Source organism: Dama dama, chromosome 26, assembly GCF_033118175.1.
Source record: "Dama dama isolate Ldn47 chromosome 26, ASM3311817v1, whole genome shotgun sequence".
Taxonomy (NCBI): Eukaryota; Metazoa; Chordata; class Mammalia; order Artiodactyla; family Cervidae; genus Dama; species Dama dama.
In genome coordinates, this window is record NC_083706.1 from 56,871,344 (window position 1) to 57,159,701 (window position 288,358).

The 288,358-nt window shown below is 46.5% G+C and overlaps 5 protein-coding genes across 13 annotated transcripts; 2 read left to right on the plus strand and 3 right to left on the minus strand.

Annotated features, from left to right (window-relative positions):
* Window positions 1-62,573: 62,573 nt before the first annotated feature.
* WDR27 (WD repeat domain 27) lies at window positions 62,574-203,495 on the minus strand. Its single transcript, XM_061130020.1, has 25 exons — window positions 203,384-203,495; window positions 196,241-196,436; window positions 190,630-190,771; window positions 188,939-189,063; window positions 188,556-188,669; window positions 187,498-187,549; window positions 186,895-186,965; window positions 183,393-183,501; window positions 182,215-182,311; window positions 180,801-180,901; window positions 179,916-179,983; window positions 179,594-179,715; window positions 179,413-179,492; window positions 172,171-172,249; window positions 170,675-170,752; window positions 167,802-167,899; window positions 166,463-166,555; window positions 161,808-161,929; window positions 160,734-160,867; window positions 157,816-157,913; window positions 156,311-156,432; window positions 143,034-143,131; window positions 140,990-141,092; window positions 131,253-131,351; window positions 62,574-62,861 (listed from the first exon to the last, which is right to left on the minus strand). The coding sequence occupies exons 1-25, from the start codon at window positions 203,392-203,394 to the stop codon at window positions 62,811-62,813; spliced, it is 2,463 nt and encodes an 820-aa protein (XP_060986003.1). The 5' UTR covers window positions 203,395-203,495; the 3' UTR covers window positions 62,574-62,810.
* Window positions 203,496-203,637: 142 nt separating this feature from the next.
* C26H6orf120 (chromosome 26 C6orf120 homolog) lies at window positions 203,638-206,245 on the plus strand. The gene is made up of 2 exons (XM_061130023.1): window positions 203,638-203,761; window positions 203,902-206,245. The coding sequence occupies exon 2, from the start codon at window positions 203,944-203,946 to the stop codon at window positions 204,496-204,498; it is 555 nt and encodes a 184-aa protein (XP_060986006.1). The 5' UTR covers window positions 203,638-203,761; window positions 203,902-203,943; the 3' UTR covers window positions 204,499-206,245.
* On the minus strand, window positions 205,313-225,444 carry PHF10 (PHD finger protein 10). 2 transcript variants are annotated; one of them, XM_061130022.1, is made up of 12 exons: window positions 225,318-225,444; window positions 222,332-222,438; window positions 219,924-220,054; window positions 219,196-219,273; window positions 218,192-218,325; window positions 217,953-218,102; window positions 217,228-217,337; window positions 215,176-215,329; window positions 211,531-211,686; window positions 206,973-207,081; window positions 206,533-206,721; window positions 205,313-205,500 (listed from the first exon to the last, which is right to left on the minus strand). In XM_061130022.1, exons 1-12 carry the CDS (start codon window positions 225,402-225,404, stop codon window positions 205,415-205,417), a joined length of 1,491 nt encoding a protein of 496 aa, XP_060986005.1. In that variant the 5' UTR covers window positions 225,405-225,444; the 3' UTR covers window positions 205,313-205,414. The 2 variants fall into 2 exon arrangements, with proteins under 2 accessions (XP_060986005.1, XP_060986004.1); XM_061130021.1 differs by having other exon boundaries at window positions 219,196-219,279.
* A 10,580-nt stretch (window positions 225,445-236,024) lies between these two features.
* DYNLT2 (dynein light chain Tctex-type 2) lies at window positions 236,025-244,672 on the minus strand. Its single transcript, XM_061130027.1, has 4 exons — window positions 244,541-244,672; window positions 240,135-240,341; window positions 237,527-237,685; window positions 236,025-236,338 (listed from the first exon to the last, which is right to left on the minus strand). Exons 1-4 carry the CDS (start codon window positions 244,646-244,648, stop codon window positions 236,228-236,230), a joined length of 585 nt encoding a protein of 194 aa, XP_060986010.1. The 5' UTR covers window positions 244,649-244,672; the 3' UTR covers window positions 236,025-236,227.
* Window positions 244,673-244,770: 98 nt separating this feature from the next.
* Window positions 244,771-281,153, plus strand: ERMARD (ER membrane associated RNA degradation). Of its 8 annotated transcripts, none has more exons than XR_009690633.1 (19): window positions 244,775-245,233; window positions 248,008-248,176; window positions 249,457-249,596; window positions 250,490-250,591; window positions 250,884-250,973; window positions 253,033-253,130; window positions 253,564-253,700; window positions 255,135-255,249; window positions 256,145-256,247; window positions 262,928-262,957; window positions 263,871-263,939; window positions 265,479-265,652; window positions 271,669-271,752; window positions 272,452-272,528; window positions 272,950-273,075; window positions 273,293-273,511; window positions 273,941-274,054; window positions 275,867-279,018; window positions 279,645-281,153. XR_009690633.1 is itself a non-coding variant. In XM_061130024.1 (18 exons), exons 1-18 carry the CDS (start codon window positions 245,225-245,227, stop codon window positions 276,045-276,047), a joined length of 2,037 nt encoding a protein of 678 aa, XP_060986007.1. In that variant the 5' UTR covers window positions 244,775-245,224; the 3' UTR covers window positions 276,048-281,153. The 8 variants fall into 8 exon arrangements, 3 of the variants coding, with proteins under 3 accessions (XP_060986008.1, XP_060986007.1, XP_060986009.1); XR_009690632.1 differs by having other exon boundaries at window positions 275,867-278,652; window positions 278,746-281,153; XR_009690631.1 differs by having other exon boundaries at window positions 275,867-278,278; window positions 278,516-281,153.
* The last annotated feature ends 7,205 nt before the right edge of the window (window positions 281,154-288,358 follow it).

Below are 288,358 nucleotides of genomic sequence, written 5' to 3' on the forward strand. Positions count from 1 at the left end.
CACGTGTGGGCTGGCAGGAGGCCTTCGCAGAGGTCACCACCCCACCGGGTCCTGCTCCAGGGTCAGGTGCCATCCAGGCCCATGTGCTGTGGGCTGGATGCCTGCCCACAGCACAACAGTCTGCTGCAAACTGAGTTACCAGTGCTGAGGGAGCTGAGACCTGACCCTTCCAGTGTCCACCTAGAGCCCTGCTAATTAATGCAGCGCAGGAGGGAAAACTGAATTCTTTGGTTACTAAGAAAAGGTCAGTATAGAAAAAAGTGGGAATTCAGCCCAATCGTGTAGCATCTATGATAACATCCCTTTCTCATCTCCTGTCACTGCTTGCAAAGACCTGCCATGCCATCTCAGGCTGCAGCCCGAGGGACCCCAGGGACTGTCCACACTGGGGGCTAAGCCAGCCTGTCCTTCACAGGCTCTCTCTGTAGCCAATCCTGTGTCCTTTCACACACGAAGTCTTTGAACAACTAACCATGGTTTTCATGTGGATTTTATGAAGTTACTCCTGGGAAGCACTTAGAGTTGACCAGCTGACACGTACACTCACTGAAACCCGTGTTTATTTCCTCACTCAGCTAGTATGTACCGGGTCCTGGGACACCTGTGTGCCTTCGTCACACCCGGTCAGGGGCACTGCACGCGGTCTCCCCTTTGAGGCCCAGCACCGCCTGACTGCTGGCCTCCGACACCGGACGCATGGAGGAGGAATCACGTGCTCTGTCTGGGGGTGAGCCGCTTGCATCTGCTTCTTGTCCAGGATGCAGGATGGGTGGGAGTCAGGTTTATCCACTAGCTTTCCTCTGTGTGACTACACACCGGGTATCCATCTGTCCCCTTGGTTATAGGTGTTGGGTGGTTGTCAGTGTGAGTCAGTCATGAAGAAAGCTGTTGTGAACATTGTTGAGCATGTCTTATGGACCCAGTGACTCATTTCTCGTTGTCACACTCAGGACTGTGGGTCAGGGGGTGGGCCTACCGTCAAAGTGGCGACTATGGCTGCGACGGTCGGACCACTGCCTATTCCCACAACCGTGGTGGGAGGTGCTGCCACGGCCCCACCAGGAAAGCATCCTCAGCCTCTGGGGTCTCTCATACTCGGTGACTGTGAGCCCTCCCTCGTTGTGGGCTTGATTCACATCTTCCCAACAACTGGGGATCTTGACCACATCCCCGTGCTCAGGACTCTGGGGTCCTCTTCTCTGAAGCTCCCCTGAGATCGCCTCTCAGCTGTTAAGTTGGCTTCTCTCTTGCTGGTTGGTTGTAGGGATTCTTCATTGTGTGTGCAAATGGAAGTCTCCCATCTTTTCACATTCTTAATGCTGTCATGTGACAAATAGACATTCTTAATTTTGATGATACCAGTTTTTTGATTATTTTTATCTCTTTTTCAGTATTTTTGGGTCCTCCTAAGAAATCTTTAGAAATAGATGGGGAAAGAGTGGAAACAGTGACAGACTTTTATTTCTGGGGGCTCCAAAATCACTGCAGATGGTGATTGCAGCCATGAAATTAAAAGATGCTTGCTCCTTGGAAGAAAAGTTATGACCAACCTAGACAGCATATTAAAAAGCAGAGATATTACTTTGCCAACAAAGGTCCGTCTAGTCAAAGCTATGGTTTCTCCAGTGGTCATGTATGGATGTGAGAATTGGACTATAAAGAAAGCTGAGTGCTGAAGAATTGATGCTTTTGAACTGTGGTGTTGGAGAAGACTCTTGAGAATCCCTTGGACTGCAAGGAGATCCAACCAGTCCATCCTAAAGGAAATCAGTCCTCAATGTTCACTGGAAGGACTGATGTTGAAGCTGAAACTCCAATACTTTGGCCACCTGATGCAAAGAACTGACTCATTTGAAAAGACCCTGATGCTGGGAAATATTGAAGGCAGGAGAAGAAGGGGACGACAGAAGGTGAGATGGTTGGCTGGCATCAATGACTCAATGGACATGAGTTTGAGTAAACTCCGGGAGTTGGTGATGGACAGGGAGGCCTGGTATGCTGCAAGTCAGTGGGGTCGCAAAGAGTTGGACAAGACTGAGTGACTGAACTGAACTGAAGGAATCTTTGCCACTTGAAGACCATGAAGATATTTGCAAGAAGAATTCCTAGAAGGTGGTTAAATTTGAGTCGATAAATATGTGAAGGAGCAGTGGCAGACAAATCAAGTAAGGTGTCTTCTTTCCACTTCACTTATTTACTTCCTCTCTCTTCCAAGTAATTAATCACAGGAGAAATGCTGGTCTAAAGGATGACTGCACCCTGGGTTAAGAACCAGAGGGTTGAGGTGGATGTGGGGCTCGCGTGGGTGAGGGGACAGAGAAGTAAGAGCAGTCTCTCATCTGAGGAAGAGAAGCAACTGCACACAGATGTTCACCAGGAAAAGCAGGCTGTCTGTATGCCCAAGGTACCAATTTTAAGGAGATGACTTATGCAGGTCTCATTAAAAAAATGCTCAACAAAAGGACATGGGTTCAAGTGACTTCTCCAGCCTGGCATAAACAACCACGCCTCCCGCCAAGATCGCACAGCCAGGCCAGGCCGTGACATTCCAATGCGGACGCGTCATGGTGATCGGCCCAGCCTCAGGATTTATACCAAATTCTGCCTCTGAACTTTATTTTGCTTTTCTCTCCAAATCCCAGAGAATGCATTCTACTGTGATTGTTTTGTTGTAAGAGGAATGACTTGGATTTCTGGTGAGGAAAATTTGAACAGTTAATTTTATTAAAAAGTTTCTGCACTAATCATGGTGCACACTCCAGTACAGAGTGAACAAGTGATTGTCCTTTTCATTAAATCAAAATCAAATTGTCCCTGTTGTCAGATCCTTCCTCACAGAAAAACCAGAGATGATACATGAATAAAGGGATCTCAGGGCATTTTAATATCGTCTTTGGGAAAATACAAGACAGTTTGAATCAAAATTGTTTTTTTTCTCTTTTCTTATTTTTCACTAATAGCATTTATCAGAAAAGCACTTCAGAAAAGAAAGACTCACAGTGATATTAAATATCTTTTAAAATATTAAAAATATACACTATCAATTCATCCCCACATTTTTAAATTTAAAGAAGAGATTTTTTTTCATATCATGTTAGACTGCAGCAAAGATATAAGATGTCCATCTCTTCCCTGCCTTCACTCCTCACCCATGTCCCCGCCTCTCAGGACTAGGATTCTCTCTCACTCTTTTTTCCACTGAAAGACCTGGTTTTAATTCTGATGCCACTGTTGTTCACTCTTGCAGTTTTACCTTAAGCGGATCCCGTGACGCGGCACAGGCGTGGGTCTGAGTCTGTGGGTGATCCATGTGCTCCCTGTTCCCCACAGACGCTCCCGCGTCACCGGCCCGTGCTCGAGTCCCTGTGCTCCTCTTCTCCCCAAACCATCTTCCTATCAAACGTCCCATTTCACCCCTTCTCTCCATCAGGGACTCCCCCATGTGCCAAGAAAGAGAGAGCCCCCTGGAGTCCCCAGGTCTGTACCCTGACTGCCGCTGCGCTTAGCCTCCCAATTCTTCTCACCTGCTTGTCGGAGTCACTGCATTTGCTCACTGCCTGCCTCTCGGCCACGGCCTCGGCCACCTTCCTGGATGAACGAGTCCACAGGGACAGGCACCCCAAGCCTGGTCCTCTTGGCTCGGCTGGCCTGCTGGTCCCCAGCAAGCCTCAGCCTCTCTTCCTCCAAACATGCCCACATGTTGGGGTCACCCAGAACTTCACGTGTGTGCACGAGCTGAAGACCTGGCTACCTGGCGACAACTTCCTCCTTCCTCCCAACCCATCTGATGGCGTCATCCCATTGGCTCTTGAGAATGCTGCCATGGACCAGTGGAAGAGCCAGGGCTCCCCAGAGGAGCAGAGCAATGGGAGATTAATCCATCCATCTATCCATCCATCTATTATGTATCTATCCATCCATTTTTGAATCTATTTGTCCATCTGTCTATCCATCCACCCATCCATCTATCCATCCATCTCCCTATCTATCCATCCATCCATCTGTCTATCCATCCATGTATCTAACCATCCATTCTTGAATCTATTCTTCCATCTGCCTATCTATCCACCCATCCATCTATCCATTCATCTGTCCATCCGTCTATCCATTCATCCATCCACTCACCCATCCATCCATTCATCTACCCATCTATCTATCCATCTATCTATCTATCTAACCAGTTTGTGTATACATGCTTAGTCATTCAGTCGTGTCTGGCTGTTTGCAACCCTTTGGACTGTAGCCTTCCAGGCTCTTCTATCCATGGGATTTTCCAAGCAAGAATATTGGAGTGTGTTACCATTTCCTTTTCCAGGAGATCTTCCCTATTCAGGGATCAAACCTGCATCTCCTGAGTCTCCTCATTGCAGGTGGATTCTTTACCCACTGAGCCATCAGGGAAGCCCTATCTATTCAGAGAGGTTCATCTTAAGGAATCGGCTTACAAAATTGTGAGGGCTGACAAGTCTCTGACATCTGGGGCAGGCCTGCAGACTGGAGACCCAGTGAAACACTGGTGCTCTGGTCTTGAGCCCTTGAAACTCAGGTGGGGTATCCATGTCTCCATCTGGAGGCAGAATTCCTTCCTCCTGGTGAATATCAGATTTTTCTCTTGGCATCTTCACCTTCCTGGATGAGGCCCATCCACACTGTGCAGGGTCATCTGCTTGACTCAAAGTGAACTCATTTAAACGCCAATCTCATATAACAAGACCTACCCCTAGATGGAGGCTTGCCCTATGCTGGGCACTGCAGCCCAGCCAAATGGGCTCTGAAATTCACCTAACACTAACCTGTGCTGTGTTCTCACCAGTTATTATCCACCTGAAAATTGAGGTCTTATCCTTCTTTCTAAATAAGGCTCTCCCTGACTCTTCATCTCATCCACTTGGAGAAAATCCAGCCCGAGATGAACCCGCTTTTTTTGCCGACATCTGAGCAAACATGCTTCTGGAGGAAACTCACAGCACAGGGGAGCATCACACCCACCAGGCCCCACGTGCTCCCGGACCTCCCTGACCATCTTCCCACCTCCCAGGCTCCTCCCCACACCCCCCAGGTCTGCTCTCCGCACTAAGCCCCCCTCACCACCTCAGGAAACACGGGCTCACAGAGCCCCCTTCTCAGAACCCAGCTCCCGTGTCGGCCCCGATTCCCAGCCGAGTTCCCTTCAGCCACGTGGGCGCCTGCTCGCCCGCCGCTGCCCCCTGCCCCTACGCACTCCTCAGACCCCCATCTCTGCGGTCCCCAGGGAGGAGCTCCGGTTGACCCCAGTTGCTCTCCACACGTCCACACCCTGGGGCCCGTGTCAGTGCTCGCTGAAGAGCCTCCCACGACGTCTTGTAGGTCTCTCCTCGGCACCGGGACCCCACACTGCGGCTTCCCTTCTCCTTGTCTGGTGGCGGTTTTGTTCCTCCGTTTCCCCAGCTTCTCTGGGGCTGCTTCTCCTTCTTCAAGGCCTCAAAGCATCTGCACTCCTTGCAGTTCCATTGGGCACCGGGGCCCTCATCACTCTGAACCCCCTCATCCAGGCTGCAATGCAAACACCGTCCTGTCGATGAGCAAAAACACATTCTCCCAAATCTTTCTTGAACATCAAAACAGACTGGATCTTCTTCTAAAATAGAAAACGTCTAGCAAAACAAAACAGAAATGAAAGCCCCACAGTTGTCCTGCATAGATTCGCTTTCAGACCACAATGGACGAGACATCACAGCAAACGGGAGACAAGAGGCAGTCTCGCTCAGCACAGGCCAGGGCTCCCAGAGCTGCCGAGCCGTGCTGCGGCCCCTCCCCACTGTCCGCTGTAGTCCGTGCTCTGGGGGAACACTCAGCAAGGCCTGGGCTTCACCCCTCTGTTGGTGAGACGGGGAGAGTGCCTCCCTCATCCGAGGGAAGGGAGGACGCAGAGAGTGCTCACAGGATCGCGGCCTGTGTTGCAGCAAGTGGAGACGAGCACCTTCCTGAGGACTGCCGGGTCAGCCTGACAGGGAGAAGGCAGGAGTGTCCAAAACGACCCCATCCTGCTGCTGTGACCCGCCAGGCTTGCAGCCGAGGCCCACAAGTGTGGGCACAGCCTCGGTGCCCCAGGGGTGGGGCCTCAGGGGATGAACCCCCAGCACCGCACACCTCAGAGCAGTTCTGCAACCAGGAGGCAAAATGGGAGTCACATGCTGGCATGCAGCTGCTCACGTCTGGGATTCTCCATTTTGTAATTACACGTATCAGGTGTTTCAGGAACATCTCAACGGGAGTAAAACTGTAGTCGGGTGTCACAGCTGTGCTAGATAAGAGAACGCACAAGTCTTCAAGGCAAGACTTCCTGGGTCTTCCTGACCCAGGGATCCGGTGGGGCAGACGGAGATGCCCTGCGGACAGCACCCTTGGGCTCTGCAGCCCCCTGCGAGCCCAGGGTGGAGCGGGCAGCTAAGCCCCCTCCCTGCAGCCTGGGGGCGGGAGGTGCTGTGCTCAGTCGTGTCCAACTCTTTGTGACCCCACGGACTGCAGCCCACCGGGCTCCTCTGTCCATGGGGATTCTCCAGACCAGAATACTGGAGTGGGCAGCCTTTCCCTTCTCCAGGGGTTGTTCCTGACCCAGGGATCGAGCCCAGGTCCCCCGCGTTGCAGGCGGATTCTTTACCATCTGAGCCACCAAGGAAGCCCAACTACACTGGAGTGGGTAGCCTATCCCTTCTCCAGGGGATCTTCCCGAACTAGGAATGGAACTGGGGTCTCCTGCATCGCAGGCGGATTCTTTACCAGCTGAGCCAGGGGGCAGGAGAGTCTGCACCCAGCATCAGGGAGGCGGACGCTGCAGGGTTGGGTCAGGACGCTGGACGTGTGCTCGGTCCTGCGGGGACAGGGCGGCAGACTGAACTCGTGCCTCTCCTGGGAAAAGTCAGGTAACCCTGTCTACAGCCAAGATCACAGCCCAGCACACTCTGCAAGCAGCACCGGAGATGACCGCCGGGGAGTAAGCGGCCAAATCAGAGAGGGACCCATGCGGCAGAGGCCGGCAGGCCGCGGGGCTGTGTTCCGCAAGAGGCCCGGATGCTGGCCGGGGAAGGTCCCAGGCCTGCCCGGCACCGGAAGTGACGCAGGCTCATCCAGGCCCAGGCCCGCGCGTGGCCCGGCCTCCACACGGGGTCCGGGGTGGCACGGGGAGCGGGGCGGAAGGGAGGCGGCCCCCCACCCCGCTGACTCTGGGCCAGCAGTGGGAGCTCGCTGTGCCGACACAATGGAAGGAGCCAGCAAGACTGGAGGTGGTTCTCTCTCCGAACCATGTTAAAGACCTCCTAACGCCAGTGGAAACTGGATCTGGCCTCTGATCCTTCACGGATGGAGCAGTGTGGCCTCTCCCCTTAGGGAGTAAAGCCTCTTACAAGTTAAATGATGCTTGAAGTAGTCACCCAATGCCACAGATTTAAGTTGTCCAAACACATGGATCAAATTTTCCTCAGAATTACCATGCTTCAAAAACTGAGCAGAAAAATGCCTGGCAAGACTACGTTTGAAATCACTTTTCAAATGGTTTGTGTTTAATTAGAAATGTTTGCTGAATCCAAAAAAGTCTGTGGGCTCACCCCTGTCAACCAGATTGATAAGCGTTGTTCTCACACAAATCTGAGCGGTGTTGCTACCATCCTGCCTGCAGTGACCAAAATTCCATGGACTGTAAGAATTTCAAACGATACCTTTGTCACCCTTTTCCCTTTTCTTTCACAATTAAATAACTTCATAGACAACACATTCAATAGTCAATCTGGATTTTCTATTTTTGTATTTAGTTGATTATATACTTATGATTATCAGAGAGGTGATAAGGCTACATTCTAGCTGTAAGTATTAAAACAATAACACCATTGTTCATTTTTAACCATAAAACAGAATTTTAACTATAGTACAGAATATTCTGGTGAGAAGTGGCTGTCATTGCACTGTTTGGGAGGCTATCTCTATCTGAGAAATAAATTATGTTGAATTTGGGGTGAAATTTGTTGTAATAAAATCAGTGTCTTACTTCATAGTCACATTTTATTTTGGATCAAAAATCCTAAGACTCAAGTATGTATACATATAGATATATTTATAGAGAGATCATATATAGATACAGAAATACATGGTTATCTATCTATGCTTTGAAATGAAAGGACTAATGCTGAAGCTGAAACTTCAATACTTTGACCACTTGATGCAAAGAGCCAACTCATTGGAAAAACACCCTGATTTTGGGAAAGGTTGAAGGCAACAGGAGAAGCAGGTAGCAGAGGATGAGATGGCTAGATAGCATCACTCAATGGACATGAATTTGCGCAAACTCTGGAAGATATTGGAGGACGGAGGATGGGCTGTGCTGTCATCCATGGGGTTGCAGAGTCAGACACAACTTAGCAACTGAACAAGTGAAGGAAAAATCTGCTATTGGAACTTATCTGTAAGGTTCTAATTTTTTAATGAGAATTTTCAAGTATTATTTTGTAATCAGTTATAAATTTAAACTTACCCAAATTGATGTGCAAAAACCCCATGTGCATCAGATCTTCCACCTTGACCCCAAGTGTGGTCACTGTCTGAGTCCATGTCTAAATGGTGACTCTTCCGTGCAAACCTACCAGGAACACGTGGGTGAGGATGCATGGAAGGAGCCATCTATCTGTACACACGTAGACAAATAGGTGCACAGTGTGTGTATATGCATGTCTATGTAGACATCCTAAAGTGCATGTGTGAGTGTATACATATCCTCAATACACATGCACATACACATAAGTGTGTTGAGCTTAACTGAGGGAAACTCAGTAGCCAGCACCCACTGGTGTGTGCAGAGGGGTGACAGCACCTCCCCCACCCCACTGGATGCTTCCAGGATGACCCAGTCTCTGGGCTGTGGTGACCTCAGCTCCCTGAGATGCACAAGTGTCATGAGGAGAGTTGTGAGCAAGGCCTTTGGGCCCTGCAGCATTTGCTGGACTGTTTAACTGTTTCCTGTTCCTTAAGTGAAATATAGCCAATTTACAATATTGTATTAGTTTCAGGTGTACAACATAGGGATTCAACATTTTTATAGACTATACAACATGTTTATAGACTTCCCTGGTGGCTCAGATGGTAAAAAGCGTCTGCCTACAATATGGGAGACCCGCGTTCGATCCCTGGGTTGGGAAGATCCCCTGGAGAAGGAAATGGCAACCCACTCCAGTACTCTTGCCTGGAAAACCCCATGGACGGAGAGGCCTGGTAGGCTACAGTCCATGGGGTCGCAAAGAGTCGGACAACTTCACTTTCTTTCACTTTCATGCTGCATTTAAAGTTATACTAAACAATAGCTGTTTCCTGTGCTGTGCAATGTAATCTTATTGCTTATCTGTTTGATGCACCATAGCTAGCAACTCTTATGCACCACCCCATCTAGTCCCCTCTCCCGTCTCTCCCCTCTGGTAGCCACTAGTTTGTTCTCTATATCTCAGAGTCTATTTTTTTAATTAATTATTTTGATTGGAGGACAATTACTTTGCAACATTGTGATGGTTTTTGCCATGCATCAGTATGAATCAGCCGTAGTTATACATGTGCCCCCTCCATCCTGAACCCCCTCCCACCTACCTCACCGGCCTATCCCTCCAGGTTGTCACAGAGGACCAGCTTTGGGTGCCACGTTTCATACATCAAACTCTCACTAGTTATCTATTTTACATATGGTGATGCATATATTTCAATGCTCTTCTCTCAAATTATCCCACCCTGTCCTTCTCCCACTGAGTCCAAAATTCTGTTCTTTACATCCGCATCTCCTTTGCTGCCCTATACATAGGATCGTTGGTACCATCTTTTTAGATTCTGTATATATGCATTGATATACAGTATTTGTCTTTCTCTTTCTGACTTACTTCAGTCTGTGTAATAAGCTCTGGGTTCATCCACCTCATTAGAACTGACTCAGTTATATACTTTTTTATTTTCAGATTTCACACAGAAGTGGTATTATACAGCATTTGTCTTTCTCTGATTTCACTAAGCAAAATACCCTCTAGGTCCATCCACGATGTTGTAAGTAGCAGAATTTGTTCTTTTTTAAGGCTGAGTAATATCTCATTGTGGGGTTCTCAGGTGGTGCTGGTGGTAAGGAACCCACATGCCAGTGCAGGAGACCTAAGAGACACAGGTTCAATCCCTGGGTCAGGATGATCCCCTGGAGAAGGAAATGGCAACCCACTCCAGTATTCTTGCCTGGAGAATTCCATGGACAGAGGAGCCTGGTGGGCTACAGTCCATGGGGTTGCAAAGACTCAGACACGACTGAAATGACTTAGCACACATACATGCAATATTCCATTGTATATATGCACCACATCTTTTTCCATTTATCTGTTGATGGACACTTAGGTTGCTCCCATATCTTAGCTTCTGCAAATGATGTTGCTGTGAACATTGGGGTGCATGTATATTTTCGAACTAATTTTTGTTTGTTTCAGATACATACCCTGGATTGGAATTGCTAGATCATACAGTAGCTCTAGTCTTAGTTTCTTGAGGAAATTTCTTACTGTTTTCCACTGTGGTTGCACTAATTTGCATTCCCATTAACAGTTTGTGAGGGTTCTCTTTTCTCCACATCCTCTCCAACATTTGTTATTTGTGGTCTTTCTGATGATGGCCATAAGTATGAGGTGATACCTCATTGTGGTTTTGATCTGCATTTCTCTAATAATTAGCAAAACTGAGCATCTTTTCATTTGCCTGTTGGCCATCAGTATGTCTTCTTTGGAACAGTATCTACTCAGGTCTTCTGCTCAATTTAAATCAGATTATTTTCTTGATTTTGAGTTATATGAGCTGTTTATATATTGTGGATATTAACCCCTTATTGGTCATATCATTTGCAAATATTTTCTCCCATTCAGTGGGTTGTCTTTTCTTTTTCTCAATTATTCCCTCTGCTGTGAATAATTTAAGTTTGATTAGGTCCCATTTGTTTATTTTGGCTTTTGTTTCCTTTGCTTTAGGACACAGATCCAAAGAAATAATGTTACGATTTATTCAATGAGTGTTCTGCTTATGTTCCTTCCAGGATTTTTATGGTTTCAGGTCTTACGTTTAGGTCTTTAATCCATTTTGAGTTTATTTTTGTATATGGTGCTAGAGAATATTCTCATTCTTTTACATGGAGCTGTCCAGTTTTCCCAGCATCACTTATTAAAGAGACCATCTTTCCTCCATTGTATATTGTTGCTTGCTTTGCTGTAGATTAATTGATCATAAATGCACAGATTTATTTCTGGGCTCTCACACCTATTATGTTGATCTATGTATCTGTTTGTTTGTTTGTTTTTTGGGTGGTGGGGGGGGGTGGAGGGCAGTGCCTTACTGTTTTGAATATTGTAGCTTTGTAGTATAGTCTGAAGTCAGAGAGGGTGATGTCTCTAGCTTTGTGTTTTGTTTTTTTTTTCCTTCAAGATTGTTTTCACAATTCAGGGCCTTTTGTGATTACATATAACTTTTAAGATTATTTGTTCTAGTTCTGTTAAAAAAATGTCATGGGTATTTTGATAAGGGATTAAATAAATCTGTAGAGTATTTTGGGTAGTATGGACAGTTTAACAATATTATTTCTTTCAATCCAGGAACATGGGACATCTTTCCATTTCTTTACATTATTTCAAATTCCTTCATCCATGTTTTATCATTTTCAGAGTATAAGTATTTTACTCCCTTGGTTAAGGTTATGCCTTATTTTATTCCATATTTTATTCTGTATGGTGTAATTTTAAATGAGTTTGTTTCCTTGCCTTCTCTTCCTGTTTGCTTATTATTAATATATAGGAAAGCAACAGATTACTGTGCATTAATCTTGTATCCTGAAACTTTACTGAAGTCTTTTATTAGTTCTAACAGTTTTCCAGCAAGACTTTAGGGTTTTCTGTATATAGTATCATGTCATCTGCAAGCAGTGACACTTTCATTTCTTCCCCTCCAATCTGGATACGTTCTGCCTCTTTTTCTTGTCTGATTACTGTGGTTAGGACTTCTAACAAATAAATCCCAAAGTCAGCAGAAGGAAGAAAATAATAATGATCAGATAGGACACAGATAAAATAGAGACAAAAAACAGAAAGGATTGATGAAACACAGCACTGTTTTTTTTAAAGATAAGCAAAATTGATGAACCTTAGCCAAGCTCATGAAAGAAAAGTGAGAGTACCCAAATAAAACAAAAATAAGAAATAAGAGGTGAAATAAAAGCCAATACCACAGATATAGAAAAAATCCTAAGAGCATTCTACAGTTTTCTGCCAACAAATTTGACAGCCTGGAAAATGAACAGATTTCTAGAATCATACAACCTTCCAAAACTGAATCAGAAAGAAACTATCTGAACAGAGAAATCACTAGTAATGAAATACATTTGTAATAAAAGAAAAAGAACTCCCTGAAAAAAATAAAAGAAAAAGAACTCCCAGGCAGTTTCACAGGGTAATTCTACCAAATGCGTAAAAAGAGCTAACACTTTCCCTTCTCAAACTAGTCCCGAAAAGCTGAAGAGGATGGAACACTCTCATGTTTATCCTGTGAGTCCACCGTTAACCTGATGCCAAAACAAAACAAAGACAATACAAAAAAGGAAAATTACAGGTCAATATGTCTGATGACCATGGATACAAAAATTGTCAACAAAATATTAGCAACCTGAATTCAACAATATATAAAAAGCATAATACACATGACCAGGTGGGATTTATTCCAGGGATTCAAGGATGATTCATTATTCACAAATCAATCGAAATGATACACCGCATTAACAAAAGGAAGGACAAAAACCACATGATCGTCTCAATAGTCTCAGAAAAGGTATTTGACAAAAATTCAACATCCATTCATGATTAAAAACTCTCATCAAAGTGGATATACAAGGAACACATTTCAGCATTGACAACCCACAGCCAACATTGTACTCAATGGTGAAAAGTTGGAAGTATTCCTTCTAAATTAGGAAACAAGACAAGGATGCCCACTTGTGCTTGCTAAGCTGTTTTGTGACCAGGTAGAAGGTGGGCTGAGCTATGTCCCCTGCTCAGGCTGGCCTTCCTCAAGCTGCAGGTCACAGCAGATCACCTCTTATGATGAACAACTGTCCTCAGCCAATTCAGGGTATGGTACATGGGAAAGAGCAGAGACCTCATCTCCCCAGTCAAGAAAACCAGACAAAGTTCCAGTCAGATGCTGGTCAGAGGGGTGGGAAGAGAAGAACCAGGAATACAGAGGCCTGGAGTGGGTGCCTAGCTTCATCCACAGTCCCCTGCACACCTCCCCCATGAAGTGTATCTCATTTTGTTTCCCTTGCATTTTTTGTTTATCTATTCATTTTATTGGAGAATAATATCCTCTAGCTTCTTGATAAATGGTGCCTGAGCAGCAAAGTCTTTAAGAGTTGCATATCTTAAAATGTTTTTTCTTCTATCCCAACACATGTTGGATCATTTTATTGGGTGTGGAATTTAATGTTAGAAATTAATTTCCTTCAGAATCATCAAGTTGTTTCTTCATTTTCTTCTTACTTTCAGGTGTTTCTTTTAAGAAGCTCAAAGCCTTTGTGCCTGCTCATTTTTCTTTGCCATTCCAGCATCTTCCTCTTGCTCCCAGGTGTTCTGAAGTCCAATTACATTTCATCAGCATAGGCCTGCCTCCATCCTCTGTGCTGAGGACGTGGTTAGGCAACTTGCTTTCCATATGGCAACTCATATCTCACTTGCCTGGGAAATTTCTTCCAATTACTTTGTTGCTATTTGTTTGTTTGTTTCCTTATTTTCTCTTTCTTTAACTCTTTTGGTTTGGATGTTGAATCTTCTGGGATAGTCTAATAACATTCTAATATTTTGCTCTAATATATTCCATCTTTAGTGATTTTTTTTAAATGTTTCTTCTAGTAAGTTTTTAATTTCTGCTGGCAATAGAAAGCATTTTTTTTCCCTGAGTTTTTTTTTCTGAATGTTCCTTTTTTGTAACACTCTGTTCTTGGTTCAATAATGACAAGTTTCTTTTCCTTGTCTCAGCACAATTTCTGCTCCTTCCAGGTTGTGTTTTTGAACCTGTGCTTTTGGGTTTTCTCTCTCATGCTGAGGCTTCCCTTCAGTGCATTCCATCCTTGAGGTCTGTTCATAATGAGGACCAGGCAATGGAAAAGCTGGTTGGAGGTTCAGGGGGATGAGGGGCATGTGCTATGTCTGAACTTACTGTAGGTTGAGCTAGTTGTTGGAAAGCACCTGATGTCACTCCAGTTCTCTATTGCTGGTGAGCAGAAAGCCTCCAAATTCCCTGCTTGTACCTATCAGCTGCCAACCTGGGGAGCTAAGTGGTGAAGGGCTGAGAGAGGAGGAATCCTCACACACAAACCTCAACATGCAAGTGACAACTGTTTTCAAAATGGTGATCGTGCCCTCAGTAGAACCTGGTGTCCCTTAAACGTCAAAGTTTCTGACGAGAGAAGGGCAGGGCGGGTGTCCAAAGACAGACGAGACACAGGGATGTGGAGCAGCCTTTGGTTTTGTCTCAAGCCGTCTTTCCATCTTGCTGTGTTAAGATGGGAAGCCCCCAGATCCAGAGGAGTCCGATGCTGCCCGGCCTGAGACTTTTGAGGATTCTGCTCCGTGACTCACTGCTGCGTCAGGATTTTGTACCTGCTGAACCAGTTACCAACAGCCCAACTTCTCTCCATCTTCCAAAGTCTTATTGCTATTTTATCCACTCCTGTATATTTCATCCTTGTGGATTTTCTTTTTAAACAAAATTCCCATATCTTAGTTTGGTGTATTTTCACAAGGGATGAGACCTGAGATGATGTGTGTTTACAACCAGTCATCTCTAAGCTACAAATTGCTAATTCAAATGTTTACATACAACTCTTAATACGTCTGGGGATTATTCTGGTATATATAAGGAAGATAGTATTCCAACTTGATACAAACTAAACCTGACTTTCTCAAATCCCAGTTTTTGAAACATTTACCCTTTGCCACAGTAAGAACACGATGCTGCCATTATTATAAATTAAGGTATTAAGTCTGTTTAGGGCAATTTTAAGACTAGGTATCCCTTCATATTGATCTACAAGTCAATTATCACACCAGAGCATCCAGAACACACGCACACAAGCTCACAGACGTTCACGCACATGTGCACACACACTAGTTGGCGCGTGTGTCTTGGCAGGGTTGTCTGCAGGGAGGAAGGGGAGGTGGCAGGAGGAGCCCCTGTCACCAGAAGGCTATGCTGACCCGCAGCTCATGTGGCTGCTCTCAGGAGTCGGCCTGGGTTTCTGAAGAGAGCAGACATAGTCTCCCGAGTACGGAAAAAACACAGTGTGAACAGACTACCAACTACTGATTCTCACGTCAGCCTCCAGCTACAGCTAAACAACTCGTGGGAAGTCTCCCAGGACTTTGAGCATTGAAAGTGTTTGCAACAGCATGGTGTCGTTAGGCAAATACTCCAAGCCCAAATCCAGCACTTTATCAATGTTCAAGCACAGGCTCTGCCAAGCAAACAAAAAAATAAACACAAACATAAAAAATAAAAGTTAAGATAATTTCTTCTGATTAGACAAATCTGAAGATTCATGTTGTTAATACAGAAATGCTTCTAGTCATAAGTAGTTGTAATATATTTTATGGTTTTCTTTGGATCAGAGAGGAGAAAAGAAAACACAAAAGGAACAGGAAATTTAAAATTATTTCCTACGGTCTAGGAGGAAGAAATTGCCTATGGCTGAGTTGGAGAGAAACTTCTCAAAACTGGATTTATTCTGCCAGACAGGGCTTTTGATTCTAAGCTTTCCTAAAGATATGGACAATCCAGAGAAGCACGCAACTCAAAGCAATGATTCAGGATAAGCTGCAAAGAGGCCTTCTAGTGAAGCCTAAAATATATGATTAAAAAGTAATTTAAGATAGTTAAGACCATGAGTAGTTTGGACAAGAGTAGGGAAATTTGAATTTTAGTCCCAGAATCTGCTTTTAATTAGCTCTGTAACTTAGGGAATTAATTTCTCTTTCAAAGCCTTGGCTTCCTTATCTGAAACACAGAGGCCAATGCATACAATCCCCGAGGCTTCTTACAGCCCTGAATTCTGCAGTGGAAAGTTTAGGTCAGGACGCAAAGGACACACTGTTACAGGGAGGTCCCTGGGGTAAGGAATGGTCCGGAACATGGTACACAACGTGAGTGCACTGTTCTCATCCCTGCCTCATGGAGCCTTCCCTTCATCCATCAAAGAGCTTCTGAAATGTAGACAGCTGATCCCTGTTTACATTTCTTAATTTTCGAGAAAGACGGAGAGGCAGCAGGATGGCCAAACCCCTCCCCCAAGTGTGAGGGAACCCAGGCCCTCCCGGAGTCTCCCCTGAGGTTCAGAGACCCTCCCGCTGCGTGTCATCTCCTCCCACTCCCCAGAATGAGGAGTGTGGCCAGAGAGCTGGAGAAGACTCCAGGTTTTATCAGCTGTGAACCCAGTTCGGGGAACTTGCTTATGAATTTCTAACATCCAGTATTTACCAAACAGGGTGAAGGGCATAGCAGGTGCGGCACTGGATACAGAAGTAGTAACCCACTTGTCCTACTATAAAGAATGGGGGCATTTGCTGTAAGGATATCAGGCGGCGCCTGAAGTCAGAGGAGGGATGGAGCTGGGCGCTCTGTTTCCCACACGGACCCAGAGCAGACTCCACCCTTTGTCCCGTCTGGACCACTCTGTTCCTCACACGGGCAGACTCCATCATTTGCCTCTCTTGTCCATGTGGGAGACGTCAGATGCCACAGCTCCAAGTTTCCTCATCAGTCCTGATTCTCAGTTTCCGGAACCTGCAACCTGATGGGCCCACTTGGGTCAGAGGGTCAGAGGGTCAGAGCTGGTCCAACCAGCTGTAGCCACTGAGGGGTGGGGAGACCTCTATTCCCTCAGACACAGCACTAAGATGGGAAGTTCTGAGAACCACAGAGCTCACAGGCCCAGGAAATCTTCCTGCAGAGGCTGCCATGCAGAGAAGACTATATTTTACTCTCGAGGGGAAAATTCAACTGCTTTTTAAAAAATATTTTCCCTGTTTAAAAGTATTTTTCTTTCCCCCAGGAAAACATTATGATAACTAGGAGAAACAATTCATCTAAAAATTCTCTGTATGCAAATCTTTATCCCAAATGTTTTGGCCACTCCAAAAATGTGTTATCTATTCATAAAACTATTTTGCATTTTCACTTTGGGAACTAGCTTGTGCTGAATGATTCGATGTCAGATTACTGGGAGGAGGGCGTGTGGCGGCTGGACGACAGAGGCAGGTAACCCAGTCTCCAGTCGGGCAGGTGCCCAGAACTGGGCAGTGGCTGCACGTTCCCCAGGAGCCTGGGTTCTGGCCCCACAGGCAGGCCCACAGGGTCACGACCTGAAGGTGGACAGTCTTGGAAAGGAACAGTCGCTTCTCTCCCAGGTGGCCAGGCAGCGGCCAGCAGCCACCGGTCTAGAGCTGGAGCCCAGGGCCCACTGACGGGAGCTGTGTCAGCCAGCAGGTCACTGCCCAGCAGGAAGGAAGAGCCTGTCACATCAGCATAGAGCCTGCTCCCTCGCAGGTGGGGAGGAGTCGCGTGCAGGAGGCCCGGGGCCCCAGGCAGGTCCTGCTCCTTCTCTGCTCAGCCAGGCCTGGAGGACAGCTGTCGCCTGGTGGGCCTTCCTCTTTGGGGCTCTGATGCCCTCCCCGAGGAGGCTTCTGGGCCTCCGGGCGGCACAGACCACCGGATGGACACAGGGTGCCTGCAGACCCCCTCTCTGCTTCTTAAGAGGTCTTGTTCTTGCGTCTATAAGAGGTTTTGTTATTGTTGTTATTTAGTTGCTCAGTCATGTCCAACTCTTTGTGACCCCATGGACTGTAGCCCTCCAGGCTCCTCTGTCCATGGGATTCTCCAGGCAAGAGTACTGGAGTGGGTTGCCACTCCCTTCTCGAGGGGATATTCCCAGCCCAGGGATCGAACTCCTGTCTTCAGCATCTCCTTCACTGGCACTTTACCACTTCACTTCACTTTACCACTCAGACACCTGGGACACCACACAAGATTTTAAAGCACCCTGGACCCAGTGTCAGCCCAGCAACTCTGAGCCCCTTGAAATAAGGCACCTCCTTTGTTCACGCTGTCCCCCAGGCACACAGTGGCGGCTGGGACAATCAAATTCAGGGCCTGACACACCAGTGGCCAGCTGGACAAGTGCCCCAGGGTCACGAGAGGAGCATAACCTCTTGTCCATGCTGCCCTGGTGGAGACCTGTGTTTCCCAACTCCACGAATAGCGTGAGACCGTTTTGTCTCCCGACGTTTCACTGACAACGGATGGCAGACACCTTTCTTTGATTGACGCACGTGAGCCCATCCGGGAGGTGGGCCCACCCAGCCCTGTTCTCAGTCTGCAGAGGAGCAGTGTGGTTACGAGATGCATTTTCATCCTGTGTCCCCCCACTCCTGGAAGTGGGGCTGCTTGGTGAGGGCATTCAGATCAAAACCATGGGGTGCGGGCTGAGCATGCTCTGTTCCTGGGGCAGCATCTGTGACTGTCCAGCGGCCACGGGGCCCTCTGTCCAGGAAACGAGGCTGGTGCCCGCTGAAGGGTCATATGAAGCTTGAGGGACAGTTCCTCAGAAAGCATGTCCACCAGTCTCACCCCACTGCAGGTCCAGTCCCCACATCTGAACTCGGTCGATGGGACTGGGGGAGGAAGAGGCACCCACCACTGCTACGCGCTGTTTATCCATGAGTTAAATGTGTTTCCATGTGGCCCTTCATGTTCTTTCTCTCACGTCTTCTCAAGCGATGACTTTGTCCAGGGTCAAGTTGGATTTTCTATCAAGGGGTCTGCTGTTTTCTGCCTTCTTTTTTCAAGTTCTCCCTGTAAATTTCTTAACAGGCCATGCTTGGTGCTCTGCTCTTCTTCACATAAGAACTTGGGATTTGTACAGATTCACGCCTAAATCTTCCCCCTGATCACATGACTAATCGTGTCAGACACAAGACAACCTTTCCCACCCAAGGTCAGCTTGTGTTTTCTTCTCCACTTCAGGTTTTATGTGCTAATGTTTACCTTTCTGGCCCCATGGAATTTAGTCTGGATGTAAGCTGTAAGGACGTCCCTTGTGGCTCAGATGGTAAAGAATCTGCCTGCCAATGCAGGAGACCCAGGCTGGATCCTCTGAAGACCGGGGTGGCTTTAAAACACAAGTCAGTTTTATTACCAACTCTTCAGCCACTTCCATTTTATTAGTGAAAATAAACCGCTTTTCACTCACTGATCTGCAGTATCACTTTGATTCTATACCAAATCCCTGTATGTTCTGGGTATCTGTCGAGACATATTTTCTGTTCCTTCAGTCATTGCTCTGGCAGAATCTTGCAGCTCTACTTCAGCACTTCTTAAAACGTGTGGCTGGCTGGCTGAGCCTACATGCCCTGCCATTTCAGGTTCAAGAGTTTAGCATATTTATTCTTCCCGATGAGCTATAGATTAATTTTGTCACCATCTCCTAAAAATTCATTAGGGATTTTATTTGAACTCTATAAAGTATGTTACAGCCTTTTAAAAATGCAAATATTTACATATTTTATGTCTTTTCCATTTATTCAGAGCTTCCTGATGAAAAGTTTTATATTTTCTTCCTAAAGAGACTTTACCTTAGCATAGTCACTCCTAAGAATCTTTCTTTTTGTGAATAGAATCATTTTTATTATTTCTTATGGTTATACAACTCTCTTCAGTTTTCCAATCACCTAATACCATTTTCTTTCTCTTGGGGATAGTCTTCCTCCATGTCTCCTGTACAGTGTCACAAATCTCTGTTCATAGTTCATCAAGCACTCTATCAGATCTAGTCCCGTAAATCTATTTCTCACTTCCACTGTATAATTTTAAGGGATTTGATTTAGGTCATAACTGAATTGTCTAGTGGTTTTCCCTACTTCCTTCAATTTAAGTCTGAATTTGGCAATAAGAAAGTTCATGATCTGAGCCACAGTCAGCACCTGGTCTTGTTTTTGCTGACTGTATAGAGCTTCTCCATCTTTGGCTGGAAAGAATATAATCAACTTGATTCCGGTGTTGACCATCTGGTGATGTCCATATGGAGTCTTCTCTTGTGTTGTTGGAAGAGGGTGTCTGCTATGACCAGTGCATTCTCTTGGTAGAACTCCATTAGCCTTTGCCCTGCTTCATTCTGTACACCAAAGCCAAATTTGCCTGTTACTCCAGGTGTTTCTTGACTTCCTACTTTTGCATTCCAGTCCCCTATAATGAAAAGGACATCTTTTTTGGGTGTTAATTCTAGAAGGTCTTGTAGGTCTTCATAGAACCATTTGACTTCAGCTTCTTCAGCCTTACTGGTCAGGGCATAGACTTGGATTATTGTGATATTGAATGGTTTGCCTTAGAGACAAACAGAGATCCTTCTGTCATTTTTGAGACTGCATCCAAGTACTGCATTTCGGACTCTTGTTGACTATGATGGCTACTCCATTTCTTCTAAGGGATTCCTGCTCACAGTAGTAGATATAATGGTCATCTGAGTTAAATTCACCCATTCCAGTCCATTTTAGTTCGCTGATTCCTAAAATGTCAATGTTCACTCTTGCCATCTCCTGTTTGATCACTTCTAATTTGCCTTGATTCATGGACGTAATATTCCAGGTTCCCATGAAATATTGCTCTTTACAGCATTGGACCTTGTTTCCATCAGCAGTCACATCCACAACTGGACAGAGGTTCATGACATTGTACAGGAGACAGGGAGCAAGACCATCCCCAAGAAAAAGAAATGCAAAAAGGCAAAATGGCTGTCTGAGAAGGTCTTACAAATAGCTGTGAAAAGAAGAGAAGCCAAAAGCAAAGGAGAAAAGGAAAGATATACCCGTTTGAATGCAGAGTTCCAAAGAATAGCAATGAGAGATAAGAAAGCCTTCCTCAGTGACCAATGCAAAGAAATAGAGGAAAACAATAGAATGGGAAAGAACAGAGAGGTCTTCAAGAAAATCAGAGTTACAAAGGGAACATTTCATGCAAAGATGGGCTCAATAAAGGAGAGAAATGGTATGGACCTAACAGAAGCAGAGGATATTAAGAAGAGGTAGCAAGAATACTCAGAAGAACTATACAAAAAAGATCTTCACAACCCAGATAATCACCATGGTGTGATCATTCACCTAGCCAGACATCCTGGAAAGGGAAGTCAAGTAGGCCTTAAAAAGCATCACTGTGAACAAAGCTAGTGGAAGTGTTGGAATTCCAGCTGAGCTCTTTCAAATCCTGAAAGATGATGCTGTCAAAGTGCTGCATGAAATATGCCAGCAAATTTGGAAAACTCAGCAGTGGCCACAGGACTAGAAAAGGTCAGTTTTCATTCCAACTCCAAAGAAAGGCAATGCCAAAGAATGCTCAGACTACCACACAATTGCACTCATCTCACATGCTAGCAAAGTAATGCTCAAAATTCTCCAAGCCAGGCCTCAACAATATGTGAACCATGAACTTCCAGATGTTCAAGCTGGTTTTAGAAAAGGCAGAGGAACCAGAGATCAAATTGCCAACATCATCTGTATCATTGAAAAAGCAAGAGAGTACCAGAAAAACATCTATTTCTGCTTTATTGACTATGCCAAAGCCTTTGACTGTGTGGACCGCAACAAACTGTGGAAAATTCTTCAAGAGATGGGAGTAACAGACCACCTGACCTGCCTCTTGAGAAATCTGTATGTAGGTCAGGAAGCAACAGTTAGAACTGGACATGGAACAACAGACTAGTCCCAGATAGGAAAAGGAGTACGTCAAGGCTGTATATTGTCACCCTGCTTATTTAACTTATATGCAGAGTACATCATGAGAAACACTGGGCTGGATGAAGCACAAGCTGGAGTCAAGATTGCCGGGAGAAATATCAATAACCTCAGATATGCAGATGACACCACATTTATGGCAGAAAGTAACAACTAAAGAGCCTCTTGATGAAAGTGAAAAAGAAGAGTGAAAAAGTTGGCTTAAAGCTCAACATTCAGAAAACAAAGATCATGGCATCTGGTCCCATGACTTCATGGCAAATAGATGGAGAAACAGAGGAAACAGTGTCAGACTTTTTTTGGGGGGGGCTCCAAAATCACTGCAGATGGTGATTGCAGCCATGAATTTAAAAGATGCTTACCCCTTGGAAGAAAAGTTATTACCAACCTAGACAGCATATTAAAAAGCAGAGATATTACTTTGCCAACAAAGGTCCGTCTAGTCAAGGCTATGGTTTCTCCAGTGGTCATGTATGGATGTGAGAGCTGGACTATAAAGAAAGCTGAGTGCCGAAGAATTGATGCTTTTGAACTGTGGTGTTGGAGAAGACTCTTGAGAATCCCTTGGACTGCAAGGAGATCCAACCAGTCCATCCTAAAGGAAATCAGTCCTCAATGTTCACTGGAAGGACTGATGTTGAAGCTGAAACTCCAATACTTTGGCTACCTGATGCAAAGAACTGACTCATTTGAAAAGACCCTGATGCTGGGAAATATTGAAGGCAGGAGAAGGGGACGACAGAAGGTGAGATGGTTGGATGGCATCAATGACTCAATGGACATGAGTTTGAGTAAACTCCGGGAGTTGGTGATGGACAGGGAGGCCTGGCGTGCTGCAGTCCACGGGGTTGCAAAGAGTCGGACACGACTGAGCAACTGAACTGAACACCATTTTCAGTGTTGACAGCTTTGTTTTTCTTCTTTCCTGCACATACACACCACCTGCTTCCTTTGTTGGCCTCTTGCTCTAAATAAGTACTACCTTTATTTCACTGCCTATAAGTGAAACTGCCTGTAAGTTCCCTGCCTCCAGGGTTGCAATGGTAACAATGTCATCTGTGGGGTTCAGACTAATGCTCCCTATCAAGATGGCACCTGTTATTAAAAAGTCATCTAAATAAGAATATAAATATTTTTACAGCTAAATATTTGAGGCATAGAAAGATACTATGACTTTGATGTTCTCCAGAATGCAGAAAATTATTTCAAAAAAATATTTCAAACTATTAATAAAATATAAAAGATTCATCAGCTAAAACAAAAAAACACCGCAATGTAAATGTAGCTAAATAATAAATGGCAGGTTTGGAGCAAAACTAATATTGTCCTGATTTATTATCATATGAGAGGCAGTACAAGCATAATTAGCGATGTTGGAGCCAGTGGGGGACACACTGGGGTCACTCCTCCATGCTGAGCAGGACAGCAGACACCCGAGGGGATGTGCGGCCCAGAGGCAGGGGACGCCCAGCCCGACGCGTGACATGGTGATGGAGCAAGAGCTCGGGCGCCTGTCCCTGGGTGGAGAAGGAGCTTCTCCAAAACTGATAAAAGAACACTTACAGCAAACATATTTTAACAAAAAGGGGAAAAAATGTTTTCAACATCCTGACAAGAGAACAGCTAATTAATTGATTACATCAATCTAGCTGGCCTCCCTGCAGCCATGAATTCCAGGAGATAGAGGAATGAAGTAACAGTTAATGACAGAAGCACGTCTAACTGTGGGCTGCCCACCAACTTGCTTCTAGGTGGGAAGACAAAGAAAGAATTCACCAGCCATGTGGATGCAGGAAAACAGTCACCAAAACATCCTCCCTGAATAAAAATCCTCGAGGAGGCGACTCTACATTGATGATATAACTGAAGGTGATGGAGCTTGAATTGGTGAATAACTCTGGAAAGCTGCTGGACAGAATCTTAATGATATAGCACAAACACTTCCTTGGGTTAGCACTTCCACTCCTAACAGGGTCCCACAGGGAACACCTAAATGTATGTAAGAGTCTTTCACTCTTGACCATGGTGGGGGAACCACTGGTTTTTCCCTCCTATTTTAAATGATTGTAAAACTAGATGAATACTTAAATTATAAACATTATCAAAATCTTGCAAAAATAAACCAATAACCTTGAAGAATTTGAAAGAGTTGACAAAAAATAAAATAAAAACAGAAAACACAATTAGAGTAACAAAATTTCCCGCAAAAACAACATTGGAAAGAGACAGCTTTGTGGATATATTCTATCTCATATTTAGAAAATAGTAAATGCTTAGACTGGACTTCCTGAGGTGACTCTGGTAAAAGAGTCCACCTGCCAATGTAGGAGATGCAGGTTCAATTCCTGGGTTAAGAAGATCCCCTGGAGAAGGAAATGACAACTCACTCCAGTATTTTTGCCTGGGAAATCCCATGGACAAAGGTGGTTTTAGTTCATGGGATCCAAAGAGTTGGACACGACTGAGCACGCATGCACACTAATGTTCATACTATTATGAGCATTCCTAGCATTTAGAAAATGTCCACAAAATCACAAAAATCCATTTTTTGAAGTGAGTGTTACCCAGTTACCAAAACCTAAACAACTGTGAACACAGTTAAGACTATTAAGATAAAAATTTGAATTGGGGTATCAGTACATGACCAAAATTTATCTATATTAATATAGCAGACATTACTTTGCTGACAAAGATCTGTTTTGTCAAAGCTATGGTTTTTCCAGTAGTCATCATGTATGGATGTGAGAGTTGGGACCATGAAGAAAGCGGAACGTAAAAAAGTTGATGCTTCTGAGCTGTGGTGTTAGAGAAGACTCTTGAGAGTCCCTTGGACTGCAAGCAGATCAAACCAGTCAATTCTAAAGAAAATCAATCCTGAACATTCATTAGAAGGACTGATGCTGAAGCTCCAATATTTTGACCACCTGATATGAAGGGCTGACTCCTTAGAAAAGACCCTGATGCCAGGAAGGACTGAAGGCAGGAGGAGAAGGGTATGACAGAGGATGGCTGGATAGCATCACCTACACCATGGGCATGAGTGTGAGCAAGCTCCAGGAGACGGCGAAGGACAGGGCCTGGCGTGCTGCAGGCCAAGGGGTCACAGAGAGTCGGACACGACTGAGCAACTGAACAGCAACAACAATCTATATTTATACAGGAATATCAACACATTAAGACAAAGCTGGCCTTATTCCGGGAAAAAAGGTGTTTGCTATTTTTAAAGTGTATTTATAGAATTTACAACCTATGATTATCTTGACAGCAACCAAAGAAGCATTTAACAAAATTCAAAATTGTAATTCATTAAAATTATAAAGAAGGTATACTCCTAAATTGCTATGATTGACTGCCTCCAACAGGAACTTGCAACAGGCACGTGATCAGTTCCTGTTAACATAATTAATAAATTCATGGATATTTCAACGAATGGACAGACCTAGGTTTTTGTTAATAAACTCTGATTCAAATTGTGGGATACTATCTTTTTTCTTCGAAAGTTTCTTATTCTAATAATTGGTGCCTATGGACCAAAGCTGCATCGTGTTATTTTTCTTAGTCAACACAAAACCATGTTGGCGTCATTTTACGTGGGGGGTGAGGGGGAAGGAAAAAGCAGAATCACTACTGTAAGTAAGTTTTATGTGTAGAGAGGTAGCCCTCTCTACCTCATCCTTCATCCAATTTCAAAACTTGGCCGTGTGTGAAGTTACCAGTCACCTCCTAGGACTCCTGGTGTTGGAAGCGAGATCCTAGCTCTCACTGAATTATGGGCTGGAAAAATCTGGTCTCCTTATGTGTTTTCCATGTGGTTAGCTGAAGCTTTCTCTGCTCCAGCACTGAGAAGGCCAGCACGTCTCCCTGGCGGTTTTAAAGATTTTATAAAGTGGAAAATATTTTGCATCCTTGGACTATCAAACTAGAAAGAGTGAAAGATGCTGCTATCATGCTTAGTGCTCATTTATTTTTCTGCATGTGGTAACCTCTTAAATTGATATGAATTTAGGGGTGTTGAAGTTTGCAACCTGACCACTTAAAAATAGAAAGGTGTATATACTTCTTTGTTAATACTTTGAGGAAAATACCTTCCCTTCTTTGTTATAGTGATACCTCTTTCTCTGCATTCCATTATCTTCCCCACATGTTATGTGTCTTTTAGTAGAAAAAAGAAGTAGAAAAATTTAAATTAATCTTTCTCCCTACTGAGAAATAGGAGGAGGATGGAGTCATTCACAAACTGAAACCAAGCATGATAATTGCTGCTCTGGGGCTCTCAGACACAGGGCTTGCTGCTGTACGCTTCTTCACCAGCACCAAGAAAGTAATCAAAAGCTCTTACAGCCAGAGATCCATGAGTTTTTTTTTTTTTTTTTTTTCATTTTTATCTCCAGTAGTTCAGTAACACAGCTAAGAGTTGTTAATAAAATGGTGGAGTAGATGGTCCTAATAATCCACTAAAACTCAGGGCTGAAATTAAATTTTCATCATTTCTAATGGCCTTCCAGCTGAACTAAAACTTGGCAGGATTACCAAAACTACCCTTAAATTCTTCACTTCATCATGCTAAAGTTTTGTTTAATTTACCTTTTGGCCATTAGAAGTATAATTTTATTTTTCCTGAGGTCACTCACATGTTTGCTTAGCCCATTTGACTTGAGAGTTTGCAACAATGAAAACAAATTAAAGATAATAGTATGTTAATTCAGATTTGAATATAGCTTTATTAATATTATTTTACTCGGAGATGTGCACAATGTTTCAAAGGTCTGATTTGAGGAAGGGTTCTTTACAATTGCTTTGCCAGATGGCAGCAGACTGAGGCAGAATGTGACGGATCAAGGCAGGTGGGGAGGAAAATTCTACCAAATATGGTTTTGCAAGAGACAGGTTTCAAAAGTGGAATTTATTTTCTAGGAAACTTTTGAGCAAGGTTAAATGAGTAGTAAAGAACTTGAAAATTTATATTTCCAGCCACCCAATCTTACAACATTTTGTTCAAGTAATACTTATTTTTATATCCCCAAATACTTTCTGGTAAGGGGAAATTAGGTCCGAGTCCATATAGCCAATGTAATGAATGCATGAGCAATTTGCCAGGAAAGGTGAGCACACAACACTGAAGATAGCTAGGCCCATAAAGTTAGTGTGTTGAAATCAACCTATGACAAAGGAGGCAAGAATATACAATGAGAAAAAGATAGTCTCTTCAAGAAGTGGTGCTGGGGAAACTGGTCAGCTACATACAAAAGAATGAGATTAGAATGTGCTCCAATAGCATACGTAAACACACACATACACAAAAACCCTCAGAAGGAATTAAAGATCTAAATATAAGACTAGAAACCATAAAAAACCTAGAAGAAAACAAGGTAGAATGCTCTTCGACATAAATTATAATATTATTTTGGATCTGTCTCCTAAGGCAAAGGAAACAAAATCAAAAGTAAACAAATGAGACCAGGTTAAACTTGAAAGCTTTTGCACAGCAAAGGGAAACACCGACAAAATGAAAAGACAACATACTAAGTGGGAGAAAACACTTGCATATAAGTGACAGACAAAGGGTTAATAACCACAATATATAAATGGCTCATACAACTAAACATCAAAAAAAAAAAAAAACTGATTAAAAACTGGGCATAAGCTTCAATAGATAGTTTTCCAAAGAAGGCACAAAGATGGCCAACAGGCGCATGAAAAGATGCTCAACATCAGTAATTATTAGGAAAATGCAAATCAAAACCACAATGAGATATTACCTCAAACCAGTCTGAATGGCCATCATCAAAAGATCACAAATAGTAAGTGCTAGTGAGGATACAGAGAAAATGGAGCCCTTGTGTGTGTTAAAATGAATGTAAACTGGTGTAGCCACTGTGGAAACCAGTAATGAGGTTGTTGCTCAAAAGCTAAAAATAGAACTACCATTTGATCTAACAATTAGAAACTTGGGTACATATCCAAAGAAACAAAAACACCAATTCAAAAGATACATGCACCCCAATATTTACAGCAGCACCATTTACAATACCCAAGCTATGCAAGCAACTTAAGTGTCCATCAGCAGATGAAAGGATAAAGGAGATGCAGTAAATAATGCTGTTTTTCATTCACTCAGTCATGTCCGACTCTTTGCAAACTCATGGACTACAGCATGCCAGGCTTTTCTGTCCTTCACTATCTCCTAAAATTTGCTCAAACTCATGCCCATTGATTTAGTGATGACATCCAACCATCTCATCCTCTGTCGCCCCCTTCTCTTCCTGCCCTCAATATTAAAAGCATCAGGGTCTTTTCCAATGAATCGGCTTTTCTTTTCTTTTTTTTGTTTTCCATTTATTTTTATTAGTTGTATATTATCTAGAGTGAAACAGATCACCAGCCCAGGTTGGATGCATGAGACTAGTGCTCGGGCCTGGTGCACTTGGAAGACCCAGAGGGATCGGGTAGAGAGGGAGGTGGGAGGGGGGATTGGAATGGGGAATACATGTAAATCCATGGCTGATTCATGCAAATGAATCGGCTTTTCAAATTATGTGGCCAAAGCACTGGAGCTACAGCTTTAGCATCAGTCCTCCCAATGAATATTAAGGATTGATTTCCTTTAGTATTGACTGGTTTGATCTCCTTGCAGTCCACAGGACTCTCAAGAGTCTTCTTCAGCACAATTCAAAAGCATCAATTCTTTGGCACTCTGCCATCTTTATGGTCCAACTCTCACATCCGCACATGACCACTGGAAAAACCAATAGCTCTGACTATACAGACCTTGGTCAGCAAAGTAATGCTTTTTAATACATTATCTAGGTTTGTCACAGCATTTCTTCCAAGGAGCAACTGTTTTTTAATTTCATAGCTCCAGCCACCATCTGCAGTGATTTTGGAACCCAAGAAAATAAAGTCTCTCACTGTTTCCATTGTTTCCCCATCTATTTGCCATGAAGTGATGGGACCAGATGCCATGATCTTAGTTTTTTGAATGTTGAGCTTTAAGCCAACCTCTTCACTCTCCTCTTTCACCTTCATCAGGAGGCTCTTCAGTTCTTTTCTTTCTGCTGCATTTTTAGTTCCTCTTTGCTTTTTTAGGCTGGTGTCATCTGCGTATGTGAGGTTACTGATATTTCTCCCAGCAATCTTGATTCCAGCCTGTGCTTCATCCAGTGCATTATCTCACATGATGAACTCTATATGTAAGTTAAATAAGCAGGGTGACAATCTACAGCCTAGATGTACTCCTTTCCCAATTTGGAACCAATCAGTTGTTCCACGTCCAGTTCTAACTGTTGCTTCTTGACCTGCATAGAAGTATCTCAGGAAGCATGTAAGGTAGTCTGGTATTCCCATCTCTTGAAGAATTTTCCACAGTTTGTTGTGATCCACACAAAGATTTTAGCGTAGTCAATGAAACAAACAGATGTTTTACTGGAATTCCCTTGATTTTTCTATAATCCAACTGATGTTGGCAATTTGATCTCTGGTCCCTCTGCCTTTTCTAAACCCAGCTTGAACATCTAGAAGTTCTCAGTTCACATACTGCTGAAGCCTAATTTGAAGGATTTTGAGCATTACCTTGCTAGCATGTGAAATGAGTGCAGTTGTGTGGTAGTTTGAGCATTTGGCATTGCCTTAATTTTGGATTGGAATGAAAACTAACTTTTTCCAGTCCTGTGGCCACTGCTGAATTTTCCAAATTTGCTGGCATATTGAGTGCAGCACTTTCACAGCATCATCTTTTAAAATTTGAAATAGCTCAGCTAGAATTTCATCACCTCCACTAGCTTTGTTCATAGTGATGCTTCCTAAGGCCCAGTTGACTTTACACTCCAGGATGTCTGGCTCTAGGTTAGTGACCACACCATCATGGTTATATGGGTCATTAAGACCTTTTTTTTTTTTTTTTTCATTTATTTTTATTAGTTGGAGGCTAATTACTTTACAATATTGTAGTGGTTTTTGTCATACACTGACTTGATATAGCCATGGATTTACATGTATTCCCCATCTGGATCCCCCCTCCCACCTCCCTCTCTACCCGCTCCCTCTGGGTCTTCCCAGTGCACCAGGCCCGAGCACTAGTCTCATGCATCCAACCTGGGCTGGTGATCTGTTTCACCATAGATAATATACATGTTTCGATGCTGTTCTCTTGAAACATCCCACCCTCGCCTTCTCCCACAGAGTCCAAAAGTCTGTTCTGTACATCTGTGTCTCTTTTTCTGTTTTGTGTATAGGGTTATAGTTACCATCTTTCTAAATTCCATATATATATGTTAGTATACTGTAATGGTCTTTATCTTTCTGGCTTAGTTCACTCTGTATAATGGGCTCCAGTTTCATCCATCTCATTAGAACTGATTCAAATGAATTCTTCTTAATGGCTGAGTAATATTCCATGGTGTATATATACCACAGCTTCCTTATCCATTCGTCTGCTGATGAGCATCTAGGTTGCTTCCATGTCCTGGCTATTATAAACAGTGCTGCGATGAACATTGGGGTGCACGCATCTCTTTCAGATCTGGTTTCCTCAGTGTGTATGCCCAGAAGTGGGATTGCTGGGTCATATGGCAGTTCTATTTCCAGTTTTTTAAGAAATCTCCACAGTTTTCCATAGTGGCTGTACTAGTTTGCATTCCCACCAACAGTGTAAGAGGGTTCCCTTTTCTCCACACCCTCTCCAGCATTTATTGCTTGTAGACTTTTGGATAGCAGCCATCCTGACTGGCGTGTAATGGTACCTCATTGTGGTTTTGATTTGCATTTCTCTGATCATGAGTGATGTTGAGCATCTTTTCATGTGTTTGTTAGCCATCTGTATGTCTTCTTTGGAGAAATGTCTGTTTAGTTCTTTGGCCCATTTTTTGATTGGGTCATTTATTTTTCTGGAGTTGAGCTGCAGGAGTTGCTTGTATATTTTTGAGATTAATCCTTTGTGTTGCTTCGTTTGCTATTATTTTCTCCCAATCTGAGGGCTGTCTTTTCACCTTGCTTATAGTTCCCTTTGTTGTGCAGAAGCTTTTAATTTTAATTAGGTCACATTTGTTTATTTTTGCTTTTATTTCCAATATTCTGGGATGTGGGTCATAGAGGATCCTGCTGTGATTTATGTCAGAGAGTGTTTTGCCTATGTTCTCCTCTAGGAGTTTTATAGTTTCTGGTCTTACATTTAGATCTTTAATCCATTTTGAGTTTATTTTTGTGTATGGTGTTAGAAAGTGTTCTAGTTTCATTCTTTTACAAGTGGTTGACCAGTTTTCCCAGCACCACTTGTTAAAGAGGTTGTCTTTTTTCCATTGTATATCCTTGCCTCCTTTGTCGAAGATGAGGTGTCCATAGGTTCGTGGATTCATCTCTGGGCTTTCTATTCTGTTCCACTGATCTATATTTCTGTCTTTGTGCCAGTACCATACTGCATTAAGACCTTTTTTATACAGTTCTTCCATGTATTCTTGCCACCTCTTCTTAATATCTTCTGCTTCTATTAGGTCCATAGTGTTTTCATCCTTTATTGGGCCCGTCTTTGCATGAAATGTTCCCTCAGTATCTCTAATTTTCTTGAGGCGATCTCTGGTCTTTCCCATTCTATTGTTTCCCCCTATTTCTTTGCATTGTTCACTTAAGGTTTTCTCTCTTCTTGCTTTTCTTTGGGGAAATAAAATAAAATAATGTAATGTACAACCACATGCAGGGACCTGGAGGGTATTGTGCTAAATGAAATGTCAGGCAGCGAAAGACAAATACTGTATGATAACACTTATACGTGAAATTAAAAAAAATAAACAAATGAATATAACAAAACAGAAAGAGACACACAACTATAGAGAACTAGCGATTTTTAAACAAACTATAGAAGAGGGGAAGAGCAAGGTGGAGGGATGTGATTAAGAGATACAAAAACTACTATGTGTAAGATAAGATAAGCAACATGGATGTGTTGCACAGCACCAGGAATATAGCTATTATTTTATAACATCTTTAAATAAAGCTTAATCTACAAAAACACCGAATCATTATGTTGTACATCTGAAACTAATATTGTAAATCAACTATACTCCAATTAAATAAATAAATCAGTTAATTAATCAAATGTCTGTTAGAATTTTGACCCGAATTAACTGGGTCCAAGCGACTCTGGCTTTTGCAAAGTTAACATTTTGTTCAGGGTCAGTGGACAAGGCTTGTCATTACCTCAGTGGAAGAAATGAGCTTTGAATAACTCACCTCTAAGTACAAGATTTGGTGTAGATTTTTTAAAGGTATTCTTTAGAAATTTCCTTCCTTTGCAAAGTATATTTATTGTATTTGGTGCAATTTGTTGTTTATCAATTTTACCTAAATAAAGTTGTTGGAAACACAAACATTTGCTGAAACTAGTGAGTGGTAAGAGAAATTTTTCTATCTGTAGAACATACACTAGGGGGAAAAGTTGAGAAATAATTGTCTAAGCCTTCATGTCAAGAACTAGAAAAGGAATACCAAATGAAACTGAAGAAAAGATAAAGGAAATCATAAAGTAAAGAGAAGAAGTCAACATAATATTAAAACATATTTTTGTCTGTGTTTGCACCTGCCTGTGGTCTATAAATCGCCTGAGAGTCTACAGGACACACAGATTCCCAGAAATGACTGTTCCTTCGTGTTCTCATGGAAAGCTTGCTTTGCTTTCTCTTCTCAGACAGTTGATGCACACTGACCCAACTTGCAGAGTTGTAGCCAATTCCAGGATGTTTGAGCTCAAGACTGGTAAGAAAAAAATGTAGGATTCTAGATATTGGGGAAACTTGTAACTAAATGGTTTGGTGACACTATAAATCATGGTACATAAAAGTTAGTAAATAAAAACTGGAAACTCTAGAATAAAAGAGAGGGGAAATTGAATTAATAAACTCTGTCATTAGAACAAGGTAAAAGTGGAGTAGGAAAGGGATGGAGGGGGAGTTTGAGGTTAGCAGATGCAAACTATTATATACAGAATGGATAAACAAGGTCCTGCTGGATAGCACAGGGAAGTATACTCAATATTCTGTGATAAAACATAATGGAAAAGAAAATTAAAAAAAAAAAATGTATATTTAACTGAATCACTTTGCTGTATAGCAGAAGTTAATATAACATTGTAAATCAACTATATTTCAATTAAAAAAAAAAAAAAAACCAAGGTAAAAGTATCTTGATAAAGACAGAGCAAAATCAGAAATGTTGACTGAAAGCATGACCTTTCTTAAGAGGGAAGCTTTTCTACTTTGTTAAGCAAGTGGCTACTAACCTCTCTCTTGCTCTTTCCACTCCACTTACACACCATGTGCTCCTAGGACGCAGATCTGATGTCTCTAATATTCTTAAATGATCTAGTAAGGCCTCTCATGGAGTGGCTGGTTCCAAATGTTGAGCAGGAGAATGCAAGATGACTCCGAACAGTCTTCTGTTAATTTTGTTTTGGTTGTTGCCACTGATGCTGAGGGGTAACTTTCAATAAGTCTAGAGATACTAAAGACATCATCTCTTTGAGGCCTTCAGTGACTTGAGGAAAACAAATGTTTACACTCAATTAAGCATTTGTGAAAAGCCATAAGTTTGTGGTTATAATAGAAAATTGGTAGGTAATAGAAAATGTGCTAGAGAATGTCCCTTTGTCAAAAAAATAAAGGATTAATCATGAAAACATATAATAATTAACTAAAGTATTTGGATATGATAGTCAATAAGTCTCAGGAGGTGGGTTATAGGGGAACAGACATGTGATTTTGATCCTGGACAAAACAGAACCACCCAGGTGGAGAAGAAACACACCCGTCAGGGGAGATGAGGAAAACTGGTTCATTTCGGCCGCAGAAGCCTGGACATTGACATGCTAATAACATCCCAGAGCACAAGCTCCAAGCACTTCCTCCAGATGAAGATCCAGCTTTGCCAACACTGGTAGGGTTCAAACACCAGAAGAAACACATTCTGGCAAATACCCTCCAACCTGTACCTCATCCAAGGTCATGGGGAGGTCATTCAGAATGGTGGGAGGTCATCCGTAAGTATTAATGACAAACTTGTTCTTTTCTGACCTTTTAATCTTAAGTCAATTCCCGTGGTGATGGTACAGCTGGAGACAGTGGGGTCCATACAGACATGCTCCTCTCAATTCAGTCACCTTCTGGAGACAGTGGGGGCAATGCAGACATGCTTCACTCAGTTAGTCAGTTTCGCAGGTAGTGGGGACTATACAGACATATTCCTCTCAGTTCAGTCAGCTTCTTCAGACAGTGAGGGCCATGCAGACATGCTCCTCTCAGTTCAGTCAGCTTCTTCAGACAGTGAGGGCCATGCAGACATGCTCCTCTCAATTCAGTCAGCTTCTGAGACAGTGAGTCCATGCAGACATGATCCTCTCACTTCAGTCAGTTTCTGAGAGAGTAGGGGCCATGTAGACTTGCTCTTCTCAGTTCAGGCTGCTTTAGAGACAATTTGGGCCATGCAGACATGCTCTTCTCAGTTCAGTCAGCTTCTGGAGACAGTGGGTCCATGCAGACATGCCGCTCTCAGTTAAGTCACCTTCAGGAGAGAGTGGGGCCATGCAGACTTGCTCTTCCCAGTTCACTCTGCCTCCGGATACGGTGGGGTCCATGCAGACATCCTATTCTCAGTTCAGTCAGCTTCTGGAGACAGGCAGGGCCTTGCAGACATGCCTCTATCAGTTCAGTCACATTCTGAGACAGTGGGGGCCATGCAAACATGCTCTGCTCAGTTCAGTCAGCTTGTGGAGATAGTGGCGGGCATGCAGACAGGCTTTGCTCAGTCAGTCAGCTTCTGAGACAGTGGGGGCCATGAACACATGCTCCTCTCAGCTCAGTCAGGTTCTGGAGACTCTGGGAACAATGCAGACAAGCTCCCCTCAGTTCAGTCACCTTCTGAGACAGTGGGGCCACGCAGAAATGCTCCCTCCAGTTCAGTCAGCTTATGGAGACAGTGGGGGCCATGCAGACATTCTCCTCTCAGTTCAATCAGCTTCAGGACACAGTGGGGTAGTAAATGCAGACATGTTCCTCTCAGTTCAGTCAGCTTCTGAGACAGTGGGGCCCATGCAGAGATGCTCCTCTCTGTTCAGTCAGCTTCTGAGACAGTGCAGCCATGCAGACATGCTCCTCTTAGTTCTGTCAGCTTCTATGATGTGGGTCCATGCAGACATACTCCTCTCAGTTCAGTCACCATCTGGAGACAGTGACGGCCATGTAAATATGCTCGTCTCAGTTCAGTCAGCTTCTGAGAGGATGGGGCCATGCAGATGTGCTCCTCTCAGTTCAGTCACCATCTGGAGACAGTGAAGGCCATGCAAATGTGCTCGTCTCAGTTCAGTCAGCTTCTGAGAGGATGGGGCCATGCAGACGTGCTCCTCTCAGTTCTGTCAAGCTTCTACGATGTGGGTCCATGCAGACATACTCCTCTCAGTTCAGTCACCATCTGGAGACAGTGAAGGCCATGCAAATATGCTCGTCTCAGTTCAGTCAGCTTCTGAGAGGATGGGGCCATGCAGACATGCTCCTCTATGTTCAGTCACCATCTGGAGACAGTGAAAGCCATGCAGACATGCTCAGCTCACTTCAGTCAGCTTCTGAGAGGATGGGGCCATGCAGACGTGCTCGTCTCAGTTCAGTCAGCTTCTGAGAGGATGGGGCCATGCAGACGTGCTCCTCTACATCCAGTAAGCTTCTGGTTACAATCTGTGCCATGTAGAAATGCTCCTCTCAGTTCAGTCAGCTTCCGGAGACAGTGGGGCCACGCAGACATCATTTCTCAGTTCAGTCAGCTTCTGGATACAGTATGGGCCATGCAAACATGCTCCTCTCAGTTCACTCAGGTTCTGAGACAGTGGGGTTGATGAAGACATGCTTCTCTCAGATCAGTCAGCTTCTGAGAGAGTGGAGGCCAAGCAGACATGTTCCTCTCACTTCAGTCAGCTTCTGAGAATGTGGAGAAATGCAGACATGCTCCCTTCAGTTTAGTCAGCTTCTGGATACAGTGGAGTGATGCAGACATGTTCCTGTCAGTTGAGTCAGCTTCTGGAGACTGTGAGGGCAACACAAACATGATCCCCTCAGTTCAGTAACCTTCGGAGACAGTGGGGCCATGCAGACATGCTCCTCCCAGTTCAGTCAGCTTATGGAGACAATGAGGCCAGTCTGCTCCTCTCAGTTCGATCAGCTTCTGGATATCGTGGGGGCCAGGCAGACATGCTGCTCTCAGTTCAGTCACCTTCTGAGACAGTGGGTCCATGCAGACATGGTCCTCTCAGTTCGATCAGCTTCTGGATATAGTGGGGGCCAGGCAAACATGCTCCTCTTAGTTCAGTCAGCTTCTGAGACAGTGTGGGCCAGGCAGACATGCTCCTCTCCTTTACTCAGCTTTGAAGGCAGTGTGGGCCATGCAGACATGCTCCTCTTAGTTCAGTCAGCTTCTGAGATAGTGAGGGCCATTCAGAAATTCTCAATTCAGTGAAGTCAGGTTCTGGAAACAGTGAGGGCCATATAAATATGCTCCTATCAGTTCAGTCAGGTTCTGATACAGTGGGGTCCATGCAGACACGTTCCTCTTAGTTCAATCAGCTTCTGAGACAGTGGGGCCCATGCAGATATGCTCCTCTCAGTTCAGTCAGCTTCTGGATTCTGTGGGGGTGATGCAGAAAAGCCCCACAGGTCAGTCACCTTCCAAGTCAGTGGGCCCATGCAGACATGCTCCTCCCAGTTCAGCTTCTGGACACAGTGGGGGAAATTCAGACACACTCCTCTCAGTTCTGTCAGCTTCTGAGACAGTTGAGCTATGCAGACATGCTCCGCTCAGTTCTGTCAGCTTCTGAGACTGTGGGGCCATGCAGATGTGCTCCTCTTAGTTCAGTCAGCTTCTGAGACAAACTCGAACAGATTACATTGTCAAAGGCTTCGCGTCTGGTTCACAAGTAACTTACTAGGTTAGCACGGTGGTGGTGTGGTGTTAGTCGCTCAGTTCAACTCTTTGCGACCCCATGAGCCATAGCCCGCCAGGCTCCTCTGTCCTTGAAACTCTCCAGGCAAGAATACTGGAGTGATTTGCCATCCCCTTCTCCATGGGATCTTCCCTACCCAGGGATTGATCCCAGGTCTCTCACATTTCAGGCAGATTGTTTACCATCTTAGTCACTAGGGAAGTCCACTAGGTTAGGGTGTGATTGTCAAAATGTGCTCCATGAAGACTGATTCTTGGTGATACTGACACATTACCCAAAATATTAACGATGGGCCCTACGGCCAAACATGAACGGGAAATTCTGGTTCAATACAAAATCAAAAATGTATTAATTGATTTCCAGGAAGATTTTTCAGCACTCAACCACAACAATTTCACTTGAGGACCCAGAACAGGTGTGAGTGTGCAGCATGGAACGCTTTGTCTCTTGACGCATCTTCAGGGACTGCACAGAGTCCTAGTTATCTGCACACCTGGTGACTGTCCTAGACCCCCAACTGGCTCACAAAGCCTTCTTTGGGACTGATCCAAAGTCACTTTCATCTGTGATCAGTAACTCTTCATCACATGCAGAGGAAAGGAATCACCCATGAGTAGTGCTCATAAGAGATAATCACTTATGATGGGATTACCTGATCTGTAACCCAAGGTTTCACTTACTTCACTCACTGTCAGCTCTGGAATTGCCAAAAACTGGATGATAATCAGGTACTAGTTTTATGATAAGTCCAGCAAAGAAGTTTATATTAGTACACTGATCTAAATTTAAATTGCCAAGTGTAAAATCCTACCTGCACCACCTCTTCTGTTAAACAGCTGACAAGTGGCAGCCACAGTGGGGCAGGGTCCTAGAGGTGAACACAGGACAAGTCACAGGGCCCACTGATGCTTGTCCAGAAGACCCAGGCATGGAGCCTTTTGGCAAAGGCCAGAGGTCAATGTTCTGAAGGAGAACAAAGTCAGAATGGGGCAGATACACTGTGATGTTGATCCAGGAGCCTGATGGACAGCAGAAGATAGGGCGATGAAGACAAATGAGCAATGACCAGATGAGCTGAGAGGTGGGATGTGGGTGCTGAAAGGACTTGGGATGTGGAATGCACACACCTGCAATGGCTCTTTGTGTGGCCCTTTGCCAGCTCACACGGGAGTGCCATGTGCCTGAGAGTTCCTGACACTCAGCAAATACACTGTGGGCCAAGGCTCCATAAAGCCACACTGAAATGACATTTTTAGAGAAAAGAGGAAGAAACGCTGCTCACTTTGTTCCCAGTCATAATAAATCTACCTTTTCTTTTTTTTAAATCTACCTTTTCTTCTAGGGATTTTGAATTCTTCAAAGGTGTACACAGCTGATGTAATTTTTTGGTTCAGTCGCTCAGTCATGTCTGACTCTGCAACCGCATGGACTGCATCACACCAGGCTTCCCTGTCTATCACCAACTCCCGGAGCTTACTCAAATTCATGTCCATCGAGTCCATGATGCCATCCAACCATCTCATCCTCTGTTGTCCCCGTCTCCTCCTGCCTTCAATCTTTCCCAGCATCAGGGTCTTTTCAAATGAGTCAGTTCTTCGCATCAGGTGGCTGAAGTATTAGAGTTTCAGCTTCAGCATCAGTCCTTCCAATGAATATTCAGGACTAATTTCCTTTAGGATGGACTGGTTGGACTTCCTTGCAGTCCAAGGGACTCTCAAGAGTCTTCTCCAACACCACGGTTCAAAAGCATCAATTCTTTAGTGTTCAGCTTTCTTTATGGTCCAATTCTCACATCCATACACAACTACTGGAAAAACCATACATTTGATTAGGTGGACCTTTGTTGGCAAAATAATGTCTCTGCTTTTTAATATGATGTCTAGGGTGGTCATAGGTTTTCTTCCAAGGAGGAAGCATCTTTTAATTTCATGGCTGCAGTCACCATCCACAGTGATTTTGGAGCCCAATAAAATAAAGTCTCTCACTGTTTGCATTGTTTCACCATCTATTTGCCATGAAGTGATGGGACCAGATGCCACAATCTTAAATTTTTGAATGTTGAGTTTTAAGTCAAATTTTCACTCTCCTCTGGACTTGCATCAAGAGGCTCCTTAGTTCTTTTTCACTTTCTGACATAAGGGTGGCGTCATCTGTGTAACTGAGGTTATTGATATTTCTCCCAGCAATCTTGATTCCAGTCTGTGCTTCATCCAACCCAGCATTGTGCATGATGTACTCTGCATATAAGTTAAATAAGCAGGGTGACTATATACATTAAGGGAAATAACTACCTTTCGTCAAGGAGGCTTGGGGACAAGACATGCTTGGCCCAGGTGCACACACAAACATTTAGACCCAGGATAGGAGCAATGAGCATGGTTTTCTCTTTTCGTGAGAGTGTTTGAGGAAAGGCAGCAAGACAAACCCTGACCAAGAATGAAAGTAAGAGTCAAAAAGCAAAAAAATTAATATTTCAGAATACACACAATGGCTATTAAACAGCTATAAAAGCCCATGGAAAATAAATAAATGGAATTAATAAGCCTGTGCCTTTCATTTCAGATTTCATGGATTCCAATGTTCTAAGTTCCCAAGAGGACATGGTTACGTACAGGCTCCAGGTTCAAGCAGAACCATGTGTGCCCTGAGTCACTGGGAAGAAGGGTAGACAGAGGTTTTGATTCCAGAGGCCTGCAGCCACCTACCCTCTGCTCCGTTGGAGCCAGCACAGCACAGGTGGGAAGCGCTGCTGGCAGCCCACCAAGACCCCACCCGGTTCTCCTGGTCCACAGAGATTTTCCCTGATGCCCACACGGCAGAGGTGGTGGCCTCACACTCCAGCCTTGGGGCACGTGGTAAGGCTCTGCCCTTGCAGTTGCTGATGTAGGCAGGAGCATGTGGCCCAACTTCAGCCAATGAGTCATGAGGGAGCAGTCCAGCGGAGGGGCTTCAGGAGAGAAACACAAACAGAAAGAAACAGTTTTTTCTTCTCTTCTCAGTATTCTCAGGCCTGTGTCTTCTCATGGCTGAACACCACATGCTGCATGTTCTCACACCTGCTTGTTCTTGTGCTTGCATGTGATGTCAAAAACTGCAATCTGTGCAAACTGCAAGCCGTGGAAGAGGAAAGATGAAAAGGTAGGCTGGTAGCAGCACAGCAGGAAGCTGGAAAGACGCTGGGCACTGAGTAGGTGGCCGCCAGCTCTGTTCATTCAATTTAAAGCCACTGTACCACTAGGTTTATCGTCATGTGAAATAATGACTTTGATATTTTAAGTCATTTTTAGTTGTATTATATATTCTGTATTCAAAAACATGCTAATTGCTCAGAGTAAAACCAAGATTATATTTATAGCTGAAGATGAAAAAATTAGAGAGTATAGAAAATTTCTGCCACCACAAACATATATAAGCCAGAAGCCATCCTTGAAGTAATCTAATAAGCATAAATATAGTAAGAATAAATACAATAAAAATATATGTACCCATCATTCCACCCACCTCTATTGAATGTCATTTTATAATATTGTTTAGGGGTTTTACTATTGAAAAATAAAATATTGTAAATAGAACTCACATCCCAAGTTCTCTCTTCCCTGGAAAAGATAATAAAAATTGTATGAACAAGTATAAATAAGCTTTTCAATGCAGATATAACTTTGATAAAAGAACCTAAAAGAGAACTCCTAAAATCCCTCCAGAAGAGTATAATTATTATCATTCAACTAAGGCTAAAAGAACATAAACCACAAAGAGCAATTTTTTTTTTTTTTTTGCATGAGAAATGATTGACATTGTGTTTGGGAATGATTTTCTTGTTTCCTCTGTTGCTAACTCTGACAAGATCACCTTGACTCTTAACCTTTGCTTCCAAAGAGCTAATATGCTCCTTTACCACCATCTGTAAAATATCTAGAACGCTTGAGGAAAGTAAAAGTACATATATGGCATTTTTCTTGTCATAATGCCACTGATCAACAAGATTAAATTTTGCATTATTTTGGCAAAGAACAATGTTTCAGGCCTGGGGTCTAGGCTGTTGGAAGAAAATATGGCATGTTATTATCACATTAAAAGTAAGTATAAATAGTTTACAAGAGGGGAAAAAAAGCTGTTTAGCTGTTTAGAAATTCAAAAAATTTAGAACTGAACTAATTGAACTTCTAACATCAGATATAATTAACAGGTACTGAGAAACAGTTATTGAAAACCATTTTATGCTCAGATGATGTACGTAGGAATGTGATAACAAGAAATCAGGGAAGAAAATCATGGATGTGTTCAACCTTCAAGTATTATGGGAATAACACCAAGAAATGTTCACCAAACTGACCTTAGGTTTCTAAAGTTAATGCAAATATTTGAATTTTACTATCTCCTAACAATCAGTAGTTAGAAACAAATGTGCAGGCAGATTCTACCACTTCACAAGTGTACTTTAAATCTGTAAACCTTGGAAGTCCGAGAAACAACCAGCTGTAGAAGCACAGACGAACTAAAACCACGTCTGTGCCGCTGAGGACAGCTTCATCCAGCAGGCCTCATAATCCATGACCTGCAGAAGAACCTCTTCTAGCAACATGGATTTTCTCTAAAGACCCTAACAGGGATTCGAGTGTGATCCCACAGGCTGCAGCTTGCCGAGGCATTACTGAGAACTACGTCACACGCAAGTCAGGGCCGAGCTCCACTCCTGAGTATCTGTCCCCACACAGAGGAGGCGGGAGGGCCCGGCTGGAGTCCCTGAGCCAACAGCCATTTGTGCTCAGGTTGTGGGATTTAGAGACTGCAGGTTGCTTTCCCAGCAAAATGAGGAATTGTTCCCAATTCCTCCATCTGGTGTGGAATCTCCTCCATAAATATTTAATCCTCTCCAGCACTGCACATGCATAACACTCTGCTGTCATCAACAGCAGCTTGTCCAGAGGACACCTGGGAGAGGCTGAGTCAGTTGTCCCAGCTCAGCCCACTTTGTTGGTCATTTTATTGTTCAACAGTTTTTAAAGATTCAGGATGAAATACAGTAAACTAGGAAATTGGGCAAGAATGAGAAACCATGGGAGGGAAAAGGAAGAGAAGAGGGAAGGTCTTATATTTAGATTCTAATGGAAACAAAGATTGGCTTTAACACACTGTTCCAAATGGCCCACGTGTCTCTCTCAGGCAAACCAATTCTGTGAACAACCTCAGCAGAAATTACCACAACTTTTACATAAGACTTTTGTTTTAGCTCCCATTTCAGGAGGAACACAGAAAACACTTTTCCCCTGGACTCTACCAGGCAGGAATCCCCTTTTCACCATCTGAGGTCTCTACTCAGTGAACGCCATGGCCTCTGCCAATTCTGAGCTCAGTGTGTACACGCGTTACCTATTCTTGATGCGGGTCCGTCTCCCTAGCACACAGGGCCCCCCGTGCTCTGCTCCCTCATAATTACACTCTGGGTCCTGGGATAAGGCACTTATCTGGAAACACCCATCACTCACAGATGATGCTCAACAGCAACAAAAAACGCTTCTTCTGGCTTTGTCTTTCAAAGTGTTGGTAGTTTTCTCTGGTCTACGCACGCCTGGACGTCAGCAACGTTTGAAGGACTTTTGGAGGCTTCGGTGCCCCCCAACAGTTCCAGTAGTCTCCAAATACCTGCTATTTGTAACCCAAATGTTTGGAAGACACACAGTGTGGTGAATGCAGACAGGTGTTCAGGTGACCACTCACTAAATGATCAATCACGAGAACAGTCCTCTGCATCTTCCCCTGGACCAAAGAAGTGATGGGGCATCAATAGAATTAATATTTTCCTGTAATAATAACACTGCCAAAGTCTGAGTTAAAATTAATTCTTTAGGAACTGCCTAAACCTTCAATTCTTTGCTTAGTGTTTCTCCAATCAGAGTCAACAAGGGAAGAAGGGCAGTTGATGGAAGTCAAAGGACAGACGAGGACACAACTTTGGGAACTTGGCTTCTACAGACAGGCTTTACCCAAATTCAACATATTACCAATTAACAGATACATTATCAATGTATAAGAATTCATTTTCCTTCAAGAGAAGTTGAAATTCTTACAGTTCTTGATCTGGCTGAGAAGACATATTTGAGTCAAAGCTTCCGGCATTGCCTGAGATTCAGTAGCCACTAACAGATGAGCAGTGAAGAATTGAACTCTGCCACTGAAGAAATCTGGTCTTGGTCTTCAACTCCTGAGAGTGATCTGCAACTGTCTGGAGACCTGAGCTACACATGCAGTAACAAGATGGTGAAAGGTATGAGCCCCAGGGCCTGCAGCAGGGGATTTATGGACAGATACACTGTGAAGACAGTTAGTCATGCCTATGAAACAGGGTCCCAGGAACAATTCCGCACACCGAGGCTGGGGTACTTCTGGTTGACTGGACATCACACACAGATGCCAGCAGAGTCCTGGTTCCACAGGGAGAAGGCAACAGAGATTCTCCTCAATGGTGCATCTCCTGGAACCCGTCCTACACACAGCTTCCTGTGGTGGACCTTGGTCTGTTTTCTCTGCATTAAACCATAACTGTAAATATACAATTCTCAGCGAGTCCTTCTAGGGACTTGTTAAACCTGATGGAGGTGTGTAGGCCCTGAACTTGTAGCCAGTGTCAGAAGTGAGGGGACTGTGCCCTCTTGACTTCCTGGTTGTCTAAGCCCTTTGCATCAGGGTAAGGTTTTGGCTAAGTCAAATTGAATCATTTCTCTGCTCGAAACCCTCAACGGTCTCCCATGTCACCCGAGGTCCTCCCAGAGGCTTCACCACAAGTCCATGCTACTCCCTCACTGACAGGTCTTCTCTGAAACCACCCCCAACCCCCACATCTCTCTGCTGCAGCCCCGGGCCTTCCTGCTGCTCACTGACCACACAGAGCATTCCCAACCTGCCTTCTGCTGCAAGAGACAGAGGACACTGCGACTCCTCCTACAGGAGAGTAACGTGCACAGCTGAACTTGGGGGAAAGGGAGAGTCCTCGTGGAAAGCCGTGAGGCTTGTGACTGGCAGAGAGCAGATTGTGAGAAATACACACTCTTGCCCCATTCCCACGACCCCTTATGACTGCATCATGCCACGTCCAAGGGTCCCCCTGTTCACTTCTGACAGAAGAAAACTATTTCTGTGTGTGTGGATCTGTTCTGACAGGTAGAGGACAACACCACTTCCAGGCTTCCTACGCGCTTGGCACAGCGATGACCTTCTGGGATGAAAGGGGTATTGTGAATGCTGAGCAGCTGAAGGGGCTGAGAGCAGGGAGACACTGAAAGGGCCAGTGTTTCCCAACCCACTGATGACCCAAGAGTGGACGCAGCAGGAAAACCAGTGACGACACACCAGTATTTGTGGGGTGACACCCAGGAAGGAGATTTGGGTCAGAAAGGTTGGGAGTGACATCATCACACAGCAGGGCTTCAGTTTAGTTCACTCAGTCGTGTACTTTGCGACCCCATGGACTGTAGCACACCAGGCCTCCCTGTCCGTCACCAACTCCCAAAGTTTACCCAAACCCATGTCCATTGAGTCAGTGATGCCAACCAACCATCTCATCCTCTGCTGTCCCCCCTTCTCCTCCTGCCCTCAATCTTTCCCAGCATCAGGGTCTTTTCAAATGAGTCAGCTCTTTGCATCAGGTGGTCAAAGTATTGGAGTTTCAGCTCAGCATCAGTCCTTCCAATGAATACTCAGGACTGATTTCCTTCAGGATGGACTGGCTGGATCTCCTTGCAGTCCAACGGACTCTCAAGAGTCTTCTCCAACACCACAATTCAAAAGCATCAATTCTTCAGCACTCAGCTTTCTTTATAGTTCAACTCTCACATCCATACATGACTACTGGAAAAACCATAGCTTTGACTAGATGGACCTATGTTGGCAAAGTAATGTCTATGCTTTTTAATATGCGTCTAGGGTGGTCATAACTTTTTTCCCAAGGAGCAAGTGTCTTTGAATTTCATGACTGCGGTCACCATCTGCAGTTATTCTGGAGCCCAAAAAAATAAAGTCTGTCACTGTTTCCCCATTTATTTGCCATGAAGTGATGGGACCAGATGCCATGATCTTAGTTTTCTGAATGTTGAGTTTTAAGCCAACTTTTTCACTCTTCTCTTTCACCTTCATCAAGAGGCTCTTTAGTTCTTCTTCACTTTCTGCCATAATTGTGGTGTCATCTGCCTATCTGAGGTTATTGATATTTCTCCCAGCAATCTTGATTCCAGCTTGTGCTTCATCCAGCCCAGTGTTTCTCATGATGTACTCTGCATATAAGTTAAATAAGCAGGGTGACAACATACAGCCTTGACATACTCCTTCCCCTAATTTGGAACCAGTCTGTTGTTTCATGTCCAGTTCTAACTGTTGCTTCCTGACCTGCATACAGATTTCTCAAGAGGCAGGTCACATGATCTGGTATTCCCATCTCTTGAAGAATCTTCCACAGTTTGCTGTGGTCCACACAGTCAAAGGCTTTGGCATAGTCAATAAAGCGCAAGTAGATGTTTTTCTGGAACTCTCTTGCTTTTTCGATGATCCAACAGATGTTGGCAATTTGATCTTTGGTTCCTCTGCCTTTTCTAAATCCAACTTGAACATCTGGAAGTTCATGGTTCACGTACTGCTGAAGCCTGGCTTGGAGAATTTTGAGCATTACTTTACTAGCATGTGAGATGAGTGCAATTGTGCAGTAGTTTGAGCATTCTTTGGCATTGCTTCTCTTTGGGACTGGAATGAAAACTGACCTTTTCCAGTCCTAGGGCTTAAGCAGGGCTTAAGTCAGAGCATTTATTACTGTGGAATCCAACTGAATACCCATCATTTAAAGAACACCTGCTGAAGGTGTAAATTGTGGAATCTATAGGGTCTGGGGACAATCTTCTAAGGGGCTGGGTGCAAACTCCAGTCACACTGAGACAAAAGAAAGAGGAAGAAAGTGCTCTGACCCGTGCACCTCAAGTACAACTGAGTTACGCATCCTCCTTCTCGAGACACTTTGCGTCTATATATGTGACGCATGTGCTGTGAGAACATGCTGAGACGCTCTCCTTCCCATGCTGTCCTTGCACTGACATTTCCCCCAAAACAAGAAGGTTGTGCTCGGCATCCTGCTCTGGGAATGGAGGAGGACAGGAGTTTCTCCGGGCCTTTTTCAGTGTTACTCGACATTGTCGTGTATGTTACACTGTCATGAGTCACATCTTCACCAGGATTCACGAGACTCACTTCTACAGGCACCCTAGTGGTACACTTTCCCCCAAGTGGCCTCCGAGGTGAACCCCCCACAACCATTCATGCACTGTGAGGTGACAGGCCAAGCTCTGACGGATTCTTTCTGTGTCACCTTCATCTGTAGGAAGATGAGCTCATCAATCCAGGGAGGGCACATATTCCTCTTCTTTGAGTTTCACACGGAGAAGTCACTTACAAGAGTGGTGACCGATTCTAGTGGGTCACAGTGGGCATGGGAACCGACTTCTGAGAGTCTGGGCCATGGAACACATCAGCCTCCCTGCTTCCTCTGGGGACCCATCAGTCATGCTGGAAGCTCTAGCTCATAAGGAAAAGCTTACAGGCCCCTCACATAAACCAGAGGCACAAGGTTGTACATCCCAGGTCCAACTCCAGATACTACCTGATGGAACTATTAGAAGAATAAGGATGCCAGGCTTCCCTTCACCACTGATTCCTCCAAGGAGGTAGAAAATTCTCCTTTAAAAAACTGAAAGTAGCTATAGTCAGTTTGAGTTAAGATCACTTAGTTTTATTGCATAACCAAGCTTTAGAATAATTAAATTTTTGAGCAAATTTCAGCTTTGGAATTCTGACAAGCCCTCTGTTAACTGATTAAATATTAAGATTTGTCTTATTAATTATGTCTGTTTGAGCTGGATTATCAATTTGAAAATCAAGGAAACTGGCTTTGCCCTGAGTACACCAACTAAATTACACCTGAGATGGCCCTGGGAGCTACTGCCACAGAGCTGGAACTCAAAGCAGTTTTGAAAACAAGCGTTCTCTGGAAATGCATTATCCTGAGGCGTCTGTGGAAATAACTGCTGTAGCAAGGTGGACACACCCATCCACCCCCGCTTCCCATCTGAAAGCTGCATGACACTCTGCCTACTGAGCCTCAGTTTGGCTCCCATCGGTTTATTTTGGATCACAGACCCCCTGGGTGAGAAGCCAACCCCGTGGTTATTTGTTACCAGATAAAGGTCCAGGTGTCACCAAACAATCCTGAGGAAATGAGAAGGCACATAGAGCTGGCCGCCAGGTGCAGGCCAGGCCAGCCTTATAGACCCGGGCACACGGACGTTCCCGCGACACTCGGCCCAAGCCCTGCAGCCGCGCCTATGGGTCCCTCTGGCTCGGGGGTGGTCCAGCGGCTGGACCACGGAGGGGCCTGTGCCTGCAAAACGACTCTCACCCCCATCCCTCTTCAACCCAAGGGAGCTTCCTGACAGGAGAAGCCTGGGTCGGGTGGGGGGAGAAGCAGGCATTCAGCCTGAAGCAGCAGCATGTGGGGAAGCAGCAGGGCGGCCGCTGGGGGAGCTCTGCCCCCGGGGGCCCTTCCCCCGCAGAGGCCGGTGGGGCATTCGCCCGGCGCCCCCCACGCCCACGGCTCGCTGGGTCCTGGTTCTGGCGTGCCCCGCGGACACCCCAGTGCCGGTGACAGCGTCCGCTCGGCCCCACCTCACCGATGCGCCTCCTCAGAAGCGCCCTTCGCAGACCTCCGGCCTCGCCACGCTCTCCCTGAAGCACTGCCCCGGGTGTCCCTGGAGGAGAGCCACCCTCCCGACACAGCACCACCTCCGCCGCCACAGGAAGCGCCTGCCGGCTCGCGGCTGCGGTCGGCCTACCTCACGAGGTGTCCCTGGCTGGACAAGGCCGAGGCTGCGACTGCAGCAGCGGCCCCGGCCAGAGCGCTGCACCAGACCTGGGACCGGCCCAGCAGCACGTGCCCGCGCACGCCGCCGCCGCGTCGCCACTGAGGCCGCAGTTCCGGCTGCCTTCCCCCCAACCCCTACCGCTTCCGCCCCACCGGGCTCCGCCTCTATCGCGTCTCGCGGGACCAGCCCTCCCGCCCTTTCCTGACCCATTTCCGGTCTCTCAGCCGCTTCCTGCCCAAAAGGATGTGGCTCTTTCCTGGCGAACACCGCGGACGCCTGTGCTGCTCCAGCTCCCCTGGCTCGTTCGTGAGGCCTGGTTGGCGTCTGCCGAGGCCACAGCCCACCGGGCCCACCCGCGCTAGAGGGGCCGGTGGCAGGATTTGCCCAGTGCCTGGCGGTGTCTGTCACCTGCCCTCTGCCCAGTGCCATGTGGGGCCCAGGTGGACCATCCTTCGACACTGGAGTGTGGTGACGCCCGCCTGCCAAGGGAACTGCCAGGCGCTGTGTGCCTGATGGGGCGGGCATCCAGGGTGGGTGGGGCACACAGAGACCTGGACCCCGGCCTGGAAGGGCGCAGGCCATTTGCCCGGTGCCAGGGACATTATCTGGCTCTCCTCCTTCAAGAGTGGACCCTCATTAGAAGCCATTTAGCTCTGGTCTTCAAACAAGTAGCTGTGCAGAACTGCTGTCTTCCAGTTTTGAAGGAAGTTGCAGTGATGCTGGTGGAAGCAAAGAGGGGTCCCAGAGGACGGGGTTGAGGAGGGCAGTGATAATGGCTCCTCCTCGCGAGCATCTGCACGGAGTGAATGTACAAGGGGCCTGGCTGGGGGTGGGGGTGGGGGGCAACCTCCCTGTGACTAGGAGAAGCAAGGTTCTCCTTCCACTGCAGGAACCTGTGGCTTTAAGTGCAGTCACCGCACTGGGGGTGGGAGGGCAATAGAGGGCAGTGCAGAGGACAAAGGTCTGTGCCCCCAGGGCCTCCACACAGCCAGGAGTGGAGACCAAGGAGGCCCAAAGGGCAGTGCCAACTAAAATTACTAGACGTTTTCTGGAATATCTGAGTCTAATCCCTGCCTTCAGTCTCTGCAGATACAAAACAGAAGACTGAATCATCTGGGTGAAGTCTTAGGGGAAAAATATAAAGTCATTCAGAAAGCATAACACTCTATTTTTTATTTATTTTTTGCTAAATATTTATATAGTGGAAGCTCCACCCCTTCCAGCATGTATTTTCTCCGTCACATGGTGAGGAAGCCTCTCTCTTGCTCTATGTTCTGTCTCCTGTGATGTCCTTTGCACCTTCCCCTGCATGGGCTCACAGTCTCTGAATGAACCAAACACAACAAGCCAAGGAAAGAAAGTTAAGTTGTGTCAGAAGATGTAGAGAAACGTTTAGACTGTGGGACCATAACACAGTTCTGGACACTCGTCCTCACCACCACTAGTGTCGAAGCTCTCAAGAAAGAGATGGGCAGCATGTCCCACACACATATGATCACAGGGTCTCTTTCCCAAAGCACCTCCTGTGGCCTTTGTGCTATGGACACAGGTCAAGAAATCTGAGCTGTGTGGCTGATGCTCAGGCCTTCTCAGTTCACAGCGTGAGCAGCTGGGGTCAGATGAAGCCCTCGGAGGGTGAACACGTTCATAACATCACCGTTCTGCTCAGTGCTCCCTTAATTTAGCAAAGTGGCTCATGCCCGGCTGTGGGGTGCAGGGAGACAGGGAGGCTGGAAGAAGTCTGGTGTGCTGGCCAAGAGATGAGACAAGTTTCCGTAAGTGCTCCCAAGACTATTCTAGCTGGTATCAGAGCCGAGCAATGGTACAGGGCCAACTGTGTGTTTATGGGTCAAAACCAGTTTTCCAGACAAGTGGCTTTCCTGCAAGTCATGTTTTAGGACCAGGTCCCTTCTGTTGCCTGGGTCCCCTGGTCTGAGTTACAGAAGGGCAGAAACAGGAGTTGTGTCCCTGGGGCTGTAGAAATCGGTCTCGGAGTGTGGTCACCCTACCATATCCTGGCCCAGATGCAGCTATGGGCTGCTCCCACCTTCAGGAGAGCTGGGGCTCAGAAAGGAGCGTGTGCCCAGGAGAACGGGAGGGACGGTGAGTATCAGCCTGTCTGCTGCAGGGCAGGAGCCGCTGAGAGGCCTGGGAAGAGGCTCAGTGACAAGCGTCAGCGTTTGGTTGGCTCACGGCAGTGAGAGGGGCCTGTGAGGCCGGACCGAGGACTCCTGTGGAGGCCACGCCAGCAGGATCTCTGGAGAACCGGATATGTTGTTGTCTGAGAGGAAGAGGGAGTCGAGCATGGACCAGCCCTGCATCTGCATTCTCTGGGGCCTGGTAGGAGCTTATTAAAGACCCACATAAAGAATGGATGCCTGGGAGACAGTTCCTACAGAAACTCACAGCCACCACAGGAACAGGGACAGGAAATAGCTCAACACAGCATGGGAGACACTTGACTGACCCTCCCAAACTAGCCTCCCAGCTCACTTCTGCCACAGAGCTGTCCCCATCTACAGTAATTATTATAAACTCAAAAGAGTAGAAATGAGTCTTGTTAGTAGAACTATGAGCTCCATGATCAGCTGGGACAGTGTTTCCGGGTCCGGGGGAGGCTATTGCTGTCACATCATCGGTGGCTCCCTTGGAATGGGCATTCAGACACAAACACAGAAGCAGAAGGTTTTGAAGGAGTCGGCTGCGTACAAAGCACCAGGTCAGCCTTCCGTTTGTTTCTCCACATGTGATGAGGACATTTGTGCTAACACTAAACAAAGACACGGTATTGCCTCTGAGCCTTTGCTGTCCCCATAATGGTGTCAGTCACATCTGTCAGCATGGGTTTCGTGGGATGCCATTCTGTGTCCTCACAGTATGTTCTCCCGAGGCTAATAATGTAGACTCAGGTAACTGCCAAGATCACTGGAATAAAAAACCATATCCACACAAGTCTGTAAGTATTCTCCACCCACCACCACCACTTCCAAGCCTGGGTTCTACCCTCTTCCCAGGTCACTCAAGATTTCATAACCCGCTGTCCTCCTGGAGCCTTGTTTGTGGCTCTGGGTGTTGGCAGCAGAGATGACCCCGATGGAGGCATCAGGGGCCCCCGGTTATGAATGGGCTTCCTGTGAACCTGGAGAAGCATTTCTGGGTATCCTGTTGGCTGCCCAGCGCAGTGATCCTGCCTGAGCCCCAGAGACTGCCTGCGTCCCAGCTGCATTTGGGAAACCCGGGTCTGAGGTCAGCACCCTCGGGGGAGGGCAGCCCTTGGTCTGCGGTGGTTTGGACTTTGCAGCTTTGAGGCAACGAGACTATGCCAGAGGTGACATCGAGGTTAAGGACCTGCACAGCAGCAGCCAGCCCTGGAGGGCAGGCGCCTTCCTGGGGTGAGACCCCAGCACCACTGCCCCACCTCGTCTTCTGCCCCCTCTCCTCCGGGATAGTCGGGACTAAAGGGAGCCGGAGGCCTCCGGCATCCAGCAGAGCCTGTTGCTTCCCGGCTCCCCCCTGGTTCAGTCCTCCCTGTAGCCTCAGGTGAGGATTAGGTGCGTTGCTGCTTAGAAGGGGATTGGGCACCCAGGGAGGCCGGGCTTGTCCCCATGAGCATCTTCAGATACAGAGAACCCAAGCCTACCACGACTGGCTGGAGCTGGGAGGATGAAACAATGCCAAGTCACCATCAGAAGGGGAGCCATACGCTGACTCTAGCTTTGAGGCCTAGTTCTCAAGTTTCTAACGTTGCTGGCTTTGCCTCAATGCAGAGTGAATGGAAAACCTCAATGTGACTAAAGTGAGCCCACGGCTCCCTCTGCTATCGGGAAATCCCTAATACATGATTGTTGGAGACGTTTCTGGGGTCTCCGCTCTGCCTCATGACTGCAAGCCTCAACCCTGGATCTGGGCTGTCCTGGTTCCATGTCCAGGTCTCAGGCCACAAGCACCATCCTCAGGCTGTCTCCCTGGCTGTAAAATGGGGTCAGTAATAGGCAGGAGGCCTGGACGAGGTCACTAGTGCACAGAGGCACGTTTTAACTGGTGCCCAGCACCCGGCAGTACTGTCTATCTGATGTTAGGCACTGTTATTATTACAAATGGAAATTTAAAAACAAGATTAGTCATCGGTGTGGAACCCTCCCTCCGCCACGAGTGAAACTCCAGGGCTGAGGCGGACTGTGCAGAGTGCAGCTCCCACGCCAGCCCCTGCACCTGCCTTTGGGCGCCGCCCTCCAGCCCAGCGGGGGTCTGGCCCAGGGCCTCCTGGCTGCAGCCGGAGGTGGGGCGGTGGACGCTCGCGGCCCCCGGGGCCCCGCGCAGTCCAGCGGTAGCAGGTGATGGCTGAACCCCTGACCTGGGTTGGGCAAGTGGAAAGTTTCACTTCCCTGAACTCATGAGCCCCCGAGTCCTCGCACGGCAGGGTGGGTGCGAGGGAGAATGTGGCAGTGTTGGGGGCCCTCTCCCTCTGCTACCCACACTGCCCTCAAGTCCATTTTCATATGTGCGGCTTCACCGTGGGTGTGGTTTACTTATGAGTAGGCCCGGTCCAAACCACCGTTTCCATTTAGGGAAAAACCATGGAGTCTGAAGACCAGAGAGCTGGCCTCGCCCATGTGCGTGGTGGGACCGCGTGGAGTGCCGGGCTCAGGCCCCCGCTACTCAGCAAAGCAGAACTGAACCACAGGCAGCTGCCCCGTGGAGCAGCCGGAGATGTAGGGTCGTGACGTCCAGCTCAGGCTACGGGGGACGGAGCTGATGGCGGCTGTCAGGGTCCCAGGACAGGGAGGGCCTGGGGGCACCGGCTTGGGTGAGCTCTAAGGTGTGGGGCTCTCAGGTGCCGAGGGGCTGTGGGGACAAGGGTGACTGTTCAGGGACGGCGGTTCAGATCCCGACCAGGAGGGTCAGGTGAGCCGCAAAGGCGGTGGGGAGGCCACAAGGAGGGTCTGGCTTCTGCCAGTGCCTCAGGCCTCCCGAGTTCCCATGCGGCCACAACACAGAAACACCTGTCCGGCTGGCGTTCGGAGGCAACCCGGGGGACTCAGGAGCATCTACGTGGGCAAGGCGATCAAAAGCTCGTTCCTCTGTTCTTTATATTCTATGACCTTCAAAGAAAAGTTAAAACATTCACGATGTTCTTGAATGCTAAGAATGAACGACGCTTCCAAAACTATCTTCTCAAACTTTAATGAAAACTTTAGTATGTTCTTGTAGATATCACTCCTTTACATCAGGCTTTGTAAATAAATTGGCTATAGCGATTTGTTGACTCAGAATTTGTACTGAATCATTCTGATAATCACCATTGGTTAACAAACAACAGTCCTTGTTCTCCTGAGCAGACAATTTATCATTTCCTCTAATTGACTGAATGTCCCGTCTTGCCATTAAACAAAATTGGAAAAATTGATCTCATTATAATAGACTTCAAATGTGCAATCATTTATGAACCTATCTTACTCTTTTTCTCTCATTGACAGAGGTAGTTGAAATTTGAAGGTGCAAATGGATTTCTATAATTCAGTGGATCTGTAAAGTTCAAGGATTTCAAAATAATGAAACTCTTCCCCATGAATACGCAGATGTTTCTCTATGGATTTTGTTCTTTTGGCTTCAAATTGAAACACCAACTACACGAGTGCAAAGTCATCTTTAACATTACTTTTCCAAAGCTGGACTTTTGCTTTACATTTGTGAACTTTTTCACTACATGTTAATACATTTCATTATACACACTTTGAACCTCACATATGTCAGTTAAGTGAACAATTTTTGTAAGACAATACTATCATAAACAAATCTGCAAATGATCTCTCACAAAATGTTGTGGTATTTTTTTTCTTAATTTGTTCTTTTGCTTTAAAACATTTGGTTAAACTTCATTAAGCAGTCAGGCATCTTAGAAATTCCAGAGTGGTCTTCAGATTTGGTTTCTTCTCATAAAGATAAAACTAGATGGACCAGTATGGCTTGGATTTTACTAACTTACCATTTAGATAGCACTTGTAGTGTGGGAATTAGAGCTACAGGAATATTTTTTAATATACAGGGCTTCTTTCTGTGATTAAAACTGTGCACTCCTTGAACCTCAGGTTTGCAGAATGAACTCTTGGTTCTCAGCCTCCCACCTCCTCTGACTGCACCCACAGGACTCGTGGTCGGACAGATGCAGGTGGGGTTTCCATCGACCTCATCTGTTTCACACACTGCTTTTGATCCCCATCCAGATAGTTGTTACGGTACTGCCTTCAGGACAAATTATGTTCTTCCAAGAATTTCTCTTCAGGGATTCTACTGGGGCTATCAACAATTACTAATGTCTACACACAGAATCATCCATCTGCAATTGGAGCATTTTGACTTGACAGTCATCTGGATCCGTCTTGTCTCCACGTTGTCAGATGTGAGCATCTCGAGAGCACGAAGGAGGCGTCTCTTCGATTCCCTTCGCCTCACTGCACCCAATCATGGTGACTTCTGCTGTGGCTGCTCAGTGGATGAGCCCGTTTCTAGCTCCTTAAATTCAGTTTGATAATCTTTTAACTAATCTCTTAAAATAGGTTTGTTTACTGAGACGTGGATGGAGAGGAGGTGAGGCCAAGCACAGAGGTGTTGGAAGGACTTCTCAGTCTCTAGCTAGTGTGAGTGGATGGGTGATGAGGCCACCAACAGAACAGAATCCTGAGAGAAACCAGCTGGAGACGACAGAGAATGAGTCCAGCTTATGATGTCAGTCTGAGTTGCTTCTGGGGTTGACAGATGGGAATATCCAACAGGCATTAAAGAAATGAAAATAAAAAGATCACAGGATATAGGTGATCTTTGAACACATCAGTTGGATATTGCACAAATATGTTATATGTACTTATTATATATATATATATATATGTAATGTGCTACACATTTGTTAAAACAGCAAGACAGATTTTATCTGAACTACTGCAATGGGGAGAGAAACCTCAGTATGGAACTGGGCAGCATGGAAACAAAAGGCCTTTGGGCCACACTGACTCCTGTGCCCGGCAGCGCCTGCAGGACTGCGATTCTGAAGGGCTAGTGTAAGCAACACACTCCTAGGGCCCAGCCCTGCCCCCTCTCACCCGAATGTCGTCCAGTCAGCACTTCAGCATCAAAGGCTGAAGACATTAGGAAGAACAGGATGCAGATGGAGGAAGGGAGTTTTCATGTGCAGACAGGAGAGTGGGGGCTTGGAGGATGTGGACAGAAAGGTGGACCCTGCAACCTAGAAAGGCATTCCTCGGACGGAGGAGAGGGACGCACACTCATGTCCGCCCAGGACAGTTCTGTAAACGAATTGAGGGGCAGGTGATGTCGCATGTGCGCCCATGTGCGCCCAACAGCCACAGAGGCACTGGGGCAGCAGAGAGTGACGCAGATGATGCCGGCGCCAGAGTCAGGAAGCTCAAACTGGTGTCTGAATATTCAGGTAGAAAATCACTCAACATTTTGAATTTTCCCTTTGCAAAATTTTTTATTACATGTACTCTCTTCTCTTCCAGAATGCTCACTCATCAATATCTCCTTTTCGCAGTTACACCTATTGGAATTAGAGCTCTGGCTTTTGAATGGTGGGCTGTAAGAAGACCTCTAGGACAGTCATGGCTGTTACTCTGCAGGAATGAGCCCAGCTGTCCCCAGTGAGCAGCTCTGATGCCACCAAAGTCCCCGAGATGGAGGCAGGGGTCCTCACGCTGCTGTCCCTCCAGGACTGAGTGCCTCCCTGCAGTGCGTGTCCCAGGCCCCAGAGCAGCGTCTGGAGCACGTGGGTGCAGGAGGAGAGCTGCTGAATGAGGCAGCAGGCGACACAGCAGGGAGTCAGACCCAGTTTACTGCTAATATTGTTGTTCTATCACGTCCACTACCCAACCCTTACTGGAAATAGGCACACACGTCTGCATCTGTCTTTTAAGAAACATTTTATTGAAACGACACTACGTACAGTGGCGTGTTCGGTTCTGACAAATGCATTCACTCAAGGAACCCACGTGGGTGACAGAAGGCATGTCTGCCACCCCAGAAGGTGCCTCTGTCCCTCCCCAGACAGGCCCGGATGCCATCAGACTTCTCTTGTCACAGGCTTCTTTGAATTCTTCTGGAACTTCCTGTAATTTGTCATACATTGTGTACTCTTTTCTCTCTGGCTTCTTCCACTCGGGATAATAATAGTTGAGATCCATCAATGTCACTGTGTGTGTCAGAAGTGAGAACCTCTATCAGTGAGAAGTGTGCCCTGTGGACACAGCCAGAGGGCCTCCACAAAGCTTCTGAGACATCCCCATGCAAGGCATCCTGTGGACATGTATGTTCTCTCTCTGAGATGAATATCTGGAAGTGGAATTTTTGAGACACAGGGAAAATGTGTGTTTGACTTCTTTAAACAGTGCCAAATATTTCCCTAAACCATTCCATTTTACATTCTATTGGCCGTATTTGAGAGTTATGGTCAAATCCTTGACAACACTTGTATTGTCAGTCTTTTTAAGTTATTGGCATTCTAGTCAGTGTGTAGAAGCATCTCATTGTGGTTTTAATTGCTTTTCCCTGATGATTAATGGTATTGAGCAATTTTCCCTTTCATACTGCCATCTGTGTATCTTCTTGAGGTGACTGTTCAACTACTCTGCCCATTTTTGGCTGTTTATCTCTTACAATAAATTATAGTAGTTCTTTATGGACATGAATTTGAGCAAACTCCAGGAGATGGTGGATACAGAGGAGCCTGGCATGCTGCAGTCCATGGGGTTCCAGAGTCAGACATGACTTAGCGACTAAACAACACAGAGGTTCATTATGTTATGGAAACACAAGCTTCAGAAGCGACTTAGCAACAACAACGTAGTAATTCTGTATGTTATGGAGACACAAGCTTTTAGTATGATATATGTACTGTAAACATTCTTTCCCATTCTGTGACTTGCTTATTGATTTTCCTAATGCTGTCTTTTGAAGATAAAATAGTTTTTCTCCATTCAGAAAGAAAAATGGTTAACTTAGTTATCTCACCCCCAAATTTTCAAAGTATAGTTTCCTTTAAAACAACTAGAGCATATTGAATGGATGCATTCCACATCTCTGAAAGAAACATGCTACTTTGCTTGTTTTGCAGTAGAAGGTAAATCAGTGTGGTTTCACTTAGGAAGGTTTCATTTTCATATTTTCTCACCTATCTGAGATGTATTTCAGCCACCCAGGGCTTATTTACTATAGATGGAATGTTACTTGACACACCTGGGGACTTGTCACAGCATTATGTCTGGCTCTCCAGGTCCAAAAGCAAAGTTTCGGTTCTTTAGTGGAAAGTTGAGCATTTTCGTGGTGGCTAGCAAATATCTGTAAACTACAAAAGCAGGGTCCTTCCTGGATAAGACGAGGCTGCTGGATGTCTGAGGACCATTCTGTAAAGAAAGGCTACAGCAGGAGGGCAGGATACCAGACAGGAGGCGGCAGCAGCTTGAGAGTCAGGGTCAAATCTGAGACATTTCCAGGAAGATGCTTGGATGCAGCCCATGGGCGCAGACCAGGGGCTGAGCGCTACCGGCAAAACCGCATCAGAGGACGGTGACGCTGAGCCCACTGTAGGTCAAGCTCCAAACGTGGAAACGTCTTTACTGAGTCTTGCATTTCAGAGAGAAGCGTAGGAGCTGCACAGTCATTCTGTTACATTTCTGTAATTTTCCTTTTCTTCCTGCCAATAGTTTGTTTTGTTATCCAGATGGGTGACTACAAATTTAGTACATAGTGATTCAACTTGGAGCTTCTCTCTATAAACAGTTGCTACTGAAATTCAAGTGACATGCGACAGCCGTTAATGACCTCAGGGTCGTAGCCTGCGATATGCCCACAGCAGCTTGCAGCCTGCAGGCACCCAGGTCACTGGGTGGACACCCCTGACCACCACGCTCCCTGAGAAAGGGGACAGACGTAGAGAAGAGGTGGTCACTCGGACAAAAAGAGCAACAACCTAGCACCAATCTAGTAAATGCTGGTAATTTAATAAGGTTCCGTCTAATAGTACCAGCACCAAGATTGCTGCCAGACATCTGAAAAGCGATCCTTTCAAATGTTGAGTTGTCCGCACCCCACTTGAACCCCTCCTTCCAACTGAGGCATTTGTAGGTGTCAGCACGTCCCACAAATTTCATCCTTTCCACTGTTCATCCGTCAACCGTTTGCAAAACACTAATAATAGAACCTTTATTATGAAAACACCCAGGCACCTTCCTCCCAAAGTCCAAACTCCAAAGTCACTTCTACTAATGAAAAGGAATGCACTCCCACATCTGAAAAGAATGCCTTTAAACAGAATGTCAAAAATGAGCAGAAACTGTTTATTCCAGAATTTGTTTAGACCACCCCCTCTGCGGCAAGGCTTGGGTGGACCACAATCACATTCTTGCTTTGTTGTTTAGAAAGATATGGTATGCCAAAAGTTGTGCAAACTCATGACATATGCCACATAACATGAGTCATTTTATCTTTCAAATACCGAAAAGGAACCTTAATAGCTATTGTGCACCAGTTCCAGCCTGTCAATAACCAGCACTGTGACTGGACCAGCCCTGTGGTTCTTATTATGATTGCAAGACACCCCTCAGCACTAGCTATTGGGAAACTCGAAAACTAGAGGTTCATTACTTATAGGACCTGGAAATTACATGGCATACCTGGTACCACACTGCGAGGTCAGGGCAAGGAGAGACAGACAGAGGAGGGAGGGAGAGAAGGGTCCTGGGGGGCTCCGGGTGGGACCTGGGGTTTTCCTGGGCTCCCTCTTTACCAGTGGATTTAAAACAGAAGAGCAGGAATTTAAAATGCAGGAAGAGAGCATAAATCAAGTGGTCCAATGACCAGTCACTGAAATCAAACAAGATCTTCCAAACAGTGGCACCTCCGTGGGGGAGGTGGGCTGGCCCTTTTCCCAGGAAGCCTTTCTTGAAGCTTGATGCCCGCTTTGAGGTGGGAGTCTTGGCTATCCAAGCTTAAGTCAGACACTTGCATTACGAAAAAGAAAAATCCAACCTGTTAAGTTCAACCTGCCCTGTGATGCCAAGTCATCAGAATCAACTGTGAGGATGCGGAGGATCAGGTAGCTGATGCGTGAAGTCAGGGGTAAGGGGTTTTGCAACTCAGAAAGCATGGATCTGAACAGGACTCTAGTCACAAATCCTGTAATAATTACACACACAGTAGTCTGAAATTCGATCTATAACAACTGTGCCAAACTTGAAGGGTCCTGCAATAAAACTAAGTCAGTGACCTTGGGGGCCCAAGGAATCTGGTCCAAGATTTGGGTGACTTTGTAGAACACTTCACTGTCTTGGCCACCTCGAGTAAGTAGGTTTGCACCTGTTCTGAGTTGGGGGTTGTCTTACTCTCATTGAACCCTCTCGTGGTCCTGAGAGTAGGTCAGTTCAATCAGACGTTGTGTCTCTTTTCAGGAAGTGGCGATGCAGGTGGATTCTTCACATTGGGCCTATGTGGTGCACATATTTGCCCAAGGTTTTTATTAGTAAGTAATAAATTTTGAGTCAACTCTGGGAGTTAGTGATGGACAGGGAGGCCTGGAGTGCTGCAGTCTATGGGGTCTCAAAGAGTCAGACACAACTGAGCGACTGAACTGAACTGAACTTAATAAGTGCTTCCATGGAAACAAAGGAAAAACAAGGCTTAGTGACTGGAGCAGACAACAGTCCCAGTTGTGGAGTTCTAAGGCCGCCAGTCAAGATTTCTAAACGTTGGGTTTGAAGCATCTTCAGATGGAGTGAGGCATGCAGGGGCAATCCGAGAGCTTCTCTCTGTTTGTAGCTTGAATGTCTCCGGGATCCTTCTGAGTGGCCACACAGCAACAGGCATGGAAGTGCTATGGCAACACGAGCTGCTGTGATTCCTCTAAGTTTATATCAAATTACCCAGCTTTAGCTTGCATGGCTTCAGGAAAAGGGCAGTTTTGGTTCTTAATGATTCCAAGTCAGAGGGTGGGAGACAAATTGGGAACACTGAGATTAGAGGAAACAGAGAATTTTGGATCTAGTCTAGTTTACAGATCCAAAATCAAAACCTCAAATACAATTAACAGAACTAGAATCTGATATCCACAACTGTATAGTAAACTTTCTACAGAAACATTTTTCCTTTCTATGATTGTCCCCATTTCTATTGAAGAAAAATAGTAAGACTAATTTGTTTACAAATTAAATGTAGTTTCAATAAATTGGCCTGATTATTTATGTAAGTGCAGCAAGTATTCCAACTGACCAGTTTGGTTCTTTAAAGTCTGCTTTGCAGACTCTTCTCACAAGGAATCTCAGATAAGCCTCTGGAGGCTAGGAAGCCAAGAATTTACAGTTAGATTGTGTCTGTGATACTTACAGATCTGGGTTAATTTCTCTCTTCTCAAGTTCCCCCAAATATCCTGAGCTTCCTGTACCCACCCAGAAGTGACCTCCCTTACTCTCCTGATAAGGCTGCCAGGAACCCAGTAAACAAACTATCAGGCTGGTTTTGCAAACTGTCTGGTCATATCTGAGTCTGCACACATTCTCAATACTTTCTAGTCAGGTTTTGGTAATTAAACAATGTTTCCAAGTATGTCCTGTTATAAGGAGAACGGGTTTCCCAGGTGGCACTAATGGTAAAGAACTCACCTGCTGATGCAGGACATAAGAAATTGAGGCTTCGATCCCTGGGTCGGGAAGATCACTGGGAAGAGGAAGCAGCAGCCCACTCCAGCATCTCTGCCTGGAGAATCCCAAGGACAGAGGAGCCTAGCAGGCCGGTCCACAGTGTTACAGAGGGTCGGACACGACCGCAGTGACTTAGCACACAAAGAGAACAGATTCTTACTCAACTTAACTATATTGCCATAAAAATAAGAATACTCACTGAGGGTTTTCTAACTCTGGAGGGATCAGGTAGGGAGAAAAAAAGATAAATGTTTTATCTTTGTTCACAAAGTTATACTTTACCAAATCATTTGTTATAAGTCATAGTTTAAGAGATTTCTTTAAATCTGGAAAAATCAAAAGATTAAAGAATCAAAAATATTCAAACAAAAAGTCACAAAATTATAATTATCCTCATTAGTTCATTCACTCCTATGTAACTAATTCTTGACATTGTCACCCCTCCATTTGACATGGCCATTATTATCTCAGCAGCAGCTTTTCCAAATTTACTTTGTCCTACATTTTCCCTTGATAAATCTCCATGTTAGTGTTTTTCTTTAACATATTATTTAGCTATTACTATTGACATTAAATAATTTAAAATGTATTTTTCTTAAAGTCACATTTGATATACCTGCAATCAGGACTTTTGGAAAAACTTATATAAAAATGAAAGCAATATATAACAGAAACTAACATTTAGTATAAAAAGTCATACACAAAACTGGCATGTCAAAAACAATAGAATCTGGTGCACTGTTGGTGGGAATGCAAAATGGTACAGATGCTTTGAGGTTCCTCAAAAAATTAAACAAGAATTACCACACGATCCAGCAATTCCACTTCCAGGTGTTTATCCAAAAGAACTGGAAGCAAGATCTTAAACAGATACTTGGAAGCCAGTGTTCATAGCAGTGTGGCTCACGGTAGCTAAAGTGTGGAAGCAACCCACGTGTCCATCGATGGATGAACAAACAAAAAAAATGTGGTCCATCCATGCAACGTAACAGTAGCTTTCAGCCTTAACATGGAAGAAACTCCTGACACCTGCTACACACAGATGGACCTTGAGCTCACTATGCTCAGCAGAATAAGCCAGTTACAAAGGGGCAAATACTGCCTGATTCTACTCACACAAGGTCCCTGGAGGAGTCACGTCATGGTCGAATGATAGGAATTGGAATGGTGGGTGCCAGGGCTGGGGGATGGCAGGAGTCAGAGTTTAGTGGAGACAGGACATCAGTTTTGCAAGAGGAAAAGCTCTGGAGATGGATGCTGGGGACGGTTGCACAGCAACGAGTTTGCAGTTAATACAGTGAACTGTGAACTTAAAAATAAAGATGGTGATTCTTGTTTTATGTATATTTTATCAGAATTAAGGATAATATAAAGAACTTAAAATTTTAAATGAGGTAGCTGAAATTAAGAATATTAAATAAGATTACATGAGCTCACTTTCCCATTGACTGCTTCATTTGCTTATTTTAAACTAGTTTTAAGGTAATTTTAACAAAGAAGAACAGTATAGTTACCATAAATGGATTAAAATGTCTGGATAACTCTGAATGTTTGAAAAATTCAGATTACTTATTCTAAAATTTTGCTCCTTGGAAACTACAAGAAGCAGCATGTGGTCAATGAAACTGCAGTAGGGAGCCCAGGAAGTCAGCCCTGGGTGTTTCTGAGCTGAGTCTCTGGGAAGCAGGGGGCATGGGGGTGGGCGGGGGGCTCAGCGGGTTCCCAGCGGGATGGGAACACTAGAGCTTCCCGGGCATTTCCACGCAGACTGCCTCCTGTGTTGCTGGGCGCTTGTATCTGGAAGAGTTCTAGAAGCATCCTGATTCTTCTGGGGCTCAAGAAAGGCTTGGTTCTGGGGTCTCCAGAGGCAGGTACATCTCTGAGGAATTGTGAGGGTGACTGGATGCTGTCCCCACTGGACGGTCATCCGGTGGTGGGGGGAGCCCAGAAGCCAAGCTGGGTGTGAGGGTGGAGGCCCCAGCAGAGGCTGGCTCACCCAGCAAAGCTGGGGTGTGTCCACCAGAGGCCAGGGCTGAGGACCAGCACGGCTGCGTTCCCACCGACCCAGTGAAGCCTCCCTCTCCCCCTCCGCATCTGTCTCTCAGCCCCTCTGCCTCTCTCTCACCCTCCCCTCTCTGCAGAGACTAAACTATGAAGGAAATACTAGGTTATTTTTTATTGAAGAACATTCTGTTTTAACTTGACCAAATGCTGTCAGAAGTGCTGGACACCATTTCCATTTTTCCAAGATGGGAAACCCCGTCAGGGAGTGGGCAGGCCGCGGCTGTGAGGGTGGCTCAGAGGGCGGGTGGCACAGACACTGCCGGCCTCTCTCAGGACGAGGACCCAGACTCAGGCCACACTCTGGCCCAGGCGGTGCCCAGCCGGTGGGTCAGCATCACTCGGCCTGAAACAGCTGAAGCTTGCCGTCCAAGGTGGCTGTGATGAGCTGCGGTGGAAATAAAACACATGTGGCTTCCACCCCTTTTTATTACAAGAGAAACCTGTAGGAGAATCAGCTTATAGGGGACATTTTCCTTATTGATATTTTATAGACCACAGAGCAAAAGCGTCTATGTGTTCAGCACGTTCTGTGCTTAGGCTTGATTAATCCAAACTGCATTGCAGGGCCATTCTAACATTTGTGAGTGCTGCGGTCAGAATCAGTCCATCTACACTACCCAGAGGGGACAGGGCATCCTGCTCAACGTCCCATGGTCCCATCCAACCATGAGAGCTCAGGGACCAGAGGCATCTGGTGGGCGGCCCGAGGTCACTGGGACGAGGTGGCCCGTGAGGGGCCGGAACACTATGGGCCGGTGCCCCAGCCCTCACGCACGCCTGCCTGGCACAGGCGGGAGGCTGAGTCAGGACCCAGATCTGGGTGCCTGGCTGCCCCCTCCCCAAACCCCGCTCCTCCCTAGGGCTGTGTTTCCAGGGGCAAATTCAGCAGAGGCCAGCCAGCCTTCTGCCCCGCGCCTGTGGGCTCCAGCTGCCCATAGACTAGGGTGGGGGTAGGTGTGGGGTGGGTAACAACACAGCCGGAGGCTCAAGTCCAAGGTCAGAGCGCCACTGGGGCTGGACTCTGCTGAGGCCACGTCCTGTCTGGCCGCGGTGCGCTCACCATGTGCTCATGTGCTCTTCCTCCTACGGGGCCACCCCCACTGGGGCGGACCCCACCCTGGGGCTCCTTCAGCTATTCCCACAAATTCAGCCACAGCGGGGCAGGGCTTCGCCACATGAACTTGGGGGGTGGCGGGGGGAGCAGGGCACAGGGCCGGCTTTCCGCTTTCCTTCTCCCTCTACCAACTCCGCGTCCATCCAGCCTGAGCTTGTGCGGAAACGACTGCTGTATGCTCTGACGAATCCGGCCAAGGCCCACACGGTCAGAACTGAGAGCAAGTTGGACCAGACCGTGCGGGGCCCCGAGCTTCACCAAGGACACCCCCGGGGGCTGGAGCCCTGGTCTCACCGGGACAGCAATGAGATTCCAGCAACAGGTAACGTGGGGGCCAAACACACGAGCCGGGGTCCCTGCGGAGCCTGAGCGGGGTCCCTGCCAGGAAAACTGCTGGCCGAGAACCCAGCGCTCTGTCCCGCTCCACGTGGCGCCGTGAGTCCAGGCCATGAGGCTGCCTGGAGGCCCCGGCCCCTCCTGAGCTCACAGCCCCCCCTCCCAAGGTCACGCCCCCCCCCAGACCACGGCCCCCTCCAAGGTTACGGCCCCCTCTTCCAAGCTCCCGGCCCCCCTCCCGCGGTCAATGACCACTCTGAGGCCCCAGCCGGCTTCGGTGTTCTCATCACACCAGCACAGGCTCATCCCAGACCCCCAACTGTCTCTTTTCCCCAAAGGAAGTGGATTTTGTTATTTTAAACAATACAGTGGGGGGCTTCCCTGGTGGCCCAGGGGCTAAGCCTGCACTCTCAATAGGAGCCTGGTTCGATCCCTGTTCAGAGAGCTAGAGCCCACATGCTGCAACTAAAGATCTCCAGTGTCACAGCTGAGGCCAACGCAGCCTGAATAAATACATATTTTAAAAATGACACGGGGGATGGGACTGCTTTCATCAACCTGATTAGAGAACAAATGAGTGAAGTGGTTTCCATGGAAAGGCTGGGGAAGCACTATTGGTCCATGCCTTGAATACTCTGTCAGTAGAAGCGGATTTCCATGGCAGGGGCCGGAGGGGCCTGACTGGGTGACCCTGAATGCGTGGGTGCTTCTGACCCTGCTGGGTGGGTGTTCCTTTTGCCAAGTGCCTTGACAGAGAACTGTTCTAACACTAGTGACCTCCACCCCGTCCAGCCAACAGTCACTCCCATATGCATCGTGTATAGGCCTGCTTCGCTGGCATTTCTGCTGTCGCTTCAGTCGTGTCTGACTCTGTGCGACCCCATAGACGGCAGCCCACCAGGCTCCCCCGTCCCTGGGATTCTCCAGGCAAGAACACTGGAGTGGGTTACCATTTCCTTCTCCAATGCATGAAAGTGAAAAGTGAAAGTGAAGTCGCTCAGTTGTGTCTGATACTTAGCGACCCCATGGACTGCAGCCCACCAGGCTCCTCCTTCCGTGGGATTTTCCAGGCAAGAGTGCTGGAGTGGGGTGCCATTGCCTTCTCCGAGGTGCCCTGCAGCGGCCTTGAATCTGCACTGAAATCCTGTATTTAATGCGCTGCTGTGTCTAACACCACCTGGATTTCACAGAGTAACTTCAAATCCAACAAAGGCATACTTGTCCTGCTGCAACACCCGTCTGTCTGTCAAGCGACATAAAATCTGGACCAGCCTTGGAGCCTTCTCTTCATTCATACACAAGCTGAGCATCTCACTGCGGCCACCCTTCCCCCTTGCAGACGCCGCTGTGCTGGGCTGGCCCTGACCACTCCCCCAGCAACCAGGCCACCTGGGCCTCAGCTCGGGCCTCACGTGTCCACCCTGCTTCCGGCCCCTCTTCCTGGGTCAGCACATCACGCCCTTCAGTGTTAGGTCAAGAGTTTGAACAACTCCACCAGCCGTCTCAAGCTCAAGTTGACTTTGATCTTGGCAAGTGTTCCTTGTGTTTACAGCCATGTAACAAATACAATGTCCAGTGTGGTGAGGCAGACGGGCCTTCAGAGTTCCCACAGGCACATGGGGTGCGGAAACTACACAAAAACCCTGATACCCCGGCCCTGGGACCAGAGGTGCTTTGGAGATGATGCTGTGACCCAGCCCTGGGAGTCCTAGAATCAAAGGCAGGCCCAGCTAGAATCAAAGGCAGGGCCTGGAACCCCTCCTTACAGAGACCCCATCTCAGCCAGCTCAGGACTTAAAGCACTGAACACTGAACGGTGTGTGAACTACCGAAATTGAATTCTCATGGTCTGGAGACTGGAAGACCAAGGACTGGTGATCGTAATAACCTGAACTGATGCTGACAGTCAGATTTGGGCCTGAGGATGTGAACTCTTCGAGAGGGACAACTTAGTTCTTACTTCAAATAAAAAGCTAAAAGAAAAATTTCACATTGGGGCAGAATTTCTCTCATTCACAAGTCCCAAAATAAATTTATACTCATGAGCATGTGTCAAATTTATTTTAAAATTTCTCTTGAATTGGATTATATCAGAGACAATGAGAAACCACACATATCTGGGATAAAAAAAAATAACTCAATCTGCAAAACATGGCTACAAATCTCATACCAACAACATCGTAGAACATTAATAATCCTTTCTTAGAACTCATCTTGAAACCATATAAACAATTTTCAGATAGCAGTAGCACTGTTATTTCCAGACCCCTGAACCATTAACAAAAGGGAAAAGCAACAAAATTCAGTGGATAATTGTATGAGATCTTAATCACATGAATGTTGTTCAAGTTTGGCAGGAATAAACCTCTGGGTGTCTTTTTCCAGTAGTCATGGTGAGAGATAGACCATAAAGAAGGCTGAGCACTGAAAAATTGATGCTTTCAAACTGTCGTGCTGGAGAAGATTCTTGAGAGTCCCTTGGACTGCAAGGAGATCCAACCAGTCCATCCTAAAGGAAATCAACCCTGAATATACATTGGAAGGACTGATGCTGAAGTTGAAGCTCCAATACTTTGGCCAACTGGTGTGAAGAGCTGACTCACTGGAAAAGACTGATGCTGGGAAAGATTGAGGGCAGGAGGAGAAGGGGACGACAGAGCATGAGCTAGTTGGACGGCATCACCGACTCGATGGACATGAGTTTGAGCAAACTCTGGGAGATAGTGAAGGACAGGAAAGCCTGGCATGCTGCAGCCCATGGGGTTGCAAAGAGTAGGACAGGACTGAGTGACTGACAACCTCTGAATGTCAGGTCTTCCTTGCACGTGGAACATACGCTTCATGAACCCCGGCGCCTGCACCGGTCCCTGTGGAGCAGGTGCCATCAGGGGCCAAAGAGAAAAGAGGTGGCAGGGTGGGTACGAGGCATCATGGAAAGCGGAGCGACAGGAGGACAGCGCCTGACTGAGCTCCAGAGGACGCATTTTAAAGGACGTGCGAACATGAGATGAGTCCCTTTGGAACCAGGTGGCAAAGTGCAACCCAGAATCAGGGAAAGGAAAACACTCCTGATTCATCTTCAAGGAAGACTGGAAAGTGGCAGTGAGAACTCAGAGGGGGACACGAATGACTCTTTTGGTTGCCAGGGACAGAAAACCAACTTGGACTAGCTCAACAGAAGGGCATTCTATTGTGTGTCGTGGGATGTTTGATTTCACCTGAAGCAGGGGCATTGATGCTACCAGTGTGTGTTGCAAACCCGAGGGCAGTTAATGTGAAGGCTGTAACAAGTCTGAGGTTTTCCCAGGATGCATGAATGTATACAGTCGAGCAGGCAAGAAAATAAGGGCAAAAATGAAAAAAAGACAGATAGTCAGGGTGGTTAAGTTCATGAGGCACACTCTGTCAGCCTCAGGAAATCACTGGTTTCTGCTTTTAAAAGGTGAGGGATTTGGGCTTTAACGGTCATATGGACACAGAAGGCAAGGGCTTGGGATCTCGGGAAGGGAGCTGGGACCGAGGAAGCTGAGTGTTTAAAGCTGAGTGAAGTGTGGACCAGAAAGACCATCCATATGCCCATGGAGACAAGGCTATCTTAGCTTGAGGTAAGGAAATCGCCTCCCAATCCATAACCACAGGACTGCTCTTGCAGTTTTAGCTTATGCTACCTGACACGGGATGTCCAAGCGAAGACACTTACAAATGAAAAAAGAAAATGTGGTCTTGGCTGGGAAGACCCAGTTGGACCCATAGTCCAACTCTCACATCCATACAGTTAGGGTGGGGTGAGGCAAAATCAAGAACACCAAAACACAGTGCTATGAGATACAGCTAGAATCAAGCTTCACTTTTTCATATATTACTCATTTTTAAGTTTCAAGTATTACTGTCAGCTATTGGTCACTAATTTTTGTTATGGTGTTCATCACTGAAAATAACTCTTTAACTTTGATGAAAATAAATTCATCAAAATTTTTTGTCTACTGTTTTATATTTTCCAGGTTTTGTTTTAAAAGTCTTTCCCAAGCATAGGTCACAATGCCCTTTTCCTATAATTTATTGTACTTACTTATAGTTTTACCTTTCAAATTTAAATAGTTAAGTCATTAGATGTATGCATGTTTAAACAGAAAGAGCTTAATTTTTCTCAAAATAGGCAGTTTTTCCTTAAACATTGTACCAAATAAACTATTTTTTCCCTATAGTTCTGTGGTGTCATATTTAATAAAATTAAGTTCCCAAATATCTCTGAAATTTCTTTTATATTCCTCTGGTTTTATTTCAGTTATTGAGCCAATAACACATTGTTTTCATTTTTATGGTTTCGAAGTATTTCTCATTATCTAACAGGGAAAATATGAAGTTGACTTAGCCTTTTATGTGTCTTTTTTTCCCAGTGTATGTGTTTTGGAATAAGCTCATTGAGTGGTACTGGAATTTTGAGGCTGCAATAAATTGATAAATTAGTGAAGAATTGTCAACCTTATAATCTTAGGCTATAACTTAAAATATGGAAGGATGTAAAATGCTATTTAGATCTTCTATGCAGTTTGTTAGCATTTCTAAATTTTTTCCATGATCATTTTTTTTGTGATTAAGCTCACAGATATTTTCAAGTGTTATCTGGTATAAAAAGGAAATCTTATTTATAAGTTTTGTTAGTTATTATTGGTGTATTGACCGATGTTACTAGTTATTACATTCAATAACCATGAAAAATCATGTTAGTTCTAACAGCTTAATGATTCTACTGTATTATTTTTTCCAGTTAAGTGAATGAAACCATCTGCAAATATAAGATTTTTGTCTTTCTTCTTTCAAGGCCGTTCACTCTCATTTATTTGCCTTTCCTTATTTTATAAGCCAAGATCTCCAATATTATGTTAAAAGTTGTTGGAGTAGTTGCTCTTGTCATGTGCTTCATCATCAAGAGAATGCTTGTAAAATCCATCCATTATATTTAGTATTTGCTCTGAGTTTTGCCACATAACCGATACCATTCTTACATTGCTAGAGTTCCTTTTACACAGTAGTGGGTATAAATGTTCTTTCTGCATCTACTAAGACAATACAAAATATTTTCTCTTATTCAAGTAGTGAATTAAGACCTTAGACCTTCTAATGCGGAGCCAATCTTATCTTTGGGAATAAATCTTAACTTAATCAAGATTTTTAAGTTCACAGTGGAATTCAGTGGGTCATGTTTTATTAAGGATTCACAGAGATTTATTCATAACTGAAATGGGTCCATAATCACTTTTTGTTTTATATTCAGCTGGGGCTAAAATAATAAATATCCTACTCTCATTGTGAAACAAGTGGCATTCTTATACATTCATAGCTGCTGGGAATACCAAATTGCAGAGTCATGTGGAAAATGGTTTGGTTAGTTTCTTATAAAGTAAAACATACATTTAATATATGACCCAGAAATCTTAGATATAAGTATGGATCCATCCTAGAGGAAATCAGTCCTGGGTGTTCATTGGAAGGACTGATGTTGAAGCTATAACTCCAATATTTTGGCCACCTGATGTGAAGAGCTGACTCATTTGAAAAGACCCTGATGCTGGGAAAGATTGAAGGCGGGAGGAGAAGGGGATGACAGAGGATGAGATGGCTGGATGGCATCACCGACTCGATGGACATGAGTTTGGGTGGGCTCCGGGAATTGGTGAAGGACAGGGAGACCTGGCGTGCTGTGGTTCATGGGGTTGCAGAGTCGGACACGACTACTGAAGAAAAATAAAAACATATGCTGGCCCAAAGAGCTGTTCATGAATGTTTCTGCAGCTATATTCATAATAGACTAAAATTCAGACAACCAACATATCCACAACTGGTGAGTGTGTATACAAAGTGTGATAACCACACAGTGGAGCTAACTACTGGTAGATAACGCTTCCCTGGCGGCTCAGACGGTAAAGCGTCTGTCTGCAGTGCTGGAGACCCAGGTTCGATCCCTGGGTTGGGAAGATCCCCTGGAGAAGGAAATGGCAACCACTCCAGTATCCTTGCCTGGAAAATCCCATGGGCGGAGGCTCTTGGTAGCCTACAGTCCATGGGTTCACAAAGAGTCGGACATGACTGAGCAACTTCACTTCACTTTACTGGTAGGTGTGACAATATGAAGAAGTCTCAAAAAGCATTAGGCTAAATAGAAGAATCCATACACTGAACACACATTGTACTATTCAATTTATTTGACTTCCTGAAGAGACACGCAGGGACAGAAACTAGTGGGCAGGATGGGAAGAGGGTGCTGGCTGCAAACAGCTCAGGAGACTGTGAGCGAGAGGAACGTCATTCAACACCGTGTGGTGGGGTTTGAGGGGCGAGATAGTCTCTAGGTATTTTAATGCCTGACATTAAAAAAGACTTATCTCACACCCTTATGTGCACACAGGGGAGCAATCCTGCAAAAGGATAACTAACCACCAGCTGTGAAAAGAGTCGGGGTGTCATTCTAGCACATTCTAGCCGTAACTGGAGAAGACAGGAACAAGAGACCAGTGTTCCAGCCTCCAAGCGCAGACTCGTGCTCACACGCCGGGCACACACAGCTGTGACTGGTTCTCACGGTGCAGGCTGCTGAAATGCTGAAGTTTCTATGCATTACTTTCCCCGTCATCATGACCATCACATAGCCTCCATGTGCCTCAATATCCCCTGAGGAGACAAGCTTTTCAATGGTTCCTTTTTATCACTGTTCCCACAAAGTCTCAGACTCGTTTCTTCATCCACTGAGAACCATCTTCCACGTTTGCGGCAAGCGGGGCAAATCACACCACCCTGCCTACAACATTTTATTGTGTAAACGGATCTGAAAATAGCTGCTTTTCCCTAGACTCACGCTTCTCTAGAAGCTTCACTCTCTCCCTGTCCCCACACGAAGCGTGCAGCCCATGGAGGCAAAAGGCAGCAGAGCTCGGGTCTGGGCGCAGGCTGGGTCCGGCGGTGGGGCGTGACCCTCACGCTGTGCCCTCCTAGTGAGGCCACACAAGCTCGCCTGCCTCGGCATTCCCGTCCAGGCAACAGGGTCATGCTTGCTAAGTCGCTCAGCTGAGTCCAACTCTGTGCAACCCTATGGACTGGAGCCTACTAGGCTCCTCTGTCCATGGGATGCTCCAGGCAGGAATACTGGAGCGGACTGCTACGCCCTGCTCCAGGGGATCTTCCCAACCCAGGGATCGAGCCCGCGTCTCTTAGGTCTCCTGCATTGGCAGGCGGGTTCTTTACCACAAGTGCCACCTGGGAAGCCAGATAGGGACAAGGTTACATCATCTTGTCCACCCTGACTGTCCTGTCCATCACTGGGGATGAGAACAGCTTCTGCGTCAGAGACTCTGAGAACTAGGTATAGCAAAGTCTCTTGCTTTAGAATGTAAGTATCGCCTCCTCTGGGACACCCAGGACTGTCTCCTACACTTTGGTTCGCATGTGAGAGGTGCCGTGGTGTGTACTGAGCTCCACGTTATACCTGAAGGGAAGCATTTCAGAGAGAGGGGGCGCCAGCCTGCAAGCAGCAGGCGAGGCCTGCTCGGACACACACTCAGCCCTCTGCTGACCCGTCAGAAGTCAGACGGGTCCTTCCAGCCTTCAGCTGCTGTGAGGGCTGCGATAACAGGGCCAACTTGCTTTTGGGGGGTGAACCCTGTGAGTGAGGTCCTAGGCTGACACTGGAACTAGGAGAAAGTGATTAACGAGAATAACCAAATGCAAGGCATAACCATCATGCCAATAAAATCTACGTTTCCAACGCTCTCTTTTCCTCCATGGATCCAGCCTAAGACACCACCTCTTTATGGTCTGCCTGTGTGGTTATCTACAAACCATCCTTTCACTGGATGTCTTTCCTAAACATAAATAAATCCCCAACTCAGAGCATCCTTGCAAAAAGAGAAAAAAATAAAAATTATTAAATTTATTCTGAGCAAAAAGAGAAAAAAAATTTATTCTGAGCAACGAGCATGAGTAAATCGCCATTTCGATTATGCCTCATAGGTTGGAGTTTTAAGGACAATTAGTGGAAAATGCCATAAAAGAAGCACGTTTAGTCTAATTTGCTTAAAACTCTTAGATTTGAAAATGGTCTGACAGCTGAACCCTTTCATTTCCACAGACCCAAGGTCTGAGCTCCTCAGAAAACCCATCTCCACCTCCCAGCTGGAAGTGAGGGGCCCACAGGAGCGCCGAAGCGGAGGTCCACCTTCCATGCCCCGTGACGCGGGCTGGGGCGGGGGTGTGCGGCTCATCACCACCACAGCTGACAGTGCAGACGCCAAGAGGGAGAGGCCCCAGCTCGTCGCTGGCGTGAGGAGAGGAAGGCATATCACAGTTCCATCGTGGGCCCTGGGTCCCTGCCTAATTGAAGCCCGGGTGTATCCGTGCCAGGATGAATCAGCTGCCAGGCCCTCCGGCACCGCCACTGTTTGTCTTTGGCTGAAGGAAGCCAGAAGGCACTTGTTTACATCCTTTGGGAGACCTTGTGGTAGACGAGGGGGCAGGTCTGAAATCTCCACAAAAAATTTAGTGTTCAGCCTCATCCATCTAAAGAAGAAATTTAAAAATGACAACAGACTTTCAAATGTTCTCTGAAGCAGAATTTTAACATTATAGCCAATGATGTGCTATCCACTTGCTCCAAATAGGACAGCTTATAAGGAGAGAGGAGCAGTGTGTGGAGGGTCTGTTCACAGTCAGCTAACCGGCCTCTCCTTAGGGGGCAGCATCATGTGTCCGCTTTGATCGTTTCTAATCCATTATGAGAACCCCCTTGTCCTATGATGTTTCTGCACTTTCTCGGGGAGCCAGCACAGAACCAAAAGGAGACCTCTGCAACTCTCTTCCCCTTTTTTAACCTTGTACAAAACCTTAGTGGCTAATGTAGAATAAAATGGTAAGAAGACCAAGAATGAAGCAGCCTAAATGTCCACAGGCAGAGGAATGTGGCACATATATACGATGGAATGGTGCTCAGCCATAATAAAGAATGAAATGACGCCATCTGCAGCAACATGAATGGACCTAGAATGTTCACTTCACACTAAGGGAAGTAAGCCAGACGGAGAAAGACGAACATCACACAGTATCACTTAGACAAGCACTCTAATGGGTGCAAACTACCGTCCATGAGACTTTCCTCATGGCTCAGGCAGTAAAGAATCTGCCTGCAATGCAGGAGACCCGGGTTCAATTCCTGGGTGGGGAAGATGCCCTGGAGGAGAGATAGGCTACCCACTCCACTATTCGTGCCTGGAGAATCCCATGGACAGGGAAGCCTGGCGGGCTGCAGTCCATGGGGTTGCAAGAGTCAGACACGACTGAAGTGACTTAGCACGCATAAAGGAGACACAAGGAGACACGGGTTCGATCCCTAGGTCAGGAAGATCCCCTGGAGAAGGAAATGTCAACACACTCCAGTTTTCTTGCCTGAGAAATCCCATGGACAGAGAAGCCTGGCGGGCTACAGTCCAGGGGGTTGCAAGAGTCGGACACGACTAAGCAACTAAACCACCACCACCGTTTGTGACACAGGAGACACACACAGATGCAGAGGCACCGACAGCAGCTGCTTTTGCATCAGTCCTTAACTTCCCTTCCTCGCCTTCTGAAGGAAGCACTCCAGCAAACTGACCTGGTTCTGGAGCTTAAGGGACGTCGATATCCTGACACTGTAAACTCCTGTTCAGAAGACACTTTTATGCCCATATTATTTTTTGCATCCCCTTAATCAAACCCTCCACAAATCCCTGCCTCTGCTTCTGTTTATACACCATTCTTCAGTTGGGCCACAGGATTTGGGAGGTGAAGGAACCCTTCAAAACACAAACTAGACTTTCCTCCAAATCCCGAGGAAACTAATACGTCCAGTTTCTAACACAAGGCATCTCCACCCGCTGTGAAGTCGCAGAGCTGGCTGGGAAAGGGGTCCCGCCGGGGCAGCTCCCCAGGCCTCCGCTGTGCTGCTGTGAACCCCGCGACCCTAACCGGCTGGGAGGCTGCAGCCCCTGCCGAAACCTTCAGCAGCATCTCCACACAGGAGCTGTGCCTTCACAGAAGCAGTAAGTGCAAGGATTTCGTTCGGATTAAAGGCCTCAGACTGGCTCACATTTGAAAGTGCTGGCTTCAGGCCCTCTCGGCAGAGAAGAGCTCGAGCGGGCACCGGCGGCCCTCGCTGCCGCCTGGATGGCCACCCCTGTGTCATGGGTTTCAGGAGAGCAATCCCCTGGTGGAGCATCACCCTCTGCGGTGAGTGACCAGCCTCTCCTACGGGCGCTGCAGCCGTCGTCCTGACCGTCCAGGCCTCATGCAGGGCCCTTGGCTCAGGTCACACTCCTGGTCGAGGAGCTCGGGGCTCCCGGGGTGGGTCTGGGCGGTGGTTTCTGAAATCTCTGCCGACAGCCCGCAGTGAGCCAGGGCCCAGCTCTGCGAAGGCTTGCATGCTGTCATCTCGTTACTTCTCCAGTGCCTCTAATCCAGGATAAACATTCCCACGTCCTTCCAGTTTGCCGAGGCCCACATGTGGAAATGTTTTGTGTGCGTCCTCTGGCTTCTCCCGGTGAACGTTCCCGTAACTTGGCCCCAACCTCGTGCACTGGGGAGAGCTCTGACCTGGGGGGCTCCGTGGACAGGTCTGCCCGGGGTGGCCTCGCCCAGACGGCACGGTGCTGAACGGGTGGCCCAGGGACAAGCGCATCCTGGGTCGGCCCCTCGGCGCCTTCCGAGACCAGCCTGGGGCAGGGTCCATGAGCCATGGGGCACTCCACGGGACAGTCGGCAGCGGGACGTCCCCAGGCCTCCAGCGGTCCTGTCCTCCCACCCGAAACGCCCCGGCATGGTTATTAGACCGAGTCTGACCTGGGAGCCGGGGGCTCCGGTGGGCCAGTGACAGCCTCCCTGTGATGGGCCAGGAACCCGCCACTTTCCACCCGGGGAGGCCCCCAGGGAGGGGGGCTATTAACAGGTGGGTTTGTCTCCAAGAGACTTTAGGGTCTACAGAGCGAGGCCGAGGGGGACAGATCCTGCCGCTCGGGTTTGGCGTGGAGGTGAGGGTGTGGGGTGATCTGATCGATTGGGGGGTCCTGCATATAAAGGGGATTAGGGTGCCAATGGGGGTCTGGGTGCAGAGGACCTAGATGTTGGAGGGTCTGGGTGCTGGAGGGGTCTGGGTGTGGGGGGATGGGAGGGGCCTGGGTGTGGGGGTGGGAGGAGTCTGAGTCTGGGGGTGTGGGAGGGGTCTGGGAGGCGGTCAGGTGTTGGGGTGGAGGGAGGGGTTTGGGGAGGGGGGAGTGGGGGTCTGGAGTGGGGGGTGGGGTGGGGGCGGTGGAGGCTGCTCTGACTCTCAGGACGCGGGCTTAGGGTACGCGTGCTTCCTGCTTGGAAGGAAAGGGTCCAGAAGTCTCCGGAGCCCACCCGCGGGGGCGGTGACCGGCAGCTCAGTAGCCTGTGCAGATCCCGGCCCGTGTGCCCACCCCACATCCCACACTTGCAGACGTGGCCGCGCTGCGCCCCAGCCTCCCACTCAGACGAACAGGCTTGCTTCAGTGACTAGAAGACCCTGGGGTGCCACCTTATCTGATGTCTCCAGAGAAGCAGAACTTCTCTCATGGGCCGGAATCTCCAGAGAGGGGAGCGTGGTGACCTTGACCCACCTAAACTTCACCTATGTCAATGACAGGGTCCAAGTTCAGAAGTGGAACTTCCAAGTGGATGATCAACTTTATGGGCTGTTTCAAACTATCCCTACATCACTGGCCACACACACACACACACACACACACACACAACGAACCGCTGCATAAAAACATTGGACTGAGATAATTACCCACATATTTTAACAAGAAGAGAATCTTCTGTCACACAACCCAAGAATTCTGTTTTTGTTTTGAAAAAACTTACTGAACCAAAGTCACTGGTAGGAGGTCCTGCTCCACAGTCCTGCACTCAGGTCCCAGCAAAACATGGAAAGAGGAGACTGCAAAAACCAAATTCAGGGACAGAGCAATGGAGAGAGAGAAAAGGAGAGACTGACCATGCTTCTCAACCAAAAACAAATCTGTAAATTAAAATTATAAACACATTTAAATTGAACCCTAAGACAGAGAGCTGAATAACAGCTGGAAGATAAATGCATTCCAGATCAATTTGAAATAAATAAATAAAAATGACAATTTAAAATATGTATGGCTTATAATCCACAAAAAGATGAATGGACAATAGCCAAATGAAAACCAAGAAATCATTTTACAAATTGCAATGAAATATAAGAAGATAGATATACTAAAGAACACACTTCAAATTTAAAAACACTAGAAAAAAATGCAGAATACTGCCTGCTGAGACAAAACACATTTGAAAGAAGTTCATTAGAATATAATATTCAAGAACCATCCAAAATTCAGCTTAGAGAGACCAATTGATTTAAAAATATAAAATATCAGTTAAGAATCATGGATGATACTTTAAGAGTTTCAAAAACATATGTTGAAGTATGGCAGAAATCAACACTATGTGTAAAGCAATTCTCCTTCAACTAAAAATAAATAAATTAAAAAAACACATCTGAGAGAATCCAGAACAAACAATAAAGGCAATTTCAGAGAAACAATATTTAAGAGGTAAAAGATGGCAAATTCCTTATCAGCAGCATTAGCTATCCAGAAGCAATAATATTTCAAAGTGCTAATAATAAAATTAATGTTAATACTATATCAATCTAAAAATGCATACCGAGCTAACCTATCATTTAAGAGTGATGGCAAAAACGAAGACATTTTCAGATATACAAAGAAAGAGATACTATCACTTTCAATACCTCACTGAAAAAAATGGTATTATGAAAAGCAGTCTTTCAGCAAGAGAAGGTAACCTAGAGGAAGAAACAAGACACAAGAAACAGACACAGAAAGCGGTCAAACTCGAGACAGCAACACAGCTCTCCACACGGCATCAGCCTCCTGAAATCTTCCTTCCTGTCCGTGTAGAAATAGAGACGTGGAGTGGCCTCAGACCTTCTCATTAAAGTGTATGCACCGTGTAACCAAGCGTGTAAATCACAGTGCATGTACCATGTAACCAAGCATGTAAATTACAGTGTATGTACCGTGTAACCAAGCATGTAAATTGCCGGGAGCCGTTGTGGGAGATCCCACCCATGACGAGGTCATGAAGAAAATACCTAACACGCAAGGCCGTTCAGGATACAAGGGACCCTCCAGGTTGGCCCCGGACTCTACCCCACCCTGTATCCTCCCCCCTTTTCTGCTGTTGTTCTTCTTTGCCCTGATGCAGATTCTTGTGTTGCCTGCTGAGAGCTCTCCTGCTCCTCTTTCACTGAATAAAGATCAACTTAAAACCCTAATTAATAAATCTCCTGGACGCTGGTACCCTATGAAGGGGCCAGGGATGAAGGAAATGCTTCAATTCAAACCCTTTTGCTGGCATTCTGGCTTGTTTGATAAATGTGTGTTCTCATTGCAAAAAATGCTCATGATTGTTCTAAACATCCTAAGCACAGTACGCTAACAAAAGAAACTATTAAGCATAGGTCGCTCTGCAGGGTGAGAAAAGCTCCACAAATATAATAGCCACAAATGTGCCTAATAGAAAATAGTTTAGATAGAGATTAGCTGGTGACTTCCTGCAGGTAGTTAACTTTTAGACTAAGAGCCTGTTTTGTGCCATATCTGCTGTTTTTGCAATCCTTTGCATTTCTGTTCGCAATAATGTAATCCTATCTAGTTCCCATAGAGATGACACCTAATAGAAAGAAAATAGATTAACCACAAAAAAGACAGGGTCAGCTACTGAAGTTGCTTAAAGTTACACCAGGTGTAAGCCATAAATTGTCAACAGGCCTGAAAGCCAAAAGATATTATACATAGAGATTAACCATAAAAAAGGCCCTAATAGGCACAGAGCCCTTTGGGGGGTGAGGAAGCCCTATTAGAGAAAACAAAAAATATTGTTTTAAAAGTGGTTATTGGATCAACGTTTGATTGATGTTAATGTGCTGAGGTTGTGCAGTGGAAACTGTTGTTAATATAGTTAAAGATACAGTAAAATAAGAGTCCAGCCCTAGTGTAAAAACAATAAGATAATTGTTAATTTTAACCAGGAGTGCTAAACAGGGGATCCCTCACCAGAGCTGCAGTCTTTGTGTGCTAAACTTTTTAGATAAATTTAGCTGAGAACTTCTGCAAAAAGACTGACCTTTGTGTTAACAGGATTGTATTTCTATTATGTTACAATCTGCTGTACCGTGAGACTGCCACTTTTCTGTTTTCTGCTAAGCTCAAGGCCAAAAGATAATGTACAAAAAAGCTACGGAAAATACTCTCATAAACAAAAAAGTATGCAGAGAACACCTGGCTTCATGAAGGACAAGCTGATGTAATGTTAAACTAAGTCTGTGTGCTTATCTGCCCCTTAGAAATGTACCAACTTAGGGTATAAAGGCTACAGTAAAAAATAAAGCGGGGCCAGACTGCTGCACATCCCGGTCTGGTCTCTTTCTCTCTCTCTCACTCGCCGACGCCGTCCATCCTGAGGGTTCCCCTGGATCCTGCTGGGGCTGGACCCCAACAGTAAATTACAGTGTATGTACCGTATAACCATCAGATCTTCTCATTAAAGTGTATGTACTGTGTAACCAAGCATGTCAATTACAGTGTATGTACTGTATGACCATCAGATCTTCTCATTTAAGTGTATGTACCATGTAACCAAGCGTGTAAATCACAGTGTATGTACTGTGTAACCAAGCATGTAAATTACAGTGTATGTACCATATAACCATGGAGAAGGAAATGGCAACCCACTCCAGTACTCTTGCCTGGAGAATCCCATGGACAGAGGAGCCAGGTAGGCTACAGTCCACGGGGTCGCAAAGAGTCGGATAGGACTGAGCGATTTCACTCACTGTATAACTAAGCATATAAATTACAATGTTAAGGGTAATAGTTAAAACAGGAACTACATCCTTCAGATTCCAACCAACACTGAGAAAAATATTTAAAAATCAAACTTGCAGAGGCAGAAAGGGAAACATAAGAATCAAAGTGTGATATGAAAAACAGCAAAATTCACCTGTAGACGTTTTATATCAGTAGCCCAAAATATCATGAATGTAAATTCTCCAGTTAAAAGGCAGTAACTATGAACTTAAGAAATTCAGCTAGAGAGACTGAAAGAAAACAGATGAGAAAATTATGCCACATAGTTATTAACAAGTATAAAGTTTGTCCTATAGTGCTGTTGATGTAAAAGAAAGCTAATTTAACTCCAAAAACATAAGTAGGGAATAAAATTTAATGAAAAATAATAATACAAAGCAAAATCCTTGGGAAGATCACAAGCTTTACATGCAAACTGCATCAGATGCCTAACGCAGAAAACTGGAAGGGCTACAAGGAGACACTGAAGCAGCAGATTTTAACTCACCCCCATCATAAACCCACAGATGAAAGGCAAATATATGTAAGTTTTAGAAGATCTGAAAAGAAGCATCAAATTTGATCCAAAGGATAGGACATAACAGATATTAAACAGAATCCTGTAGATATAATTCATGCATATTTCTTCCAGAAACACATGGACATCTTATGAAAACTGACTGGGGAGCACACTATGCCAGGGGCTAGGTCAATATCAAACAGATCATAACCTTTGGAAATGATTCATTAGAAATCACATTTGGAAACATTAAAAAAATGCATTCCTAAGTAATTCATTGACTACAAAGGAAATTGTTATAGAAATTTTTTATATAATTAAAAATTAAATAAAAGAAGTACTTCATGCCAAAACTGAAACAAAACTGGTGTTTGAGAAACTTGTAGCTTTAAATGTAAATGTTAAGAGAGAAAAAAAGTCTGAAATAAATAAGGGAAAGATTCAACACAATAAGCAATAAGCTTAGAAAAGTACAAATGAATGATACTGAACGTAGAAGGAAAGGAAAAAAGACATGAGCAGAAACTAAAGAATAAGTTAAGAAATCCAAGTACGGCCAAAGGCTGCTCCGCCGAAATGACTAATGTTGCAATGCCCTTCCCTGCAGCAGCCCCACCTCGGACGGAGCAAGGACAGCGGCAAACTTCCCTGAGACAGCAGCAGACACCCGAGGTCAGCTCAGAAGGATTCGTCCCTCTGCCTCACGGTAGCTCCATGAACTCCCTCTCTGCGAAGTCCCAAACTCCACCAGGACTCAACACACTTCCTCTCCCACCAAATCTGAGAGAGTAACCACCACCTGTCTATTCTCGATTATGTCTGTGGTATACAGCATGCAGGCTCCTATGCCTTTAAAAGGAAAGCTTGCTAACAAGTGAGGCAAAATTCCAGGTTAAAATGGTCATAACAGGTTAAAAGTTCAGGTATGGAGGTACTGGCAGGAAGTGTACTGATGTGTAGATTTATTTTGAAATGCATCAAAAATCAGATGAGTGCACAAAAAGGAAGATAGATGGATAGTTATGAGATAAAATAAATGTGGTAAAATATCAATCATAGAATCTAAATAGTGGGAATTCAACTGCTTCTGGCAAACTCTCTCAACTTTGATTATGTTAGAATAGATTCATAATAACATTGGACAGCGTAGCAGCCTCTGTCTTTGATGAAGGTATCTGGTTACCCACTCTTAACATACTCTCAAAGCTTTGATGAAAATCAATTATTTTAGGCTTAGGGTTTCCATAAAAGAAATGAAAACTTTATCTTCTACTTTCTGTGTAATTTGCCACAGATCCTCAGATGGGGTCTGTCAACACAGACAGTATTACTTGGCTGTCACTCATCACAACAGTGCCACAGGGGTTCCATGTGACAATGACCACGCTGCAGTGGGGCAGACTGTCCTGCGGCAACAAACAGTGATTATATAAAAGTGTGTCAACATTAGCTTTGTGAGTCAAGTCACTGCACGACCTTCTTCAGGTCCGGGTAAGCTCTGGTTAGTTAAAAACCACGTGCTAATAGTCAGGATCCATTCGTGGGGTCTCTCTGGAGGGAGGAGGAAGTTAATGTTGAGTGACTTCCCGGTGAACCCACAGCCACCTGGATAAAACCACCACCCTGCAGGCTGGAGCAGCAGCAGTGAGAGCCTCTCCTACAGATGGGCACACACGCCGGCACCCCCCGCCCCCACCCAGGACAGGGGCAGCGGACCCCCTTCTCAGCTCAGTTCACTTCAGTCGCTCAGTCGTGTCCAACTCTTTGTGACCCCGTGGACTGCAGCACACCAGGCTTCCCTGTCCATCACCAGCTCCTTGGAGCATGCTCAAACTCATGTCCATCCATTCAGAGATGTCATCCAACCATCTCATCCTGTTGTTTCCTTCCCCTCCCACATTCGATCTTTCCCAGCATCAGGGTCTTTCGATGGGTTGGCTTTCACATCATGTGGCCAAAGTATTGAAGCTTCAGCATCAACCAATATTCAGGACTGATTTCCTTTAGGACTGACTGCTTTGATTTGCCTGCAGTCTAAGGTACTCTCAAGAGTCTTCTTCAACACCACAGTTCAAAAGCATGAATTCTTCGGCTCTCAACCTTCTTTATGGTCCAATTTTCACATCCATACATGACTACTGGAAGAACCATAGCCTTGACTAGACAGACCTTTGTTGGCAAAGAAATGGCTCTGTTTTTTAGTATGCTGTCTAGGTTGGTCATAGCTTTTCTTCCAAGGAACAAGCGTCTTTTAATTTCACGGCTGCACTCACCATCTGCAGTGATTTTGGAACCCCCCAAAATAGTCTCTCACTGTTTCCATTGTTTCCCCATCTATTTGTCATGAAGTGATGGGACTGGATGCTATGATCTTAGTTTTTTGAATGTTGAGTTTCAAGCAAGCTTTTTCACTTTCCTCTTTCACTTTCAAGAGGCTCTTTAGTTCCTCTTCACTTTGTGCCATAAGGATGGCATCATCTGCCTGTCTGAGGTTGTTGATATTTTTCCCAGCAATCTTGTTTCCAGCTTGTGCTTCATCCAACCCAGCATTTCGCATGATGTACTCTGCATAAAAGCTACATAAGCAGGGTGACAATATACAGCCTTAAATTACTCCTTTCCCAATGTGGAACCAGTTCATTGTTCCATGTCTGGTTCTAACTATTGCTTCTTGACCTGCACACAGATTTCTCAGGAGGCAGGTAAGATGGTCTGGTAGTCCCATCTCTTGAAGAATTTTCCAGTTTGTTATGACACACATAGTCAAAGGCTTTAAGATAGTCAATTAATCAGAGACAGATTTTTTTTTGAACTCTCTTGATTTTTCTATGATCCAACGGATGTTTGCAATTTGAGCTCTGTTTCCTCTGCCTTTTTTAAATCCAGCTTGAACATCTGGAAGTTCTTGGTTCATGTACTGTTGAAGCCTAACTTGGAGAATTTGGGGCATTACTTTGCTAGTGTGAGACATGAGTGCAATTGTGTGGTAGTTTGAACATTCTTTGGCATTGCCTTTCTTTGGGATTGAAATGAAAACTGACCTTTTCCAGTCCTGTGGCCACTGCTGAGTTTTCCAAATTGGCTAGCATACTGAGTGCAGCACTTTCACAGCATCATCTTTCAGGATTTGAAATAGCCCAACTGGAATTCCATCACCTCCACTAGCTTTGTTCAGTGATGTTTCATAAGGTCCACTTGACTTTGCATTCCAGGATGTTTGGCTCTAGGTGAGTGATCACACCATTGTGATTATCTGGGTTGTGAAGATCTTTTTTGTACAGTTCTTCTGTGTATTCTTGTCACCTCTTCTTAATATCTTCTGCTTCTGTTAAGTCCATACCATTTCTGTTCTTTATTGTGCCCATCTTTGCGTGAAATGTTCCCTTGGTATCTCTAATTTTCTTGAAGAGATCTCTAGTCTTTCCCATTTTATTGTTTTCCTCTATTTCTTTGCATTGATCACTGAGAAAGGCTTTCTTATCTCCCCTTGCTATTCTTTGGAATTCTGCATTCAGATGGATAAATCTTTCCTCCCCTCCTTTGCTTTTTGTTTCTCTTCTATTCTCAGCTATTTGTAAGGCCTTCTCAGACAACCATTTTGCCTTTTCGCATTTATTCTTCTTGGAGATGGTCTTGATCACTGCCTCCTGTATGCACCTCCATCCACAGTTCTTCAGGCACTCTATCAAATCTAATCCTTTGAATCTGTTTCTCACTTCCACTGTATAATTGTACGGGATTTGATTTAGGTCATACCTAAATGGTCTAGTGGTTTTCCCTACTTTCTTCAGTTTAAGTCTGAATTTGGCAATACGGAGTCCATGATCTGAGCCACGGTCAGCTCCTGGTCTTGTTTTTGCTGACTGTATAGAAATTCTCCATTTTGGGCTGCAAAGAATATAATCAATCTGATTTTGGTGTTGACCATCTGGTGATGTCCACGTGTAGAGTCTTCTCTTGTGTTGTTGGAAGAGGGTGTTTGCTATGACCAGTGTGTTCTCTGGGCAGAACTCTGTTAGCCTTTGCCCTGCTTCATTCTGTACTCCAAGGCCAAATTTGCCTGCTACTCCAGGTATCGCCTGACTTCCTTTTTGCATTCCAATCCCCTATAATGAAGAGGACATCCTTTTTGGGTGTCAGATCTAGAAGGTCTTGTAGTCTTCATAAAACCGTTCAACTTCAGCTTCTTCAGCATTACTGGTCGGGGCACTTGGATTACTGTAATATTGAAGGGTTTGCCTTGGAAATGAATAGAGATCATTCTGTTATTTTTGAGATTACACCCAAGTACTGCATTTCAGACTCTTCTGTTGACTATTAAGGCTACTCCATTTCTTCTAAGGGATTCTTACCCAGAGTAGTACATATAATGGTCATCTGAATTAAATTCACCCATTCCAGTCCATTTTAGTTCACTGATTTCTAAAATGTTTATGTTCACTCTTGCCATCTCCTGTTTGACCACTTCCAATTTACCTTGATTCATGGACCTAACTTTCCAGGTTCGTATGCAATATTGTTCTTTACAGCATTGGACTTCACGTCCACCACCATCACATCTACAATGGGTGTTGTTTTTGCTTTGGCTCCACCTCTTCATTCTTTCTGGAGCTATTTCTCCACTCTTCCCCAGTGGCATATTGGGCACTTACCAACCTGGGGAGTTCATCTTTCCAGATCATTTTTTTTCCCTTTTCATACTGTTCATGGGGTTCTGAAGGCAAGAATACTGAAGTGGTTTGCCATTCCCTTCTCCAGTGGACCTCATTTTGTGAGACCTCTCCACCATGATCTGTCCTTCTTGGGTGGCCCTACATGGCATGGGTCATAGTTTCATTGAGTTAGACAAGGCTGTGGTCCATGTGATCAGTTTGGTTAGTTTTCTCTAATTGTGGTTTTCATTCTGTCTGCCCTCTGATGGATAAGGATAAGAGGTTTGTGAAAGCTTCCTGATGGAAGGGACTGCCTGTGGAGGAAACTGGGTCTTGCTCTGATGGGCAGTAAAGTAAATGGTAATCCAATTTCCGTTGATGGGTGGGGCTGTGCTCCCTCCCTGTAGTTTGGCCTGAGGCCAGACTATGATGGGGCTAATAAGACCTCCTTCAAAACTATGATAGGGGTCATAAGCCCTCCTTATTTTAACATGCAGCAGCTCCTAAGACGGTTGTATTTAGTGCCCCGACCCTGCAGCAGGCCACTGGCAACCCACCACTCCACCAGAGACTCCTTGACACCCACAGGCAAGTCTGGTTCAGTCTCTTGTGGGGTCACTGCTCCTTTCTCCTGGGTCCTGGTGTGTACAAGATTTTGTTTGTGCCCTCCAAGAGTCTGCTTCCCCAGTCCTGTGGAAGTTCTGTAATCAAATCCCACTGGCCTGCAAAGTCAAATTCCCTGGGGGTTGTCAGTCCCTTTGCAGGATCCCCAGGTTGGGAAATCTGTTGTGGGTCCTAGAATTTTCACAACAGTGCAAGAATTTCTTTGGTATGATTGTTCTCCAGTTCGTGGGTCATCTGCTCGGTGGCTCTATGGTGGGGTAATGGCGACCTCCTCCAAGAGGACTGATGCCACAAGCCATGCCTCCCAGGTCTGCTGCAGCCAGAGCCCCTGTCCCCACCGAAGGCCACTGCTGACCCATGCCTCCACGGGAGACACTCAAAGGCAGGTCTGGCTCAGTCTTCTTTGAGCCCTCCGAGCATCTCTGATGGGTATGAGGTCTGATTCTAAATGTGATTTCGCCCATCCTACCATCTTGCTGGGGTCTCTCCTTTGGCCTTGGATGTGCGGTATCTTTTTTTGGAGGGATCCCACATTCTCATGTTGATGGTTGTTCAAACCCCCTTCTGGATGCAGGCAAACAGGACTTGGACCATCTGAGTGACTGACGGGTTGTCGGCAGAACTGAGACTCAACCCCAAGTGGACAGCCAGTGTGCCCCGGACCAGAAGCCATGACCACTGCTCATGAGCTTGTAGGAAAGGCAGGTCTCTGGCCCACCCAGAGCCACTGAATTAGAACTGCCTCTTCCAGATCCCAGGTGCTTGCAAGGTGCTGACATCTGAGAAGTGCTGGCAGACCCAGCCCCTTAACCACGCCACCAGAAATGGAGTGTGGGCAGAACCAGCTGGCAAAGCTGACTCAACAGGACCGCAGGCCCGCCCCCGGGGTCTGGATTCAGTAGGACCGGGTGGGAGGGGTGGGTAGGAGGAGCCTGCGTCGAGTAAGTCCCCTCCCACGGGAACGGCATGCTATCCAGGGGCCACCCCCGGAGAACTGCTGCCCCACTGCCTCCCAACACGGCCTCAGGTGCTGTGCCCATGCGTCGGACAAAAGTGCTGTTAACAGCACCCCAACTGTTAAACCGATGGACGATGCTTCCAGAAATTAACTCCATGGTGCACATTTGCACTTGTTTATAACACTATCCTGTTTTCAGTGGAATTGCAATTTCTCTGCAAATATGCAGTATTTCATCTGACCTAAAAATTGAAATGCTGCACATTTACAAGCTGAACCTGCGGGACGTCCATGCACTAATTTTTCCATTTTAATCAGGATTCCTTTGCTTGGAGAAGACTGGCACACGTCAGGACACAGGTAATCTCCAGGAAGACGACCATCAGAATGCACGTAATGATCCTGTGTGCTGTCACAACCCTCTGCCTACACAGCACCGAGCAACTGCAAGCTCTCACGGTTCACGCACTGACGGGACCTGAAGGAAGCGATCAGAAGAGAGAGTCCAGGGGCCCTGCTGGTGCCTTGCAGCTGTTCTGTCGCTCAGTCGTGTCCGACCCTTTGTGACCCCATGGACGGCAGCATGCCAGGCCTCCCTGTCCTTCACCATCTCCTGGAGCTTGCTCAAATCCATGTCCATTGAGTCTGTGATGCCATCCAACCATCTCATCCTCTGTCGTCCCTTTCTCCTCCTGCCTTCAATCTTTCCCAGAATCAGGGTCTTTTCCAATGAGTCAGTTCTTTGCATTAGGTGGCCAAAGTGTTGGAGTTTCAGCTTCAGCATCAGTCCTTCCAATGAACACCCAGGACTGATTTCCTTTAGGATGGACTGGTTGGATCTCCTTGCAGTCCAAGGGACTCTCAAGAGTCTCCTCCAACACCACAGTTCAAAAGCATTAGTTCTTCAGTGCTCACCCCTCTTTATGGTCCAACTCTCACATCCATACATGACTACTGGAAAAACCATAGCTTTGACTAGATGGACCTTTATTGGCAAAGTAATATCTCTGCTTTTTAATACGGTGCCTAGGTTTGTCATAGCCTTTCTTCCAAGGAGCGAGCGTCTTTTAACTTGGTACCTATCTTAATGGAATTTTAATGTGGTGCCTATTTTAACAGTAAAGAATAAGTAACTTTTCCAAGTGTCTGAATTTACCATCTTTAACTCCTGCCTCCCCTTGTAACTGCTGAAGCTCAAAGATGTCAAAACGTTGTGCCATATGAAGAGCAAGCCTGCCTTAATGAAGGAGAGATGCAGAGATTCCAAGAATTAAAAGAAGCAATAGGACCAGTGAATTTGCAGAATCATGTTCACAGGACAAGAATGCAGCTGGTACAGGTAAAGACAGGCAAAGTAGGTAAAAATACAGCTATTATGGGCTAGCTGTATACCTACAGTTACCATCTTCAAAAAGTACACCTCTTTCATACTAAAGAATCCATCTGCAGTGCAGGAGACCTGGGTTCAGTCCCTGAGTAGGAAGATCCCCTGGAGAAGGGAAAGGCTACCCACTCCAGTATTCTGGCCTGGAGGATTCCACAGACTATACAGTCCATGGGGTCACAAAGAGTTGGACACGACTGAGCGCCTCTCACTTCACTTCACACTAAATCTTGTGGTACCTGCATCAGTTCAGAAGTGGAGTGAATACCATGGGCCAGGGGTGTTCCTTCTACCTGGGACACACCAGGAGAGAACGAGACGCTAGCACACGTGGGATGGCGGGATGAGGAGAGCCGTTAACAAACTGAGTTCTTTAGGCCATGGTTGACTGCAGCAGCCGCAGAAACGGGCACTCAGCAAACAAGCTTGCGGAAGACTGTTAGGTTTGACTCGAGGGTGTTTATAGGTGAGGACGCTGTGGCCATGTCAGCAGGTCCCTAACAAGGAGGGTGGCCTCGAGACCTTTTCCTCAGCTCCTGACGCGTCCACAAGCGCCACTGATAATATCTGCTCAAATGTTGTTGATTTAAGAGGCCAGTAATTCAAAGTGACCCAAGGATTAGTAATTCAAAGTGACTGAAGGGTTAGTCAGTAGTTGGCCTGGAACAGCTACAGGTGAGACTATTTCAAAAGTCGAGAGAACACGGATTCAGGACGAGCTGAAGTGGAATCCACAAAGTCGTGTCACAGCTGACGGTGGTGAAACGTGTGGAGGGAAAGACAACACCTCTGAGAACGTGTGCTGTGTGATGCTGGGGGCACTTTGCCAGCAGGGACTCTGCAGAAGGTGCGGTGAGGTACGCCATCTCCGCGAAGTGCGGGGCTGATGGGGAACTTACCAGCCTGGTTTCCTGACTGTCCGCGGGGCGATGGAGTCTGGGGGAGACACAAGCTGAGCACTGACTTCCTCCCAGTAACAGCTCAGCAGCTGAGCTTTGCCCGGGAAGCTTTACTGCAGCTGTTGAGCTGACAGTGCAGACAGTTTTCTGAATGAGAACTGCTTCCCACCATGTTCATCAAACCCTGAAGGACTGTGCAATTAGCTTGATACTGGGTCTTAATAAATCTAGCCTGAAATTACAGGGCAAAACAACACTTACGGGCCAAAGTTATGCTGCGCTAAAGTCATTCTGATGACAACAGACGCCCGCATCAAGTGACAGAGAGCCCGTCTGCTCCCTGCTGTCAGAGCCCAAACACCGAGACAGCGCTCCGCTCCCATAGGCTTGAAGCAGAGAGACTTCCTAAGCTCAGCCCACAGTAGCAGCCCCAGCAGTGTTTTTCAGGCCTCAATGCAAGGGCAGGAGAAATTTCCACATTTCAAAGTCCATTCAGCTGCATGTGAAGAGCTCCTGCCTAACCTTCAACTGAAGGTGATTAATCTGCTCACTTAATGAAACATTAACAGACAAATATCAAGAGTAAAATCTAATGGAATTCTATGACTACTTGCCAAGCGATGAATATGCTCAATTAAAAGCAAATGCTTGTGGGTTGATATCAGTGTTTGGTAATACCTATCTGGGTGAAAAGACATTTTTAAAGATGAAATACGTAGAATTTCATAATAGATAAGCATTAACAGATGAACATTTGCAATTAATTTTGATACAAGGAATGTTAACTTTGAACTCCACATTAAAAAAAAATTATGCCTCCCCAAAATCTTATTTGATTCTTCTCATCTGCAGATCCTGTATTACAACAAAAACTGCACTCAATTTTACAATTATATTTTGAAAGTCACTGGTGAAAACACTGCTGAGATCTATTTCCTTTCTTCTTATATAAGTACATACATAACATCCTCAGTTCTCCTCCTGGCTCACACCTAAAATATTTTCTTTCTGGCCCTTTACCAAAAAAAAGTTTTCTAACCTTTGCTCTAGATATCATCTTAGTCCCCAAATTATACTTAGTGTGTTTAGGTAATGCCTCTATCTGTCATCATCTGTGTGGATGAATGGATAGATGGATAACTTCCTGTTTTGCAGTCTTAACACAATGATCCATGGCTGTTAGTTTACTGCTGTCACTGAAAGGGACGTGGAGCCGTTCTGAAACGCCAATGCTGGGAAAAGCAGGCCCTGGTCAGGGTTCCCCACACCCACATGACTACAGGTGGCAGTTTACATTATTTATTACAAGGGCTTTCCAATCCAAATTACAGCAAAAACAGCTTTGCTGAGCACATACAAAATATTACGCTAGTTCATTCTACATAGAGAAGCAGCAGGAGTAACACAATACACATTTTAAGACTGCCCTTCCAACGGCGGCTCAGATGGTAAAGAATCTGCCTGCAATGCAGGAGACCCAGGTTGGATCTCTGGGTCAGGGAGATCCCCTGGAGAAGGAAATGGCAACCCACTCCAATGTTCTTGCCTAGAGAATCCCATGGACAGAGGAGCCTGTCTCCTCTGGGGGTCATGGGGTCACGAGGAGTTGGACACGACTGAGCGACTAACACTTGCACTTCACTTTCCAATGGCAACAGCTCATGGTTTTGTCAAACTACGATGTCTTCTCATCAAATGTGAAAAATCTACACCCAGAACATTGAAAATGTAGTTAAGTATCGTTAATCCACCCAAATAACTACGTCTACTTTTTTCTAACCCAATACTTTGCCTTTAGACAACAGAATGGTATTTCAGCTTAAAATGTAACTGAAGTAAATTCCTAAATAAAATTTAACTGTTGTAATGTTTAAAGAGCTCCTCACCCTGAAGTCAGCAGCCCAGCACAATGTCATTACCCCCAGGTCTACAAAGGGAACTTTTCTTTAAGAAATTGATAATAGAAATGCAAACACAAGTGGATTCTCTACTCTCAGCTGCTCAAACTTCCAATGGGAGTTTGAGACAACTTTATAAATAGCCATTTCTGCTGTAATATATCATTGTTAAGTTAACAAAGCAAGACATTCTGTTGCTTCAGTCTTTAAAAATTATGACATTATCCAACACTAATTCTTCTACTCCTGGCTGCTTATTTCCCTGACAGAAGACAAGAGCAAACATCAAGTTTTAGTCATTAGCAGTTCGCACCCAATTTTCAACTGTGGCTTAAACAAAAAACAACAACAACAAAACTAACAGGAAGCTTTCACAATAAAGGAGTTACACTATCTTTCTGAAACCAGCAATTCCACGGAATCACTACCCAAGGGTCAAGCCACTGGGGGTCTTTTAGTTGCTCTGCCCAAGGCGTCTATAAGAAGTATTGTTGTTGTTATTTAGTCCCTCAGTCATGTCCAACTCTTTGTGACCCCATGGACTGTAGCCCACCAGGCTCCTCTGTCCATGGGATTCTCCAGGCAAGAGTACTGGAGTGTGTTGCCATTTACTTCTCCAGGGGATCTTCAACCCAGGGATTGAACCTGCATTTCCTGCATTGGTAGGTGGATTCCTTACCCGCTGAGCCACCAGGAGACCCATGAAAGGTTTTATGTAAGGCACTAGCTTTGTGTTCTGCTTCACAAAGTCAATCAATTGTTTAGATTGTTTTAATATAGGAAAGACAGAGTCAAAAAAGAGAAAGTCCACAAAATAGAAGCATAATCGCAGATCCCAAAGGAACTTCAAATTGTGTTATTCCTTTTAGCTGCTCTATTTCAGAGGAAGCTAAAATTAGTAAGGCAAAGAAGTGTGTAATATAGCTAACAAGAGACCACCAAGAAATCATACTGGCTTTCCAGACTACACAAAAGCAGGTTTTAATTATGTTATTTAAAACTCGTTTAAAGGCAGCAAACATGAGCATTGCAACATTGCAATGCAACAGAACCATCTGTCTATTTTTGCCTTTTTATATATTGGATATAAAGACTTGAATTGCCTTTGATTTTATATTAACAGAAGGTCATATTCACTGTTTCAAGAGAAAATATGGAAAAATCAGTGTCTGCCTAGTAAGCCTGATATAGTCTCTTCCTCTTAAAACAAAGTATGTTATGAGATAGGAAAGAGACCATGTAAAGAACTAAGAAATGAGAATGCTAAAATATGGACAAAATCACCACCAACTCTGAAGAAAGTGGAAAAAGACTGAGAAAATACATCTTCACAAAATAAAGAATGTTAAAAAATACAAAAAGATGTTCTGATTGTTTACTGTTGTCTTACAAGCTACCCCCAAACTTAGCTGTTTAAAATAATGCCTGTTTTCCCATATTTCATGGTTCCCAGGGCCGATGAGCAGACGCTCCCACAGATGGAGCAGGACTGGACGGGGCTCTGCAGGCCTCAGAGAGCACACGCATCTGGGGCCACCATCATGAGAGCGCGCAGATTCATAAGGAAGGGACGGACACGCGCCTCTTCTTCAAAGAAGCATCAAACAACCTGTAGCCATGTTTTACAATTCTAGATTCAGAACCCACTGTTCATTCCCTGATTAGAATTTGTCCACTTTGACATATTCATATATATTCAGAGACAGCAACTTTCAGAAAATAACCAGGCCTAAGTAGGAATAGCTAAGAATAGAATATTATACTTTGATCAGTACATTACTTATAAATGAGGTTCTAAAGGACTATCTCTAACAGTGAAAGGCAAATGAGAAAAGGAAAGATATACCCATCTGAATGCAGACTTCCAAAGCATAGCAAGGAGAAATAAGAAAGCCTTCCTCAGTGATCAACACAAAGAAATAGAGGAAAACAATAGAATGGGAAGCACTAGGGATCTCATCAAGATAATTAGAGATACCAAGGGAACATTTCATGCAAAGATAGGCTCAATAAAAGACAGAAATGGTAGGGACCTAACAGAAGCAGAAGATATTAAGAAAAGGTGGCAAGACTACACAGAAAAACTACACAAAAAAGATCTTAATAATACAAATAACCATGATGGTGTGATCACTCACCTAGAGCCAGACATCCTGGAGTCTGAAGTCAAGTGGACCTTAGGAAGCATCACTACAAAGCTAGTGGAGATGATGGAATTCCAGCTGAGCTAGTCCAGCTGATCCTAAGATCAGCTGTGAAAGTGCTATACTCAGTAGGCCAGCAAATGTGGAAAACTCAGCAATGGCCACAGGACTGGAAAAACTCAGTTTTCATTCTAATCCCAAAGAAAGGCAATGACAAAGAATGCTCAAACTACTGCACAATTGCACTCATCTCTCATGCTAGCAAAGTAATGCTCAAAATTCTCCAAGTGAGACTTCAAGAGTGTGTGAACCGAGGACTTCCAGATGTTCAAGCTGGATTTAGAAAAGGCCGAGGAACCAGAGATCAAATTGCAAACATACACTGGATCATAGGAAAAGCAAGAGAATTCCAGAAAAACATCTATTTCTGTTTCATTCACTACGCCAAAGCCTTTGACTGTGAGCATCACAACAAATTGTGAAAAATTCTTCAAGAGATGGGAATATCAGACCACCGTACCTGCCTCCTGAGAAATCTGTATGCAGGTCATGAAGCTACAGTTAGAAAAAAAAAAAAAAAAAAAGAAGCTATAGCTAGAACTGGACATGGAACAACGAACTGGTTCCACACTGGGCTCCAAAATCACTTTACTTTCTTGGGCACTTTACTTTCCTTATGCCTTACATAAAACCAAAATCACTGCAGATGGTGACTGCAGCTGTGAAATTAAAAGATGCTTGCTCCTTGGAAGAAAAGCTATAACAAACCTAGACAGTATATTAAAAAGCAGAGACATTACTTTACCAACAAAGGTCCGTCTAGTCAAAGCTATGGTTTTTCCAGTAGTCATGTATGGATGTGAGAGTTGGAATATAAAGAAAGCTGAGCACTGAACAATTGATGCTTTTGAACTGTGGTGTTGGAGAAGACTCTTGAGAGTCCCTTGAACTGCAGTGAGAGAAAACCAGTCCATCCTAAAGGAAATCAGTCCTGAATATTCATTGGAAGGACTGATGCTGAAGCTGAAACTCTAACACTTTGGCCACCTGATGCAAAGAACTGACTCATTGGAAAAGACCCTGATGCTGGGAAAGACTGAAGGCAGGAGAAGGGGAAGACAGAGGATGAGATGGTTGGATGGCATCACCGACTCAATGGACATGAGTTTGAGAAATCTCCAGGAGTTGGCGATGGACAGGGAGACCTGGCGTGCTGCCGTCCATGGAGTCACAAAGAGTCAGACACGACTGAGTGACTGAACTGAACTTATCTTTAACAGTCAATGTGGTAGAAATGGAGTCAGTCATTCATTTGTGGAACTTCTTACCATACATCAAGGGTCAGTCCTATTTGCTGGTCCTGTCTAGAAGATACAGATGCAGCAATAAAGAAGCTGGGCGTTGTCTCTGACTCAACTCTGTGAGAAATCAGGAGCCCAAAGCACCGGGGTGCAGCAGCGCTCCACCAGAGAGTCCTGCCCAGTAGCTTCTGACTGTTACGTCGGATCTACCTGACAGATACCTAATGAAGACCTGAAGGCCAGCTGGCAATCCACACACTCTGATAGCTGACAAATTCCAGGTCTAGATAAGACTCATTTATTTCAGGCTGAATAAAGAGAAAGAACAGTAAAATCAACACCTTCACAAAGAAAAAAATTCTATACACACCCACTCAGTTGTGGACATAAAATTTTTAAATGCAAAATAAAAATATAATCCAAATATATTCCTCAGTGTATTAAAAATCAATACATTAAGACCAAGTAGGGTTTATTCTAAGAATAAAGATTGGCTTTAAAAAAGAAAAAAAATTATCATTTCAATAATGCAGAAAGAGCGTGTGTTAATAAAATTTAGCATCCAGGTCTTCCCTGGTAGAGCAGTGGATAAGAATCCAACTGCCAATGCAGTGAACGGTTTCAGTCCCTGGTCCAGGGAGATCCCACATGCCACGGAGCAACTACGCCCACGCTTCACCACTACTGAGCCCACTCCCTAGAGCCTTCAGGCCACAACTACTGAGCCCACACACCTAGAGCCTGCGCCCCACGACCAGAGGAGCCGCCGCAGTGAGAAGCCCGTGTGCTGCAATGAAGAGCAGTCCCCACTTGCCACAACTAGAGGAAGCCTAAGCATGGCAATGTACAGAACCCAGTGGAGCCAAAAGAAAATAAACAAAAGAATTTTTTTAATTTAGCATCAGTTCAATTCAGTTCAATTCAATCGCTCAGTCGTGTCCGACTCTGCAACCCCATGGACTGCAGCACGTCAGGCCTCCCTGTCCATCACCAACTCCTGGAGTTTACCCAAACTCATGTCCATCGAGTCGGTGATGCCATCCAACCATCTCATCCTCTGTCATGCCCTTCTCCTCCTGCCTTCAATCTTTCTCAGCATCAGGGTCTTTTCCAATGAGTCAGCTCTTCACACCAGGTGGCCAAAGTATTGGAGTTTCAGCTTCAGCATCAGTCCTTCCAATGAACACCCAGGACTGATTTCCTTTAGGATGGACTGGTTGGATCTCCTTGCAGTCCAAGGGACTCTCAAGACTCTTCTCCAACATCACAGTTCAAAAGCATCAATTCTTCAGCACTCAGCTTTCTTTATAGTCCACTCTCAAATCCATACATAACTACTGGAAAAACCATAGCCTTGACTAGACGGACCTTTGCTGGCAAAGTAATGTCTCTGCTTTTTAATATGCTATCTAAGTTGGTCATAACTTTCCTTCCAAGGAGCAAGCATCTTTTAATTTCATGGCTGCAGTCACCATCTGCAGTGATTTTGGAGCCCAGAAAAATAAAGTCAGCCACTGTTTCCCCATCTATTTCCCATGAAGTGATGGGACCGGATGCCATGAACTTAGTTTTCTGAATGTTTAGTTTTAAGCCAACTTTTTCACTCTCCTCTTTCACTTTCATCAAGAGGCTTTTTAGTTCTTCTTCACTTTCTTCTGTCATAAGGGTGGTGTCATCTGCAGATCTGAGGTTATTGATATTTCTTCCGGAAATCTTGACTCCAGCTTGTGCTTCTTCCAGCCCAGCATTTCTCATGATGTACTCTGCATATAAGTTAAATAAGCAGGGTGACAATATACAGCCTTGACGTACTCCTTTTCCTATTTGGAACCAGTCTGTTGTTCCATGTCCAGTTCTAACTGTTGCTTCCTGACCTGCATACAGGTTTCTTAAGAGGCAGATCAGGTGGTCTGGTAGTCCCATCTCTTTCAGAATTTTCCACAGTTTATTATGATCCACATAGTCAAAGGCTTTGGCATAGTCAATAAGGCAGAAATAGATGTTTTTCTGGAGCTCTCCTGCTTTTTCGATGATCCAGCGAATGTTGGCAATTTGATCTCTGGTTCCTCTGCCTTTTCTAAAACCAGCTTGAACATCTGGAAGTTCACGGTTCACGTACAGCTGAAGCCTGGCTTGGAGAATTTTGAGCATTACTTTACTAGCGTGTGAGATGAGTGCAGATGTGCGGTTTGAGCATTCTTTGGCATGGAGCAGTGGCTGCAACTGCGCAGGAGCGGCCGAGAGGCGCTGCCCCACGTCCAAGGTCAGGAGCAGCGGCTGCGCTTTGCTGGAGCAGCCATGAAGAGAGACCCCACGTCCAAGGTCAGGGGCGGCGGCTGCGCTTTGCTGGAGCAGCCGTGAAGAGAGACCCCACGTCCAAGGTCAGGAGCAGCGGCTGCGCTTTGCTGGAGCAGCCATGAAGAGAGACCCCACGTCCAAGGTCAGGGGCGGCGGCTACGCTTTGCTGGAGCAGCCGTGAAGAGAGACCCCACGTCCAAGGTCAGGAGCAGCGGCTGCGCTTTGCTGGAGCAGCCGTGAAGAGAGACCCCACGTCCAAGGTCAGGGGCGGCGGCTACGCTTTGCTGGAGCAGCCGTGAAGAGAGACCCCACGTCCAAGGTCAGGAGCAGCGGCTGCGCTTTGCTGGAGCAGCCGTGAAGAGATGCCCCACGTCCAAGGTAAGAGAAACCCAGGTAAGACGGCAGGTGCTAAGAGAGGGCGTCAGAGGGCAGACAGACTGAAACCACAATCACAGACAACCAGCCAATCTGATCACATGGCCCACAGCTTGTCTAACTCGATGAAACTAAGCCACGCCGTGTGGGCCCCCAAGACGGTCGGGTCATGGTGGCGAGGTCTGACAGAATGTGGTCCCCTGGAGAAGGGAATGGCAAACCACTTCAGTATTCTTGCCTTGAGAACCCCATGAACAGTATAATTTAGCATCCATTCTTAGCAAACAAGTAAAAGGGAACTTCATTTGACAAAGAGTAATTTTTAAAAGCAAAGATAATTTCAAAAAGCTACAACAAACATCAAACTTGATGAAATGCTGAAAGCTTTCTCTGTAAGATTGGGAAAAAGATCTCACCACTTACATTCAACATTTTGCTAGAGGATTTAGCCAGTGTAGTAAAAAACAACAATAGATAAAAGTAGTGATGAGATTTTAAAGAAAGAAATAAAACTGTCATCATTCAAAGATTATGTGTAATAAGAAATAAAACCCTTATTAGTCATAGATTATATGATGCTGAAGAACAGAATCTACTAATATATTTTATAATAAAATGGTTGGCATGATTTCTGAATATGAAATCAATATAGAAAAATCAATTGTATTTCCACATATGAACAAAAATATTAAAAATAAACTTTTAAAGACATATTTTGAATAGCATCTGAAATGTCAGGTATCTAAAAGAAAGTTAACATATGTGAGACATTTTACACAGAAATTTATAAAACACTGAGATAAAATCTAAATAAATAGAAAAGAATGTCAGGTTCTTGGATCAGAAGAATTAATATTGTCAAGATGTGTCCCCAACTAACCTATTAATTCAATTTCAGGTCAGTTCAATTCAGTCTCTCAGTTGTGTTCAACTCTTTGCAACCCCAAGGACTGCAACACGTCAGGCTTCCCTGTCCATCACCAATTCCCTGAGCTTGCTCAAACTCATGTGTGTTGAGTCGGTGATGCCATCCAACCATCTCATCCTCTGTCATCCCCTTCTCCTCCCGACTCCAATCTTTGCCAGCATCAGGGTCTTTTCCAATGAGTCAGTTCTTCACATCAGGTGGCCGAAGTATTGGAGTTTCGGCTTCAGCATCAGTCCTTAAAATGAATATTCAGGACTGATTTCCTTTAGGATTGACTGGTTGGATCTCCTTGCAGTTCAAGGGCCTCTCAAGAGTCTTCTCCAACACCACATTTCAAAAGCATCAACTCTTCAGTGCTCAGCCTCCTTTATGGTCCAACTCTCACATCCAGGCAAATATCCCACAGGTATCTTTTGTGTAGTTTAATAATATTATTTAAAATTCATGTTAAAATGAAAGTGACAAATCATACCCAAGACAGTTTTGGGACTTCCCTGGCAGTCCAGTGGTTAAGACTCTGCACTTTCACTGCAGGGAGTGAGGGTTTGATCCCTGGTCAGGGAACTAAGATCCTCAAGCCCCTTGTCATGGCCAAAACAGTAAAGAAAAAATACAAGCACATGCCCTTCACTTCCTGCCCTCGTTGCCTCAATGCAGAAATCTGTTCACGTGTGTAATGAGACGTGTGGCAAGGCAGCCTCGTTTGTAACAATCAAAACAGAGGAAACACACTGCATGCCATGTGTTTCAGAAACAAGGAATATACATGTTTTGGGGGTGCATGTTTTTAAAACTAAAAATAAACCCAAGGGGGTGACGATCACAAAAGTTAGAATACCAAATATATTTTTGGAGAAATGGACACAGAACCTACTGGTACAATGTTCAATGGTAAGTCACTGTAGTGTACGCACTTGTTTTATATACATGTCTTCAATATATTACATTTCACAGTTACAAGAAGAGTGGACAGAGTAATAAAAATGCAACTAAACCTCTCAGTGAAACAAGACACTACTTACAAACAGTGGGGAAACTCAAGCCAACAATAAAAAGCTTAGTTTTTATACCCTGCAGCTGTTCCCGCTAAGTTCACAAATGCACCACGTCCACAGTCATCGAAACTCCTCTATTGTTAGAACCTATTGTTTTATAGTTCTGCCACATCCCAAATGTCATGCTTTAATGAAACAAGAAGGCTTGCTACCACCACACTGATATGACAGTACTTGGGAATGTTATCTAATAAAATACTGGAACAAAATAAAATAAGGAGCATACATTTGGAAATTAAGTGTCAAAATTATTAGTATTTCCATAAAAGTATTTACTTAAAAAATCAAGGATGCCATGTGAATAAAAATATTCAGTGAAAGAATCATCTGCAAATTGACAGCTTTTTTCTTGCTAACAGTTTATTCTTAGGAAATATAACAGAAAAATAGACTTCATGGACTATTTCAGTATCATAAAATAAACATAAATATGCCTATATGTTTATTATATACTTATCGATATCTTTGGCCACCTGATGTGAAGAGTCGACTCATTGGAAAAGACCCTGATGCTGGGGAAGATTGAAGGCAGGAGGAGAAGGGGACAACAGAGGATGAGATGGTTGGATGGCATCACCGACTCGATGGTCTTGAGTCTGAGTAAACTCCAGGAGATGGTGAAGGATAGGGAAACCTGATGTACTGCAGTTCATGGGGTTGCAAAGAGTTGGACATGACTGAGCGACTGAACAACAAAATTATAAGCATCTTAAATAAATAAAAGTAAATAAAGAATAAACTTAAAATTTGTGAAACTGTATATATTTTAAATAACTTACAAAGAGACACAAAAGCAGGAAAGCATATCAAGTTTTCGAATGAAATCTTCAAAATTATATGGTTCTCAGTTCACTGAAAATTGATCTATGAACTGAATATAATCCAAGTCAAGACCTAAATATGAATAAATAACTCTGACATTCAGCTGAAGAAATAAATCACAAGAGTAACTCAGAGGAAGATAGCAAAGAGATAAGAAACTTGAACTTCTGTCCCTCCATAAAGGCAGTGAAAAGTTGGCATGAGAGAACAGAATTAGCTTTTTTTTTTTCCCAGAAGTCTGAGAATTAATCAGAGGTTGCAGGCACCATAAAAGCATTTACTCAAGAGAACAGCCAAATCTCAGTAAGAACCACAGGATTTCTGGGGTCTGACTCACCTCAGACCCACTCCACACCCCTTGCTCAGTGGCAGCCACGACAGTGATCCGCTGCTCGTCCTGGACTGGATGGGGCAGAGCAGACCTCGTATATAAGAATCTGAATCACTTATTTGACCTATGTGACGTCTCCCTGGAAGCCTGGCTCCAAAGCCTTGCCTCTGCTTTACCGGAGGCAGTCTGATCCAGGGTGGAAGCAGTTGTCCACAGCTGACACAGGCCAGCACTTTCGTTGCTGCTGCCTGGGTCACAGGTGACATTTGGAGCAAACGTTCACAGACGAAAAGCCTTGGGGGGAAAGGCTGAAAAATGAGACATTGTAGGAGCCGCAGCAGCTCTGCTGTGGTCCTGGGGATTGAGCACTCCATGAGCTCACCCGGCGCCGGGTACAGGCTCAGGAAAGGTTCAGAAAGCGCCCAGTTCTCACCCGTGGCTGACCGCGAGGTTCAGTGAAGGGGTGGTGGGTAAGACAGAGCCGTGTGTTGCTTGGCTGCACGTGGAAGATGTGTACACGTACACATACACACACACACACACACACACACACACACACACACACACACCTCCTCTTCAAAGACAGGAAAATCATTTGGTTCCAGACATTTAAGGAAATCCGTTTAATCATTAGTTGACAACTAGGTCAACTGGCTGGAGACTTCAGTGGCCATAAATGACAAAAAATACATACATAATTTTCACTCAGAAGGTCAGCAAAAGACAGATAAAGATGCCTGCTGTGAGGAGCAATGTAAAATCATCCCGGGAAATGGAGAGAATCTGGTTTCTAGAGGGATCACGTTATAATGTTCATGTAACCCATTTTCAACAACAACAAAAGTATGAGTCTTGCAAGGACACAACAAAGAATGACCCATTCACGGAAAAAGGAGGCAAAGAGAAACTGTCCCCAAGGAAGCACACGGGACTTTGTAGACAAAGACTTTCAATAGGTCCAAGAAGCAAAAGAAAAAGAAACTATGCCTAAAAGGCTAAAGGAAAGTTTGAGGATAAGGTCTCACCAAATAGAGAATATCAATAAAGAGTGAGAAATTATAAAGAGAAATTCTGATGTTGAAAAGGACAATAACCAATATGAAAAACCCAGAGGGACTCAATAGCAACCAACGTAGGCAGAAGAAGCCACCAACTTTAAGCCAGGGCACAGCAGACAGAACGTGGACACAACAGAGCGTCCACCCGAGGACTGGAACGACCAAAGCGAAGAAAAAGGGACAGAGCCTCAGAAACCTGTGGGCACCATCAGGTACACCAACACACACACACACTGGGAGCCCCAGAGGAGAGGAAAGAAAGAGGCAGAAAGAATATTTCAAGAAATAAGGGCTGGAAAATCCCCACATCTGATGAAAACCATTATTCCACATATTCAAGTAGTTCAACAAACTTCACATGGAATAAACTCACATATCCACACCTAGACAGATGAAACTATCCAAAGATAAAAATAAATCTTGAAAGCAGCATGCGAAGACTGACTACACCAAACTGGGCACCCATGTACGGGAACTTGATGTCAACATCAAAGCTGAACACCAGAAAAATGAGAGTAAAAGCCAATATTTGCAACAGGATCTCACTTTCCTGTGTATATGCTCATGTGTATGTGTTACATACACATATATGCACACATACATGCATGGAAAAGTCTCCAAACATGCCAACAGTGGTTAGCTCTGGGTGTGAGCACCGAATGACTGAGTTTTTGTTTTTTCCTTTTCTTTGTTCACTTTAATTCGTGTATATTTTCTATTTTTCAAAATAATATATATTGTTCCTTTAAAAGTGGAAATGCATTAAGAGGTGATATCAATTCTTAGGTAAAACAAATAATTCCACCAACATAATATTTCTGGGTATCTGTATGTTAAATGTTTCATAAAATGATTTCATGTTCTACAAATTCTGAGAATAGATCCTTCTATTCATTATGGGCAAAACACACTTGTTAAACCAGAGCAGCGAGCCATCTTTTAATTTCACTCTGGCATGTCCTTCAGTAGGTAAACCAAAGTGGTGAGTTTTGGACAAAGCCTGTTGATATGGGCCCCATCTTAGAAATTCAGGGAGGTTACCACCAGCACATTTTCAATGAAGTATGCCAGCTTTGTATGTGGAAAATTTTGTTATTATACCTTTTCCTTTGGCATTCTCTGTTCTTAAATAACACTTATCCCTGAATGCAAAAAGAAAGTTGCCATATTTTTATTGTTCACAGACCATGAGCACTGTGCCATGACTAGTAATAATAGAATTATGTGTAATAGGAATCCTATGTGTTGAGGACAACTGCAGCACTGCAACTTATTTAGAGATAGAGTTTTCAAGTCGGGCTTATAAATCATTTACAGAGGAGCGGAGCGGGGCTGAAGCTGCCGTCCAACCGGCACATTCCTCAGACGTGAGCGCAGAGTGGGGGCGGCGCGGAGCGAGCGCGGAGCCGGGCCGCCAGACCGTCAGGAGCTGAGCTCGCCCTCGCCAGATATTAGATCAACAACCATTAAACATAATACGAACCATCTTCCGTGGCCAGGGCTCAACAGCTGCGCGTACAAACAGCTACAAATACGTCCCGGGAGGCTCGGGGCCCAGCCCGCCTCCGGCCGCGCTGAGGGGCGCCTCGCCCCGCCTCCGGCCGCCTCGGGGCCCCAGTTCCCGCACCCAGATGGACAGGCATGTTCGTCCCCACGCCGGCCTCATGGCACACCTCCCCGTGTGGCTTCTGGGGGAAGGAAGTGGCCTAGCGCGGCAGAAACCCAGGCCGCGCTCTGGGGTGGGGTCTGTGGCTCCTTCACCCCTCGCGTGGGGACCCGGCCCTGGGCTGTGTGACCCTGGGGTTCCCTGCTGGTGAAGAGGAGCTCTGTCCTGAAGGAGGCCAGAGGTCAGAGGTCACACCTCCCCGGTCCCCTTACCACCCCTTCCACCTATTCTGTGAATCCGATAGAAATAATACATCAGTTACTGAAAGGGTGAATTGTAACACTCTGAGACACAGGTCTAAATTCTATGATTACAGAATTACTTTTCTGAGATGTGTCACAAACCTCCCTAAAACACAGCACAATCTCACACACACACACACACACACACACACACACACACATGGCTTTTGCAATGCACACCAAATGCCCCTGCTTTCATCAGCGGCCCTGACACTGCCCAGTGTTACCTTGATTTTTTGACATTTACTGTCTGTGTTTTTCCCTAGATTAAGTTTCAGTGATGACAAGGATCCATCACCCTGTCCATTACTGTTCAGGACACTCGATAATTCTATTGAACAAATGCATGAGCGGGTTACACCTGATACATAAAATTATGTTCTCTTTACTGTTTCAATAAAAGGGGGTTGCTGCTGGTTCCCTTGGGTCAGTTTTCACACCCTCATCGTTACACATTTATGTGAGGGAGTTAGGAAGCAATGATTTTTTTCTGCAGTTAATAGTGACCTTCAGCCTTCGTACATTTTCCTGCTCGAGCCCATTTTGCCGCTTCCCTCCTTGGACCAACAGAGACCATCTCAACGTTACAGTTTAGCAGGAAGACAAGCATGTAACACACCACGTCGTGAAGCCCTTGGCTCTCCGGTGAGTCTCAGTTCTAACAGAGGCAGACAGAGTAAGATCCCGGGCCACCTCCGAGCCGCGGGAGACGCACCAGGGACGCTCTCCGGCCCCCCGTGCAGCCCCACGCCCGTGGCATCATGCGCACATGCACTCGCTCAGCAGCGACTCTGGTCTGTCTTCCCTGAAGGATTTGTCATGTTTCCTCACTGTTAAGCGCCTTGTGAAGACCTTCCCCACCTTGGGGAACCCGCCACCTGTCACGTCTCGCATCGGCCGTGAAGCCCAGGAGGCAGGCAGGCCCCCAGGGCCCTGCTCAGGGGGTGCAGCCCTGCCCGACATTCACAGCCTCGGTGCAGGGGTCACAGGAGACGTCAGTCTGGATGTCAGCAGCAGCTGGGAGCAGTACTCATCACCAAGTCTGGTCTATTTTCCTATTTTTATTCCTATTTTCACGAACTGAGGATTTAACTTCACGGCCAACCCTTCAGCAGAACACCTAAGCTTGCACAGTAATTATACTCAATTACCTTTAAATTTTGTCAACTTTAGTCATATGAAATTCACAGCTTTACATGTTTTCAGTTTTTGATGTGATAAATGTGTTTTTGTTGAGGTAGATGAATAGAGTATGTGCTTTTTACAGTTTAACTAAAGTAAGAATTTTAGGCTCTTACTTCTGACAATGCCTTCAACCTAGGCTCCCAGGACCAGGAAACGTCAGGAAAAACAGATGTCAAGGATGAAGGTTCACCTTGAAGGACAGTCATCACTGGATCTGTATCACCACTGGGCCATCTAACTGTTGATACCAATTCAGCAAATATTTCTGAGCATCTGTGGTTTCTGCCAAATAACATGCTAGAGTCTAGGGCTATAGAGTTCACAGGGGATGACAGCATGGAACACAAACAGGAAAGGAAGTTCACAGGTCTTTAAAGGATCTGGGAGACAGGGCATAATCCCCACTCAGGAGGAGATGGGACCCCAGGGAGGACACCGTGGGGAGGTCAGGTCTTGAAGGACAAGTAAGAATTAGAGGAGGGAGACAAGTGGAGAGAACTTTTCCAGAAAGAAGAGCTGGCCCAGGGCGGGGGCACAGCCACGTGAGCGCACAGCCTGTGAAAGGGTGCAGGATTCAGCACGTTGGGCAAAGACTTTTGGAGGAAAAGCACATGAGGCTAGAGGAGTAAGTGATAGACACATGTGAGCTTTAGATCCACGCCCAGGAGCGACAGTTGTGGCTAAACAGGAACTCATGGAGAATGCGCCTACATCCAGAGAAGGTCCCCGAGAGAGTGACGCCAAGGGGAGTCCAAGGGTTTCCTACAGACGGCAGGCTCCCATGCTCAGAGACAGAAAAGCCAGAAGCAAACGGTGTGTGCTGAGATTCCACACCTGGGCATCCCAGAGGAAAGAATGTTCATCGAGCCACATGGGCAGGAGAGACCTTGGGGTCCGTCTGTTACAATGACACTCGCAGGAGATGACAATCCCAAAGTACTGGTAATGGGTCACCAGCTGGCAGTGATTCTCCAGATTGACTGTTCACGTGTGCAAGTTTGTGTTTCCTGTCTAACTGCCCCAATGGGAACCTCAGGGACAGGATATATCCACGTCCTTCAGGACAAACATGAACACAAGTGGTAGGAGTGGGCATCCTTACATCTTCCTAATCTTAGGGGGAAAGTATCCAGTCTTTCAAAACTAGCAATGATGTTGGCTGTGAGTCTTTCATAGATGGATTTCTATCATTTTGAAGTTCTTCTGTTGTTTGACTCATTCATTAATGGCTGTTCCATTTTGTCAAATGATTTTTCTGTGCCTACTGAGATGATCATACATTTTCTTTATTGACATAATGTATTATGATACATTAATTTACTTTTTTTATTAAGCCAACCTTGCATTCCTGGGATAAATCTCAATTGATAATGGTGTGTAATTTTTATGTATATTTCTGGATTTGATTCGCTAGTAATTTGTTGAGAGTTTTTGTGTCTATATCCATAACAGATATTGGTCTTGGTTTTCTGTCCTTTTCATCTCTCTTAGATCGGAGGCCAGTACTGATCCCACGGGGTGAGCTATGCTGCGATTCCTGTAATCTCCTGGACAGCTCTGTGAAGAAGTGGCATTCCTTCTTCTTTAAATGTCTAGTAAGAGTTACCAGTGAAGCCGTCTTGTCCTGGATTTGCTTTGTGGAAAGTTTTAAAACTATTATTATAATTTAATCTTGTTATAAATCTACTAAAATTTTCTATTTTTTCTTGAGTCGCTAATTTGTCTTTTATAGGAATGTTTCCATTTAACATTAATGATACAACAGCTCATTGTGAGGCAGGCAGAGATGTCTCCAGTCCCACTTCTGATTTCAGTCATTTGAGTCTTCTCTCCTTTTTCTTCATCAGTTTTAGCTCTTATCATAAGTTCAACCCTTGATAATTTCATGTATTCTAACATCTGGATACATAAATTTCTCATCCAAGTAAAATTTGGAATTATTTGTATTTTCTACTCATCTATAAGAATGTTTTAATGTAAAAGATATCTATTAATATATTTTTAATTTTTGTGAACTATTTAAAGTATAATTTTATAACTCACCTAAAAATTAAGATAGCTAATCATACACAGGTAAAATTCTAAATTATGCTGAAAGGCTACCATACTGTGGGAAAAACATCCATGTAGGATTGTAGAGACCTCTATAATATGTGTTCTGCCATGAACTAGCTCTATAATTTTCAATAAATCACCTCTTTTCTTTAGGTTACAAATGGAATACCATACCTGGCAGGACTGTAGCTAATGCATTCCTATCAGTGGTGGAGAGCTTGAGGTGAGGCAAATAAACTCTGTTCAGAACTGAAGTCTGAGCCCGGGTCCCCTGCATGCCAAGCATGATGGATGCTACAGTGCCCGTGTGCCCTTCTCATGGGCTTCACAGGTGGCTCAGCTGTAGATAACTCACCTGCAATGCAGGAGACCCCGGTGTGATTCCTGGGCTGGAAAGATCCCCTGGAGAAGGGACAGGCTACCACTCCAGTATTCTGGCCTGGAGAATCCCATGAACAGAGGAGTCTGACAGGCTACAGTCCATGGGGTCGCAAAGAGTCAGACACAACTGAGCAACTAAACCACCACCACCATGCTCTTTTCATTATTTTCTTTAAAGCTCAAAGATTTCTTTTACTTAAAATTAGGTTTCCTTGGGTCTGACAATTAAAAGACATGAGAGTCATACAGGAGACCAAGAACTATTTCAAATTCTTAAATTCAGCAACAGGAGGAAAAAACAGACTCATCCATCAGAAGTTCTTTTTTCTTCCTTTCTTTTATAATCTGACATAAATCACAGAAACCAAAGGCAAAATTTAAAAGCAATACAATATTCTCCAGTAGTTCACCTTATCCTTGGAAATGAGACTTATTAACTGTTATCCAGATGTGTTTAACATAGCTTAAAACAACTGTGCTCTGGTTTTAAACTGTAGGGTAATAATTTAACAATGTTCTATCTGCCTGAAACAAGACCACCCACACTTGAGAAATTTCCATCTTTCTTGAAGTCTGTATAACACAGAACTTGGCAAGCGAGGATACGGCAGTAAGGAAGGCCAAGGCGAGGTCTGAAGAAGGCAGTTTTCTATAGAGTATGAACTGCTGATGATAAATAGAAGTGACTATTGTTCAGTTTTCATGCCCAGCACATCCACGTCGGGACAGCTGCTTCCAGCAGGAAACAGCGGCACAATTCCAGACCTGTCTCCAGTTAACCCGATACCTTCCCCACATACTTTCAGCTGAGGAGTTGGGACCAGCGACCACACACAAGAGACCACACGACAGAAGTGCGTCCTGAGGTTGCCAGCGTGCCTGCGAGCCTTCATCTCCGGAAAAGATTAGAGCACCTTTGTGTGCCAGTAACAAAAACAGACTCAACAGAGTGAAAGTGAAGCCTGCACAAACAGTTCAAATGAGGGTGGACGAGGATTCTTCTCTTAGAAGATTCTCTTGGGTCCTCCATCAGGACCACACCTGCTGTGTGCTCGGGGGACACCCTCTCAAGCCTGCATGTTCGCCGTGACCCTGCTCTCACCTGCATGGAAGCACCTTGGCTCCAGCCGCGGTTGCTATTGATCTGGGTACGTTTCTTTATATCTGAGCATCCTGTTTAAGTGGGCTCCCTGCGTGGCTCAGACGGTACAGAATCTGCCTGCGATGCAGAAGACCTGTGTTTGATCCCTGGGTCGGGAAGATCCCCTGGAGAAGGGAATGGCAATCCACTCCAGTATCCTGGCCTGGAGAATCCCATGGACAGAGGAGCCTAGCGGGCCATACTCCATGGGGTCGCAAAGAGTCAGACACAAATGAGCAACTAACACTATATCCCATTTTAAGTATGGAACTAATAACACAGGTGACAGAGACCGCTTAAAAATGAAGGAAAATGCTACAGAAAAGACTGCTCTTTCAATTCCAGCTGACCGCCCCAAGATGCTTGATGGCACGCATCAGACAGCAAGGGTTCATCATGCTCCCGAGACAAGCCACGCGGGGGGCTCTGGACACCGAGGAGTGGCGTGAAGACATTGATCAGATGTTTAAGCTGCACCCGTGGATCGGGGCTCTCCCCTGGGACCAGACTTCACTACAGATGTCAAGGATGCAGCAGCCCTCGGGAGGCGGGAGAGGAGCGGACTTGGGGGCCAAGTCACCCTGACCAGCCCTCCAGTCCCCACCTCCTCTCCCCGGCTCTTGGCAAAGTCAAGGTCAGGTCACACAGAGGGGCCCTCAGGGAGAGGAGGGCCTCCCTCTCACACCTCAGCCCGCAGGCATTTTCTAGGGAGCCGCAGCTCGCTGATCCACAGGGCGGAGATTTACCAAACACGCAGCCCTAACCCAGAGTCATCCTGCTAAATGCACCACAGAGGTCAGGGCTGTCCTCCCAGCAAACAGCGGGAACTTTCCCTCTGTACCAGGAGGCGGCTGTCACCTTAGTAACAGAGGCTGTCACTTTGGTAATAGAGGCGGTCCAGGCCACCTGCTTCTTTCTCCCCAGTGGCCCTGCGTGATCCTAGTGACTGAGAGAGAAACACAAACCAGGCCAGCCGCCCTGAAGTTTTCCCCGCCACTCCCTCCGTGTGGCTTGGATTCTGTGCGGAGGGGCGGTCAGAAAGAGCGTGGACATGAGCGCAGACTGGGAAACGGCAACAGGACTGAGGACAAGGGCCAAGGTCAGTGGTCGGAGGAAGGCTCTCTGCAGGTATGACCGGAGAACTGGGGTCCTCGAGACAAGAAGCTGTTGATGGAAAATTCAGGGAAATCACTGTCATCGAGGAGAAAAGCAGGGCCCAAATCCTGAAGCAGAACAGCTCTGAGTGGAACAGAGACATCTGGGGAGCGAGACGTGCCTGCAGGGGCGGACCCTGGGCGAGGAGGGTGGGTGCAGCGCCTCGGGCAGAGGTAGGTGCCGTCCTGCGGGGCGGGCAGGAAAGTGACACCCACTGGTCTGTTTCAGGGACATGTCTGGCTGCCGGTGAGAAGGGGCAGAAGAGGGGCATGGTCCAGGAGAGAGAACAGGGTCTGCATGAAGAGTGGACGGATGTGACTTGTGGGTGAAGACTGTGGCCAGGGTGTGTAATCACACCTCAACAAAGCATGGGGCTAAACACATGGCCAAGAGTCCTTATCTCCTGAGGATATTACTGTGTAGTGAGGTAGTCACCGCTGAGGCACACCCTGCCAGAGGCATCCTTCCTGATAAATGGAGAGAATGCTGGGGTCAGGGGCTAAACAAGATGCGTTATAGCTGTTGAAAACAGGAGGACGTGGAGATCCACTATGCACTGAACAGACGCCTCACCTTCTCCACAGGCCTGCGGGCTTGGAACCACTCGCCCACACCGGCCCCAGAGCCGCTCCAAGTGAGCCCTCTGCCTAGAACAGCATGAGACTTCTGAACAAAATGTACTCTTTCTAAGACACTTTAATCGGTAGAAAGGATCCATTTATCCGGCAGTCTGGAAGTTCTTTGTTACACTGAGCTAAAAATAAATCTTTCTGAAACTTCCAACCCTGGGACCTGGTTCAGTAACGTGGAAACCGAGAAGCAAGTAGACTCTTCCTACACGAAAACTCTATAAAGACTGAAGGGCAGCTGTCAGCTCTAACTGACCCTTCAAATCATACCTTAAAACCAAAAGGAGATGTTTTCCTCCTAACAGTTCTTTTCCTATTCCTCCTCCTCTTTTTTTCCCCAAGTCCAGGTGCCCTTAGACTCCTTCTTGATCACTCAGTCGTGTCCAACTCTTTGAGACCCCGTGGTCAGTAGCCCACCAGGCTCCTCTGTCTGTGGGATTCTCCAAGGGAAGAATCCTGTAGTAGGTAGCCTTTTCCTCCTCCAGGGGATCTTCCCAACTCAGGGATTGAACCCGTGTCTCCCACATTGCAGGCGGATTCTTTACTGACTGATACCAAGGAAGCTCTTCTAGGACTTTGCAATTTCAATTGAAGCCTCTCTTCTCACTGGTTTGTTCACATTGTCCACATACTGAATAAATCCTAAATATATTCAGTAATAGTTCTCAACCTGTTTTCCTCTTCAATACATAGTGAATGACATTATTTCTATCATATGATCCCATTAAATTAAAAGTACAAAGCTAATGCTTAGGCTTTGTATGTGAGCTTATCCCCACCCACTGCGTAAAGGCCAGGCCTGCACATCATTTGTCCACAGTTAACAGGACAGCAACTGACCCAACAAGAATACTCCATACAGACAGGAAGCAATAATTGAAAATAAAAGTGCTGTGGTCAGTTCTGTCAGTGTTTCATGTTAAGTGAAGTGCCCCAAATACTGAACTTCTTTCTTGCTCTAAGAATCATGCTCAACATTTGCCAGAATCCCTTTAACACACACATAAAAATCACATTAATGTGACGTTCATGGTGACAATGTACAGGATTCAGCGTCTTTGCTCAAAATCCACAGCTGTTCACCTCAGCTCTCCCCACCCATGGGTACCTGTGGGGGGGGGTGTGTGTGACGGGGGTGTGGGTGTGTGAGTGATAGGGGTGTGTGTGTGACAGGGGTAAGGGTGTGTGAGTGATAGGGGTGTGTGTGTGATGGGGGTGTGTGTGTGTGAGTGACAGGGGTGTGTGTGTGATGGGGGTATGGGTGTGTGAGTGACAGGGGTGTGTGTGTGACAATAGGTGTGTGTGTGATGATAGGGGTGTGTGTGACGATAGGTGTGTGTGTGACGGGTGTGGGTGTGTGACGGGTGTGTGTGTGTGACAATAGGTGTGTGTGACAGGGGTGTGCGTGTGTGAGTGATAGGGGTGTGTGTGTGACGGGGGTGTGTGTGTGTGTGACGATAGGTGTGTGTGTGACGATAGGTGTGTGTGTGTGACGGGGGTGTGGGTGTGTGAGGATGTGTGTGTGTCTGCTCTCACCTCCCGAGTCCTCTCTGCCCCCAACTTTCTTGATCCCACTCACAACATCAGAGTTAAGGTTTTGGTTAGAAAATAAAAGCGTTAACTACCAAAAAAGTTGAACAGACAAATTCTTAAGGTTTAAAATGCTTCTGTTCACTTGATGGGCCAGTGCAGCTGTCTGAGCAGTGTTTCCTGAATGCAATTCCATGTGAAGAAATGAAGTTGACATACAACTTCCTCACGGCGCCACACCTCCAGGCAGCAGCTCAATCCTGACCTGGTCCTCAGCCCTGCGGGCCTCAGTAACGTCACCTTCAAGAGCTGTTTCTCGGCAGGAATCCATTGAAACCGTGAGTCTGGTTTTTAAGTATCTTAAGACTAGACACGTCCTCAAGCCACTTGGTAGTGACCTCCTGTGTCTGTGCCCGCGGCTGTGTGCTGAAGGTGAGGGCGTGGGCACCAGGCCCTCACGTGTCCATCCTGCTCAGCGGGGGCACTGGGAATGAGGCAGGGGAAAAGTTACAACCAATCTAGGCAGCATATTAAAAAGCAGAGACATTACTTTGCCAACAAAGGTCTGTCTAATCAAAGCTATGGTTTTTCCAGTGGTCATGTGTGAATGTCAGAGTTGGATGGTGAAGAAAGCTGAGTGCCGAAGAACTGATGCTTTTGAACTGTGGTGTTCGACAAGACTCTTGAGAATCCCTTGGATTGCAAGGAGAGCCAACCAGTCCATCCTAAAGGAGATCAGTCCTGGGTGTTCATTGGAAGGACTGATGCTGAAGCTGAAACTCCAATACTTGGGCCACCTCATGCGAAGAACTGACTCATTGGAAAAGACCCTGATGCTGGGGAAGATTGAAGGCAGGAGGAGAAGGGGACGAAAGAGGATGGATGGTTGGATGGCATCACTGACTCAATGGGCAGGTGATGGACAGTTTGAGTAAACTCCGGGAGTTGGTGGACAGAGAGGCCTGGCCTGCCGTGATTCATGGGGTCACAAAGAGTCAGACACGACTGAGTGACTGAACTGAAGAAAGTGAGATCTCACTAAACTCCATGAAGACCTCTTCCCTTCTAGTTCAAACACGTCCTACGAAACAAGAAGCAGCTTTCGGCCTCAGGGCCCCAACACCTCCTCTCCGGCCAGAGCTTCACTGCGGTGGCGCTGTCCCCGTGGGCGCAGAGCAGAGTGCTGAATGCATCCGCGTCTCCTCCGCCCCTGAGAAGCTGGAGAAACGTCCAAACTCACACGGAACCCCTTCTCTTTGGGGATTTCACTGAGTTCCACTACATCTTAAAAAGCAAGACAGCAGGAGTGTTTTCTCAAATCAGAGAATAAAAGAGTTTTTTCCTTCATTCGAAAGTTTTTTTTTTAATTTATTGGCAGGTTGCTTATTCACAGTGTTGTGTTAGTTTCAGGCATACAGCAAGGGAGTCAGTATTACACATACCCGTCTATCCCCTTTCCTAGATATTCTTGGTAACTTTCTAAACTGATTGGAGGAGACTCTGTTTCACGTAAGTGACTAGTTTAGGTGCTCACTGAAACATTTACAGAAGATAAATTTCAGGTGAGCGCAAAGCCGAGTGGCCGCCGCCCCTGAGCCTCTGCCCCAGTGGCCACTGGAGAAAGACAGGACGCCAACAAGTCTCTTCATGTTTGCACACAGTCTCCACTGTTCTTATGTGAGGACAAGTTAAACAGGGCGCATGCTAGACAATTCTAGGCAAAATAAAACAGTGGGGGAAATGGGAAATCCCAGCCGTGCCCGGGCCGGCGTGGCCCTTCACACTGTTGTGGAAGGTGCATGAGGACCCACTTTACTGCATGAGGTTATTTCATCAGGAACAAACCAGGACAGCAAACATCTAAACCACAGGGGCCCACAAGGTTCTAATCCTCCCCTTCATTACTCAGTCAGAGGGCAGGCACCCCGCCTCCACTGCCTACATGCGTCTGTGAGCCCCCCACCCCACCTCCCCCTCCTGGCGGGTCTGTGCCCCCACCCCACCTCCACCTCCTGTGACGTTCTGCCTCCAGCAGACCAAGTAAGCCCTTCTTCTCTTTCTTGTACAAATGTCAGAAGGAAGTGCTGGTGCCAAACTTTCATTGAATCTTTATAATGCACCTTAGAATAGAAAGTAGGAATTAATCTTATGGCACGAGCTCGGGCTATAGCAGTGTGCATCCAGAAGATATACCACAGGCACCAGCTCACGTGGTGTTACAGTCACACACTGCAGGCTGGGGACGAGCCACAGAAGACCCCTCACCTTACCGGTGCTAATGAAGCTTACAGTCAATAGAAAACGCTTGCTGTTTTAATAAAACACGAGTATTCAAAAACATTAGGAACGAACAGTCACAAAAGGATGAGTAAATATAATAAGTCAGAAAGGCAGGAGAAAAGGGACCAGCTAGGCTATCGTGGAGAGCTTCTGGTTGTGGAAGCAGGATTTCTCTTCAGAACCCTCTCTCAGCAGCCTGTGTGACCCTGGGTCCATCTCAACCTCCCTTGTTTGTTTTTCTGTAAGAAATGATGACACCTTTTAGGATGACTTTGAAGGCTGAATAAATATTTACTTTATGTGAACATGATAACTTGCTATGGAACCATAAGGATGATTCTCAAGGTCAGTCCTCCCAGAAGAAATCGCTATTCCCATGAATGTGGAGCGCAAACCAGGGCTGTCCCTGCTAGTGTGCCAGGGCCGGGTTAGGACCGGGGAGGGGAACACAGCTGAGCTGCAGCCCAGGTTCCACACCAAGGCTGTGCCCGGGAGCCCCATGGCCCGACTCCTCTCTGGGGGTGGGGTGTATTTTATCAAAAATGTAAAATAAGGAGAGTGTTCTCTATGATCTCTCAAGTTACTTCTAGCTCTAAAGTACAACTATTCTAGCTCTGCTAAAATGGACCATGAGCAAACAGACTAACAAACAAGTCGTAATCATCTGAACCAGCAAAGTAAGAACCAAACCGCACGGGAGGTGCCTTCCAATTTAAGGCAACTATGGAAACTTGATTCTGAACTGCGTTTCCAAGCTGAGAACTGTAGGCCCGCAGTCCCCTCAGCCTCGAGATCTGGAAGAACTTAGTGGCTTGGCAGGACGGCATGGCAGCTGGGCACAGAGGCACACAGCCTCCCGATGGAAAAGCTGACGGCTGTGCAGGCCGGGGGTCCAGTAACCAAGGTCCCCCTCCGCTCCAGAGCCGCGGGGAAGAGCTGCACCCGTGGGGGAGGACAGAACGCCCCCGACCTGCTGAGACTGGAGGCCCTGTTTACCCCTCTCGTGTTCCTGCGTGTCATTCCTGGAAAGCGCAGGCTTAGACCTGAACCAGCACAGGTGTGAACAAACAAAAATACCAACGCAGTGGATCCTGAGACAAAAATAAACAACTTAGGCTCCCAGATCTCCAACTTCTGAAGCCACAAAACAGACGTTCCGTGTGTAGCCCCTTTGCCATTTCACTCCAGGGCGGCAGGACCAGCGGCCTTCGATGGATTCATAGGCAACACTGGAAGGGGCCCCTCTTTCTAAGCCGGTTTGGGGTTGTACAAAAGTCTACATTTTACACATAAACTCACTCTGTGTTTCTGCCGATCCATCACTTTAAATGCTTGCCAAGCAGACCAGAGCACAGCTGTGTCTTGGACCCTGGGTCTCGTGTGTGTGCCTCTGCCCCCACAGGAGGGAATCGCCCTCAGGGAAGACTGTGACTCCTGGCCCACGAGGGGGCAAGTGAGCACAGCAGTCAGCAGTGATGATGGGATCATGACATGCACGTGCGTGCACACACACATGAACACACACATGTACACACACGCCCGTACACACCCATGATTCACTCCCCAAGAGACACTGAGCTTCTGCTCTGCTGGTGACAGGTCTGTCTCTCAGGCATAATAATGAAAGTGAAGAAGAAAAACCATCCTCCCGAGGAACGCAGATTCCAGTGGAGAAGCCGACGCTAAACTGATGATTTCAGAATGTAACACTCCGTGAGCCGTTCACTGTTGTGCTGTGTTCAGCTGCTCATCATGTCCGACTCTGAGAATTTAAGAATGTAACACTCCGTGAGCCGTTCACTGTTGTGCTGTGTTCAGCCGCTCATCATGTCCGACTCTTTGACCCCGTGGACAGTAGCCCACCAGGCTCCTCTGTTCATGGGGTTCCCCAGCAAGGATACTGGAGTGGGTTGCCATTTCCTTCTCCAGTGTGCTCTTTACATCAGGATCCAAAGCTGTTATCAAAAGGGCGAGATCTGAAGCTGACTTTATTTTAGGGGAAGGTCAGAGAAGACAGCGTCGAGGCCCCAAGCTGAGCAGGGGTCTGACAGGATCACACCAAGGGCAGCAGTGATGCGGGGCCGGCATGGGACCCCTGTGAACGGTGCGGGTGACAGAGCCGGTAAGTCGGCCGGGACAACATCCTGGAGGTTGTGCCTAGGACTTACATTTACAGTTTCATTTATGCTTTTTCACCAAAATCCTACAGGGAAAATTATGCAGCAGTTAAGCAAAATGGTGACTGTGAGGTCACCTAAGGTCAATTACAGTATTATAGTGAGCATTTTCCAGAATAATATTGAGCCTTCAGTTTTATAATGGAGCCACAAGCAGTCAGACATTTCAGACATGTTATCAGACATGCCCAGAACTTTTGCCACAAGCACCTTTGCCACAGCATTTTCAGTGCGTGACTAACTGGCCACAAACCCAACATGCAGGAGAGATTAAAGCGCTGGTGGCCGTCTGTCTGACTCTGTTTCGCTTCTCCATCGACACACTGCCTTGTTTCCACACGACACAAGCCAAAGCCCTCATAACGGTCTGCATCATGACAAACAGGCGGGGCAGCCCTGAGACAGTGGACGATCACCATGCACGTCAGCCGGACAGGAAACGGGGGAGCAAGATTACCGGGAGTGAGAGTGCAGAGCCGCTGCATCCTCTACCAGAAAATGACAACACCTCTCTCTGCGAGCCCACCAGGGACCCGAAGGAGCAGGGCTGTCACAGGGATGCACGCCGCTCTGCAAGCCCGCCGGGGACCCAAGGGAGCAGGGCTGTCACGGGGATACACGCCACTCTGCGAGCCCGCTGGGGAACCGAGGGAGCAGGGCTGTCACGGGGATGCACGCCACTCTGCGAGCCCGCTGGGGACCCGAGGGAGCAGGGCTGTCACGGGGATGCACGCCGCTCTGTGAGCCCGCCGGGGACCCGAAGGGGCAGAGCTGTCACGGGGATGTGTGACAAGCGAGAGTGAGCCAAGAGCGCACAGCAGCGCTCGGGTACAGACCACGTCCTGGGCCTGGGAAACCGATATCCCTCCTAGTAGAGAGAGAATATTAGCAAAAGAAGAAAAAGTGCAGCACTGAATGAGAAGATGAATCAACAAGTAAAAAAAGTATAAAATACTACAAAGGAAAGATGTGGAAGGCAACCCACAAAATAAAATCCGTCATTTATACATGATTGCCATAACTCTACATGCATTTTAAATTATTCAAATATTTTGTATTTCACAATAAAAACTTTTATTTTTTGTTATTCATTTCACATTATGTGCTTTTAAATGTAACTTTTAATTTTTGGTTATTTAATCTTTTATGGCAAAATTGCCTTATAGTCAATTAGGTATGCAAAATGCTTGCAGCAAAAACACTAACAGCAAAAGTTCATAGAACCACCAACAGGAGACTATGGTGTAAAATGTACAGATGTCTTTTCAGTGCTCCCAGAAACCTTAATATAAAAACCCTTCTAACTTTATAGTATTTCATGATTTCTTAAAACTGTGAGTACTGAGTAAATTATGTCATCATATTTCCCCACATGATTTAGTGCTTTCTGGGTTCAAACTAGCAAGTGTGACCTGCGTTTCATCAGAAATTGGTGTAAATCCAACATTGTTCTGGACTTGCCATTTCCTACAAATTAGCAATGGCTTCTGGACATCAAACGCCTCCCTCACTGAAGAACTCTGTTTTAGGTCTGCTAACCAGTGATCTGGGAGCATACCTGTGGTTAGAACTTTCTCTCTGCTTTTTTAATCAGGTCTGTCCACCGTGGCCTGGGGCGGTACTGATTTCACACAGGTAATGACGCCTGTGCTGTCTCTGGCCAGGTTGTAGATGGAGCATCTAGACCACTGAGGCGCAGCATCAGCCCCGGGCTCAGGTTCCAGTGGGCCCTTGCTACTGAGTGATGGATGTGGGCCTTCCTAGAAAAGTGGGTAGAAGGCAGGGGTTGAAACCTCGAGTTTGGCCAGCCAAGTGCTGGCAGGCCCCCAGGAGGACAGTGCATGTGGAGTCGGCCTGTGTACCGCCATCTAGGTCACTTAACATAGACGCTCCCAGAGCGGGCTCTGACACCCATCCTGATGCTCCAGTGGGAGATTCAAATGTCCAGTCTCTTGATGGACCTATGCAAACAGCACGCGTGGGACAGGGCACAGACGTCCCCACTTTCTTAGCAACACGCCAGGAGACTTTGATGAAACTACACCTCGTGTACTGTGCATGACTCTCCAACTCGAGTTCCTGGTACTGAGCTAAAATAGATTCCACACCTCTCCAGAGCACAAGAGCCATAAATCTATAGCAAAACAGACTTCAGTTGACTGACGTTGGCAACTTGAGCCCTGGAATAAACTCTGCTATGAACGGTTCAAACTGGAAACCCTGTCTCGTGCTGGGGAACACGGCGCCCTCTCCATGTGGCCGTTATAGCCTCACCCACTCGGGTGGTTTCCAGCACAAACAATGGCTCCTACCAGTTTCAGAAGTTCAGTTTCCTTCCTCTTCTGTTGAAGAAATTCTGTCAGAAACCTTGAGGTCAACACCTTATTTGTTTCATCTTCATAAATAATCATCTGGACAGGTTATGCTTATGCTACAGTGAAAGATCAATTTGTGGTCCTTTTTCTGGCCACCATAGGAAATTGCTTGAATATTAAAATAAATTACGTGACAGTAGCAGGCTTCCTACTCCTCAAGTCTGCACTACATTTAAATTTATGGTTTGGCTGTTGACTTTGCTAAGATCTGCAGAACATTTTCCAAAAGGGAGATACTGTAGATTTTTTAGAAGTGAAATTAACTTTTATGATGTGGGCATGATGAGAAAGTCAGGAAGTATCTGGGAATAAAACACTCTTCAGAACCAGAGCACTGCATGTGAAAACACACGTTTGAAAGCACTGGACGTCTGAGAGCAAATGCCACGTTCACGGGATGTGTAGTGCCTCTCACAACATGGAAACAGGCCAAGCAGCTCTTTCGCAATCTTGATGCAGAATTCATCTCTGGTCAGCGAATCTACAATGGAGAACATGCTGCTGGCCCACAGGTCTCTGTGAGCAAGAGGTGGTCTCCCGTCTCGTCCTGTGCGTTTCAGACTGCGTTTCTCCTGGAGCCTTCCCACACGCACAGGGCACTTAGGACCCCTCTCCTGTTCTTACACGGCTCCTTGGGTGTGCAGTGTGGGCACAGTGCTCCAGAAGGTGGGACCTGAAGTTAGCTGGATGGAAAACAAACCTTAGCATAACTACTACTCGCCAACCACATGGGTTTGTTCAAGTACGCTAACTTTTTCATGCCTCAGTTTCCCCATCTGTAGTATGAGGATAATTAAGTATCCACTTATCCAGGATGTGATAATCAAAAAAATAAATGTTATTAATAAATATCACTTAGAATAGTGATATTACATAGTACATATTAATATCTAATGAACATAAGAAAATTTTTAAATTGAACTCAAACCATTTTGTCTTTGGCTACAAATAAGAAATTAGGCTTGGGTATGTGGCCAGGAAGAGAACTCATTTAACACAGCACACACGGAGGCTGGCAGCTACTTGACAGAAAACTCAAGAGGCATCAGAGGCAAAACCAAAAGTGAGAGTTGGTGCCTCTTGGGTTTGAATCCAGACAAAGACAGGCTCAGTACCAACTCTGCCACACGTTGGGTGTCAGACCTTGATCAACGGACCCCTACACTCCTCAGGGACCTATCCGGTACAGACAGTAATCGTTAAGATCAGTTCACTATGTAATGTATATAATTATATGGGGGTATAAAGTAAAGAAGGTAAAGAATATTTATCTACATAGATACAAAAGGAAAAACACACAGGGAATTCCCTGGTGGTCCAGTGGCTAAGACTCCACAATTCCACTGCAGGAGGCATGGGTTCAATTCCTGGTCAGGGAACAAGATCCCACATGCCACATGGCAAAAAATAATTGAAAAAATAAAGATAATATTTAAAAACACCATACACACATGTGCACCTGCACACAGAATTCAACACTGTAACAACCCTCTTAGCTGTTCTAGAATCACAGAGATTATATAATTCAACAACCCAATTTTGGAGATAAGAAAATCAAGTCTCAAGAGGTTTAGTGAAGAACTGCATGGCAAATATATAAGATTTCACTGCTATGGTTTAAATCTGCTTAAAGATAATGTTTGAACAAAACTTATAATAATATAATGTGAATTTATAGCATATTGAAAAGTAAAACACATCATTATCAGAGATTAAAGACCTGGAGAGGAGAAACGGAGATGCACTTACATATATCTACAAGGTTTTTACTACAGATAAAAGGCCTCCCTGGTGTCTCAGACGGTAAAGAATTCACCTGCAATGCATGAGACTCAGGTTCGATTCCTGGGTCAGGAAGATCCCCTGGAAAAGGGAGTGTTAACCCACTCCAATATTCTTGCCTGGAGAACCCCATGGACAGAGGAGCCTGGTGAGCTACAGTTCATGCAGTCACAAAGAGTTGGACATGATTGAGTGACTAACACTTTCAGTTTTCATAGATTAAGTGGGGTAATATAACCTGAAGGCACGCTGCCATAAATTAAAGTATACACTTCAAAACTTTAAGCAACTTCAGATTGCTAAAATAGCATGCGATAGCTAGAATCCAGAAAAAGTCACAAAATAGCAGTACAAAAAAAATCCGACTGAGCCAAAAGAAGACAGAAAAAGAAATATAGCATATGGACAAGTGGGAAACAAATAAACAAAGTGAGAGTCTTAAACATGATCATATCAATAATCACATTAAATGTAAATGGCCTAAATATACCAATTAAACAACAGAGAACATCAGATTGGATACAAGTAGGACAAAGCTGAGTACCACTTATAAGAAACATACTTTCAATATAAAGACCAAGCAGGTTGAAGAAAAAAATGAAGATATACTATTGTAATGCCAATCAAAAAGCTGGAGTGGCCATATTAATATCAAGTATTTTTCAAAGGAAATAAAGAAAAAGACACCATTTCATAAAAGTAAAGGGATCTAACCACCAAAACAACATAACAATCCTAAACGTAATACAGGCACTTCAAAACACATAAAGCAAAAGCTGACAGAATTATAAGGAAAGAGAGTCTCTTAGTGGAAGGTCCTCAGAGAAGAGTCCCTTACTCAGGATCATAGTCAGACTTTTCAATGCCACTTTCAGTATTGATAGAACATGTAGATAATTATTATGGATAAAGACGATCTGAAGAATGCTTTTGCCCATTTGTCTTAGTTCATACTTATAGAAGGCTCCAGACTACACATTCTTTTCAAGTGAACACAGAACATGAAACAAAGTTCATTAAACTCAAATCATGCAAAAAAATGTGTTGTAACCAAGTGGAATTAAATCAGAAATCAATAAAGATCTTGGGAAAAAGTTCCCAAGGGTTTGCAAGCAGAACACACTTTTAGATAACCCAGTGAAGAACCAGCAAAGAAACCAAAAGGGAAATTTGGAGGTCTTCTGGACTAAATGAACATGAAAAGGTGACATCAAAATCAGGGGGAGTTCGTTTTCTCCATACCCTCTCCAGCATTTATTGTTTGTAGACTTTTTGATGATTGCCATTCTGACCAATGTGGGATGGTAACTCATTGTGATGTTGAGCATCTTTACATGTGTTTATTAGCCATCTGTATGTCTTCTTTGGAGAAATATCTGTTTATCCTCCAATTAAAATAAGTAACTGAAAAAATCAGGTGGATGCTACTAAGAAGCAGTGCAAGGAGGGGACTTATGGCCCTGAGCTCCGACACTGGGGCCCTTCTGAACATGAAGAGCTCTGACTCTCGGGGCAGCAGGCATATGGCAGGACCACCGGGGAAACCCGGAGTTGCGCTCCTGTTATGTCTTGGCACAGGGCTCTCACAGTCCAGGGGGAGGAAGGCTGTGACTAAAGGGGGTTGAGGGTCGGGGGTGGGGGAGTGAGGGTCAGGGGTGGGGTGGGATGTGCTGCAGAATGGAAGACCAGGTGAGGGGAAGGTGGGTAAGAAGTGTCTGTAAAACCTGCTACATGTGAGAGGGGGGCAGAGGGGACGGGTGGAGGGAAAATCACAAGTGATGCGATAACTGGTTGGGTTATGTTCAACAGCAAGTAGATGAGGTGGGGGTGGAGACCAGGGCACAGGCTGCCAGTGGGTGGCGGTCAGACAGTCAAACAAGGGAGGACCCACCAGGCAGGCCCTGTAACGAGGAGCACCCAGCCTGGAGGTGTAATGTAGAGCTGGAAGTGGAACGTGGGTCTAAAGGAGAAGAGCCGGGCATTTGCAGAAGCCCAGACACGGAGGCTCAAGATGAGGAAAAGAACGCTGCACTCAGAGGCTGCCCACAGACTGAGAAAGATGGACCTACGGCGGCCCCTGAGAAACCTGCCTGAGAAGGCAGGCTCCGCCCCGAGAGTCTCACACCTCCTGGCCCCCAGCACCCCCAGGACTCCCACAACACAGACTAGACTTTGACTAAATCGGCTCATTGCTCCTGCAATGAGCGAACATCCAGTGTGGAGAATCACTCACTCAAGGAGGAAAAGGAGCCCATTTTCAAAAAAGGAAAAAGTTGAAAAGTGACAGTGAAACCCTGAGCGAGCAGCTGCGGTGGTCCAGGTCTGACAGGAGCCAGCATTTCTGATGAAAAGCGACCCCGGCCTCTCGGGCTCAGTGGCCCTGGTCAGACTAAACTGGCCTCGACAACCCCTGCTGACCTCAATCCGTCTCTAACCACAGGGTGCTTCCTGCTCAGTACTGACCTTCATTTTTGTCTAAATGTTGTAATCAAGAGCAAGAAGAGTCTGTGAGGCTCCGTTTTCTCACAAGAGACAAAGACACAGGAGTAATGGTTCAAACTGACATGGCAGCAAAAGTCTTTTCTCTGCCAACATAATTTTTAAAGACTAGGGTTAATCAAAATAGAATTCTCTTGCTTATTTTAAAAGTTAAAATGCAAACTGTGAAATAATAAAACTTATTTCCCAAGTTCACAGGCTGCCTTGACTTTCTGATCCTGATGGCAGGAGGGCTGCAGGGAGCTTTCAAAGGAAGGGTCAGCATGTCTGGGGCTTCTCAGAAGAGCCAGGCGGGCACCCAAAGTGCATCTACACGACATGAGTTAACCTTCCCGACCCGAGGGCAGCGTCCCTTGTGAGGACTGTTCTTTCGACCCTAGGAGGCCCTTCCGGCCTCACTGCATCACCCTTTGGGGGTGACGCCCCCCCCAGGTGCCCGACACCCACACGGCAGGTGGCAGCCCCCTGCCGGCTCGGGCCACGCCGCCCACGGCAAGGGAAACACTGTCAGACGCAGTCCAGGCAACTGCACGCCTGCTTCTGTCTGACTGCAGCAGGAGGGCTCGGCTGGAACCCACCCGGCTGGTGCAAGGCCCTGACCAGACCCTCCCAGCTTCCGGAAAGTTCTCTGGCCCCTGCCTCCCAGCCTGTTGACACCTGGCTTCGACCTGTGTGCTAGCCAAGCTTGGGCACTGCTGACATCCTGTGAGCTCTTGAAATAGTTCCAGTAAATGAACAGATACACCTGGTGTCACTTAAGTCAGCAGCACAAGGCCACTGCTCAGAGCCGAGGCTGTGGACAGCCAGGCGCCCGACAGGCTGGAGGACACACACCGTCCGCCGCTGTCCACGCCCATGGACGAGCTCAGAGCCTCTCGAGTCACAGCAGAGTCCCCACTCCCACCTCGAACGTGGCAGGTCTGGGTACTTCCTGACTAAAGTCACACATAGGAAGCACAGCAGTCTGTCGAAATCCACACTCAAAAAAAAAAAAAAAAACAGAGACCCATTCTCCGGGATGCTGCTTTGCCGGAAGGCACGATCCTGGAGAGTCACTACAGTTAGAAAAATTACAGCCAACGTGTCAGCCAGGTTCACTGTACCCTCTGAGGTTTCAGAAGACTGAGGTCTGGGAGAGAGACCCTCACGTTACTTGAAGGGTTACATTTGGACTGATGTACCTTGCCCACTGGCAGAAACTGATGGTGAAACGCAGGACGCGACGTTAGTTCCATTTTATGTGTCTTTGCTTGGACTTTCAGGCCAATTGCTAAATGCAGAGCCTAACCTTCTTTGGTAAAATTTTAAAACAAGATGAAGTTTTATCCTAAATCAAGTCAGAAGACTGAATATTAATATTGATTCTCCAAAATATTCAAAACTAGAAACACCCCGGGAAATTGACTCTCTATTCCAGGTAAGACAGAATGTTGCCTGCCCTGATCTATGACTTGGCTGATATTTTAAGAGGATCATGAAGTCCCACCCACCAAGAACACCCCTCCCCAGACGTCAAGCGCCCGGGATGCACGTGGGGGCTGCCTTCCTCCCTTACCCCTGCTGCTTCGGATGTGGACCTGCCCACCACGGGGATGCCAGCGGGGCTGGGAGCACCCAGAGACCCTCTTTCCGCCTGGGATCTGCCCGCTACTAAAAAGCTGAGTCCTAAGAAAGGGGTTTTGTACACCAGGCACGAGTTTCTCATTAACTGACTTTATAAGTCCAATTCTTACTTTTCATTATTAAGTGTCTCCAATGGCTCAGGTTTTGTCTGTGAACGAGTATGGATCAGAAAGAAGCCTTTGGTCAGTTATGTAACAAAGAAAGAAGCATTTGTGGTGAACACACAATAGCACCACTTACCAAAGCCCTGTTCTTGATTTCTGGAAATCCTCGGGTTAATTCCAAGAGTCAGTGGTGAGGCCCTTAACGATTTTCTCCAGCGTGAGGGCCCCAGAGGAGGACAGGGGTCAAGTCACCCGCAGGCCGGCAGCCCCCGCATCCCACAAAGCCAAGGAGAGCTGGTGTCTGTCCGCGTGGACCCAGACAAGACCTTCACGGTGTTCTTGCCCCCAAAACATGCCGCTGCATTCGAAGAAAAACAGGACTATTTTGACCGGGAAGGCTGATAACTTTTCACCGAGGCCGCTGTGACTTTTGAACCTCCAGGAGGGGAACCTCACGCACGCGTCACGCACGCGTCACGCACGCGTCACGCACGCGTCACGCACGCGTCACGTCCTGGGGGCGGAGCTCCGCCTGGGGGCCCCCTCCCCACTCAGGCGACGACACGTACACACGGCCCAGAGAGTGAGCACGCCCTGAGGAGGCCTCGACGGCAAGCCCCAGCCTCGCCGAGTTTACGTCAAATGGCTGTACTGTAGCGCGATTATCACACAAGGCACGCGACGTCTGCACCCAAGGTCCTCACAGAGAAAAAACAGAAACACAACCCTCTCACCGCTCACTCTCCTGGGACTTCAGATCCCCTCCCGGAGCCGACCAAGTGCCCAGCTCAGAGCCTGGCGCTTAACAAGCAGTTGCGGGGGAGGCGGGTAAATCAGGAGCTTGGGATGAACAGACGCACACACGACCTGATGTAAAACGGATAACCAACGAGGACCTGCGTACGGCACAGGAACTCTGCTCAATGCTCTGCGCTCACCCACATGAGAGAAGAGTCTGAAAAAGAATGAAAACACATATCTGTATAACTGAAGCGAGCAGGAACTAAACAGCTTATTGATGAGGGTGAAAGAGGAGAGTTAAAAAGCTGGCTTGAAACTCAACATTCTAAAAACTAAGATCAACTAAGATCATGGCATCCCGTCCTATCATTTCATGACATACAGATGGGGGAAGAGTGGAAACAGTGACAGATTTTATTTTCTAGGGCTCCAAAATCATTGCAGACAGTGACTGGAGCCATGAAATTAAAAGACGCTTGCACCTTGGAAGAAAAGTGATGACCAACCGTGACAGCATATTAAAAAGCACAGACATTACTTTGCAGGCACAGGTCCATATGGTCAAAGCTATGGTTTTCCCAGTAGGCATGTACAGATGTGAGAGTTGAACCATAAAGAAGACTGAGCACCAAAGAATTGATGCTTTTGAACTGTGGTGTTGGAGAAGACTCTTGAGAGCCCCTTGGACTGCAAGGAAATGAAACCAGTCAATCCTAAAGGAAATCAACCCTGAATATTCATTGGAAGGACTGATTCTGAAGCTGAAGTGCCAATATTTTGGCCACCTGATGAGAAGAACTGACTTATTGGGAAAGACCCTGATGCTGGGAAAGATTGAAGGTGGGAAGAGAAGAGGACGACAGAGGATGAGATGGTTGGATGGCATCACCGACTCAATGGACATGAATTTGAGCAGACTCCAGCAGATAGTGAAGGACAGGGAGGCCTGGCGTGCTGCAGTCTCAGTTCAATTCGGTCGCTCAGTTGTGTCTGACTGTTTGTGACCCCATGGACTGTAGCCCGCCAGGTATCTCTGTCCATGGGGATTCTCCAGGCAAGAATACTGGAGTGGGTTGCCATGCCCTCCTCCATGGGATCTTCCTAACCCAGGGACTGAACCCAGGTCCTCCACATTGCAGGAGGATTCTTTACCATCTGAGCCACAAGGGAAACCCAAGAATACTGGAGCAGGTAGCCTATCCCTTTCTCCAGGGGATCTTCTTGACCCAGGAATCAAACCAGGGTCTCCTGCATTGCAGGCAGATTCTTTACCAGCTGAAGCCCCAGGGAAGCCCCAAATCAACTATACTTCAATAATTTTTTAAAAAGCAGTTGATAAATATCACTGTTACAAGATTTGCCAGCTGGTCCTTGTCCTAACACCTTCCTCCTGCCTCTTTCCTCTTTAGAGAGTGGCATATAAGAAGCAAAATGAAACTGGAAGAAATGCTTTCTTTAAAAAAAGGTCATCAGATTTCCGTTTGGAGAGTTTAGGAGAAACATCTCAGCCACAGTCTGTGTGCTAACAGTGTGGACACTCAATACTGGGAGCTCCAATGACAAAATAATATTGAATATACTTGATCTTACTGTGAATCTTTAAAAAAGGCCCACCATGGCCCAGGCAGAGGGGAGGCAGTCAGCATGGACATGAGGCAATTGCTGGGCTCCTTCCCAGCCCCCGGACAGAGCAGGAACTGGGGGAACTGGGAGAGGCTGGGACAGGGCTTCACACGGGTGGGCTTGGATTGGGCAGCTCTGCAGCCCAGGGGCATCTGGAAACATCAGCACTGCTAGGGGCTCCCAGCATCAGTGTGAAGGGACCGGGGATGTGAGTCTGGCTGCAAGTGGACAGTTGTGCGTGTTTTGGGACAGGGACCTGAGGAACCATTCAAATACATTTCCCTACAAGACAAGAAGTCGTGGTGCAGGAACTACGGCCCAGTGCACCCTGACAAGACTGTCTCTGTGGGAGGACAGGGCAGGTTTCTATCCCAGTACCAATAGCATGTGAGCTTCAGAGTAACAATTAGGAATAAGGAGATGTGCTAGGTTCTACAGAGAAACAGAACCAGCAGGACAGATGAGGACACGTTATAATGAGATTTATTCCAGGAGGTGGCCCACGTGGAGATGGAGGCTGAGAGATCCAGGATGGCTGGAGGGGTCACTCAGTCCAGCCTGAGGGCCAGGGGGCTGATGTCTGAGGCAGGAGGAGACGGACACCCTGCTTAAGCGAAGGGAGGAATTCACCCTTCCTTCCACCGTGCGCGGTTCCAAGCCCTCGGCAGTGGGGTGAGGCCCCCACTGTGGGAGGGCAGTCCTTCCACAGTTCACCAGCACCAGAGATGCCCTGCTCCTTGAAGACCCTCCCAGACAGGCACAGAAACAGTGCTTCGCCAGGCGTCCAGCCTCCCTCACCAGCCATGAGGACATAAAATTAATTATCACAGGAGCTGTCCTAAGCTCTTCCTAAATATATAGTTTTACTTCTACGGCGACTTCTGGAAGTCGGCACAGAAATAAAAATGGAATAAAATGGAATCAGCTCAGAACCCCAAATGGGGCCCCCCCCAACACTCTCCAACCAAAAATGAAAATTATAACATCACAAAAAAGCATCAGCCACAGACATTCGACTGCAAAAATCTGGAAGATATTTTCCTGTAACCACAAGACTAAAGGACATAGATTGAGAAACAAATGTTGGCATAAACACACAGCACCCTCTGAAACAATGCAACTGTACGGGGCAGGACGAAATCCCGGGCAGCCCCCCGAGCCGCACAGGCCCCCCAGCTTGGAAACACAGGACACGGGGCGGCCACCGGATCTTCAGGGCCGTCTCCCGACCAGGACCTCGCTTCCCACATCAGTGTGAGGCTGCAACTCCATCAGTAAACGGGTAGCTTGACAAAGACAAGACAAGCAATGGGCGCGGCTGATCCAGGAGACGTCAACATACAAATTGCAGGGAGGGGAAGCGGTACGCAGAGAACAAGGCGGCCGTGCACAGACAGAAAGCACAAATGCACCTAGCCCGCTGAAATTGGTGGGCCTGAGGCCACGGAAAACCCATCCTCAGGGCGCTGAAGAGAGAACAGAGGACAGGAAAAGACTGCTTTCTTTTTTCCAGGAAAACAAGATCAAGATGGCTAAGAGACAGAGAGGACCGGACTTCTCAATAGTGCACGTTCCTGAGGAGAAACAGGACGGGGTGATTTTAGGATTCCTTGTGATTCCTGATGATCTGCAGTAGCTGACGGGGAATGAACTGTGCTGTTCAATATTTATGCTTTGCTGTTTCATTTAGGATTTCGAGCCTTATCAAAAAGCGAAGCTGAGAGTAAACACAGTGGTTTCATGTCAGGTCCCAAATATGCAAACATGTCTGTGTGGGACATGGCCCCACGCTGTGCTCAGGCACTCAGTCGTGTCCCACTCTTTGTGACCCCATGGACTGCAGCCCACCAGGCTCCTCTGTCCATGAAATTCTCCAGGCAAGAACACTGGAGTGGATTGCCATGCCCTCCTCCAGGGGATCTTTCCGACCCAGGAATCGAATGGGGGTCTCCTGAATTGCAGGCGGATTCTTTACCAGCTGAGCTACCAGGGAAGCCCGTGGCCCCTTGACTTGGGTGTAAATCCAGGCTGGAGGCAGGCAGGATGCCCCTGCCCAGGGCCATGGATGCTCACGCAGGAAAGCCTCTTCCCAGCACTTGATGGGGAGGAGAGGCTCTGTCACGCTGCGGCCTCTTCCACCAGCGCAGTCCCTCAGAGGAGACACTGATGTGCAAGGACCAGCCATACAAACAGGGTGCTTGGTGCTGGACACCACGGCAACGGGGGTCTCGATGCACCATGGCGATCTCATGCAGAAGAAAATGACCTGCAGCTCATTTTCATTTGTAAATTTTCATCCAACCTATTAATGTTTAAATTGTAAGACCTAGTTTCCTTAAGTCTTTCAATATCTTGTTTATCACATGTAGAACTCGAGTAGATTTTGACCATCACATGCAGAGTGGCCTTCGATTTGTGTTGATTCCACTGATGATGAACAGATTGAAATCCCTTAGTCAATGATTTAATATAATTTAAATTCTCTTAAAATTATTGATTCTTTTCAAATATAATATATTACATTTCTTTAAATGATGAAAATAAAAAAACCAAAATGCTCCCAAGTTCTTAATTCTCAAAAATCTAATAAACTAAACTGTATCAATATGATGACTGTCAGTTCAGTTCAGTTGCTCAGTCGTGTCCGACTCTTTACGACCTCATGGACAAAATGCCGGGCTGGATAAAGCACAAGCTGGAATCAAGATTGCCGGGAGAAATATCAATAATCTCAGATATGCAGATGACACCACCCTTATGGCAGAAAGTGAAGAAGAACTAAAGAGCCTCTTGATGAAAGTGAAAGAGGAGAGTGGAAAAGTTGACTTAAAACTCAACATTCAGAAAACTAAGATCATGGCATCCGGTCCCATCACTTCATGGCAAATAGATGGGGAAACAGTGGAAACAGTGACAAATTTTATTTTGGGGGGCTCCAAAATCACTGCAGAGTTGGCAAAGTAATGTCTCTGCTTTTTAATATGCTGTCTAGGTTGGTCATAGCTTTTCTTCCAAGGAGCAATCGTCTTTTAATTTTCTGGCTGCAGTCACCATCTGCAGTGATTTTGGAGCCCAAAAAAATAAACTCTGACACTGTTTCCACTGTTTCCCCATCTATTTCCCATGAAGTGATGGGACCAGATTGCATGATCTTCGTTTTCTGAATGTTGAGCTTTAAGCCAACTTTTTCACTCTCCTCTTTCACTGTCATCAAGAGGCTCTTTAGTTCCTCTTCACTTTCTGCCGTAAGGGTGTTGTCATCTGCATATCTGAGATTATTGATATTTCTCCCGGCAATCTTGATCCCAGTTTGTGCTTCATCTAGCCCAGCGTTTCTCATGATGTACTCTACATACAAACACCTTAAATACCACTTATTTTCTGATTATTCCTAAACTTATGAAAGTCTATAAGAGTGCAGACATATGTACTTATCTCTATATTGAACTATAATCACTGAAGAAACACTTTCTGATCTACAGTGAGTTGGAGCTGCATTCCGGGAGAGCCAGCACACACATCATCACAGTCAATTTTAAATTAAAAGCTGCAACAATCAGTAAGCAAAAAGATAAAAATATGAAGGAGAAAAACAAGTAATTTACAAATGAGAAGAAAAAACCTGAATACGTGATAGCATATGAAATAATGGGTAGTCTCCCTAACATTCAAAGAAATTCAAATCAAAATAACGGGACACTGTTTCTTGATAATGAATTTAACAAGATAATCAAAGTGTTAACAACTGATGCTGGTGGGGAAGCAAGCAGCACTTTGAAAAATGTTTGTCTGTATTTATCAGAATCCTTTCAAAGTTTCACTATTTTACTCAGCACTACTGCTCCTGATAAACCTAGTTACAGAAAGCGCTGTGTACACAGAGATGTACATCAACACGATAACATCAAGAACAATTCAAATGTCCATTATCAAAGTATCACTATCTCAGAAAAATAAGAATTTTCCAGATTTCCATCCCTTTACTCCCCCTTTCCCCAGACGCCAGCTGGCCCAAGGCAGGGAGGACAGAGGTCACGGCCCCACACACACATCCCGTCACTGCTCCTGGTTTTTCCTCCGCCGGGTCTAAGCCACACCTGGAGCTGGCCTCCACCTGTGTCCCGTCTGTTTGCATAAACAGTCTGAGGTCTCTCGTATTCCTACTCTATTTCTTGGGTAATGTTAGCGACGTAGTTAAATGAAACCCTGTTAAAGGGGGAAAGACCAAAGCAGAATTTTCCATAAAAAACCCCACATGGCACAGAAATGGAAAACGGAAAATAAATGCCTACTTAATACCCTAAATATCCACTGTCAGTAAGAAAGGGCTTTTACGTCACCTTTCATCTATGCTGTATTTCATTAATTATTTTATAACTGACATCAGGTAAAATGGACGCTGTGATATCAACGTAAGATTCCTTTGAAGACATGAAGTCATTTGTATTTGTGACCACTGAGCATTCCAACAAACGTCCCCCACCTCTGTCTTCACATGCTGCGGCTCTCCTCTGCGGCTCACTCGCACGTTTCCTTGCCTTCCTACCTGCAGGGCCGCGGACCAGCTCCCCGCAGCCTGCATGCTCACTCTCCTGTCTTCTTTTGACCTCCGGTTTGAATACCCTGCATCATTTTGCTAGAAATTACAGTCTTGCTTGGCTACCATCGCAGCCGGGATAGATAAACTGTGAAGTTAATCTCCACCTCAACAGTGAAGTATCTTAAGACAAACACACCACCTTCTCTAGACCCAAAGCTGACCACCCGCCCTCCAGGCCACACTGGACCTGGCCACCCAGCTCAGCTGCGCCTCCTGGCAGGACCGTAGGGAGCAGCGTCCTCACAGACCCTCAGGTCTCGGCCGCCCTGTGGAGGTCCCGCTCCCCGGCAGCCACTAGGACCCCTCATCACTGTCAGAGCCCTTTTCTCTGAGCCACATGCACTGTTGGAATCATTTTATCAGTACAAGTATAAGCTTCTTCCAAAAGACTCACAAGTGTTACTTTGACACCTGAGCAACATCAATAATAAAAAGCCTACTCTGGGACCATATCTAGCAACTTATTCCAAGGGACTCAAAACTTTAATTTTTGAAAGGGGATAATATCTCTCTCAATTAAAATTAATTTACAAAGAAAAAAAAAACTACCATGGGATCTGCCTCCTGGCTTCCCCCAAAGCTATGCAGCGTCCCTGGAACAAAGCTGGCACCACCCCAGGAGTCCTTGTCTCCTTCCCGACCAGGAAATGTGGAGGCTAGTGCCCACTTTGCCAATCCTCATGAATGCGCCCTTAGATGAGGTCTGGACTGCGGGAACACGGCCAGAAGGTCTGCGGAGCCTGCCAGCTGCCCCCTCAAGTCCAGCATGGTCTTGGGCCTGACCAGCACCAGAGCCACCAAGGGGCAGCCAGTGTTGACTAGACAACCAGAGACACAAACAGAGGGGGATCTGGAGTAAAAGATTAAATACTAATGAAAATTGAGTATTTGGGGATTCTGATCTCCCTCTGTATTTGAATAACAAGATCACTTTTCTGGGTTGATTTGCAACAGATGTTACTTTATCTTAATCCTTTCTCCTAATTAAGATTCTTTAAATTTTGTGGCTCTCCTTCTCCCTCCAAATTCTTTTCTGGGGAATTTCGAAATCCATTCCTTACTTCACTGTACTTGCTTTCCTCCTTCCATCTTCCTGTCCACGAAGATCTCCTTATTTTTCTACATTTCTGTTGAAGCAAATGTCCATTGGCACAGAATGACAAATACTTTCATTGTAAAATGAAAAACCCTCCATTCCTCTTCCTCCCCAGTAAAGGTAGCTTTTCAAAGTTCATCTCCCTGCGCTCAATGAAAACTAGCATGTAAACTTAAATATGATAAAATTCTACCCAAACACAGTCTGACAGATACAACAGCTGTGACAAGAGCCTTGTCTGAAACAGAGGAAACCGTACCTGAGCGGCAACTGGGCTGAAGGCCACAGCGGTGACCGTGTTGGTGTGCCCTGCGAGTCTGCGGGAGAAAGTGCTGGAGCTGGTCTCGTACACGTACGCCTGGAAGACAGAATGCACAGAAGCTGTGTTGCAGACTCGAATAATCTGCAAGGAATCGTGCAAAGCGGAAGCAAGTTCCCCAGCTGACCAAGCATCAGAGCCACATCGGGGCAGCTGACGACACACCGCCTGAGCCACAGAAGCAACGCTGTGAAACATGCCTTTCCTTTTCCCTCTGAGACAGTTTGTCTTCTTCATGAATTTACATCATACTTTCTATTTTCTGCCTTGAGCCTCCACAAAACCCTGTGAACAGATTTAAATATATGCTCATGTGTGAGGATTAATTTTCAGTAAAGGGTTTTCTATTTCAACCTTCTCTAGAAGTCCTAAATTGAGTGGGAAAATCTGTTTTATTGCCCTTTTACATAAACTTGAGAGAGAAATGTCTATACTTTGCTTCCTACTAATCAACTTGGAGTTGGAGCGATTCAAACATTTAGAATTTTCTCCAAGCAGTTGATGAAATGAAAAATAAAAACACACATTCCTCTCTAATTGTATTACTATATTAAAAGATATATGTGTGGAGTCACTAATGAATGCTTCATCTTACGGATAAACTCTGGTTCCCAGGGGTGGGAGAACAATTCTAATTATTAAGTAACAAAATGTGCCAACAAGTGTTATCTAAACTCCACTGATAATTAAGACAAGTGCCATATGCAGGAGAAAGACCTCAAATTTGATTTCATTTCTCCAAAAAAAAAATCAACTTTAATGTATCAATGAGTCCTTCACATTTAGACTTTTCAAGTGATTGTGTCATTGGCTAAACAGTGGAAGGACTGATGCTGAAGCTGAAACTTCAATACTTTGGCCACCTGATGTGAAGAAGTGACTCATTGGAAAAGACCCTGATGCTGGGAAAGATTGAGGGCAGGAGGAGAAGGGGATGACAGAGGATGAGATAGTTGGATGGCATCACCGACTCGATGGACATGAGTTTGAGCAAGCTCTGGGAATTGGTGATGGGACAAGGAAGCCTGGCATGCTGCAGTCTACGGGGTTGCAAAGAGTCAGACATGAATGAACGACTGAACTGAACTGAAACAGTGGTGTTACGATAAAGTATACACATAGATGTTTTATATATTCTGAACTAAAGTGGAGAAGTAAAATGTCTGCCTTTTCCTCCTGGCACAAAGATGCATTTATTTGAAATGAATATGTTTACTGAACTCTGAGACTTCTCATGTAGCTCCTGGGGTGAGACCCAAAGACAACTTGAGAACATGCATTTCTCACAGTTCCCAGGGGAGACCCCACTCTGAGGACCACAGGGCTAGAGTAACCATGGCACGCGTACAGTGTACGTCCGTCTGCAAAACACTTCACAGCTGTCACACCAACCGCAACCGGCCAGGGTGCAAGAATGTGAGACGGCTAACACTTCACACGCTACCGGGGAAACCAGTCATGAAGGGAGCAAGCCACTAGCAGAGCCATCAGGTGTCCACACTGAGATTTCTGGCCGGTTTTTCTGACAACACCCTTCCTAAAGGGCTCAGGCCTCCAGAGTCCCTCTCGCCCCACACGTGCTTCAAAACCATCCTTGCTGTTTCTTGCCCACACGGTGAGGGGTGCTCTCATTAATTCCACAGGCTTCTCAGAATCAGGGCTCTCCTCTTGTCTGCTATTCAGATTGAGTGGATAAGGGAAATGACAATGACCACACCTCTGCTGCATCTATTATTTCCAACTATAAGATACCGAGATTAATGATGAAGGCAAACACTCAATGAACCTAACTTGGATATCAATTTCCTCATGCAATCCTCTCTCAGTTCAGTTCAGTCGCTCAGTCGTGTCCGACTCTTTGCGACCCCACGAATCGCAGCACGCCAGGCCTCCCTGTCCATCACCAACTCCCGGAGTTTACTCAAACTCATGTCCATCGAGTCGGTGATGCCATCCAATCAACTCATCCTCTGTTGTCCCCTTCTCCTCCTGCCCCCAATCCCTCCCAGCATCAGGGTCTTTTCCAGTGAGTCAACTCTTCACATGAGGTGACCAAAGTACTGGAGTTTCAGCTTCAGCATCAGTCCTTCCAATGAACACCCAGGACTGATCTCCTTTAGGATGGACTGGTTGGATCTCCTTGCAGTCCAAGGGACTCTCAAGAGTCTTCTCCAACACCACAGTTCAAAAGCATCAATTCTTCGGCACTCAGCTTTCTTCACAGTCCAACTCTCACATCCATACATGACCACTGCAAAAACCATAGCCTTGACTAGACGGACCTTTGTTGGCAAAGTAATGTCTCTGCTTTTTAATATGCTATCTAAGTTGGTCATAACTTTCCTTCCAAGGAGCAAGCATCTTTTAATTTCATGGCTGCAATCACCATCTGCAGTGATTTTGGAGCCCCAAAAAATAAGCTCTGACACTGTTTCCACTGTTTCCCCATCTATTTCCCATGAAGTGATGGGACCAGATGCCATGATCTTAGTTGTTTTCTGAATGTTGAGCTTTAAGCCAACTTTTTCACTCTCCTCTTTCACTTTCATCAAAAGGCTCTTTAGTTCCTCTTCACTTTCTGCCGTAAGGGTGTTGTCATCTGCGTATCTGAGGTTATTGATATTTCTCCCAGCAATCTTGATTCCAGCTTGTGCTTCTTCCAGCCCAGCATTTCTCATGATGCACTCTGCATATAAGTTAAATAGGCAGGGTGACAATATACAGCCTTGACGTACTCCTTTTCCTTGAACATCTGGAAGTTCACGGTTCATGTATTGCTGAAGCCTGGCTTGGAGAATTTTGAGCATTACTTTACTAGCGTGTGAGATGAATGCAATTGTGCAGTAGTTTGAGCATTCTTTGGCATTGCCTTTCTTTGGGACTGGAATGAAAACTGACCTTTTCCAGGCCTGTGGCCACTGCTGAGTTTTCAGAATTGGCTGGCATATTGAGTGCAGCACTTTGACAGCATCATCTTTCAGGATTTGAAATAGCTTAACTGGAATTCCATGATATCCACTAGCTTTGTTTGTAGTGATGCTTTCTAAGGCCCACCTGATTTCACATTCCAGGATGTCTGGCTCTATGTGACTGATCACACCATTGTGATTATCTGGGTCATGAAGATCTTTTTTGTACAGTTCTTCTGTGTATTCTTGCCACCTCTTCTTAATATCTTCTGCTTCTGTTAGGTCCATACCATTTCTGTGCTTTATCGAACCCATCTTTGCATGAAATGTTCCCTTGGTATCTCTAATTTTCTTGAAGAGATCTCTAGTCTTTCCCATTCTATTATTTTCCTGTATTTCTTTGCATTGATCGCTGAGGAAGGCTTTCTTATCTCTCCTTGCTATTCTTTGGAACTCTGCATTCAAATGGGAATATCTTTCCTTTTCTCCTTTGTTTTTCGCTTCTCTTCTTTTCACAGCTATTTGTAAGGCCTCCTCAGACAACGATTTTGCCTTTTTGCATTTCTTTTCCATGGGGATGGTCTTGATCCCTGTCTCCTGTACAATGTCACGAACCTCCACCCATAGTTCATCAGGCTCTCTGTCTATCAGATCCTCTCTAGAGTCTTACGAAAAAATACAATTATTGTCCCAATTCTACAGGTAAGGAAACTGGAGTTCGAGTTGGGTGCTCTTCCCAGCTCTTGCAGCTGCAGGAGCTGAAACCAGGTTGGACACCATAGCTGCCTCACTCCAGCATCTGAGCTCCTCGCCAATAAACTGCGCAAGTCTTCTGGAGCCTTCACCTCCTTCTGCATGTTCCATATCGTGTGTCAGCTTTGATGTATCATTTGTCACCCTAACTGTAGGTTGTGTGCACAGGTGTGCATGTGTGTGAATATGTGTCTATATCTGTGCGCACATCTGTACATTTGCTGTGTGTGTGCATGTGTGTGCACATGTATCCCTGTGTGTGCATGTGTGCATGTGTGTGTATGTGTATACACGTGTGTACATCTGTGTACCTCAGTGTTTACATATGTGCATGTGTGTGTGTGTGCCTGGGTGCATGTGGGTGAACATTTGTGTGCATGCATGTACATCTGTGTGCACACATGTACACATGGGTGCACATGTGTGTGTGCATCTGGGTTCGTGTGTGTGTGTGTGTCTGGTGTAAATGCATATGCATGCACATGTGTGTGCACATGTACATCTGGGTCCACATGTGTGTACATCTGGCTGCACATATGTATGTGTGCACATGTGTACATCTGTGTGCACGTGTGTGTCTGGGTGCATGAGTGCATCTGGGTGTCTGTGTGCATGTCTGTATATTCTGTGTGCTCAAGTGCATGTATGTCTGTATGCACATCTGTGTTCATGTGCATGTGTGTGTACAGCTGAGTGCACGTGTATGGGTGCACCTGTGTCTACATCTGGGTGCATGTGTGTCCATGTGTGTGTGTGTCTGGGTGCACATGTGTGCATATGTGTGTGTGTCTGTGTGTGTGTATGTGTGTGTACATCTGGGTGCAGGTATGTGTAAATCTGGATGCATTTGTATGCATGTTTATGCACATCTGGATGCACATATGTGCATATATGTGTATGCCTGGTGTGCATGTGTGTGTACATCTGGGTGCATTGTGTGTTCGTGTATGTGCCTGTGTGTGTGTGCATGTGTGTATGTCTGGGTGCGTGTTTGTACACCAAACATTTGGTGCTCAATTGTTCAAATGCCTCAGCTGCCTTGGAAGCTTCCAACAAAGTTAAACCTACACTAGCCTTCTGACCCAGCAATCTCATGGCTCTGTACACACCCAAAAGAAATGAAAACAGATGTCCGTAACTGCTCTTAGCAACTTTCTTCAGAAAAGTTAACCGTACAACTACTTTATGACCTGTCTATAAATATGTCAATAAAATTATAATTTTTGGAGGAATATACACCACATCCCCTACATACAAATGAGTTCCATTCCAAGAGTGCATTCATAAGTTCAATTTGTTCATAAGCCCCACAGTCAGCAAAGATACGCAACTAACACAATCAGCCATACAGTACTGCACTGTAATAGGTTTATAACACTTTTCACACACATAATACATAAAAGCAAATACAAGTAAACAGAATAGTTTCAGTCTCACAGGAGAGCATCTGAAAAAGCACAGTAGTACCAGCTGCATTGCCATTGCTTTCACACCCGCCTCTGGACATTCTGGACTTGAAATAAAGACAATGGGCCACTGTATTCTATGCAAAGCACACACAAGCACAGCCACTGCAGAAGATGCACTCACAGGACAGTGTACACCCGACGTATGACCCAGTCTGTGTGCCTGGACATGCCAGTGCACACTCACATCTTTCAAAGTCCACAACTTGAAGGTTTGTATATAAGGCACTTGCTGTATTGCATATTTCTATACATATGCTGCCCGTGTGCACGCACACACACACATACACACACCCCCTCTAGATTCCAGGCTCTGGAGGAAGGGAGAAGCAGATCTCTAATCACCAAGGACATCTCCATGATGCAGTTTAAGGGACTGAAAATCACTAGAACCAAACTGAAGTGAGACTGGGGCTTCAGGTAGCAGGTGTTCAAGGGAAATGAGTCACTGTTTCTAAGTTTCTGAGTTTAAGACAGCCAGGCCTTCAGGTGACGCCATGCAGCTGCCACACTCAGGAAGCAGGAAGAGGCTGGCATCAGAGACTGACGTGTAGTCTACTTGTGATGCATGAACAGCTCAAATTATGGTTGAATTTACAACAGAAGATGCGAGAAGAAGAGTCAGAGAACAGCTGGACAAGTGTCTGAAGAGAAGCAACCAGAGCGAAAGATTCCAAGAGATAAGGGCGGGGAAAGGAGGCCTGGAGGTAACGGAGCTAATGCTAGAAGGAGTCTCAGTGCGATGTGTGACAGACACAATTACAAAAGTAAGTTAAGTGCAAGCTTATGGCTTACGTTAGTATTTCTAAGGCCCAGAGAACTCACCTGTGGACTAATGGAAAACAGGTTGAGAAAGAGACAGAAAGTTCTCTGACGTAATAAACAGTGCCTGGAAGGTCAAGAGTGGATGCGCCCAGGCAGCTGCAGCTGCAGCCAGCAGAGAAAGAGGCAGCCCCGGCGTGCTCCCTGCCCTGACGGACCTCGGACAAGGGCGAGCACAGACACGCAGCTGGGGGGCCGACAGGCAAAGGGCAGCTCCCCGCACTCGCAGGCGGGGCTCGAGGCTTGAGCGTCTGCTTCCGTCAGCTTCTGTCACAGGATTACCCCTTGTTGAGAAGTCCTTCCTGAGACTCCTAATTTTTACCTAAATCCAATGGGAACTAACACTGGCCTCTGTCTACCTGGAATCTCAAAATGCACGGGAGACGACACAGTGGTACTCGTTGTGAAGCAATTCTAAGAAGAGTCATCTAAGAAATGGGCGTCTGTGTTCTACATGAAAACGGTATGAAACGAAACATATCTTTTAGGACTTTCCTGTGGATAATAATCCACCTGCCAATGCAGGGGACACGGGCTCGATCCCTGGTGTGGGAGGATTCCGCATGCCACCCGTGTACCACAACGACCAACAGCGGTGCGCCCAGAGCCTGTGCCTGAAACAGGAGCAGCCGCTGCCGTGAGGAGCCCACGCGGCAGAAGGAAGAGCAGCCCCCACTCACCGCAACCAGGGGAGCCCGCGCGCAGCAACAGAGACCCAGCACCATGAAAAACAAACTTAAAAAGAAAGGAAAACAAGAATGAACAAAGGGAACAAACAGAAAAAAAATAATTTGATAAATAAATGAAACATATCTTTTCACCCAGAAGGTTCCTGGGTCAATGAAAACAGCAGTTTGCAGTTCCCAATATCAGAAATATTTTATTAGATACGTACTTATCACAAGCTGTACTTCCACACAGTGGCAACGACCCGTCCAAAAGGACAAAGTGTACTTTATGTAAAGAGTGGAAAAGTTAACAAGGAATTCTGCAACTGACTCAATTTTATTACAATCCATGGCAAGAACAAAATGTCTTAATTAGAGGTAATAACAGTTATTGATTCATGAAGCAACTTCTCCCCATTAAACAGAAATAAGTGTTAGCTAAAATGTGCTAAGAAAATAAAAGAAACTGAAAGAAAACCTGTATAGAATAAGTGTTACTCTGAAACTAAATCAATCCCTGGGAAGAAGGGTGAGGAAAAAAGCAGCAACATTTTTCAGGCAAAAGATGAGGATGTGGCAGAAACCACAAGGGTGCTGGAATCATACTGCTCAAAAATATTTTCACAAAAAGTGTAAGGGACTGAATGTACTACTGAAAAAGATCAGGGTTTTGCAAACAGGACTAGACCAATTCATTACAACTGTTTTGTAATTCTGTTGAACCGTATCCGTGAAGATGAAGTGTCTTTCATTTTTCATCTCACAGGATTCTAACACGTGTCCTTCATTTTCCCTTTCCCCGAATTAACCCCACAGAAGAGAAAAGAATTGCAAACAAAAGTGAATTCTGTATTTCTGAAGCTTCATAATAATTATATGGTCCATGGGGGAATCAACTGTCAAACTAAGGACACTTACTTTGCTTTTTAAAATATTTCCAAAGATGACATTTCTCAGAACTGTGCACATTTCTTCAGATCACTGAATTTTTATTAAAAAAAAAAAAAAATCTTTTCTCAGAAGACCAAAATAGTCAAGGTTTAATACAGAGTGATATTTAAAATCTCACTGAGGCAGAAACGCTGCCTGCGTCCAGGAAGAAGCAGAGAGTCTGTTAGAAAATGTTGGTGACGCTGCTCCAGGCTCTCCCATCAGACCTGAGGCAGACACACAACGTCCTCCTTCTCTCATGGATCCCCACCAAGCCCGGACAACAAGATCTGTGACAGGCAAGGTGACAAGCTCCTCCCGCAGAGAGAGAGCACGCGGATCTCTGGACGGCCCTGACTGCGGGTCTAACCGTCGGTGTCACCCGCCCAAGGGAGAAGCAGCCCCATTGATCTGGAAGCAAATCCTGATCAACCTGCTTTCCAATAACGGCTTGGTCTTTCTCAGCATCTGTGGACCTAGGATCAAATATGCAACTAATTATCTGCAAGTGTCCTTTAGTTTATTCCTTCATTTTGATTTCTCTGAAAAGGTGATCCTACAATGAAATAGAGGGACCAAGGTTTTAGTGTGATCCCGAAGAAGTCATCGTGGTACAGTCACAGCTTTCTGCCTAGTAAGATTCAAGCGACATTTCTGAAACACAACCACGCACATGGATTCTCCTCTTCCCTACAGTAGGCACACCTCCATGCACTACGGCAGCTAGAAACACCACAGATCAGGGAACGGTGATTCCCACTGGTACGGAGAACAGCACACAGACGCAGGCTCCCCTGAGCTGAGCGCCCCCTTCAGTGCCCGGCCCGGCCCGCAAGGAGATCGTGAAGGGGCACCTGCAAAGGTGAAATCAAGCTCGTCCACGTCAAGGATTGCTCCCGATGCCTGTGTGTGGCCTTGCATTTGGAAATTTTTCAAATACGTGCAAAAGTACAGAGAATTACACAAGGAGTTACACACCTACACAACCCAAATACAATATTATCAAGACTTGCTATACTTGCTCCAAGTATCGTATCTTTTTTCTTTTCCTTTCTAGTTTTTGGGGTTAAAAAGTATGAAGTATTTTGAAGCGAACTGCAAAAATGAGTCCTATGTATTTTGTAAGTATTTAAAAACATGGGCATTTTACACCTAACTGCACTGCCATTTTTACATCTAAAAGAATAATAATTCGCCGATATTTACTACCCAGTAAATATCACACCTTACCCAAGTATTCTCAAATGTCTTTTAACAATTATGTGAGGTCAATCGGGATCCAGTCGAGATCTGTACGTTGCTCTTATGTCTCTCTATTTTGGAGCAATCCTTCCTCTTCCTGCCTCTTTTTCATGCCATATTGTTGTTGAAGGAACTGGACCAGTGTCCTGAAGGATGTTCGGTATCTAGGATCTGTCTGTCTGCTTCTTTGGGTGCCCTTTCAATTTCTTCCATTATCCTGTGTATTTTCTCTTAAGCCAGAAGTTACCTGCAAAGACTCAGTTAGCTTCTGGCTCCCCTGTTATCACAGGACTACCTCCTGGTGAAGACTAACGAGGTAGATACCTTAAAACAGCATTAGTGACACACACTAACATCTCAACGGTTCCATACTTAATGACGTTAATGGTGGCCAGAGGTCCAGGTTGTGACAGAAAGATGCCCCCGGGAGAGTTTCCCATCAACCTTGTTTTTAATCATCCTGATGACATTTAACGTAAGTTCACCTTCTCAACACGGCTCATGTACGCATGCAGTAGTGCTGACCCCAGATGCCCTGTTGACAGAAGAGTCCACTCTTGCTCGTCCTGTGAAACTAGCCCCTGTGCCCCCTGCCCAGAATCTCCCATTCCCCTGCCCGAGCTCCTGGCCCCACTTTCCACTGCCTGCCTCTATGAGTCTGCTTTAGGTTCCTCAAATAAGTAGGCTCACACGGTATCTGTCCTTCTATGGCTGGCCTGTCATACCTTGTATGTGATTGCTATTTAATACCATCAGGATGTCGCAGCCTCAGAGCACTGGCCCATAATCAAGATTCTGTCCTAACAGGCAGCAGTATTAACTGTCTCCCCAAGAATGAGTGCAGAATCTTTGCCTAAAGACCAACACACTGCCACGGCAGCACATACGTGTCTGTCTTCAGCGCCGCAAGCCACGAATCGGCCACAAGGGCTAAAGGCAATTCCACACGGGTAGCCGCGGTTTGGATGTCCTTCAAAACGGCGCTCACACCTACAAGGAAGAAAAAACACCAAGAGAAAAAAGGATTTCTCTATTTTTAACATAAGTTAGGAGGAAGATACTGACTTGTCTTCACAAAAATGAGCAAACTAACAGTGAAACAACATCTTTATATGTGAGGATTATTGATGATAAATGGCGAGGCAGGTTATTCTGGACACCCTTTAAAAATAATGAACACACTTTTAAAATCAAATTCACAAAAACAACAAAACTAACATTAAATAAACTTTTTATACATGAAAAGTATACAGAAGTCACACAGGATAGAAACAGAGGGTTTATACTTGATTAGTGAATGAAGAAGAAAACAGAGGCAGTCTGCTACTATTGTCCTTACGAATATCTGTGTGTTGCACACACAGATACAGAGACAGATGTAAGTAGTTATTCTGTTAGAGACATTATATACTCAATGTCCGTCTGCCGTAACTATCAGGGCATTTTAAGGAATAGAATTATGTGTGTGCGTGTAAATATACATATATGTGTATATGTGCGTGTGTATTCACTGTGTGTATATATATTGTGTACACACACACATATATACATCTCACTGTTACATGTATGCACCCATGTGTGCATGTATATACATATATATATACACACATATTTTTGTATACATATACACACACATCTAACTGTAATATGTATGTACACTGTGTGTATATATATTTGTATACATATATATGTACATCTCAACATTCAGAAAACTAAGATCATGGCATCTGGTCCCATCACTTCATGGGAAATAGATGGAGAAACAGTGGAAACAGTGTCAGACTTTATTTTTCTGGGCTCCAAAATCACTGCAGATGGTGACTGTTGCCATGAAATTAAAAGACGCTTACTCCTTGGAAGAAAAGTTATGACCAACCTAGACAGCATATTAAAAAGCAGAGACATTACTTTGCCAACAAAGGTCTGTCTAGTCAAGGCTATGGTTTTTGCAGTGGTCATGTATGGATGTGAGAGTTGGACTGTGAAGAAAGCTGAGTGCCGAAGAATTGATGCTTTTGAACTGTGGTGTTGGAGAAGACTCTTGAGAGTCCCTTGGACTGCAAGGAGATCCAACCAGTCCATCCTAAAGGAGATCAGTCCTGGGTGTTCATTGGAAGGACTGATGCTGAAGCTGAAACTCCAATGCTTTGGCCACTTGATGGGAAGAACTGACTCACTGGAAAAGACCCTGATGCTGGGAGGGATTGGGGGCAGGAGGAGAAGGGGATGACAGAGGATGAGATGGCTGGATGGCATCACCGACTCGATGGACATGGGTTTGAGTGAACTCCTGGAGTTGATGATGGACAGAAAGGCCTGGCGTGCTGCGATTCATGGGGTCGCAAAGAGTCGGACACGACTGAGCGACTGAACTGATAAGTACATCTCACTGGCACATGGTCATATCACTATGTGTGTATGTATTTGTATACATACATATGCATCTCACTGTTACATGTATACATATACATACATATATATATACACACATCTAACTGTAATATGTATGTGTCACTGTGTATATATATATTTATGTACAAATATATGTACACCTCACTGTTACATGCACATCTTACTGTGTGTGTACATGCCAGCACACACATATATACATCTCACTGTTACATACATGCTCACTGAAGTCCAACAGTGAAGTGATCAATTAAATGCCTGTGCATCTCCAGCAATCAGAGGTCACATGTGACCTGTAGCAGAGGAGAGACCAGGATCTGCTTTTTTATCATAAACTGTGTGACCCTTCCTGTGTATAAACCAGACTTTCCTTAGTCAGTGTGAATAGATTTACCACAACCTTGTCATACTTGGAAAAACAAGCTCAAGTGGAGTTTGCCATGAGCTTTAATTAAAACACACTCTATGGGGTCTGTCCGGCCTCACCCCCAACTGCAACCCGAGAAGCAGAGGGAGCCGCACCTCAGGGTCCTCAGGTCCCAGAGCTTTATCCCATCACCAGTGGCTGCGGTCGCAAAGAGATCATAAGCCTGGGATTGCTGGGTCGCAAATGATGACCCCTGTAATTATAAGGGGAAAATCAAGGCATATTTTTTACAGGTTGAATTAATAAACATTACACTATTCATATCTAACAACACTGAATCTAAAGAAAGAAACTAATGAATAGCTTTTTTATTTATAAAAATTTTAGAATTGGACTTCAAAAACTTCCTGTGAGTAATTGCTAATGGAACATTTTGATCTTAAGAACTACCGATGTATGTTTTCTCTATATATAATGCCACGGAAGTTACAGAACTACAAATGTCAAAAGATCAAAAGGCTGATAATAATACACCAAATTTTTTAACGTGTAGGTCATAAGCCATAGTCAATAAATCATCTGAAAGATGGTCTTAATGAGGCATTTAAAGCTTGAGGTCAGTTATTAGTTTCCTGCTCATCAAACTCTGCTTATCAATCCCTGAGGCTCCCTGAGCAGGTGCCTCTGACGCTGACTTGGGTGAAATCCAGCTCGTGTCCCAGCAGACGCTAACGCTTCCGAGGACCTGCCTCTGGTCTGGTCACCGGGCCCTCAGGACCCTTACCTTCTCCAAGCTGCTATCAGAAGTGTTGCCATGATTTTCAGTGTCTAGTGGACTGAAACTGAACTCCATCTACAAAGCCATCTGGCCCCAAACATTACTTAAATATAATGTGGTTTATAATAATTTCCATCTTCCTACTATGTCAAGAATATCCAAACATTAATGTTAAGACAAATCTAATAAAGTGTGTTCACAAGCATTTATGCTTAAAATACCTGCAAGTGATTCTTCATTTACAAACAGGAAACAAAGGCTTATATAAATTCAGTGACTAGAAAAACAAACAAATATGCATTGAGTCTTAACTGTGCACCCACAGCATTCTGAACACTTCACATTTCCTCCTCTTGGCAAACTTGTGAAGTGTCAGCTACGTTACTCCCTTTCTCATATGAGAAACCTAACACACAGAGGGGTCCCTTCACTGCCTCCCAGTTACTGAGATGAGCACAGTGCAGTGATCCACAGACTGGAACTGGGTTAAGACAGCTTGACAACTCATAACACAGAAACAACAGACGCTCAGCAAATATTTAGAGATCACCTACTGAATGTTGGGTGCTCTGCAACACCCTGAATGCAAAAAGAACAAAACACAGATCTAGTTTAACAGAGAGATGAGTGTATAGTTACAAGAGCTTACAATGTTGCTAGTTCCTTGAAATTGAACAGTAAAAAATGGGGGAAAAAAAACAGAAATAATATACAGAGGTCAAACCTTTCAAGGGGAAAAAAAGAATTTAGAAAAATATCTGATCAAGCCAGTAGAGACTGAAGGAAAAAAATGAAGCCAAGAAATATCATGATAAATAGAAAGTGAAGAGTTCTTTTTAAAGATTGAAGAGAAAAACAAAATAGGATCAACTGATGAGTCATCATAATAATTTCTAACAGAGTAAGCCCAACAAATAAAAGAAAGATTCCTAGCTGGATTTCAATAAAAACACTTAAAATACATTAATTTTAACAGTTGAAAGTAAAGGGTGGGGGAAAATAGCATATGCTAAGTAAAAGGAGGAAAGATTGATTGTAAAAATATTAAGCAAAATTAGAAATAAGGCAAAGTACACCTTACTAGACTAGAGATTTCTTCAAGAAGATTAGAGACACCGAGGGAACATTTCATGCGAAGATGGGCTCAATAAAGGAGAGAAATGGCAGGGACCTGACAGAAGCAGAAGATGTTAAGAAGAGGTGGCAAGAGTACACAAAAGATCTATGCAAAAAAGATCTTGAGGACGCAGATAACCTCGATGGTGTGATCACTTACCTAGAACCAGACATCCTGGAATACAAAGTCAAGTGAGCCTTAGGAAGCACCACTACAAACAAAGCTAGTGAAGGTGATGGAAATCCAGTTGAGCTATTTCAAATCCTAAAACATGATGCTGAAAGTGAAAGTACTGCACTCAATATGCCACCATATTTGGAAAACTCAGCAATGGCCACAGGTCTGGAAAAGGTCAGTTTTGATTCCAATCCCAAAGAAAGGCAATGCCAAAGAATGCTCAAACTACTGCACAATTACACTCATCTCATACGCTAGCAAAGTAATGCTCAAAATTATCCAAGCCAGTCTTCAACAGTACATGAACCATGAACTTCCAGCTATTCAAGCTGGATTTAAAAAAGGCTGAGGAACCAGAGATCAAATTGCCAACATCCACTGGATTATCAAAAAAGCAAGAGAGTTCCAGAAAAACATCTACTTCTGATTTATTGACTATGCTAAAGTCTTTGACTATGTGGATCACAACAAACTGTGGAACATTTTTTAGAGAGATGGGAATACCAGACCACCTTAGCTGCCTCCTGAGAAATCTGTATGCTGGTCAAGAAGCAACAGTTAGAACTGGACATGGAACAACAGACTGGTTCCAAATCAGGAAAGGAGCATGTCAAGGCTGTATATTGTCACCCTGCTTATTTAACTTATATGTAGAGTACATCATGAGAAATCTTGGCCTGGCTGGGAGAAATATCAATAACCTCAGATATGCAGATGACATCACACTTATGGAAGAAAGTGAAGAAGAACTAAAGAGCATCTTGATGAAAGTGAAAGAGAAGAGTCAAAAGTTAGCTTAAAACTCAACATTCAGAAAAGTAAGATCATGGGAAAAAAATGGAAACAGTAATAGACTTTATTTTGGGGGGGGCTCCAAAATCACTGCAGATGGTGACTGCAGCCATGAAATTAAAAGACATTTGCTCCTTGGAAGAAAAGTTATGACCAACCTAGACAGCATATTAAAAAGTAGAGACACTACTTTGCCATCAAAGGTCCATCTAGTCAAAGCTATGGTTTTTCCAGTAGTCATGCATGGATGTGTGAGTTAGACTATAAAGAAAGCTGAGCACCAAAGAATTGATGCTTTTGTACTGTGGTGTTGGAGAAGACTCTTGAGAGTTCATTGGACAGCAAGGAATACAACCAGTCAATCCTAAAGAAAATCCGCCCTGGATATTCATTGAAAGGACTAATGCTGAAGCTGAAACTCCAATACTTTGACCACCTGATGCGAAGAACTGACTCATTGGAAAAGACCCTGATGCTGGGAAAGATTGAAGGCAGGAGGAGAAGGGGACGACAGAGAATGAGATGGTTGGATGGCATCACCAACTCGACGGACATGAGTTTGAGTATGCTTGGAGAGTTGGTGATGGACAGGGAGGCCTGGCAAGCTGCAGTCCATGGTGTCTCAAAGAGTTGGACACAACTGAGCAACTGAACTGAACTGAAAGTACACCTAACTAGTAATCATTTTTGAATGTGATAAAAACAACTATATCTGAAAATATAAGATATTGTTGTTCAGTCAGCCAGTCATGTCTGACTCTTTGTGACCCCAGGGACTGCAGCACTCCGGTCTCCCTGTCCCTCACCATCCCCCAAGGTTTGCCCAAGTTCACGTCCACTGCATTGGTGATGCCGTCCAGCCATCTCATCCTCTGATGCCCTCTTCTCCTTCTGCCCTCAATCTTTCCCAGCATCAGGGACTTTTCCAATGAGTCGGCTCCTTGCATCAGATGATTGAAATACTGGAGCTTCAGCTTCGGCATCAGTCCTTCCAGTGAACATTCAGGGTTGATCTCCCCTAAGACTGACTGGTTTGATCTCCTTGCAGTGCAAGGGACTGTCAGGAGTCTTCTCCAGGACCACAATTCAAAGGCATCAATTCTTAGGTGTTCTGCCAAATTTACAGTCCAGCTCTCACAACTGTTGTCAGCAGAGTAATGTCTCTGCTTTTCAACACGCTCTCTAGGTTTGTCATCGCTTTCCTGCCAAGAAGCAATCGTCTTTTGATTTCATGGCTGCAGTCAGCATCTGCAGTGATTTTGGAGCCCAAGAAGAGGGAATCTGTCACTACTTCCACCTTTTCTCCTTCTATTTGCCATGCAGTAATGGGGTCAGATGCCATGATCTTAGTTTTTTTAATTATTAATCTTAAGCTGTCTCTTTTTTTTTAATGTATTTATATTAGTTGGAGGCTAATTACTTTACAATATTGTAGTGGCTTTTGCCATACATTGATATGAATCAGCCATGGATTTACATGTGTTCCCCATTCTGAACCCCCCTCCCACCTCCCTCCCCATCCCATCCCTCTGGGTCATCCCAGTGCGCCAGCCCCGAGCACTTGTCTCATGCATCCAACCTGGGCTGGTGATCTGTTTCACAATTGATAATATACATGTTTCAATGCTATTCTCTCAGATCATCCCACCCTCGCCTTCTCCCACAGAGTCCAAAAGTCTGTTCTGTACATCTGTGTCTCCTTTTCTGTCTTGCATATAGGGTTATCATTACCATCTTTCTAAATTCCATATGTATGCGTTAGTATAGTGTATTGGTGTTTTTCTTTCTGACTTACTTCACTCTGTATAATGGGCTCCAGTTTCATCCACCTCATTAGAACTGATTCAAATGTATTCTTTTTAATGGCTGAGTAATATTCCATTGTGTATACGTACCACAACTTTCTTATCCATTTGTCTGCTGATGGGCATCTATGTTGCTCCCATGTCCTGGTTATTATAAACAGTGCTGTTGCCTGTTTCACTCTTCTTCTTCACCCTCATCAAAAGGCTGTTTATTTCCTCTTCACTTTCTGCCATTAGAGTGGTATCATCCGCATATCTGACGCTGTTGATGTTTCTCCCGCCTATCTTGATTCCAGTTTGTAACTCACACAGCCTGGCATTTCTCATGACATGCTCAGCATATAGGTTAAACAAACAGGGTGACACCACCCTTATGGCAGAAAGCAAAGAGGAACTAAAGAGCCTCTTGATAAAGATGAAAGAGGAGAGTGAAAAAAGTTGGCTTAAAACTAAACATTCAAAAAACTAAGACCATGGCTTCTGGTCCCATCACTTCATGGCAAATAGATGGGGAAACAATGAAAACAGTGACAGACTTTATTTTCTTGGGCTCCATACCACTGCGCATTGTGACTGCGGTCATGAAATTAAAAGACGCTTGCTTCTTGGAACAAAAGCTATGACAAACCTTAACAGAATATTTAAAAGCAGAGACATAACTTTACTAACAAAGGTCTGTATAGTCAAAGCTATGGTTTTTCCAATAGTCATGTATGGATGTGAGAGTTGGACTCTATAAATAGAAAGCTGAGCGCTGAAGAACTGATGCTTTTGAACTGTGGAGAAGTTTCTTGAGAGTTTCTTGGGCTGTAAGGAGGTCAAACCAGTCAATCCTAACGGAAATCAACCCTGAATGTTCATTGGAAGGACTAGTGTTGAAGCTGAAATTCCAATACTTTGACCACCTGATGTGAAGAACTGACTCATTGGAAAAGACCCTGATGCTGGGAAAGAGTGAAGGCAGGAGAAGAAGGGGACGACAGAGGATGAGATGGTTGGATGGCATCACCGACTCAATGGACATGAGTTTGAGAAATCTCCAGGAGATGGTGAAGGACAGGGAAGCCTGGCATGCTGCAGTCCATGGGGTCACAGTTGGATACAACTGAGCGGCCAAACAACAAATTAGTTTATGTATGTGGAATTAGTTATGTATGTGGAAAACTCCTTGGAAGGAAAGTTATGACCAACCTAGACAGCATATTAAAAAGCAAAGACATTACTTTGCCAAAAAAGGTCTGTCTAGTCAAGGCTATGGTTTTTCCAGTGGTCATGTATGGATGTGAGAGTTGGACTATAAAGAAAGCTGAGCACTGAAAAATTGATGCTTTTGAACTGTGGTGTTGGAGAAGACTCTTGAGAGTCCCTTGGACTGCAAGGAGATCCAACCAGTCCATCCTAAAGGAGATCAGTCCTGGGTGTTCCTTGGAAGGACTGATGTTGAAGCTGAAACTCCAATACTTTGGCCACCTCATGCGAAGAGTTGACTTATTTGAAAAGACCCTGATGCTGGGAAAGATTGAAGGTGGGAGGAGTTGGGGATGACAGAGGATGAGATGGTTGGATTGCATCACTGACTCAATGGACATGGGTTTGGGTGGACTCCGGGAGTTGGTGATGGACAGGGAGGCCTGGTGGGCTGAGGTTCATGGGTTCGCAAAGAGTCAGACATGACTGAGCAACTGAACTGAACTGAACTGAACTGATGTGGAAAACTGAAAGCTCATATGTAAATAAAGACTAGGTTGAAAAAAATCAGAAAATATTTACTGCTAAGTCAAAAGGTCATTTGCTAAACTGGCAAATTATAACCAAAGTGGCATTCAGAGAGAAATTTATAGGCTTAAATGCACATGTAAGAAATGCAGGAAAATGGGTAAAATCCATGCCCATGGTGCAGTGAGGATGAGGTAGCCCGGGACACATAGGGCTCGGCGCTGCGACAGGAAGGCGCACACTCGCTGCAGAAGGCGCTTGTGCTCTGAGCGCACACTCGGGGAGAGTCACGGGGGTTCAGCAGGGCCAGCAAACAGGAACGCTTTCCTGCAGCAAAAATCATGGCATTTCTCTAAAAAAGAGAAAAAAGGAAGACCTAGAGCTAATGAAGTATCTATTTTAAAGCAAATTGTATCAATTTGAGTGGCTATTATTTCTGAAAATCTAAAGTTCGGGTGTGACAAGATAGTTTCATTAAACTATTTAAAATTTTACATATTTTTTTGCTTTTCAATTCAAATTACCTGTCTATTATTATACGTTTGGGCTCCCCCAGTGACTCAGCGGTAAATAATCCGCATGCAGTGCAGGAGACCTGGGTTCAGTCCCTGGGTTGGGAAGATCCCCTGGATGAGGGAATGACAACCCACTCCAGTAGTCTTGCCTGGAGAATCCCATGGACAGAGGAGCCTGGCGGACTACAGTCCAGGGGGTCACAAAGAGCTGGACACGACTGAAGTGACTTAGCACACAGCACCCCAGTATTCTCACCTAGGAAATCCCACGGACACGGGGGCCTGGCAGGCTACAGTCCCGGGGGTCGAAAAGAGCTGGACACGACTGAAGAGGCTGACCACACATGCACATTACAGATTTACATCACAAAAAATGCAAGTATCTCATTCAGACACAAAAAAGAGTAATAGCCAATCAGATTTTTTTAAATATATAAAGAAAAGACATCTGCTGTGATTCTTAAAGATATCAATAAATCATAAAAAATATTTATGAACTTTTGTTCTAAAAATTAACCATTTAATGATATAAAATAGAAATAAAAAATAGGAACACAAGGCCCTCACATTTTGTGACTGGAGGATACAATGAGTTAAATTCTGCTTGTGCAACACAAGACAGCTGCAGGTGATCCTCAGAAGAGGTCATCACAGGAACTCAGACACTCACAAAAGAGCTCCACCGGCGCCTGCAGATGCGGCTGCACTCGTCACCAAGCCGAAAGGAAATCAGAAACGACATATTTTTTCATTTGAGTGGAAATGGGACTTCTGGGCCAACTGTGACTTGTGCGTCCCCTGAATGTGGACTTGCAGAACGACAGTCCCTGCAGGGCTGTGGTTAGTCGGAACACTTTGATGCCCAGCGAGTAACTGAGCAGAAATTTAAGGGAAGTTTAAGAAAACTATTAAGCCATGGTGTAAACCTCTAACCTTATACCCTCATCTTTTCATCCCATCACATACCATTCAGATGTTTATTTTCAGGAAGTAAAACTGGTTCTTTCCCCATCAAACCCCTGAGAACTCCCTTTCCAACATAAGGCCTCTCATCCGACTGCACAGCACCGGGTGCTCTGCCCTGCTGCCTCCGCCCCCCACCACACGCGGACCAGCTCCCAGGCGCCAGGGGGAGAAACCTCGTGTGGCCTGGCCTGGGGATCACAGAGCACTCTGCTCCGCTGAGGCCTGGGGGAGAGTGATTGGGACCAACGACCCCACAGGCACAGGAGCCCAAGGAACCTGCCCTGGTGACTGGGTACACTCAGCCCTGGGAACCTGCACGCACCTGCCCTGGTGACCAGGTACACTCAGCCCTGGGAACCTGCACACACCTGCCCTGGTGACCGGGTACACTAAGCCCTGGGAACCTGCATGCACCTGCCCTGGTGACCAGGTACACTCAGCCCTGGGAACCTGCACGCACCTGCCCTGGTGACCGGGTACACTCAGCCCTGGGAACCTGCACGCACCTGCCCTGGTGACCAGGTACACTCAGCCCTGGGAACTGCCGCACCTGGTCCTGGTGACTGGGTACACTCAGCCCTGGGAACCTGCACGCACCTGCCCTGGTGACCAGGTACACTCAGCCCTGGGAACCTGCACGCACCTGCCCTGGTGACCAGGTACACTCAGCCCTGGGAACTGCCGCACCTGGTCCTGGTGACCGGGTACACTCAGCCCTGGGAACTGCTGCACCTGGTGCTGGTGACCGGGTACACTCAGCCCTGGGAACCTGCACGCACCTGCCCTGGTGACCAGGTACACTCAGCCCTGGGAACCTGCACGCACCTGCCCTGGTGAGCAGGTATACTCAGCCCTGGGAACCTGCACGCACCTGCCCTGGTGAGCGGGTACACTCAGCCCTGGGAACCTGCACGCACCTGCCCTGGTGACCGGGTACACTCAGCCCTGGGAACCTGCACGCACCTGCCCTGGTGACCGGGTACACTCAGCCCTGGGAACCTGCACGCACCTGCCCTGGTGACCGGGTACACTCAGCCCTGGGAACCTGCACACACCTGCCCTGGTGACCAGGTACACTCAGCCCTGGGAACCTGCACGCACCTGCCCTGGTGACCAGGTACACTCAGCCCTGGGAACCTGCATGCACCTGCCCTGGTGACCAGGTACACTCAGCCCTGGGAACTGCCGCACCTGGTCCTGGTGAGCAGGTACACTCAGCCCTGGGAACCTGCATGCACCTGCCCTGGTGACCAGGTACACTCACTCCTGGGAACCTGCACACACCTGCCCTGGTGAGCAGGTACACTAAGCCCTGGGAACCTGCACGCACCTGCCCTGGTGACCAGGTACACTCAGCCCTGGGAACCTGCACGCACCTGCCCTGGTGACCAGGTACACTCAGCCTTGGGAACTGCCGCACCTGGTCCTGGTGAGCAGGTACACTCAGCCCTGGGAACCTGCACGCACCTGCCCTGGTGACCAGGTACACTCAGCCCTGGGAACCTGCACACACCTGCCCTGGTGAGCAGGTACACTCAGCCCTGGGAACCTGCACGCACCTGCCCTGGTGATCAGGTACACTCAGCCCTGGGAACTGCCGCACCTGCCCTGGTGACCGGGTACACTCAGCCCTGGGAACCTGCACGCACCTGCCCTGGTGACCGGGTACACTCAGCCCTGGGAACCTGCACGCACCTGGTCCTGGTGACCGGGTACACTCAGTCCTGGGAACCTGCACGCACCTGCCCTGGTGACCGGGTACACTCAGCCCTGGGAACCTGCACGCACCTGCCCTGGTGACCGGGTACACTCAGCCCTGGGAACCTGCACGCACCTGCCCTGGTGACCGGGTACACTCAGCCCTGGGAACCTGCACGCACCTGCCCTGGTGAGCAGGTACACTCAGCCCTGGGAACCTGCTGCACCTGCCCTGGTGACCAGGTACACTCAGCCCTGGGAACTTGCATGCACCTGCCCTGGTGAGCAGGTACACTCAGCCTTGGGAACTGCCGCACCTGCCCTGGTGATAGCAGGTGAGCCCCCTGGAGGAAGTGACGCCAGGTCTGTGCCGCTGGCGTGGGGCATCCCACACCAATGCACCCGTGCAGGAGAGTGGCCCTGGACTCGCGGATGCCCGACTCCCTCACCCGAGACCAGAGGGTCCACACCACCCTGAGGACAGCAGGCAGAGACGCACAAGAGCAGCGGCAAGAGGCTGCCTGCAAAGCTGACTCTATCTCGGAAGCTGCGGGGCCCTTGAGGAACCGAAGGCCAGACTCGAAGTTGGGGGTGTGTGTCAGCAGGGCCCCTGAGGAACCGAAGGCTGGATGCTGCATTGGGGGGTGTGTGTCAGGGGGCCACTGAGGAACTGAAGGCCGGACGTGGAGTCGGGGGTGTGTTTTAGCAGCAGGCTGGGTGGGCAGGGCTCCTGGAGGGGCAGGAGTGGACCAGGGCCGAGGCTGACCTGGAGCTGGACTCGCATCTACAGCCTCTGGAGGTTTGCGTTCGTGGCATTAACCCCCTACTGGGATTTTATATTCGAATCACTCTGGGAACAGAGGAACCTGAGACCCAGGGACCCGTCCAGACCCTCAGGCAGGAGTCAGGTCGACCTGCTTCTCTCTTTCCTACACCTTCAAAGGCCCCATAAAGTCAAGCTCTGTCTGACGACATGGAAGGACGTGCGACTCCAGCCGAATGCCGTCTGCTCCAACCTTCCAGAACAGCATAAGCATCCTGTTCTCATGGCTGGGGAGGCACTCTTTCTCTCACCTTACAGAGCTTAAGTGGACTTCCCTGGTGGCTTAGACGGTAAAGAATCACCTGCAGTGCAAGAGACCCGGGTTCGATCCCTGAGCTGGGCAGAGCCCCTGGAGAACAGAATGGCAACCTACTCCAGTATTCTCGCCTGGAGAATCCGAGGGACAGAGGAGCCTGTTGGGCCACAGTCCACGGGGTCGCGAGAGTCGGACACGACTGAGCGACTGACACACCTTACGGAGCTTTAAGACTCAGATGTGCATGAGTGAGGGTTACTCACACCCACATCTCCCACCTTCCAGTCTGCAGTTTCTTTGAAAGCAGACATCATTTCTGTAATAATTCAGCCTGACTTTCAACTGCAGGAAGCAAAATTTGATGCGTTTCTCCTTAACACTCGTGGGAACAAAGCAATTGTGTGAAATTAGTTGCATATGAAGATTCAGAGTTTCCTAAGGCAATGTCCACCAAGCCTCATAAATTTATATTTTTAAAAATAGCTTCCATTTATGCATGAGACAAATGTTCAGGGCTGGTGCACTGGGAAGACCCAGAGGGATCGGATGGGGAGGGAGGCGGGAGGGGGGATTGGGATGGGGAACACATGTAAATCCATGGCTGATTCACGTCAATGTATGGCAAAAACCACTACAATACTGTAAAGTAATTAGCCTCCAACTAATAAAAATAAATGAAAAAAAAATAGCTTCCATTTAGTGAATTTAGCATATGCTAAGAAATCAATATACATTCTATTATTTAATCCTTATAGCAGAGAAAAGCGTTATATGCAGAAGGTTAAAATATCTTCTTTTATAAAATGGAAACAGAGAGGAAGATATCAGTCAAAACAGCAACATGTTACTTTTCAAAAGGAAATAACTTCTCTGAAAATATGACAAAATCTGGTTAGCTAAGTTTAAAAGAATTGCCTTTACCATTATTTTAAAGCCAAGGGTTTATTTTTACGTTATAAGTAAAAGAGCATCAAAACACCAAAATTATACTTTGCATTTTCAACTTAAACAGTTTTGGGAACCAAACCGAAGAGAAACCTTATACTGAACTCTAACATATCAACTTTCAATCAAGTTTTTATGACTGTATGATAAAGTCCAGAAAGAAATAAAGATTAGAACATTAAAAAAAAGAAAGTAGGATTTATAATAGATTTATAATGGAAAAGATATATGAGTCTATTATCAAATTCATTGAAAAGCCCAGAACTCTACCAGGTCTAATAATTAATCTGGAACACGACCTTGGCAGATCTTATTCTGAAGAAACCAGTGTGAGATCACGGTTCCTAAACTCAAACCGCATTCCTGCCCTAAAAGAACCCACCCCCACAGCCCTCCCAGGGGCCGCGCCGGCAGGGGGCGTCAACACGCTGCGCGGCCTGCCACCTCCGCTGGGTCCAAGGCTGCTGTCAGCAGTGGCAGGACATCACTGCGTTCTTCAGAAGGTGCCTCCATTCGTCTGGGGGACCTACTGCACAGAGTTTAAAATATTCTTGCTCTGTTTTTTTATGCAGTTAAGATTCTATTCCCCAAAAAAAAATAGGCAGAAAAATAATCTTTTCTTCAATAACTCTCAGCTGAAAACATCATACAAACCAGAAAAGCCTCCTCTTAATTGGAAATGTCCTCCTTAATGAATCCCTAAGGGTAAACTGGGGGAAACATCAGGTAGGACCCAGTCTGAGCCTCGAGGAGCCCGTCCAAGACCAGGATCTCCCCGGGAGGAGCAGACGCTTGCTGCCCGGGGGAGGTGACTCCCCTCCTCCGTGGCCCCAGCCCCTGCCCACCAAGGCCAGAAGCCCGGACTCTGGACAGGCCGTCTAGACGGGCCTCCCAGGACATGGACGTGGGGCCTCAGGCCACTGCCCCTCACATCAGGGGTCTCCCATTGCCCCCAACACAGTCTGACTCTGGGTCCAGCACCCCTGGCTCCCACTCCCCCAGGACAACACCAAAGTCCATTCATGAGAATTCAGCTCCACGGTCCTGGATCTGTGCTCTCCTCCCACTCAGCCACTTACAGAACCTCACCGACTTATCAGACCACACACGCCGTCACACGGAAACTTAAACCTGAATAACATCTTGAAACTGTGGATAAGAGAGTCTTCTCTGAGCAATATAGTAAGACTTCATTTAAAAAAGGAGAATATCCTTGAACTATAATGCATATTTCTGCAGGCATTATAAAGTAAACCCTTAATTTGGAAAGCGATTCCAAATCTATCAAAAATCAAAGTTGTAGTCCTGAAAACAAAAGTTCTGTTCACAAGTCTCTTGGTTGTTCTTTTGGGCAACAAAGCATCTTTTGAACTAAACTGTGAGACAATGAACTCATCAGAAAGGCCACCTCCTCAGTCCCTGACCTTCAATGCCCAGTTGTGTGTTATTTGAACTCTGCCTCTGTCAAAACAGACCAGCTGCACCCGACTGAGAGACCCGCAAATCCACAAAGGCTACCTCACATCCCTGCAGAATCCACCCAGCACTGGAAACGCCCAAAACCACCACCAAGTGGTAAATGAAAATGGGACTGTTTTCATTTGAAAGTGGTAAAATAAAAAACTGGGACCACAAAATCATCAAAGAGAAAGGTACAAACATCCACATTCGAAACAGCATCCAAATGCCTTCTAACATCAAACATCAAGGCTTACAGTAGCTTCATGACCAATAAAAATCACTGTTGCTTCTGGCAGCAAACTGCTGTAAGATTGCATCGTAAGTTTGTTAAACACTTAAACACAAAGTTTACAAAGGCTGTGCGCTGTCAGACGCTCACTCACTTTATTCTGACAGATCTGGTGGACAGGCCGAGAATGGGCTCCCGTGATGACGGCCGCACTGCAGCCCACGTTGAGGTCGAAAATCTCCAAGGTCCGGTTCCGCCCAGCAGCGAGCACGAGGTCTGGGGTTTGGTTAGGGAACTTCTCTCGGCAGAAGGTGGCATGGACAGATAACCAGCTATGATCTCCTGAGGCTCCACAGGACAGTCCTGACCACAACCCGCTCCCCACCTGATCCCAGGTGCCTGGCCAGAGCTGTTGGGAGGATGGGGAGGCCAGGCATGTGGATTTCCATATGGGAGGCATAAGTCCACTGAGAGTTAAGCGAGGTTTGAGATGTCAGGAAACACCCAAATCAAGAGGTGGAATGGCTGTCCTACATGTAGGCACTGAACTCGAAGACAGGTCTGAGCCAGAGATTAGACGAGGAGGCCGTGGAAGCGAACGGTGTCCCCTCCCCACCAGGTCAGGCTGCCTGCATGGAGGACAAGCCTTGAAAGCAGCACATGGCAAGGACGCTTCGTCCATGTGGACCAGGAGGGACAGTGGTTAAGTTGGCAGCCCAATGGTTAAGACTCCATGCTTCCACTGTAGGGGTCACGGGTTCAATCCCAGGTCAGGGAACTAAGCTCTCAGCTGCCACGTGGTGTGGCCAAAAAAAAAATGTATATGCGCTAGAAAAGTACAGATTAGAAAAAGTACTAGATCGAATAATAAACTCAATGCTAAAACCAAAATACTCAGGGATCCGCACTCAAGGACAGAATAACCAGAACACCACACTTCTGCTAAGTGTTTTTGTGTTTTTAGCAAAAGGTTCTAGCATAAAAAAATTACCTTTCTAACTAAAATATACTAGAATCTCTAATACCCTGTATCAGTCCTTCTGAAATTTCAAGAATAAAACTTTTCAAAAGTTTTTTGACTTTTGTCAAAAACTGACTTTTGTAAAGTAATTAGCCTCCAAGTAATAAAAATAAATGAAAAAGAAAAAGAATCTTAGACCTTTGAATAAGTCTATAAGATGACTCCCTAAAGATCAGAGCTTTGTTTCTAAATAAATTAAAGTCAATGCTCTTTAATTTAAAATGATGATGCAACCACAAAAACTCAAAACATTTTGGGATCAATTTGCTGTTCAACAGCACTGCTGTAACTTTGCCATCTTCCACATGAGATGGGGAACACCGTTCAGTTCATCAAAGGATGCACATGGTAAGTGTTAGCCGCGTCCTGTTTAAATGCACTAAATCACCGTTACCCAAGAAGTGAGCAGACCAGGAAACTCAGATCCTGTCACTCCTCTACCTCACAGGCTCCCCGCGCCCTCCTTTCCCTTCCCTCCGGGGTTCTTTTCATTATTGAGATGAAGCTGTTACACAGGGCCTCTGAGCTCCACGAGTGCTCAGCCCGAGCCTGGAGCCTGGACCCTCAGCACAAGCCTTTGCCAGAAGGATGACGGTCAGGATGTGGAAACATCGGACGCACAGCAGGAGAAAGGATACAGGAGTGGAAATCATTCACCGCGGACAAGCTGGTGATCTCCACGGCGTCGGTCGTGAGGAGCCTGCACACGGGTGTGCACCAGCTCTTCTGTCTGTACCTGCGAGAGGGTGGAGGATGATCAATCCCCTTGTTCCCCTTTTGCCACACCCAAGATTCTACCTTCAAAAACTTGAAAATAAAAAGTTTTCATGTAACTTAATATTAACAATCATATTTCATTAATAAATGTTAATAATAAATAAATTTTATTTTATTAGGTAGCAAGTTGACTATCCAAGTTATCCTTTAGGTAACTCTAACTTTTCCTTTAGTAAAACTTCATGAAAAAAATTACTATATATAAAGCCAAGTGCAATTCAACCCTATCTATGAGAAAACAAATTTTTCTCCTACTTTTAAAATAACTGTGTATACTTAGCAAGACTCCACAGATCAAAGCCGGGTCTGCTGCATTACAGGCAGATTCTTTACCATCTGAGCCACCAGGGAAGCTTTACACACTTAAGATACCCAATGAGCTATAAGTTACCTGCTGCTGTCCAGCTGCCCAGTCGAGCCTGACTCTTTGCGACTCAGCACCCCAGGCCTCCCTGTCCCTCACCGTCTCCCGAACTTTGCCCAAATTTATGTTTATTGCATCGGTGATGCCACCCAACTATCTCATCCTCTAATGCCCTCTTCTCCTTCTGCGTTCAATCTTTCCCAGCATCAGAGGCTTATCCAATGAGTCGGCTCTTTGCATCAGACGATCAAAATACTGGAGCTTCGGCTTCAGCATCAGTCCTTCCAATGAATATTCAGGGCTGATTTCCCTTAAGATTGACTGGTTTGATCTCCTTGCTGTCCAAGGGACTTTCAGGAGTCTTCTCCAGCACCACTGTTCGAAGGCATCAATTCTTTGGCACTCTGCCCTCTTTATGGTCCACTCTCACATCCATACGTGACGACTAAAAAACCATGACTTTGACTAGACAGACCTTTGTTGGAAAAGTGGTGCACAGCCAGGCAATGGCCAAAGCCATTAGGGCTTAGTGTCCAAACCTCTCAAGACACTTGAGGTGTAGATGAAACTGGTTGTCAGCCCGTCCCGTCCACAAGGAAGTAACTGCTGGGCAGGGGTCTGATGCAGAGAGCCGGGCGCAGAGTGGTACCCAGAGGGGTGACTCGGAGTGCAGGGATAGACCTCATGTCCCAGGAGAACAGGCCACATGCATACTCAGGGGACAAACCAGGCCAAGTCTCGGGAAGTTTGGGAATGAAGCTTAATGATCAGCAGAGATTTCACAGACCCCAGTGTATCCTGCTGAGAGACTGCCCAAAGCCACACAACAGGATGGCTAAAGAGGCTATAGGAGCAACTTAATGTGGACAGGACAGCCCAGGAAAGGGTCTCAGAGAGAAGAGTCATGTGAGTAAAGGGGCTGCAGACACCCCTGGGGTAGGGAGGGCCCAGAGTGCCTCATGGATAAGGTGTAGGTGTTCCTGACCCAACCCCACACCTGCCCAGGGTGCAGGAGTCCCCAGTGCTGGAGGCTGGCATGTGCCCATCAAGGTGAGGCCGTCAGCACCACGGGGACTCTGGGTCAGAGGTGAGGGATGTGGGAGGGGGCCAAGACAAGAGGCAAACAGCCTGTCCATGAGACCAGCCCCACCCAACACCCAGGGTGCTCCTGGGGCCCTGAGGCATGCAGGCCTAAACAGGTCTCCCTTTCATCTTGCCGTGAGAAACACAGGCATGATGCCTGGAGCTAGAGCAGCCACCTTGTTCTGCAGAGTGACAAGCAGTGGGACAGAGCCACCCAGAAGAGGGTGGTGGGCAGGACCTGATGGAAACACCAACACCGCGGTGTGAACACAGTGAGCGGCGGGTCGGCTACAGGAAGGAAGCTGGCTGATGGGCCCCCACTATGCAGGACGCAGGACAGGCGAGATTGCAGGCACCGCCTTCAGAGATGTGCGAGCCCACCACCATGCTGCTGGGCGCCACCTACGCCCCTTCTGGGGTGGCCGGAGAAGGGAGTCCAGAAACGCCCACCAGGCCCACCAGGCCCACTGCCAGATAGGTGCAGGGACGCTCAGGGCGGCCCCACTGGAACAAACGAGGTGTCTGTATGTGGGAGCCAGGAAAAGCTGCGGCCGCCTCCTGTCGCCCGACACATCCCAACAGGTAAACCCACAGAGAGCAGCGTGCTCGTGAGCATGGTCGTGATCAAACGTGTGTCACACATGAACCGCCCACCGAACCACACGGACACCTGCGGGGCAGCACCTACAGGCCAGGGACGGGGTCCCAGGAGGGGAGCGAGGGGCGGGGCTCAGAGGGGAGGCCTCCGGTTCTCTCTGCAGGTTCCATTTTCTTAAACGCTTTGAAAACAAAGACGGCCAAGCATCAGTGTCTGCCAGCACCAGCTGTGCCCCGCAGGTGTCCAGCAGACCACACACGCACATCTGTGGATGTGTATGAAAAGCATGCCATGCATGCATGCTCGGTCACATCAGACCCTTTGCTACCAGTGGACTGTAGCCCACCAGGCTCCTCTGTCCGTGGAGTTTTTCAGGCAAGAATACTGGAGTGGGTAGCTATTTCCTTCTCCAGGCAATCTTCCCAGCCCATGGATGGAATTCCTATCTCCTGCATTAGCAGGCTGATTCTTTAACACCTTAACTTACTATAAACAGTAACTGTCTCACATACAGAACGTGTTAATCATGTTGCTGAATCAGGGCAGTGGCCCCCTTTCCTGAGTCCCGCCACTGGTGAGCCCCCCGAGGCCCAGGCCTGGCCCCCAGGGAAGCTCTATGTGAGGAGAAGGGACTTCTGCTCAGAGGAGGGTGTGATCACATCCTGGACCGCATTACTTTATTTACACCCGACACGCGGTTGAGACGCAGCGTCCCCAACCACAGGGGTCGCTACCTCCGTAAGTCGTCCTTGCTGGTGTCGATGTGATGCTTGAGCAGCTGGACCTCGGGGCCCGAGGATGACAAGATAAACGCGTCGATATAATAAAACTGCGCGGACTGGACAGGCTTAGGGAACGTGTCTTTACCCTGCAGTGCAAATCAGTCATCATCACTAATAAATGTCAGTGAAACCCTCTCATCCTAACACAAACATCCACTTACTATAAATGTACAGAGTGCGTCTTGGTAGAACCAGCGTACAACCTTCCGTCCTCCTTCCTCTCTAAACAATGCTACATAATTAAAATGTTGCTGTAATGACTAAAATTTGGAATTCTGGCCATTTAAAAACTCTAAAATGAAAGAAAGTGGGAACCTGACCATTGAAGCCAAAGTTCTACACGTGTTTTAAGCCTAGTTCTGAGTGTCTGCTCCTCCGACGACTCAGCCCAGCCCGTGCAGGGTGCAGAAGTCGCCAGGACTCTGGGCCCCAAAGCCACCCCCCTTTCCCCTCTCGGCCTCCGGGGCCCCACCTGGGAGTGCCCAGCCTCCCTCAAGCAGGGCCCCAGGACTCAGTCCCCTTTTACAACCAGACTCACAGGATGAGTGCTAACAGCGTCCTTGAAACCGCTTCCTGCCAGCGAGGAGCCTGGTGACTTAGAGCCGTGTCTCCTGTCCCCACCCCACCCCACCCCCCCAAACCAGTCTTCCTGACTCCCTTTCCTCTGTTTCCAAACAATCTCCCATGAAGTCACCAAAATAAGGCATCTTTCTCCCCAAAACACACTTCCCCCACATAGTGTCCTGTGGGCATTATTATCGCCTCTACTATAGCATCACGTTTATTTTTATCTTTAAATTATTCCCATATTTTACTATTGTTCTGCCATTTTTCAAGCCATACAAATGTCAGGCTTATTTAACTGTGTGTATGTGCGTACGTGTGCACGTGTGCCGTGCGTGTTTACGTGTCACGTATGCGTATAAACACACTCTGCTGCCCGCCTGGCCCCAACCCCCGGCTGCGGCGGGAGAAGCCGGGCGGGGCCCCCGACCGCCCCCGTCTGCGCCCTGGTACCCCCGTTACCAGACGCAGCACTGGCTCCGGGCCGCGCACCGACCACACCCGCAGCGTCCCGTCCTGGGAGGCGGACAGCACCCAGCGGCCGTCGTGGCTCCAGCACACGCTGCCCACCGCCCCGTCGTGACCTGAGGGCAGAGCAGAAAGAGCGGTCCTTGAGCCTCCCCAGAGCAGCAGAGCCGCAGCGTCCAGAAGGGAGTGACCCCGCGAGCGGAGGCGTCTCCCAGCCAAGTGCCCCAGGGAGCTGACGCCCAAGCAGGTGGGCCTTGCTTCATTTAAAGACCAAACACAGTCTGCAAAGAAGGTGGTAGACGATGACACTGGCCGGCCGATGGTTACAGTGTCTGAGCAATTAGACCTGCAGATAACGGACCGCTTATCACTTAGCACGTCCCCTCCTTTCCCGGGGAATAAGCGGGTGCTCAGGAAGGGAGAGGAAACGCCCAGATCAGGGGGTAACACCAGGGGCAACACCACAGCCGCTCGTGGGGGTCCCCGGCTCCTGCCGGCGCCGGCGCCGGCTGCCCAGCTGGTCCGCTCGGTCTCGATGAAGCGTCAGGACTCGCTGTGGCTTCTATCTCGGCCCCTCCGACTCCCCCGACGCACCGGCCAGCCCCGCCCTCTCTGCTTGGCGTCAGCCACCTCCGGCTCTGAACCCACACACGACCTGATTTTTGGACCTGTTTTGCCCTCACGACCCCTTAGAAAGGCCATCGCGGCCGGGAGACAACCTTAGAATCACCCAGCACCGCCCCCACAGCCACCGAGAAGCGGAGCCCGTGCGGGGAAGGGTTCTCGGAGGCCGACACTTGGAGTTTGGGAAGAGAAAACCGTGGTCCTGCGAGAGGAGATTCAGAACCAAGACGGCCGGGCCGGGCTGTCCATGGGCCACAGCGCGCGCACGTGGGCGAGAAAATCCGCGACGCCTCCCGTGCAGAGCAAGGCTGCACCTCTGAGCCCTGCGCTGCCCCGGGCCGGGCTCCACGCGCCTCCGCGTCTCGGACTTCCCCTATCGGATGCTTTGTGACAAACCGCAGAGAAAGAACAGCCAAGGAGGGGACACTCTTGTCTCGGCAAGCTCACCCCAGACGCCCGCGCACACCCGGGGCTCAGCGTGTGAACTACACTCGGGAACCTGAGATCGTACAGAGAGGTGTAGCATCACCACATCACCCCGGTCAGAGAGCCCCTGGGAAGAAGCGGGGACACCATCCTGGGAGGATGGACAAGCGTAAACACGACCTGGAGCAAACGGAGAGCCAGGACCTGCGGCGGAGAGACACCAGAAATGGCTTTGCTGCCCTCTGCTGGGAGCTACAGCGAAGGCACCACCGCGTCCCCAGGACCTCCTCCCCGCAGAGCCAGAGCCGCCGGCCTGAGCGGAAGGGCGGGAGCTGAACACCCTGAGCTCCAGACGCACCAGCTCACCCGGAGCAACTCCCTCCCTCCCGCCTCAAACGAGGCTGCTCGGGGCCACCACCTCCCCAGGCGGCCAGAGGCCTGAAGGCCACACAAAGTGGATTCAGCGGGGCTCCCTCGCCTCGCCCACGCGGAGCAGACCCCTGCTTCTGGTCCCCCCACACCCCCACCGCTGACGAGCACCGCCCCGCCCCAGGAGCAGATGGATCAGGAGGCTGCCCACTCCCGCCCGAGGATCAGGACAAGACCACGACTCCCAGGGACCACAGGACCCCAACGGCACCTTCTCCTCCAAGCTCCGCCCTGGACACCGGAAGCGCCAGGACCCCAAGGCCTGTGCAGACACTGGCCTCAGGGTGAGCGCCAAGACCCCCAGCCCTGCAGAGCCACGTGCCCCCTGGGGACCCCGCCAGACCCCCTTTCCTCAATGTCTTCTCCCCACAGCCACAGCGGACGGCTCCCGCCTCTGATGACTGATGCCCCGGGTGTGGACAGCAGGACACACTCGAGAAAAAGAGCAACAGGACACACAACCCTGACCCCAGCCTCCCCCAGGACACACAGCCCTGACCCCAGCCTCCCCCAGGACACACAGCCCTGACCCCAGCCTCCCCCAGGACACACAGCCCTGGCCCCAGCCTCCCCCAGGACACACAACCCTGACCCCAGCCTCCCCCAGGACACACAACCCTCACCCCAGCCTCCCCCAGGACACACAGCCCTGACCCCAGCCGTCCCCAGGACACACAGCCCTCACCCCAGCCTCCCCCAGGACACACAACCCTCACCCCAGCCTCCCCCAGGACACACAACCCTGACCCCAGCCTCCCCCAGGACACATAACCCTCACCCCAGCCTCCCCCAGGACACACAAGCCTCACCCCAGCCTCCCCCAGGACACACAGCCCTGACCCCAGCCTCCCCCAGGACACACAGCCCTGACCCCAGCCCCACCCAGGACACACAAGCCTCACCCCAGCCTCCCCCAGGACACACAGCCCTGACCCCAGCCTCCCCCAGGACACACAGCCCTGACCCCAGCCTCCCCCAGGATACACAACCCTCACCCCAGCCTCCCCCAGGACACACAACCCTGACCCCAGCCTCCCCCAGGACACATAACCCTCACCCCAGCCTCCCCCAGGACACACAAGCCTCACCCCAGCCTCCCCCAGGACACACAGCCCTGACCCCAGCCTCCCCCAGGACACACAGCCCTGACCCCAGCCCCACCCAGGACACACAAGCCTCACCCCAGCCTCCCCCAGGACACACAAGCCTCACCCCAGCCTCCCCCAGGACACACAGCCCTGACCCCAGCCTCCCCCAGGACACACAGCCCTGACCCCAGCCCCACCCAGGACACACAAGCCTCACCCCAGCCTCCCCCAGGACACACAGCCCTGACCCCAGCCTCCCCCAGGACACACAGCCCTCACCCCAGCCTCCCCCAGGACACACAACCCTCACCCCAGCCTCCCCCAGGACACACAACCCTGACCCCAGCCTCCCCCAGGACACATAACCCTCACCCCAGCCTCCCCCAGGACACACAAGCCTCACCCCAGCCTCCCCCAGGACACACAGCCCTGACCCCAGCCTCCCCCAGGACACACAGCCCTGACCCCAGCCCCACCCAGGACACACAGGCCTCACCCCAGCCTCCCCCAGGACACACAGCCCTGACCCCAGCCTCCCCCAGGACACACAGCCCTGACCCCAGCCCCACCCAGGACCACGGGGACAGGACACACAACCCTGACCCCAGTCCCCCCCCCAGGACACACAGCCCTGACCCCAGCCTCCCCAGGACCACAGGGACACGAGCAATGGTGGAGGCTGGGGACCAGGCTGCAGGTGCCCACCAACAGGAAGGACCCTGGCAGGGGGCCAGCGGGCCTCAGACAGACGCCGAACTCGAGAGACAGCAGGAGCTCCAGGCTCAGTGCCATCCCTTCACAGGACTTCGTGTGTCCACAACTCCACCGCACTTAATGAAATCTTAATCAGCTTGACCTTCTGAAGTGACTGACCCCAGGGTTTAGCTGCTACACCCCTTGCCCTCCGCCCAACGTGAGGGGTGGTCCTCCCAGGCGGCACTCAGACCCGTCCAGCCGTGACCGCCAGGTGCCAGGTGCACCCTCAGGGGAGGGTCGGCTCCGGGCCCCTGGCATCCACGGACTAGACAGGCATGTTGGACGGGAAACACTGTCAAGTCTAAAGCATGAACACAGACCCTGCCAGTGGATGACGCCCACTGGGATCTGCGGTCATCACACTGCGATGCATCACCTGCTGGTGCTCTCAGAAGTGGAGACCTCCAAGACGGATTTTAACTGAGCACCACGGGGCCCCTTCCACAAACACGCCTCCAGGTCTGGCCCCACAAGCGAAGCTCACCCTGCTCGGCTCAGCAGGGTTCGGCGGAATCCGGTCATTTCATTCCCCAAGTCAGCCACAGCTCTAGTCTGTTCTTGTTTGAAAGGAACAAGTGTGGCGCTTGCAGATTAACAACAGGACCATATAATGAGGCTGAATCTGTGCCCCAGGGGATTGAAAAAAGTCATGCTGAAGCTATGCCCACAGGGCAAACAGGAACCGTGACCTTCAGAAATCTGTGAGCTCGTCCGACAGAACAGCAGGTGAGGGATGTGCGTCAGAAACCCTCCACCAGTTACCACCCTCACTGAGCAAACTCACCCTGTAACCACCCCAACAGATAATGCCTCTGACATATGGGTCCCTATAGTTACAGGGACTTAAGCTGGTTTTCAGGAATGTGGAATCAGCTGTGTGTAGCCAGCCAAGCCTGTTGGGACCACTGACCCTAAAACGAGGCCTGTGCAGGTGTCTGACAGACGACCTCCTGACATCAGGGGCCCAGAGCGCCACCCTCGCCTCGTGGCGGGCGCCTCTGCTTCTGAACGTGTGTCCCACGAAGCAGCATGCAGCCCTAAGCTGTCTGTGCGGCACCGACTGCCTCGCCCGGTCCCTACCTCCCACCCCGGCCCCCGCCCCGAAGACCACCCTGCTTCTCGGTCCTGTAAGTGTCCGGCCCCGCCTCGGGGGGCAGGGCTGAGCTCTGCCCTCCCAGCTCCACACTTGGCTGCCTTGTGTAAACCCTTCCTCTGCTGCAAACCTTGGCATCTCAGCGTTTGCCTCAGTGTCTGGCAAAAGGACCTGACTTGGTAACAAGAGAAAAACACTCCCAAATCCACATTAACTAAAATTCTACATCTTACCTGACAAAACAGCAGGCGTCCCAGTAAGATCAGCATTGCAGACCAGGGACAAGTGGTTGGCTAAGCCACAGGCCAGCCGCTGTCCATCTCCTGCTTGAGAAAGTAAGAGAAACTCCTTATAAGTCATAACTCAGAGGCACCACACTCGCAACAGGTGAAATTATAGAATTTTTCAGTTAACCTGATGTCCGTTTTCTCAGGAAGTGAGGAAACCTGAAACAGGTAACGGCATTTCCTCGACTCCCAGTTGCTGGGCGTGCAGGGCCCACCGGGGGCTCACGTCACACCCAGCTTCCACGGACAGGAGCCGAGGGCTGGGGCTGAGGGGCCTTCCCAGGATGTGGGGCTGGTCAGAGGCGGCACTGGGGTCTGAACCTGAACCTGCTGGGACGCCCCGAGCAGCCAGCCTCCCCGCCTCCCAGCCTCCTCTCAGGGGCATATCTGCCTCAGCCATTCCATCAAACACTGTCCTAAAGTAAGGCATCATAAATTATACATTTCCCCCATAATATTCAAACCTGAGGATCCCACTTTTATGGTCACATGCTTGGTAAGCGTATCAAATATCACATAAATATTTACTGATAATACTACATGTCTAATTTCCCAAAATTATTCAAAAAATTCTTTGGCTGGCTGGAATTCTATGAAAAAAACAAAAGGAAGTCAGTACCCTTTTGGATTTGGGCAGACGGCTGGTCAAACACTCAAGGAGGTGGGGGTGGGGGCTGGTGCACAGACAGACCCTGGACTTGGGCAAAGGCACATTCTCGCCTGTAAGTAGATCCAGAAGCCAGAAATGATGTTTAACTCTGAAAAGAGCTTAGATAGTGGAGCTACCTGGATGAGAGCTGCCTCCTGACTTCTTTGAGTTCACAGAAAGGAAGTAAAGGTGTCCGGTCGCCCTTGAGAGGGAGTGGTTGCCAGGGGCCAAGTGTGCCCGGAGAGAGGCTCCACCCACCGAAGAACCAGGAGACCAGGTCTCCAGGGGGCAGTGGCGGCTCTTCTGTAGCCTCTCTTTGGATGAACCAGCCTCTGTATGCAGTGCTCCTGCCAGGCTCCCTTGGGGCTCACGGAGGAGACGGCCACGTACTCAGAGCACAGACCTGGAACAGCTAATAGCCAAACCAGAGCTCCTGCTGCCAGAAGCTGCAGGGCATGTGTGGACGCCCTGGGCTAATCCTAGTGACTTTCCGGGAAGCAAGCTTTGATTTTAATCTTGACTCAAACAATGTCATATGACTTCAAACAACCAACATTTAAAAAATCTATTTAAAATGGAACAACGGGCAAAACAAGAAACTTGCAGTGAAGCACAGCTCTGGCTGGAGCAGCATACCTGAATGCTGAATACAGAGCAGGGCAGCCTGGTCGCGGGCCACGGCCAGCTGCTTGCTCAGCTTGCTGGGTGGAGGACTCTCCAGAGGGTACTCCTTACTTCAAGGAAGATCAGAGAAAATAATTGAGACAGTCCAAAGTAACATTAGAAATAAAAAATATACTAGAAATAAGGTGAGTGTTTCCCTATTTACATGTATAATTTTATTCCACAACATTTATATATGTGTGTGTGTGTGTGTGTGTGTGTGTGTGTGTGTATAAACTCTTACATTCAGAACCATGAAATAATATGTATATGCTGCCTACAGGAGACTCATTTCAGAGCTAAAGACATACACAGACTGAAAATGAGGCGATAGAAAAACATATTTCATGAAAATAGAAACAAGATAGTAGTAGCAAGACTCAAATCAGACCAAACAGACTTTAAAATAAAGGTTATTAAAAAATAAACAATGGCATTATATAATGATAAAGGGATCAATACAAGAAGATATTATACTCATTAACATATATGAACTCAATAAAATAGCACCTAAATATATAAAGCAAATATAAACAGGCATAAGGGAGAAATTAACAACAATACAATAATAGTAGGAGACTTTACCACCCCACTGACATCAAAGGACAAAGCATCCGGAAAGAAAATCAATAAGGAAACATGTTGACTTAACAGATACCTACAGGACATTCCCCATCCAAAAACAGCAGAATACACATCCTTTTCAAGTACACATGGAACATTCTCCAGGATAGATCATATGCTGGGCTACAAAACAAGTCTCAACAAGAGACAGAGGACAGAAATTACATCAAGCATTTTTTTCAAAACATAATATTATGAAACTGGAAATCAATTACAGGAAGAAAAATGTGAGAAGCACAAACATTAAACAGTAACTTACTAAAAAACAAATGGGCCAACGAATAAATCAAAGAAAAAAATCAGAAAATACCTCAAGACAAACCAAAATGGAAACACAACTTTCCAAAAATTTATGGGATGCAACAAAATAAGTTATAAAAGGGGAAGTTTTATAGTGCCACAGGCCTTCCTCAAGAAACAAGAAAAATCTCAAAAAAACAACCTAATCTTCCACCTAAAGGAACCAGAAACAGAAGAATAAACAAAGCCTAAAGTCAGCAAAAGAAAGGAAACAATAAAGATCAGAGAGGAAATAAAATAGAGACCAAAAAACAATAGAAAAGATCAGCAAAACAAGAACTGTTTTTTGAAAAGACAAAACAAAACTGAGAAATCTTTAGCCAGGCTATCAAGAAGAGAAGAGAGAGGCCCAAATAAATTAAATAAGAAGTGAAAGGGGAGAACTAAAAACCAATACCACAGAAGTAGAAAATGTCATTAGAGAATACTGCAAACAGTTATATGCCAATAAACTGGACCACCTAGAAGAAATGGATGAACTTCTGGAATCATGCAACCTTCCAAAACTAAATCAGGAAGAAATATACAATCTGAATAGATGGATTACTAGTAGTAAAATTTTATTAGTGATTTAAAAACTCCTAGCAAACAAAAAGTCCAGAACTGAACAACTTCATGGGGGAATTCTACCAAACACATAAAGATGAGCTAATTCCTATCCTTCTCAAACTATTACAAAAACTTGACAAGATGAAACACTCCCAAATTTACCTATAACACCACCATCACCCTGATACCCAAACCGGACAAAGATGCTACAAAAAAAATTATAGGCCAATATCATTGATGAATATAGACACAAAAATCCTCAACAAAATATTACAATTTTGAATTTAATAATGTATATAAAGGATCATACATGATAAAGGGGATTCATTCCAGAGATGCAAAGATAGTTTGATACACACAAATCAATCAATATGATATACCACATTAAAAAAAGAGATGATAAAAACAACACAATCACCTCAAAAGATGCATAAAAAGCATTTGACAAAATTCAACATCCTTTATGATAAAAAAATTTTTTTTTTTAACTTCCTGGAAAAACCACCACAGGAAACCCAAGCTCAGCAGAGCCCAGGGCTGCAGTCCATCCTTGACCACGGATGCTTGAGAGGGCCTGATGGGGCGTGAGGGCATCTGGTGGAGACGCCTACTCAGCAGCAATGACCTGCTGACATGGGAACAGCAGACAGTGGCAGGAAGAGGACCAAATCACGTGACTAAACGTGGGCAAGTCAGGCCCAGCAGCATCTCGTGAGCCAGCGACAGCAGGCGCAGCGGTAACGCTCACTGGAGTGAGTAGCAGCTCAAGCGCCACGGCACACCATCTCTGTGTAGATGGCATCACCTCTAACAGCAGAACCGGGGGCCCCCGGGCCCCCAAATACCTTCCTGTCTAGAGAAATGGACCCAGGGAATCTGCAGGACTCGTCCACCATCATGGGACATGGGGACAGGTGTGGACGCAGTGCTGGGCAGCCAGCCCTGGGCTGAAGGCCGCTGGATGAAGGAAGCATTTCCAAGCCAATGAGCCCATCGCAGGCCACCCAGAATGGCACCGAGCACCGTGCCTACTCAGACTTCCTGCCCAACTACGACCTAAGACGCTTATCAGGATAATCGTTAGCTATGAGGCTCTCCAAAATGAAACTTGAAACAAAAATTAAATGCTTCTGAATAGTTAAGGTGATAAAAAACAGCAGCATGTCTGAAAAATGATTAATATGAATTAAATTTAACTAAAAGAACAGATAGATATAAAAATAATATATACATATATGTATGTGCACATGTACATACTTACATGTACATATGTACTTAAAAGGTCTTATATCTGTTTGGAAAAAAAAAAGTATCTAAAGAGTTCCTCCAAATTATCTCAAATTTACTTGGAATGCACAAACTAGGTTACATACCACCTGTAATTGTTTTTGCATTTTGAAGCTCTTTTACCATCATTTTTGAAATTAGTCTTTGGTGAAAACATAGTTGCACTGTGGAAAGAAGAACTCTATGTCACTCAAAGATTAAAACTTCTAAGCTTAAGAGACCTATTTTGCAGTGAAAAAATAAACATAAATACATAAATGCTTCCCATGTCCCAAGTTAGTAATAAACTAAACATTTAGTCACTTTAATTTTGACAGCATTCCTCTAATTCTATATCCATATCAGCTATTTCACTAATGGGGACATAAGTGTATTTGTGTATTAAAATTCTGGAGACTCCTGTGCTATTTACCTACAAATTCTGGGTTCCTAGACAAAAACTAAGATAATCACTTTGCAGCCAGGCATGCAGGGCAACCCCACATGTCAGCTTCAGGTCTGGAGCCCTGGGAGAGAGACAAGTCGGGGGAAGGGGGCTACATGTGCTGCAGAATCTGCAAGTCCCCTGGGCAATGACCCAGAGCAGACCTGGATGAGGCAGGTGAGGACACGGACACGTGACTGTGAGGACTGGGCTGGGGCGGGGGGCTCACCCACCCAGAGCACAGGGTCCAGGGAGGCTGGGTGAGGGCGGTGGGAGCTGGGTGAGGTCTCAGGAGGAGGCAGCACCCAGGCAGGGAGGCAGGCAGTCCGTCAGCCTCACCACCTCCCCGTCTGTCCTCACAGCCTCCAGGATGTCACAGTGAAACGCATCCTCACCCCGTGACCCCATCTAGAATCTCTCTGTACTTTTCCTAGAAAGTTCAAACCCTGGGGCTAGTACTTAGGACTGACCACGGCCTGGTTCCTCCTCCCCCTGGACTCCCTCACAGGCCCCACATGCAAGACCCAGCCAAGTACAGTGAACCCGAGGAGTCCACAGTTATCAGATGGCACCACCGTGGAGCTAGCACACAGGCTCGTGGCCTGGACTAGTGTGCGGTTGTACGGAGGCATGAATCCAGGATCTATCCATGCACCACCCACCCATCCACCCACTGATCCACTCATCCATTCATCCATCCACCCATCCAGCCAGCAACCCAGCCACACATCTACCCTCTGATCCATCCACCCACTGACCTATCCATCCATCCACCCATCCATCTATATATCCACCCACCCACCCATCCATCTACTCATCCATCCATCCATCTATCCACCCATCCACGCACCCACCCATCCACCCATCCATCTATCTACCCATACACCCATCCATTCATCCATCCATCCACCCACCCACTGATCCATCCACCCATTCATCCATCCATCCAGCCACCCATCCACCTCCTGCATTGCAGGTGGATTCTTTGCCAACTGAGCTATCAGGGAAGCCCCAAAGTACATAGCAAGCACTCAACAAACGCTTGCTACTGCCGCTTCTATTCTGCCATGGTGACATGCTGGGGTCCACATGCCCACCTCCATCCATACCAGCACCTGCACCCGGAGGCCATGGTCTGTCTCTGGGCAGTCCACTCACCACGGGGCAGCCGTGTAGCCTGACGACCGAATCTTGCTGTGGAAAACCAGCGGGTGGTCCTTCAAGACGCTCCGAGCAGCTGCGGGAAACACGGTTACAGAAGAAGCAAGTCATTAACACAGCTGCTTCATCACGGATAAGGATAAAGCTCTGCAGAGACAGCCAAGTTCACACAAGAGGAGTCAGTGCACACCCTACAGACAGGAGAGGCTTCATACCTGATGACAAACCAACACCACCAACAGAGAGGGAGACCAAGGGCATGAAAAGTACAAGAAAACAATGACAAGGTGATTTTCCTCCTTAAATGGCCTGAATCGCAGTGTTGAGTACTGTGTATTTCAGATATTCAAGGGCTAAAACGTCAGCCACAGCACGACCCCTCCTGGCACGTCTGGAAGAGGCTGTCCACTCTGGGCTGAGACAGGCCACACAGAACCCGGCCGGTGGGCTTCTGTCCACGGGACCCTGAAACCCGCAGCATGGAGCAAGAGCCTCTGCCAGTGCCAGGTACAGCTCCCCTACAATAGGAATGCAAGTCTCTTAAGCCAACCAAGTGTCTCTCTCATGCCTGTGTTTATCATGACACAACAGTAAGAAAGACCAGCCTTCAGAGCATTTTAATGGCAAGGAAACACCTTACCCTATTTTTAACACACTGTAAGTTTCCATGGCCCAGCTGGCTGGTTAGAGCTCTGACACCTCAGGAACTTACCACCGACACGTACATGTTCCATGGGTGCTTTCAGACAGAATAAAGTCCTGCCAGAATTACTCATTTTTATGTTATATGATACTTGTTACTCAATATTAATATTCTGTACAATATTATAAAACAGCTTTAGAAAATGGATAATTACATAATATTGAATACTTCTAAAAACAGTTCTCTTTTTTTTTTTAAAACAAAGAAATTCAGCTCTGCTTTTGGAACTATTTCAAACGTGATAAACCGAGACACATTCCCATCCAAAGCTCAGGGAACCCCACTGGGCATGGAGGCCCCGAGGAGGGAGCTGGACCCCTGGAGGCCCTTGGGAGGGACTGGAAATCAAGACGCACCCAGAGGGACCAGGAAACCTTGCTATTTCTATTATGCTCTTTTTTTTTCACTTATTTTTATTAGTTGGAGGCTAATTACTTCACAATATTGTAGTGGTTTTTGCCATACATTGACATGAATCAGCCATGGATTTACATGTGTCCCCATCCCAATCCCCCCTCCCGCCTCCCTCACCATCCGATCCCCCTGGGTCTTCCCAGTGCACCAGCCCTGAGCACTTGTCTCATGCATCCAACCTGGGCTGTGATCTGTTTCACCCTTCATAGTATACTTGATTCAATGCTATTCTCTCAGAACATCCCACTCTCACCTTCTCCCACAGAGTCCCAAAGTCTGTTCTGTACATCTGTGTCTCTTGTTCTGTTTTGAGTATAGGGTTATCGTTACCATGTTTTTAAATTCCATTTATATGTGTTAGTATAATGTATTGGTCTTTATCTTTTTGGCTTACTTCACTCTGTATAATGGGCTCCAGGTTCATCCATCTCATTGGAACTGATTCAAATGAATTCTCTTTAATGGCTGAGTAATATTCCATGGTGTATATGTACCACAGCTTCCTTATCCATTCATCTGCTGATGAGCATCTAGGTTGCTTCCATGTCCTGGCTATTATAAACAGTGCTGCGATGAACATTGGGGTGCATGTGTCTCTTTCAGATCTGGTTTCCTCGGTGTGTATGCTCAGAAGTGGGATTGCTGGGTCATATGGCAGTTCTATTTCCAGTTTTTAAAGAAATCTCCACACTGTTTTCCATAGTGGCTGTACTAGTTTGCATTCCCACCAATAGTGAAAGAGAGTTCCCTTTTCTCCACACCCTCTCCAGCATTTATTGCTTGTAGACTTTTGGATAGCAGCCATTCTGACTGGCGTGTAATGGTACCTCATTGCGGTTTTGATTTGCATTTCTCTGATCATGAGTGATGTTGAGCATCTTTTCATGTGTTTGTTAGCCATCTGTATGTCTTCTTTGGAGAAGTGTCTGTTTAGTTCTTTGGCCCATTTTTTGATTGGGTCATTTATTTTTCTGGAATTGAGCTGCAGGAGTTGCTTGTATATTTTTGAGATTAATCCTTTGTCTGTTGCTTCATTTGCTATTATTTTCTCCCATTCTGAAGGCTGTCTTTTCACCTTGCTTATAGTTTCCTTTGTTGTGCAAAAGCTTTTAAGTTTCATTAGGTCCCATTTGTTTATTTTTGCTTTTATTTCCAATATTCTGGGAGGTGGGTCATAGAGGATCCTGCTGTGATTTATGTCAGAGAGTGTTTTGCCTATGTTCTCCTCTAGAAGTTTTATAGTTTCTGGTCTTACATTTAGATCTTTAATCCATTTTGAGTTTATTTTTGTGTATGGTGTTAGAAAGTGTTCTAGTTTCATTCTTTTACAAGTGGTTGACCAGTTTTCCCAGTACCACTTGTTAAAGAGGTTGTCTTTTTTCCATTGTATATCCTTGCCTCCTTTGTCAAAGATAAGGTGTCCATAGATTTGTGGATTCATCTCTGGGCTTTCTATTCTGTTCCATTGATCTATATTTCTGTCTTTGTGCCAGTACCATACTGTCTTGATGACTGTGGCTTTGTAGTAGAGCCTGAAGTCAGGCAGGTTGATTCCTCCAGTTCCATTCTCCTTTCTCAAGATTGCTTTGGCTATTCGAGGTTTTTTGTGTATCTATGCAAATTGTGAAATTATTTGTTCTAGTTCTGTGAAAAATACAGTTGGTAGCTTGATAGGGATTGCATTGAATCTATAGATTGCTTTGGGGTAGTATAACCATTTTCACAATATTGATTCTTCCAATCCATGAACACGGTATATTTCTCCATCTGTTTGTGTCCTCTTTGATTTCTTTCATCAGTGTTTTATAATTTTCTATATATAGGTCTTTCATTTCTTTAAGTAGATATACTCATAAGTATTTTATTCTTTTTGTTGCAATGGTGAATGGTATTGTTTCCTTAATTTCTCTTTCTGTTTTCTCATTGTTAGCGTATAGGAATGCAAGGGATTTCTGTGTGTTAATTTTACATCCTGCAACATTACTGTATTCATTGATTAGCTGTAGTAATTTTCTGGTAGAGTCTTTAGGGTTTTCTATGTAGAGGATCATGTCATCTGCAAACAGTGAGAGTTTTACTTCTTCTTTTCCTATCTGGATTCCTTTTATTTCTTTTTCTGCTCTAATTGCTGTGGCCAACACTTCCAAAACTATGCTGAATAGTAGTGGTGAGAGTGGACACCCTTGTCCTGTTCCTGACTTTAAGGGAAATGCTTTCAATTTTTCACCATTGAGGATAATGTTTGCTGTGGGTTTGTCATAGAGAGTCCCAAACAGGATAAACCCAAGTCAAAACACCCCAAGACATATATTAGTCAAATTAACAAAGATCAAGCACAAAGGACAAATATTAAAAGCAGCAAGGGAGAAACAACAAATAACACACAAGGGGATTCCCATAAGGATAACAGCTGATCTTTCAATAGAAACTCTTCAGGCCAGAAGGGAATGGCAGGACATAGTTAAAGTAATTAAAGAGAATAACCTACAACCCAGATTACTGTACCCAGCAAGGATCTCATTCAGATATGAAGGAGAATTCAAAAGCTTCACAGACAAGCAAAAGTTGAGAGAATTCAGCACCACCAAACCAGCTCCTCAACAAATGCTAAAGGATCTTCTCTAGACAGGAAACACAGAAAGGCTGTATGAACGTGAACCCCAAACAACAAACTAAATGGCAACAGGACCATTCTTATCAATAATTACCTTAAATGTAAATGGGTTGAATGTCCCAACCAAAAGACAGACTGGCTGAATGGATACAAAAGCAAGACCCCTATATATGCTGTCTACAAGAGACCTACCTCAAAGCAAGGGACACATAGAGACTGAAAGTGAAGGGCTGGAAAAAAATATTTCATGCAAACGGAGACCAAAAGAAAGTAGGAGTCACAATACTTATATCAGATAAAATAGACATCAAAATAAAGGCTGTGAAAAGAGACAAAGAAGGACACTACATAATGATCAAAGGATCAATCCAAGAAGAAGATATAACAATTATAAATAAATATGCACCCAACATAGGAGCACTGCAATATGTAAGACAAATGCTAATAAGAATGAAGGGGGAAATTAACAGTAACACAACAATAGTGGGAGACTTTAATACCCCACTCACACCTATGGACAGATCAACTGAACAGAAAATTGACAAGGAAACACAAACTTTAAATGACACAATGGTCCAGCTAGACCTAATTGATATCTATAGGACATTTCAGCCCAAAACAATCAATTTCACCTTTTTCTCAAGTGCACACGGAACCTTCTCCAGAATAGATCACATCCTAGGCCATAAATCTAGCCTTGGTAAATTCAAAAAAATTGAAATCATTCCAGTCATCTTTTCTGACCACAATGCAGTAAGATTAGATCTCAATTACAGGAAAAAGAAAACTATTAAAAATTCTATTATGCTTTTATAAGAGGAGGGATGCAAATTTTGAGATTACAGAATCACCATAAATCAGTCATCTTCTGTAATATTATATATGAATATTTTCTAAACAACACATAAAGCTATCATAAAAAGTCCCTGGATACAGAGAAATTATAATCTCTGTAATAAACCTTACTGTTTATATGACTGTTCTCACTAAAATTTTGTTTTACAATCTACATATTATTTAGCAGTGAAGCATAGTACAGCATGTACAGTCATCTGGAACAAAATGATACATCCTAGTAGGGCATTCCATGTCAGTCCAGTGGTGAGAACTCAGTACTTTCACTTCCAGGGCCCAGGTTCAAACCCTGGTCGAGGAGCTAAGATCCTGCAAGATCCTTGCCATGCAACCAAAAAAATAAAAAAATCTGGACAAAACTATCGTTCAAAAAGATAAACACACCCCTATGCTCACAGCAGCACTGTTCACAACAGCCAAGACAAGAAAACGACCTAAATGTGCATGGACAGATGAATGGATAAAGAAAATGTGGTGCTTTTATACAGTGGGATATTACTCAGCCATAAAAAGAATGAAATAATGCCATTTGCAGCAACATAGATGGACCTGGAGATGATAGTAAATGAAGTAGGTCAGACAGAGACAATATCATATGGCATCACTTCTATTTGGAATCTAAAATATGACACAAATGAACCTAATCTCAAAACAGAAACAGACTTACTGACACAGAGATCAGAATGGTGGTTACCAAAAGGGGTGCAGGGGGAGGGGTAGACTGAGAATTTGGGATTAGCAGAAAGGATATTACATTTAGGGGACTTCCCTGATGGTTCAAGCAGTAAAGAAACTATAATTCAGGAGACTTGGGTTTGATCCCGAGGTTGGAAAGATTCCCTGGAGAAGGGAATGACAACCCACTCAGTATTCTTGTCTGGAGAATTCCATGGACAGAGGAGCCTGGTGGGCTACAGTCCGTGTGATAGCAAAGACTAGGACATGACTAACACACACACACACACACACACACACACACACACACACACACACACACACCCCATTCAGAATGGATAAACAACAAGGTCCTACTGTGTAGCACAAGGAACAACTACACCCAATCTCCTGGGATAAACCATAACGGAAAAGAGTATTTTTAAATATATATATATATATATATATATCTGTGTAAAACTGAGCCACTCTGCGGTACAGCAGGGCTTGGTACGTTATAAATCAACTAATACTTCAACTAAAATTAAATTTAAAATAATAAAATAAAAAAAGTTTTAAATTCCATTTCAAGGGGCGATCTAAGTAAAACATATCTAAGAACAAAATGTAAATGAATTTGGTTAAAAAAGAAAGACAATCCCAAGTCTCATTTCACAGCAGGTCTCCACACAGAGGTCTGCTCTCAGCTCACAGTGGGGAGCGTGGTCCTCAGTGCGGCTGACAAAACAAGCTGAGCTTCTAGGGTATAGGGGACGGCATCGCTTCTAACAGAGTTCACCCTGCAAGTAAGTTGCTTCAAGTGAAAACATAGTTAGCATTTTGGAATATTCTCTGAACAACCTAGCATTATTCCAACGAGTAGCAATTTTAATTAATATTTGTTAGCCCACAAGTTTTCCCAAAGAATGTTAAAAGAAATCTACACATAACATAACATTATTTGGGGTATTGTTTAAGAAAATGATTCAAAAAGACTTTTTCTGTTGCCCAAAGTTATAGAGTTACTTATTGCCACTGAACTGTACACATAAATATGGTTAAGATGGTAAATTTTATATAATTTATATTTTACTACAATAAAAAGTATACACAAGAAATAAGTGAAGAGATGCACACTGCCATATATAAAATAGATAAAAAGGGAAAGCGTTAGTAACTCAGTTGTGTCCGACTCTTTTTGACCCCATGGACTGTAGCCCACCAGGCTCCTCTGTCCATGGAATTCTTCAGGCAAGAACACTGGAGTGGGTTGCCATTCCCTTCTCCAGGGGATCTTCCTGACACAGGAACTGAACCAGGGTCTCCTGCATTGCAGGTGGACTCTTCACTGTCTGAGCCAACAGGGAATCCGCTAAAATAGATAAACAACAAGCATTTACTGAATAGCACAGTGACAGGCTTTGTTTTCTTGGGCTCCAAAATCATTGCAGATGGTGCCTGCAGCCATGAAATTAAAAGATGCCTGCTCCTTGGAACAAAAGCTATCACCAACCTAGACAGCATATTAAAAATCAGAGATACCACTTTGCCAACAAAGGTCCACATAGCCGAAGCTATAGTTCTTCCAGTAGTCATGTACAGATGTGAGACTTGGACCATAAAGAAGGCTGAATGCTAAAGAATTAACGCTTTTGAACTGTGGTGCTGGAGAGGACTCGAGAGTCCCTTGGACTGCAAAGAGATCAAACTAATCAACATAAAGGAGATCAACCCAGAGAAACCACTGCCAGTATTTCTCATGTTTTGAATTCCTGTGAATTATACCCAAGTCACGAAGAAACGCCCAACATATTCCCCACCACAAAAACCGTGTCAGAACACGTGAGAGGCAGAGAAAGGAAGGAGCAACGGAAGAAGCAAGCACTGAATCGTCACCTCGATGGACGTGAATCCACAAAGCGACAGAGCGAAGCTGAACAAACGTGACTCAGACAAGGAGCCACCCTACACCCTGCATTTCAGACCATGGGATACTCACCCGCTTGTTTCTGAGTAGCCGGCTTGGTTCTTTTTTCCTTAAGCCCGAAGTACAGCGGGGAGGTCGGTGAGACACAGGAGCTAAAATAAAAACACGGCCCTGGTCTGTGACAGCAAACTTGCGTGGCGGACTTGTTTCAGGGAAACGTGCATCTTAAAGACAGGTTCGCACGACTCCGCACCTGGGCAGCACCGACAGGTCTGGTCCGCGGCGGGGGCGCTGCTGGGACCTCAGCAGAGCAGCAGGGTCCACCTCCACCAGCTCCGTCTCGTTGCCGAACATGGATGTGAGCAAGCAGAGGGCCTGCGCGGAAGGGTTCAGAGAATCGGTCGTGGTTGTGGGCAGACTTCAGTTGTGCTAATGGGTGTCCTGTGCAGACGCGTGTGACCCCTGAAACTTCACACACAGCCTCACACAGTGAGCAGCCGCAAGAGCATGTCGGAAGAAGGGAGGATAAACCGCAGCAGGAGAAGCGCACCGCCCAGGCATGGCTCACAACTCACCTCACGACCGCCGGGTCTGCTCGCCACGGCGCACGATCCAGCTACCTGAATGCTGAGGCTCCGGAAGTCTTCATTCCCAGCAAGGAGAAAACAAGCCACGCGTAAGGCCACGAGGTGCACATGGGCCGGGCCGGGGACGCGAGGACAGAGCACACAGGCCGCTGCCCCTGCAGAGCCGCCCTGGCGCGAGAGCCTGCAGACCAAACTCCACACAGGGCCGCGAGAGTGCGGGACGTGCAGCGTCCCCGTGAGGACTCCGAGCCAGGCCGGCACACGGCGTGGGGCCTTAGCGGACAGAAAACCAACCGGGAGGGGGCAGGCACCGGCGCCGCGGCCAGCGGAGGCCACGTGCACAGACGGGCAACACCTGGGGAGGTGGCTCCCCAGGAGGAGGGCCCGAACCAGGAGCCCTGGGGAGTGCGGCGCGGGCCCGGCCAGGAGCAGCGCAGACACGGCCAGGCCATGTGCACACGGGGCAGCCGGCAGCAGTCCCTCGTCTCCCCGCATCCCAGGGGCCGGTGGGGACGGAGCCTGCGGGCGTGCGGACGCCGGGATGGGTGAGGAGACTGTCACTCAGCCCAACAGCTGTGACGGCGACCAGGCGCGGACACACAGGGCCAACTTCAGGTCCCGGACGTGGGTGGGCCCCAGGAGGAGGGGGTGGGGGCCTGATACACACGGGAGACAGAGGACCAGGGGTAACGGGCTGCAGGCGGGGCTGGGGTGGGGGGGCGCCAGGACAGCCAGCGCGGCACACAATGACCCGGGAGCCTGGTCCCTGGGGGTCACTGACGGGCACCCACCATGACCCCCGAATGTCAGACAAAAGAAAACGTTCAAGTTACATAATGTCTGTATCAAGGATTCTCTGAACATAGGTCTTACCCTTGTAATGTAAAACACCCTCCAGTTCAAAGCTTGCCAGGTTAAATATGAGCAAACCAGCGGAGCTTCCAATCCACAAGCAGCTGCCGGTCTCAGAGAGGCTGATTTCAAAAGGAAGAGAGAAAAGCGTGTGCTGACCCTCCCCCCTCAGCCAGGGCGGCAGAGACCCTGGGCCTTGGGGAACCTGAAGTTCCCCTGCCCGAGTCTTGGGTGCCGCCCCCATCTCAGATGACATCTAGCACGTCCCCGGGGCGGGCTTCCTAGGCCCTACTGTCCAGGGAAGGTAGAACTCAGAGGGCCACAAGCTGGGCCCGACTCAGCTCTGACCTGAGGCTTTCCTCTCCTCTAAGGTCACCAGAAGTAGGCACCTGCGGCCTCCGCAAGAGCCCCGCACAGGTGGGCATCCCTGCCACAGCCCCACGCCTGCGCCACGGCTGCGCCTGAAGACGCTGCCGAGCGGAGCTGACGAAGCGGAGACTGACCAACAGTGGCGTTCACGCCAGGACAGACAGATCTACCGCTGCTGCCTTGTTTTCCGGTTTACAAACTAGACACAGGCGATAAGCTGACTGGCCGGCCTCCTCTGGCTTCGCAGACCTGGACCCAGAGCAGCGTCTTCAGGCACGTCCCTCTCACGCACGCCTCGGCCACCCGGCCTCCAACAGCCCCCGCTCCCTGGGCTGCTCATGGGTCCTCAGCCTCCAACACCAGCCCCAGGGAGACCACGTGCGCCTGAGCAGAAACAGGGTCACTCTCCCTGAGCAAAGGTGGGGAGCCAAGGCCTCAGACCCCCAGTCAGCTCAAGTCCAGGCCAGGCAGGGGCCCTGTGCAGGCAGGGCTGCCGGATGGGGAAGCACAGCGGGGCTGCAACCGCACCAGCCGCCGCCTCAGGGCTCCCACCCCAGCAGGACCAAGGGCAGGCCTCGGTCAACGCCAGAGCTCTCCACAGTCCATGTGGGGCCAAGGGGAATGAAATCATGACATGTTTGCTTAGTCAGAGTAAAGCAGTGGCTCACTTATGTTGCCAAATATTTAAAATATTTCTATAAAACAAGAAATAACTAAAATTCATTTGGGATCAAATTTAAAGGTATGAAATATGGCACAGATGACGGAAGTTTAGAATGAGTTATGATAATGTTACCATTTCCCTTATTACAGAAGTAAAGATCTGCATCGATGAAAATTAAAGTGAAGAAAATTAAAATAATCTCATTTCCTTTATTAAATAGAGTTAAAAATAACTGATCAAGATTATCAACCTTAAGGCTTAAAATATGCAACTCTAAGAACACTTACAGTTATTATTACTCATACAGACAAAAATAATTTGGTTTTATTATTATTATAGAAAAAATGAGCCTAATCTAGGAGGCTTTCTCCATAAGGGCTTGGCGGAGTTCACAGTACTTACAATCCACAGTCGCAGGCTGCCAGGCTCAGGACAGGAAGGGCCACTTCAGTCTCTTCTCCTGTTTCTGGGGCCTTCGTGGACGGAGGCTGACCACCTTCTAAGGACAGAATTACTGACAATCTGAGATGCTACATTAAAACGACTGGTCACAGTAAAGGCTAACAGGTGACCCCATGGGGCACTGTGGGAGATGCATGTTGTTGGAGTAACTCAGATCATGAATCAAGAAAAACCCTTGGTCTTATACATTATAAAGCACAAGGCTGGAAATACAACTCAGACCCTGTGTCATGAGCGTGCAAGGGAGGGAGATGGAGTTTGAAGGACAGACCTGCAGAAAGACTAACTGTGGGTTCCGAAAGTGGGCTCAAGATCCATTGTGTGTGCTAGTCACTCAGCCGTGTCTGACTCTTTTCGACCCCAAGGACTGTAGCCCACCAGGCTCCTTGGTCCATGGGATTTTCAGGCAAGAATACTGGTGTGGGTTGCCATTCCCTTCTCCAGGGGATCTTCCCAACCCAGGAATCGAAGCTGGGTCTCCTGCATTGCAGGTGGATTCTTTACCATCTGAGCCACCAGGAGAAGCCTAAGATCCACTAGATAAGGGCAATTTCTGACCCACTTTAAGAAGAAATGGCTTAAAGCCATTTACTAATATACATGTTATATGTATCTCACACACTAAAAGAAAGAGCACAACTATGATAAACGTGAAGGTGAGCAGAGCAGAGAGACATTTGCTGCAACATGAAAGTGAATGGATGTGGGTACCCATGACAGAGAGACTGCAGCCCAATTAAACAGTAAAACCAACAGCTTTCCCAGCACGTCGGCGCCTCCTGGGGTGGTGGCAGATATTCAAGTACCTGACCAGGGGGACGGGTGGAGGGTGACAAGCAGGAGGAGGGGCCGGGCCAGCCAAGAAGACTCAGCTGAGGACCCCGGGCTCCTGGGTGCCCTGCTGCAACACCACCCGTGGAAGCCAGGAAGCCAGGGATGCGGGAGGGACAGGAGCCCACTGTGCAGCAAGACAAGCCTCCACCACCCCCACCCCATCTGCTCCCCACGCCCTGCCTGGTTCCAGGTCCCCGGCTTCCCCTCTCCCCCCACCCCTGTTCACAGGGGCTGTGGGCATGAACCCCATGAGAGGGTCTGCAGGGCATCACCTGGCCGCGTACCTGGCTTGGACTCTGCCCTCCTAGTGGAGAAACTCTCTCTCTTTTTCCTGAGGTCAACATGCGTCACACAGCGGTAATGGTGCCCCTCAACCAAACTGAAGATCCAAAGCTGGAAAAGCAAAACACATCTAGATAGACGAGAACACATCTACAAACCCAGGAATAGGTCTAGACATGCAGGAACACGTCTAGACACACAGGAACATGTCTAGACAGGCAGGAGCATGTCTAGACGCACAGGAACTGGTCTAGACAGGAGGGAACACATCTAGACACACAGGAACATGTCTAGACAGGCAGGAGCACATCTAGACGCATGGGAACAGGTCTAGACAGGAGGGAACATATCTAGACACACAGGAACACGTCTAGACAGGCAGGAACACATCTAAACATGCGGGAACATGTCTAGACACACAGGAACATGTCTAGGCAGGTAGGAACACATCTAGACTCACAGGAACAGGTCTAGACACACAGGAACACGTCTAGACAGGCGGGAGCACATCTAGACGCACAGGAAAAGGTCTAGACAGGAGGGAACACATCTAGACACACAGGAACATGTCTAGACAGGCAGGAGCACATCTAGACGCATGGGAACAGGTCTAGACAGGAGACAACATCTAGACACACAGGAACACGTCTAGACAGGAAGGAACACATCTAGACTCACAGGAACAGGTCTAGACACACAGGAACACGTCTAGACAGGCGGGAGCACATCTAGACATGCGGGAACACGTCTAGACAGGCGGGAACACATCTAGACACACAGGAACACGTCTAGACGTGAGACTCTCACCAGATATGATGATGAAGAGCAGGCAGTCAGTGAGAAGAGTGAGCAGAGAGCTGACAGGATGAGAGATGGCCCTTCAGAGGCCCCTAGCTCTTCCTTTCTGACCTCCATACCCTCCCCATCCCCTGACCCGGGAGGCGTCCTCCTAAGGGCACAGAAGTGGGTGACATGACCCAGAGGTCACACGTCTTACACACGGCATGGATGGAGAGCAGGTGTGCTCCTGTGCCCAGCACTGCACGCCCGGCCTCTCCAAACACAGCATCGCGAGCACAGCCGACACGTCCCTGCAGACAGCTCAAACAGGTGATGGCGGCTGTCCTGCTGTATCGCACTGTTCACTGAACCCAAGGCAGGCAAGGTGCGAGCTTTCTGGGAGAATTCTCAAGGCATCACAGGAACTGTAAACACGTTTGTTCTCTCCAGACTGGTGCGGCGGCCATAACACAGCCTCAAGGGCTTTCCAGACGGAGCTTACATGTGCCTACATGACAGAGGTGGCCCACGGCCAAGCAGGTACTTGGTGACGTGCACACAGTGCTGCAAGTGAGCTCGGCTGTTACATAATCATTATTTACAACACATGGGGTGAGAGAGCCTGACCACTGCCATCTTGGGTAATTTTGCTCTTCCCCTTTAGCAGTCAGCTTTGTCAGAAAGGAAACAACTATCTCAGCTGATGCAGTAATGTAACAAGCAGCAGACATTTGATCTTGGACCCGGCCCCGCCCAGGCGCAGAGCTCCTAAAACCCTGGGGGTTTCCTGATCATGGAGGGACCACGGGGCTGCTGTCAGGTTGATGAGTGACCTCTGGAAAGCCCTCAGTTTGCTTAAGAATGGGGGCTGGTTGCCAGGGAAACAACCCCTGACCTCTGGGGAGTGGGGCTAGATGGACTTCCATCACCCACAGCCAAGGATCAAATCAACAGTGCCTAAGCAATGAGGCTTCCATAAAAATCCCCGAAGTCCAGGTTCAGGAGCTCCAGGCAGGTGAAAACACCTCCCTGGGGAGCGGAGCCCCCTCCCTACATCCTGGGAACTGAATCTCCTGTGCTGAGGCCCTCCCGACCTCACCCCTGCTGCTCTTCATCTGGCTGCTCACCTGTGTTAACAGAACCGAGGGAGGAAGGGGTTGTGGGACCCTCCAGTTTGCACCTAAGTCAGACTAAAGTGGTGGGTGACCTGGAGACCCACTCCCTGGGACTGGCGGGCGTGAAGAGGATGCAGGATCGTGGGCTAAGCCCCTGACTGCCTCCAGGCAGATAGTGCCAGACCAGGTCAAGGCAGGACCCTGCCGGGGTCATGGTAACACATTACTGTTGGGGGGGCCCCCACACCTGGGGACGGAGCACCAGCAGAGCTCAGTGTGAAAGCAGAGGCACACAGGGGAGGCCAGGTGACGGCCTAACATGGCGTCCTCCCAGTCACGCCAGCATCCACTCTCTCTACACGCTGTTTGGTTGCTGTGGCCGCGCTGGGTCTCCAGTGCCCCATGGGCTTTTCTCTGGTTGTGGAGAACTTTTCTCTAGCTGTGCTATGCGGGGTTCTCACTGGGGGGGGGGGGGGGGGGGGTGTCTCTATTTATGGAGAACAGGCGCTGCTCTCCAGCTGTGATGTGCGGGGGTTCTCACTGGGGGGCGTCTCTATTTATGGAGAACAGGGGCTGCCCTCTAGCTGTGATGTGCGGGGGTTCTCACTGGGGGGCGTCTCTATTTATGGAGAACAGGGGCTGCCCTCTAGCTGTGATGTGCGGGGGTTCTCACTGGGGGGCGTCTCTATTTATGGAGAACAGGGGCTGCCCTCTAGCTGTGATGTGCGGGGGTTCTCACTGGGGGGCGTCTCTATTTATGGAGAACAGGGGCTGCCCTCTAGCTGTGATGTGCGGGGGTTCTCACTGGGGGGCGTCTCTATTTATGGAGAACAGGGGCTGCCCTCTAGCTGTGATGTGCGGGGGTTCTCACTGGGGGGCGTCTCTATTTATGGAGAACAGGGGCTGCCCTCTAGCTGTGATGTGCAGGGGTTCTCACTGGGGGGCGTCTCTATTTATGGAGAACAGGGGCTGCCCTCTAGCTGTGATGTGCAGGGGTTCTCACTGGGGGGTGTCTCTATTTATGGAGAACAGGCGCTGCTCTCCAGCTGTGCTGCTGGGGGGGGGGGGGCGGTTCTCACTGCAGTGCCTTCTCCTGTTTTGAAGCACAGTCTTGAGGGTGCACAGGCTTCAGGACTTGCCCCCGTGGGCTCAGTAGTTGCAGCTCCCGGGCTCCAGAGCACAGGCTCAGTAGTTTTGACTCATGGGCTTAGTTGCTCCGTGGCACGTGGGATCTTCCCGGATCAGGGATCGAACCTCCATCCTCTGCATTGCCAGGCAGATTCTTTACCACTGAGCTACCAGGGAAGTCCAACAGCCACTTTTAAAAACAGAACAGTATCCATAGCTTGCAAAGCCAACTTCAATTGCTCACCTAAAAACTAAGTTTTAAAAAAGACCAAGTACCTTCAAACCTCTCGAAAGGCATAAAGCTGACACTAAGGGCTGTACCAGCCTTTATGGAAGGTCTCACTTCCTGCAGGCAGGCCAGCAGGCACCAGCAGGTCTGGCCTCAGCCACGGATGAAAGCAGCCTTGAAACAGACGTCTTCGCGCACACGTTCACCCGTCACAATAATGTCTGAAAGCTAGAGTTGCGCAGTGGCTCTCACCTGGCCGTCCGTGCACCCGGCCACCAGCTGCTGACTCCGCGGGTCCACGAGGAGACTCAGGAGGGGGGAGGCTGCGGAAGGGAGCACAGAGCCCTCAGCTCGGACGCCTGCTGGCCCTGCTCAGCACCGAGCCCACCCGTGTGATCACACTCTGGGGTCATGGGCACCAGGAAGAGCGTGGGGAAAGAGCACGGCCGCCCAAAAGGGCTCAGGAGCAGTACACGGCCCAGCCACGCTGGCCCCTCACTCCTAGCCGCGGCCACTGGCTCTGTCGGCAGGGGCCGCAGCGCTGGGCCTTGCTTCCATGCAACAGCGGAGGCGGACAGCACTTTTCGTAGGGCCGCCAACATCATTTCCCAATTTTCTGAGACAGAGAGGCTCTGACTTCAAGCATATGCTTAATTTTAAGTTAAAAGTTTCAAAAAGATTAACTGTTATGTGAATTCTTTCAACATGTGGATAGACAGTAGATGGGTGTGAAACACCCTCCATGAGTGACACTGAGACCCTATGGACGGTGCAGCCCTGGCTTCAAGGTTAACATGTGAACTAGGAGAGACTGTGTGCACATAGCCTACAGACAGAAAACACGTTCCAAGTTACCCGTTAACACTGATGAGCTGTGTATCAATGATCCCATACGATGGTCCCAAACCTTTGGACAGACACACATTTTTTAGAAGAAGCACAAGCATTACCATTGTTGTTACAGCTCGAATTAATACTTCTACCCAACTACCAATTAATTCACGTGAACGGTTATCTAAAGGAGAAAATAGTAAGGACATAAATCACAAAACTATAGAAACACAATAGAAGATATCAGAATCATACAGGAAATAAACATTTCCAGAAATATCAGCCTATGGGTTTGGAAGACGCAGACAAGGTTGGGAACATTTCCAGCCCTTCAGCAACATTGTGAGATGAGGTGGGAAGACTGGAAAGGACCAGTTACGTGGAGACGGGCTCACACTCCTCTTCTCCAAACAGCAGCTCCGGCCCTCACTCACCCTGCAGGCGAGGTCGCCAGCACCTCACCTCACAGAGAAGCGAGGCTCAGCACAGCCAGCCCTCTGCAGCAGGGAGCCGGGGTTCCAGCCCCGACCGCTGCCTCAGAGCGGGGAGGGGACCTTTGTCAAGTCGGTGGCAGAAACTCCAAGGGGACAAGGGAAGCATTTACAGTCTCCTCCTCTGTCTGCAGATGCCTGCTACTCACCCTCAGTTCCCTTCAGTCACAACACACAACGTCCTCACGTCTCAGCCAGGTGATGACCACGATGAACAGACTGGGAGGTGGGTGGGACCTGAGCGTGCATTTTGAGTTACTCTCCTCTCAAGCCCAACTGAGTTCTGACCGAATCTTCTGCTACTGGAGAGCGGCCCCAGGGAACACCATGGAGGTGAGTTAAGGTGCCAGTCCCCGCAAGACCCCAGGTCCAGGAGGAGGGTCCCGGGCCAGACAGCGCCCCCTGGAATGCCAGGTCAGCACAGGGTGCTGTGGGCCACGGCTCCCCACACCCGCCTGGTGACAGGCCAAGACATCAGACTCAGGTTGAGGGCAGTCGTCCCTCGGACGTTTCACGTGTGGCAGCGGCCAGGAACCAGAAGCACAGCGCAAAGCGTCCACACGCCCAAACAGCCTGACACCCGCCCCGTACCTTGAAGCTTCTGTCCTCGGACACCGAGATAAGGATGTGTGTCTGCCAAGCACAAAACTCGGCTGCGGTCACTGGGCCGTGGTGGCCATCCAGCTCAGCCAGCGTGGATCGGCTCTGGGGGTTGGTGAAGGAAGGTCAGTCACTATTGTTATTAAGAAGTTATATGAATCTCACAGAAAACAGTTTCTACATAATCCCCTTGCCCAAATGTGAAACTTCCTGCATATAAACCTAGAAGGTAAAACTCAGACGCCCAGCCAAGAGGGAGCCTGGGCAGCCCTGGGCCGACACCCTCACAGAAGCTGCCCAGTAAGACGCTCTGGCGAGAAGTGGCAGGAAGGGCCCAAGCCTGGGGGCCTGTGGCCGTGGGGCTGGGATCTCACCTCAAGGTCCAGCATGAGTACTCTGTTCCCCGCACACACCGCCACCACTCGATCGTCGGGACTAAGCCTCAAACACAGCACCCTTCCCAGGAGGGTGCCGAGAACGGTCCCCCGCGGAAGTCGCCCTGCAGGGAGTTTGGTCATCTGTGTCTGCCTGTCAAGGCCACTCAGCGACACCCGCAACGACCTCTGGGAAGTGCTGACAGCAAAACCCTCTGCTTTAGGACTGTGTGCAGAAGAGTATGAGCTTTGGTCTGATTTTGGCTCTTCAAGAGAATTAAAAACATTGGAGTTCTTCTGGAAACACATGGAACTCAGGGACGGGCCACAGGGAAGTGACTCCACACCAGGAAGGATAACGTGTCTTGGGGAACCGCCCACGCACACACCCTGGGCGAGTCGTGGGTCCCAATCCTCCCTCCTCCTCCCTGCGGCCACCCTGGCTCCAGACCGAGCCAATGACCGGCCATGCCTGTGTCAAGCAGGCAGAAGGGACGTTGTGCCCATCTAAGCCTCAGCCTCCAGCCCAGAGCCTCTCCACTGCCAAGAAGAGTAGGTATATCAGGCCAGCCTGCAAGCCCCACAGTGATGCTGCAAGCCAGCCTGCAGCCTTACCTTCAAGTGAGGTCACTGGGCCAGCCTGCCACTGGGCTGCAAAGGCACGGTGCCCACTGCGGTCTGGCCCAGAGACTGAAGCCGCTTGTGAGGACAAGAGCCCACAGAAAGGAAAACGTGCATCTCCCACACACAGTTCCGCTCTGGGGCCTCCACGGACCTGCCGCGTCGCGCTCAGCGAGTGCCTGTACCTCCCCAGGCACCCTCAGGCCTAGGACACATCCAGGAACCAGACAGAGAAACCCCACCTCTGGGGAAATGCTACAGGGTGGGCAGGCAGGAGGCATTTAGATGCCAGTAAGCAAAACAAATAAACCATCTCCCAGTTTGTTCCACTGATCGATGTGTCTGCTTCTGTGCTAGCGCCACGCTGCTTTGAAGACTGTAGCTCTGCGGCACAGTCTGAAGTCAGGGAGCCTGATTCCTCCAGCTCCATCCTTATTTCTCAAGGTTTTCTCCGTATCTCTCGTTGTTTCCATACAAATTTTTTAATTATTTGTTCTAGTTCTGGGACCCACCCAACTCTTTGACTTCACCTGATAAAAGTCTCCAACATCACTGAGCTCCAACCACATGGGCTGGTTCTCAGCTCTTCAATCAGCGGCTCCTGCTCTGACCCTCCTCCTCCGGCCCAAACCCCGCCCCTGCAGAACCCGCAGCCCTGAGCAGGTCCTGCCGCATTCCCTGCCCGCACTGAGGTTCCTTTCCCTACTCACTGCCCACAGCTGTCTGCTGGTTCACACGTTCCAGTCTGTCTCCCACGCTAAGATGTAGATTCACTACTGTTTCAGTAAGGGAAGAATATTTCAACTTGTCAAGCTGCTTTCAGAGTTCCACAAAAATCACCAATTTCAGAAGCAGACAGTCTTAAGATGAAAACTAATGAACCTATGGTGTCAGCCAAGGTCAGCAGTTCTGGGTGGCCCTGTCTACTTCCCACACAGAACATCCAGCTTAGACACCAAGTTTCAAGGTTAAAGGCATCAAAAATGATCCCAAAACACCTTGTGTCACCAAGTGCATTTAAAATGAGTCATTCCCTTTGTGCATTTTAAATGTGTTTAAAGCCCCGTCACCTTGAAGCTCTTCCTGTCTGCACTCATCCAGGCCCCACATCATGACACAATCTAGTGATGCAGAACAGACCAGAAGCGGGCTCTCTCTGCTCCCAAATGTCACGGCAGTGATGGGCTGACGGTGTCCTTTTAGGATCATCAGCTGAAGAGAGTAACAAAAACCAAAAAGACCATAGATTATAGAAAACATTTTTTTAATAAAAAAGAATATAACATAGCCTCAATCCTAATAAATTAAACGGATTGAGTTCTTCAAACATGTATTTCATATATTCATTTCTACTTCATCTATGTAAATCACTGTTCATATACCATTAAATTACCCTCTTGGGTTAAGTATTTCCCTGTTACTCAGCATCACTAATGGCACACAAATCAAATGATTACCTCTTCCTTCTGTTTCTTCCCTATTTATTAATTAGCAATGCACACGACATCCCCACTCCAGGCCAGAGGGGCAATCAGCTGTGCTAAATACTGAAGGAAAAGGACAGTACCAAGGATTTGGCAAGAGGAGCTGAGAAAGCAATGCATATTTATGGAACAGCTGGTATGAACAAAGCAAGAAGGTGAAGCTGAAGGGAGTCTAGGCCACGTACTAACACTCTGACCACCACGTAGGGTGCTAGGACGGAGCTACAGAAAACCACAGGCCAGCACTATGCATGTAGAAGAATGCAGTGACCAGGTCTGGCTTTTCAGGAACACACATTTCTGAAGGTTCAGAAGAGAGCCGAGGGTGGGGGCACAGAGGAAACCAAAACACTCCAAAGGAGACAGGACAGAGGCTTGAGCCAAGGAGGCAGAGTGGGAGGAGGGAGGGGATGACCAGCAGACTGAAGGGATGAAGAAAAGACAAGAAGAGACAGTCAGCAGTATGCTTAGACCCTGTGTGGATACAGCACAAGGAGAGAGGACACACGCGGGCAGGGTGGGGGAGTCGGGGTGGACCACTGGTGATCGCCCCAGGAGGCAGAGGTTTTCTCAAGCCAGCCTCAGGTGGACAGCATGCCTTCTGCCGTGAGAGCTCTGCCTCCAGCAGGAGGCCCAGCAGAGTCCTTCCTATGCCCATGGCAGGTGGGTTCATCTGCACCAACCTTCCCATGAGAAGGACAAGATAAAAAAGACACACTTTGCTAAAAAAAAGAAAAGAAAAGAAAACATTTTCTCAGACATCAGAGAATAATGAAGGCAACAAAGAATTCAGATCAGAGAAGGCTGAGAGGAAGGATCCCAGCAACAAGGCTGCTTCTCCGGTGAAGACAGCTACATTCCTGACTAATCCAGTGAAGCACTTGAGAAGCAAGGTATTTATGGGGCTGGGGCACAAAAATGGTGCAACTAAATGCATTACTGTCTGGGCATAAACAGAACAGTCTTACTGGGAGAAGAGCAGAGAATCCCATCCCGCTACAAAGAGCTTCTGAGAATAGACTCAAAAGCCATAAGGCTGACACTCTGCACTTCTTCCCCTAAAATGCAATGGGTGGACTCTAACGAATTCCTGCTTTAAAAAGGAAATACAGCCTACCAAGGTGGGAGGGAGGGGCACGTTGCCAATTCTACCAAATGTCTTTCAGAAAACAGAAGAAAAATTAGAGGAAACACTTCTTTTCAGAAGAAACAGAAGGACTACATCCTTGCTCATACTCTGAAGTCAGCACTACCTGGATACCAAAACCACACAAAGTCATGACAAGAGAAGAAAATCACAGATCAGTATCTCTCATGAACAGAGATGCAAAAATCCTCACCAGATATTTAAAATATTGCCAAATCAAACCAAACTATTTATAAAAGGAATTATAACCGTGGCCAAGTGGGGTTTATTCCATGTACACAAGGTTGGAAAATAATAAAACTCTGTGGAAAGAAATAAATGAAGAACTAAATTAATGGAGAGATAGTCGATGTTCATGAAGACTCAATATTATTAACATGTCAATTGTTCCCAGCTTGATCTATAGATTCAGTATAATCCAAATGAAATCACCAAACTTACTCTGAAGTTTATCTTGGCAGGGGCAAAAGACACAACAGCCACGTAATATTGTAAAATAACACAGGTGGAGGACTGACCTACCTGAGTTCAAGGCTTACTCTAAAGCTCCACTGATCAAGACTGTGCGACGTTGGCAAAAGAAAGGACAAACAGATCACTGGGAGAAAAGAAAGGGCCAGAAATAGTCAGTAGACCATTCATAAAGAAACAAAGGCAATACAGTGGGAAAAACCATATACTTCCAAAAAGCAACATAGACAAACTCTAGATGACTTGAGTTTGGCAATGACTTTTTAGATAAGACATGAAAGACATGACCCATGAAAGTAAGAATTGATAAGCTGGACTTCATTAACATTAAAATTTTCTGCTCCATGAAAGACACTATCAAGAGAATAAAAAGAAAAATCATTGGCTGGGAGAAAATATTTGCAAAAGACATATCTAATGAAGGACTGTTATCCAAAATATACAAAGACTTCTTAAGACACAAGAAAATAAACCACTCAATTGAAAATGGACAAGAGACCTTAACAGACACCTCACCAAAGAAGATACGCAGGTGGCAAGTATGGAATGTAAGTCGTCAGGGAAATTCAAATTAAACAGCAATAAGATACTACTGCACACTTGTCAAAATGGCTAAAATCCAGAATAGACAATACCAAATGCTGGCAAAGACGTGCAGCAAGAGGAACTCTTATCCTTTGCTAGGGCCACTTTCTTACAAAGTGAAACATACTCTCATCATATAACTCAGCAATCCTGCTTCTTCGTATTTACCAAAGGAGTTGGCTTCCCTCATAGCTCAGTTGGTAAAGAATCTGCCTGCAATGCAGGAGACCCCAGATTGAGTCGTAGGTCGGGAAGATCTGCAGGAGAAGGGATAGGCTACCCACTCCAGTATTCTTGGGCTTCCCTTGTGGCTCAGCTGGTAAAGAATCTGACTGCAATGCAGGAGACCTGGGTTCTATCCCTGGGTTGGGAAGATCCTCTGGAGAAGGGAAAGGCTACCCGTTCCAATCCTCTGGCCTGGAGAATTCCATGAACTATACAGTCCATGGGGTCACAAAGAGTCAGACACGACTGAGCGACTTTCACTTCACTTTGAAAATTTATGTTTGCACAAAATTTGATGTTTACCACAGCTTTACTCATAATTGCCAAAACTTGAAAGCAACTTCAGTAGGTGAATGAATAAATAAATTCTGGCCCATCCAGACAAGAAAATATTCTGCACTGGAAAGAAATCAGCTATCGAGCCAAGAAAAGACATGGAGAAAACTTCAATGCAAATGACTAGTGAAAGAAGTCAATCTGAAAAGGCTACATACTGTATGATTCCAACATACAGCATTCTGGAGAAGACAAAACTAGGGAGACGGTGAAAGATTGGTGGCTTCCAGGGTGAGGGGTTCAGGGGGAGGAACAAGCAGGCAGAGCCCAGAGGTCTTTCAGCAGGGAAAGGACTCTGTGAGATGCGATGATGGTGAGCACATGTCACGGGACACCTGTCCAAACCCACAGAGTGCACATGTCAACTCTAAGGCAAACCATGGGCTTCAGGTAAGAACAACATCGACACAGGCTCATCACCTGTAACAGATGTACCATGGAGGGGTGCTGACCTGGGGGAGGAAATGCATGTTTGGGGGCAAAGAGATAAAGGAAATCTCTACTTTCCCCTCAATTTCGCTGCAAACCTAAAACTGCTCTTAAAAAATAATAGTCTTAAAATACAAAAAAACAAAAAACAAGTAAAAAGAAAAGTGTACCAAAATTCCAGAGTAAGAAATATTAAGAGGGACAGAGCACGTCCTGCTATGTTAATGGAGTCAAATCCTCAAGAAGATATAAAGATACCGAACATTTACTGCTTAACGGCGCTTCAAAACACATGGAGCAGAACTGACGGGAGAGAAACAGACAAGCACACTTTTGGTCACAGACTCCAGGATGCCTCAATAACTGAAGGAACAGGTGGTCATAAAGAGAGAATCGAAAGAACACACTGTCAACCAACTTGACCTAACTGACACCTAACTGACATTTATAAAACAAAAGACACGCAAACATTCACAGCAACTTCCTTTATAATAGACAAAATTATATTGTCTATTATAGAATGGCCTCAGTGTGCATCAACACGAGAATGGACAAAAACAGATTACAGTATATCCACATGGTGGAATACTACTCAATAACAAAAAAAGAACTGTTGACACATGCAGCAATGTACCTAAATCTCAGAACAATTACTCTGAGCAAAAGAAGTCAGATGAAAAGAGTTAAAACTGCCTGATTCTATTTACATAAAACTCTAGAAAATGCAAAGTAAAATAAAGCTTATATTTAGAATTCATAAAAAACTCTTTCAAATCAGTATGACAGATAATTGAGTAGGAAAAAAAATGGCAAGAGACTGAACACATATATCACAAAAGAGAAGGGCCAAATGAGTACATCCACAATAAATGTGCTCAAAGGGTGTTAAAGCTCACTAATCGTCAAGGAACTTCAAATCATAATTAAATACCAGTACACCCACAAGGAGGGACAAAGTTAAAAGAACCAAGTGTGGGTGAGGGTGTGGATCAACTGGAAGTCTCATCCACCATGTGAAGGACAACAGGTTGGAACAATCACTTTAGAAATCTTGGCATTAACTTTTAGACTAAATACATGCACTCCTTAAGACTCAGAAATTGTATACACATGTGTATCAAAAGATATATAAAAGAATGTTTCTAGCAATCAAATATGGAAACAAACCAAATCTCCAACAATAGTAGAACAATAAAGTGTGGTCTAGCCACAAAACAACACTGCACAGTAATGAAAATGAACGTGGATGAATCTCAGAAACATAAACTTGGTGAATCAAAGAAAGCAGCAAAAAAGAATGTGTAATGCATCACACCATTTATACCAAGCTCAAACATTAGCAAAACTCACCTGATGTCTTTAACACTCTATCAGTCTGATGTTAAAGACTCGGCAACAAACACAATAAACTCCCTTAAATGCAGTATTACAAATACGCAAAATTAAAAATTAAAAAATGAAGTGAAGTCATTCAGTCATGTTCAACTCTTTGTGACCCCATGGACTGTAGCCTGCCAGGCTCCTCTGTCCATGGGATTCTCCAGGCAAGAATGCTGGAGTGGGTTGCCATTTCCTTCTCCAGGGGATCTACCCAACCCAGGGATCGAACCCTGGTCTCCCACACTGCAGGCAGACTCCTTACCCTCTGAACCACCAGGGAAGTGGTGGAAGTTTATTTAAAAAAATAAAAAATTTTTAAAAATCTAAAAATCCAAAAGTTTGACTTGTCTTGTGTTAAGATGAACTTTTCCTTGCTTATACTCTTATTCAAGAAGAAATTTTAAATAATTTAAATTTTTTAAAAAATTTATTTTTAAATAAAGTGATTCCAGACAGTTTATCTCCTAAAAATCAAATCTTAGTAGGTTTTGTTTTGTTAGCATTTTCCTCCCAGAGCTGGTAGTTGAATCCACAAAGGGCAAAACCACACCAGCAGCATCAGAGAAACAGAGCAGCAATGGCAAGTCTCTGTGACGTAACAAGACACACGTGTAACTTTCACACCTGCTGAGGAGGGTCCTTGGTGTCCCATATGCAAAGTTTGTTTCCATCTAAAGGGAAAGCACAGGACCGCCCACTGCAGGCAAGCTGAACGTGGGGTGCAGGCTTCATGGAATCCACCAGGAACTTTTCCACCACGATGTCACCTGCAAGGCCATCATTCCTGGAGAAAATCTCTTGTGGTTCTTCCATCTTCCACCTGGAGCCCCAAGAACATATGAACAACCATGGGCATGATGCTTAATGAAGACCACAGTCCGTTGTTTATGCCCAATTACCAGTACAATCATACACACACACACGTCACACCTCCTGACTCATCTCCCCTCTTCTCCCCCAAGAAAGAGAAAACAGAAGTCATGACCTCTCCAGAGGTTCCCTGCCATGACTGCTCATTGATCCCACAGGTTTTCAAGTCATGCAGACCCGGGCTCCAGTCCTGTGGCTCCCACTGAGCAGACCCACTGAGACGTGGGGTGTCTGCAGCTCCCCACCCTCGCAGAGGCCTGGTGATCACCAGCCCCGAGCCGCACCTCCAGATCACGGCCCGAGTTGACAGCTGACACCAACGATGAGGATACAAAGTCACCTCCTACACTGGTCGGTGGAAAACTACAAAATACATTGCTATCTACTGCTCATCTGGGATCCAGTCAACTATTCTACAACATTCTGCTATCCAAGTTGACTATCTCAGATAACGTAACCACTGGTTCACTGGTCGTGTCTTAGAAACCACAAATCAACGAGACACAGGCAGAAACAGAAAGCTTCAGGCCCTGTCCCACCTCACAGTTAACAACTCCCTATCACCAGCTTACACACGAGGCAGCAGCTCCAGGTTACCCAGCTTCCGCTCTGCCTCACAAGCCATCACAGGCTCCCGGTGCGCCTGAAACCTAGGGACACAACCATCAACAAAGCTAAGAGCAAGGGCCTGACCGCCCGACACCAGGCTGGTCGTGTGGACTCAGAGATCCCAGGCCTGTGGCCACCAGGCTGGTCGGATGGACTCAGAGAACCCAGCCCTGTGGTCACCAGGCTGGTGGCTGTGGACTCAGCCTGGACAGGCCTCATGGGGAAGCAGCAGCTAGGGCAGAAGAGGACTACGTGGACAGTGACCAGCAGAGACAGGGAGGGAGCAGGAGGTGGGAAGCTGATGCTCTTGAGGGCGGTCGTGGCATGGTGGCCACTGAACTTCCCATGGAGCAGGGACATCCTGACGCTCAGATGACCCTGGGGCACTTCTGGTGGTTGCTAAACAAAGAAGCGAGGCAAGAAGGGTTGGCGTTCAGGAGACGCATGGTCATCTGGCAGCAGCGTGTGAGGGTGAGAGTCAAGAGTGGCCAGGAGGGAGCGACGGGCTGATCCCAAGTCCAGACAGGGATCTGGCCCAGAGAGCCTGGACGGCAGCCCTGTGAGCACAACAGGTCAGCAGCACGCAGTCCACGTGCCCCCCTCCATGAAGCCCTTTCTGCCCCAGCCCACTTCTCACTGCTGCACGGCTGTTGTCCTAGCTTCCAGGCTTCCAGGCGCGAAGCCTAAGTGAACGTAACCCTGTCTCTGCCCTCATGGCCAGCCCACGGCCGGCCCTTTATTTCTTCATGGGGACTTTCAGATCTGCCCCCAGACTGGTGTGGGGCTGGTGGCCAGTGGAGGGCCATGACAATCCTAAACTGTAATCTGCCATGGGTGGACACCTGGTGGATTGTCAGCCAAAGCTCCAAGGGTTCTCTCTTTGAGCGACAGAATCCCATGAGAATGCGGGTGCTGTGCCGGGGTACAGACGCCCTTTGTAGGAGGAACGGGACCCGGTCTGGGCCGCGGGGCCCCAGCATCGGGGTCTGCTCCCTCTGTCTCGGACTTGGTGAGGTTTCCCTCTATCTCAGCAGCCATAATGGACTGAGACATACAGTGTGCAGGGTCCCACGCCAAGGCCTGCAGGCCCACCTGCAGCTCAGGAGGCAGGTGAGGGCAGAGTGGGACAGGGGGGTGAAGGCACCTGGGAGCCGGGCTCCAGGGCGAGGACCAGGGCAGCCCAGCTGCACACCCTCCCCACCAGCATTTCAGGCAACTGGGGTCCTGCTCTGCCCACTGTCACAGCAAGACGGCAGCTCTTCTCATCTGCCTTTCAGAGGGGCGGAATCTGAGCTCCAGACAAAGTTCCTCCGACCCTGGGTGACATCAGGACTGTACACACCAGAGCAGGATATACTCTCCTAGAGGCATATTCATTTCCTCTTGGATGGGGAACCAGCATGGTGGCTATTGCCTACAAGTCAGATATTCTGCCTGGAAGAACCCCGCCTTCACTGGATGAAAACAGAACAGTTCTTACGTGAACCTATAAGGTAAACACAATTAAAATGGGACAAATGTTCAGGTGAAAAGTATCCTCATTTAACTTTTCTGTTAGCAAATTAAAACAATCAAATAAAAGTTTCCTAGAAAATGGATTTTTCTCAACCATCTCTAGAACAATCCAGCTGTCAGGAATATCTTTATTTTCCAGAGGCTATATCAACCAAAGAACACATGAGAGAAAACTACACACACACACACACACATGCACACACATGCATACATGCACACACACACAAGCACGCACGCGCACACACACATGCACATGCACACACACGTGCACGCGCACACATGCTCACGCACACACACACACACACACTTACATGCACACATGCAGAGCTAGTGTAAGCTGCACAGCTACACATCCCAGGAGAGGCCTGTCCTCAGGATGGGCCCAGGGCAGCTCCTGGGAGACACGCTGGACAGGAGTGAGTCTGCAATCTGAGACCAGTCTGACTGAAGAAGCTCCCCCTGAGGTGGTTTCCAGCGAAGCCGCTCCTCCAGGGCGGCCTCAGGAGCTGAGGTGGTCCGCGGAGTAGTGTGAGCTTGCACGGCTGGCCGCAGTAACCCTGGACTCCAGGCCCGGCAGGCGTCCCTGATCTCACAGTAGCTGGGAGAACTAGTCCGCCTGACTTCCCGGGGGTGGCGGGGGGAGAGGATGCTCAGAGCACCTGCTCTGGACCCGCCCACTCACCTCTGCCCACCGTCCTTTCACGGGGAGAAACCCGAACACAGCATCTCCTCTGAGCTGTGCATGGCCTGGGACCTGCCTCAGAGCGCTTACTTAACACTGGACATACTCCTCACACCTGTTAGAACATCTGCCTCCCTGTTTCCGAGGCGTGGCACCTCCTGCTAGGTTTTCACCAAGCCCTTTCCACTTTCTCCCCAGAGCCACAGGAATGCCGTCAAACCACACTTCCCAGCTGCAGGGAGAAGCCACAGCCTGAGGTACAGGAGGTGCAGCAAGGCTGGGAAGACCAAGAGGGCGGGCGCTCGTGAGAGGCGCACCTGAGCTGCTGCTCCGTAGGCTCACCTGGCCAGCAGCATCGGGCTGCCTGCTGTGGGACCAGTACATGGACCTCCACTGTGTGAAGCCCTGAAATATGAGATTACTGGTGGCAGCTGAGCTGACGCCTGCAGAAGCCGGTATCCGAGGGGGGGACGGCAGTGACCCTGCGGGACGGTGCTTAGTGACGGTGGCAGGCAGGGCACGGGGACAGAGCAAAGGCTCATGGTCAGCAGTGACTGAGCCTGTGGCCTTGGAGGAAATGATGGGGGTGTTTGTAGCCACGCATAAAGTCGGCTTAAACAAACAGACACGAGTGGAACAGAAAGTAACCAGAGGTCCAGGGACCCTGGGAGACAAACTGCAGCCCCCCCCCACTCCCCAAAAGCAGGGCCATCCAGACTCCTTCCAGGGAAGGTCAGGTCGGGCACGGCCACCTTCCCTCCCAAGCCTTTTAGCCCCACAAACCCCAGGTCTAAGTCCCTCAGGTCCAAGACAGAGGAGTGAGCAAGTGCGTGGAAAGGAAAAGCAAGGCCGGCCCGGTGGAGCTGGTGGCTGGCAGGCAGAAGGCACACAGACAGGAACCCAGGCACTCCTGGGAGAGCCAAGAGGCCACAGACATGGCAGAGCGGGCACGACGACAGCCGGCTGCTTGAGACTGCGTGTTTCTGGGCGCCCCCTCCTCACAGCTGCAGGAGGGGGACCGCGGCAGCCCCTCCTCACAGGCCACAAGAGATCACAGAGGGGAAGGTCTGAGGGGCGGACCTAGGGCGCCACGCCCCCGGGCAGCAGTCAGGGTCTACCAGGAAGCTCTTCCCACACCCCCGCCCAATTCCAGCTCTGCTGGGACCCGGCTCCCTTAGGACGGGGAGCGGCTCTGGTGGGGAGCAGTTCATGGTCGCCGGACCACGAGGAACCAGGCCGGGGCCCCACGGGAGAGCCGTGCATGCTGGGCGTGCTCTGTGTCCGGCTGTGCCGGGGGTGTGAGGGGCTAGCCTGTGCTTCCAGGACCGAAGCAGAAGTCCGGCCACCAGAACGGAAGCAGCAACAGGCGCTGCCCGTTCCCCAAACCACTCCCTTCCCTTCTGGAAACTACACTGCTAGCTTCCCTAGCAGCCAGGTGCCACCACGTGGCTGAGTTCTGGCGTGGAAGGAGCAGGGAATCTAGGGCACAGTGAACCTAGGCCACTTAGGAGCCCAGAAAACCCTCCGCCCGACTCTCTTCTCCCCGCACCCCTGGCTGGCTGGAGGGGCTTTGGGGGGCCTAGTGAGAAGGAGTCTGCGAGACGGAGAGGACCCATGGGCAGGAAACAGGTTGTCACCCATCAGGACTCTTTGCTCCTGCAGGAGCCTATCCCTGCTGACAGAAATCCTTTAACTTTTTTCATTTACACGAGCAGTACAATGCAAAATATTTAAACAGAACAGAAATAATACAGTTGGCTTTTCCCCTCCCTACGCCACCTCCTTGCTGTGTCTTCCCCAGAGATAATCAGTTTGAGAGTCCCATATGTGCATCACAGGAAAAGTCAGAGAAGACACACTGAAGTCAGCTTCTGATGCGGTTCCTGTGTATCTGAGGCTGCATAAGCACTTTAAGAACACGTGGTGACAAATGACCACTAAAGAGGCCATTGCTCTAAAGTCACGTCAGTAAACATGGAGCAGAAAGCAATCTCAGATGGGGGTAGGCTGTACATTCAAGCCCCTTTAGTTACACAAAAGAACACAAGCTGTACAAAATTAGAAAATCCATACAAGAGAAATAAACATCATTATTCTCTACTTTTCAAGTAGAGAATCTCCTGCATCACCTCCTGTTTTTTTCTTTTGTATAAATGTGTATATTTTTAGAGAAAGAAAATTACTCCCTTTTGATTATAAAAAGATTATAATCTTTCTCTTTTAATGACTAACCCAGCCAGAAATGTGCCAATTTATTCTTGAGTTTGGAAAATACAGTGTGGTAATCAGACACTAGGTTGAGTGCCCACAGTAAAATGATATATGGCACCATAATTAATGCACCCTTGATGGCTTGCTTAGTAGCTAAAGAAAATATAAAGTTCTCTGCATTCACCAGAATAGGAGACAGGTTCTTAATTCTAGGTCCATGGAGAACAGAACTAGTATAAGATGAAGTAATGGTTCATAAAGGTATGAAAGCACCAAATTATACTCTGGCTTCCCTGTGTCTTTAAGTCCTTTCCTAAGTTAATAAACTTTAAAAGGTTATATTTAGCTGCTTTAATGAAGAAAAAAAAAAAGATATCTTCTTTCTATTGTCCCAGCTGAGAGAAGCCTGATTTTACAAACCATTGGTTCTTAAAACACAAATTTTGTACTTTTATGCCACAAAATGAAAGAGAACAAAAAATGTTGCTGCCATATCAGTAAACTAAGGACTCTGTCGCCATCAAGCCATCACATCACAACCTCCCATTGGGGCACCCTGAGGAGACTCAGGAGGGGAAAGCACAGGATACTGGTCTGAGACAGCTGAGGTGCATACTAAAGGAATGATTTCAATAAGCCGAGATTCTTGCAGCTTCTCATACATAGAAAAGTGCTAGATTCCTTGAATGGAGATATCTGGTTTTCTTTGTTGTTGTTAATCAGTCATCCAGTTGTGTCCAACTCTTCGAAACCCCTGGTTTTAATTAACAGTAATCTTTTGATGTTCCGACTACCAGGTCTTTGTTACAAAATCGCCTATATATATCCTGGCTCCCCCCTTGCCTCTCCAAAGCAGTCTCTCAGAGCCATCTGAGATGCTGTGTTCCAGGCTTGAAGTCCTCAGAATAAAACATAATCTCAGCTTTTCGGTTGTGCATTTTTTTCAGTCCATACCATGACTTGCTGCTGCTACTGCTGCTAAGTCGCTTCAGTCGTGTCCGACTCTGCGCGACCCCCATAGACGGCAGCCCACCAGGCTCCCCCGTCCCTGGGATTCTCCAGGCAAGAACACTGGAGTGGGTTGCCATTTCCCCTCTCACTTGTTAGGCAAGCACAAATCACTGACTACCAATAACAGTAATGATGCTTAAGTTTTAAAGTCATTTCTTGATGCATCTCGATGTATCTCTATACATTCCCCTGTATTCCAGTCTGATATGCTTTTTTGACCGGAAAATGTTAAACTTGGAAATGGCCCAGGTTGAGCAGAATGTCACAGGTACCAGATACTTCTTGCAGGAGGAGGTGTGGAGGTCCACAAGTGCTGCCTCCATCATCAACCCAAACCAGTGACTCCCCACCTGGATGCAGCTTGCCCTAACTTCACGCAGATCAACGCCACTCCCCTCAGATAAGCAGTCTTAAGTCTCTCAAGCCTCTTTTACACGCCTATAGGTGACATAGATGTAACACGTCAAAGCAGCAACAGACACATTTTTTAACCCAACACATGACAGTCTCCTCAGCAACCTGACCAACCCACACCGTGTAGCTACTTGGCAGAGTTCGGGTTCTACAAAAAGGGGCACAGGAGTCATTGCCTGCTTTTAATATTTACACTGCGCCTGTTTCCACAAAAGTGATTCAGCACGTTCTAAAATGAAACACGGGGACTGGGATCAACACAAAAGTATGATACTAAAATGAACATAATCTTTCTTGGGAAAGTATTTTTCAGTGGCCAATAGGCGCCCATTAATACCATATCCCAAGTTTAACAAAATAAATCCTGAATATAAACATAACAGCATTTTAAAGCCTCTCTTAGGAGTAGTTCATGAAGTAACACGCTTTTAAGAGAGAACAGGTTACGGGCGCACCTGCGTCTCATCTGGGGCCCCTCAAACCTATCCCTGAGTCAGCCAGGTGGCCAAGTGTACTCACAATCCGGCTGAACACCAGGCAGTTTAGGGCCAGCGCCTCGCCCCCGTCGTCATGGTTACGAAACCTGGTCTGCGTCCTCACCCCTTCGCCATTCTCGCGATAACCCAGAGTCAACGCAGTACCCCTATCCGGCCTCTGCCTCACTTCCGGGCGCTTGGTCAAGTTTCTAGCCTTCCTCACTTCCCGAGCGCCGGTCAACTTCCGGGCACCGCCCTCCTCCGAAAGCCTCACTTCCGAGCGCGCCTCCCTTCCGGCTCATCCGGCGCGGACGCGCGGCCCGGAGGTTCCCGGCGCGGCGCCTGCGGGGAGAGGAGGTGAGTCCCGGGGCGGACACCCGCCCCCGCCGCCCGCTCTGTGCGACCGCGGCGTGCTCCCCTCCTCTGCCCCTCCCGCCCCCGCGACCGCCCTCGGGGCGGCCGGGACGCGCTCAGCGCCCCCCGTGGTCTGTCTGCAGGACGCTCGCGGATGAGCACGGCCCCCGCCTGGCGCCCCCGCCATGGCCGCTCCGTGGAAGGGCGCGCTTCTGCTGCTCCTGGCGTCGCAGGCTGTCTCCTCGGCGCAGGCCTCGGACGAGGAGGAGGTGCCCGAGGGCTGGGTCCTCCTGCACGTTGTGCAGGGTCAGGTAGGAGCCGGGAACTACAGCTACCTGAGGTTAAACCACGAGGGGAAGATCGTCCTCAGGATGCGCAGCCTGCGGGGCGACGCGGACCTGTACGTGTCCGACAGCACCCTGCACCCCAGCTTCGACGAGTACGAGCTGCAGTCGGCCACGTGCGGCGCCGACGCCGTCTCCATCCCTGCGCACTTCCGGCGCCCGGTGGGCATCGGTGTCTACGGGCACCCGTCCCACCTCGAGAGCGAGTTCGAGATGAAGGTCTACTACGACGCGACGCTGGAGCCGCATCCGTTCGGTGAGACCGCCTACTCGGACGGTACTGATGCGAGTCGCAAGCACTCTTATGCCCCGGAAGACGCGTCTCAAGAAGAGGAGTCTGTGCTTTGGACGATATTAATTAGTATTTTGAAGTTGGTACTTGAGATTCTTTTTTGATTCGCTTAACATACTCTTGAGTATAATACTTGTAATCTGCGAAGCTGAGTGCACTTCGCTGTGAACCTAGCTACTTTGACCTGGTTGGCATTCTGGTTACCTTTTCTGGATGGGGGATGAAAGGATAAAGCCATACAGTTTAGTTACCTCAGTCACTCCAAAAGTACTCAAAGCAGCAAGCACGATATGTTTTCTTTTAATAAAGTGTCAAAATTCCTGTAAAAGGAATATGCACAATAAAATGTTTAAACCCCACTTTGTTTAGTTTGTCAGGTGACTAGATGATTGCAGTGACTTAGGTTTTTACTCTAGAGACTCAAATAAATTAGTGTTAGCTTTAAAGAATTACTAAAAGTAAGTCTGAAATGTAATCATCTCTCCACACTTGCCTGACCGTGAACTAAAGTGCCCTGTCTGCACCCAAAGTAGAGACAGCAGGATTTCCTGGTAGGCGGGTGGTGTTCTCATGCCGGTTAATGATGGTTCTTAACTCAGCTGCGCCAGATCTCCTCAGGTGGTAGTTTTTATCATCTTGGGCCCCTATGGAGATTCTTTCGTTATTAAATAACTGCTCTGCTACCCGTGGTAGACCAGAAAGGATACAAATTAGGAAAATTTCATAAACTAATAGTAACTTTTAGGTTAATGGAATAATAGTTAAGTATTTCTAATTAAGCTGCATAATGTTACCACTGAATTTCTGGAGAAAGCCAAAGGACTAAGAAATCAAGACTTTTTGCAAGATGGAACTATTTTTCTACTTGGTTTCCAGGGTGAGAGTGGCTTATAAATAAATTTGCAGATTTTAAGCAAGTAATTTCAAAATCTTTTATTGGCATAAAAATGAGAATGTTGTAAATAAATTGGCACCAAATACTTCATTTAAATGCATATTACAGTACTGGGGTCAAAAAAACTATCCCTCTTTGCTGTTTTTCCCCCTTCTGCCCACTTTCCTGGGTGTTGGGGGTGCTCGCTGACAACAGTCACAAATCCAGCGACCTAGGAGAAAAATTGTTAGTTAATACAGGATGAGACTTAACTTTCAAGGACTGAGTTTTAAAACCATTTAGCTCTCCTCCCTTAGCTAAGGCTACTGATAATCCTCAACTGGATTTCTGGTGGCACAGGCACTAACTTCCCTTAAGGTCATCAGTGTCATAAATGCCCTGTGAAATGCACAGGGGGAGGGAAGGGGTCATGCAAGAGCTAAATAAAAACAGGCCCCTTGAAAAAATTATAATCCTTTCTGAAATTCAAATACTACAAGTTCAATCATACAAATCCTTATATAAAACCTATTAGCTGACTTTGGCTTATTTTTAGGCGTCTCAGCATCCCCTCAAGTCCTGATGTACTATGCTCACATAGCACTTTAAAATGTATCAAGTATTTGATAGCATTATGATAAACTATACCACATACTTGACCTGAATACTATAGAATTCTAAATAATTATTTAAGTTGCTTACATCTCAATGATTCCCAGGAAACCTAGGCATATATTTCATAAAGTATCAGACCGTGTTAACTATGCAAATCAGTTCTGAAATTACATAATTATGTGGATAATGTTTTAGTCAAATTACTGTGATTTATTCTTTGATTCTGTGATCATTCTGAAGTTATCTGGAATTGTTATGTTGCCTCAATTTACAAAAATCTGGTTTAACATGTATAAAGGCATATAAGTCATTTTGTTACATTGCTAAATGACATAAAAATAAAATCAAGGCTTTGAAACAAATCGATGGTACTGCCTTAGCTGTTTCAGTAGAACAACGCTAGCTCATCTGCACACACTGAGCTCTACTTCCAAAACTTACAGGCAATCTGATATCTCACTTGTCCTTTAGTCAGCTTGTCTAGAGATGAAAAACAGGTAGACATGACCATAGCTTTGGTCACTTCTCATGAATGGAAGGGTCTCCAGGCCCTTCAAGTCATTATGGTATTCATGCAGCCTTCAAAAAAAAGAAGTGCTGGAAGAGTCCCTTCACTCAAAGGTAACGTTCCTTCTTTTTCAATCTTTACCTGATGGGATAGCACCAAGGCCCACACAAAAAGTATGATAACCTCTGTCACACACATCACAGAACATCATTTCTTCTTCATGGTGGGGTTGTCCACATATAATGCAAGTCTTACACTCCATACACTGCCATGGGTAGGTCTTAATCATAGAAACAAGCTCCATGGTCATATCCAGGCAAGAAGGATGGCCTAAACCAAAACCAGTATTAGTTGTATTTCACACAAGGATTTTTAACTTAACATGGCACAGTAATCGCTGGCTTGAACTGCTCAAGAATGGCTACAACGTTTTAACTGCCAGAGAAATGGAAACAATGTAGAAGAAAATACAGGGACTTTTTCTGTATCTGATGACTGGGTCAAGCCTAGCTGACAACTAAGGAGGATAGTTTTCCAAGCAACAATCAGAGCTTAAAATGTGAAGCCGAGTCAGTACTTACCACTGTTGTCACACTGGGAGCAGTGTACAAGTGGCTCAGCCTTCCCTCTCTTGTTGGACTCCTTACCCTTCAGACAAATTCCACATAGAGCATTTGGAATGACCTTTGGCTGGAAGGGTAGAAGAGGGCTATAAATTCATGCCAGAAGAACCTACTGTGGGTTCAAAAGGAATTATTACTGTATTGCCTTATTTTACTTCCAGTAACTTGTTAATGAGGACCTAACTTGCTAATGAGGACCTTGAAAGACACCTGACACCAATCTACCTTCAACATACAACGGCCTACCAACTATAAAGCCTTAGACTTCATTTTTAAATTCTGTCAAAGGCATGATCTCATGTTAGGATTAGATATATCATTCCACACTTCCTACATACCAGTAAGATCTGTACAAATGACCTGGAGGGAAGACTAATACACTGTAAAACTGCACTGTTAAAGAAAAATGCAAGTACCAAGAGACTACTACAAGGGAGTTAGGCTTATTCCCAAACAGAAGGCTCCATTGTAAGCAGCTTATATGCTTATTTTGTTTAAAAGCTGATGTTCTCCAAAGTTGTGAGACTACATCTATAAAATCTAAGTTACAAAATCAATTTTTTAACATTGTTAACTGAAAGAGGTTTCAGGCATACATTGTCGTGTGCAGAAAGGTTTGTGGGAAGCCGAGTTGTGTAACTTGTTCCCTCTGCATATCTCGTACATTAATAGAGGAGCCTATGCTTAAGAGAAAAAGTATTCACTATGACTTTATAAAACATGAAAAAGAAGTAGTTCTCAGATGTGCAAAATATAAAGTCACTTTAAAAATATGCAGACACCCCCTATATTTCAAGTACCATTCATTTTTCAGATGAAAAACACAAACAATCCAATGAAGGCATTTGGGCTTTAAAAAACACTTGGCAAAACGTGGGAAAGAACAAAGGTTCATAACACCTAAAATTTGGAGGGGAGGGGCGGGGAGGGGAATGGAACAACATCATAGCCTTGACCATGATAACGTGATGCTCACTCACTACACGAACATGGAGCAGTGCCAGGAGAGCCAAGCAGGGGTCAAGGATGAAATGAAATGGGGGCGGAGGGCATGTTCACTCACTCATTCAATCACTCATTCATTTATATAAAAACTGGGAGAAAAAGTATTTTAAGTAGAAACATTGTGTCTGTTTTATTACAACCCAGTCAAAACATCTTACATTTCCATTCCCTAAGTTACTGAACCAAGGAGGATCCTAAACAGAATTCCAATTTTGCATACTGTTACTCCAGCTTTGAAATGTCTTGCTGCCACCTTCAAAACCTGTACAGCCTAAACAATATGTTCTTAATCCTTTAGGTTTTTTTTTTTTTCTTTTTAATTATCTTTCTTTACAAAAGATGACAGAGGCATTCAAAAATAATTTTTGGCTTATTTATTTAAAAAAAGTCAACCTTATACATAAATATAATAAAAACAATAACTCTAAACAATCACAAACGTCTCTACAAAATAATAAATATGGAAGTTAAAACATACATATAAAACTTTACTGTTAACTATTCTATATCTCCTGTATATCTTTATACCCTGCTCCCCAACAAAAGGATAGTGTCACATGCTCAAACTTCTTAAGTCTTGCAGTGTAGTTACCCTCTGTTGTAACTGCTACATTCTACCCCATAAGGTTCTCACTGTGTTTTCTTACACCTAAATAAAAAATAGCTAGGAAGTGCACTTCTATGATCCAAATTCTGGTTCAGTTATGATCAAATCTGTAACTGCCATAATATACAGCAGAAAGCTACCTCTCAAACCACCAAAATAAGAAATATCTTTTGGTTACGGTACCTGCACTAAATGTATAAGATATTTAATACTTACAGTTCAAGTTAGATACTGGCATACTAAGTACTTTAATATTTTTTCAGTAAAGTCAAGGAAGTAACCACACAATATTAAAATCTAAATTGAGAACTCCTCATAGGAGATCCTTTACACAAATCAAAAGGAATAAAACACAAAGCTAGTCATTCACATTCTAGAGCAGTTCAAGTTCTACAATCATTAAAATATACATTGAACACCTATAATAAAAGGACACCAAGAAAGTTCTAGGTTTACTTCTAAGCTTAAAATCATAATGTTCTTGTTAAACCACTTAAAGTTTTTCTTACCCAATAGTCTTCATCTTGATGAAAAGAGGGAGAGATGGGTGGAGAGGGAGGGATGCAGACAGAGACAGAGACAGAGCTTTGCAGCATTTTTATGATGGTGCCACAGCTCAATATGAAAAAACACTTTGTTCACTCAAGCACTCTGAGCTCTCTCAGAAGCCACACTGCTCACATCCAGGACTGTACATGCCTAGTGTCTCAGGGTTTGCAGAGGTGATGGAAGAGGAAGGGACCAGCATGGGTAACTCCCTGAAGGTTAATGAACGGAACCCCACGTATGTCTGATGGAGACAGTCCTACTCCGTAACAGCAACAACATCAAAGTTTCACTATTGACAAGAAAATTAAAAATATTCTGCCTAACAGTTCTCAGCATCTCATATAAAAGGCTCGCGATATACAATTTCCCTCCTTGAACACAATCAAAGATAGACTTTCATGACAGCACTAATACAGTATAGATTTTAATTATATACTTATAACACAGGCCTGAATCCTAACAATTATGCTTTAATTTCAGGTTAATGTAACCTAAACAATACTGTCCTACAAATTAAAGGCAAGCACTTTAGTGAATCTTATTAAGCAAGACATCAGATACATTATAATTTTTCTTAACTTATGCATTTTAAAACACATTTATATGTATGACCTTCAGCTTGAAGTACCCTAATAATCAGGCACATCTTGGCTTATTAATACTTTTCGTAGAGAGGTTAACTTTTAATAAACATGTTCACATTAATGTATGAAGTCTAGATACTGGTTGTTCCAAACTGTGAAATACCCGAAACATTTTTAGTTACTAAAAACGTTCACAGAAGATTATAAAACACTCATTCTGCATACCAAACTTCCTTGAGTACTATCAATTTAGGTTAATCTATTTGATTTCTTCTATCTTAAATCAATGATAGTACTGAATAGTTCTTCATTTTCAACCTCTATTAAAATGTCTATTTTAATATTCTTCCTTGTTTAACCCATGATTAATCCAGGCTCACGCTCTGCAAGGCCCACTTAACACTGACAGTGTGCTCGGAGCTCCAGCTCCCAGCCCAAGCCAGTCGCAGGTCAGGGCACACTGTAGCGTGCAGCGCGCACCACACCAACTTTCCAGAATTTAATCTTTGAGTTCATTTGCTTTCAGTTACCAAGCGTTAATTTAAACCTTTAGTTTAAAATCTTAGATAAGCTCTCTATGTAAAAACAAGAACAAAATCCCATGGTTGCAGCCTACTGCACCATCCCTGTTGAATGGAGCTAGGCTGAAAAAATATGCACTTGAAAGCTGATGATTTAATACGGAATACAGTAACTTGTTAAGCTGCTTTCTTACTGTAGGAAAAGGAGGCCACAGACTCTAAGAAGGGCTCTGCTTAGGCTGAGGGGACACTGGTCAGCACCCACTAGAACCTGTGCCTCCGGATAACACTCCACAACCCTGGCCTGACATATGCAAGTGTTCAGCAACTCTGCTCAGCACAACTTTTTGAGCATCTTACTCTAAAATGCTCCTTCAAAACACCTTCATAATCCCTTAAAAAGCAGACTGATACATACCAGACTGAAAACTGTGTATTTTACTATTACCATTCAAAACATAAACTTGCAGCTAATTCTACTCCTTTTATGATAATCTTAAATCCCCACATATGAACGAGGCTACTCACCTCTCACCCAACCCTCTGAAGGAGAAGGGGCAGATGGCAGAAAGAAACACCTAAAATAATACTATTACTAATAGCATGCTACCTGACCAAGAATAACCTGATCAAAAAGTTAATAAATTATAGCTAAGCCAAATCACCTTACCAGATAATGTGTAAATCCTTGTCACAGAATTGCACAGGCTACTCACCAAGGTGAGGCTACAAAATCACCACATTTTACTACTTTCCATTGCAGTTAGCTGAATTTGGCAAATGGATCAAATAATTCTCAGACTGAACCCAGATCATTCTTAACGAAAAGCACAGAAATGCAACTTTTCTATGAGGACTTCCTCCCCACTGCACTGCTCAGCGTTGCTAAACACCAGGAAGCTTTCAATGTCAGACAACAACGATTTTCACACTGAGGAAACAAAGTATTAAGTTCTGCCTACTGGATCACTTTTCAAAAACTCATACTTGCTTGGTTAGTACTTAAAAAAAAAGATTCTCTTATCAATTTTACATATACAGAAAACAGACGCTAACCCATAGCCAAAGTGACAGAAAAGCCACCAGGAAAATAAAGCAAGAAGGAAGAAGGCTGACAGACGGCACACACCACAGAACAGCTAGTGAAGTGCAGCAGCAGGAGCTCCACAACTTTGAAATTCAAAGTTAAAATATTTCAGGGAGAGAGGCTGGTCAGGAAGGAAGCTGAGTCAGGGGCTTTTTTCTTCTACCTTGTACCCAGGAACTGACTTGGACAGTACAGAACGTTTGGAAGCATCTTTGCGTGGAGGGGCAGCCTTGTCCCTGGACCTCTGTCTTCCTTGCAAAGGCTCCTCCTGGCCTTCGGGAAGGCCTTCCCCCTCGGACACGTTGCCAGAGGAGCTGTCCTGCAAATCAAAGGCACAAACACAGATCCCTTAGAATTCATGCAGATTTGAGTCTGAATTCTGAAAACTACAGAAAACATCCAAAAAAAGTTTTAAAGTTCCATCGATTTCAAAATAAAAAGATAATTCTAAGAAAACATTTCCAGTGGAGAATAAAATAAGATGTTAAGAATCATTTCTCCATCCTATAAATACATTATAGCTAATTCCATTTATATCAGCTAGTACCTTAACTGACTTTGCTTTCTGAATGAATTTGACAAGAACAGAATTATTACTTTAGTTATTAGTACACCACACAGCTTCAACACCATTTTACCATGTCACAAGGGAGAATACTTGTTTCATACAAAAATATTCTTTAAAAAACTGCTTGAAATAAGTGTGGGCATTTTTACTAAGTAATAAAGGTCATGAAAGAAGTTCAAGCCCAGAACTGTGTCTTCATAATGTTAAACTATGCAGAGCAAATTATCATCAAGTATTTACAACAGTATCAGACATATTAGGTTGGTACAAAAGTAACTGCATCATTGAAATTTGCCTTTGATATTGGAATACATTCTTAAATAAATGTGGTTATGTACCACATTGCTGTAATGTGCATTTCGTGCTTTATGTCTTTTGCTAACGACATCCCTTACTGTTTAGTTTATGTTTGTTTGTTGAAGACGGCGGGCTTCCCTGGGGGCTCACACAGTAAATCGTCATCCCCTGCAATGCAGGAGGCCAGGGCTCCATCCCTGGGTCAGGAAGATCCCCTGGAGAAGGGCATGGGAACCCACTCTAGTACTCTTGCCTGGAGTATCCCATGGAGAGAGGAGCCTGGAGAGCTATAGTTCATGGGGTTGCAAAGAGTCAGACACAACTGAGCAACAAATACTTAAGACTATGGAAATGATTTCAGACAAAAACCAAATTTAAGTGATTTTCTTATTTGAGTTCAAAATGGGTCGTAAAGCAGAGGAGAAAACTCATAATATCAACAACAGGTCTGGCCCAGGAACTGCTAACGAACATACAGTGCAGTGGTGGTTCAAGAAGTTTTGCAAAGGAGACTAGAGCTTTGAAGATGAGGAATGTAGCGGCCAGCCATCAGAAGCTGACAACAACCAACTGAGGGCCACCATCAAAGCCAATCCTCTCATGTCGTTTCAACCACACAAGAAGTTGCCAAGGAACTCAGCATCGACCATTCTACCATCATTTGGCATTTGAAGCAAATTCACTTCAGCTCAGTTCAGTTGCTCAGTCTTGTCCGACTCTTTGTGGCTGCAGCACACCAGGCTTCCCTGTCCACCACCAACTCCCGGAGCTTGCTCAAACTCGTGTCCATCGAGTACATGATGCCATCCAACCATCTCATCCTCTGTCGTCCCCTTCTCCTCCTGCCGTCAATCCTTCCCAGCATCAGGGTCTTCCCAAATGAGTCAGTTCTTCTCATCTGGTGGCCAAAGTGTTGGAGTTTCAGCATCAGTTCTTCCAATGAATATTCAGGACTGATTTCCTTTAGGATGGACTGGTTTCATCTCCTTGCAGTCCAAAAGACTCTCAAAAGTCTTCTCCAACACCACAGTTCAAAAGCATCAATTCTTTGGTGCTCAGCCTTTTATGGTCCAACTGTCACATCCATACAGATGAAGCAGGTTGGAAAGGTGAAAAAGTTTGGTGAGTGGGTGTCTCATGAGCTGACCCAAAATGAAAAAACATCGTTTTGACGTCGTCTTCTCTTATTCTAAGCAACAACAATGAACCATTTCTCGATCGGATTGTGATGGGCCACAAAAAGTGGATTTTATACAACAAACAGCAACAACCAGCTAAGTGGCTTGACCGAGAACCTCCAAAGCACTTCCCAAAGCCAAACTTGTATCAAAAAGAAGGTCATGGTCACTGTTTGGTAGTCTGCTGCTGCTCTAATCCACTACAGCTTTCTGAATCCCAGCGAAACCACTACATCTTGAGAAGTATACTCAGCATGTCGATGAGAGGCAGTGAAACTGCAATGCCTGCAGCCGGCACAGTCAACAGAGAGGCTCTGTTCTCCTCGGGAGTGTCCGACCACACGTCGCAACCAGCACTTCAAAAGCTGAATAAATTGGACTACGAAGTTTTGCCTTATCTGTCATTTTCACCTGACCTCTCACCAATAAACTACCACTTCTTCAAGCATCTTGACAACTTTTTGCAGGGAAAACCCTTCCACAAGCAGCAGGAGGCAGAAAATGCTTTCCAAGAGTTCATTGAATCCTGAAGCATGGATTTTTACACTAGAGAAATAAACTTATTTCTTGTTGATAAGAATGTGCTGCTTGTAACGGTTCCTAATTTTATTAATAAAGATGTGTCTGAATCTACTCATAATGACTTAAAATTCATGGTCCAAAATTGCAATTACATTTGCACCAACCTAAATATTTCACATGTTCCAAACTCAGGAGTTCAATAATAATCTAATTCCTCATTTTTTAATTAAAAAATTACTAATTAGAATAAAAATGTCACATTCATCTAAATTATGAAAATTAAAAAAGATTAGGTTATCCTAAACCACCTGACAGACACTGAGAAAACTCCTGCGAGGATGATGTACCTCATTTTCTCTAGTGATGTGTTTTGTATAGGTGCCCAGATTCACACACACACATCCTTCCTACACATACACCCTCATTCTTTAAATGCAAAACTGAATAATGTTGTTGTGTGTGTGTTTTAATATTTTTAAGTATTACGTGCATTTCATCACATTATTCTTTGAAGTGCATTTCTACCATGTAAATGTAATATACCACCCATTGTGGACATTAGATTTACCTCTAATTTTTGCTATATTAAATATTGTTAACACTCCAATGGGCATCTTTTTCCTAAATAAATTTGCTATCTCATCAGGTTCTTTGGATAAATTCTATTAGTGTATTTGCCAAGTCAAATTCGGTGGAAGTTAAAAAACTTGCTGTGTACTATGAAAATGCCTTCCCAGTCAAGTTTTTCCCAGAAAAAAACTGGACTAACTGACACTCCCACTAGCAGCACAGGAGAGTCAACCTCCTCACCCCCTCGTCACAACACAGAATCTGAAAAGCGTCTTTCTTTATGCAACATGTAACATTAAATATGTTTTGTATGCTGTCAGTGACAATGAAATGTAGTACCCATGTAATGCCAGCACAACCCCAGGTTCCAGTTGGCTACAGTGGAAAGTGTAAAATGGCCCACTGCTGATGATGCCATGCTGATAAAATCCACCCTGTAAAACTGTCTTCTTTGTTCTCCTTCAGCTCCACGGAGCACACCAATGTCCCCACGGTCCTGCAACAGCATTCTGCTGTTAAAAAACATTACGCAGGACAACCTAACAGCACAACATGCTGGTAACCTTAACATCTTCCTAGAAGAGGCCAAAGACTACGAAATACATTTCAAGGAAGCAATCAGCAAAACTCAAAGGGAAAGGAAACACCTCCTACTGAAGACAAATGCTCTCACCGAAGTGCCTTTGTTTTTCCGTTTCTCATCACCTCGACCATCTTCGGCATCATCTGAGTCACCATCACTCTCAAGAGCAGGGAGCTCAGGGTCGAGGGGGGGCTCGTAAAGCGCTGTGTTTAGTGGCAAATACCGCAGCTCATCCGGTGAGTACCTAGGGTTCAGAGAGAGGGTTTTCAGTTTTCCTCTATTATTAAATACAAATGCACCAATTCTGAACTATGATAATAGCCTTAATATTAACCCCAAATACTTTTGAAAAATGATTAGAGGCAATAAATAATTTTTTCAGTTTGGTGCTCAAATAGGGACATGTAACCTAAAAAGCCTAAACATTTTTTCACCTAACAGTGTAAAATATACATTTGATTCTTATTATCAAAAGATAATGTCTCTCTCCTTTACCCTCAACACCCCCGTCAAAGAAACGTCAGCAGTGAAGGATGAAACTGTGGCCACACAGAACCGTGCACAAAATCCCGCTGCCTGAGCCCCTCGCCTCCACACGTAAAGCAGGCACGACAGCAAGTGCATCTCACAGAGCAAACGTGAGCATCGAATAAACTGACACAGGACAGTCGCAGCGGGGCATGGCACAGACGCTGTTTCAGAAACAAAATTCCCAGGAACAGAGTATTTGAAACCAACTTGTGAAGCGTATATTCTAACCAAGGTGATCACCTCTTTCCTCTGAAACTAGGGACTGGCAACCCCTTCCCCAGGCAGCCGGCACGTGGCCTGCTGACAATGTCCGCGTTGTCACCACAGGACCACACCGCGGCTACATCCTGGAGCCTCAGTCGGGAGAGGACACAGACCAGCATCATCCCCAGCCAGGACATCACACCAGAAAGCATGGGGGGCGGGGGCACACAGGCCTGTCACCCAGTAATCTGCTTTGTCCAAAATGAGAAACGATAAATTTGTTGACTCACTGCTGCAGTGAAGAAGCCAATTCTGACTCCATGTTGAACTGTTTCTTTGACTAGCTTTTCGTTCCTTTTGTTATTATAATCAAACAGAATGGCGTGTCTCAGAGGACCCTAACCCTCTTCCAGACTAAAGTGCCTTTATTCAGAACCTGGGGTCCAACCCATAGATGGCAGGAGGGAAGAAATTAACACATTCTCTTCCTGAGGCTTGACATTTAGATGTTTGCAAGATTAATTAATGGTCTTTTTTACTTTGCTCCCTCCATCTCTGATGTATAAAAGAACCTGGCATCCAGACCCTGTAAGATGGTTATTTTGAGGCACTAGCCTGCCATCTACTCGGTCAGCCAGCTCCCCAAATAAAGTCACTTCCTTGCCTCAACCCCTTATCTCTCAGATTCACCGGCCTGCCATGTGGTGAGCTGAGTAAGCCTGGACTCCATAACATCATGATTTAAGTCTGACTTTCAAAAGTATGATCCTATGGTCTATTTTAAATACTACTGTCTAAAGAATATTCTCTGTCCTAAAAACGTAAGGGTTCTCAGGAGGCAAAGGCTGAGACTGACAAAAGCAGCTGGTTCCACCCAGGTTGGGAAGAAGACACGCAGCACCCTCACCGTCGGAGCAAAACAGCAGCCAGGCCGGGACAGCAGGAGCCCTGGGCCACCCGCCTGTCTCCACGCGGGCCACGCCTGCCTCTCCAACTCCCCCCGCTTCTGTGACCACAGACACCACGACTTCGGGAGGAGCGTGGGGGAGAGTCAGCATTTCCAACCAGCGCTGCTGGGCCCCGGACCATGCTTTCAAGACAGCGGCCAGGCCCCGGGCCATGCTTTCAGGACGGCGGTCTGCAGCTCCCCCTGGTTCCCGTCCACAGAAGCACGGACAGGTGAGCGGGGAGGCAGCGTCCCAGGCTTTAGCAGCAGACGCTCACGTCCAGTAAGAGCATTCCTCACCACAGAACCGCAGAAGACAAAAACACCAACACAAACCTCATACCTTTTACAGTAATGCTTACAGAGCTAAACACTCATAGGAGACAAACACAAGGCTTTGAAGTCTCTCACCAACACCAATACTAACAGCAAAAAAAAAAAAAAAACCACCCACCATGTACCTTTTGTAGTATTCCTGGAACTGTCCGGGGATGAGGGCCACTGGGTAAGAACTGACCTTGGTTCGCTCTGTTGGTAGCACTTTGTACTTCCCTTGAGGCACCTGGATAACCTGGATTAACACAAAGAGAAATACAAACCTGATTCCATGCACGGAATTGAGACTTTGGGAAAAGATTCCCCCCCCCCAACCCCCCACCCTGTATTGCACTTCTGCCCCAACGAGTTATAAAGGTGTGAGACATTAGGAGCTGTAACCCAGGGAACATCTGGCATTTCTAGTTCTACAGGTGCATGTGTCTGGCTGTTTACCATGGCCATTGTTTCTAAGGAAAGGCAGTATGTCTGCTCAGCACGCATGAGCTACTTAAGAAACCTTTGGAGCTCAACTGCCTCGTCTATGAAACAGAAGTAGTACTAGTTTCATCTCCCATAGGAAGGGTGAGAAGTGCATGAGCTACTATGCAAACCTCTTCCGTCTACCCCAGCACACAGGAAGCTATTCAGCTACCAGACTCCTTCAGCAGCATGTCCACCACAAAGCAAGGAACACATCACACACACACAAGACAAGCAAACATCATCAGGCACATTGAAATGACAGCCTCGGTTCAGGAGAAGAAAAGGACATACTGCTGGTACAAAACATTACGACAGAGGCACTGAACAGCCCACGGTAACAAGCAACTAGCGGAGTTCAGGGACTAATAAACATTAGCGATCCTACGTGTGTCTGTAAGTCAAAATAAGCTCTCCTCTCTTCCATTCGCTCCCGGTTTAAGTTGCTGTTAAATTCAGCTGCTTTTTTGGCAGCTTTCTTAATGTACTCAGGCACTTTGCTGGCTTCAACTTTCTGAGTATTCTGTTGTTGCATTTGCTGAAATAAAAATATTACAGTTGGAAGTCACATCTAACTTTATAAAATGTGATTTCCCAAACCAAAATCCTGGTTACCTCGATACTTACAGAATACTCTTTATAGTGGTCTGTAATGCGTTGGCGTTCTTTTTCCTGTAGAATAACAGAATATTCAGCATGTTTGGCTGGATATTCTTTTATCATTAAATCAATTACTTCATCACTGCGCAACGCTGTTAAACCTATTTCAGACAAAAAACAAAGTAAAGAAGCTCTTTTAAGGCTAACTGAACATACTGATTTTCAATACTGACTTTCCTTCAAACTACTCAACATAAAAGAAGCTTTCCAATATTCAAAGCAAAATATTTTAATACACTAAAAAATAAGAAAAAATACTACTCATAATATAAAATCAAACAGTTAAAAAGAAAGAGATTACCAAAGTTGCAATGGCAAAGAAATCAATTTTTCAACCAAACTTTTTTAAGATTCCATGTACTATATACAAACATATATCCCTTTACTATAAACAATGGCTAAATAATAACGCACACTAACCACTAACAATTAACACAAGGTATTAGGCGAGAAGAACAAAGACTTTATCAATATACTTCCATTCTCAGCCTTCACATTTGATTTAGCAATATTACAGAACCAATCACGTTTCACCAGAAGCATCAGCACAGACGTGAGCCACACGAGCGGCTCTTTAAACTCACAGCGTGAGATCACACCAGCTGTGAGGTGAACGCCATGGTTTTATATTAAAAAGCTGCACTAATGTATTTATGAAATAAAAAGTACAAATAAAGCACAGAGACAATCACACATAACTAAAAACTCAACTTTTTAAGTGTTTAACTAATACTTTTAAAAAGTGCTTTACAAATTTTGGACATAAAACATACATACACTTTGACGACTATGTGAAGGTTATTAGAAAATGATAGTTGTAAAATGTCAGTCTCCTCTGTATTTAAAAGAATCAAAAATGAAGTCAACAATTTAGCATCTAAATAATTCAATCTATTTATTATTAGTTTTGGTTAAGTATTTAGGGGAAGCAGACAGTGCTCATCCGACACTGCTTCACACACGCCCACTACCTAGAGTGCACTGTGTCTCTGTGATGACGTTCAGCTCTCTCAGGTACAGCTTCTCCTTATGAGACAAATCTCGTCGCTCTAAATCTCCAAAAAAAAAAGAACAAAAGACTATTACAAATAGTCTTTTGCATTTGCAACATTATGTATTTATAAAACTTTTAAAACCTTAAGAAACTTATAAAAAAAATTTTTAAGTTAAAATCTTCATGGATTTTAAAAGTACTTCCTGTTCATATTCCAAATATTACTAAAAGAACACACAAAACAATCTTACAAATCAAAAAAAATGAAAGTTAAAATAAAACTGAGAACAGAATAATCCAAAGCAAGAATTTAAGACAAAGAACTATATTAAAATAGTTGATGAAATATAGCCTTTTCAAGTTCAGGTACAGCTTAAGTAGCTACTCCATTCCTAAGGTCAAGGAGCAAGTCAAGAATCAAAACCCCTGATTCATTAATGTGGTTACAAATTGATTTTTCCCTGCAATTTTTTTCCAGGAAATTCACCTTCCTCATTTTGCTTGTAAATACATTTCTAAGGCATAAGAATGAATGGATAGTAGAGAGAGATGTCGAACGAGAGCTGTAAATAAAATCAGCCAGCAGAAAAATATAAAATATGTTATAATCTATACTCAAATACGTAGAACTTGACAACCCCTCAAAAACAATTACTATTAGTTAAAAGTTGGATTTAATTTGTTATATAAACTAAGACTTAATACCTGGATATTTCCGTTTAAAGGAGGTCACACCCAAATATTCGCTGACTTGCTCTTGAAGCATATAGTATTCTCCTGTTTCATCAGGTGGCCACTTGTACTCTATCAAATTTTCTGCTGGATAGTAGCTAAAGCTAAAGCACAGAAATATATATTATGCCTTAAATGTGGCATTTATGAAATTTTAATCATTTTATTTTAAAGGATATTCTTTTTAAAAGATTTTTGAGTATATGTATTTTTAAGGATTTGGAAAAACTGTTTTAATTATCTGAATTCTCAACGAGTCTCAATTATCTGAATTACAAAGAAGTTCCCATAATTTCATGTGCATCCAAGAAATTACAGAAGAGGTAGAGAGAAAAGAAACAACCATCTGGAATACCAAAGCAAAAGAGCACACTGGAAATAACATTTTCTATGTATCACAAAGAACAAAGATCACAACTTCAGGAACAAAGGCAACATTTTTAGCTTTTGCAAATCAGGGTAGTGATACCAGGTCTGAATTCTTTCTTGTGGGCCTAGCATTCAGAGCCACGATCTCATGCACCCAAAGTGTAAAGTAATCAACTTCTGTTTTCCATCTGCTCTTCAATGAGTCACAAACAGCTGAGAAAGCAAAACTCTAAAATCCTATTTCTCAATAAACTAAACTCTAAACCACAGACTCCAAATACCCAGGAGCAAAACATGGACCGAGTCTGATGGTGCCAGTGCACTGCAGATCAGTCCCAGTCCTGAAGAGCAAAGACTACAGATGTCTGGACCTACACTATTCAACCTCTAGACTTCATCAGTGGATAATATAGGTAGAATATAACATGATTTTATGCATCTATCCAATTAAGGCTTCCCTGGTGGCTCAGACAGTAAGTAAGGAATCTGCCTCCAATGTGGGAGACCCAGGTTTGATCCCTGGGTCAGGAAGATCCCGTGGAGAAGGCAATCTTGCCTGGAGAATCCCATGGACAGAGGAGCCTGGCGGGCTACTGAGCGACACACACACACACACACACACACACACACATACATACACATACACACACACCCCAGTTAAAAGACAAAAGAAGAGTTTTCTCAAAAGTGGTCCTGGGAAACTGGGCATCCAAATGGACATGTATGAAACAGAACCCTTGTACCTGATGTCACCTAGAAAAATAAATTTTAAAATGGACAGATGACCTAAATATAAGAACTAAAACTAGGAGTCTCTTAGAAGAAAACATGGGGGTAAATCTTCATGATCTCAGATTTAGCAAAGGATTCTAGATATGACAGCAAAAGAAAGAGTAAATAATTTGGACTTGAGCAAAACTTAAAATGTTGTGTATCAACAGAGTGAAAAATCAACAGAATGGGAGAAAATATTTGCAAATCATATCTCTGATAAGAAATTAGTATCTAAAATATATAAAGAATTCCTACAACTCAACAAAAACAATTTACATATGGGAGAAAACCTGAATAGACATTTCTCCAAAAATAAACTAATAAGACAGTAAGTACATGAAAAGATGTTCAATCTGACTAGTCATTATGGAAATTCAAATCAAAATCGCAATAGATTCCACTTCACACCTTTTAGAATGGCTATTATTAAAAATAAAATGGGAAATAAAATACGCTGGTGAGGATGTGAAGAAATTAGAAATTTTGTACATTGCTGGTGGGAATATAAAATGGTGCATCCACTTGCAAAACAGTTTGGCAGTTCCTCAAAAAGTTAAACATAGAGTTGTCATATGACCCACCTATTTTACTCCTAGGTATTTATCCAAAGAAGTTGAAAACGGGGCCTCTGAACAAATATATTTATAAACCAATGTTCAAGGCAGCATTATCCACACCCCCCAAAATATGGAAATAACCCAAGTGTCCATCAACAGATGAAAAGATAACAGAGTATAATTACAACAATGGAGTACAATTTAGCCTTAAAGAAATTCTAACACAAGCTACAACCTGGATGAACTTTGAAGAAATTATGCTAACCAAAATAAACCAGACACAAAAAGACAAATATTGTATGATTCCACCTACATGAGGTACCTAGAATAGGCGAACTCATAATGACAGAAAATAGAATGGTGGTTGCCGGCGGCTGCGAATGGGGGAAATGGGAATCTTATTATGTAAAAGTTTTGGAAATGGATGGTGGTGACCGTTACACAACACTGTGAATGTAATTTATGCCACTAAATTATACACTTAAAGGTAGTTAAAATGGTGAATTCTGTGTGTATTTTACCACAATAAAAGTTTTTTTATTTGAATTGCACGAAGTAGCAAAAATCAACTTTGGTGTCACTTTGTAAAACACAATAAAAACATTCTCAATCCTTTGCCAGGGCCGGGGGAGGTGGAGAAACATAACACAGAAAACATTAAAAGCAATAAAATGACAGTACCCAAGATCCTGGCTGGAAGTGTCGCAGCTCCTGGAGCTGTCTCCAGAGCCCATTCGCCTCCTTTTGGACGGCTGGGTCCCATCATTTGAATTATCTTCATTATCATCCTATACATTCAAAAGATGCAAAAAATAACACGACAAAGAACAGTAAATAAGGAAAGATTATGTAATCCTCCCAAACTTGCCAAACGGCTCAACTTAAAGGCTTCCTAAAGATTATACAAATGGTAACTTCCTATTATAATTAACCAGGGACAAGAATTTGGCCTTGGCAAGACCTGGAAAAAAACCCAAAACTAATCTTCAATACAAATCAAAGTAGAAAATTTTCAATAAACTTGTAGGTCCAAATCTACTTTTCCTTTCTTACCAAGAGGTTAAAATGCTTTCTGCTTTGAAGAAACACATTAAACTGCTGCAATACTCTGAAATTAAAATAAACATTCCTACTCTAGCTAGGATAAAAATGTATGAATCAGTTACTGTTTAACTCAACTTAGAGAGGCTTATTCTAATTGTCCATTTCAGATACTTATATCCCTGTGAAAAGAGGACACAAAGGAGCAAAAACAGATGACCAATTCTGTTATTATTTTTCTTATACTGCAAAAATTCAGCAAAAATATACCAGAATAAGAGTCATCGATCAATACAACACACACTACCTCCCCAAAAGAAGAGGTTTAAAAAAATTTTAAGTGGCATTTTCCATTATGTGACTTTATCAAGGTTGTAAGTTAGACCATTTCATTAAGGAAATGAATGATGGATCAAGTATCAGGAAATTAATTTAATCACATTGTTGTTGTTCCTAAGGCAAAAATAGGGGTAAATCTATGTTTATCGGACTCTCTTGTGACCCCATAGACTACAGTCCCCCAGGCTCCTCTGTCCATGGTATTTCCCAGGCAAGAATACTGGAATGCGTTGCCATTTCCTGACCCAAGATCAAACCCGAGTCTCCTGCATCGGCAGGTGGGTTCTTTACCACTAAGCTACCCGGGAAGCCCAACCACGTATAAGCCAAGGCTTAAATAAAAAAGATTAAAAACAAAGAAAAAAAAATCAAGGTAATCTAGCCTCCTAAGACAATACAATTTTGTTAAATATCATGAATCCAAGAACACAGAGGCAGTGAGTATGTCGGTCAGGCACATCAAAGCTGGACCGCCTGGAGCCTTACTGGGCACTGACTGGCCCTCACCAGCTGAGTGGCTATCCTCTCAGTGTGAGCCGCTCCTTACCTGTAGAACTGTGACAATAGTGCTGCCTCTATTACTCGGCCAATGTAGGGATTAGAGTTAGTACATGAAATAATTAGAGCAAGGGCTTGCAAACAGTTAAGTGCACAGGAGAACTTAGCTAATATGACTGCATTGTTGATCAAGTCTCAAAAGACTCCCTGTTAGGAATTTACTCAGATTCTTTACCAAACAGCAAAAACCGTGGAATATTCTCCTTTGCAATTCTTAGAAAATTAGTATTCAGTTGAAGAGTTCTGTATATTCCTATTAAGCAAAAAGGTAGGAGATGGAGAACAGCATAAATCTACTACTAAATATTCTCCAAAAACTTACATTTAACAATGTCTCCCAATTGAAACATTTCATAGTCAACAAGGATTCAAGTATCATTTCTACTTTACTTGCTTCTGAGCACTTTAAGGATTTTTATCTCCAATGATTTAAATACCTTTGCCTTAGCTAAAAAAATGTATACATTTATAAAGTGTTAAAAAGTTAAAAATGGAACCTCCTCAAAAAAGCTGAAAGCACAATTCCACATGTAGTGTTTGAATTTGCTATTATGAATTCTAGGCAAAAGTGTTATTCCATACAATGAATATTAGAGAGGGATAAAAGCAACATATTTCCTAACAATATGATGGAATACGATTAAAAGAACTTGCCTGCAACCTGGCTATTGACACAGAAGTCTGGGTTTTAAGGCTTCCCACCTCTGAAGTCAGCAATGTGTATTTCAGAGTACTGGGTGGCTCTCACCTTGGGATTCAACACACTTCTGAAGGTCACTGGACAGGAATGTGAGCAAACTCGGGAAAACGGTGAAGGACAGGGAAGCCTGGCGCGCAGCAGTCAGTCACTAAGGTCGCAAAGAGTCCGACACGACTAAGCGACTGAAGCACCGCCACAACAGCAAGTCACAGGTTCGAGACAAGCCTCCCGGGCTGGCCTGGGCTCCGGAAGCCCGGCCTAGAGGAGCCCCGGCGCCCGGCCGCGCTCCTGGGGCCCCCTGCGCTCCCCCGGGAAGGAGAGGCCGGGTGGCCCGGGGACCGCGCGGGAGGGGCCGCAGGCTCGCCGGCGCCCAAGGCCCGGCCCCACGGCCACCACCGACACGGCACCCCGGAGGGGCCCCACTACCGTCCAACTTCAACTTTCCGGTTACAACTAAAACGCGGACGTTTTAAAAGTCGTTCTGTCACAAACTAGTAAACTAACTGAACACAGGGTGGTTTACTAAACGCTCATCTTGACTCTTCACTCATCTTTGACTTTCAAACACGAAGTCCGCCTCACTTCCTTAAAACCACACAAACGACGAAACAAAGTCGGCCTGAAGAGAACAGGGCGGCTTTTTGTTGATTTAGCTCAAGTCAAGTTCATTAACGGGCTAACTCGTTTCCCACTGTTACACATTCCTACTCTTTAAGAAGAGCCCAAACATTTCAGGACACTCCTCAGACGAAGGCGCGCCTCAAAACACGCAGGGGCCCAGACCAACTTGAGGAGCGCGCCCTCGGCGTCGGAGGAAACTTTTATTTCTTCGGAGAGCGGGCTGCCCCGGGCGGACGCGCTCAGGGGCGTCTTCGGGCGAAAACCGCCAAGAACACTCGGGACCGAGGCCGAGCGGACCCCGACCCGGCGGGGCCCCGAGGCGGCGCCGGCCCGGCGCGGGTCCCGCCGCCCCTCGGGCCTCCTCACGGCCGCCCCCAGGCCCCGGCCCAGACCCGGCCCGCTCCTCACCTTCGGGGACTGGGCTCCAGGGGTGGCCGGGTCGCTGTCGCACGGCCGCGGAGACAGCGCCGTCCCGGGGCCGCCCGCCGCCGCCATCAGCCCGAGCGCCCCGCGCCGCCGCCTCCGCCGCCGTCGCCGCCTCGTCCCGGCCGCCGCCGCCGCCGCCGCCGCCGCCGCCGCCGCGCGGGCCGCCCGCCGCCCGGGCCCCGCCCCCTCCGCCCGCCCGCCGCCCGGGGGCCGGCCCCTGCCTCCGCGCGCCCCGCGGCCCGCCAGCGCCGCCGCCACCGCCATGGCCGCCGCCAGCGCGCCGCCCGCCGCCGCCGAGGACGCCGCCCGCCGCCCGCCGCCCGCCGGGCCCGCCGCCGTGCGCGCCCGCGGGGCCCTCCGCGCCCTCGGCCGCCGCCGCCGCCCGCTGCGCTCGCCGCCGCCGCCGCCGCCCCCCGGCCGCCGCCCTCGGCCGCACGCAGCCCCGGCCCGCCGCCACCCCGCCTCCCGGCCGCCGCCGCAGCCCGGCGCGCTCCGCGGCCCCACCTCCCGCCGCTCCCCTCAGCCCCCAGCCCCGCCCCGGCCCGCCGCCCAGGGCGCGCTCGCCGCCCCCGCCCCCTCCCCGCCGCCCCCGGCCCGGCCCCTCCACGTCAGCCCTCTCCTCCCACCGCGCGCCGCCCGGGCTCCCCGCCTCTCCCCTCCGCCGCCTGCCTGAGGGGCCCCTCCCCACCCCTTCCTCCCAAGTGTCCGCGCCCGCGGCCCCGCGCTCGCTCCTGGGGGTCCCCGGCCCTCCCCTACCCCTCCATCCCAGGTGTCCCTCCCTCTCCGGGGTCCGCGCCCGCGTCCCCTCTCTCCCTCCTGGGGGTCCCCGCCCCCGCCCCTCCCCCTCCGCCTCCATCCTGAGCGGCCCCTCCCCGCCCCCTCCCTCCCCGGTGTCCGCTCCCCCGTCCCCTCTCTCCCCCCTGGGGGGGTCCCCGCCCCTCCATCCCAGGGGTCCCACCCCACCCCACCCCCCGGTGTCCACGCCCACGTCCCCTCTCTCCCTCCTGGAGGTCCCCGCCCCTCCATCCCAGGTGTCCCTCCCCTCCCCCTTCCTCCCAGGTGTCCGCGCTCCCGTCCCCTCTCTCCCCCCTGGGGGGGTCCCCGCCCCTCCATCCCAGGGGTCCCACCCCACCCCACCCCCCGGTGTCCACGCCCACGTCCCCTCTCTCCCTCCTGGAGGTCCCCGCCCCTCCATCCCAGGTGTCCCTCCCCTCCCCCTTCCTCCCAGGTGTCCGCGCTCCCGTCCCCTCTCTCCCCCCTGGGGGGGTCCCCGCCCCTCCATCCCAGGGGTCCCACCCCACCCCACCCCCCGGTGTCCACGCCCACGTCCCCTCTCTCCCTCCTGGAGGTCCCCGCCCCTCCATCCCAGGTGTCCCTCCCCTCCCCCTCCCTCCCCGGTGTCCGCTCCCCCGTCCCCTCTCTCCCTCCTGGAGGTCCCCGCCCCTCCATCCCAGGTGTCCCTCCCCTCCCCCTCCCTCCCCGGTGTCCGCTCCCCCGTCCCCTCTCTCCCCCCTGGGGGGGTCCCCGCCCCTCCATCCCAGGTGTCCCTCCCCTCCCCCTTCCTCCCAGGTGTCCGCTCCCCCGTCCCCTCTCTCCCTCCTGGAGGTCCCCGCCCCTCCATCCCAGGTGTCCCTCCCCTCCCCCTCCCTCCCCGGTGTCCGCTCCCCCGTCCCCTCTCTCCCCCCTGGGGGGGTCCCCGCCCCTCCATCCCAGGTGTCCCTCCCCTCCCCCTCCCTCCCCGGTGTCCGCTCCCCCGTCCCCTCTCTCCCCCCTGGGGGGGTCCCCGCCCCTCCATCCCAGGTGTCCCTCCCCTCCCCCTTCCTCCCAGGTGTCCGCGCTCCCGTCCCCTCTCTCCCTCCTGGAGTCCCCGCCCCTGCCTCCCCGGCGTCCGCGCCCGCGTGCCCAGACCTGGCGGTCCTCGCTGCCCTTTCCTTCCACCTAATTCCCGAGGGGCCCGCCCCCTCGCCCTCCCTGCAGGGTCCCTCCCCTCCTTTCCCTGCCCGCTCCTTCCCGGGGTCCTCGTCGCCCTGCCCCCTCCTCCACCTTCCCGGGGGTCTCCCTGGCACCCTCTCCCTACCCTGGGGGCTGCGTCGCGGGAGGCTCTGAGGGCCCCGGCTCGTCTCCTCGCGTTCCCGGTTCCCAGTTGATGCCCGCCGTCCGCCTTTGTTCTTTGCTGGCGACCTCGAGCTCTCCGGCGCTCCTGAACCACCTGCCAGGGAACGTGTCCTTTCCAAAGGCATCCTCAGCTTGCTTTCACTTGAAAAGTTGATCCACATCGACCTTGGTTCGTGCGGGAGTTCTCAAACTTAGGTGAAATTTAGGACTTTGCTGGGATGCTGCGGATGCAGAAGCTCCCATTCAGGACATGAGATCGCGTGCGGAGAGGAAGGTCAGAGCATCGCAGCGGAGCATTTCGGGACCGTATGGCCCTCATCAGATTCCCGCTCCGCTTTTTCTGTCTGCGTAGCCATAGCCCGTCCTTTATCGAACATTCAGTATTGTTGTAAAGTGCTTAGGCCGGTAAAAGTCACGAAGAAATTGACTGCTATTATTAATCCTGGTTCTTAGGCTTCACTTGGTCATTTTTGGACTTCATCAAAAATTAAAAGAAAAAAAAAAAGCTAACAGAACCTTAAAGGAACACATGAGAGACAGCTGAGATAGGATGACAGTGGTGCCAGAAATGTTAAATTTGACCTCTCAGAAGACACCTTGTACCTGAGTGTAGATGACTTGGTTCCTGGCAATAGAAAAGATTCCTGGATTTGGAATACAATATGGCTTCCCTTTCCTGCATTATTTTTGCTTACACCCAGCAGACAAGTTTGGGAAGGTAAGACAGGGATTGTTTCTAGCCGGTCAGTTTGATACAAAGGACGTCCTTTGACTCTCCCAGCCCACCCTTTCCTGACTTCCCCATTTGCATCCGATCAGAGATGGCATCACCAAGGACTCAACACTGGCAAACTGCTCCTAATCCAGCCTCCATTTTATCTGCACAACCTGGTCAGAGCAGCGCCCATTTCCCTGTCAAAAGCCCACTGAAGAAAATGGCCTAAGTGTCTGAATGACTCAAGGAGAACCAACATCTTTCCCCCAAAGTCCCTCAACTGATCAAGACCCTCAGTCAGACTCTCTGGATAGAGTTTAATGTTTATATATATATATATATATTTAGTTACTTGGTTCTAGTCTTGTTCCTTGGGTTATTTTGTCTCTGGATCAAATTCAAATTTAAAACTCTTCATTCTAAGCCAATAAACACTGATTCAGCTTTTCATCCTGCAAGGCATAATATTAAGGCTGTTCAGAGTACAATCCCTGCACACAGGCTGCTTCAATACTGAAAGAATTAGTGTGTGTTGACTGGAAAAGAAAAAGCACAACCTGAAAGCTGAGACTTGTATTTTATTCAGGCATACTAAGGACTTCAAGTTCCAAAGACAAAGACAGGGCCCTCAGATCATTCTGAGATAACTGCTCCAAAGAAGCAAGGTGGGGAGCCAGGATATATAGGGGTTTTTGCAATAAAGACCTAGTTAGAACATCAGAAGATTACTGTTAGTTGAAGAAAATCAGACATCTCAAGTTAAGGAATCTAGTGCTTTTCTCAGTGTGAGAAGATCCAAGAACCTGGGCTCATTGAAACCATTCCTTTGGTGTGCACCTCAGCTACCCAGGACCAGGATCCCGTCTTCTCACCCTGAGATTCTTCAGGGTGCACTGAGGGGGTGGGGAGTGGTGGCTGCTGTGCCTGACCTCTGGCTAGCCAGGCATCCTGCCTCCTTCCTGAGCTCCCTCAGGGCTTATCATCATCATCCTATGGCTGTAACATGATGGCTTGATGGCTGCAACATCCTTTGTTTACTGATATTCTGGGCAATAATTTTCATTCATAGATGGGTGAAAATTTACTTGCAACCAGAAAAATTAAGATTTTAAGCTTGAGATAGAATTTGAAAAGTAACTTGAGATACTGATAGAACTACTGGTAAATGTAGTTGTTGTTCAGTTGCTAAATTGTGTCCAACTCTTTGTGATGTCATGGACTATAGCCTGCCAGGTTCCTCTGTCCATGGGATTTTTCCAGGCAAGAATACTGGAGTGGGTTGCCATTTCCTTCTCGAGGGCATCTTCCCAAGCCAGAGATCAAACCTGAGTATCCTGCATTGCAGGAGAATTCTTTACCACTGAGCCTCAAATGTACAACTAGAAGTATATATATGGGTTCAAACCCAAAAAAGATGGAGAAGTGGGAAAGTAGGAGGGATATACAAGTATGACACTCATTCCAGTCTGGCGTGAGGATCGGGTAAGTGAAGGCAGAGTCTCAGAGTTAGGAGTGAAATATGCAGGGAGGCTGTTGATATAAAGGTGAGAACAAAGATTTGGAGTTAAGACTTTGGTGTGATACCAGCTGTGCCACTTATTAGCTATGTGATCATGGATAAACTAATCTTTCTGACCCTCCAGTTCCTCATTTGCAGGATTAGAATAATAATGTCCATTGATTTATTTCACAAAGGTTTTATGGAAACCAACTAGGAACTATGTTAGGTGATAGAAATATAAGGAATCATGTATTCATCAAATACTACCTTACTATTTATTGTTAGATCCTGAGTTAGGCACTGGCAATAGAGTGCTGAAGAGAAAAAGCAATAAAACTGTATAAAACCATTAGAATATGTAGTTACAGGTGAGAAAAAGGCTCAAGTCAAGAATTCCTGAGATATTGGTGAAAATAGAGAAAAAGGAAGAAAACTATCAAGTACTGTAAGCTGAGAGTATTGATCAACATGTCATTTGAGAACCTGAGTAAGATAAAGACCAAAAAATGTCCATTGTATTTAGAAATTTGGTAATAACTAACCATATTATTTGTTGCAAGCTATTTTAATGGTGTGGCAGTGTCAGAAGCTAAATTGAAGTTGATTAAGGAAGGAATTAAAAGATGCTTACTCCTTGGAAGAAAAACTGACAAACCTAAAGCATAGACATCACTTTGCCGAAAAAGGTCTCTCTAGTCAAAGCTATGGTTTTTCCAGTGGTCATGTATGGATGTGAGAGTTGGACTATAAAGAAAGCTGAGTGCCAAAGAATTGATGCTTTTGAACTGTGGTGTTGGAGAAGATTCTTGGACAGCGAGGAGATCGAATAAGTCAATCCTAAAGGAAATCAGTCCTGAATATTCATTGGAAGGACTGATGCTGAAGTTGAGGCTCCCAAGACTTTGGCCACCTGATGCAAAGAACTGACTCACTGGAAAAGACCCTGATGCTGGAAAAGATTGAAGGCAGGAGGAGAAGGGGATGACAGAGGATGAGATGGTTGGATGGCATCACGGACTCAATGGACATGAGTTTGAGCAAGCTCTAGGAGTTGGTGATGGACAGGGAGGCCTGGCACACTGCAGTCCATGGGGTTGTAAGGAGTCGGACACAACTAAGTGATTGAACTGAACTGACTGATGCTGAAGCTGAAGCTCCAATACTTTGGTTACCTGATTCGAAGAACCAACTCACTGGAAAAGACCCTGATGCTGGAAAAGATTGAGGACAGGAGGAGAAGTGGGCAACAGAGGATGAGATGGTTACATAGCATCACTGATTCAATGGACATGACTGCTCAAACTCCAGGAGATAGTGGAGGACAGGTGAGCCTGGTGCCCTGCAGTCCACAGGGTTGCAAAAAGTCAGACACGACTTAGCAACTGAACTGGTTTTGATAATAACAAGGATGAACCAAGGAGCAGATGACCAACATGTGCTCGATGAAAAGGTCCTTGAGTTTGAGTTGGTCAAGGAACTGGGAACCTGGAGTACAGAAGCCCTAGTTGCACAATAGCACAGGGCGATTAAAAAAAAAAGACCATGAAGCAGAAATCATGCAAAGTGATCTTATTAAAAAGTACAGTTCTTCTATGACTGTAAAAACTTTTTGTTAAAACATTGAAAACTCCCTTATTGCCAGTTATACATGTATACAGAATTTTCATTGCAAAAGTAGTATTTATTTAGTACACTATAAGTTGAAACATGAGAGACACTCAGTTCAGTCCAGTCACTCAGTCGTGTCTGACTCTTTGCAACCCCATGAACCGCAGCACGCCAGGCCTCCCTGTCCATCACCAACTCCCGGAGTCCACCCAAACCCATGTCCATTGAGTCAGTGATGCCATCTAACCATCTCATCCTCTGTCATCCCCTTCTCCTCCTGCCCTCAATCTTTCCCAGCACCAGGGTCTTTTCAAATAAGTCAGCTCTTCGCATCAGGTTGCCAAAGTATTGGAGTTTCAGCTTCAACATCAGAATTACTATTTTCTTTTTAATAACTTTGCCAAGAGAAATTTAAATTGTGCTTGCCTTTTTCTCACCCTACAACTTACCTTTTTCTATGCCTTGATAAATTTTCATACTTATTTTGAAGTTTGGATTGGCTTCCAACATTTTATCTTTTGTATTTTCAGTGTTGTAAATTATCTCCGAGAGTTTCTTCAATGTGAAGTTTTAAATCAGTCTCACTTCCTCTCAACATCTTCATCCTTTTGTCATGACCAGTGGCTGTAACTGACCTATGAAATCTGGTTGCATATTTCACAGCACTGAGCCACCAGCTAGCTCAGTGTGAATCAGTTCTTGTAGTTGTCTAAAATGATGGAACCAGTCTTCACTGGCAGAAAAGTTTGCTTTTCTGTCTCTTTGTAATTACAGTTTCCTTTTAACATAGTAACTAACTTTGACATTTTGGCCTGAATGCTAGTCAAACTGATTGAGATTTTTATTATTATTATTACAGTTGACACTTGCCCTGTGCGGGTCCACTTACACAGATTTTCTCATTAAATACATCCTACACTACCTTGCCTCCTGCTGTTGGCTGAATCTGCTGATGTGGAACAGAAGATACTGTATCCAAAGTAGAAGACAGTCTTTCTCAACCAAAAATAGCTTTCTGTTCTAAAAGCAACTCAAACTGAAAGATGTCCACACAACTTTACCTCGTTTTGCCTGCTTCCTGGACTTTCTCGCCACGGTTCCTCCTTCCAGGCAGGCTGAGATCCCATCCTGTCTTGATTTTGCTGTTGTCATTTTCAAGTTTCCTAACCAATCTCATTTCTAGCATCATCACTTCTTTGCTGCACTTTCACCTTTTTGGCCAATTTCCTCTTTAGGCTGTCCATTTTTGTAAAACATCACACGGGTTCATCACAGTGAGGCAAGCAGGTAACATGAGTACATGCTTTGCTGTCTTGTGACCTGAAGCGCTGAAGAAGAGAAGTGCAGTGATCAGTGACTAAAGGGCTTCGACAGAAAGCTCGTGACACCCATCTGCTGTTTACATAATGATTTGGGGACTGCAGAGCTGGATGAGGAATTTGTACTTCATGCAGCTCCTCACGGGCAATCCACCGTGGTCAATGAGAGATGAACCATGCTATTCGGAGACTGGTGTAATTTAACTACACTGTAGTAAAAAACGTGCAAAGTGAGAACTGCCATACTGGATGATTATCTCTGTGGATACTGAAGTCACAAAGAACGATGGCAGGAGTTGAGTGGAGATGAAGCTTGTGATCCAGCAGCTCAGGTTTTCAAGTAATGAGAAGGAACACCCCAGGGGACTCGCAGGCAACAATCACACACAGAGGTGACAAACTATACGTATATCCAGATGGCGTGGATCTGCAGGAGCTGGAGCTTTTCACAGTCGGGGGTTGCCTGCCCTACCTCCTGGCTCTGAGGAATGAGGCATTACGGATGAGAGAAACACCAGCTTTTACTTGAGAGGGTTGCAGTGAGACTCCTCCTCAGGGAGAAGTCAGGTCGCTGTTTTAAGGAGAGAAACTCAAAACTCATCTGGAGCAGAGGCTGGGAGAATAGAGGAACCATGTAAATGAAGGTCAATAACCGGCTATAAAGTTTTGAGAAGCAGGGACTCGGATGAGTGGGTGTCCAGAGTTCCGCAGGGACTAAAGGAAACACATACGTGACATTTGACATGGTTGATCCTTACGGTTCCTTAATGGCAGGAGGAAATGGCTCAGAAGTTATGGTTTTCAGTGTCTGGCATGCTGCTTTGGTGGCCTCAGTTACTTCACACTTCCATGGGTGGAGTGGGCAAAGAGTTTGATGACTGCAGGGCAGCAGTTTCCTTGGTACAGACACAGCTCTGAGGAGGAGGCAAGGGAAGGAGTCTGTGGTGCGAGGGAGGCAGGCATGCATGCAGGATCTCAGGAGCACACAAAGGAGCGTGTCTAATGCAGGTGGGATTAGAAGTGAGACGTGGGTTGGCAGTGTTGCTAGGATTAGAGGTGTTTATGATGCACCTGGAATCCACTAAATCTTGAGAAATGGAGAATTTTATATTCTGGAGACTCTAGAACCTAAGAGTTCATATTCACGCCAAGAATGACAGGGGTTCTGAGACAGGGAGTGACATAACCAAAGTCATGCTTCCACCACGGTTACCTCTTCAGTCTTACAGATGGAGACGAGACTGGCAGCAACGAAAGGTCATTGGATCTCCTCCCTGGTTCATCCTTAGAAGCACTGCCATGATTTACAGAGGTACACTTATTTAATACTAGCGTCCCGGTACAGTAAACACGCAGGGGAGGCAAGGGCCCTGTCCATTTTGTTCACTGCTCACACAATGCATTTCACCCAGTGCCTGGCACATGGCAGACCAGTGACATGTTGAACAAAACAATCAACACACAAATGAAAAAAAGAAAGGGACTACGGAAATGTGAGCGAAGTGAAGACCCAGACAAGAGATGTCACAGTCGGGGGGAAAGAGGGATGATCTGAATCACTTCAGAGAAACAGAATCCACAGAATTTAACAACTAAGCACGAATGGGATTGAGAGAAGGGCAAGAGGAAGCACAGCTGAAGGCCATCTGAACTGTCAAACCAAGTGATAACAGGGAACATCTCAAGACTTGGTACCCTCCAGGGTTATGCTAAGTGCTGGGCATAAGAGACTGACTGTATATTACCTCACTCAATTCACAAACTAACCCTCGGAGAAAGGTATAATTCTCACTTTACAAAATCACATTTATAAGTGGTTGGCTCGATACAAGGAAGCGTGTGTTCCCTGATAAGCTCACCAGGAAAGAACACTAACATGAGCTCCTTCTTAGGTTTGTTATTACTGATTTCTCTGTGGCCAAAGTTCGTGAACAATGACTTCTTGTTTAAAGATTCTTTGGGCTACAAGTATTATGTCTCTGCTGTGTAGCATGGAGCTGCCAGTACTGGATTATCCAACACATTATAACACACAAGTGAAAAGAAAACTCTCATCTTTCTGTTTTCCTGTTTATAGATTATTCAACTAATCTGTATTTTTACTGTCCATTAAATTTGACATGGATTTTCAAGTTCTGATTATCACTGTGAAAACAGAATGAATTATCACAGACATTACTGGCTGCCTCCCCAAGCCCACCCCCTGCTTCTTTCTAGAGGAACTCCCACTGATAGTGGTGTCCACTCTCCACGTGGCCATGTGCTTCAGGGAAGGTGAGCTCCAGTCGCAGCCCAGGGAGAGAGTCATAACTGAGCCATGGGAAGGCGATTAAATTCTATCAAGGTAAAAAGGAAGCTAAGCGCTAAAGAACTGATGTTTTTGAACTGTGGTGTTGGAAAAGACTCTTGAGAGTCCCTTGGACTGCAAGGAGATCCAACCAGTCCATCCTAAAGCAGATCAGTCCTGGGTGTTCATTGGAAGGACTGATGTTGAAGCTGAAACTCCAATACTTTGACCACCTGATGTGAAGAGCTGACTCATTTGAAAAGACCCTGATGCTGGGAAAGATTGAGGGCAGGAGGAGAAGGGGAAAATACAGGATGAGATGGCTGGATGGCATCACCGGCACAATAGACATGGGTTTGGGTGGACTCTGGGAGATGGTGATGGACAGGGAGACCTGGCGTGCTGCAGTTCATGGGGTCGCAAAGAGTCGGACACGACTGAGCGGCTGAACTGAACCGAAGGTAAACAACTCTGCATAGATGTCCAAGGGGAGAGCAGGAAGACAAAAAGAACCCGGATCTTGATCAAAGGCCTGGGAGATACAATTTCGCTCTTTTTAAAGATGATTGTGTTACATTTTTTGGTTCTTGCAACTGAAAATAGCCTGATGAACAGACTAACGAACTGCACACTTGCAAGTGTTTTGCTTGGAGGGAGAGGTAGTACTTAGGGAAGTATTAAACATCTCAACATCTTTCTTTCAAACTTGGTAATTTCTTTAAAATGAATGCATGCAGTATATTAAGATAGCATACAAAATATATCTTCCTTTGGAAGTTTTCCAAAATCTATTGTAACATTCACTTAATTTGACATTTTACAAGGTTGTGTCCTAATTTCCCACAGCATATTCTAATTTTCTTAAATCTAACAAGAATGAAGGCAGAAGAACGGGACAATAGAGGATGTGACAGTGGGGTGGCATGACCGACTCACTGGATATGAGCCTGAGCAAACTCCAGGAAATAGTGAAGAGACAGGAAGCCTGGTGTGTTGTAGTCCAGGGGGTTGCAAAGAGTAAGACATGACTGAGTGACTGCACAACCACAAAACAAGAATGATAATTTCTCCATAAATCCACTATAAACATTCATATATATGAAAAAGGCATATACATATACTTCTTATACTTTGGGGTAATACAATGTTAACAAATATGATAACTATAAGTATAAAGGTAAAAATCCAGCTTTTACTTGTTTGTTGTTAAAAGAATACAATTAAGAAGCTTCAATTGGAGATATAAGAATATAGTTAATCAAAACTACTCTGAAGTTCACAAGTCTATAAATTTTCATGTATTTTAGAAAAGTTTAGCAGTAAACACTCTTTGGTCCATGGAACAAGCTATTCACAGTAAAGCGCAAACACTAAGACCAATGCCACAAACGTTTCAGTTTCATGTTTCGCGGAAACCCAGCTGTCCCACGCCACATCCCAGATCCATCTGCTGGCAATCTAGGACAGAAATGTTCAGAAGGCCCACTTTAGATCAAACATGTTAAAAAATAATTTTTTAATCTATACAAGTTTGTTTTTTTCAGAAGTTGCATCACTATCTTAGGAAATTTTATCTTAAAAGTAATTTGTCCAATTTTCCCTTTGCTGAAAAGACTTAATAGCGATGCTTCCTGGACCCATCTTCTCTTTACTGGAGAGGGTAAGTTGTCTAACACAGAGACCGACCTTAGCAGTGAGTCCCGGGGCAGAACAGGAGGGACTCTGTAACTCGGGTCTAGGAGTTCTGCAGGCAAGACTAACTGTGCTGTCACAGTCCAGAGTAAGGCATTATCCTTCCTACCCGCAGATTTTCAACCAAAAGTTTGTCAGGGTCTTGTCTTGAAGAAATGGTACTGATCCTATAGGCAGGCTGTTAGAGAAATCCTAACTCCTTTGCTTCATGTACAAAGCCACACAAAATCTGACCTTTCTGTGGTGAGCTTCTCCCATCAGGAGGTTGAGTCTGCTTTTCCACCCCATGAATATGAACTGACCTTGGGATTTGCCCTGAGCAAAATAATGTGACACTGCGCAGCTTCCAAGAGAGGCCTTAGGAAGTCTTCTGCTTTCACCTCTGGAATGCTTCGAGGAGCCCCATGTAAGGACACCATTCCTCCTCTGGAGGACAATAGTGTCTGTGCAGCGGAACCAACGGTCACAACTGTGAGCAAGGCTGCCTGGGACCTCTGGGCCAGCTGCATCACCAGATGGCCGAAAGTGTACCGGTGAGGCCAGAAGAAAGTCCACCCAGCCCATCCAGACTGAGCTGACCCACAGGACAATAAGCAAGCACATGACTGGTGTCCTAAGCTGCTCACTTCTGGGATGGGGCTGCCTAAATACACCCATCTCTCTGGTTACCAGTCAAGCCCATGTCTCTGCGCTCCATGTTTTCTCTGCTGGGACTTTCTCCCTGATCTTTAGCACAGCTGGTTCCTTCTTCTTGTTCAGGCATCACAGGATAACCTCCCCTTCTCCAGACCATCCCAAGGAGCCACCTGTCCACCTGGAAGCTCCCCATTCCCTGAATGTGCAGGTGGATGTGATAGAATTCTCTTCTCCCTGCAAGCCTGGCGACTGTCCTGTGGGCGGCAGCCTTCCCTGGGGCCAAGTCCTCCCACCATGCTCCCACGTGGAGGTACTTACATTGATTGCCTGACCCGTCTTTTGAATAAATAATACTTTTATAATGAACTTATAACGGTGGTACCCAAATTCTTTGACCGATGACAATATGCGGTCTGCTAATTCAAGTGACAAATGAGAAAAGACTTTGTCGTCATATTTGACATCTTGAAGACTTTCCTTTAAAAAAATTAAGAAAGATATTTTAATTTTCAAATTTTAAATAAAAATTGAAGTAGAAAATTAATATTTAATTATTGGCCATTATTATTATTACTAATTAACATATGCAGCTTTTGGAAACATACACATATCTCTAACCAAATGATATTAAATGGTTGATATGCTTACCAACTTATTTCAATAACAATTTTGAAAAAAATTTGATTTGGTTTTAAAATTATGTTCAATTGCTCTTCATTAGCAATCCTTAAGCTTAAGTTTTCCTTTACTAGATTACTCTGCCAAACATTTATTAGGGAGAAGCAAGATTTTTTTTTTTGCCACTCGGCCTGTGGAATCTTAGCTCCCTGATCAGGAACTGAACTCACACCCCCTGCACTGGGAGCACGGAGTCTTAACCACTGGACCTCCACGGAAGTCCCTATTCCTGTCTTCTTGTCTCCCTCAGTTAAAGGCCACGTCTTTCTAATACTGCCCCTGTAGCTTCTCACTCTACTGCTTTTACCTCCAGAAGAGTAATATGGAAATCAGAGATTGCTCATCGTGTGTCACTAAATTAATAGGTAGCTGGGAGTGGGTAGACAGATGTGGACCATGAAACACTGCATTTTTCTACAGACCATAAGCAGACCTGGACCAGCTGGTGAGCAGGTGGCACCTGCCTTTGATTAACTGACTCAGATCAATGACAAACTAACCAATGTTCTAGGTTCTAATGATAACAAATGGATACCTACCTGCCAACTTTACAGGATAAAACCAAATAAATTACCTATTTTTTGGTTGTGCCTCCCTTCTAGAAGGCTTTTGGATCTGAACTGGATCTAGAAGCATTTAGTTCCCTCAGACATTTAGCTCAACTTTTTGTACACTTAGCAACATCCATTTTCTCTTCTGAATCTGCCTAAGAGATCCCAGGCTTTATCTATTAACACATACACGTTCCATTTTAACAATTAATGAATAGTTACTATAGGAAGATACTTACAAGCTCCAGCAGTATATATTATTTCTGTGTCTAGAATGGTGATAATGTTCCCTAAATACAAAGGAAAATCCCCAGCCTCTTAGTGATCCCAGCCTTCCCCCTACATATCCAATAAACTGTTCCAAGCCCCTTATGCTCAATGCAATTCTATAAATGATCACATGTAAATACACCTTGAAATTCTGCTATACCCAATGAACTTGAACTCAGTCAATGTCGTAGGGCCAAGTGAGAGACACATCAAAATGCTTGCTATTAGGCAATCGCTATTAGGGTTAATAATTACTTTATTATATTGAGTTGAATTTATTTCCAAGTTATGAGCCATAATATAGTTTCTGAATATTATCTGGTAATTATTACTTCAGTTTAGAAATGTATCTATGTCGATGGTGGTGGAGGGAGGTGGGTGAAATGGGTTTCCTAAATATTCTTCTGTATTAACATATTCATTTAAGAATTAACTCTGATACAATTAACAGGATGTAAATCAAGAAAATGGCAACCCACTGCAATATTCTTGCCTGGAGAATCCCACGGACAGAGGAGCCTGGCGAGCTGTCATCCATGGGGTCGCAAACAGTTGGACATGACTAAGCAACTAAGCACACAGCAAAAATTATACAAAAGAAATTAAATGTATGCTTTCTTCCCAATAGCCAGCTTACATAAGCTGTTACTGAAGGAATGCATCTTGCAAATTTGAGGTAGGGGAGGTAATATTAAAATAAGGAGTACTCCTGGAGGGGGATTAGGCAGGGTAGAGTCCCACAGAGGGAACCTGGTCGCCAGAAATCTCCTGGGTGCCTGATGCCCAAAAGTGAAAAGGGGATTCAGAAAGGTGGCCCCTTAAAGAAACAGTCTATAATTTGAAAGTTTTTAATCTGGCCCTTTATTAGGAAAGATGGTGAAGGGGATTCTTTCCATCTGAACAATGTAGCCTTCAGACACAAACACTAGTATAATTAATATTGGTATTACAGTATTAACTAAAATTGAAGCTTTGTTGGACTAGTCTGAAAACATGTGTCTGAGTTTCAAACAACTGTCTTGAATGAACTTCAGATTCCAGCTTGTTTAATGAAGAAGCAAATCCACACATAAGTTGGGGAGTGCCTGTTCTTAGGATGTTTAGTGTAGTCATGAATCAGTTATTCACACATATTCAATATGGGTTTTATTTTTTACTCATTCCTTCAAATATGGGAGAAACATGGAACCTGCAGGATAAGTAATTTATGGATAATTAAGCATTAAATGAAATACCAAAAAATTCTTTGTGATTTAGTTTTAATCATAGCATCAACATCAAGATTATTCAGTATGACTACAAAGTACTTTCAGAGATAAATGCTACAAAAAAAATCAGTCAGGGTAACTATAATGCCATAAATCTTAATATGGTTTATCACATCCCCAAAATTAAGATAATGGTATCATATATACCTATCAACCTACCTTTAGTATCTGCTGGACTTTTGTTTCTACTGAATGAGCCTGGAATTTTTTCAATGGCTCCATTCTATATGAATTAGCAAACTTTAGTTTTGCCAGGGCACTCTTCCATTCTTTACCTAGATCAGCAATTGAGTCATCAAATGGAGGCTCTACATACTGAACATCATGGACTGAGTCTCTCAGTCTTTCTCTTAAAATTTGTGCATACTGAAAGGAGAGAAGAGAGACAGAGAGAGACAACTTTTTAAATTCCATAATGAAATTTCAGTTTTAAGGACCCTGGGGCAGTGGGACAAGGCTGACACAAAGCTTGGAAATCCATTATAACAGACTTCTATGATTATATGGTTGCTAAATCCTAGAGTCAATCCTGGCTATCAACTTGGACAAGGAGAAAAAAAATATAGGTATCATCTATCTATCTATAAACACACAAACACAAATTTGAATGCATAGATTTAGAACATCCATGGAAGATGCAGAAGAACTAGAAACAAGATGGCCATTGAGAGGGCAACTGAATGGCTGACAGGGATGTAAGGAAAACCTCTCATGTTCCCTACTCTGACATTGGGGCTTCCCTGGTGGCTCAGAGGGTAAAGTATCTGCCTGCAGTGTGGGAGACCTGGGTTCAATTCCTGGGTTGGGAAGATCCCCTGGAGAAGGGAATGGCACCCCACTCCAGTACCCTTGCTGGGAAAATCCCATGGATGGAGAAGCCTGGTAAGCTACAGTCCAGGGGGTCCCAAAGAGTTGGACACTACTGAGCAACTTCACTTTCACTTTTCACTCTGACATTATGAAAATATTATCCTTTATTGTCTTATAATTTTAATTATTTTATCTTTGAATAAATAATACAATTATTTGTTAACTCATTCATAAGTTTTAATTGAAAAGATAACAAAAGTGGTATATTTGGTATATGTCATTCCATGCTTTTGACATTCAACATTTATTCGATAACATTCAACCTGCCTTAAAGAACTATTTATTTAGTGGCTACTATGATTAAGTATGGGGTTCCCAGGCGGCACTAACAGTAAGAATCTGCCTGCCAATGCAGGAGATGTAAGAGACATGGGTTTGATCCCTGGGATGGGAAGATCTCCTGGAATGGCTACCAACTCCAATATTCTGGCCTGGGAAATCCCACGGACAGAGGGAGCCTGGTGGGCTACAGTCCATGCAGTCACAAAGAGTAGGACATGACTGAGCAATTAACACTTTTACTTCAGTTAAGAATGGGGGCTTCCCAGGTGGTGCTAGTGGTAAAGAACCTGCCTGCAGATCCAGGAAACATAAGAGACATGGGTTCGATCCCTGGGTTGGGAAGAGTCAGACACAACTGAAGTGACTTAGCATGCACACACAGTTAAGTACTCTATGCTCTGAAGTTACAGTGGTGAACTTCATTATAATAACCAGGAATTGTTTTACTTGTATTAACTCATAATAAAGAGTCTGAATCCACGGAGTTATCCTTCTAGTGGAAAAGGAAGTGAAATCATTCAGTTGTGTCCGACTCTTTCCAACACCAGGGACTGTAGCCTGCCAGGCTCCTCCGTCCTTGAGATTCTCCAGGCAAGAATACTGTAGTGGGTTGCCATTTCCTTCTCCAAAATAGTGAGAGTGAAAAGCTGGCTTAAAACTCAACATTCAAAAAACTAAGATCATGGCACCCAGTCTCATCACTTCATGGCAAATAGGGAAACAATGGAAACAGTGACAGACTTTATTTTCATGGGCTCCAAAATCACTGCAGATGGTGACTGCAACCATCAGATTAAATGATGCTTGCTCCTTGCAAGAAATCAAATCTAGATAGCATATTAAAAAGAGGAGACATTACTTTGCTGACAAAAGTCCATCTAGTCAAAGCTATGGTTTTCCCAGTAGTCATGTATGGATGTGAGAACTGGACCATAAGAAAGCTGAGCACTGAAGAATTGATGCTTTTAAACTGTGGTGTTGAAGACGACTCGAGTCCGTTGGACTGCAAGGAGTTCAAACCAGTCAATCCTAAAGAAAATCAGTCCTGAATATTCATTAGAAGAACTGATGCTGAAGCTAAAGCTCTAATTAAGACACTTACTCCTTGGAAGGGAAGTTATGACCAACCTAGACAGCATATTAAAGAGCAGAAACATTACTTTGTCAACAAAGGTCTGTCTAGTCAAGGCTCTGGTTTTTCCAGTGGTCATGTATGGATGTGAGATGTGGACTATAAAGAGTTGCACGCCGAAGAATTGATGCTTTTGAACTGCAGTGTTGGAGAAGACTTGAGAGTCCCTTGGAATGCAAGCAGATCCAACCAGTCCATCCTGAAGGAGATCAGTCCTGGGTGTTCCTTGGAAAGACTGATGTTGAAGCTGAAATTGCAATACTTTGGCCACCTGATGCAAAGAGCTGACTCATTGGAAATGACCCTGATGCTGGGAGGGATTGGGGGCAGGAGGAGAAGGGGACGATAGAGGATGAGATGGCTGGATGGCATCACTGACTCGATGGACATGAGTTTGAGTAAACTCCGGGAGTTGGTGATAAGACAGGGAGGCCTGGCGTGCTGTGATTCATGGGGTCACAGAGTCAGACATGACTGAGCGAATGAACTGACTGCCATCTCTAATTCACTAATACTGTTCTACTGTGTCAAATCTGCTGTTGATTCCACTCAATTCATTTTACATTTTTAACACTATATTTAGATTTTCAAATGTATGTAGACATGTGAGACTAATCAAGTTTTCAATTAACAGTTATTGAAGGTTTTGGAATTGTTGGTTGCAAGCAACAGGAACTGCTTCTTGTTAACCAGTTAACCACATACATACCTAACTGGAAAGACATGAAATAGCTCACAGAATGGAAGAGAAGGCTAAAGCACCAGGCACTTAAGGCACTTCAGTATGCCACTTCAATTTAAATTAATCTCGGTCATCTTCCTGAATTATTCCAGGAAGAGTTCATCTAATCAGCCTAGTCTTGGTCTCATCCTCACTATAAAGTTAAGGAGGGTGATTGACAGTCCCACCAAAACTCTATTCAACAGGGAATGAGTTCATTCTCCAAAGGAAACTGAGGTGCTACTATGAAAGAAAATAAATGGACACAGGAGAGAGAAACTCAAAAGATATTTATAATGATTAAATTGTGTGTCCTAATTTTTCTTATGCTCAGGATCATGAGAGTCATCAGCTACCTAAAAGTTAGGAATGATAATTAGTAACTCACTGTCCTCAGGCACACTTAATGAGAATTTGTGACGCCTTTTCTTAGTCTCTTCCCATTTATCCGTCTTTTTAAATTTCTGACCTGTAAAAGCTCAGACTTTAGAGACAACTATAATTAATCCCATTCATTATCAAATAAGAAAGCACTGCCTTGTCCATGTCCCCTTCTCCCCAGATTCTGGCATGTACACCAAATATATGTGTCTGTCGTCCCCTCCTTTTGGATTCAAACTTACTTTCCAAGACTTCAGATCTTTAGTAGACAGTAAGTTTATAAAGGGCAGCTCAAAATAGAAATACTTTTCATTACTGTAGGTGACCTATGGTTACTCAGACTTTTATACAGTATGGTTTTTGGGAGCATGAGTTTTAAGTCCAATACATTAAGCAGTCAGCCTTGCTGTGCTCTTAGTTCTGTGAATGTGCCCTTCTTACTTTTCCTCCTTTTCTCTTTCCTCTGTAAAACGTAGACAGCAAAGAGCACTCATTAGAACCTGAAATGTTATCAAGACTTTTGGGGGAGGGGTGGAGAGGGACTCAAGATCTTCAAAAATTCTCTCTCCTCCATCCTGTTGATTATGGGTCCCATTAAGTAGGCATGAAAACCGTCACACAAGTGGACCAGAAGCCCCAGCTTTGTTACTACAATTCTGTACCCTTGGACAAATTATTTTCTCTCTTAAAAGTCTCAATAAAATATGGAGTATTGATCACTAATGGTTTCCAGATTATGGTCACATAGAAATCTGGTGCTATACCACCAATAAAACTGAATGACATTATTCATTAATTTCAGATAGTAAGTTAATGGGAAGAATTATTTTCAATTTAACTTTCTCTTTTTTATGCTCTCCAAATACTCAGACTGCTGCTGTTAACAAAAACTCAAAACATCTCATTGTTCTACTTGGTATATCCAAACATTCTTGTTCTAAGAAAACACGCATACACCGGTTTCTGGTTAATAAATCTGCCCCTGGTTTCAGTAATGACATTAAACACACTAAAATTACGCATTTCTGGAAAAAGTTCCTCTCGGGAAACCTGGAGCTGAGTAAATTTGAAGAGAAGTGAAGCAGCTGTTTTGGTTTACGCGGTGCTCGAGGGTCTACACCACAAAGACGGGAGAGTCCTGCAGCCCAAGGTCGGCCTGTGCCCCGTCTTCGCACTCACTGCCTCCTTCTCGAACATGCTAGGCCTCCTCTCTTTGCGAGGCGTCACCGGCGGCTGCTGAGGCGCCGACACCGAGGGCGCCTTCGCGCCCCTACCGCGCTTCTCCATCCCGCCGGCGCCCCGGGCCGCCTTCACGGCCACCCCAACGCCTCCGCGGCGTTCCGCTCGAGTCCCAGTCTCGCGCTTGCGTCGCGCCAGCCGGAAATGCGCCTCAGGGAGGGGCGTGGTGTGAGTGCGTCATCCCTCGGCGCCGCGGCCGGGAGCCGGAAGTCATGGAGGAAGAGTCCAGGTAGCGGCAGTCCCAGAGAGCACCTGAGTTCGTCCATCAGGCTGCGACGCGGGAAGCATCGTCTTGACTGCAGCCGGTGCCGCGGCTGAGGAGGGCGGGCCGTGTCCGTCCAAGTGGGCGTCTGCTGGACTCCCTTCCGCCCTCGTGCCCTCTGGTGTCGCCCACCCCGCGTTCGGGGGCGCAGGTCCCGGCTGAAGTCTGCGAGGACGTGGCGTGGGGCCCGAGCCTGCGCCCTGCGCGCGCGGGCGGAGGGGGAGCTCTGCCGCCGCGACCGCCAAGTCCAGGAGCTGTTCCCGGGACCGCGGACGGGCACGCGCAGCGCACCGTGGCTTTTAGCCTTTGTTCTGACTGCCCTTCGTCCTTAAAGGAAGTGTCCTCTACGTGGTCCCTTAGCGATGTGGGAAGTATGTGTGGTGATCTCGCCTCTGGTTCACACTTGCAAATTAGAATTGTAGTTGACGTCTTTAGGCCACTTTGATAACGTAAAACTAAGTCAAAGGGTCTCATTAACTGGCTGCCTCAGTGGGGTTGCCTTACAATAAAGATTTTACTTTCCTCTCGGAGGGATTTCAGTGTCAATCGATTATCTGTGAGCAGTTTTTAGCACTAGCTGCTACTTGCTGAGTAATGTGTGCTAGGTGCTTCTCAAGTATTATCATTGATTACTGCAACCATAGGAGGTGGTCATGTTTTGCCCCGCTTTACACTTAAAAGTCTCAGGTATGTTAGCGGTTCCAAGGCAAGAGGTGGAAAAGAGTCTGAGGAAGAATTCAAATTCAGATCATTCTAGCTCTCAAGCACAGATCATTTGCACTATCCCATGCTGCTCTGGGCAAGACACTTAAGTACCAAAGATGACACGGAGGGGTATACACACACACACACACACAAATTCAGGCTTTGGGGCTTCTAGTGGGAGGACAGACATGTCCCTGGTTGTAACACACAGATTTATTGTCTTGAGTGGCAGTTAAAGCGTTGCAGCATGTATTATTTGTTGATTTGAGGTTGAATTTTATTTCTCGATTAACAGCAGACTCTCTTCTTGTCTAAGAGAATATGAGCTTAAAAAGTTAACCTAGAAGCCAGCTTCTAGAATTGCATGTCTATTTGTAGGAGTAGAATGTAGCCATTCTCCAAATCTGAAGGTCTTGGAGCCTTAGAGAGGTCCATTTCAACTCAGTGTGAAAGTGTTAACTGCCCAGTTGTATAGGACTCTCTGCAACCCCGTGGACTGTAGCCCACCAGGCTCCTCTGTCCATGGGATTCTCCAGGCAAGAGTACTGGAGTGGGTTGCCATTCCCTTCTCCAGGGGATCTTCCCAACCCAGGGATTGAACCCCAGTCTCCTGCATTGCAGGCAGATTCTTTACCCTCTGAGCCACCGACTGGGGATAGGAGGAGCCAATAATTCATTTAACTCTTGTTTTTCATTTATCATGTTCCAGCATCTGCTGTGTCCTGGGCATACAATGTTGTGTAAGACCTGGTCTCTCTGCTCCGGGATCTTACTGTTTGGTTGAGTCTGAGGGACGATTGTGTTGATCCAGTGTGTCCAACCAAAAGAGACTTTACTTACAACCTCAGTTGTGAGATTCCAGGGCCCACTTTACTAGTGGAGTAGATGAGTTTTTGTGCAGAAATATTTCTGCCTGTCTCCTGTCACTCCAGAACTTCAGCTCATTCCTTTGGAGTTGAAATGCTTTTAAAAAATGCAAGGAGTCCCTTTTGATGTGGATGTAACCTTTTTGAGTTATATTTGTGTATTTGTCCAGAGACAGACCACAGGAGTTTTCACACTATGATCATTTGATATAAAGCGTTAACTAGGAATAAAATTGTTAACTAGTTATGTGAAAGGATAAAGTGAGATCTCTGAAAGTGTGGTTGAGACGGCAGCTGCAGGAAGCAGTCACTCCAGAGGACTGAGGGAGCTGAGGGAAGTGGTTGGCATTTTAGACACTTAGAGGAGGGTCCCTGCACGGTTGAAACTCAGGTTTCTGAGAAGGAAATTGTGCTACAGAGCTGCATGGAAGAGCCTGGCAAGTAGGATGCAGAGTTCTGAAGGGAAGTCACCGGATCCGTGGGGTGTGTTTCTGGTGGGCGTTCTCTGGTGAAGCTGGTCCTGCAAGTGTTGGAACGATTGCAGACTGGATTCAGCTGCTGCAGCAGGAGGCACTGCAACTGCAGGGCAATGCTCAAAGGAGTGGGAATTCTGTGCCCAGAAAGGCACATGAAGTTGCCAGGCTGCAGGCAGGAGAAGCAAGTGTCCCCCCCACCCCATGCTGTCTTGCAGTGTTCCAAGGAGAGTGCGCTGACTGGCTGAGCGGGTGTCACACAGGATTGCTGAATATTCCACACACATCTCTCAGGGAGTACCTCAGTTGCTGGGGCCTGAAAGCATTGGTTGACTGCAAGACTGAGAGCGGGAATGAAGCTTTTGGGGACAGGAAGAGTGGACAGGATAATGGGTGATACTGACGGGGACGGAGGAACTGAAGCCAACTGGCTTCCAAGTTAGGGAGCTGCCAAGACTTACTAATGTTGGAAAATGCACACCCCTTAACAGATCACATAAAGACACCAGGTCCTTTTCAGACCTGGAATATGATCTCTCTGCAGATTTATTGGGCGATCTTAGTGTAATGTCAGGAGAATTATGAAAAATTGGTTTTATTTAATTTTTTATGAAAAAGCAGCATGGTTTGCTGCTTTTTACACTATGTAGGGAGTCAGAATTATGCATTTTGCTCTGTTTTAACATTATTTAATGTTTAATTCATTTAGTAGCTTGATTTTATATTTTTCTCAGCCCTCATTTAAAAATGCTTATTCTGATAACTTTGGGATAATTTGTGAATCCTGAAAGGAATAATGCACTATCCATAAAATATTCTGAGCTTCTGTAAATTCTTATGTTAAAAATATTATGTTTAATAAACTTAACTTAAAATCTTTAAACATTTACTTGAAAATATTTGCATAAGTAATCTTTAGTTGATATTTAATCACAATGTTTTAATCATATAGTTCTTCTGACATCCAGAAAGTGTGTTAACACACTAACTATTCCTGAGTATATTTTATACTTAAGACATGATAGAGTTTTCCTATGACTTAAATGTATTATAAAATTAATATTTTCTGTTAAATAGTGTGTTTTATGTTTTATATTTCAGATATTAATTGGGGAGCCAGTTGCCACCTGTCTTTCTCCTTCGGTGTATGACATGATCTGTAAACTTGGGTTTGAAGTCAGAGAAAATTGCGACATCAGTAGTATTGTAACTCAAAATGGTGACGTATGCTGGAAGAAAATTACAGACTGCATGGTTTATACAGAATCAGGTTTGTACTTTGCCTGCAGCCCAAATGCCCATCAATACTGTTCTCTTTAAAATGTCTTAACCTATAAACTTTCCCTTTCTGACCACCGCTTTTTGGGTTAGGAGATGTTATATTAATAGTACAGGCTTAACTCAAAGAGAAAAAGAATCGGTGTGAAAAGAGAGGGAGTGAGACAAGAGAAGCGCAGGGGAGTGAAGGAAGCCGCGGGTGAGGAGGAGGGGTCAGAGGCTGTGCGGGCCGAGGGCTCTCGGCCTGCAGTCCAGGTGGAAAAGGGAAGCAGACAGAAAGTCATGACTTAAGGGTGTGGGATGACCAGTGGTACATACAGTTATTTTACATGTGTTCTAGGCATTCTTGTACCTTTTTTAAGTAAGGATGGATTGGAATATTTTTAAATAGTTGTAAAAATTATAAGCAAACATGCTCTGGCCCCGCAGTTCCATCCAGGAACATACAAGACAGGTCCAATCACAGGTGTGAAGGTGTGCCTATGCCAGGTTACACCTTGCAGCAATTTGTAATAGAGAAAGAAAGAAGGAAAGAAAACTGGAAATAGCCAGATGTCAAGCACTACAGGATTGGTCGGTCAAATTATGAAAAATGCATGCAAGGGAACATTATGTAGTCGTGAAAGAGAGTAAGGAGGCCTATCTTTCTGGCCCAGAAATCTCTCTGAGCTATATGGCTGAGTGAACCAATAGGGGGAACATGTAATATTTGCTTGTGTATGTATGAATATTTCTAAATGCACTCAAGAAATGTATAACATTTCTTGAAATGTGAAAGCTGCCATAGGAAGGAGAACTGGTGGCAGGAGAGAGACTTCCACCCTTTTATATTTTTGGGTTGTGAGCCATGTAAATGTTCAGCCGGAACTTACGGAAAAAACCCTCAAAGCAAAAATTCATCTTATAAATACGTCCCAGAATAATAATAATTATTATCAATTAATGTCATTGGAAATCTCCTAGTCTAATAATGTTACATTAAAAAGTCATGTTAAAGTATTATATATACAAGTTTACATACAGGCAAAGAAATTAAAAAAATATTTTTTGTCTTATTTGAACCTTTCTGTATTTTTCAAACTCTCTGACAGTTTTTCTTTTATAATCAGGTAAACACATGTGTAACTTATTTTCCACAACATGAGTATCTTTGTTTTAAGTTCAGTTTAAACTGGTTCTCAGTTTTGTAGAAATTTCATCATTGAAGCACTTTGGCAACGTAGGCGTTGTCATCACACGATGCGGAGCTCACTTGCTTTCTCACCCTTGCAGCCCAGGATCTGGACCACCGGGAAAGCGTGCGGCTGCTGGGCCCCGTGTGCCAGGCCGTCCACCTGCATCTGTCGTCTCTGCCCGAGGGGCAGTTTGAAATGCGATACGCACCGGCGCTCCAGTGGACAGGTGTTCCAGAGGTTTGACTTTTGAACAACAACAAAGTCTTAGAAATGAAGGACTGCAGATTCCACTTAGAGGCCTTTGCTCCTTGCTGATTTTAAAGGGGTCTCCTCTGTCCTCCGGGCCCTGGGTTGTGAGAAGGCTGGAGTGTTGCGAGGGAAAGTTGGAGCTGTTTGCAAAGCCTGAGCTGAGAGACATCCTTTGCCCAAAGGAAGTTTCTGGATGCGGTGTCAGGATCAGGGTTTGGGGAGGTGGTTTGGTGCATGGGTGCTGCTGGTCCCAGGACAGAAGAACTGGACAGCTTCAAAAAAAGAAAAAGACCTTCCAGACTGATCATAAGATGTTCTTACAATTGGGGCCAGGGGACTCGAGGCAGGGACGCTTGGCTTGTTGAGAGCAGCAGAAGGGAGGTGGGGTAGTTCAAGGTTCAAACCAACCGTTTCCCTTGGCACATTAAGTGATTACAGTAGAGCAGTAACTATAAAAATCTAATTCTAAAGTACTTTGACTTTCCTCATACAGAGTGGCAGGGCCTTCCCTTCTCCCTGTGTAGTAGCTTCCTTAAATGGCAGGGTAAGCTGCCTTATTTATCTTTTTAAGAAGTAATCAAAATGAGATAAAAGATTTAGGTCAAAGTATTTGACTTTCCAGTTTGCAGTTATGCCAGATTTATTGCTTTTAATAAACATTTACATAAAGAACTTCCCAAAACCTCCTTAGGTATTCAGACGTTTTTCTTGATTCTTTGTATCTTGTTGTATTTATATAAAAAATGTTTACCTACACCAAAACAGTCATTAAAATATGCTAATTGAAATCTTTAGAGGTTTGAATTTCATTAATAGAATTGTGACTTTGAGAAATAATGCTTATTGAACACGAATTCTAACATGTGTCTTATTCTAAACAGTTATTTCCTGAAATACTTGATGCCTTGAGAAGTCTTGAATCCCCCAGTATTTCTCTCGGCCTCATGAAGCTCACGTCATGTCTGGAGCGAGCCCTGGGTGATGTAAGCGTGAGGATCTTTCACTGTTGGCTGTGTAAAGTGTCTGAATGAACCGTAAACTGTTTTGCAGTTTCACTGACATTTCTAGATTTTAATTATTGTTTTCCTGTATAATCACTTGGCACAGATTTTTGAAATATTTTTCTTTTTGAACGATTGTGAGATCAGAAACATCAGTGTCTCCAGTTCCTTCCTCCCTTCATCTGTATAGACATTTGCTTTGTGGGTGATATTCTGGTTAATGTGATTTGGCTCATTGTAATACAGTTGTTACACAAGTTTGTTTGAATTTCAGGTATATTTACTGATTGGGAAGGACTGCCCCTTTCTTTTAAGAGATCTGCTCGCATCTGAGGAACTTGCTCAAGTCTTCGGGCAGCCTGTGGTGAGCTTGTCCAGTTAAAACCGATGGAGGAAAAAGGGCCCAAAACAATCAATAATAGCTCAATTTTTATTTCTCAAAAATTGATGCTATGTTAGTAAAAAATAAATTATTTCAGGGATTCAAGCTTACTTTCCTTTCCCACAGACCCTTTCTGCCAAAATTGCCATGCTTCCAGCCAAAAGACACACCTCTCTCTTGTCCTGGTTAATGTGCTTTGATGATAGCCCCCGATGTGATGACCTCAGGTGTAGGAGCCTCTGATGTAAGAGCTTCTAGTGTGATGAGCAGGTGTGATGACCTCAGGTGTGGAGCTTCTGGTGTGATGAGCAGGTGTGGAGTCTCTGGTGTGATAACCCATTTGATGGCCTCATGTGTAGAGCCTCTGGTGTGATGAGCAGGTGTGATGACCTCAGGTGCAAGAACCTCTGGTGTGATGAACCCATTCGAGGACCTCATGTGTGGAGCGTCTGGTGTAATGACGCTGGAGGAATAGCCTCTGATATAGTAACCTCTGGGGGCCAGGCAAATGAGCAATTTGAAGTCTGTTGATCTCATCGATTGTGTATAATAATAGTAATTCTAGAAGATATAATACTAACTTATTCAGGAGTAAAATTTAACCCTTTAAAGAGTGATATTACAATTTTATTATTAAAAAATCAATATTTTTAATATGTGAGAAAGTATACCTTTTGCAGCTACTGAAACTTAAGTTGAAAAAAAATTTAGATGCCAGTTTAAAAATGGGTACTTTTTCAGAATCTTCTCGAGGCCACGTGATCCTGATTTTTTAAGACCAGTGAGTAACCTTCAGGCAACTGAATAAGTCAGGTCAAGGTGAAGAAGCAAGCCAGGGTGGTGCCCACCGGGAGGACGTTCACAGACCGGGCTCACTGAGAAACTGTTGTCAGTGAGGCTTTCCCACGCTTCCTGGTGGTTCCTTATGCCTTGCCAGCTTAGGGTCATTTCGTTTGGTGGAGCGTGTAGAGTGAAGTACAGAATGCTTATAGTCACACTGAACTCTTAAATCCCTTGTTTTGCTCTGTCCTCTGTTTTCTGCCTGTGTTGTGTAGTGAGCTTTCTGTCCACCCGCAGCCCTTTCAGCTCCCAGGTAATTTTCCTAGTTCCTTGGCTTATATACTTGTAATTTCCCAGATGGTATGAACAATTAATTTAAAATAATAGTAAATTTAAGGCAAGTAATATTTAATTATTAATGTTGTTAAGTTAAAGTTCATGTTAAAAGTATTTTAAGTTAGCGTGAGAGCCAGGACTTCCAGGAGTAGGACGGAAGGACTGGCTGTCAGACGTTCTGGTGCTGAGTCGAAACCCCTTGTGTGAGTTCCTGCCCGTGAGGGCATGCAGAGTACCGTCCCCTCTTCCCTCCGAGTCTGCAGATGAATGAAGCAGCTTCTGTCCTTTCCCGAGTCTCTGGGAGGCTCAGCTCCTCTTTCCTACGACATGGGTTTGAGTCCTCTTAGTCTCTGAGCAGCTTCCCGTGTGTTGTGAATCTCCTGTAACGCATGGTGCTCCACACCCGGGGGATGCCAGGGAAGGTGTAAGTGTTGCCGTTGGACAAGTAGGATCCTTGATTCGGGAGGGTCTTCACTTTGTGTTGACAGGTAGGAGGGTGGAGCAGGTGAACCGAGAGCTTCAAGTCAGACAGGAGGCCGAGCCTCGGTGCTCAGCTGCCTGCTGTGGAGCCTAGTCTGTCGTCTGCTGTGGAGTTGTTTTATCTACAGACCAGGCCTCTCCACGTGTGGCGTGGACGCAGTGTGTCCTGGGGGCTCCCATCCCCTGTGGCTGTGGGGCCTCTACACGCGTGGTCCCACCCCTCCTCGCCTGTATGCTTCTCGCGTGTGTAGTGTGAGTACAGCGTCTCCTCAGAGGTCGCCCCCGGGTGAGCGAGAGGAACCGGTGCAGAAAGCGGCTGACAGGCTGCGGGGCGGCAGGGCTCGCGCGTTCCCTCCGTGCTCGCACTCGTGGTCCCCGCGGCTCCGGGGGAGGCTCCCGCGGCCCCCGCTGGCTGCTCAGCACCCCCGCCGCCTGCCGCCTCCAGATGGACGTGCTCAAGGTCTTCGTGGGCTCCCCGCGTGGGCTGAACCTCCGCAACGTCCTGTGGCACGGCTTCGCGGCCCCGCAGGAGGTCCCGCCCGAGTGAGTGCCGCGGCGGCGCGCGCGCTTTCTTCACATGCTGAGAAGTTTGCTTTGAGTTTCACATCAAGAAAAGATGTATTTTGAGATAAATAAGAGAGTTTGGGTTCAGGATGTTGAAGACAAAACTGGACATTAGTGGCCTAATGGCCGCTGTGGTGATTGGGTTAGGATTTCACGGACTTGTGCTCAGCGGCAGAAGTTCTGACGTGCACAGCCCCGGCGGGTGGGGTCCTAGGTTTCAGCTGACCGGTTCCCGAGAGGTCACTGGTCCTGTGGACCACTGCAGTTTCATCCCCACAGCCAGTGGGATTTTCTGCAATTTGATACTGTTTTGCTTTCTTAATTTTAATTTTTTTTTTTTTTTTTAAGTAGAGCTTTTTATATGTGTGCTGGGTTTGTGTTTCTAACAGATTGCTATGGTATTTCCCACTAGATACTGCTCAATGTTGGTGTTGTTGACAGTAGGATTGGGTCAACTACTGAAGGGTTACCTTCAACAGACTAACTTCACGTTGGCACATCGACCTTTTGTAACTCTTAGGAGCATAGAGGATTTGATCATTTTTCCTGGCAAGTACCACACTTCACGTTTTTCTTTGACTCTGTCTTTGTAAAGATATTTATAACGTTATTAAGCAGCACTGACACTCAAGCTGTGTGGGAGGAATAGTTACTCTCCAGGGGCAACGTGCCTTTGAAAGTTTCATGAGGAACCTGTTAAACTTTGCCACATAAATCCTCACCCCTTCCCATGGTGCTCCCAGGTGTCCCCAGGGTTGGCGCTGGGAGTCTGAGAGCCACAGCTACGTGAATCAGTGTTAATATTATTGGTCAATAATGTTAATAATGTTGATCAATATTAATAATACCAGTCGACATGAATCAGTATTAATGATAAAATTAGTTTATCATGCAGATGTGTGGCTTGGGCCAGTCTGTGACATGCATTCCCTTCTCTCTGCTCTCTTGCTATGTTCTCTTAATGGTGATGCCAGAAGTGCCAGTAGTGTAAGTATTCTCCTGTGTCATCTTTGGACTTCCCCGATGGCTAGCAGAGAAGAACCCATCTGCCAACCCAGGAAACTAGGGTTCAATCCCTGGGTTGGGAAGATCCCCCAGAAAAGGAAATGGCAACCCACTCCAGTATTCTTGCCTGGGAAATCCCATGGTCAGAGGAGCCTTGGGCTACAGTCCATGGGGTCACAAAGAGCTGGGCACGATTTAGCAACTAAACAACAACAAATATCATCTTTTGGTTTTTTTTTTTTTCATGTCGAAGTCTTACCAGATTGATGAGGTTTAGGACACCGGACTTCAAGAAAACAGATAAACCCTGTGTTTGCTCCAGCTCCACCCCTTTTCCTGTTTGGTGGTAGACAGGCCGTGTCTGCTTTTGCCAATGAAAACCCTGGAGGGGAGAGTACAGAGCAACTTGGCCCCAGCGGTCTTAGCCTTTGGTATCATGGAATCTTTTGCTAGTCTGGTGACTGCCAATAGCATATATCTTTTAAGACTTTACTTTTGTAGAGCAGTTTTAAGTTTACAACAGAATCAGGAAGGAGGTGCAGAGGTTCCCAGCCACCTGTCTCCCTTGTCAGCATCTCTCACCGGGTGGGACATCGGTTGTCACGGATGGATGAGCCTACATGGACACAGCATGGTCACCTTAAGTCCAGAGTTTACCTTTGGGTTCACTCTTGCTTCCTGTATCTTTGGAAGATGTATTTTCTTGGTCCGTGTGGCCAGCCAGTTGCCCCTGAACTCCTCTTCTCACATAGTTGCAGCCTCTGTCACTGGTGCAGTCGCCCTGGGCCCCCACGGGTTGCCTGTGGTCACCTACAGCCTGGCGTCATTCAGGTGGCCTTACTCTTAGACGGCACGCGTTGCCCACGGTCCATCTTCTTCTTAAAGAGGTTGGCCCAGTGGCATCACTCCCTAAGTGTGTTCACACCTTTTTTCAGTTGATCAGTGTGATTGTGCTTAAAAATATTTGCTATTTTACAGATGTTACGACTGAGGTGCTTTCAGTATTAGAAGAAGTGATGAAGAAGTCCACTTTTATACTGAAAGTCATGTTGCCATATTGGGAAGTTGCATTAACCAAGTTAAAGTCTCACAGGTACCTGCAGTGTGGCTTTACAGATTGGGCACTGGTGGTCTGCAGGCCAGGCCTTCCTAGAAGCCTCCGCTTCCTATACTGTGTTGCTGTAAAAGCAAATAGGAGTCGACCCGAGCATAAATTATCTTCCTGTAATTAATTAAAAGGCATCTTGTAATTGTGTTTTAAACATTTTTTTGTTTTGTTTTTCGGTACAGTTTTATATAGTTAATAATGATAATTATTTTAATTTTTATTTTAGAAATTAAGAAATCATTTTGGCCACACTGCACACCTTGCAGGACCCCAGTTCCCTGATCAGGGATTGAGCTCGGGCCACGGCGGTGGAAACCCAGGGTCCTAACCACTCGGCCACCAGGGAGTGCCGCAACAATTACTTTTTTGAAGCAACTTATTAATATTTTTCAAACTCTTACTGTGACTGAAACACGGTGTGCAGTGTTAGAGAGTCAGGAGAGACAGAGGCTGTCAGTTGCCTCTGTTCCCCAGGGAGCAGGCCCCGGGTATTGCCCTGGGGGGTCAGTGGGCTCCACTTCTCTCCCCATTACTCTGTCCTAATGCAGACACTTGACTGGAAACTGTGAGAGCCCACCGACACCCTGGCGTCTGAGTACTTTTTAGATGAAATAAGTTTGGCAGGTATTTGGTGACATTTTAATCTGCTGCAGCTACTAAAACTGTCTCATCGTACATTAAAACACCAGAAAACAGTTTTATTGTCACTCGTCTCATGAGACCTTGATTCTGTTTTTGTTTCTCATGTTAGTGAGTAATCAGCCCTCACTGCTTTGGACACTCGTTGGTAACCTCTGGAAAACAGCACCCTTATTATGGTGTTGGTGCCAGAGTTTACCTTTAGAACATGAAGTTTTACTGATTTCCTTCAATTTCACAGGTTTGCTGACTGTGCCATATTGTTGTTGGTGCAGCTAGAGACTGGACTTAGGAAGGTTTTTGCTGAAGTTAACGAATGTCCAAAGAGACTTCTAACTGCTGAGGTACACTTCTAACTGCTCTAGTGGTTGGTGGTGGTGGTTGCTACTGTATTGACAGTTTTCTGTCGTAATTAAAGCTTTTACTATCTTGTTTTCGTTTATTGTTAAATGAATTTTCTTGTAAGAACTTTCTTTGGAAGCCTTGACTTATCATTTTTTGTGGTTTCCTATTTTGATTTTGTATGACTTCTATTTATCTGTGATTCTTCCCTTGTGGCTCAGCTCGTAAAGAATCTGACTGCAGTGTGGGAGGCCTGGGTTGGGAAGATCCCCTGGAAAAGGGAAAAGCTACCCACTCCAGTATTCTGGCTTGGAGAATTGCATGGACTGTATAGTCCATGAGGTTGCAAAGAGTCAGACACGACTGGGCGGGATAAAAATGGGAAAAAAAATTCTGTCGTTTTTTATGTCGTTAATGATGTCATAAAAGTGGTTGATGCTCATGCTTTCTCTGTAGCCATAGTTACTGCTGTACTATTGTAACCCCACGATGTGGGCACGGGTGGTCTGCAGCTTGCCTTCTCTAAAGAGACTGCTTCCTTTTGGCCAGAGCTGCCGGTGGAGCTTAGAGATGCCTTTGAGTGGCCATGTCCTAGTGGGCTATGGGAGAATCCATTAGGTAGGGGAAAGGGGGAATATATATCATGGGATGAGCACAAGCATCTGCTGTAATGGTGTTCTTGTTTCTTCCTAGTTCATCGTCCTCTTTTTGCCCCTTAAATCAGTTCAGTTCAGTTCAGTCGCTCACTCGTGTCCGACTCTTTGCGACCCCATGAATCGCAGCACGCCAGGTCTCCCTGTCCATCACAAACTCCCGGAGTTTACTCAGACTCATGCCCATCGAGTCGGTGAAGCCATCCAGCCATCTCATCCTCTGTCGTCCCCTTCTCCTCCTGCCCCCAATCCCTCCCAGCATCAGGGTCTTTTCCAATGACTCAACTCTTTGCATGAGGTGGCAAAAGTATTGGAGTTTCAGCTTCCGCATCAGTCCTTCCAATGAACACCCAGGACTGATCTCCTTTTGGATGGACTGGTTGGATCTCCTTGCAGTCCAAGGGACTCTCAAGAGTCTTCTCCAACACCGCAGTTCAAAAGCATAAATTCTTCGGCGCTCAGCTTTCTTCACAGTCCAACTCTCACATCCATACATGGCTACTGGAAAAACTATAACCTTGACCAGATGGACCTTTGTTGGCAAAGTAATGTCTCTGCTTTTTAATATGCTATCTAGGTTGGTCATAACTTTCCTTTCAAGGAGTAAGCGTCTTTTAATTTCATCGCTGCAGTCACCATCTGCAGTGATTTTAGAGCCCCAAAAATAAAGTCTGACACTATTTCCACTGTCTCCCCATCTATTTCCCATGAGGTGATGGGACCAGATGCCATGATCTTAGTTTTCTGAATGTTAAGCTTTAAGCCAACTGTTTCACTCTCACTTTCATCAAGAGGCTATTCAGTTCCTCTTCACTGTTTGCCATAAGGATGGTGTCATCTGCATATCTGAGGTTATTGATATTTCTCCCAGCAATCTTGATTCCAGCTTGTGCTTCTTCCAGCCCAGCGTTTCTCATGATGTACTCTGCATAGTTAAATAAGCAGGGTGACAATATACAGCCTTGATGTACTCCTTTTCCTATTTGGAATCAGTCTGTTGTTCCATGTCCAGTTCTAACTGTTGCTTCCTGACCTGCATACAGGTTTCTCAAGAGGCAGGTCAGGTGGTCTGGTAGTCCCATCTCTTTCAGAATTTTCCACAGTTTATTGTGATCCACACAGTCAAAGGCTTTGGCATAGTCAATAAAGCAGAAATAGATGTTTTTCTGGAACTCTCTTGCTTTTTCAATGATCCAGCGGATATTGGCAATTTGATCTCTGGTTCCTCTGCCTTTTCTAAAACCAGGTTGAACATCTGGAAGTTCTCGGTTCACGTATTGCTGAAGCCTGGCTTGGAGAATTTTGAGCATTCCTTTACTAGTGTGTGAGATGAGTGCAGTTGTGTAGTAGTTTGAATATTCTTTGGGATTGCCTTTCTTAGGGACTGGAATGAAAACTGACCTTTCCCAGTCCTGTGGCCACTGCTGAATTTTCCAAATTTGCTGGCATATTGAGTGCAGCACTTTCACAGCATCATCTTTCAGGATTTGAAATAGCTCAACTGGAATTCCATCACATCCACTAGCTTTGTTCGTAGTGATGGTTTCTAAGGCCCACTTGACTTCCAGGATGCTTGCTCTAGGTGAGTGATCACACCATTGTGATTATCTGGCTTGTGAAGATCTTTTTTGTACAGTTCTTCTGTGTATTCTTGCCACCTCTTAATATCTTCTGCTCTGTTAGGTCCATATCATTTCTGTCCTTTATCGAACCCCTCTTTGCCTGAAATGTTCCCTTGATATCTCTAATTTTCTTGAAGAGATCTCTAGTCTTTCCCATTCTGTTGTTTTCCTCTATTTCTTTGCATTGATCGCTGAGGAAGGCTTTTTTATCTCTCCTGGCTATTCTTTGGAACTCTGCATTCAAATGGGAATATCTTTCCTTTTCTCCTTTGTTTTTCGCTTCTCTTCTTTTCACAACTATTTGTAAGGCCTCCTCAGACAACGATTTTGCCTTTTTGCTTTTCTTTTCCATGGGGATGGTCTTGATCCCTGTCTCCTATACAATGTCACGAACCTCTGTCCATAGTTCATCAGGCTCTCTGTCTATCAGATCTAGGCCCTTAAATCTATTTCTCACTTCCACTGTATAGTCATAAGGGATTTGATTTAGGTCATACCTGAATGGTCTAGTGGTTTTCCTACTTTCTTCAGTTTAAGTCTGAATTTGGCGATAAGGAGTTCATGATCTGAGCCACAGTCAACTCCTGGTCTTGTTTTTGCTGACTGTGTAGAGCTTCTCCATCTTTGGCTGCAAAGAATATAATCGATCTGATTTTGGTGTTGACCATCTGGTGATGTCCTTAAATAGGCATTCCTCAAAAAATCCTGTCTTCAACCCTCTACTCCTTATATGCATCCCCTGGGAGAGCTCACATAATCCAGTGCCTGAAGCTGTTACCTCTGTGGGAGCAACACCAATCAAAATACTCCAAAACTAATGAAAATGAAAGCCCCACATGGCACAAGTTGTTGATGCAGTTAAAGCAGTGCTAAGAGGGTGGTTTAGAGCATTAAGTTCTAGCCGTCTTCAAGGCATTCTTTCTAACTCACAGTTCTTTGATCTCCTGTGTTAGGTTTACACCTGTTTGTTGACTATGTTCATAGGAGCTTTCCCCAGCATCCAGATTTACTTTACTTCAATAAAGGCAATTTTTTTTCTTCCACAAATTTGTTCTCTGATATTCCTTACTATCCTTATTCTAAATGTGATTTTGCCCCTCCTACCGTCTTGTTGGGGCTTCTCCTTTGTTCTTGGACGTGGGTATCTTTTTTTGGTGGGATCCAATGTTCTCCCGTTGATGGTGGTTCAGCAGTGAGCTGCAATTTTGGAGTTGTCGTAGGAGAAAATGAGCACATGTCCTTCTACTCCGCCATCTTCTGACGTGCAAGAAACTAAGATCATGGCATCTGGTCCCATCACTTCATGGCAAATAGATAAGGAAACAATGGAAACAGTGACGGACTTCATTTTCTTGGGCTCCAAAATCACTGCAGATGGTGACTGCAGCCATGAAATTAAAAGACGCTTGCTCCTTGGAACAAAAGCTATGACCAACACTGACAGCCTATTAAAAAGCAGAGACATTACTTAGCTGACAAAGGTCCGTCTAGTCAAAGTTATGATTTTTTCAGTAGTCATGTATGGATGTGAGAGTTGGACTATAAAGAAGGCTGAGCCCCGAATAACTGATGCTTTTGAACTGTAGTGTTGGAGAAGGCTCTTGAGAGTTCCTTGGACTGCAAGGAGATACAGCCAGTCCATCCTAAAGGAAATCAGTCCTGAATATTCATTGGAAGGACTGATGCTGAGCTGAAACTCCAATACTTTGGCCACCTGATGCGAAGAACTGACTGATTTGAAAAAAACCCTGATGCTGGGAAGTATTGAAGGTGGGAGGAGAAGGGGATGACAGAGGATGAGATAGTTGGATGGCATCACTGACTGGATGGACATGAGTTTGAGAAAGCTCCGGGAGTTGGTGATGGACAGGGAGGCTTGGCGTGTTGCAGTCCATGGGTCACAGATAGTCAGACAGGGCTCTGTCCTCTTTGTGGCTCCACATCCAGCTTCAGCACCGTCTGTGCTCCGCCTGCCCTCATCCTCCCGTGCATTACCCTGCTGGTGGGTCGTGCCCCTGATTGACCCAGTGGTCTATCAGTGCTTGGCTTCACTGGCTCGTATCTTGCTCACCTGAACTTGTCTCTCACAAGTCTTCGTGCTTCTCCTCCTCCTCTCATCCATTCTCACGCTGCCACTGATTATTTGCTAAGTTTATGAGTATTCCTATGTCTTCTATGAACCCGTCTGCTTAAAAGCCTTTCATGACTTCCAGTGCCTGATTGCACTGCTCACGTTTCTGGTTTAAAGGATCTCAGAGTCTGGCCCCAGCCTTTCTCCACTTTGTTCTCCACCTGATTTCACCAGCATCATTTAGACTCCTTGCCAGTTTCTGGACATGCACACCTTTCTTCTTCCTTGCCCGCTGTTCCCTGCCTGGCCACTTGCAGCCACAGGGGTGACCTCGCAGAGCCTTGTCTACTCAGACCTAACACTGCTTTCCTCTGTATTCTGTTTCTGTCTTATCTGGAGGTGGTTCTGCACTGCATTTTTGTAGAGGTCTCTGGTGCAGCCCTGGGGACTGGGATGTCCATACTTGGGTCTGCTGGTGCCACACCCAGTGTCTTTCATTGGGCTCTGCCCAGTCCAGTGTTATGGAGTGAAGCCTGGCCTTCCAGTGGAAAGAGCTGGAGCCCCAGGGTCAACTCTCATTCGGGTGTTCTTAGAATTGACTTCATGGTGTCCTGGCCACTCAGTGCATGGCTCTGTGGTTCATGAATTTGGTCATTTAGTTGTCATTTCACTGCACAAGTAGACACGGTGACTATTTCTGCAGAGGATAGTTTATCAGATAATATCTTAAATTTTACCTAGAATAAACCTAACACCAGTTTACTGATGAGTGAGTGATAGTCACTCAGTCGTATCTGACTGTTCATGACCCCATGGGCTGCAGCCTGCTGGCTCCTCTGTCCATGGAATTCTCCAGGCAAGAATACTGGATGGGTTGCCATTTCCTTCTCCAGGGGATCTTCCCACCCCAGGGATTGAACCCAGGTCTCCTGCATTGCAGACAATTTCTTAACCATCTGAGCCACCAGGGAAAGCTACTTTTAAGACATTTCTAAATATAAAGACAGGTCAACTTAAAAAGTATCAGCAAATACATGCTTGACTTTATCTTATAATCTGTAGATAGTACATTAGAATATGTAATGAATCCATATACCTTTTCCAAACAACCGAGACAGAAGTAGCAATAAAGGTATAAATGACAGTCATCAAACAGATGAAATAAGTTAGATGAAGCTTCTCTCTCAAAGAGATGGGGACTGGGCAAGTGGTCAGGAAGGAAATACAATGTGCTTTTAACTTTGTACTAAAAGTAATGTCCATACAGTTTACTTATAAGGCGATATACAAATGAAAATACTTTGTAAAACTATAAACTGCTTCTGCAAATTCTATGATTATTTTATGGCATAAGATCTCTTCAGAGTCAATGGAGGCTCTGAAGATGAGTGAGACTTTGTGACTTTTTAGAAGCTTATGTGTATTAGGGGTGCAAGAGAAGGTATTTATACCAATTCTGTAAAACAAGATAGAAGTTTATTTCCATCATTTATGGAGATGAGTGAAAAGTTAAGTCTTTGAGGAAGTGGTGGGGATATTTAGTAGGCAGTTGAATACTTAGAATAGAGCTCAGGAGAGATTTTAGCATCGGCAGAACAGGTTTGGGAGTATATGGGCTTTAGAGCCATCTTCACAGCAATATATGTTGAAGAATATGTGATAATAAATATTAAAATGAAAGTCTGTTAATGAGCATTAATAAGTGCAACATGTTTCTTGGGTGCTCAGCCTCCTCACAATACCGATTTTGACACGCTATGTGTAAAATCGTGCTGACTTCCCCAGAAGCCTTTGAGATGGGCATTCCTCACTTCTGGTTTAGCAGAGAAACTGGGGTGTGTGAAGGTGCTCAGGGTTTCATGTGCAGAAGGTGCTGAAGTTGGGATTGGAACGTCGAGGCAGTCTGGCCCCGAGCCACGTCTGTAAACCCTGCACCAGTTACTCAAGAAGCATGAAAGGCACCAGATGCTTGTTGGAGAAAATACTCAATTGTGCGCGCCTGCACACAGATACCAGTCATCAGTAGAGGTGCTCTGTGTGTGTGAGCAGTGATTTGTGAAGTTGTGGGATTGTGAGTGTCAGATGCACCTGAATTGCTGTACATGTGAGGGTGATAGTCTTACGCGGCTTGTCCGCCAGGATCACTGTATCTTCATGCCTTGTGTATCATATTTATGTAGTCAGCAACATCCTTCCCAAAGTGTTGCTAGATGAAGTTTTATTTACAAAAGAAGGCTTCATATTTGTGGCCCTATGCTAGAATTGTTTCCTGCTTTGAATAATGTCACACTACTTGTATTTTGCTTTAATTATTTCTTTTCTTTCCTTTTCTAAAGTCAACAGCTCTTTATACTACCTTCGATGAAGTAAGTAAACTTCTAAGATATCTTGAGACAAGCAGAACATTGTATTTGTTTAAAATAAAAATTAAAATTAAAATGTAAAATTAAAAATCAGCCATAAATCATACACTTGCAGGAAAATATTGCAGAAAAACATAAGCAGAATAAAAGAAAAAAAGCTGATGATAGTGTTGAGTATAGCTTTCAGGCTAATTATTAACCTAGTTTCTAAAGTTATGGAAAGGCCATAACATACATGTACACACATGTATATATGTATAAACACACCATGTACAGTGTTTGCACATATACATAAACACATATATAAACATATATGTATAAACACATATATACACATACACACATATACACAAACTGTGCATAAACACACACACACACATATATATATACGCACATGTGAGTATGTGTTAGTCGCTCAGTCATGTCCAACTCTTTGTGACTCCATGGACTATAGCCCACCAGGCCGCAGGCTTTTCTGTCCATGGACTTCTCCAGGCAAGAATTCTGGAGTGGGTTGCCATTCCCTTCTCCAGGGGATCTTCCTGACCCGGGTATTGAACCTGGGTCTCCTGCATTGCAGGCAGATTCTTTACCATCTGAGCCACCAGGGAAGCCCATATGTGCACATACATATACCTGAATATATATAAGCACATACACACCTCTATACATGGAAATGCATGAAGCACACACATCACACAATTAAGAATACATATATATCTTCTTAAACTCATTATATTGGTTAAGAAAACCTTTCCTAAATAGGTGGTTGCTACTTTCTTCAGACTGTCCTTATTTAATCTGTTTTGGACTTAACACATGCCACACCACATGTCTAGTATCTTTTGACAATGAAAGTTCTATGTATGTATACTTGTATACCAGTTGATCAACTTATTTCTTTTTGCTGTTTTAGATATTGGCAAAACACTTGAATGATGGTAAAATCAACCAACTTCCTGTTTTCCTGGGAGAGCCTGCAATGGTAAAGTGTCAGGCATTTATAATTTAATACCCTGCTATTTACCAATATGATTAGCTTTTCTCAAAAATGACATTAATTTTGTCTTGTTTCCTGCCCAGAAGTGCTCCTGCAGCATTTGTTTGTCTGAACTCCACTGTCTTTGCAGCTGACATTGGCTGAGCTCTGAGCAAGCTCAGGCCCTGTGCTTCATGCTGATTATCCAGACGTCCTTTCCCTAGGAGCTGAGGACTTAGTCACCCTGGTCCTAACAGTGTTTGAATTTGTGGGATATATGAATTTAGTGATGAAATGTGTGAAACTGTTAGTCGTTTAGTCATGTCCATCTCTTTGCGAGCCCATGGACTGTATATAGCCCCCAGGCTCCTCTGTCCATGGGATTCTCCCGGCAAGAATACTGGAGTGGGTAGCCATTTTCTTCTCTAGAGGATATTCCTGACTCAAGGACAGAACCCAGGTCTCCTGCGTTGCAGGCAGATTCTTTCCCATCTGAGCCACCAGGGAAGCCCATATGTGCTGGTAGCAGGGACTGTATTTGTTTTATGAACAACAACAAAGTCAGATGTGACTAGTAAGATAGAGTGTTGGATGAGAAGATAATTATTTAGATCTGTTTTCTATTTGTCAAATTTTTGTATGTTATGAGGATATTGCAGTGACTTCTTTGGACTGTAAATAGGATTTTTATATTTTTTTAACTGGGAGCCAGCATCCTGGGTTCCAGTTCCTGCTATGTGACATCAGTCACTCCTTTCTGCTACCAGGAAGTTAGCATGATTAAACTCGTTTATCTAAAGCTCTTTTTCATCTTGAATCTCTGTGACTCCTCTGTCCAGTTTGCTTGAATCAGCAAATGTGGTTTTCTGACTCTTTTTCCTCTGCCTGTGGAAGAGTCCTTGAACATTTGTGATTAAGAAAACAGCTGTGTCTTCACAGGGCTTCAAAAATAAAGGGGTGATCTGAGAAAGGACACATGAGAAAGAGGCATGAGGGGAAAGAAAACCGGTGCTGTCCATGTGAGCACAGCTGTGGATTCCAGGTGTGGTCAGCACAGTCCTCCTCCTTCAGAGGGTGAGGCTGGGAATGGTGCGGCCACCAAGCACTGGAGCCGTGCAGGCAGCTCTGCAGCCCTGGTGCAGTCCTCCGGACTCGCCAGCTTCTTGTGAGTCCGCAAGGAACAGGCGCAGAAACGCGGCTCCCCGGGAGAGCCAGCCTGAGCCGCGGGGCTCCTGCCTGAGGTCGCGGGGTGCAGTTCCAGAGGACGGGGCTCCCCAGCAGCATCCTGCCCCGGGCAGCAGGGTGCCGTTACACAGAAGGGAGGCCCTGCAGGAGAACGCAGCAGCGGCGGCGGGTGCAGTGAGAAGCCGAGGGATCCCGGGTGACTTGGTGCTTATCTGATGCTCTGTGACCGTGACTGACTCTTCCAGGCTCACTTTTCCGTAATGAACATTGCTGTCTCGGCTTGCCCTTTCTGGGCCTCAGGCTTCCTTCTTTCTGCTGAGAATACTAACCACACGTTTTTTGTGTCCTTTTTTTTGACAGGAATTTCTCTGGGATTTCCTAAACCATCAGGAGGGTCCCCGTCTAAGAGATCGGTTAAGCCATGGGGAAGTCAGTTTACCTGAATTTCCGAAAGCAGCAGCCAGTCAGCTGCTTGCATTTTCCTTTGTCCTTTTACTCAGATTTATTGATGAAGATCTGTTATCAGTGTTCAAGGTAACGTGTAGGGAAGAAGACGTTTCATTAGATTCACTTCTTTCAGTTGAGAAGGAATGGAGTTATTTTCAAATGTAATTCAATTATATTTTAAGTATCTTTTAATTTATTTGAGTTATGGTGTGCCTCCGTCTGAACAGATTACTTGTGGACATGTATTCTCTATAACATAAATTAATATTACTTGATCTCACCTAAAATAATTCATCCTATTTTTTTTTAACTCTAAACCTGTATTTATTTACTTAAACCTTTTTAATGGAGCCCAGTTGATGTATAGTATGTTAGTTTCAGATGTACAGCAACGTGGATCAGTCACACACACACACACACACGTTCCCACTGTTTGAGGTTCCTTTCCTGTACCCGCCACGACAGATGACTGGGTGGAGTTCCCTGTGTGTGCAGTAGGTCCTTACTAGGCACCGGTTTTTTGTACAGTAGTGTCTATGTGTCAGTCCAATCCCCAGTTCATCCTCCACTCCCTCTTATCCCCTGATAGCCATGAGGGGGATAAGCCAAGAAAACAAACAGCCATTGTTTTCTACTGCTGTGACTCTCTTTCTGTTTTGTAAATAGGTTATTTGTACCACTTTTTTGTATTCCACGAGCAATATCATATGATATTTGTCCTTCTTTCAGTATGAGAGTCTCTCTATCTGTGTTGCTGTTACCTGTCTTTAGGTTTTTCCTCTCTGGCTTATGCATTTGGAGTTCTTCTTAAAAGACCCTTTTAAGGTTTTTGTTTTCCAAAATTATAGAAGTATTCATATGCTTTCAATTACAGTTGCACAGCTTTCTTTCCATTTACATCTTTTGATCCAGCAGGAATTTATTTCACCTGGGAATCTAGCTTCTTTTTTCTTTAACAAATTGCTTGCAAGTTGGCCAACCCCATTTAGAGAATAAACATCTCTGTGCAGGGTGCCCTGAACTCCCTTTTCCTGTCTTTACTGAGTCTCACAACACATTAGTTGGTGTTGACATTAACACTCACATTAGTGTCTGACATTATGGTCCTGTTTCTCTTCTTCTTCAGAATGTCCTGCCTCTTCTCTGATTGTTATTATTCCAGTGAACCTGTGCAGTTAAACACAAAGCCCATAGGGATGAGCTCCTGATGGATTAATGTGGGGATAATTGACGAGAGTGGCTGCTCAGGCGCCAAGGCCAGTCCCCCACTTCACTCTCCCGGTTCCGTGCTCTCCCTCACAACTGAGCCCCAGGTCCGCGTCCCCCTCCCCTGCCGCCCCACACTGAGCCCCCAAGCGTCCCCCGTGCTCAGAGGCCCTCCCACGGCTCCTGTCAAGGGGGAAGCCATGTGTGCTGTGGTGGCCACTGGCTCATTGCTGGCTTCAGGGGTGAGTCCTGGTGACCCTACCAGGTACCAACCGCCCCGTGAGCCTCATGGCTGTCTGATTTGTAGGTGTCAGAGTAAATGGAAGTCAACTGCATTTCTTCTCCAAGTAACAACTATCCATTTGAGTGGTTCTGTGCTATTGAGAGTTCTAGGTAGTTACTGCTTATACATAGGGAAGCTTTTGACTTCCATGTATTAAATTTGTTGGCTATCAACTCACTGACTTTGCTGTTCTTCAGTGGCAATTCATGTCCGACTCTGCAACCTCATGGACTACAGCACGCCAGGCTTCCCTGTTCTTAACCTCCTCCTGGAGTTGGCTCAAACTCATGTCCATTGATTCAGTGATACCTTTGAACCATCTCATCCTCTGTCACCCCCTTCTCCTCCTACCCTCAGTCTTACCCAGGATAGAGTCTTTTCCAGTGAGTTGGCTCTTTCCATGAGGTGGCCAAAGGATTGGAGCTTGAGCTTCAGCATCAGTCCTTCCAATGAATATTCAGGACTGATTTCCTTTAGGATTGATTGGTTTGATATCCTTGCAGTCCAAGGGACTCTCAAGAGTCTTCTTCAGCACAGTTCAAAAGCATGAGTTCTTTGGCACCAGCCTTCTTTATGATCCAGCTCTCACATCTGTACATGATTACTTGAAAAACCATAGCTTTGGAAAAACCATAGATGGACCTTTGTCAGCAAAGTGATGTGTGTGCTTTTTAATATGCTGTCTAGGTTGGTCACAGTTTTTCTTCTGAGGAGTAAGCATCTTTTAATTTCATGGCTGCAGTCACCATCTGCAGTGATTTTGGAGCCCAAGAAAATAAAGTCAGCCACTGTTTCCACTGTTTTCCCATCTATTTGCCATGAAGTGGTGGGACCGGATCTTAGTTTTTCAAATGTTGAGTGTTAAGCCAGCTTTTTCACTCTCGTCTTTCACTTTCATCAAGAGGCTCTTTAGTTCCTCTTCACTTTATTTCATTAGAGTGGTGTCATCTGCATATCTGAGGTTGTTGCTATTTCTCTCCAGTTTGTGCTCCCTCCAGCCTGGCATTTCACATGATGTACTCTGCACAGAAGTTAAATAACCAGGGTGACAATATACAGCCTTGACTTACCCTTTTCCTAATTTTGAACCAGTCCATTGTCCTGTGTCTGGTTCTAACTGTTGCTTCTTGACCTGCATACAGATATCTCAGGAGGCAGGTAAGGTGGTCTGGTATTCCCATCTCTTGAAGAATTTTCCACAGTTTGTTGTGATCCATACAGTTGAAGGCTTTAGTGTAGTCAGTGAAGCAGAAGTAGATGTTTTTCTGGAATTCTCTTGCTTTTTCTATGATCCAAAGGATGTTGGCAATTTGATCTCTGGTTCCTCTGCCTTTTCTAAATCCAGCTTGAACATCTAGAAGTTCTCAGTTCACATGCTATTAAAGGCTAGCTTGAATGACTTTGGGCATTACCTTGCTGGCATGTGAAATGAGTGCCATTGTGCGCTAATTTGAACATTCTTTGGCATTGCCCTTCTTTGGGATTGGAATGAAGACTGACCTTTTTTAGTCTTGTGGCCACTGCTGAGTTTTCCAAATTTGCTGGCATATTCAGTGCAGCATTTTAACAGCATCATCTTTTAGAATTTGAAATAGCTCAGCTGGGATTCCATCACCTCGACTAACTTTATTTGTAGTAATGCTTCCTAAGGCCCACTTGACTTTACACCCCAGAATGTCTGGCTCTAGATGAGTGATCACACCATCATGGTTATCTGGGTCATTAAGACCTTTTCTTGATAGTTCTTCTGTGTATTCTTGCCACCTCTTCTTAATATCTTCTGCTGCTTTTAGGACCAAAGCATTTCTGTCCTTTATTGTGCCCATCTTTGCATGAAATGTTCCCTTGGTATCTCTGATTTTCTTGAAGAGATCTCTATTATAGTTTTCCGCTGTTTCTTTGCATTGTTCGGTTCAGTTCAGTTTAGTCGCTCAGTCGTGTCCGACTCTTTGTGACCCCATGAATCGCAGCACACCAGGCCTCCCTGTCCATCACCAACTCCCGGAGTCCACCCAAACCCATGTCCATTGAGTTGGTGATGCCATCCAACCATCTCCTTCTCTGTCGTCCCCTTCTCTTCCTGCCCTCAATCTTTCCCAGCATCAGGGTCTTTTCAAATGTGTCAGCTTTTTGCATCAGGTGGCCAAAGTATTGGAGTTTCAGCTTCAGTGTCAGTCCTTCCAATGAACACCCAGGACTGATCTCCTTCAGGATGGACTGGCTGGATCTCCTTGCAGTCCAAGGGACTCTCAAGAGTCTTCTCCAACACCACAGTTCAAAAGCATCAATTCTTCGATGCTCAGCTTTCTTTATATTCCAACTCTGACATCCATACATGACTACTGGAAAAACCATAGCCTTGACTAGATGGACCTTTGTGGACAAAGTAATGTCTCTGCTTTTTAATATGCTGTTTAGGTTGGTCATAACTTTCCTTCCATGGAGTAAGCGTCTTTCAATTTCATGGCTGCAGTCATCATCTGCAGTGATTTTAGAGCCCAAGAGAATAAAGTCAGCATTGGTCACTTAAGGCTTTCTTATCTCTCCTTGCTATTCTTTGGAACTCTGCATTCAGATGGGTATATATTACCTTTTCTCCTTTGTCTTTCACTTCTCTTCTTTTCTCAGCTATTTGTAAAGCCTCCTCAGACAACCAGTTTGCCTTATTGCATTTCTTTTTCTTGGGGATGGTTTTGGTCACTGCTTCTTGTATGGTGTTATGAACTTCCTTCCATAGTTGTTCAGGCACTCTATGTCTACCAGATCTAATCCCTTGAATCTGTTGGTCACCTCCACTGTATAATAATAAGGGATTTGATTAGGTCAGTTGTGAATGGCCTAGTGGCTTTTACTCGGAGAAGGAAATGGCAACCCACTCCAGTACTCTCACCTGGAGAATCCCATGGAAGGAGGAGCCTGGTAGGCTGCAGTCCATGGGGTTGCTGAGAGTTGGACACAACTGAGCGACTTCACTTTCACTTTTCACTTTCATGCATTGGAGAAGGAAATGGCACCCCACTCCAGTGTTGTTGCCTAGAGAATCCCAGGGACGGCGGAGCCTGGGGGCTGCCGTCTGTGGGGCCGCACAGAGCCGGACACGACTGCAGCGACTTCGCAGCAGCAGCAGCAGTGGCTTTTCCTACTTTCTTCAATGTAAGTCTGAATTTGGCAACAAGGAGATTATGCTCTGAGCCACAGTCAGCTCCCAGTCTTGTTTTTGCTGACTATATAGAGCTTCTCTATCTTTGGCTGCAAGGATGTAATCAATCTTATTTCGGTATTGACCATCTGGTGATGTCCACGTGTAGAGTCATCTGTGTGTTGTTGGAAGAAGGTGTTTGCTCTGACCAGTGTATTCTCGGCAAAACTCTGTTAGCCTTTGCCCTGCTTCATTCTGTACTCCAAGGCCAAACTTGTTACTCCAGGTATCTCTTGACTTCTTACTTTTGCATTCCAGTCCCTTAGGATGAAAAGGACATCTTTTTTGGTGTTCTTTCTAGAAGGTTTCCTAGATCTTCATAGAACCATTCAACTTCAGCTTCTTCATCACTAGTGGTTGGGGCAGAGATTTGGATTACTGTGATGTTGAATAGTTTGCTTTAGAATCAAACTGAGATCATTCTGTCATTTTTGAGATTGCACCCAAGTACTGCATTTCAGACACATTTGTTGACTCTGAGGACTACTCTATTTCTCCTAAGGGATTCGCCCACAGTAGTAGGTATAATGGTCATCTGAATTAAATTCACCCATTTCTGTCCATTTTAGTTCACTGATTCCTAAAATGTCGATGTTCACTCTTGCCATCTCCTACTTGACCACTTCTAATTTACCTTGACTCATGAACCTAACATTCCAGGTTCCTATGCAGTGTTCTTTACAGCATCGAACTTTACTTTCACCACCAGACACATCCACAATTGGGCATCTTTTCTGCTTTGGCTCAGCCTCTTCATTCTTTCTGAAGCTGTTTATCTGTTCTTCTTCAGTAGCAAACTGGACACCTACTGACCTATGGCATCTTCCAGTGTCGTATTTTTTGCCTTTTCATCCTGTTCGTGGGGTTCTCAAGGCAAGAAAACTGGAGTTGTTTGCCATTCCCTTCTCCAGTTGACCACATTTTGTAATAGCCCACAGACTTGGGTTTGCCAGTTATACAGGTGTGTCAGCTGTAAATAATGTAATTTTTTTACTCTTTTAGAAATACTTATATGTCTGGCAGTTGAGTGTTTATAGTATGTATTCCGCTTCTAGTTATATTCATTTTTTAATGTTTAAATTCTTGTTGTGTCCTAGTTTTTTAGGAGAATCTCTTAAATTTTCGAATTGTTTGAACTCTTTCTCATTTATTTCTGGTTTTGCTGCGTTGTGGACAGAGTGGCATTTGTAATTGATAACTATTAATCAGTCTTATTTAAGATAATTCTGTTGGTTATGGCTTGACTACTATGTCAAAGCTATTTTAATGAAGAGTTTTCCTTCTTTTAGCTGAGAGAATTATGTGTAGGGAGTTAACGAGAAGTCAGGACTCTTATGTGACCTCAGCTGCAATAGCAGAGAAACAGAAGCCTGACCCAAAGTTGTAATAACAATGGTCTGTTTTCTCTAAACCAGGAAAAAGCCGCGGTGAGGTCATTGATTAACCTTGCAGTAGCCTACGTTTCTCGCTGCCACCCAGCTTCTCAGCTTAAAAAACAGGTATGTGGGGAGAGGCATGCAGGTCCACAGCTGTAGAAATTTGAAGGGTGCAGGCCACCTCCTCCAGCCCGGCTTCAGGTCCCCAGACCTGGCTCTGTGGCTTGTGTGCCTCCCAGATGTGTGGCCTTGGCCTGGCCACTGCATCTTTCTGGGGTCCAGCAGTTGAGGTGATGGTGGGTTTGCGTCCTCAGTGTTTTTAGTACTCTGTGGGTGACTGCATGCCATTAACCCAGGACCTGTCACAGGCATTGCTTGGCAGTGGTGAGGGATGTTAGCTTCATCAGACCAGCTTTTGTTAACCTGTAGCTTAAACAAGCAATAAGCTTGTGAACATTTCTACCCGGATATTGTGATTGGAGAGTGGCTCAGAAAGTTTATTTTACATATGGCAGGTGGTACCAGGGAGCAAGGTGGGGTCGTGTCCAAGAATATAATCGTCACAATAGTTGCTAGTAGAAATTCTGAAAGGAAGCTGAAGAATCAGTGCAGGCTGGCTTGGGGAGATTTGCAGAGGTGTAGGAGAGAAGCCCAGCCCGGAGTGGACGGTCCCCAGGAGCGTTGGGTGGGAGGGGCTATTGACACTTCCTAGGGATCTCATGTTTTCACCTGCCTTCCTTTACCTGTGTTGCCTGAATAACAGATGCCCACCCAGTTTTCAGATGTAGCCTCTGTAGCAGTTTTACAAACATGTCGTGTCAGGTGCTGAGCTGTGGGGGGAGCATTGGAGCTTGGCCTCTGCTGCCTTTGCCCGAAGAAGCCGAAAGGGAGGCTGTGCGGTGAGTCCTCACAGGAGCTTCGCAAGGCTCCGTGAACCTCAGCTCCAAACAGTGTCTTCTCTGGCAAGACTGTCAGGAGACAGGTCCCAAGGAGGGATTACTAGGGCTTGGTGCTGGGGGGCTGAGACTGGGGGCTCAGAGCCCAGTCATGGGGGGAGCATTTGCAGAGACCAAGGGCCCAAGCATGAAGGAATGCCTCCTGGGGAGGTGGGTGGCATCTGGCAGAACAGTCAGTCGGTGGTGCCTCTGTCATTTACCTTTACCTTGGCCTCCGATGTGGCTTTTTCATTTTATTTTGGGGAAAGCAAGTTGCAGATGAAGAGCTTTGCCCAGTGAACCACTGAAATAAACATCAGTTTGTGCTGGTCCTAATTGGGCAACTGCTCCTTGTCACATGTCTTTAAATGTTTCCTGTCTTCAGATCAGAAGGTGATTCTGAAACAGACGCCTGCAGCTCTTTAACCACAGAAATCGTGGCTGAGCTGTGTTGCCATGTGCCTGAGACACACCGCACTGCCCACCTCTCTGGGCCCCTTCCTCCTGAGGAGTGAGTCCGGGGCGTCCTGGGTGCTTGGGCCTGGGGGAGGTGTGTTGCGTTGCAGACTTCGCGGAGGAGCTGTTAGATAAGCCCTGACGGTGCGTGTGGCGACAGACGTTCTCACACAGGATCTACCGAGTCTGACGCCTGTGACGAGGCCGCAGCAGTTGTGCAGGCCACCGGCCCAGGGCGGACAGGCCCTCAGGACCTGCTCTCCGCCCTGCAGGTGGCCCCGGCTGCTCCATGCGCTCTGCAGCATCCCCGTGCGGACCCTCTTCTGCCCCCGAGCTGTCTTGGAGGTGCTGGCTGTGCTCCGGAGGGTCAGCAGCCACTGTCGCCGCGTTTGTGACCAGGTAGCCGCGTGCGTGGAGCTGAGGCGCCGGCAGTGGGAGGACCGAAGCCTGCGCTCACGGCAGAGGCGGAACTACCTGCGTCTGGTTCGCAGGTGCGTGCTGCTTGCTCTGCTGGGCGGAGCTATGGTGGGCGGAGCTCTGGTGCGCAGGTGGGAGCTGCGTGGCCTGGTGAGCAGGTGCACGGCCTGCTGGGTGGAGCTATTGTGGGTGGAGCTCTGCTGGGCGGAGCTATGGTGGGCCGAGCTCTGCTGGGCTGCTCTCACCTGATGGGCTTCTGCTCCCACTTCAGAGAATGCTTATTTTCGAGAAAAATTGCAATGGGTATCACTGTAAATACCACCTGTAACTGTAGAATATGGGTTCTACAGAGCCAGCGAATTTTTGGATTTTAAAGGTAACAGCAGATTTACCCGGCAGTGCTGGCACTGTGTATCTAGAATGCTCTGCATCCTCACGAAGGCACCTTATAAAGGTGATAAACACTTACACTTACTAAGTTTTAACTCATTTTATGTTTTTAGTATGAAGCTTCTGTCTCCGATGCTTTACCTGATTTTATTGCTGATTGCGTTAGAATTGATCAACATTCACATGGTTCTTGGGAAGAATGCTTCCGAATACCAGCAGTACCTGAGGTCAGTGTGTAACAGTTCAGAACACCAGCGATATCTGAGTCAGTGTGCACACTTCAGAATACCAGCGGTACCTGAGTCAGTGTGCACAGTTCAGAACACCCTCAGTACCTGAGGTCAGTGTATAACATTTAAGAATACCCGCAGTACCTGAGTCAGTGTGTAACACTTCAGAATACCCGCAGTACCTGAGTCAGTGTGTAGCACTTCAGAATACCCGCAGTACCTGAGTCAGTGTGTAACACTTCAGAATACCCGCAGTACCTGAGTCAGTGTGTAACACTTCAGAATACCAGCAGTACATGAGGTGAGTGTGTAACACTTCAGAATACCAGCGGTACCTGAGTCAGTGTGCACAGTTCAGAACACCCTCAGTACCTGAGGTCAGTGTATAACATTTCAGAATACCAGCAGTACATGAGGTGAGTGTGTAACACTTCAGAACACCCTCAGTACCTGAGTCAGTGTATAACATTTCAGAATACCCGCAGTACCTGAGTCAGTGTGTAACACTTCAGAATACCAGCAGTACATGAGGTGAGTGTGTAACACTTCAGAATACCAGCAGTACATGAGGTGAGTGTGTAACACTTCAGAATACCAGCAGTACATGAGGTGAGTGTGTAACACTTCAGAATACCAGCGGTACCTGAGTCAGTGTGCACAGTTCAGAACACCCTCAGTACCTGAGTCAGTGTATAACATTTCAGAATACCCGCAGTACCTGAGTCAGTGTGTAACACTTCAGAATACCAGCAGTACATGAGGTGAGTGTGTAACTCTTCAGAATACCAGCGGTATCTGGGTCAGTGTGCACACTGCAGGAGATGAAGCTGTATGTCAGTGATTTTGAGTCGTGTTCCCTCCTGTCTGGCCCTGAACTGCTCTTCTCCGTGGGTTTCAGTGCAAGTGAGTGAGCCTTTAGAGCTGACACAGTTCAGAAAGCTGAGTGATCTACATGTGAATGATTTTGGAATCCCTTCTGACAGGGAGGAGGCTGGTGAAGCTGCAGCACCCTCAGCTGCATGGACGCCCAGAGCCTGGTCCGGCTCTAATCCGCAGACCGTCTGCCGCAGGGCCATGCACGCACCGTAGGGCAGTGCCCCCCGCCCACTGGTCACCGGCAGCCCCCAGCTGTGACAGCCACACAGGGCTCAGATGCCCCCAGTTCCTTTGGGGACACAGTCACCTCATCTGAAAGCCACGGTCTAGACAGGGGTTGTGGGGTTTTGCTGTGTTAACTTCTCCCTAAGTGTGAAAATTTCAAAAATCCTTAGTTGGAGAAAATTTGGGGCTACTTGAGAAACTTTAAGGAGAACTTGGGAAATGTGGGCGTGGCCCTTCTTCCCACCAGTCAGAGGGCGTTCGTGGGCTTCCTGGTGAGTCATCTTCCAGCAGAAGCCTTTCGGCAGCGATGGCTGCTCCCAGCGGCACGTGTCTACTGTTGGGGGGGGGGGGCGGGGGGGCGGCCCCTCCATAGGGGGTGAGGCTAGTGAGGTGGAAACAGGAGGTGCAGCCCCCGAGGGTCCAGTGTCTTGTGGTCCAGGCAGCCCCTAAGGTCCCATCAGCAGAGCGTCCTGCATGGACCTGGGAGCGGGTGAGCTGTGTGGCGTGTGGACATCCACCCTGTAATGCTGACATTCTTGCCTTCATTCAGTTGGCATTCTCTCATTTCCAGTTTGAATGTATTTCCTTTTCTTTGAATCTTCAGGTGAAAATTAGCTAGAGTACTTCAATTGTGATTCCAAAATGAAGGGAATACACATAAATCCTTGTTGCATTTTACAGTAGGATAAATTACTTTCTTTTAAACAGGTTCTTAAAGTGTGTCTTGCAGTACACAGAGAACCTGGCAGCTTACACCAGCCAAGACAAGAACAAGTGGGACGAAGCTGTCCATCTCACACACGCGGCCTTGTTGAAGATTTGGACTTTTACTGAGAAAAAACAGATGTTAACACATTTAGCCAAGAAATCCACAAGTAAAGTTATCTGATAAGTCAGGATGCCTCGGGCTCTGTCAGAGACCCGACCAACCATGTGGACTTCATAGCCTGTGAATTGAGGATCCAAGGACCAGGTGAGTGTCCAAGGGCGTAGCATCTGAGGGCAGGTGGGTTCGGGACTCTGATCCATCAGGGCCCCAAGCCTCCTGCCCTTCAGTTCTCCAGTCGCCTTCCGGCTGCTGGTGTGAGCCTCAGGTGGATCCCTGGGAAGCAGTGGCCGCAGCAGTTTGGGGCCTCGTCTCCCAACGTGTCCTGTCCAGAGGAGACTCTTCTCGCTCAGCTGTCACGCAGGCGTGGCTGGCTACATTTTACTGGCCATAGCGCAAATCTTGAAATGATGGCTGTGACCAGCACCCTGCCCTGCGTTCACGGGTCAGGCTGGGCGGACGTCCACCCCTGGACCAGCCACTGAAGCATGGCGGGAGGCATTGGGCTAGTCACCCCTGTCCTTGGAGCAGAGGGTGAGGTGGATGGGATGCAGATCTCGCTGGAGAGAGGTGGGAAGGCCCTGGGAAAGCCTGCCAGTCAGCCTGTCCCTGGGGGTCCAGGTCTGGCAGGTTAGTGCAGACCCTGGGAGGACAGAGTGAGATGGGCTGTGGACACCCCCAGGTCAGGCTCGTGGGAAGCCCAGGCAGCCACCGCAGGAGGCTCCTCATCTGCTCCGGTGGCAGCAGCAAGGCCCGTGGTTCTCCAGGAGCCCCTGCAGGGCTGCCCTGAACCCAGAGTCTGGGTGCACTTGGCTGTGCCCCTCCCCCGCTGGCCACACAGCCTCCTCTGGCCTTGCTGGTGGGTTGGCCTCCCACGAACTGTGTCCTGCCATGTGCTCCAGCTTCTCTGCCCTCGGAGGTCGATAGGGAGGCCGCCGTGGGGCGGTGGGGCAGTGTGACCACAGACTTTCCTGGTCCAGCTGTCACTTCTCCAGTTCAACAGCGGCCACCCCTTTGTAACTGAACTTGTGGGTCAAGACGGGGACGCCTTCCGCTTCTGTCTGCCCCCCACACCATTGCCCGCCCCCCCAGGCTGGACTCAAGTTACAATTATGGTTTGGAGGAGGACCACTCGTGACCCTGCTGGTGTTGGCGCTGGAATGGGGTGGGGGGCAGGGAAGAAGCAGCTGGGGCTGCGTGGTGACCGCGGGACCCGAGGCCGGGCTGGCCGCTGGGCTGAGGAGGCTTCCTGTCTCGTCGCCGCCTCCTCCCTCAGCCACTGGCCTCTGGTCGCGGTCCTCACCTGGTAGGTCGACCCAAACCTCACTCCTCAAAGAGCTTTCCCGCTAGAAACCTCCTAGTTCTGGGAACTAGTTGTCCATTGCCTTTTACCCCTGGAGATGGGAATGCTGAGAGTTTTCCCAAGGCCCCCGCCTGGGCTGCAGCTGTCCCCAGGTGCGTGGGGAGCAGGCCCCCAGTCATAGCCCTTTGTCCTTTGCTTCCCTGGCAAGGCTGCTGGGAGGGCCTGTCTGTGGCAGAGTTTTCTTGAGAACAGAAGCCTCCAGGCCAGCAGGCAGCCAGTGCACCGCCCCTGGCCATGGCTCCAGCAGGCCGGAGGTTGCCCCCGCACCTGCCGCCGGGACTGTGGACCTCTCAGCGGGGATGCAGCTGTGAGCACCGCCGTCCCTGCTGCATCCTCGAGGGGGTGGAGCGTGTGCCGAGTGGGTGCCGCCCTACTCGCTGAGCACCAGTGGCTGATGTGAAGGGCTGGGAGGTCTCTGCGTCACCTGATGCCGGGGGGTGGGGGGTGGCCCTTACCTCTTCCTCACGCCCCCGCACCCCTCCGACCCCCTGTGTCGGCCCCCAGGCTCATTCCCCTGGGCCCCTGACTGCTGACCTCACTGACCCAGCGCGCTTCCCGTGGGTGTCCCCTCACCACGTGGTCCTTCCTGGCGCTTGACTGGGAGCGGTCCCCGCCCACGCTGTCCTGGGGCCGCCCTGCGGCTGGGCACTGCAGCTCTGCCCTGCAGGTGGTGTCTGTGGACTCTGCAGAAATCACAGAACTCTTCACGCTTTGGGTAGCCATTACAATAGGCACACACGAGGAGGAGTGAGCCTGTGGCTCTGTGACCCCCGCCTCGGAGCGAGCAGAGCCGGCTGCTACGCGGTGGGGGCGTCGGCAGCTGGAGAAGGGGGTTCTCGAGGGGGGCCACCTGATGATGGCCGAAGGCTCAGAGGCACCGACTGGCTCCATCAGGAGGAAACTCGGAGCCCCGGGCAGAGGCGGAATCCTGGTCTGTGCGGGGTCCCTGGGTCCTGGGGGGCGGGTCCTGGCCTGTGTGGGGTCCGAGAGCAGCAGGGAGCTGGCTCTCACAAGGATAGGAACTGCGAGGCTTTGCCTGGGAGCCTCGGTCTGTGCTGTGGGCCTGTGTGTGGCTCTACCTGGCTCCCGTGTCCACATGGATGCGTGTCCACCAGGCCTGGCGGCACCCAGACCACAGGGTGAGAGCCGCCTTCATGCCCACCTGCAGGTCTTACTCTGGGTTTCGCGCGAAACCGGCCACTTGGCAGGTGAACCGGTTAGCGGCCCGACAGCCGGGGCCAGTCCTGTAGACGCTGCTTCCAGGACGCAGAGGCCCCCTGGGTGTCTCCTCTGCCCAGGTGGCAGGTGAGGTGCCTGCCTGCCCGTCCCCGGGGAGGGCGTCCGGGTCGCTAGGTGCTCGGTTTACACTGTAGCTTGTGGCCGTCCATGCTCCATCAGGCCGTCTCGGCCGCTGTGTTTGCTGCCCGTGTCACACCATCGACGGTGCCGCGTGGACGAGGGGGCCGCGGGTTCCAGGCTCTGCTGACCCCTGGAGACTGGGCAGAGCCCTCACGAGGCCGTGGAGACAGAAGCAGAGCGCTGCTGTGGGCTCGGCCCAGGCGCCTGGCGGGGTGCCTGCCTGGGGGTGCTGACCGGAGACCCGGGCTGTGACGATCTGTCCCGATCTGTCCCGGAGCAGCGTCGCGGTGGGGGTCGTGTCTGATTACGTCGGTGCGTACATCGCGTCTGATTACGTAGGCCCCCGTCCGCGCTTCCCTGCCGCCACCCCTCTGCTCAGCAGGCCGCGTGAGCCCCTGTGGCTCTCAGCGCACTACCGGCTTCAGGGTCGTGGGGAGTTCATTCTGCCTGCTTCTACTCGCCCTTCCCGCCACGGCCGAGGGCCGGGGGACCCACCGTCCTTCACAGCGAGGTCCAAGTCTGAGCTGGGGCCGGGGCCACAGAAGGGTCGGGTCGCTCTGCTGCGTGTTTGCTCGCAGCCAGGCCCCCAGCCCTTCCACGGATCGAGGGCGGCCTCAGCGGCGGCCCTGCCTACCTGTCTAAGGGGCAATGGGACGAGGTAGCCACCAGAGGTCTCTCGGCTGTGTGTCTCTGACCGGCTCTGCCTGCAACCGTCACAGGACCAGGCGGGCGAGCAGGCCCAGAGAGACCCCTGCCTTTGGGCGTCAGCGTCGCTTCCTGAGCAGACCAGCTACTCCTGTCTCGGGGCTTCCTCGTGGGCTGATGGGGATTCTGACGCCAGTGCGCTTGCTCCGTGGGCTGCCTTCTCTCCCTGATCCAGCTTCTCACTCGCTGTCCCCTGACTGTTTTTCTCTTCCTTTTATGCTGATGGTTCCCAGACGCTGGTCCCCTGGACGGCTCAGCACCAGCACCACACAGGCCGTGTCCACTCACCAAAACCCTCCCCAAATGTCCATCCCCAGCCCCTCAGAGTCAGTCCTCCACCTGATCCCCCGGAGATGGTCTCCTGCCTGCCCGCCACCCTCACGTGTCCTACCTGGCCTTCCAGGTGGGCTGAGTTCCCACGGGAGAGTGGCCAGATGCCCACCTCCAGGGATGCTGTCCACGTGTCCCAGGGTTGCAGCCTGGGCCTCCCGCAGAGAGCGGCATGGGTCCATGGTGTCACCGTGTCTGCAAGCCTTTCCCGCGGGTCCTGGGCAGCAGATGGCAGCCACACGATGCCTATGACGAGCGCTCCACTGGCTGGGGGCCGGGCACTGGGCACATGGCTGCTGCCCGCCTGCCCACCCTCGGGAGGCCGCATCGCTCCTGCCTGACGCAGGCCGGGCCCTGTCCACAGCATCCGCCCCTCCCTGCAGCCTGTGTCCTGCCAACCACCTGCTCCTGGAGGGAAGACCCTGCCTCTGTCAGATGCATCCCTGCGTCCCCCCGGGCAGCAGCCACAGCCAAGGGGGCAAAGGTCCTTGTTCTCAGAGGAGGTCCCAAGTGGGCTCTGACCCTTGGGTGGGGGTGGGGGCAGGAGGAGGGGGCCAGCTGAGCACCGTTCCGCCGGCAGGAGTCGCGGTGAAGCTGGGGCTGGCTCTGAGGGGCCGTGGTGTGACATCGACAGTCACGGTTGAGAAGTGGCCAGAGGCTCCCGATGCCTGGGGGTCTGTGCCAGGCTCCCCAGACTCAACATCCTCTGCCGGCCCAGTACGTCCCTCCGACGGAATTGCTGGGGAAAGGAAGGAGGTGAAGGTTAGCTAGATCTGGTCCCCACACGAGGCAGCAAGCTCTCCGAGCTGTTCAGAGTGAGGCCGCAAGGGAGCGGCTGATGCTGCCGTGGGGGCCTGGCGGAGGCCCCGGGCTCGATGCCGGACACGCCCAGACTGGAGCCTGGCTCCGTCTATCAGTCACGGGCTGGCCCTTCGCCCCGAGCTTTCTCCTGGGAGGCGTGTGGAGAGGAGCACCCCTCCCGGTTAGGGTGCCGTGCTGAGCACGTGCGAGGCGCGCCAGCCCCTCCTGACCGGGGCGACGGTCTGGCAGTCCTGCCGGCCTTCCGCGAGGCCTGGAGGAAGGATGCTGTGGAGACTCGGAGGCAGTCACGCCCCGCGCGTGTGGAGAAGGCCCCCGCCCCCACCCCGAGCCTCTGCAGACGTTTCTGTGCATAAGGGGGACAGGACACAGCTGCCGCCTCTTAAGTCCTCATCCTGCTGCTGAGCTAAGAATAGCCCTGCCCGGCCCGGGCGGTGCCCTCGGGACGATCTGCCAACAGAGCCGGAGCCGACTGCGAGCAGGCCTCGCCTGTGCTGGCCCTCAACGTGGGACGCGGGGTGGAGGGGGTCGGGGGACCCTTTCCCAGGGATTCCGTGGGGAATCTGCTCCTGTGAATAAACATTGGGTTTCTAACGTCAGAGATGCTCTGAGCTCTGTTAACGCTGTTGGTGACTTGCTGGGTCTGTTTCGTGGGGTTGTGCTTCCGCTGTGTGGACGCGGGGTGGCGCTCTTAAGCAAAGCCAGGCCGAGGCGCGAAGGCAGCGAAGGGCTCCAGGAGGGAAGGGGCCGGCGTCTTTGATCCAATGGGACCTGCCCGTCCTCTCCTCCTGCCTTGCCTGTCCCCGGCCGTGAGTTTCCATCAGCCAGGCAGGTTCCAGTGGAGACAGGCGCTCCATCCCTGGGAGGACAGCCCAGCAGGCTGAGAGCAGTCTGCCCGGGAGAAGCTTTGTGTGCAGTTCGGTTGACTTCCTACAGAGGACAGCGTTCAGGATTTGCTGTGGGAAAGGTCTCCTAAGCTCACCTTTATTATGAGGTGCAGAGACCAGCCCCCACCCGGCATTGCGGGGTGCTTGGGATGCTGAGAGGAGCCCGCAGGGTTGCAGGCCTCCCGAGAGCACGGCCATAGCCAGTTTACAGCCGCACTAAGTAATTCCAGCCAAACTGCATCCCAGGGCAGTGTGCATGCCCCAGTGTTAGAGTCAAGCTTCACCTCCAGGGAATGAACATTGTCAGGGCCCCAGGACCCGGGAATGGGGCACCAGAGTGAGTTAATTAGGGACCCGTAAAGGGTCCAAGATCAGATTTGAAATCTTTCCCAAGAGCCTGGTTGAAGCAGAAAGTTCTGATGTGTCATTCGATTCCTTTAAAGGAAGAGTGGTTTAGATTATGTTCATAAAAGCCACCTTTGCGCAGCCCTGATGCATGGATTACAGCCGGGCGACCCAGTACAGGTGTAAGGACCGGGGCGGTGTTCCTTCCAGGGCGCCTTGTGGTCCTCACGCGTCCACGTCCACGCCCTCCCCTCCCCTGGGTAGGACTGCTCCTTCAGGACTGAGGAGGCCTGGAGAAGTTGTCTCTGGCGGGAGGGAGCGTCTCAGTAGGGCTGGTCCTTCCCCGCAGGGTGCACGGCCCTGGTCAGTGTGGCCCTATGATGTGAACTCTTGTCTCCATCAGACAGTAACCCTGTTTCTAGATGGCTTCACAAGTGGATTATCTCGAACGAATTCCCCCAGCAGCCCTGTGAAGACTCAGTCCCGCTGCTCTACAAGTAGAGAATGCACCCGGAGGTCCCGGTTCTTACTGGGTCAGATTCCTGTGTTTCCGCTCATTTCCTTCTCTTCTTCCTTGATCAGTTCAGTCGCTCAGTCGTGTCCGACTCTTTGCAACCCCATGGACTGCAGCACGCCAGGCCTCCCTGTCCATCACCAACTCCCGGAGTTTGCTCAAACTCATGTCCATTGAGTCGGTGATGCCATCCAACCATCTCATCCTCTGTCATCCCCTTCTCCTCCTGCCTTCAATCTTTCCCAGCATCAAGATCTTTTCCAATGAGTCAGTTCTTCGAATCAGGTGGTCACAGTATTGGAGTTTTAGCTTCAGCGTCAGTCCTTCCAATGAACACCCAGGACTGATCTCCTTTAGGATGGACTGGCTGGATCTCCTTGCAGTCCAAGGGACTCTCAAGAGTCTTCTCCAACACCACAATTCAAAAGCATCAATTCTTCGGTGCTCAGCTGTCTTTATGGTCCAACTTTCACATCCATACCTAACTACAGGAAAAACCATAGCTTTGACTAGACTAACCTTTGTCAGCAAAGTAATGTTTCTGCTTTTTAATATGCTGTCTAGGTTTGTCATAGCTTTTGTTCCAATCAGCAAGCATCTTTTAATTTCATGGCTGCAGTCACCATCTGCAGTGATTTTGGAGCCCAGGAAAATAAAGACTCACTGTTTCCGTTGTTTCCCCATCTATTTGCCCTGAAGTGATGGAACCAGATGCCATGATCTTAGTTTTCTGAATGTTGAGTTTTAAGTCAACTTTTTCACTCTCTTCTTTCACTTTCATCAAGAGGCTCTTTAGTTCTTCCTTGCCTTCTGCCATTAGAGTGGTGTCGTCTGCATATCGAAGGTTATTGCTAGTTCTCCTGGCAATATTGATTCCAGCTTGTGCTTCATCCAACCTGGTGTTTCTTATGATGTACTCAGCATATAAGTTAAATAAGCAGGGTGACAATATGCAGTCTTGACATACTCCTTTCCCAATTTGGAACCAGTCTGTTGTTCCATGTCTGGTTCTAACTGTTGCTTCTTGACCTGCATACAGTTTTCTCAGGAGGCAGGTGAGGTGGTCTGGTATTCCCATCTCTTGAATAATTTTACACAGTTTGTTGTGATCCACACAGTCAAAGCCTTTGGCATAGTCAATAAAGCATAAGTAGATGTTTTTCTGGAACTCTCTTGCTTTTTCTCTTCCTTGTAGTAGATGATAATTCTGATTTCTCTGGCTTAGATGAAAGTAAAATTGAAAGTCTCTCAGTCGTTTCCAACTCTTTGCAAACCCATGGAATTCTCCAGGCCAGAATACTGGAGTGGGTAGCCTTTCCCTACTCCAGGAGACCTTCCCAACCCAGGAGTTGAACAAGAGTCTCCTGCATAGCAGGTGGATTCTTTACCAACTGAGCTATCAGGGAAGCCCCCTAGATGAAAGTTACATACTAAAATGACATAACTAATTAAAAAATAAGTATTTCATTCCACTATGGGGAAGACATTCTACCAGGGAGACTGAAGAATCCCAAAAGGCCACAGAGACAAAGGCAGGAAGTGCCTTCTGAAAGACACTGAGTCTGCGGTGAGCAGGATCCCCGGATTTCCTAAGCTCCCGCTGTCTCCTTCTCCTCCACCTGTAGTCTGGGCTGGAGTCATCACATTGGCCCTGGGGGCTGCTGAGTGAGGAGAGGGGTGAGGACAGGCCCTGAGAGGAATGACAGATGGAACAAAGCAGAGCCAGGAAGGCCGAGGAGGACCAGCTGAGGCAGTGGGGAGGCTGGGGGTTCAAGGAAGACACGGACCAGAAATGTCCCTTGAAGTGGCCCAGGCGCATCCACGGCCCCGGCAGTCAAGGTCAGGCGGGTGGGAGGGTGCGGGAGGCAGGAAGCACGGACTGTGCCTTGAGGGTTCGGTGGAGAAGGGGAGGGGTTGGCAGGGGCTCTGGGGAGAGCTCAGTGGGGGGCCAGGGGGACCGCTGCAACTTGGGGCTCAGCATGTCTGCGGGAGAAGCTGCAGATTCAGGAAGGGGGTGCTGGAGCAGGTGAGAGGGACAGGGGTGCGGAGCCCCAGGCGAGACTCCTGACCTCAGAGGAGGGAGGGAAAGCACGGTGCAGAGGGTTCCCAGGAGGAAGAAGGCTGGTGAAATGGGTGCAAACAGCTGAGTGCAGCGGACGCAGCAGGAAGGGAACGGAGAGAGATCAGAGGGGAGGCTGAGCGTGGGGACGTCCAGGTGGGGCTGGGGGCCATGAGGGCTGCGGTCAGCAGAGGACGGCGCTGCCAGGAACCTTGGGGGCATGCACCTCAGGGTGAGGCGCGAGCTGGCTCCGTCCTCCCTTCTTCCTCTGGGGAGGGTCGGCCTCACTTACCTATAAATGGGGAACCCGAGTCTGAGTCTGACCGTCGTGTCTGGGGCGGGGACTCAGGACAGCTGCTGGGAGCATCTGGGGCCAGTAGGAGGCCCGTTTGCTTCGTGCTGTTTGTCACCACGCAGCAGGAACGCAGGAGGTGTGAGAGTGGACACCGGCAGGACAAACGCGGGGGTGTTGCTGCCTGTGAAGCTTGTGCAGGCCACTGTGTCCAGATGGCCGCTGACGTCCAACCCTGTTGCTGTGCCTGTCACACACCCTTGGGGGCCCCTCCCCTCTGCACCCCCAGCCCTCTGGCTGCCCGGGGACCCCTGAGGGCCCGTGTGCCTGGCTCTGTTGGCTGAATCCCCAAGGTTCCTCCACCTTCTGCGGGCACCTGAGGGCCGAGGCCCCAGGACATCTCCGCCCTGAGGAGGATGCCCACCCCCACGGGAGGCCCACGCCGGCACCCTGCTCCGTGGTGTTTGTCACCCCCGAGGCCCCCACGTTCTCACCGTCACTTCACGTGGGTCAGTGGCTCTGTGAACCTGGCGGGTCTGCCGCTGTGGCCACCAGGACCTGCCCCATGGGTCTGCGAGGAAGCGGTCAACTTGTCCCCGCCAGCCCCTCTCTTCTAGGACATTCAGGACGGGAGGCCTGTTTCCTGAGGATGTAGTGGGGGGCATGGTTTTCAGACCAACTGGCTGCTGGCGAGACAGCGTCTGCCTGACTCCCTCACTCACCGGTGACCACCTTCGGGCCCATCACATGCTTGGGTCCCAGTGGGCACTGAGGTGGAGGGAGCAGGTCAAAACCCGCAGCTCCCTCTGTACTGGGGCAGCAAACACACAGGCTCCAGACAGAGGAATCCGAGCATGGCCAGGCTGCAGGGTTTGGGTGTGAGCCTCCACAGAAGAAGCACAAAGTCCCCATGTCTACTCACTTTGATTGACAGCTCTGATCTCTTCTCTGGTTGATTCCAGGAAAGGACTTTTGCCAATCTAATAGGTTTCCTATTATAATATGGTGGAGCTTCTGTTTATATTTTCCCCCTGACTATCTAGTTAAAGGTTTTTGCCCACTTACTTATTGGGTTATAGATCTTTACCTTTCTTATTGATTTCTAGAAGCTCTTTATATACTAAGGATGTAGCTTGTGATAGGAGAATACACACACACACACACACACACACACACACACACATTTTCTCATTGTTTTTCTTACTTCTTAATTTGCTGATGTTAGATTTTATGCAGAGGCTTTTATCTTGGTGTAGTTGAATTTATAAATCTCTCTTTTGTTTCATTTGGATTTTCAGTTTTAATTAGAAGAGTCTTTCCTTGACTACAAGATTATATAGGAACTTGCCCATGCCCATGATTTCTGTTAGTACTTTCATGATTTTATGTTTAAATATCTGACTCATTTAGAATCAGTTTTGATGTACAGTGTGAGACGTGGGTGTGGCTTTTGTCTTTTATTATTCACTTTGTTGGAGAGCTGCCCAGCTGTTTTAAAGCCATTTACCCCAGTCCCTTTTTCACTACTGATCTGAGATGTCACCATAACTATATACTAATTTACCACATTTTCAGCACAGCAGTGGTCTAATAACTAACACGATTTTCCTACCTCTACTTGTTACTTTTTCTATTTGAACTTTAGAATCAAATTGTCTAGTTATATTCTCCAATATGCTATTGGAGAAGAGCAGAGAAATAGCTCCAGAAAAAAATGAAGAGACTGAAATACAGTGTATTAACACATATATATGGAATTTAGAAAGATGGTAATGATGACACTATATGCAAGACAGCAAAAGAGACACAGATGTAAAGAACAGACTCTGGACTCTGGGAGAAGGTGAGGGTGGGATGATTTGAGAGAATAGCATTGAAACATGTATATTAGCACATGTGAAACAGGTGACCAGTGCAAGTTCAACGCATGAAGCGGGGCACTCAAAGTTGGTGCTCTGGGGCAACCCAGAAGGATGGGGTGGGGAGGGAGGTAGGAGGGGGGTTCAGGCTGGGGGGACACATGTGCACCCATGGGTGATTCATGTCAATGTCCAGCAAAAACCACCACGATATTGTAAAGTAATTAGCCTCCAATTAAAATAAATTAATTAATTAAAAAAAAGAATGAAGAGGCTGAGCCAAAGCAAAAGCAGCACCCAGTTGTGGATGTGACTGGTGATGGAAGTAAAGTCTGATGCTGTAAAGAACAATATTGCCCAGAAACCTGAAATGTTAGGTCGATGAATCAAGGTATATTTGAAGTGGTCAAACAGGAGATGCCAAGAGTGAACATTGACACTTTAGGAATCAGTGAAATAAAATAGACAGGAATGAGCAAATTTAATTCAGATGACCATTATATCTATACTGTGGGCAAGAATCCCTTAGAAGAAATGGAGAAGCCCCCATAGTCAACAGAAGAGTCTGAAATGCAGTACTTGGGTGCAGTCTCAAATGACAGAATGATCTCTGTTTGCTTTCAAGGCAAACCATTCAGTTTCACAGTAATCCAAGTCTATGTCCCAACCACTGATTCTCCAAGAAGCTGAAGTTGAATGGTTCTATGAAGACCTACAAGACCTTCCAGAACTAACACCAAAAAAGATGTCCTTTTCATCCTAGGGGACTGGAATGCAAAAGTAAGGAGTCAAGAGATACCTAGAGTAACAGGCAAATTTGGCCTTGGAGTACAGAATGAAGCAGGGCAAAGGTTAATAGAGTTTTGCCAAGAGAATGCACTGGTCATAGCAAACACCCTCTTCTAACAACACAAGAGAAGACTCTACACATGGACATCACCAGATGGTCAATACTGAAATCAGATTGATTATATTCTTCACAGCCAAAGATGGAGACGCTCTATGCAGTCAGCAAAAACAAGACCAGGAGCTGACTGTGGCTCAGATCATGAACTCCTTACTGCCAAATTCAGACTTAAATTGAAGGAAGTAGGGAAAACCACTAGACCATTCAGGTATGACCTAAATCAAATCCTTTAATGATAATAGAGTGGAAGTGATAAACAGAGTCAAGAGATTAGATCTGATAGAGTGCCTGAAGAGCTATGGATGGAGGTTTGTAATACTGTACAGGAGACAGTGATCAAAACCATCCCTAAGAAAAAGAAAAGCAAAAAGACAAAATGGTTGTCTGAGGAGGACTTACACATAGCTGAGAAAAGATGAGAAGCAAAAGGCAAAGGAGAAAAGGAAAGATATACCCATCTTAATGCAGAGTTCCAAAGAATAGCAAGGATAGATAAGAAGGCATTCCTCAGTGATCAATGCAAAGAAATAGAGGAAAACAACAGAATGGGAAAGACTAGAGTTCTCTTCTGGAGAAGGCAATGGCAACCCACCCCAGTGTTCTTGCCTGGAGAATCCCAGGGACAGAGGGGCCTGGTGGGTTGCCGTCTATGGGGTTGCACAGAGTCAGACGTGACTGAAGCGACTTAGCAGCAGCAGCAGCAGAGATCTCTTCAAGAAAATTAAAGATACCAAGGGGAACATTTCATGCAAAGATGGGCACAATAAAGGACAGAAACAGTATGGACCTAACAGAAGCAGAAGATATAAGAAGAGGTGGCAAGAATACCCAGAAGAACTATATAAAAAAGATCTTAATGACCCAGATAACCATGATGGTGCAATCACTTACCTAGAGCCAGGCATCCTGGAGTGTGAAATCAAGTGGGCCTTAGG

Coding starts and splice junctions, on each gene's coding strand:
- DYNLT2 (XM_061130027.1), bottom strand. CDS start 244,648: ATGGAGAAGCGCGGTAGGGGCGCGAAGGCGCCCTCGGTGTCGGCGCCT. Junction 240,342..244,540: donor GCATGTTCGAGAAGGAGGCA/GTGAGTGCGAAG, acceptor CTCTCCTTTCAG/TATGCACAAATTTTAAGAGA. Junction 237,686..240,134: donor AAGTCCAGCAGATACTAAAG/GTAGGTTGATAG, acceptor ATTTTTTTAAAG/GAAAGTCTTCAAGATGTCAA.
- ERMARD (XM_061130024.1), top strand. Junction 249,597..250,489: donor AGTGGACAGGTGTTCCAGAG/GTTTGACTTTTG, acceptor TATTCTAAACAG/TTATTTCCTGAAATACTTGA. Junction 253,131..253,563: donor CCGCAGGAGGTCCCGCCCGA/GTGAGTGCCGCG, acceptor ATTTCCCACTAG/ATACTGCTCAATGTTGGTGT.
- C26H6orf120 (XM_061130023.1), top strand. CDS start 203,944: ATGGCCGCTCCGTGGAAGGGCGCGCTTCTGCTGCTCCTGGCGTCGCAG.
- WDR27 (XM_061130020.1), bottom strand. Junction 167,900..170,674: donor TGCAAAAACAATTACAGGTG/GTATGTAACCTA, acceptor TCTTCCTTGAAG/TAAGGAGTACCCTCTGGAGA. Junction 141,093..143,033: donor TGGGACCTGAGGACCCTGAG/GTGCGGCTCCCT, acceptor TCTTCCTTGTAG/GTGTGAGCGCCGTTTTGAAG.
- PHF10 (XM_061130021.1), bottom strand. CDS start 225,404: ATGGCGGCGGCGGGCGGCCCCGGGACGGCGCTGTCTCCGCGGCCGTGC. Junction 219,280..219,923: donor CTTTAAACGGAAATATCCAG/GTATTAAGTCTT, acceptor TTTTTTTTGGAG/ATTTAGAGCGACGAGATTTG. Junction 218,326..219,195: donor AGAGACACAGTGCACTCTAG/GTAGTGGGCGTG, acceptor TGTCTGAAATAG/GTTTAACAGCGTTGCGCAGT.